This window comes from Toxotes jaculatrix, chromosome 3 (genome assembly GCF_017976425.1).
Source record: "Toxotes jaculatrix isolate fToxJac2 chromosome 3, fToxJac2.pri, whole genome shotgun sequence".
NCBI lineage: Eukaryota > Metazoa > Chordata > Actinopteri > Toxotidae > Toxotes > Toxotes jaculatrix.
The window spans coordinates 16,580,593-16,785,927 of record NC_054396.1 but is presented as its reverse complement, the minus strand read 5'-3'; the positions used below and the strand labels follow the sequence as shown (position 1 = coordinate 16,785,927).

General features: G+C 39.0%; 10 protein-coding genes across 13 annotated transcripts; 3 read left to right on the top strand and 7 right to left on the bottom strand.

Annotated features, from left to right (window-relative positions):
* Positions 1-32,218: 32,218 nt before the first annotated feature.
* LOC121179737 (voltage-dependent calcium channel subunit alpha-2/delta-2-like) lies at positions 32,219-64,674 on the bottom strand. Its single transcript, XM_041034734.1, has 38 exons — positions 64,304-64,674; positions 55,036-55,117; positions 50,267-50,383; positions 49,576-49,635; positions 46,234-46,278; positions 45,944-46,079; positions 45,706-45,837; positions 45,528-45,585; positions 45,377-45,427; positions 43,313-43,412; positions 43,010-43,171; positions 42,808-42,918; positions 42,604-42,682; positions 39,943-39,992; positions 39,668-39,757; positions 39,483-39,548; positions 39,222-39,296; positions 39,033-39,107; positions 38,747-38,818; positions 38,461-38,532; positions 38,032-38,093; positions 37,801-37,877; positions 37,141-37,201; positions 36,946-37,043; positions 36,760-36,850; positions 36,565-36,627; positions 36,281-36,384; positions 35,715-35,813; positions 35,473-35,564; positions 35,334-35,381; positions 34,499-34,570; positions 34,161-34,313; positions 34,028-34,080; positions 33,742-33,797; positions 33,180-33,303; positions 32,966-33,075; positions 32,775-32,857; positions 32,219-32,325 (listed from the first exon to the last, which is right to left on the bottom strand). The coding sequence occupies exons 1-38, from the start codon at positions 64,417-64,419 to the stop codon at positions 32,230-32,232; spliced, it is 3,291 nt and encodes a 1,096-aa protein (XP_040890668.1). The 5' UTR covers positions 64,420-64,674; the 3' UTR covers positions 32,219-32,229.
* A 5,418-nt stretch (positions 64,675-70,092) lies between these two features.
* LOC121179902 (aminoacylase-1-like) lies at positions 70,093-78,378 on the bottom strand. 2 transcript variants are annotated; one of them, XM_041035040.1, is made up of 16 exons: positions 78,051-78,334; positions 77,952-77,979; positions 77,730-77,876; positions 76,583-76,647; positions 76,354-76,458; positions 76,166-76,260; positions 75,899-75,975; positions 74,694-74,783; positions 73,580-73,636; positions 73,384-73,457; positions 73,224-73,273; positions 71,924-72,068; positions 71,710-71,778; positions 71,544-71,623; positions 70,862-70,922; positions 70,093-70,729 (listed from the first exon to the last, which is right to left on the bottom strand). In XM_041035040.1, the coding sequence occupies exons 3-16, from the start codon at positions 77,854-77,856 to the stop codon at positions 70,565-70,567; spliced, it is 1,260 nt and encodes a 419-aa protein (XP_040890974.1). In that variant the 5' UTR covers positions 77,857-77,876; positions 77,952-77,979; positions 78,051-78,334; the 3' UTR covers positions 70,093-70,564. The 2 variants fall into 2 exon arrangements, with proteins under 2 accessions (XP_040890974.1, XP_040890975.1); XM_041035041.1 differs by lacking the exons at positions 77,952-77,979; positions 78,051-78,334 and adding an exon at positions 78,341-78,378.
* A 677-nt stretch (positions 78,379-79,055) lies between these two features.
* On the bottom strand, positions 79,056-83,136 carry abhd14a (abhydrolase domain containing 14A). The gene is made up of 6 exons (XM_041033030.1): positions 82,997-83,136; positions 82,773-82,915; positions 81,687-81,967; positions 81,338-81,453; positions 80,533-80,768; positions 79,056-79,936 (listed from the first exon to the last, which is right to left on the bottom strand). The coding sequence occupies exons 3-6, from the start codon at positions 81,947-81,949 to the stop codon at positions 79,754-79,756; spliced, it is 798 nt and encodes a 265-aa protein (XP_040888964.1). The 5' UTR covers positions 81,950-81,967; positions 82,773-82,915; positions 82,997-83,136; the 3' UTR covers positions 79,056-79,753.
* Positions 83,137-84,802: 1,666 nt separating this feature from the next.
* hyal2b (hyaluronidase 2b) lies at positions 84,803-88,758 on the bottom strand. The gene is made up of 4 exons (XM_041034840.1): positions 88,614-88,758; positions 87,059-88,038; positions 86,661-86,750; positions 84,803-86,562 (listed from the first exon to the last, which is right to left on the bottom strand). Exons 2-4 carry the CDS (start codon positions 88,007-88,009, stop codon positions 86,173-86,175), a joined length of 1,431 nt encoding a protein of 476 aa, XP_040890774.1. The 5' UTR covers positions 88,010-88,038; positions 88,614-88,758; the 3' UTR covers positions 84,803-86,172.
* A 3,219-nt stretch (positions 88,759-91,977) lies between these two features.
* Positions 91,978-94,845, bottom strand: tusc2b (tumor suppressor 2, mitochondrial calcium regulator b). Its single transcript, XM_041032997.1, has 4 exons — positions 94,697-94,845; positions 93,683-93,928; positions 92,910-93,030; positions 91,978-92,811 (listed from the first exon to the last, which is right to left on the bottom strand). The coding sequence occupies exons 2-4, from the start codon at positions 93,829-93,831 to the stop codon at positions 92,746-92,748; spliced, it is 336 nt and encodes a 111-aa protein (XP_040888931.1). The 5' UTR covers positions 93,832-93,928; positions 94,697-94,845; the 3' UTR covers positions 91,978-92,745.
* A 1,771-nt stretch (positions 94,846-96,616) lies between these two features.
* On the bottom strand, positions 96,617-100,902 carry rassf1 (Ras association domain family member 1). Of its 2 annotated transcripts, XM_041034475.1 has the most exons (6): positions 100,605-100,902; positions 99,163-99,287; positions 97,522-97,626; positions 97,079-97,367; positions 96,882-96,997; positions 96,617-96,766 (listed from the first exon to the last, which is right to left on the bottom strand). In XM_041034475.1, the coding sequence occupies exons 1-6, from the start codon at positions 100,894-100,896 to the stop codon at positions 96,617-96,619; spliced, it is 1,077 nt and encodes a 358-aa protein (XP_040890409.1). In that variant the 5' UTR covers positions 100,897-100,902. The 2 variants fall into 2 exon arrangements, with proteins under 2 accessions (XP_040890409.1, XP_040890408.1); XM_041034474.1 differs by lacking the exons at positions 99,163-99,287; positions 100,605-100,902 and adding an exon at positions 97,845-97,958.
* Positions 100,903-104,760: 3,858 nt separating this feature from the next.
* LOC121179232 (cytochrome b561 domain-containing protein 2) lies at positions 104,761-106,460 on the top strand. Its single transcript, XM_041033946.1, has 3 exons — positions 104,761-105,178; positions 105,272-105,309; positions 105,787-106,460. The coding sequence occupies exons 1-3, from the start codon at positions 105,043-105,045 to the stop codon at positions 106,288-106,290; spliced, it is 678 nt and encodes a 225-aa protein (XP_040889880.1). The 5' UTR covers positions 104,761-105,042; the 3' UTR covers positions 106,291-106,460.
* Positions 106,461-106,909: 449 nt separating this feature from the next.
* rad54l2 (RAD54 like 2) lies at positions 106,910-120,750 on the bottom strand. The gene is made up of 22 exons (XM_041033945.1): positions 120,625-120,750; positions 118,725-118,922; positions 118,162-118,471; positions 117,916-118,052; positions 117,644-117,784; positions 117,293-117,525; positions 117,018-117,200; positions 116,768-116,901; positions 116,492-116,688; positions 116,057-116,399; positions 115,772-115,949; positions 115,385-115,615; positions 114,736-114,854; positions 114,152-114,270; positions 113,604-113,703; positions 113,304-113,509; positions 112,838-113,013; positions 112,017-112,213; positions 111,358-111,542; positions 111,100-111,189; positions 110,922-111,014; positions 106,910-110,748 (listed from the first exon to the last, which is right to left on the bottom strand). The coding sequence occupies exons 2-22, from the start codon at positions 118,870-118,872 to the stop codon at positions 109,730-109,732; spliced, it is 4,539 nt and encodes a 1,512-aa protein (XP_040889879.1). The 5' UTR covers positions 118,873-118,922; positions 120,625-120,750; the 3' UTR covers positions 106,910-109,729.
* A 1,411-nt stretch (positions 120,751-122,161) lies between these two features.
* On the top strand, positions 122,162-129,149 carry bap1 (BRCA1 associated protein-1 (ubiquitin carboxy-terminal hydrolase)). Of its 2 annotated transcripts, XM_041035045.1 has the most exons (18): positions 122,162-122,332; positions 122,644-122,673; positions 122,799-122,853; positions 122,982-123,114; positions 123,569-123,688; positions 124,136-124,197; positions 124,353-124,495; positions 124,701-124,779; positions 124,880-125,003; positions 125,225-125,366; positions 125,468-125,646; positions 126,099-126,232; positions 126,370-126,833; positions 127,087-127,325; positions 127,530-127,622; positions 127,713-127,785; positions 128,160-128,314; positions 128,722-129,149. In XM_041035045.1, exons 1-17 carry the CDS (start codon positions 122,296-122,298, stop codon positions 128,291-128,293), a joined length of 2,241 nt encoding a protein of 746 aa, XP_040890979.1. In that variant the 5' UTR covers positions 122,162-122,295; the 3' UTR covers positions 128,294-128,314; positions 128,722-129,149. The 2 variants fall into 2 exon arrangements, with proteins under 2 accessions (XP_040890979.1, XP_040890978.1); XM_041035044.1 differs by having other exon boundaries at positions 128,160-129,149.
* Positions 129,150-130,974: 1,825 nt separating this feature from the next.
* bsnb (bassoon (presynaptic cytomatrix protein) b) lies at positions 130,975-188,457 on the top strand. The gene is made up of 11 exons (XM_041034370.1): positions 130,975-131,153; positions 139,747-140,137; positions 152,704-153,486; positions 173,545-174,357; positions 175,810-178,078; positions 178,127-182,163; positions 184,098-186,192; positions 186,584-187,416; positions 187,892-188,009; positions 188,101-188,247; positions 188,417-188,457. Exons 1-11 carry the CDS (start codon positions 130,975-130,977, stop codon positions 188,455-188,457), a joined length of 11,706 nt encoding a protein of 3,901 aa, XP_040890304.1.
* The last annotated feature ends 16,878 nt before the right edge of the window (positions 188,458-205,335 follow it).

Here is a 205,335-nt window from a genome sequence, read left to right as displayed (position 1 = left end):
GACATTTTGAGGTCAAAAAAAATTTTTGACTTTTTTTGTCCGATTTTGACGCCTTACTATACTATGACGTTTTTTATGACATTTTGAGGTCAAAAATTTTTTTGACTTTTTATGTCCGATTTTGACGCCTTACTATACTGTGACGTTTTTTATGACATTTTGAGGTCAAAAAATTTTTTGACTTTTTTTGTCCGATTTTGACGCCTTACTATACTATGACGTTTTTTATGACATTTTGAGGTCAAAAATTTTTTGACTTTTTTTGTCCGATTTTGACGCCTTACTATACTATGACGTTTTTTATGACATTTTGAGGTCAAAAATTTTTTTGACTTTTTTTGTACGATTTTGACGCCTTACTATACTATGACGTTTTTTATGACATTTTGAGGTCAAAAAAAATGTTGACTTTTTTTGTCCGATTTTGACGCTTTACTATACTATGATACTATGACGTTTTTTATGACATTTTGAGGTCAAAATTTTTTTTGACTTTTTTTGTCCGATTTTGACGCCTTACTATACTATGACGTTTTTTATGACATTTTGAGGTAAAAAAAAATGTTGACTTTTTTTGTCCGATTTTGACGCCTTACGGACGTATGACGTTTTTTATGACATTTTGAGGTCAAAAATTTTTTTTACTTTTTTTGTCCGATTTTGACGCCTTACTATACTATGACGTTTTTTATGACATTTTGAGGTCAAAAAAAATGTTGACTTTTTTTTCCCGATTTTGACGCCTTACTATACTATGACGTTTTTTATGACATTTTGAGGTCAAAAAAATTTTTGACTTTTTTTGGCCGAAAAAAACGCCTTACTATACTATGACGTTTTTTATGACATTTTGAGGTCAACATTTTTTTTGACTTTTTTTGTCCGATTTTGACACCTTACTATACTATGACGTTTTTTATGACATTTTGAGGTCAAAAATTTTTTTGACCTTTTTTGTCCGATTTTGACGCCTTACTATACTATGACGTTTTTTATGACATTTTGAGGTCAAAAAATTTTTTGACTTTTTTTGTCCGATTTTGACGCCTTACTATACTATCATGTTTTTTATCCGATTTTGACGCCTTACTATACTATGACGTTTTTTATGACATTTTGAGGTCAAAAATTTTTTTGACTTTTTTTGTCCGATTTTGACGCCTTACTATACTATGACTTTTTTTATGACATTTTGAGGTCAAAAAAAATGTTGACTTTTTTTGTCCGATTTTGACGCCTTGCGGACGTATGACGTTTTTTATGACATTTTGAGGTCAAAAAATTTTTTGACTTTTTTTGTCCGATTTTGACGCCTTACTATACTATGACGTTTTTTATGACATTTTGAGGTAAAAAAAAATGTTGACTTTTTTTGTCCGATTTTGACGCCTTACGGACGTATGACGTTTTTTATGACATTTTGAGGTCAAAAAAAATGTTGACTTTTTTTGTCCGATTTTGACGCCTTACGGACGTATGACGTTTTTTATGACATTTTGAGGTCCAAAATTTTTTTGACTTTTTTTGTCCGATTTTGACACCTTAGTATACCATGACGTTTTTTATGACATTTTGAGGTCAATAAAATTTTTGACTTTTTTTGTCCGATTTTGACGCCTTACTATACTATGACGTTTATTATGACATTTTGAGGTCAAAATTTTTTTTGACTTTTTTTGTCCGATTTTGACGCCTTACTATACTATGACGTTTTTTATGACATTTTGAGGTCAAAAAAAATGTTGACTTTTTTTGTCCGATTTTGACGCCTTACTATACTATGACGTTTTTTATGACATTTTGAGGTCAAAAAAAATGTTGACTTTTTTTGTCCGATTTTGACGCCTTACGGACGTATGACGTTTTTTATGACATTTTGAGGTCAAAAAAAATTTTTGACTTTTTTTGTCCGATTTTGACGCCTTACTATACTATGACGTTTTTTATGACATTTTGAGGTCAAAAATTTTTTTGACTTTTTATGTCCGATTTTGACGCCTTACTATACTGTGACGTTTTTTATGACATTTTGAGGTCAAAAAATTTTTTGACTTTTTTTGTCCGATTTTGACGCCTTACTATACTATGACGTTTTTTATGACATTTTGAGGTCAAAAATTTTTTGACTTTTTTTGTCCGATTTTGACGCCTTACTATACTATGACGTTTTTTATGACATTTTGAGGTCAAAAATTTTTTTGACTTTTTTTGTACGATTTTGACGCCTTACTATACTATGACGTTTTTTATGACATTTTGAGGTCAAAAAAAATGTTGACTTTTTTTGTCCGATTTTGACGCTTTACTATACTATGATACTATGACGTTTTTTATGACATTTTGAGGTCAAAATTTTTTTTGACTTTTTTTGTCCGATTTTGACGCCTTACTATACTATGACGTTTTTTATGACATTTTGAGGTAAAAAAAAATGTTGACTTTTTTTGTCCGATTTTGACGCCTTACGGACGTATGACGTTTTTTATGACATTTTGAGGTCAAAAAAAATGTTGACTTTTTTTGTCCGATTTTGACGCCTTACTATACTATGACGTTTTTTATGACATTTTGAGGTCAAAAAAAATGTTGACTTTTTTTGTCCGATTTTGACGGCTTACTATACTATGACGTTTTTTATGACATTTTGAGGTCAAAAAAAATGTTGACTTTTTTTGTCCGATTTTGACGCCTTACGGACGTATGACGTTTTTTATGACATTTTGAGGTCAAAAAAAATTTTTGACTTTTTTTGTCCGATTTTGACGCCTTACTATACTATGACGTTTTTTATGACATTTTGAGGTCAAAAAATTTTTTGAATTTTTATGTCCGATTTTGACGCCTCACTATACTATGACGTTTTTTATGACATTTTGAGGTCAAAAATTTTTTTGACTTTTTTTGTCCGATTTTGACGCCTTACTATACTATGACGTTTTTTATGACATTTTGAGGTCAAAAAAATGTTTGACTTTTTATGTCCGATTTTGACGCCTTACTATACTATGACGTTTTTTATGACATTTTGAGGTCAAAAAATTTTTTGACTTTTTATGTCCGATTTTGACGCCTTACTATACTATGACGTTTTTTATGACATTTTGAGGTCAAAAATTTTTTTGACTTTTTTTGTCCGATTTTGACGCCTTACTATACTATGACGTTTTTTATGACATTTTGAGGTCAAAAAAATGTTTGACTTTTTTTGTCCGATTTTGACACCTATGACGTTTTTTATGACATTTTGATGTAAAAAAAAATGTTGACTTTTTTTGTCCGATTTTAACGCCTTACGGACGAATGACGTTTTTTATGACATTTTGAGGTAAAAAAAAAATTTGACTTTTTTTGTCCGATTTTGACGCCTTACTATACTATGATGTTTTTTATCCGATTTTGACGCCTTACTATACTATGACGTTTTTTATGACATTTTGAGGTAAAAAAAAATGTTGACTTTTTTTGTCCGATTTTGACGCCTTACTATATTATGACGTTTTTTATGACATTTTGAGGTCAAAAAATTTTTTGACTTTTTTTGTCCGATTTTGACGCCTTACTATACTATGACGTTTTTTATGACATTTTGAGGTCAAAAATTTTTTTGACTTTTTTTGTACGATTTTGACGCCTTACTATACTATGACGTTTTTTATGACATTTTGAGGTCAAAAAAAATGTTGACTTTTTTTGTCCGATTTTGACGCCTTACTATACTATGACGTTTTTTATGACATTTTGAGGTCAAAAATTTTTTTGACTTTTTTTGTCCGATTTTGACGCCTTACTATACTATGACGTTTTTTATGACATTTTGAGGTCAAAAATTTTTTGACTTTTTTTGTCCGATTTTGACGCCTTACTATACTATCATGTTTTTTATCCGATTTTGACGCCTTACTATACTATGACGTTTTTTATGACATTTTGAGGTCAAAAAAAATGTTGACTTTTTTTGTCCGATTTTGACGCCTTACTATACTATGACGTTTTTTATGACATTTTGAGGTCAAAAATTTTTTTGACTTTTTTTGTCCGATTTTGACGCCTTACTATACTATGACGTTTTTTATGACATTTTGAGGTCAAAAAAATGTTGACTTTTTTTGTCCGATTTTGACGCCTTACTATACTATGACGTTTTTTATGACATTTTGAGGTCAAAAAATTTTTTGACTTTTTTTGTCCGATTTTGACGCCTTACTATACTATGACGTTTTTTATGACATTTTGATGTAAAAAAAAAATGTTGACTTTTTTTGTCCGATTTTGACGCCTTACGGACGTATGACGTTTTTTATGACATTTTGAGGTCAAAAAAAATGTTGACTTTTTTTGTCCGATTTTGACGCCTTACGGACGTATGACGTTTTTTATGACATTTTGAGGTCAAAAATTTTTTTGACTTTTTTTGTCCGATTTTGACGCCTTACTATACTATGACGTTTTTTATGACATTTTGAGGTCAAAATTTTTTTTGACTTTTTATGTCCGATTTTGACGCCTTACTATACTAAGACGTTTTTTATGACATTTTGAGGTCAAAAAAAATGTTGACTTTTTTTGTCCGATTTTGACGCCTTACGGACGTATGACGTTTTTTATGACATTTTGAGGTCAAAAAAAATGTTGACTTTTTTTGTCCGATTTTGACGCCTTACGGACGTATGACGTTTTTTATGACATTTTGAGGTCAAAAATTTTTTTTACATTTTTTGTCCGATTTTGACGCCTTACTATACTATGACGTTTTTTATGACATTTTGAGGTCAAAAAATTTTTTGACTTTTTTTGGCCGAAAAAAACGCCTTACTATACTATGACGTTTTTTATGACATTTTGAGGTCAACATTTTTTTTGACTTTTTTTGGCCGATTTTGACACCTTACTATACTATGACGTTTTTTATGACAATTTGAGGTAAAAAAATTTTTTGACTTTTTTTTTCCGATTTTGACGCCTTACTATACTATGACGTTTTTTATGACATTTTGAGGTCAAAAAAAATTTTGACTTTTTTTGTCCGATTTTGACGCCTTACTATACTATGACGTTTTTTATGACATTTTGAGGTAAAAAAAAATGTTGACTTTTTTTGTCCGATTTTGACGCCTTACGGACGTATGACGTTTTTTATGACATTTTGAGGTCAAAAATTTTTTTGACTTTTTTTGTCGGATTTTGACGCCTTACTATACTATGACGTTTTTTATGACATTTTGAGGTCAAAAAAAATGTTGACTTTTTATGTCCGATTTTGACGCCTTACGGACGTATGACATTTTTTATGACATTTTGAGGTCAAAAATTTTTTTGACTTTTTTTGTCCGATTTTGACGCCTTACTATACTATGACGTTTTTTATGACATTTTGAGGTAAAAAAAAATGTTGACTTTTTTTGTCAGATTTTGACGCCTTACTATACTAGGACGTTTTTTATGACATTTTGAAGTCAAAAAAATTTTTGACTTTTTTTGTCCGATTTTGACGCCTTACTATACTATGACGTTTTTTATGACATTTTGAGGTAAAAAAAAATGTTGACTTTTTTTGTCCGATTTTGACGCCTTACTATACTATGACGTTTTTTATGACATTTTGAGGTCAAAAAAAATGTTGACTTTTTTTGTCCGATTTTGACGCCTTACTATACTATGACATTTTTTTATGACATTTTGATGTCAAAAAAAATTTTTGACTTTTTTTGTCCGATTTTGACGCCTTACGGACGTATGACGTTTTTTATGACATTTTGAGGTAAAAAAAAATGTTGACTTTTTTTGTCCGATTTTGACGCCTTACTATACTATGACGTTTTTTATGACATTTTGATGTAAAAAAAAATGTTGACTTTTTTTGTCCGATTTTGACGCCTTACGGATGTATGACGTTTTTTATGACATTTTGAGGTCAAAAAAAATGTTGACTTTTTTTGTCCGATTTTGACGCCTTACGGACGTATGACGTTTTTTATGACATTTTGAGGTCAAAAATTTTTTTGACTTTTTTTGTCCGATTTTGACGCCTTACTATACTATGACGTTTTTTATGACATTTTGAGGTCAAAAAATTTTTTGACTTTTTATGTCCGATTTTGACGCCTTACTATACTAAGACGTTTTTTATGACATTTTGAGGTCAAAAATTTTTTTGACTTTTTTTGTCCGATTTTGACGCCTTACTATACTATGACGTTTTTTATGACATTTTGAGGTCAAAAAAATGTTTGACTTTTTTTGTCCGATTTTGACGCCTATGACGTTTTTTATGACATTTTGATGTCAAAAAAAATGTTGACTTTTTTTGTCCGATTTTAACGCCTTACGGACGAATGACGTTTTTTATGACATTTTGAGGTAAAAAAAAATTTTGACTTTTTTTGTCCGATTTTGACGCCTTACTATACTATGACGTTTTTTATGACATTTTGAGGTCAAAAAAATTTTTGACTTTTTTTGTCCGATTTTGACGCCTTACTATACTATGACGTTTTTTATGACATTTTGAGGTCAAAAAAAATTTTGACTTTTTTTGGCCGAAAAAAACGCCTTACTATACTATGACGTTTTTTATGACATTTTGAGGTCAAAAAAAATGTTGACTTTTTTTGTCCGATTTTGACGCCTTACTATACTATGACGTTTTTTATGACATTTTGAGGTAAAAAAAAATGTTGACTTTTTTTGTCCGATTTTGACGCCTTACGGACGTATGACGTTTTTTATGACATTTTGAGGTCAAAAATTTTTTTTACTTTTTTTGTCCGATTTTGACGCCTTACTATACTATGACGTTTTTTATGACATTTTGAGGTCAAAAAAAATGTTGACTTTTTTTTCCCGATTTTGACGCCTTACTATACTATGACGTTTTTTATGACATTTTGAGGTCAAAAAAATTTTTGACTTTTTTTGGCCGAAAAAAACGCCTTACTATACTATGACGTTTTTTATGACATTTTGAGGTCAACATTTTTTTTGACTTTTTTTGGCCGATTTTGACACCTTACTATACTATGACGTTTTTTATGACATTTTGAGGTCAAAAATTTTTTTGACCTTTTTTGTCCGATTTTGACGCCTTACTATACTATGACGTTTTTTATGACATTTTGAGGTCAAAAATTTTTTTGACTTTTTTTGTCCGATTTTGACGCCTTACTATACTATCATGTTTTTTATCCGATTTTGACGCCTTACTATACTATGACGTTTTTTATGACATTTTGAGGTCAAAAATTTTTTTGACTTTTTTTGTCCGATTTTGACGCCTTACTATACTATGACTTTTTTTATGACATTTTGAGGTCAAAAAAAATGTTGACTTTTTTTGTCCTATTTTGACGCCTTGCGGACGTATGACGTTTTTTATGACATTTTGAGGTCAAAAAATTTTTTGACTTTTTTTGTCCGATTTTGACGCCTTACTATACTATGACGTTTTTTATGACATTTTGAGGTAAAAAAAAATGTTGACTTTTTTTGTCCGATTTTGACGCCTTACGGACGTATGACGTTTTTTATGACATTTTGAGGTCAAAAAAAATGTTGACTTTTTTTGTCCGATTTTGACGCCTTACGGACGTATGACGTTTTTTATGACATTTTGAGGTCCAAAATTTTTTTGACTTTTTTTGTCCGATTTTGACACCTTAGTATACCATGACGTTTTTTATGACATTTTGAGGTCAATAAAATTTTTGACTTTTTTTGTCCGATTTTGACGCCTTACTATACTATGACGTTTATTATGACATTTTGAGGTCAAAATTTTTTTTGACTTTTTTTGTCCGATTTTGACGCCTTACTATACTATGACGTTTTTTATGACATTTTGAGGTCAAAAAAAATGTTGACTTTTTTTGTCCGATTTTGACGCCTTACTATACTATGACGTTTTTTATGACATTTTGAGGTCAAAAAAAATGTTGACTTTTTTTGTCCGATTTTGACGCCTTACGGACGTATGACGTTTTTTATGACATTTTGAGGTCAAAAAAAATTTTTGACTTTTTTTGTCCGATTTTGACGCCTTACTATACTATGACGTTTTTTATGACATTTTGAGGTCAAAAATTTTTTTGACTTTTTATGTCCGATTTTGACGCCTTACTATACTGTGACGTTTTTTATGACATTTTGAGGTCAAAAAATTTTTTGACTTTTTTTGTCCGATTTTGACGCCTTACTATACTATGACGTTTTTTATGACATTTTGAGGTCAAAAATTTTTTGACTTTTTTTGTCCGATTTTGACGCCTTACTATACTATGACGTTTTTTATGACATTTTGAGGTCAAAAATTTTTTTGACTTTTTTTGTACGATTTTGACGCCTTACTATACTATGACGTTTTTTATGACATTTTGAGGTCAAAAAAAATGTTGACTTTTTTTGTCCGATTTTGACGCTTTACTATACTATGATACTATGACGTTTTTTATGACATTTTGAGGTCAAAATTTTTTTTGACTTTTTTTGTCCGATTTTGACGCCTTACTATACTATGACGTTTTTTATGACATTTTGAGGTAAAAAAAAATGTTGACTTTTTTTGTCCGATTTTGACGCCTTACGGACGTATGACGTTTTTTATGACATTTTGAGGTCAAAAAAAATGTTGACTTTTTTTGTCCGATTTTGACGCCTTACTATACTATGACGTTTTTTATGACATTTTGAGGTCAAAAAAAATGTTGACTTTTTTTGTCCGATTTTGACGGCTTACTATACTATGACGTTTTTTATGACATTTTGAGGTCAAAAAAAATGTTGACTTTTTTTGTCCGATTTTGACGCCTTACGGACGTATGACGTTTTTTATGACATTTTGAGGTCAAAAAAAATTTTTGACTTTTTTTGTCCGATTTTGACGCCTTACTATACTATGACGTTTTTTATGACATTTTGAGGTCAAAAAATTTTTTGAATTTTTATGTCCGATTTTGACGCCTCACTATACTATGACGTTTTTTATGACATTTTGAGGTCAAAAATTTTTTTGACTTTTTTTGTCCGATTTTGACGCCTTACTATACTATGACGTTTTTTATGACATTTTGAGGTCAAAAAAATGTTTGACTTTTTATGTCCAATTTTGACGCCTTACTATACTATGACGTTTTTTATGACATTTTGAGGTCAAAAAATTTTTTGACTTTTTATGTCCGATTTTGACGCCTTACTATACTAAGACGTTTTTTATGACATTTTGAGGTCAAAAATTTTTTTGACTTTTTTTGTCCGATTTTGACGCCTTACTATACTATGACGTTTTTTATGACATTTTGAGGTCAAAAAAATGTTTGACTTTTTTTGTCCGATTTTGACACCTATGACGTTTTTTATGACATTTTGATGTCAAAAAAAATGTTGACTTTTTTTGTCCGATTTTAACGCCTTACGGACGAATGACGTTTTTTATGACATTTTGAGGTAAAAAAAAAATTTGACTTTTTTTGTCCGATTTTGACGCCTTACTATACTATGATGTTTTTTATCCGATTTTGACGCCTTACTATACTATGACGTTTTTTATGACATTTTGAGGTCAAAAATTTTTTTGACTTTTTTTGTCCGATTTTGACGCCTTACTATACTATGACGTTTTTTATGATATTTTGAGGTCAAAAAAATTTTTGACTTTTTTTGTCCGATTTTGACGCCTTACTATACTATGACGTTTTTTATGACATTTTGAGGTAAAAAAAAATGTTGACTTTTTTTGTCCGATTTTGACACCTTACTATACTATGACGTTTTTTATGACATTTTGAGGTCAAAAAAATTTTTGACTTTTTTTGTCCGATTTTGACGCCTTACTATACTATGACGTTTTTTATGACATTTTGAGGTCAAAATTTTTTTTGACTTTTTTTGTCCGATTTTGACGCCTTACTATACTATGACGTTTTTTATGACATTTTGAGGTCAAAAAATTTTTTGACTTTTTTTGTCCGATTTTGACGCCTTACTATACTATGACGTTTTTTATGACATTTTGAGGTCAAAAAAAATGTTGACTTTTTTTGTCCGATTTTGACGCTTTACTATACTATGATACTATGACGTTTTTTATGACATTTTGAGGTCAAAATTTTTTTTGACTTTTTTTGTCCGATTTTGACGCCTTACTATACTATGACGTTTTTTATGACATTTTGAGGTAAAAAAAAATGTTGACTTTTTTTGTCCGATTTTGACGCCTTACGGACGTATGACGTTTTTTATGACATTTTGAGGTCAAAAAAAATGTTGACTTTTTTTGTCCGATTTTGACGCCTTACTATACTATGACGTTTTTTATGACATTTTGAGGTCAAAAAAAATGTTGACTTTTTTTGTCCGATTTTGACGGCTTACTATACTATGACGTTTTTTATGACATTTTGAGGTCAAAAAAAATGTTGACTTTTTTTGTCCGATTTTGACGCCTTACGGACGTATGACGTTTTTTATGACATTTTGAGGTCAAAAAAAATTTTTGACTTTTTTTGTCCGATTTTGACGCCTTACTATACTATGACGTTTTTTATGACATTTTGAGGTCAAAAAATTTTTTGAATTTTTATGTCCGATTTTGACGCCTCACTATACTATGACGTTTTTTATGACATTTTGAGGTCAAAAATTTTTTTGACTTTTTTTGTCCGATTTTGACGCCTTACTATACTATGACGTTTTTTATGACATTTTGAGGTCAAAAAAATGTTTGACTTTTTATGTCCAATTTTGACGCCTTACTATACTATGACGTTTTTTATGACATTTTGAGGTCAAAAAATTTTTTGACTTTTTATGTCCGATTTTGACGCCTTACTATACTAAGACGTTTTTTATGACATTTTGAGGTCAAAAATTTTTTTGACTTTTTTTGTCCGATTTTGACGCCTTACTATACTATGACGTTTTTTATGACATTTTGAGGTCAAAAAAATGTTTGACTTTTTTTGTCCGATTTTGACACCTATGACGTTTTTTATGACATTTTGATGTCAAAAAAAATGTTGACTTTTTTTGTCCGATTTTAACGCCTTACGGACGAATGACGTTTTTTATGACATTTTGAGGTAAAAAAAAAATTTGACTTTTTTTGTCCGATTTTGACGCCTTACTATACTATGATGTTTTTTATCCGATTTTGACGCCTTACTATACTATGACGTTTTTTATGACATTTTGAGGTCAAAAATTTTTTTGACTTTTTTTGTCCGATTTTGACGCCTTACTATACTATGACGTTTTTTATGATATTTTGAGGTCAAAAAAATTTTTGACTTTTTTTGTCCGATTTTGACGCCTTACTATACTATGACGTTTTTTATGACATTTTGAGGTAAAAAAAAATGTTGACTTTTTTTGTCCGATTTTGACACCTTACTATACTATGACGTTTTTTATGACATTTTGAGGTCAAAAAAATTTTTGACTTTTTTTGTCCGATTTTGACGCCTTACTATACTATGACGTTTTTTATGACATTTTGAGGTCAAAAATTTTTTTGACTTTTTTTGTCCGATTTTGACGCCTTACTATACTATGACGTTTTTTATGACATTTTGAGGTCAAAAAATTTTTTGACTTTTTTTGTCCGATTTTGACGCCTTACTATACTATGACGTTTTTCATGATATTTTGAGGTCAAAAAATTTTTTGACTTTTTTTGTCCGATTTTGACGCCTTACTATACTATGACGTTTTTTATGACATTTTGAGGTCAAAAAAAATGTTGACTTTTTTTGTCCGATTTTGACGCCTTACTATACTATGACGTTTTTTATGACATTTTGAGGTCAAAAATTTTTTTGACTTTTTTTGTCCGATTTTGACGCCTTACTATACTATGACGTTTTTTATGACATTTTGAGGTCAAAAAAATGTTGACTTTTTTTGTCCGATTTTGACGCCTTACTATACTATGACGTTTTTTATGACATTTTGAGGTCAAAAATTTTTTTGACTTTTTTTGTCCGATTTTGACGCCTTACTATACTATGATGTTTTTTATGACATTTTGAGGTCAAAATTTTTTTGACTTTTTTTGTCCGATTTTGACGCCTTACTATACTATGACGTTTTTTATGACATTTTGAGGTCAAAAAAATTTTTGACTTTTTTTGTCTGATTTTGACGCCTTACTATACTATGACGTTTTTTATGACATTTTGAGGTCAAAAATTTTTTTGACTTTTTTTGTCCGATTTTGACGCCTTACTATACTATGATGTTTTTTATCCGATTTTGACGCCTTACTATGCTATGACGTTTTTTATGACATTTTGAGGTCAAAAATTTTTTTGACTTTTTTTGTCCGATTTTGACGCCTTACGGACGTATGATGTTTTTTATGACATTTTGAGGTCAAATTTTTTTTTGACTTTTTTTGTCCGATTTTGACGCCTTACTATACTATGACGTTTTTTATGACATTTTGAGGTCAAAAATTTTTTTGACTTTTTTTGTCCGATTTTGACGCCTTACTATACTATGACGTTTTTCATGACATTTTGAGGTCAAAAAATGTTTTGACTTTTTTTGTCCGATTTTGACGCCTTACTATACTATGACGTTTTTTATGACATTTTGAGGTCAAAAAAAATGTTGACTTTTTTTGTCCGATTTTGACGCCTTACTATACTATGACGTTTTTTATGACATTTTGAGGTCAAAAAATTTTTTGACTTTTTTTGTCCGATTTTGACGCCTTACTATACTATGACGTTTTTTATGACATTTTGAGGTCAAAAATTTTTTTGACTTTTTTTGTCCGATTTTGACGCCTTACTATACTATGATGTTTTTTATCCGATTTTGACGCCTTACTATACTATGACGTTTTTTATGACATTTTGAGGTCAAAAATTTTTTTGACTTTTTTTGTCCGATTTTGACGCCTTACGGACGTATGATGTTTTTTATGACATTTTGAGGTCAAATTTTTCTTTGACTTTTTTTGTCCGATTTTGACGCCTTACTATACTATGACGTTTTTTATGACATTTTGAGGTCAAAAAAATTTTTGACTTTTTTTGTCCGATTTTGACGCCTTACTATACTATGACGTTTTTTATGACATTTTGAGGTCAAAAATTTTTTTGACTTTTTTTGTACGATTTTGACGCCTTACTATACTATGACGTTTTTTATGACATTTTGAGGTCAAAAAAAATGTTGACTTTTTTTGTCCGATTTTGACGCCTTACTATACTATGACGTTTTTTATGACATTTTGAGGTCAAAAATTTTTTTGACTTTTTTTGTCCGATTTTGACGCCTTACTATACTATGACGTTTTTTATGACATTTTGAGGTCAAAAATTTTTTGACTTTTTTTGTCCGATTTTGACGCCTTACTATACTATCATGTTTTTTATCCGATTTTGACGCCTTACTATACTATGACGTTTTTTATGACATTTTGAGGTCAAAAATTTTTTTGACTTTTTTTGTCCGATTTTGACGCCTTACTATACTATGACGTTTTTTATGACATTTTGAGGTCAAAAAAATGTTGACTTTTTTTGTCCGATTTTGACGCCTTACTATACTATGACGTTTTTTATGACATTTTGAGGTCAAAAATTTTTTTGACTTTTTTTGTCCGATTTTGACGCCTTACTATACTATGACGTTTTTTATGATATTTTGAGGTCAAAAATTTTTTTGACTTTTTTTGTCCGATTTTGACGCCTTACTATACTATGACGTTTTTTATGACATTTTGAGGTCAAAAAAATTTTTGACTTTTTTTGTCCGATTTTGACGCCTTACTATACTATGACGTTTTTCATGACATTTTGAGGTCAAAAAATGTTTTGACTTTTTTTGTCCGATTTTGACGCCTTACTATACTATGACGTTTTTTATGACATTTTGAGGTCAAAAATTTTTTTGACTTTTTTTGTCCGATTTTGACGCCTTACTATACTATGACGTTTTTTATGACATTTTGAGGTCAAAAATTTTTTTGACTTTTTTTGTCCGATTTTGACGCCTTACTATACTATGACGTTTTTTATGACATTTTGAGGTCAAAAATTTTTTTGACTTTTTTTGTCCGATTTTGACGCCTTACGGACGTATGATGTTTTTTATGACATTTTGAGGTCAAATTTTTCTTTGACTTTTTTTGTCCGATTTTGACGCCTTACTATACTATGACGTTTTTTATGACATTTTGAGGTCGTCAAAATTTTTTTTGACTTTTTTTGTCCGATTTTAACGCCTATGACGTTTTTTATGACATTTTGATGTCAAAAAAAATGTTGACTTTTTTTGTCCGATTTTGACGCCTTACGGACGTATGACGTTTTTTATGACATTTTGAGGTCAAAAATTTTTTTGACTTTTTTTGTCCGATTTTGACGCCTTACTATACTATGACGTTTTTTATGATATTTTGAGGTCAAAAAAATTTTTGACTTTTTTTGTCCGATTTTGATGCCTTACTATACTATGACGTTTTTTATGACATTTTGAGGTAAAAAAAAATGTTGACTTTTTTTGTCCGATTTTGACGCCTTACTATACTATGACGTTATTTATGACATTTTGAGGTCAAAAAAATTTTTGACTTTTTTTGTCCGATTTTGACGCCTTACTATACTATGACGTTTTTTATGACATTTTGAGGTCAAAAATTTTTTTGACTTTTTTTGTCCGATTTTGACGCCTTACTATACTATGACGTTTTTTATGACATTTTGAGGTCAAAAAAATTTTTGACTTTTTTTGTCCGATTTTGACGCCTTACTATACTATGACGTTTTTTATGACATTTTGATGTCCAAAAAATTTTTGACTTTTTTTGTCCGATTTTGACGCCTTACTATACTATGACGTTTTTTATGACATTTTGAGGTCAAAAATTTTTTTGACTTTTTTTGTCCGATTTTGACGCCTTACTATACTATGACGTTTTTTATGATATTTTGAGGTCAAAAAAAATGTTGACTTTTTTTGTCCGATTTTGACGCCTTACTATACTATGACGTTTTTTATGACATTTTGAGGTCAAAAATTTTTTTGACTTTTTTTGTCCGATTTTGACGCCTTACTATACTATGACGTTTTTTATGACATTTTGAGGTCAAAAAATTTTTTGACTTTTTTTGTCCGATTTTGACGCCTTACTATACTATGACGTTTTTCATGATATTTTGAGGTCAAAAAATTTTTTGACTTTTTTTGTCCGATTTTGACGCCTTACTATACTATGACGTTTTTTATGACATTTTGAGGTCAAAAAAAATGTTGACTTTTTTTGTCCGATTTTGACGCCTTACTATACTATGACGTTTTTTATGACATTTTGAGGTCAAAAATTTTTTTGACTTTTTTTGTCCGATTTTGACGCCTTACTATACTATGATGTTTTTTATGACATTTTGAGGTCAAAAATTTTTTTGACTTTTTTTGTCCGATTTTGACGCCTTACTATACTATGACGTTTTTTATGACATTTTGAGGTCAAAAAAATTTTTGACTTTTTTTGTCCGATTTTGACGCCTTACTATACTATGACGTTTTTTATGACATTTTGAGGTCAAAAAAAATGTTGACTTTTTTTGTCCGATTTTGACGCCTTACTATACTATGACGTTTTTTATGACATTTTGAGGTCAAAAAATTTTTTGACTTTTTTTGTCCGATTTTGACGCCTTACTATACTATGACGTTTTTTATGACATTTTGAGGTCAAAAATTTTTTTGACTTTTTTTGTCCGATTTTGACGCCTTACTATACTATGATGTTTTTTATCCGATTTTGACGCCTTACTATGCTATGACGTTTTTTATGACATTTTGAGGTCAAAAATTTTTTTGACTTTTTTTGTCCGATTTTGACGCCTTACGGACGTATGATGTTTTTTATGACATTTTGAGGTCAAATTTTTTTTTGACTTTTTTTGTCCGATTTTGACGCCTTACTATACTATGACGTTTTTTATGACATTTTGAGGTCAAAAATTTTTTTGACTTTTTTTGTCCGATTTTGACGCCTTACTATACTATGACGTTTTTTATGACATTTTGAGGTCAAAAAAATGTTGACTTTTTTTGTCCGATTTTGACGCCTTACTATACTATGACGTTTTTTATGACATTTTGAGGTCAAAAATTTTTTTGACTTTTTTTGTCCGATTTTGACGCCTTACTATACTATGATGTTTTTTATGACATTTTGAGGTCAAAAATTTTTTTGACTTTTTTTGTCCGATTTTGACGCCTTACTATACTATGACGTTTTTTATGACATTTTGAGGTCAAAAAAATTTTTGACTTTTTTTGTCCGATTTTGACGCCTTACTATACTATGACGTTTTTCATGACATTTTGAGGTCAAAAAATGTTTTGACTTTTTTTGTCCGATTTTGACGCCTTACTATACTATGACGTTTTTTATGACATTTTGAGGTCAAAAAAAATGTTGACTTTTTTTGTCCGATTTTGACGCCTTACTATACTATGACGTTTTTTATGACATTTTGAGGTCAAAAAATTTTTTGACTTTTTTTGTCCGATTTTGACGCCTTACTATACTATGACGTTTTTTATGACATTTTGAGGTCAAAAATTTTTTTGACTTTTTTTGTCCGATTTTGACGCCTTACTATACTATGATGTTTTTTATCCGATTTTGACGCCTTACTATACTATGACGTTTTTTATGACATTTTGAGGTCAAAAATTTTTTTGACTTTTTTTGTCCGATTTTGACGCCTTACGGACGTATGATGTTTTTTATGACATTTTGAGGTCAAATTTTTCTTTGACTTTTTTTGTCCGATTTTGACGCCTTACTATACTATGACGTTTTTTATGACATTTTGAGGTCAAAAAAATTTTTGACTTTTTTTGTCCGATTTTGACGCCTTACTATACTATGACGTTTTTTATGACATTTTGAGGTCAAAAATTTTTTTGACTTTTTTTGTCCGATTTTGACGCCTTACTATACTATGACGTTTTTTATGACATTTTGAGGTCAAAAAAATTTTTGACTTTTTTTGTCCGATTTTGACGCCTTACTATACTATGACGTTTTTTATGACATTTTGAGGTCAAAAAAATTTTTGACTTTTTTTGTCCGATTTTGACGCCTTACTATACTATGACGTTTTTTATGACATTTTGAGGTCAAAAAATTTTTTGAATTTTTATGTCCGATTTTGACGCCTCACTATACTATGACGTTTTTTATGACATTTTGAGGTCAAAAATTTTTTTGACTTTTTTTGTCCGATTTTGACGCCTTACTATACTATGACGTTTTTTATGACATTTTGAGGTCAAAAAAATGTTTGACTTTTTATGTCCAATTTTGACGCCTTACTATACTATGACGTTTTTTATGACATTTTGAGGTCAAAAAATTTTTTGACTTTTTATGTCCGATTTTGACGCCTTACTATACTAAGACGTTTTTTATGACATTTTGAGGTCAAAAATTTTTTTGACTTTTTTTGTCCGATTTTGACGCCTTACTATACTATGACGTTTTTTATGACATTTTGAGGTCAAAAAAATGTTTGACTTTTTTTGTCCGATTTTGACACCTATGACGTTTTTTATGACATTTTGATGTCAAAAAAAATGTTGACTTTTTTTGTCCGATTTTAACGCCTTACGGACGAATGACGTTTTTTATGACATTTTGAGGTAAAAAAAAAATTTGACTTTTTTTGTCCGATTTTGACGCCTTACTATACTATGATGTTTTTTATCCGATTTTGACGCCTTACTATACTATGACGTTTTTTATGACATTTTGAGGTCAAAAATTTTTTTGACTTTTTTTGTCCGATTTTGACGCCTTACTATACTATGACGTTTTTTATGATATTTTGAGGTCAAAAAAATTTTTGACTTTTTTTGTCCGATTTTGACGCCTTACTATACTATGACGTTTTTTATGACATTTTGAGGTAAAAAAAAATGTTGACTTTTTTTGTCCGATTTTGACACCTTACTATACTATGACGTTTTTTATGACATTTTGAGGTCAAAAAAATTTTTGACTTTTTTTGTCCGATTTTGACGCCTTACTATACTATGACGTTTTTTATGACATTTTGAGGTCAAAAATTTTTTTGACTTTTTTTGTCCGATTTTGACGCCTTACTATACTATGACGTTTTTTATGACATTTTGAGGTCAAAAAATTTTTTGACTTTTTTTGTCCGATTTTGACGCCTTACTATACTATGACGTTTTTCATGATATTTTGAGGTCAAAAAATTTTTTGACTTTTTTTGTCCGATTTTGACGCCTTACTATACTATGACGTTTTTTATGACATTTTGAGGTCAAAAAAAATGTTGACTTTTTTTGTCCGATTTTGACGCCTTACTATACTATGACGTTTTTTATGACATTTTGAGGTCAAAAATTTTTTTGACTTTTTTTGTCCGATTTTGACGCCTTACTATACTATGACGTTTTTTATGACATTTTGAGGTCAAAAAAATGTTGACTTTTTTTGTCCGATTTTGACGCCTTACTATACTATGACGTTTTTTATGACATTTTGAGGTCAAAAATTTTTTTGACTTTTTTTGTCCGATTTTGACGCCTTACTATACTATGACGTTTTTTATGACATTTTGAGGTCAAAAAATTTTTTGACTTTTTTTGTCCGATTTTGACGCCTTACTATACTATGACGTTTTTCATGATATTTTGAGGTCAAAAAATTTTTTGACTTTTTTTGTCCGATTTTGACGCCTTACTATACTATGACGTTTTTTATGACATTTTGAGGTCAAAAAAAATGTTGACTTTTTTTGTCCGATTTTGACGCCTTACTATACTATGACGTTTTTTATGACATTTTGAGGTCAAAAATTTTTTTGACTTTTTTTGTCCGATTTTGACGCCTTACTATACTATGATGTTTTTTATGACATTTTGAGGTCAAAAATTTTTTTGACTTTTTTTGTCCGATTTTGACGCCTTACTATACTATGACGTTTTTTATGACATTTTGAGGTCAAAAAAATTTTTGACTTTTTTTGTCCGATTTTGACGCCTTACTATACTATGACGTTTTTTATGACATTTTGAGGTCAAAAAAAATGTTGACTTTTTTTGTCCGATTTTGACGCCTTACTATACTATGACGTTTTTTATGACATTTTGAGGTCAAAAAATTTTTTGACTTTTTTTGTCCGATTTTGACGCCTTACTATACTATGACGTTTTTTATGACATTTTGAGGTCAAAAATTTTTTTGACTTTTTTTGTCCGATTTTGACGCCTTACTATACTATGATGTTTTTTATCCGATTTTGACGCCTTACTATGCTATGACGTTTTTTATGACATTTTGAGGTCAAAAATTTTTTTGACTTTTTTTGTCCGATTTTGACGCCTTACGGACGTATGATGTTTTTTATGACATTTTGAGGTCAAATTTTTTTTTGACTTTTTTTGTCCGATTTTGACGCCTTACTATACTATGACGTTTTTTATGACATTTTGAGGTCAAAAATTTTTTTGACTTTTTTTGTCCGATTTTGACGCCTTACTATACTATGACGTTTTTTATGACATTTTGAGGTCAAAAAAATGTTGACTTTTTTTGTCCGATTTTGACGCCTTACTATACTATGACGTTTTTTATGACATTTTGAGGTCAAAAATTTTTTTGACTTTTTTTGTCCGATTTTGACGCCTTACTATACTATGATGTTTTTTATGACATTTTGAGGTCAAAAATTTTTTTGACTTTTTTTGTCCGATTTTGACGCCTTACTATACTATGACGTTTTTTATGACATTTTGAGGTCAAAAAAATTTTTGACTTTTTTTGTCCGATTTTGACGCCTTACTATACTATGACGTTTTTCATGACATTTTGAGGTCAAAAAATGTTTTGACTTTTTTTGTCCGATTTTGACGCCTTACTATACTATGACGTTTTTTATGACATTTTGAGGTCAAAAAAAATGTTGACTTTTTTTGTCCGATTTTGACGCCTTACTATACTATGACGTTTTTTATGACATTTTGAGGTCAAAAAATTTTTTGACTTTTTTTGTCCGATTTTGACGCCTTACTATACTATGACGTTTTTTATGACATTTTGAGGTCAAAAATTTTTTTGACTTTTTTTGTCCGATTTTGACGCCTTACTATACTATGATGTTTTTTATCCGATTTTGACGCCTTACTATACTATGACGTTTTTTATGACATTTTGAGGTCAAAAATTTTTTTGACTTTTTTTGTCCGATTTTGACGCCTTACGGACGTATGATGTTTTTTATGACATTTTGAGGTCAAATTTTTCTTTGACTTTTTTTGTCCGATTTTGACGCCTTACTATACTATGACGTTTTTTATGACATTTTGAGGTCAAAAAAATTTTTGACTTTTTTTGTCCGATTTTGACGCCTTACTATACTATGACGTTTTTTATGACATTTTGAGGTCAAAAATTTTTTTGACTTTTTTTGTCCGATTTTGACGCCTTACTATACTATGACGTTTTTTATGACATTTTGAGGTCAAAAAAATTTTTGACTTTTTTTGTCCGATTTTGACGCCTTACTATACTATGACGTTTTTTATGACATTTTGAGGTCAAAAAATTTTTTGACTTTTTTTGTCCGATTTTGACGCCTTACTATACTATGACGTTTTTTATGACATTTTGAGGTCAAAAAATTTTTTGACTTTTTTTGTCCGATTTTGACGCCTTACTATACTATGACGTTTTTTATGACATTTTGAGGTCAAAAATTTTTTTGACTTTTTTTGTCCGATTTTGACGCCTTACTATACTATGACGTTTTTTATGACATTTTGAGGTCAAAAAAATGTTGACTTTTTTTGTCCGATTTTGACGCCTTACTATACTATGACGTTTTTTATGACATTTTGAGGTCAAAAATTTTTTTGACTTTTTTTGTCCGATTTTGACGCCTTACTATACTATGACGTGTTTTATGACATTTTGAGGTCTTACTAAATTAAGACTTTTTTTGGCATATTTTGACGCCTTACTATACTATGACCATTTTTATGACAATTTGAGGCTAAAAAAAATTTTGACTTTTTTTGGCCGATTTTGAAGCCTTACTATACTATGACGTGTTTTATGACATTTTGAGGTCTTACTAAATTAAGACTTTTTTTGGCATATTTTGACGCCTTACTATACTATGACGTGTTTTATGACATTTTGAGGTCTTACTAAAATATGACTTTTTTATTGGCATATTTTGACGCCTTACGGCCGTATGACTGTTTTCATGACATTTTGAGGTCTTACTAAAATATGACTTTTTTTGGCATATTTTGACGCCTTAGCCCCATGACGTGTTTTATGACATTTTGAGGTCTCACTAAAATATGACTTTTTTTGTCATATTTTGACGCCTTACCCCCCATGATGTGTTTTATGACATTTTGAGGTCTTACTAAAATAAGCAGCCCGCCCCTGATCAATAAATCCCAAAAACACAAAAATGTAACAGCATGTAAATTACATGTTTTTTTAGGCTGTAATGTTGGTTATTTTAACATGGGGGGGTAAATGGATAATTGCTCACTTCTGGAGCCAGCCCCCAGCGACAGCCAAGAAATGCGAACGCGGAAGTGATCCTCACTGCTGAAACCTACAACTCTCGCCTTGGTTATGTTCCACTCTGTGCCACCTGCGGCTGCAAGGACACGCTGCTGCGGTACACTGATACTGCATTTTATAGGGTAAAAAAAGCATTCCGACCACCGGCCGGGAATAGACCAGCCTTTCGGGAAACCTCCCGAACCTCCCGATGGCCAGCCAGCCCCTGGCTGACCGTGAGCCTGAGCCCTCCAGCTCAGAATCAGACAGCCATCTTTGGCCGTATTTAAGCAGGTATGCTTGTGAGCAGTGACATAGGCAGAGGTATAAATCAGTATATCTAAAGTATATCCTTCTCAAAATCTGGGGGTGCAGTACGTTAAGAGTGCGGCTTTGGACTTCGGACCGGCCTGAGATCGGAGGGTCGTGGGTTCGATCCCTCGACCAAACACAAAAAAACGGGTACAGTGGTGGTGAAGGAGACGCGCCACCCCTGCCTCTGCGACCATGGACACCGATTCACCCCCAGCTCCCCGGGCACCTCACTAGGCAGCCCCCTGCCCCAGTGTCTCTAGTGCATGTGCATGCTTGTGTGTGTGTTTCGTTCACTTGGTGTGGGTAAAATGCAGAGAGTAATTCGCTCCTTGCACAATATGGCGACCGTTGATGTTAGAACTTGAGTGTGTGGGCCAGTACTTCCGGTCAAAACTTCCGGTGATCTGACAGCGAGAGACAACAGTGATCGAGTTACATTAACAGAGAGATTATTTTATTTTATTTACATAGCACCAGCTATGTAGCTAACATTTAGGTCAGTTGTCCTGTATCTGTTTTAGAATCATCCGTTGTTGTTTTTTTCAACGTTTTCAACACTTTTCAGTTAAGGTGCATACGAACAAAACAAGAAAAACACGGCACCCTGAAAAAAGCGCTAAATTTTCTCGACCAGAAGAAATGACTGAATCTGGTGCAGAGAAAGCATAACCTATCGCTGTCGGACACTACGTTTAGACCAGGGGTCAGCAACCTGCAGCTCCAGAGCCGCATGTGGCTCTTTCATCCCTCTGCTGTGGTTCCCTGTGACTTTGAAAAATATATGAGTATTTAATTTAAATACTATTGTTGGTTTTTTAAGTGTAATTCAAAATTTGAAGATTATGGCGATCTTGTAACATCAAAATAAAACGTTTTTCATTTTCGTCACATCCGCCAACACCCGGTGGCAAGATTTATTGGATAAACGATGGATAAATCCAAGAAAGGTTTGACAGACCACAGGTTACAGTCTTGATGTGCAGACGCTGGGCGCTGAGGTTCAGGAGCAAAAATCACATTAACCAGATAAAATAAATATTTTAATTATAGGCTATTATTTTGCAAATATATATTTCACATTGTTAAGTGAAATAGCAGCAGAACAGAAGCAGACGGTATTTTTGGTTCGCTGCAGCTGGATAATTTAAGTTTGGATTTTTATTTCATAAATATGAGGAGGACTCAAATAGACACAGAGTATTTTATTTAAAAGTTAGCATCAACCAAGCGTCTTTTTTTCGGAGTTCGAAATGTTTTTGTTACATGCAGAAATAAAATTTTGTGTTCTCTGTATGAGAAGGGACAACACTGAATCGGAGTAAAAGATCCTGGTGTTTTTGGTTGGGTTGAAGTCATCCCTCCGGATCTTCTGCATCCACGCGTTAACGGGGAATGCATGAAAGCTGACTTCTTTGTTGCAATGTTACGAAACGGTACATAGCGGCACACAACAATGAAGTGCGGCCATTGGTGAGCAGTTGCGCTACTTGTCTCTAGTTTTCTGAACCAATACTTTACAACACAAACCAAAAGAAATACTCAAATAACTATTCAGTAGGCCCGCCTCTGACAATCTTTTATTACTCCTAACTTGTTTAGACAGCTGTCTAAACGTTGTGTTATGCTTTCTCTGCACCAGATTGAATCGTTTCTTCTGGTCAAGAAAAGTTAGCGCTTTTTTCAGGGTGCCGTGTTTTTTTGTTCTGTTCATATGCGCCTCAACTAAAAAGCGTCAAACGCTGAAAAAAAACAACAGATAATTCCAAAACAGATACAGGACAACTGACCTAAATGTTCGCTACATAGCTAGTGCTATGTAAATAAAATAAAATAATCTTGCTGTTAATGTAACTCGATCGCTGTTGTCTCTCGCTCTCACTGTCTTCCGCTGTCAGATTACCGGAAGTTTTGACCGGAAGTACTGGCCCACACGAGTCAGCAGTCGCCATATTGTGCAAGGAGCAAATTTCCCCAGGAGGGATCAATAAAGTAATTTTAAAAAAAAAATGGCACAGCCCCGTTGGTAAACTGACCTGTCGGTAAATTCGCCCATCAGTAAACTGACCTGTCGGTAAACTGACCTGTCGGTAAATTCACCCGTCAGTAAACTGACCTGTCGGTAAATTTGCCCATCAGTAAAACTGACCTGTCGGTAAACTGACCTGTCGGTAAATTCACCCATCAGTAAAACTGATATGTCGGTAAACTGACCTGTTGGTAAATTCGCCCATCAGTAAACTGACCTGTCGGTAAATTCACCGGTCAGTAAACTGACCTGTCGGTAAACTGACCTGTCGGTAAATTCGCCCATCAGTAAAACTGACCTGTTGGTAAATTCACCTGTCGTAAATTCACCCATCAGTAAAACTGACCTGTCGGTAAACTGACCCGTCAGGTGTTCAGTTCATCTGATGTTCCAGCAGAGGGCACTCCTGAGCTTCGCCATCGGTTTAACCTGTGGATGTAAACTGACCTGACAACAGTGGTGGAATGTAACAAAGTATTTGTATTTCACGTATTTGTACTTCACGCTCAGCCCAATCAGGTGTCTCTATTACCTCCAATGATGGCAGAACATGCGTTTGGTAGCTGCACCCGGCGAGAAGAAACGGCATGCAACATCAACATGAACCCAGAGCCAACGTCGGCTGAGCATGAGCCTGAGCCCTCCAGCTCAGAATCAGACAGCCATCTTTGGCAGTTTTGTGGGATATAAGTACTTTTACTTAAGTACTAAGCTTCAGTACTTCATCCACCACTGCCTGACAATAAACTGACCCGTCAGTAAACCGACCTGTCGGTAAATTCGCCCGTCAGTAAACTGACCTGTCGGCAAACTCACCTGTCGGTAAATTCACCCGTCAGTAAAACTGACCTGTTGGTAAACTGACCCATCAGGTGTTCAGTTCAGGAGGGATGTAATTTTTTTAAAAATGGCACAGCCCCGACACTGAGACAACCCATTGCGTGAGTACTTTTACTTTAAAAAATACTTTAAATTTAAAAGTAAGTAAATAACTATCTGCTCAAAGTCCGTCCCTAGTAATTATATAAGAGTCAGAAAAGTTTTGAATTCACAAAAAGAAACACATGAACATTTATTCCTACTGTATGGAATGACCTCAGTGTCCTGATTTACACACTAGTCCTGCTGGTCATTAGCCCAATAACATCACAACATCTCAGATTCTGACCATAAATAATTCATAAAATGTTTAGAGCTAAATTAGTTTAGTGTAAGTATGTATCATAGCTTTCAAACACAACCTGCTCAACATTATTTCAGAATTTTGCATGTAAGCATTCAGAAAAATATTTAGAAACACAATTAGCACATATATTAATGCATACATACAGCATGTCGTCGTATTTTGTAAGACAAAATAAAGATGCTGCCACTAGTTTTCCATCTATCTGGTAATTTTAACTGCTCATCCTTGGTGAAACAGTATTAGAAGCAGTTTTACCCAAAGGCAGGTCATATTCTGCAGCACCAAACCTCGTCTTTGCTGAAAGCTTCATCTCTTCACTGACTCTTACATTTAACTTGTGAGAGACGAGCCTCTGAGCTCTCCTGGTTATACCTCACATGATGCATTAAAATGAAAATAAGATTTAAACTGCTTTGCCAAACACTGATGCTCTGATATCATAGCTAAATCAGACATTGTATTTGTCTTTAAGCCACATCGCAGGGCACTATGCCTGCTGGATAGGTATCACTTATTCAAACAAGGTTACAGAGAGCAGCTGGCCTGTACCACTGTTGATCTATTGAATCAGAGAAGCCAAAACATCCCACAGGCCCAGTCCAGAGCTTTTAGTGTCTGTGGAAGCAGCCAACCACCTATCATGTTTCCTCTAAAGACCCAAGTCCACAAAACAGCTCTGTGGGCTGGCTGACTGACATTGGGAGCAAATGCATATGATGAGTGTGTTTGGCTCTTGGATTTTTTGGGGGGATTTAATCCTTAACAGCTGACACACAAGTCTCTCCACCCTCTGGAATATACTGGAGTGATGAGAGCTTCACTTCAATTCATTGTAGACCCACAGTGTTTTGCCAGGACATAACTGACTTTCTAAAGATCTGACCTACTGTACCTATACTTACCTTTAGACACTGTGATGAACCTGAGGCAAAACAGGAAAAAAACTTTCCTATCAGAGAAGTTTTTCTAAGATCATAAAACCCTCCTACTTTTTCCATGTAGCAACAGAAAGGAACTAAGAGCAGCAGCGCGTTTTTGTTTAGTAGTAAATGATTTGTGATGAGTCAATTTACAGAAAATTTATCAGAAACAATTTTGATGATCAATTAATTGTTAAATTTATTCAAAAATGTAATCAAACATTTTTTGATTCCAGCTTCTCAGACCTGACATATCCTGCTTTTCTGTCTTACATAATAGTAAGCTGAATATTTTCTACATGGGACAAAACAAGACATCAATTTCAGCTCTTGGATCTTATGACATAATGAATAATAAAAAGATTAATAAATAATCACTAGTTCTAACCATGCTTTACTTGTAGAGGAATAATTTAATGTTTCTGACATTTGTGAGTTTCATACTGTAGTTTCTGCCTCGTTGATGCCTGAAGAGAAATGAAATCATTAAATGTGGAGATTCTTCTTTTCCTTCGGTAAGCAAATCTCATTTTCTTTTTTGAGTACACTGCAGGAGTTCATAACCAGCTATTTTATCAGCTTTGGAGTCCTGCAGCCGATACTAGTCATTGTGTACTTTTCCCTTTAAATGATAAAATCATATCAGTAATTCAGCAGAGACTAAGTTAGTATTTTTGGTTCTCTTAGCAGTAATTGCTGTCACAACCTTGAGTTTCTTCCCTCTTTACTTTTCATGTATAAATCCCATGAAGAAAAGACCAGATGTTTTTGTCTTTTACTTTCTGTCTTCTTCACGCTCTCATCTCTTTCATTTAGATTTAGCAGCATCTTTTATGAGATGAGCAGTGAAAGATTACTCTGAAGTAATAGACAAGGAAAATATTTGTCTAATTAATGTAAAAGTAAAGGTTGAAATAGGCAAAACCTTTTTATATAACATGGAGGTGTTTTTAGCTTTAAATTAGAATAACTGTGCTTTAGTAAACTGGAATAGTGTAAAAAATGTTACGGTGATATGAGCATGTGACCACTTTGTCTCTTTAATCATTAACATGACTGGTGTAGAAAATCATAAATCAATAACGATTCAGCGCTGAAGTGAAAAATATCAATAGCATTTAATCACCAAAGATATAAACATTTAAATATCCATTTTGTAATGTGACTGACAAAATCTTTACAAAGTTAACCATCGTCTGCTGACTGCTTCACATTGTCTGTACAAAAATGAGGTGGAGTTGAAGACTGGCACAAAGAGAGGAAACTGTCCCGAGTAAACGACAACGTCAGCAAAATGAAAAGCAAAGTTACAGCAAAAAACATTAACATTCTTATCTTTTGATACTCAGTAAGTAAAAGGACATAGACGAACAGTAAATATATATATATTTTTGTCCGTTTTCCAATTTGTAAACTGCTTATTGTGCCCACGCAAGCTTTAATCACATTCAGTTCCTTTCTGTTCAATACAAATATTATTCACAATACCCAAATAAATCAACAAATAAATAACACATTTATAAATTAAATAAGCAACACTTAAATCTATCTCATAAACAAAGTTCATTAATAAAGGGCCATCCCCACACATGCCACTGCCTTGTTTGGTTGTTGTACAGCCTTTAAATTCATAAATTATTATCAGCGTTTTTATGTCACTTGGAGACATTTTTCATAAATAAATGACAAAAGTTGAATCAGGCAGTATGTTGCTCATAACTCTAGACTTCTCTGTGCTTTTACTTGCGGTAAAACACCTAAATTGCAAACACTTACAGTTATTGTAGGCTTCACTGAAGTCAAACTTTCAGCTTCATTCATTTACACACACAGCAAAGAGCTCTGAGGCCTCCACATCACCCGAAATATCCACAGAGGGTGGCCATCACTTCTCCCCAGAGCGCTGGAGAGCTGGGTGTGGACAGGAATGTAAAATATCCATCAGGCTATGTACACAAAATCTGTAAATTGTTCAAAATATCATGCAAATAAATACCAGTAATTTAAAACAAAACTACAACACTGACCTCAACAGTAGTAATATATTGTAAGCTCTAAAGAGTTCCACAAAATGTCTTTCTGTCTATGTACAACAGTGTTGTTTGAACAATGCAATATGACCTAACACAAATGCTGCAGGTCTCAGGGTAAAAGCCTTTTTTTGTTGTATGCAGTGTTGTTTGCTGAGGTCTCCAAACAGTGTTGAGCTTAAATCTGCTTCTCCAGGTCCCCCACCATGCTCGGGTACAGCAGAGATGCACAACAGTAGATATACTGTACATAAACATTCACTCGTTTCAGTCAGTCCTAATGGAAAAGTACATGTTTCCAACAGGCTTCAAATATAGAATATACAGTGTGCAGATGGGACAAAAGTAGAAATCTATGAAAATGGACAGTGTCTGTGCTTTGATTCAAGGCTGAACCACAGTGTAGAGATAAACGACACGTAGCAGAAGGGCAGCAGGGTTTGTACTCATCACATTGACAAACATCCGTCCATGAGAAGGCAGGAGGGGAGGCCAGCTGCTCAACACACTTCTGTTGTGCTCTTTAAAAATGTTTCGTAAGTTCATGAAGAGCATTTCTTTTTTTTTTCTTTAATATTCGCTGACCCAAAAGTCCATTTAGAGTTGAACCGTTGCAACCCTTGAAATTCAAGTGTGTCTCTCACATGGCCTGCAGGATGAATGTCCACATCTAAGATCCAAATGTTCCTGCCATCCAAGACGAGTGCAACAAGGCACTGCAGGGTGGAACACCAGGCCGATGGGGGGGCAAAAAAAAAAAAAAAAATCTGTCAAAAAAGCTTTTTAAAAATATCCCCCACTAACTCTGGAACCAGAGTCAGGGGCTGATAAGTCACTGTGGGAAAATGTTATCAAGATTTTATCATGCATAACTCTTATATACTGTGAGGTTACAAAGTCTCTACTGCCAGTCTTCTTTGTTGCTGTAAAGTTTCCCTCCATTCAAAAATATATTTTGCTTATTGTTACTTCACCCCGATGTTTGACCTTCTCTGTGCAGAATGATGTATGTGCAGAGTTCAACACTAGAAGGCTGTTTTCACATTTCACAAACATCTTTTGAAGAGGGAAAATTTCTCTTCTTAAATCAGCCTTCAATAGACTTAAAGCCTCCAGTGAATACACACTGAGACATCTTACGTCCAAATTAAACAATTTGGTTAAAAACATCCTGCTCACACTTTGAACCTGAAATATAACTACATGATGAATAGATGATTCTCTGGAAATTAATGGGCTACTATTGTGATAATCAATAAACTGTTGAAGTGTTTTTCAAGCAAAAATGCCAAACATTCACTTGGTCCAGTTTGACCTGTGATGATTTGATGCTTCTCTCAGGTTTATATCACTTTAAATTGAATATTTTTACACTTTGGACTTTGGTCAGACAAAACAAATCCTTTAAGGACACCAGCTTGGGCTCTGGAAAACCCTGAAGGGCATTTTTCATTATTTTGTTGACATTTCATTAACAAAACAACTAATTATTGATGTTCAAGGGAATAAAAAAAATGGGCAAAATAATTAGTAATGAAAATAATGCAGCTCTAATATGTGTTGTGTGCCTTATTTTTGTTTTATAGGGTCAATATTAAACCTGCCACACATACATACATCAAGTCATACAGAACAAAAAGAGTTTTGACCCTGAAATAAATAAAATAAATTGTATACTTGAACGAGGCGCAGCACTTCTCAACTCAAGTCCAAATGAACCCTTACATTCAGTACTGGGCAGACATCTCACTGTGACTAAACTGCTCACAGCTCCATAATTTGGTAAAAAGTTGGATGACATATCGCTGTCGTGACGAGGTATGCATGATAAAATGAAAATATTCTGCCACAGAGAATTATCACTTTCATTGAGACATCAGGGGAATCTCAACAGAGGGTCAAAAAGCGTCACATACTAATAATATACTGATAACACCGAAAGCTGTTCAGAAGCTACATTCCCCGTACAGAAGCATACATAAGTGCATAAATTCAGGTTTGACAACTAGTGATGATGCAAGATACAAAAACGGGGGACAAAAGAGCTTCCCATCAATCAAACAACAAATGCACTACATTTAAAAACATGTCGGCCACACACAGACGTGTGCACATTTTGTGCTGTAAGACTACATACGTAGATAACACTGCAGGTAAATTACTCTTCATTTGATCATAAACCGAATATCAGTGCTAGAATAAAGCATCCTGCATTAAACTGCACTAAACACTGCAGTGTTACATGTTCTTAAACATTATAGTCAATTGAGGATGCACTACACAAAATCAATTAACGTTTGATAGTTTTGGTCTTCTGTTGTTTGATTTCACATCTTTTAACTTCTTCTTACTTGACTTGGAAGCACTTCAAGATCACACTGAGCATCTGTGGAAGCATTTCAACAAAAGGAACCTTGACTTAAACAATCCTTGTATCACAATTAAACTATACAGATATTTCATCACTAATATGTGCTGGAGGTCTAACACTCGTATTTCTCATCAGTTGTCTCATATGTCAAAGTGCTCTGAGAAAGTAATTTTAAGGGGGAGAAAAAAATCTTCTAAATCATGTAAATTCTGTCATAAATCTTATGGATTTAAAGATTTCAGAAACAGACAGTACTTGGGATGGCAGCAGGAAGTCATTCAGGTGTCATGTATGATGTCATGTAAAATACTGAAACTGTCTTGGCAAAAGGTCAGAGGTGGATTGAAAGACACTGAAGTGAATGTGAAGTTAAGGCCCGGATCTACTATCATGTCAAAACAGCTTTAAGTGCAGTAGCTCCTTTATGTGCAAAGACATTTACCAAGACTGGACATGCAAAAAAAAAAAATATCTGGAGCAGATAATTTGTTTTAGGCCAGCAAAAGTTGCCACAAGCGGCATCTGAGCAAACTACAGATCATAGTTTGAACCATGAAGCTCAACTAGCAGCTGATTCTGTCTATGAATTGTCTATTTATTTACATGCTCATGCTGCAGCAGTTAGCTTAAATGCACGGTGTGCACAATGTAAATGCTTCAGATTGTCGTACCCAGCAGCAGTACTGTATGGAAACTATAAATCCATACAAACAGTTACCAGCTGAGGTTGGTCTAATGTAATAAGCCGTCCCAAATGTACAAATCACATTAAATTACAGTATATTCAGAGTTGTTCAACAATACTACACAATGAAAGATCCAAAAACTGATCTCTCATCAAAGTTGTTGTATCATTCAACTGATCTCAGATCTCCTCTGAATAAAAGCCAGTACCTGTACAGTGTTGTACAGTATTTGGGTACAGTGTTACAGCTGCTTATATTTCACTTGTGTGTTTCCATTCTATGTTACTTTAAGTAGTAGTGGAGTTTTTAACCTCTAGTAGAGCTATGGAGCGAGGTTTTTATGATTGGGCCCTTGTTTTGAACCATGCATGTAAACAGAAGCTTTGTTTAAAAGAAAACTGCACTGAGCACCTTTAATAAAAAAAACTTGACTATACTGTATTGCAAAAAATATTGCCCTTTTTACTTCACTACATTTATCTGACAGTTGTAGTTACTACTTCTCATTTTATGATTTTACACAGGAAACCCACGATGAGCTTTAAAAATGATACAGATGGTTTATAAAGTAGTGAAAATTAGCTCCAACTTGATAAGCTACAACAATAAATGTTACTACATTAGTAAAAAATAATCTGTTGATATAATGCATGATAAGGTAATACAACACTGACAGGGGCCAACTGAGTTTTTAGGCCTTTTGTCATATCACAACAAAATTCAAAATCAAAAACTGTGACTGACATCTGTTCCAGCTGGCTGGTTATTTATTGGCCTGTCAAAAGTACATTTCATATGCCTCCCTGACTTTTTGGGTGACTGTTTAAGTGGCAAAAAAATGTCAAACATGCTTGTCCTAGTATAAGCAGCATGCACACTCAACACATTCTTTGCCTACATTTTTCACTCAAGCCCTGAAACACCAACAAATGCATAAGCAGTAAGGCAAAAAACACTAAGAGCTGATCCAGGTTTTTTTTTCCTTTTTTTAACCTCCAGCACAATGCACTGTGTGCTGTTTGTAGATCAAAAAAGAAGAATTTTGCAGTTGCTGTTTGATCTGACCTTCAGTAGATCTGAGCCTTAACCCAAAGAGATGAAAGATGCTGGAGTGTTTGCACGTGTCAGAGATGAAAGAGAGGCAGAATGAGCTGAATGAAGAGAAGGACTCCTATGGAGGACTGCAGAGAATGACCTCGTCCACACTCTGACGTGTTTTCCTGCAAAGAGAGTTAACAATAAATCCTCTTGAGCAAACGTCACATCACTTGTACATTAAGAAAATCCTCAAGGCTGTTTGCACTTCATATACAGAATTTGTGCCTCAGTCCTAAACATGTTATGGAACATTCTGAGGACAGAAATAAAAAATTATTTTCAAGTATCTGCATTACATTTTGTAAAGATTACTATCACACCAAGAATAATTTAGCACAGAGAGAACACTAAGAATTAAGACAATGCAGCCACATGCCAGTAGTTAAATACAGTTTCGGTTACACACCAACTTTAAGAAATTCTGTTTATAGGTTAGTCTGTACTTCATTAACTTGCAGACTAGCTATCTTGGCTAATAGCTAATTAACTTCTATCAAATACATGCACACAATACATACACGCACACAACGATCAATGTATAATACCTTATACTAATAGTGTATCTACTTACTAAGGCACTGTAGTCAAAGCAGGAAGTCGGGCCTTTACGATATCGCGCATTACTCAGTACTTCACATGGATTCTCCTCCTGAACTGTTTGCTTTTAGTTAAGGGAGGTAACAGTAACAATAACCTGCCACACATGATGGATGAGCTTTCCACCTTCAGCACAAATAAAAGCACCACACACAGAAAGGATACACTCTGTCCTGACCTGGGTCAATCTCTCTATCTCACAGGAGCTGCAGGGCAGCGTCTCAGCGACCACAAAGAGCAGGTTGGTGTTTTCTATCCGCTTCGCGTGGAACAGCCTATAAGAGACAGTGATGGATATTCAGGTGACTCCATATGTACAGTACAGGTCTGAGAACACAAGCAACGCAAACATATTCTGCTGACGTGTCAGAAAACACACCGTGAGCAGTTTCCACAGTCCTGCAGCACGTTGTAGGAGTTGGTGGTGTTTGTAAAGTAGAACTGGCTTTGAATGGTCACACAGCTGCTTTCTTTTGTCTCAAAACCTTCAACTAGGACATCATCTAAAAGACAAACGCACACATAAACTCAGCATTTTATGTGGCCTTTGGGAAACATTCCTAAAGCTAATCATTTTAGTTTTAGAAGAAGTTGTTGTACTTTGATTTAAATAGCTTTTTGTGCATTTTTTATGTACATATTCATCCATAAGTTGTTGCTTCCTGGTGCCGAAGCACCCGCTTTGTTGTTAAGTCCTCTGCTAATGAGGACAGCTCATGACATGTTTCTGGTAACTGAAGTTTGAGGGAAAAAATGAGGCCAAGATGCAAATAAGCTGCTGGTTATACTGTGAGTCCCTCAGAGTAAATATGAAGTAAAAACAATTTTCACAATGATTTTTGCAAAATTTCCAATCCTTTATAAAAATCAAAAACAGAAAGTAATTATTCCATCAGTTCATGCAGATATTTCCACACACACAGACTGAGTTGATGCTTAACCTTGGTAAAGCCAGCTGTTGTAGGCCAGTCCATACAGTAGCTGCTGGACCACAGACCTAGAAAAGGGGTCACATTGCACCTAGTTAAAGAATGAAGTACATTCTGGAAACATCAATAAATAACAGTACACATATGCCACGGCTACGGTAACACTGAGCTGAAAATAGTTGAGTGTAGAGGAACAGCTGCCAAGCATGAGAAATAAATAAATAAATAAATAAACAAATTTAAAAAATGCCATCCTGGTTTCAGCCTGGACACAGCTCAAAAACAACAAAAGGCTCACCATGCCACTGTGGATGTCCACCAGGCCAAGCTGAGGATGTCAGCGATGGACGGCTGCAGAAACAGAGTGTGGTAAGAGATGAAAACAAATGTTAAACTGTCCCGTAATTTAAAATCTGCAGGTCGTCTCTTACCACAAAGATGCCTCTCGGTGCTGCACCAGTGTGGCTGCTGCTGACCGGTTCACATGCAGACTGGTAGTGAAAAGACTGACGGCGGGTGAAAATTGAGCTGTTGTAGAGTGCGTACATCAGGTAAGGGTCCACATTGCCAAAGAAAAGACCGATCTGTGAGGGAATGAAAGAAAGGGAAGACAGTTACATCTGGGGAAACAACATCCTTCGCCTCCTGGTTCTTGAGCTCAGTTGAATATTTTATTGATGCAGTGAGAGACATGATACACATGAACCTGTAATACTAATGGCTACCAGGAAAACAAAAATCTGCCTGGGGTAATCAAACTCGAACGTACCTTTTTCCAGTGATCTTTCTGATTGGACATAACCAGGAACCCACCATCGTCAATGAGATAGCAGAGGAGGTCCTATACACAACAGAATATTTACAGCTTACATCAAGAGAGCTGCACACATAGCAGCAGTTTTTAACTGTAGTATGTATGTATTATTTAGTATTTAGTATGTAAGTTGACAAGATCTTACTAGAGAGAAAAAGGCAGATTTGTTAAAAAAAAAAAAAGAAAGAAAACAGGCAGCAGGCAAGTGTGCAAAATTGAAAATCTTATCTTAACACATGCTGGAGGATATTTATTAACAGTAGAGTATCTTAATATTTTATAGGGTAAAAAAAGACTTTCTTGCCAGTAATTTATTCTTAAATTAACCACTCAAGACTCCTTTGTCAAAACTTTTTATAAATAGGGATTTTTTTTGGTTTGTTAAGGGTCAAAACAGAATAAGGCAAATCACTGTTCTAATATCAAGGTTCAAAGAATTTCTTGAAACAAACTGGTTTGCATAAGAAGCTGTCGAAATAATCTCATCCTATGATCTGATTTTTAAAATTTTTTTATTATTATTAAGTTGACCTCACAGCCTGAAGCATCCTCACCCTCTTAATCTTACATAAATACAGGCAGCACTTCTTAAATTATTTTTTTTATTTACACTGGACATATGAGCTTTGGAAAGTGTTCTTTTTATCTGTGAGTTGACTGACTGAACCAGACATGTAGCAGAAACAGCTAAGTGAGGACTGTAGTGGCTGGTCTGCTACAGTCTAGTATGACTCTGTTAATATGAGAGAAAAATTTAAAAAATAAATAAATAAATAAAAAAGGTTCTTACATCAGTGTTCACTTCACAGTCCATCTCACAACTTCTGGATGGTCCACACTGTTCAACGAAATATTCAGATTTGGGTGATTATTAGTAGTTATGTGATAATTAGTAGTGATTGTTAGTAAACGGTGACACTGTGCCGAACCTTGTGCGAGCCCTGTCGACCATCTGACACGTTGCTGGCCAGGATCTTAAACTTGTCGATCCATGCTTCCAAGTCCAGCTTCACTCCAACCACTGAGCAATGAAACGCACAGGAAGCGACCGGAGACAGAAACAAGGAGGCAAGAAGCAGCATTTTAATCAGAAGAAGCCAGAGCAGAGGTAGCTGAAATGTCTGAAATGTACTTTTGATAATGCTGAGAATCTCACACAGTATTTTTTTACCTGCAGGTTTGAGCAGTTTGCCTCCTAAATTAACCTCCACAGCTGAACTAACCAGAATTCCAACAGTGCCATTTTCTGCACCTATAGGGTCATCCAGGGCTGTTCATACAACAAAACATGCGATTAAAAAAAAAAAAATACTGATGGCAGCGTACAGTCAGATGTCACACGTGTATGAATGCTGAATTCATCATTTTGAGCTCATATTTTACGTTTAACCATCATTTCACAGTTTTGTGACACACTTGAACAGGGATGTTAATTGTTGACCTTGAGCAGAGTGTGTAGGACAAAATAATCTCAACTTAAGGTCCACCAACTGGCTTTATCACAGCTTTCAACCACATCTCAGCCTTCTTCAGCAAATGGAACCAACTCAGGCAACTTAAATGTCTATGTGTCGGCTCAAAGATGGAGAAAAACGTTTCACACTTCGGTCACACGTACTTCTATTTACAAATGAAGACAGTGAGATGTGGTTGAAAGCTTTGAAAAAAAAAAAGCTACTAAGTGGGCTTGATAAACTGAAGTCTGGTACTGTAAAATGAATTTGATAAGTTACTCACAGGATCTCGGCGGAGCTCTGAACATGTAACCTCTGTTGTCGAGGCTTCGTCTATAGTAATTTGAATTGAAGGGTTCAGGATCTTCCTCCCATAACTCAGCAGCTCTGTACAAACATAACACAAATAATTAAATGTTTTAAGGGAAACAAACAAACAGACAGACAGACAGACAGACAGACATACAGACAGACAGACAGACAGACAGACAGACAGACAAACACACACACACACGTAAGATTAGTACCATATTTTTCTGGTGGAGTAAGGAAATCAATCTTACTCACATGTTGGGGAAAACCCGTGTTATTCCTCCATCTGTGGACGCAAACACAGCCAGGAAGCCATACCTGTGAGAAACAACTGAGACTTAGCAAATTCTATGTTTTGCCTGATGTGTCTCTTTCTAAAAGGCAAGTTTTTTTCTGCCAAAGTAGATGGTGCGTAAGTACACTGAACAGAGCAACAACAAGCTGACTCACGAATTCAAGTCCTTGTTCTTCCATACACGAGAGGCCAGCTGCCCAATAATCCTAGAATCCAAAATCAGGTTATGAATGAGGCCTTGGTCACCTGAGACAAAAAAAACAAGTAGATAATCTCATTAGTGTCTCTGTAGTGTGGCAGATAAACTACTGCTATAAACTGTTAAAGCACATGTAACTCACACTCATCAGATTCTGGAGAAATATCGAGCATGAGCGAAAGGAAATTCTGCAAAAACTGGGTGTTGTTGTCAGAAAGGTGCAGACGCTTGCAGTATTCCCTGCAGAGAGAGAACACAAACAAGTAATAACTTTCATTTTACTAACAGATAAAGGAGGAATGAAATGAAGAGAGAGAGAAGAGGAAATCGCAGTCACCTTGGAGCCAGAAACACGTGTCCTGATGATTCAAAAGAGCTGGGCAGCAGCGACTGCATATCTGCAACGCAGAATGAGAGCAGGTGATGTTATTTTTTTCCACCTTATCTACTGTGTGTGAAATTTATATTAGATTTAAGTTGCAGTTTACATCCATGTAGTGAAAACTCTGAAGGAATTTAGGGTACTAAGTGTATTTTTCACAAAATTGCAAAATGGAATTTATCACTATGTTGACATGTATGATTCCAGTGAAAAATTTCTAGCATGGCAAATGTTTGATTTGTGAAATAGGGATCTATGAATAAAACTATATAGCTCTGCAATATGTCTACTGTATTAGCATGTATGTTTAATGAAAGAACATGCTGATTCTGTAAAGCTGATTCTGATAGAAAACAAGATGTAGCTATGACAGTTGACAATGTGTCAGTAGTAGATGTTGATGCAAAGAAGCTACAAATTCTAAAGCGTGGATGAGTCACATACGAGCTCAACCAGGAAGTGCAGAAGATCTATAGAATCACCACAGTTTCATGGTGAGCACCCAAGATTAGTGTGACCAATTCAGTATCTGATCAAATGTGAAATATGATCATGCTGCAAAAAACGTTAAACGTAAAAACAGAAACTTGAAAGCTCTGGCTCCCTGATACTCACACTGGAGTTGCAGCATCACATCACTCAGGTCTGCCTGGATGTAGTACTCATTGTAGGGGGGCAGTACCAAACCAAGACTGCAGGTGGCGGCATCCCAACAGGAAGACACATGGATGAAGAGACAGAAAGACAGAGGAGGGTCTTAGGAGTGAATCCATCCCCACGAGCAGCACTCACCAGGCCACAGCTGGTTGGTTATTACTTGTAATTCATAACATTGTGACCACTCACCTGTAATCTGTACCATTAATAGGAGTCCAGGTGTAACCCCTGTAGACCTCATCAATGTATTGCTGCAGTAAATGAGATATTTCAATACTATTCAGTCAAATCAAGCAAACAGGCCACAGTTTACCCACTGTAACTTTAATGTGTGTAATCTGCTTTTGTGGAGGTGTGACTGTGATACAAATTTTGGAACCTGGGTTTTAATAGTTCAGCTTTTCCAACTTCATATTGGGTATGTGTCTCATTTTTACAGGCAGTATGCTCCATTACACTGTAATAGTCTAAGTAAGTTGAAACTTTGTTTTGTCGAGTTGTGTGCAGTGGTGAGTTGAGCAGGACAAAGGTGACTTAGAAAGTAGCATGTGATTAATACATCAGGAGTAAACTTTGAGGTGAAATGTGTGAAGCTTTTCAGAAACAGAATTTACTTGCCTCGTCAATGGACTTGATGAGAGTCTTGATCTGCATTTCCCCTGGTCTTCCGTCAATCATTTGTCGGCGGACCTAGAGCATGAAAAAACAGAGTTATCAGTTGCAAACATGTTACAAAAACATGCTGCGTGGGCCTTCAGTTACCAGCAACGGAACACCCTACACTGGTGGGCAGAATGTCCCGAGGCAGATAATGCTGTTCACTGGCCCGGCAACAACTTTGAACAAGAACAGACAACGCCTGAAACCAGAAACTTTTCTGTTCCACTGGGCACTAAGTGCTCACCTCCTCTTTATTGCTGTCCTCCACCTCTGCATCTAGGAAGTCCAGCGTCACAGGTTCAGGGAGGTTCACGAGCTGAGAGGAGTCAAGTGAGAAAAACACATTTACGTTACATTAACATCAAACGTTAAACAGTAATAAGAGCGTGTTGATTATCAACAAAATGTAGTCCATCTGTGCTTGAAACCCAAAGTTTAAATGCATCTGTAATGTCTACCCCTCCCTGCTTCTCAAAACAGCTAAACACAGTTTAAATATAATCCTTTTTGCCAGGTTAAGTATAGATCACCTTTGGCTGGAGATTAGGATGTAGAAGAAGATATCCATTTGGGTCAATGGCGAATATGTATCCGTTGGCTCCAAGCTGTTGAAGACAGACAGACAGAGAAATGGTGATAATGTATCTGTCCGTTTTATCCAATAGACGTACAAATGCAGAAAAATGTGACTAATAGTGGTGCTGACGTGATGTACATACATTGTACCGTGGTGTCAGTCGCTTTATCTCATCAAGATGTACATCAACACCCATGACACCTAATATAAGCTGATTCTGTAAAGACAATGGCAGCAATGCATTTAAATAGTTAAAGAAATAGTTCAACAGTTAGCAAATACAGTGATACTCCTCCCAAATTTCTATGGTAAATGTAAAGCAAAGTTATTTGGTTATTTGGTATTTTGTGATATTAGTGACAGTGACCTTAACCTGCAAAATGTAAACATAAAAACATGTTACCTGTGAGTTTCCATCCATGGTGAGATTAAATACAGGCAATGTCCCAGTTACTACCATGCCAAGACCCTACAGGTTCCAAAGATAAACCAAAAAAAAAAAATAAATTATGAGCTTTTCGGTGTTTGTATCTGTACTGCATTTATTATGCTTGATAAAATCCAACCAATGGGGTTGTGTGGTCTCACCAAAGCATCCTGATACACATTGGTCCACTGAACCTGCTTGGCATCGCTGCCTGCCAGAACCATGGGGCGTCCCAGCACGTCGAGGTACTCCTGACAAAACAAAAGAGATACGTGACCAGCTTCAGCTTCAAAACAACCAACAACATCAGGCCGCGGGGAGAATGAGCGTGCCAATAAGTGGAAGTAGATGTTTCTACAGAGAGAGTGAACACCACAAGGAGAACTATAAACAGTGAATGGGGATCAGCTGTGTCAGAGGCACTAGACAAACCCACCTGGGTGTTAATCCTTATAGCACAGATGGAGCGGATCTCAAAATAGTAACCTGGCAAGCATCAGAGAAAAAAGACAAATAGAGAGAGAAAGAGGGAGAGCATGTGTGAGCGATGCTATTAGAAAAAAAAAAAACACAGGAGTGGTACTCATAAATATTCCAGATTTTACTAGATGTTACTAGACCGGTGACTCAGCCACTTAAATCCCCCAGATAGGAAGCTAAAAGAGGAATACCACTGAACTTTAAAACTCAGGTATCTGCATTTGTACAGCTCAGTCCAGACCATCAGGTGATCAGATCCGTTAATCACTAATCAGGATCTGCTTCATTAAAACAATGTTTGCCTGCAGTTTTTTTTTAAATATAAGATTTGGTCGAGTATTTTCACCTTATTTTTTTTAAACTTTGGTCTCAGCTCCCAAAATTACTGAAGAGCGCTCCAGAGGTCTTCTATTAGAACGACAAATTAAACAGACTTAATATATAAGCTTGCTATCCATATTTGGGTGGAAAGCTTTAAGTCGAGCCCTTCGTTCTCTCTTTTGAGAAATCAACAATTAAGCATCTTTACATGACCTGCACAGATAATGATTACCTAACTGTATCCCTCTTTAACTCATTTCAGATTTTTATGAATTATATTCCTAATAGCAAATACGATACTGTCAATATAACTATGGAGGGAAACTCCTTAGATGGTGTAAACTTTTGTACACTGTTTCAGTATATTGAAGCATACTGTATATAGTGATGGACACAATGAAAGATGGTTAGTTTTAATTATGACAAGGGGTGCATGAACCTGGGATGAATGATGTGATGCAGTCGTCACACATCATCTTTGGAGGCCCGCTTTTGACTGATTTAGGGCTTGATGGTGGGCATTCTGGGTAGTAATGCTTGTGTGAGTTCTTAATTTACCACACTGCAGCTCTGTAATCAGCACTGAAGAATCACATTTAGACTACGCTTACATTAACTTTACACTTGGTGTCTGACGTTGTACTACAAAATTTGTAATTCATACGTCTTTGTAAAGAATAATTCTCAGTTGGTTTTATACACTGCTATCAAATGTTTATTAATATATACAGTGCAATTACCAGAAGTGGTCTTCTAAGATGCTTAACTGATCCGGGCTTTAATATTTCTCTAATATTCAACAACAGATAAAAAAACAAATTAACTGCATTTGCTATCTTAGGTCATGAAGCTGAGTTATCGAACATATTGATCTGGGTCAGTGGGAGGATACTGATGTTACTATTTTTAGATTTAATTAACATTCTACAGATGAAATCAGATGGTCTGTTTGTCCAGTTCATAAAGGGGCAGTGCACCTTCAGATAAAAAAAAAAGTTTCCCCTCAGTTTATAACTAGCTCATCATCTCAGAATAATAACATGACCGGGACACAAAACAAAAACAGCTCTGTATGAACAAAAGGCCACTCTTTTGGAAAAGTATTCTCATTGTCAGTAAGTCACTGTCCCTGCACCAGCAAAAACAATCCTCACAAACACAAGTCCTTCCGGAAAGATCGCTTACTTGTCAGCTAATCTGATCTATACATAAACTGAGCTTTGTATGAGCAAATCAAGCCTTGTGAGCACCATCACCGGACTGCTCACATATCTGAAAGCCAGACCCATTAGTAGCATCAGCATTATGAACTGTACAAATGTACATTAGTCTTGGTGATTTATTTATTTGTTCTTTGTTCACTTTTTTTTTTTTTTTTTTTTTAAATTTTGTCTAGACTGCGATGAATGAATTTAAAGTATACAACTCTTTAAAAGTATGGACTGACTGAGTGGACCTATTGTAGGAATGAATTTAAAGATTATCTGTTAAGCTAAAAATACATGTGCTCAATTTACTGTTGATGCTTTTATGCATAAAAGCACAGCCATTATATACCAGTGCTTCTAAGTCCAACTTCTAACAACGATCCAGATTGGACTCAAAAGCACAAAACTGAGGACTCTTTCATTAGCTTTGTCATTTTTTGGTATTGTAAGTGAACCACAGATTATAGTGTTACCTTCTGAAAACCTTCTATAGCATCTTATTGTTGATAAAGGGGCAATTCCATCTGTATTGTGTAATTTTATTGCCACAGTGATTCCCAACCCGAGGCACTTGTACCCCAGGCGATACTTCTGCAGCTGCCAGGGACGACACAGAAAGCTCAACTAATGAACTAAACTCAACTAAAAAGCAGACATCGTGATTTGAATGAAAAAAAAAATATATCCACATATAATAGTGAGGAAAATAAACAGCCAAACAGGATTATGACTCACCAGGTTGACATGGTTAAATAAAAGTAAGGAAACTGTTAGCTTATGGTAAAGGATAAATGGCAGAACAAATACAAACACAAAATTTCCCAAAGCATCATTTAAACTGTATGAAAAAAATTGTGTATCATTATCCAGTTTTATATAACTAATAATGTCAAATAACACACAGTTTATAATCCATTGATATGAACACATCTGGAACATGACAGGTGGTGTTGATGTCGGGGTACCTGAGCACATCTGACAGGGCTGTAGGGGTACATAAAAAAGGCTGGGAACCACTGCTCTACAGTGCAGTATGAGACATGCGGAATAAAGTAAAAAGATTTAATTACATAAAAAATTAATCTCACCTTTATTGGTACATGCAATCCATTGTAAGGGTGTGACATCATAGTTGTGTTGACCCACAGAAAAGGTGAATACCCGAACCTTAGGAGCGACAAAGAGAGTAAATTAAAGACAAGTTTTTGAAGGGGGATCGAGACACAACAGTTCGTCCTGTTCAAATGCTGGAGGTAATAGGGAGGGAGGTGAAATAATCAGAAGACACCAACCGTTTTGTTGGGCCAGTTGTATTGCATGAAGACATCCTGAGCTCTGTCCTCTCCCCCATCAGTAAACAGCATGATTATTTTATTGCAGTTAGCCCTGGGGACATTTGTCTTCTGAGGGGAAAAAAGGAGTTTGGAGAATACAGTAAAACTGAGTTTGTGCAGATGCTAGTATTGACATATTATAAATCATTATGTCGCTTACATTTAACAGCTGGTTGAAGGCGAAATGAAATCCAGACTTGTAGTCAGTGGTGCCTTTAGCCTGCATCTGCTGCACTGCATCCTTGAAGATCTTTTTGTTTCGCACATTAGCCTGGACTAGATGCTTAAAGCAAGGAACCACAGCCTCGGCCTTCTCGTTGAACTAAAGCACACCAGGAAACACAGACGGGGTTCAAATATATAAAGACTTAAAAATGAGGGAAGCAAGTACAACAAAGCAGAGATAGAAAAATATAAAAAGACTCAGTGATCAGTGATAATGATAAATGAGGCAGATACTAACCCTGGCCACGTTGACATAGTCATCATCAGACAAAGTGTCCAGCATTTCCATCACTGATGCTTTGATCAGTTTTAGGGTGAGTCCACTGACACTGCCACTCCTGAGGAAACACACAATATCACCACATGCTCAAATATATACATATGGATATAGGCAAGCACAAGCAAACAGATAATTTTACATATATGTACTATAGGTCTGCAAAATTATTAAAATTATTAATTACCAAGACCTACTTTTGTGCTGACTGAAACACATTTTGTGCAAATTAGTGCAAAAACCCACCACAATGGAGAATATGTGAGGAAATATTAAGTGCAGAATTTTTTTTTTTTTTTTTGGGTAAATGCTGACACTGATTTTAAAACAGGGTTATTTATATACTGTACCTGTTTTAAAAGCACAGTAGAATTAACTGCTTCAGTTACAATACACTCTCTCTTCCTGACTGAAGTCTTCAGTAGCGCTGAAAACTTTAACCATGCGACCTCCAGATGTTCAGTCACTGACCCTGTTCCCCTTGCAACAGTGATTAGTCAGCATTGTTAAATCTTGTTCAGCGGCTCTTTGAATTTCCATTCCCTCCACCTGTATCTTGCAGTCCACAGAGGGCTGCATTAATGTACAAGCCTGCATTAACCCAAACACAATTTTCAGCAGTGTTGTTAAAATTCCAAGCACAAAAACCTGCGTATAACCCCAGTGAAAATGTGGGCAAATGCTATTTAATAAATATATCTTGATGTCCTGATACATCCTGAATGAATTAATACAGAGCTTTCTTCTCTATGGGTGAAAAATAATACAGAGAAACTATAATAAAAACAAAAAGCAACACACTGGGTTATGTTGATGAACGTTCATTTGTAAGTGCTCTCCTACTTTCCTCATGTAAAAATAATAGAATTTAACCTTGCAAAGAGCGAATGACCCTTTATCACCACAATGAATAGCAACTATGAGGATAGTACAGGGACAACACCAGACTGTGACTCAACCATGACCACAAGTTTGAATTTGCTCAGCAAAGAACACTCTGGATGTAGTACAGGAACAGCTAAGAAAACTTGGTCTGATCATTTTAAAGTTTAAAGCAATAATTTGACATTTTAGGAAATATACTGTTTTCTGGCAGAGAGTTGGATAGGAAGATTGATACCACTCTCATACCCATCTGTGATGAAGATACATCCAGCTGCCTGTTAGTTTAGCTTAACATAAAGACAAGAAACAGGGGGAGACAGATAACCTGGCTCTGTCCACTTGTGACAAAATCCACCTACCAGCTCCTCTAAACTCTCACTAATTGTCATGTTATCTCCTTTGTTAAATTTGTAAAAAAACTGAAGTGCAGGTTGCTGTTATGCAACTGCCAGACAGTTGTTTCTTTGTGCTAATTTGCGGGCTTATACTTAACTGACACATAAGAAAAGTATCCATCTTCTCATCTAGATCTCCACCAGAGAACAAATGAGCACATTTTCCACATTTCATGCCTCATCAATCTGTGCTGTTGTGCTGTTTCTCTGGTTTAAACTATAAAACATCCTCATGTAAAACTCATTTAGATTTTGTTCTAGAGTATGAATCATCTCTAACTTAACCTTTAGGCTGCCTGCACATGATAAGCAGTATGAGGTGCACTCTCAGCTCATTTTGATGCAGCGTCAGTGCCAGGTGCAGTTTTCCCACTACATTACTTCTTTAGTCTAGCCTCTTTCTCCAATGTTTCAGCCCAGTAGGACCAGGAGCCCAAAGACACTGCTCACTTGTGTGAAATAACACTGTAAATGGTTGATTCACTTGTTAGTGAGAAAGGAGCACAGGGAAGACTGAGAAAAAAAAATCACAGATAGATTTCACCAGCAGTTAATTATTTAAAACTGAGAGGAAAAGAGAAGGTTTTTTGTATTCTTAAGTTCACAGGGACGCAAGCAGCAGCGGAAGCTTCACACATACACTGTACTTTTGCCAGTATATTCATTTTTACATTCAGGTGTTAGCAAATTATTAAACCCAAGAGAAAACCCAACAAAACCTTCTGAAACATTATTAATTACTTACACATCGACTAGAATGACCATATCTTTAGGGGATGAGGCGCCCTGGATGTACCTGTGGCAGAGGAAAATAGGGGATAGAAAACTTTAACCCTCTAAATTTACTACACACATGAAAGGCCGACACAAATCGATACAAAAACAGCATACTGTACCAGGGCCTCCTCCTGACATCGTACAGGTCAATTTTATCAGGGGCTTTCCAAGGTGTAGCTGTAAAAGTGCAAAGAAAATGTTTCTTTTGTGCTGTTTAGGTAAATTTGAATTAAGCTTTTTTTTATCCAATTAAAACAACACACAAAATTCACTCTTCAAATACCACATAAAACCTACCTGGATAGTAGCGGGTGACTCCTGTCGCGCTCCCGAACGCTTGCCACAGCAGTGACGGATCCTCCCGACTGTTCTCCATGAAGACTTTCTCCAGTGCCTGTGTCCAGTTTAACTCATTCAGGATGACTGGAGCTGATGGGAAAAAGAGTAAGACATAATAAAATATGTCAAATTAAATCAGAAGCATTTGATATCATTACAAGCTGAAGCGGAAAAAACACAAAGGAAATCCACTTGCCTCCTTTATAAATATCTGTGGGAATCTGAACAGCTGTGTAGGAATAGTTGACATTGTTTTTGAAGTTAGGATCATAAACAAACTCCAGCTTGATATGGGAGGGATTTTCCACCTCTCCTTCTCCATCCATGGAGTACTATGACAACAAGAGAAACCACTTCACATTTATTTCATTGCCTTAAATTGCCTTTTAAAAATAAATTTAAATCCGACACTTTTACTTCCTTCCGTTGAAAAGCCTCCGTAAGAATAAAGAAGCGGAGGAATCAGTTTATTTGTCCCTTACTCACATAATCCAGCTCAGCCTTGGAGTCATAATAAGCCATGTCCAGCTCCTACAGGAAAACAGACACAGATACGACAACCATGAAACAACATGAGGACAGATAATCACGTGTATATAGGTCACATCACCTTCTAGACACACACAGAGGAAACGAAATCAGGGTCTAGTCAAAGGATTGTTGTGATTAATTGTATCTGTGCAATTAAATGATTTCTGTAACTGTATCAAAACTGATTTTTTTTTTTACTTCTTTCATTTAGCTGGATTAACAGAATGTAGAAGCTCATGCATAAACCTCATAAACCTTAAATGGGAGTACTGATTTAGGTTTTGTCTATCAGTTAATTAATTTATCATCCAACCTTTAAAATGTTAACAAAAGTCAAACGCACATCAAAAGCGACCATGTCCCAAAGTTTTATCTTAAAAACAAACAACACATGTCATAATATCTGTGACAACAGAACATGGACGCTCACAGACGATGGCAGTTTGCCATCAAGAATGCCAACAGAAGCTTAAAAAAATCTGTTTCACCTTATTAATATTCAAATTTATGCACCCAGACACACCAGCATCTAATCTTATAATCTACTCCATATGGGGAACAGGTGGTTTAAGTACGTAAGTTTCTACAAGGTATCATTCTTGAGTTAAGTGGCTCATTAATTAAATTTTTTAATTATTTTTGCATACTACATATCTGTCATCAGTTTGAATTTGTTATCTTAAAGTGTTAAGGAGAAATCTTTGTTATCTCCTTAATATGGTAATTTATGAAAGGTGTACCTGTGGTGTAGGTATGAAATTTCTACTCTGAAGAATCACAGAGTCACAGACACCATCATAATGTCCCACAGACCATATAGCACAGCGGCAGGACTTAATAACACAGTGATACAAAACAGAGAAAAGCAGCAAATCTTCCCATTTGTGAATCTGTAACCACCAAATGTTTGCTATTGTTTTCTGCTTAGTACTGTCACATTATGAATCAGTAGACAGGCTGTAGGGCCCGGTTAGAGCGTTGCCATCTGTTAGTCTTAGTTTCTGCCGAGACGCAACATACTTCAGAATAAGCGTGACATCTATTCAAAGGCAGAAATGTTTCTAATTTTGTCCTGTTCTGATTACCAAATCTCATCTCCAAAGAGCGCCTAAGGCTAAATTACAATCCAACTAAACATGACAACTTTCCCTCTATCTGCTGTTTGTCTTTTTGCTGTTCCTTATAAAGATCAACTGTCCTCAGCAGAGTACAGCTCTGAAACATCCAGACTTTATCAGCCACTGCTTTTTATCAGTCGGTCCAGAGAAGTGATTTTCTCATCTCCTATGTTAGCTTCTCCTGAGAGCTCTGCGTCTTTACATCTGAGTTCATGAGCAGAGACGCAGAGACGTCTTCTGCCAAACATTTCACCTGTTTAACATGATAAGATGCATTGGTTTATTCAGCGAGATGTGTTTGGATTGAAAGCTCATTGTTGGAAACAGCAGTTGATAATACACTGTCACTACAATGTCCATTTAGTAGCCGTTCTGGAGCTTTTGATTATGTTACACAATCTTTGTCAGCAGATTGATTTTGCACAGTTTTCAAAGAATTGTAGACATTTTCATTTCCATTTTGCTCATAGTTTTCCTCCATTTTTTCAATCTCAACTTTTAAGCCAACATAGACAAGAAATCCTTGAAGTACAGAAGCATGACAACTGGACAACTCTGTCTGCTGTGATACGATCAAAAGCCCTAGAACAGCCACTGAATGGACTTTGTGGAGAGATTTTTCTACATAAGCTTTTACACTAATATTTTGTCTCTGGTCATTTCTCAAATCAGTCATAGTACTGTACACTTACTCTTGAATCAAATACGAGAGAACATGAAAGACCAACAAATTAGAGTAGCGACCACATCATTTTAATCCTTTCATGCATGAATTATGAACACCTCAGTTATGATTTTTTTTCCAGTGTTTTTATCCCTCTTTAGGCATGAAAAAAAAATACAACTTAAATTTTGTTTATGAACCTTTTTGTCATGGAGTTACAAACATATCCATTCTGCGTGAAAACTATCATATAAAAACATTTTTAATGCTACTAATCTGATGTTTTCTCACAACATTGTCTGCGCGGTGTACAAATGTTCTGTCTCCCCTCTGATTTGATATTGTCCTCTCACATAATAATGTCCTGCTCATCTCCACTTCCCATCCATCTTGTATGGCAATTGGCAAAGCATCCAGCACACAAACACAGACACTGCATGCAGACATACTTATTTTTTGTGTGCATGAAGCATCATGACATCTGTTGGCATTTTTTGCTTTGGTGCACAAGCATCCACTGTGTTGGCTGATATGAAACTATAACAATAAAGCCCATGCATATACAAGAGAACAGCTTTTGAATAGCTGTCCATTGTAGTCACCACTATGCATGAAAGAGTTAAGATGGACATACACACAGACAAAAATAAAGACACTTTTTGGATGTAGGATGCACTTAAAACTCAGTTTTCAATGAACGGGATAAAACATACAAAACCACCGGTGGAGTCCTTTAAAATGGCAGGGGGGTGGAGGTGGATTCAGGGCCTCAGAGAAGGATGTGAGAGGCCATGTGAGAGGATGAGGTTAACCCTGTCTCATTTTGCTGGGCAAATGAAGCAGACCGAGTGGAAAAGTGGAATGCCAATGTGTGTAGGACTCAACAGGACTGAACGGCTGAGTGCACTCGGTCATCTGTTTCACCCAGCTGAGCGCTGAGGGATCTGCTCAGCTGACTGGTGTAAATGTTCTTTCATTCTCCGGTCACCCCATTTAGAGTCACAGCGCTCAGAGACATGTCCATCTGCTTTGCACTTACAACAGTGGTTAAATTTGACTGTATAAAAATATCTACTACCGGAGGAAATAGGTTCATCTTTGCTCTTTTGTTTGACAGAGTATTTAATCTAATATAATCTAAACCTTAATTAATTAATTGTAAAATACAATTTTTTAACAGAAATAATGACAAAATCCTTAAAAAAATTACTGTCCGAAATAGTAATGAAATAATGTCGTTGCAAACCCAGTGTACTTCTGTATATATAGTAGATGTATCAAAGACTATATGTAAAACAGTACCTCCATGATGGTAAACTTAAAACAGCAATGCATTTTTCCCCACTGGCTGCCACATTACTCTGTGTTAAAATAGTGCCTATAGTGCCACAGACAGTTCTGGTCAACAAACCAACACTGCACAGACAGAAAAATGCTGCATCAAAAACCTTACATTTTCAAGGTTTTAGAATAAATGAAAACATTTTTTTTGTAAATGTAATTTTCAGGTTTTACCTTGATTCCATCCTGCCATAGATGCTCTCGCTGGAGCCGCTCTGCTTCACTGGCTAACCTCTAAATGTTGAAAACAGAGGAACATTAGAGGAGAACGTTAAATCACATGTCTTGTCTCAGAGTGAAACATGGTGGGTTCCTCTGAGACGGACCTGGATTTACTGGTATTTGCAAATCACTTAGTCCTGCATTCTGTGCCACACCTTTTTTGTCATTGTGAAGTTTTTTGGTTCTATTTTGCAGATGCTGTAGCTAGTCAGCAAAGGCCCAGGCATTAAAACAACAGGAAAAAAAGATCTACTTGATATACTGCATATTATCTGCAGCTGAGATGTTGCTGCGTGGAATTAAGCAACAATGAAAGGTAGCTTAAATTACAGTAAGCAAGTAATGTTCTCATCCTTAGGCTATGTCTTTACTAAACTTTAAATGCAAGTGTTGCAAAAAAGTTTCGCCTTGTCAGCAAAATCATCCTGAGCTTTCCCAGTGAAGAAACAAATCAAATTCTCATTTTCACTGGATGGATCTTCCACAGAACTAACACTTGGTGTCTCTTACAAGAATTTTGAGATGTACTGTAAAATGAAACATAAAAACAAAATGCACAAATGTCATTCTATATCATTATTATATGTAACTGTATTATCTAAAGTGTTTCTTATTTGTCAGAAAAAAAACAAGATATACTTACATCAAGGGCTTTGCGCTTCTTAGCCAAGAGTTTCTCTATGTCTGAAGCCACCTTCTCTACAATCTTCCGAGGCTGATTCTTCACTAGACTAAATCGTCTTCTTTCTTCATTGTATATCTGTAAATTTTTAATGGACAGTCAAGAACATAAGAGCAATAACAGCTGCGCAGTCATTCTATAAAGTCAGTTTCTGCTGACCTAGTGTCTTTCTACAGACACTTTGTAAACTTTGACTTTTATTGTCTGAGCTGACTGGGCACAAATCTGCATTACCATTAAAGCAGATGATTGTTATGGGCAGTATCTGTACGGTGTTATGCTTGGAAAACTAAAGAAACAAACATTTAAGAAAACGGAGGCAAAAATGGAAAATTTGGAATCTCAACATCTTAGAGCATTCCTGAAAGCAGACATAGCTTTATAATTCAAAGCTCATGAATATGCAAAAGAAAATCCTTTTTATATTTAAATCCCGACACAGGGGAGCAGTCAGTTGTTGTGTTCAATCCAAATCTAAATATGGCTCCTTTCATGTAATCTATTCACACACAGTGCCTGTTGTCTTTGGAATAGCTCTCACTGAGGAATCACGGAGTTTTATTCCTAAATGACACTGACACCATGTGGCAGCTATTCTTTTAGCCATAAAGTAAAAGTATTGTAACTCGTGCTAAGGTTATTTACTTCAACTCTTTAGAATGCAAGAACAAGATGGTTATTGAAAGATCAAAACATGAAATTTCTCTAAAAAGAGCATTTTGAAATCAAAGACAACACATTACTTGGGTGGCTGCTACATGTTATTTTAAGTCAGTGGAAAAATACACTCATGTAATATTTAAAGATGTTTTCTATGGTCTGTAATAACAACATACCCTGCTGATATGAGACATTTAGCTTAATTTGCTCTGCCAGTAATGTTGCCCTGTGAAAAGCAGCAGCTTGTGATATTTTATAATATAAAAGGCTGATTGCACCTCAGATTGAGGTTTATTTCATGTTCCAATAAAAAATAAAAACTATACTATTATAAAACCTATTTGAATAGACACAGCTAACTAAATGATGTACTCCGTGGTTTGGTAAAATAACTTTGTCCTTTTCATTTTATGAAAATTTGGGTCTGAAGCTTACAGCAAAACTGAAAGAGCCACATTCTCCCACATGACGTTCTTAATGCTCTTCTCCAGAGGGCCTGGAGTTAAATTAGACCACACATGGAAACACAATCAAAGTTAACTTCAGATGACCTGAAATACGGACTTTCAACAGCCTCACAGTATTCCTTATGACTTCTTACACCAGAGAGCTTGTGCAGTGAGCAGTGATCTTCAATATATATATATAAAAAATAAAATACTGGAAAATTTCATTCAAGGATTCTGCACAGTGATGCAGTAAGATGCAAAAACAGACACTGGCGTTGTATTGTAGTACTGTATGTTAAATGGCTGTTGTATTCTCACTCCTGGTGGTCTGATATTTAAGATTAACAATGTACATTTTTACATCTAACTGATAAACCTTTACAGTCAAAACCTTGACTGAATTTTGTGCAGGTGCAAATCCACCTGAGTTTCACACCTACAGTATATGAACTATCTGCTAATGGCTCCAAATAAACTAGATCAGGTAGTGCAGGGTATTCGTAACAGCTTTAGCGCCAAAATCTAAAAACAAACAAAAAAAAACCCTTGTGCAATGCACACGGACCTGCCTGTAATGTCTAACTACACAAACATTGTCTTCAGCTGTATATTATTACACACAGATACCACAGTGACTGGGAGTTCAGGAGGTTCATCGTCATCACATTTACAGTTCAAGGGGACCTGCAGTGTCTCACTCTAACCTCTGTATCTTGTGGATTTTAGGCCATCTGACTCTCAACCCCATGAAGAAAGATGTCAGAGAGAAGATGAAGACGAGACGGGAGGGGAAACAGTGACCTGGATGAATTCATCTGGCAAACCTGCATATAAAGATGTGACAGCCCTCAACCTATAAATGGACCTCATGAATTGAACTTAAAGACAGCCTTCAAGTTTTGTACTGATCAAATGCTTTACTGGCCCATGCCTCACAGATGGGAACATGCAGTAATGAACAGGGTGTTTCTGTGAACTGCGTGCTGTCTGTGAAGAAATAGGTCCTGTGTAGAATATATTCAGGATCAAGATGTTCCCACGAGGATGGAAACAACGTCAGTAACAGCTTAGATAATAATGGTGTCTGCAGCCTTTTACAAAATAAAATACTCTTCATGAAAATGACGTAGGACCAAGACATGGAGCCAGGAAATGTCCTTTTTATTACACCATTTCCACTAGATGAACAATTCTATGGCCCATATTAATCCTTATTTTTATTAGCGGTGTGACTGTTGTTCTGCCTGTCCACCACTTTGGTCCAGACTGAGATATCTCAACAACTCTTTGGTGGATTGCAATGAATTTTAGTCCACACTTTTAGGTCCTCCTCAGGATGACTTGTAATATCTTTCAAGATCACTTAACTTTTCTTCCAGTACGATCATCAGGTCAAAATTTTAATTTGTCAGAGTCTTTGGTTTATGACCAAAAAAACCTGCAAAACTAAGAATGCTAACAGGCTAAATAAAGATGGTGAACATGGTAAATGTCATACTGGGGGGGGGGGGGGGGGCTGTATCACAGAGACCATTGAAATTATCAAGGCTTTTTACTGGTTGAGGAATTGGTAATGACATTTCATTTAAATTGCAGCCGTTTACTCGACAAAAGGAGATTGCATGGAGCGTTCCAAGCAGAGCAGAACAATTTCCTTACAGAACCAGAGCGTTTCAGGAGCATGGAAGGATTAATGAGGATTGAATGAACAAGTGAGTCTCACATCAAGGCATTACTGCAGGCTGCAGGCTGACCATCTGCTCTGCTGTGACACAAACAGAGAGGACACGTGCCGCCGCTCTCTGCTGAGGGAACGCCCCCACACATCTTCCCAGAGCAGGGCTCTCTTGCCCCCTGCAGATGATCTTTGGTCCTGTTTTTTGGCATTTGCCTTTTCTGGGACAACCCCTTCCTCCCAGCCACCTGTTACAGCGAGGATGTGAAATAACCATGATAACTTATTGGACATGACCGGTAAATGGTAATATTCTGGTGAATTTGAGTATGAAGTGCATTCCTAACACTAACAATGGACTTGTTTATGTGCACACAAGAAACCAGATAACTGTGACAGAAAGCAGGAAATTGGACATGTACATGCTGCGCATTAGAAAAATCTAAGACCCAAGTTTTCAGTATATTTAGGAGAAACTTACTGTTTTGTGGTTTAGCTTTTTTCAGTTTCTTCTACAAAGATCAGCAAAGTTTAGTTTGGATTCGGACTTTGGATTTCGGTACTTTAAACCTGCAACTAATGGCTATCTTTAATACCAAATAATAATTTTGCCTATAGAATGCCAGAAAACTCTGATTTAACTGTGTTAACCAGATTTATCTATTCTACTTAAAGGATCAGTTTGCTGATAAATGAAAAAAGCGCATTTTCTCACTTTTATGTGTCTAGCTTTTGAGACGTCCTTCTCAGAATTCTCTACTACAATGAAGGTGAATGAAATTTCTTCTGTGATGTTCACAGCATTGAAAAATTGTTTAAATGATAAGTCTGGTGATATTCTGCATTTTTCATTTTGTCAAAAAATCTCTTACAAACAATCAAAACTAACAACGAATTGATCCGAACACGTATTGTCTGTGTAGCTTAAGCCTGATGTAGCTAATTCCTCTGTGCCATGGAGCTCCACTGTTGTCCATAATCTGTTTTTAAAGATGCACGTCCTCCGTTGGACCCAGTGAACTTGAAGCTCAGCGCCACAGACAGGCTGGGGAAGCACTGAGACACAGACTGACACACTATTAGTTTTGGTCTTTTCATAAGATTTGTCAATGGTATGAAAACTATAGAACCTCATCAGCCTTATCCTTTAAACATTTTAACAAACCAGGTTTCTCATTTAGAGGATATTACATTTTAGAAATCAGGTTATGGCAGAGCACCAGGAATCAGATTACATACAGTAAATATTTAATACAAAGCGTAAAGTACAAATGCATCAGATGTGAATATGTAATCACTTCTAACTGAGAGCTTAACGACAGATACCTGTCATGTTCAGTGACAAATGACCTGCTCCACACTGAACACATAACACAGGCATTACATGATCAGCTTATGAAAGGTCTGAATTAATATTCATGAATGTAGGAGTTATTAAACTCATGACTTCATGAAACATAATTCTAGATATTCTAAATCTAACCACTGTAGGCGTGTGTTCAGGCATCTCTTTAGCTTCGTAGGGATCGTACAATGTGTGCAAGATTGATAATTATTGCAAACAATACACAAAGTGAGAGTAAAATTTGGCAACAAAGTCTAAAAAGCAGAGGAGACATTCTGAAAACTGCCAAATATAAAAGCTTTTAGAGAGAGCTTTATGTCTGTCCTGGGAAAACAAAAACATTGTGTTATTGTTCATTGCTCTGCAAGGTGTGCCAGAAAATCAGGAAAGAAGAAACAAAGCGGCCTCTAGGAGACAGAATGTAATTGTTTTCTTGTTTTATGCACCTATTTACCTTTAGCTCTTAAACTTAATGGATTCACAGTGATTTTGCACACTGACCTCTCTGCTCAGTGCATTTCTTATTGAGTTTATGCAGCGATATGATGAGTAAGACCTGCAGACTATGAAAAAAAAAGAAAGAAATGAGCTACACACTCACCCCTTTCAACTGCTGAGCTCCAGTGATCTGCTGAAAGACTCTGTCAATCTCCTGCTCGATACACCTGGCCCAGTGCATTATCCTGTGGATAAACATCACAGGCTGACTGTCACACAACATAAACACATGAAAAAGGTGTGTGTGTGTGTGTGTGTATTTTCACAGAAAAATTGACTGATTTTGTCACAAAAATAGCTTTTACCATTGCATGTATCACAACACAGTTTATGAAATAAAAATAAAATAAATAATTTTCTATTTTCAAGATGTATAAAATGAATCTTAAAACCAACACAACTGAAGAGGCACCAGTGATCCAGACATTTCCTGTGGAGCGGAGTGAACAGGAAAACGTCACTGATAACTTGGATTTTTATCAACAACATCTTCACAAAATAAAAAAAAAAAAATCCATTTGTCTTATTACCTTCAATCACACCAGTTCAGCACTGTCTGAATGACAAAGGGAACAGAAAAGAAGCTTATACGACAGCTGCATCCATCTCTAAAGGTGAGAGTAAGCCCTGAGATTTCAGTAAAGCTACCTAATCAGCTTTGTTGACTCATCATTACAATTCTGTGGAAAGATATTTCCAAAGCAAAGAAAAATATACCGTTATTGTGTACGTAAATAGCTTTTAAAATTTACTGTGACAGCCGGGATCAAGTGATGCAAGTGGAATTTCTCACAGTGCCTCCAAAACAGGGCGACTAATGAGCTAGAATAAACAAAACATCCTCTGTGATGTGAGTGGTAAGAGTAACGATGAGAGGCACTGCAACTTAAAACTGACAAGGTTTAATATCAAGACAGTTCAATATTTGTGAAAAGCTGCAGCTGTCTCTCTCATCGTCACAAACCTGAGAAATACGACTTGGAGCTAAGATAATCTTGTGTTGTGAAGCTGCTCTTTAGAGAGTGAACTGCAGTAGGTTGTTTTCTGTTTTTGTTTTGAGTCCATCGCATCCTACACCATCTTAGCAGTTCTGAAACAGAAGATGCAGCTTTGACCCTTAATACAATCCACCCACAACTTGCTTTGAAGATTTCATTCATTATAATTTTGCAGTACATGACAGCGCCATATTCAGCCAAACCTGAGTTTATACAGTGCTGCTTTGTGTTCAGTTACATCAGTGGACTCCAAATTTATACCTACAACTAAGTTTTGTCTGAAAAAATATATTCAAATTTCTTAATAATGTTTTAGAAAACTCTTTTTGTAACACCATTCAGAGAAATTGTGAAAATGACGAGATACATAATGTATCATAAAAAAGGCTTAAGATATTTCTGGTCTTATTTTTTTACCTCAGTGCCCAGAAAAACACATATCACACATTTTCTGCAGTACTGAGCTGTGGTCTTAAATGTGCACATGCGTTGTAGATGTGAATTGGTTGCTTGCTTCTTAGTGACACAGATTCAAGGTCAAGTTATTTTTTGTTGCTGTGAGAAAAATATTCACGTAATATTTATATATATATAAAAGTCAGTCCCAGATAATACCAATAAAACCAATTTTTAAAGTCGCTGGTCTCCATTTGAGAACACAATAGAAAAATAACGTATTCTTCTCTCAGCTATTGTGGGCTGCATAATTGATGATCATCCTCTACACAGGAATGGAAGTCTGTCAGTTTTACCCCCATCCCTCCCCACTTTTCACCCTATTGATTTTGCTTATGTTGCGCAAAATTCTTTGTAATGTGGCAACATCCACTACTGGACACACAAATATAAACAACATGAGCTGGATTTGTTAGAGAGAGCCCCCGATGCACCCGATGATGGAGGGCTGCCAGCACCAACGCAGAAACTTTTATTCGGCCAACAAAGGGTTTGGGTACCTGCCTATTTAATGGAGATGATTCCAAAAGCACCAGCGCTCCCACAAATCTCTCTGTTAAATGTCAGCTCCAACACACAAATCACACCCACCAGCGAACACACACTTGAAACACCAGGACCACCACCAGCACTGTTTCAGCACATGTCGTTGCAGCAGCTAATTCCCTCCCAGCCCACATGAACATCATCCTGGATGCTGAAGTTGCTTTAACTTGTTGTTAAAGGATGCATAGACCATTAAAGGGTTTCTAATCTCTGGACTCTTTTAATGCCACTGGATGTAGAATCTCCTTCAGAAACACCATCTCCTTCTCTTCCCTTCATAATCAATTTCATTATTTTTAGAATATAAAGTAAGAGAGAGAAACATCAAGCAGAAAGGTGGCATGAAAGGAAACTCAAGATGGATCTTCAAAGGCCAGCGGCTTTCTTACAAGTGTCAGGAAAACAGAAATTTGCAGTTTAAGTTTTTTTTCTCTCGTTTCAGTAAAACTGCAAATATAAAACTTTTCAGTAAGTAAAATCTCAGAGAGTAACATCTATGGCTATTAAGATCTTTTTCAGAATGCTGCAACTGATTTATAAGCTGTTGGGATTTACTTGATTTTGCTGGTGAACCTAAGGTGAGGACTCCTTCTATAAATAAACATAAATAAACAAAGGCTGAGGTCAGATGGCAGTGGAACAAAGCAAACAACAGACAGGACGCTTGTATGAAGGGTCAAAGAACATGGTCAGCTCAAAGAAGCAGCACCAACATCTTATTAATGTTTCTCTACAATGAATTATTTAAAGATAAAATTCAGATTCACTGTGACCACTTTCCATGTCAACAAACTGTTGGCAGAATAGCTGCAAATGCATCGGCACTGGCAGTGACATCAAAATAAAATCCAATATTAACACAAATACAAATTGACTGAGCTAATTTTATTGGAGTCATAGCCGGTATGTATGTATCTGACTTTACTTGGTAACTAACTGATGCAAATATATAACAACAAAAGAAGCTTATTTTGGCTGTTTATCTACAAGGGTAGCTACTGTGGCTAACCACCTGGGAGTGATGCATGAACACTGTCAGAATAAATTCTGTTCCATGCACTGCTAAGGGCAGTCAGAAGCAAAAGATTTCGCAGTTGAAACTTTATAGTACGCAGCTTAAACCAATTCATTTTTGGATCCTGAGACACTTTTGGATGAATTCAGTGACTTTGTCGCTGTGTTTTCTTCCCAACTGGAACGACGGAGCATTTTTAATTCAGTACTGCTCTGATTTAGTGCTTCTGACTGGATTCTTCCCCGCTTCTCTAACCTCTGGGCCATGGCATAAAAGAAGAACAAAGGCTCATGGGTACTAAAGTAGTTAGACTCATCTTTCATACCAAAGTGGACAAAACCTAGTTTGTCAGATTCAAAGATGAAACAAAACTGCGCCACAACATTAACCTACAGGGTTGTGTCATTACCCAGGACAGTCTGGTGTTTCTGTGTTCTCTAACACAGAGGATCTCATTTAAAGAAAAATATGAATTGGGAATACAGAAGGGGGAAAAACACTTTTGGAACCAGGGGCCCCACCCATTTCACAACTCTACTGAACCACGCATTTTCCATGATTTTCATTGATTGCAACATCTCTGTGGAACATTTTCTGATAAATACAGGATACCATTCCCTGATGATTTCACATCAATAAACCAGAAACGGTATCGTGCTGCCTTCACTTAACCGATCATTTGACAAAGAATCTGTCATTCTAATCGAGCTTATATGAACAGTACAGTATGTACTCTTCCAAAATGTGCTCTCAGTGACACATACTGTAGCATAATCACATCCCAAACTGCAATTTGAAAGCAGCACACACAATCCAACACAACCTATCAGAACATGAGCAGCATACTGCAGTAGAAGAACTAGTGTCTTTCATATTCAGTGCATTAACGGGAAGTTGCAGCCACAGGGAACAGAACTGCTTAAGATGCAAAATGTGCTCTAAAGATTACAGTAAATGCCATAGTATTTAAGTTTCAGACTCCCTGTATGCCCAGACTTTGCCACCCTATCCTCAAAGCACCCTGAGGATCACCAAATGGTCGTAGCCTCGATAAAGATTCACAACTCCTCCCGTTCACCTGCCTCCCTTCAGTGTTTCAACCTTCATTCATCGGCTGATCATCGGCTCCAGGTGAGTCTGGCAAAATGGATTGAAGAAGACTTTGGTGAGGCAAAACATTCATTATTTTTTTTATAGCTTTTTACGTGAATTTCTTCAAACCAAGAAATTAATCTTAATTTCTAGAAAATCACCCTAGCCCCTTTAAGTGCCCAGAGAATCAATCCATTAACAGCCAGACAGCTCCCAGCAGAGTTACGAGTCAACATCACAGATTAAAGTCTCGTCAGGCTTGTTTCTAGTGTCGGACAAGCCACAAATCTCGACTCAGCTGTCCAGATCCACAGAAAGACAGAACCTTTTTGGATGTTGCCAAGTTTTCCTTTTCCCTTTTGCTGCTGGTAGCTGAAACGGATGACGTGAAATACTTTCAGACCTAATGATGAATAGAAAGCCTTCGGTGCGGTGCTTTTTCAATTAGAAACTTACTTCTGGGTTTCTGGAAAGTGCCAAGTGAAGGGAACATTCTGAAAAATTAAGATGGAAGCTATTAGGTTTTTTTTTTTTTTAACTGCAGCAACGTCAAGACTAATCACTCTTAAGGCTCATTTCAGATGTGTTTGAACGCCTGACAAAATGTCTTCGACAAGCACAGCTCTATTTAAAAGTGAAATTATTTTCAGTTTGAGGCAGTCAGTGCAGAGGCAGGGAAAAAAGTGAGGAGTGCTGTGAAAAACAGCAACAGCAGGCAGCACCTTTTCCCCTCTCCATGTTGACAAATGCAAATGTATTATTTTTTTTGATAAACTATTTCAAAAACATACTCCACTTAACATTAATTGCCTGCTCAGCTGTCATAGGTCAGTGCGTTAGTGTGATTACTGTGGCCCTGAAACCAAGGCCACCTTGGCTGAGCTAATGAATGTCTTCATTAAATGATAAATGAGCGTATCTTGCTACAGAGTCGCTTTTCCAAATATAAAACATTGCATGGAACAATGATGAGTCAGCATCTTGTGATTTTCTCACAGTTCTTTTGTTTTGTTTGTTTGTTTGTTTTTTGGCAGAAATAAAATATCTCACATAAAAATATCCCTGATTAAAAGAAACAGAGAAAAACAGAACAGAGCCTGACTTTCACATGCATTCTTGGGATTATTCTCAGAACTTAAATCAGTCAGAGTTAATACAATCTGTCTATCTCTTATCAAGTCAAGTTTACAGATGTGCATTCAGGGATAACATTAGCAGTCCTTACATATAAGTAAATCTATAAAGTATAAGAGAAGAGACCATACATTCTTCAAGTTCCTAAATCCAGACATTTTAGTAAAATGAGTCTTTGTGGCTCTTTTTTAAAGGCCCCCATGTACTGTGCGAAAACAGCAATCTTGCAGGTTCATTACACGTCACACTGTGCAATATGGGTCTAATAAATTCTCGATCGCAATCTGTGTCAGACTGTGTGATATCAATTTTGAAGCATGTCAGATGAGACAAATGCCTCATTAACTTACACCATCCATCTGCACCTCATATGGTTTGAAACTGCTGCACAAAAAAAAAAAAAAAAAAATCTTTTTCGGCAAACTATATATATGCCTACTATGAAGATTTCCCTTTCTTTTTTTGACGGCCACCTGCATTTTTTTTTTATTGAAAATGCAGCAAAAACAGTGCTTACTTTGTTATAGAGACCAGTTTATTCTGTGTCATTTCTGATTTGTTGATTTACACATGTGGTTTACACACGTAGTTCACAAACTGCTTCCAGGTAACAAAATCTGATGAGAGTAGATGTGTCTCAGGGTGTGATCTGGGACTACTGTTTTGGACTGACGACCAAAGATTTCACCACATTTCTCTAAGTTATAGTCTGGGACAGTGTAGTGTATCAGGGACTTAAGGGGATAATTTATGGAACTTTCTCTACATTTAGGGCGACTTAATCTATCAAAATCCAGTGTTATCTTGAATCCTTGAAATATGTCAAATAGGCTTTTTAACAACAATCATTACATTAGTTTGTTGCATAATTTGACATTAACTTACTAATTCAAGGACAATATTTAAAGGACTAAAGCCAACAGGCTTGTTTCATCATAAATTCAAAACGCCTGTAAAAATGTAAAATACTCTTGAGCGTGTGAATCAGTTTTCATATATGACTGTAGCCTGCAGAACTGCAGAGCAGCTTTAACAGTGTGAGTCAGTGCAGCTGAGGCACAGTCCTAAGTTTTTTTACTGTGTGCTCCATTTGCTCTCCTCTCCAGCCCTGTGGGATATCAGAAAACTCTGTATCGCAGTGCTGCGATGAGACGGCTGAATAGCGCAGCGTGCTTGTGCTTCTTCTGTTACCTGCTATACTCACACACCCCTGGGAGAGCGAGAGAAGCTCTACGTGATGTGACCCATATTCACTTACAGCAGAGAGAGCGAGGGGTTGAGAGGGTGGAGCAGCAGAACGATATGTCGAGTATAAGAGGCAGATCGAGACGACATTTACCGCTTTATGTGTATGTTTATGTGCTTTATCTCTCTATCATATCAGTCTACAGTACCTAATAGATGTCCCTCTCAGGAGGAATCAGTATGACTTCGGTGATCCTCATAATTTCTATTAGTTCAATACTTTTTGTACGAGTACTGGATGTACTTTTATATTTAGAGATACTTGGCAGATGATAGCACGCAAACACACTAAACTGAAGTGGCAACCATGGTAAACATTTTATCTACTTAATATCAATATGTTAGAACTGTCATTGTGAGCATGTTAGCATGCTGACGTTAGTATTTAAACCAAAGAGATGTCTGCGTGGCTGTAGACTCTAAGTCTTAATTATAATAAAAAATTACTGGCAACAGTCCACAACACAAACATGTTTTGGGCTCTGCCTTCCTCTGTATGTCTGTGTTAAAAAGGGTCCTGGAAATTTCCTGTTTCGTTTTCCTTTTCGAGTAACTGTTTGGCAGATGAACAGAAGACTATCCGACAACAGAAAAAAAAATGTTCAGCTATAAAGCAAAAATGCCCAAATGCCCCAAAAAGTTCTCATTGGGCTCTGGGGCTATGTGATGGCTTTTTTCCCTCCCACTGGTTCTCAAACTTCATCTTCCATGTCTCCCTTTGGAAGCCAAAAAGTAACAGATTCAAAAAGATTTAAATGAACGTTATGTATAACGAACGTTTTCATGCGTATCACGCGAGCTACTTAAAGGGTCGCCCACTACACTGGCAATGAACTTGAAAGCATGAAAGGCTTTGTCACTTTTTCAGATTTGACTGATGCATTTTGCTCAGTGGGGAGCATCACCAGTTTTCCATTCTTCCTCTGTTCAACCTCCACATGTTGCACTTACAAACTGGGATACTGACAGCCTTGCTAGCATCAGAACAATCTTGTTTATTGTTCCCATGTGAGTCCAATTAATCCATCTTTAGGTCCAGTCCACATTTATATACTCATGGTCATGCGCTTCCCACTCTTTGAGAGCCACTGAATTCATTGATTAATCTGAAGAATTAGGTTGAAATATTAGTCGAAGCTCTGAAAACATGATAAAAAATATTGCCAGTGAATATAAACATGAATAATTGTACTTTGTATCTACCCATCCATCTATCTATCCATTTATCTATCTATCTATCTATCTATCTATCTATCTGCAGAAACAGAAAGCAGGAGACAGAGTCAAGACAGAAGGGGCGGGAGTGAAAGGGGCGAAGGGGAATAAATCCTCACTGCTGCAGTATTAATTCTTAATTGGAATGAGATGCTGTTCTTCAGCGTAGCGATTCTGCTTCATTTAGCTTACATGAAGAGACCCAGGGCAGAGGGCTATGTAGCTGTTTTAGAGCACTCAGCAGAAAAATCAGTGGAAAGGAGGAGGCTGAGGAGGAGGAGAAAGCAGCAGCTATACCCTATTTGAAATAACCCAATTCATCATAAAACAACACACATGCACATGCACACACCTCCCAGATTTATAGACCTCGTTCCTAATTGGTAAACACATCTCGGATCTCCAGTTGTGATTGGCCAGAAATCCCTCACTGTGAGCCCCGAAGATGAGTGGACCATCTGGCCTGTTCCTCCCTCCAGAGCAGCCTGATTGCAGAGCCTGGAGGTGGGCCCAGATAACTGTAGTCTCAAGTTAAGTGCCAGCTGTACTTAACAGTAACGGGTTAAAGGTTAAGAATGAAGAACTAAGCACATGATCGATTAAAAGAAGAAAAAAAAGACAAAGAAAAGGGGAAATGTTAATTCTAATGCCTGAAATCCCAGTAAAAACCACACCTTTATCCTTCTGTGCAGTGTAGTAGACCTTCTACTAGTACTACTGAGCATGCAGCACTGCCAGGAGATATTCCAGTACCGTTGGTTAACTCAAGAGGTTGTGGGAAAGGTGGGTGTTTCTTAAAATGAAAGAAATGTTTTGCTCTTTACTTGAAAGCCTGCATGGAAAAATCTAGTACTGGCGCACAACAACAGCAGCGGGAAACAGTGAAAAGAAAAAAAAAAAAAGCCTTGTTCAGTTTTATAACAACTGCACAGACTTAATGGTGCTTGATAAATACAATGAGTCTCTGGCTACTTGGACTAATTAAAGGCATGGACAGCCTCACCTATAACTTCACTGGCATTCATTTACTCAAAGTCTCACTTTACATCACAGCTCACCATCCTTGACATTTATGTGTGTATATATGTTTTTTTTCCCAAATAAATGACTCAATTTAACATTACTATAATACTAACATTACATTTAACATTAATATTAAATTATATAAGCACAGGCACATGATGTGTGGCAATATGCCAGTAGCTCTATTGCTTTTACTGTTCTGGAAATAAAAACAAAAAACAAAAAAAAACAAAAAAAAAAACGAAGGAGAGAACTTATCATATAGTAATGGAGAGGATTACATCTTTGTCCAAATCTTTCTAATTTTTTTAATCTAATATAAGGGCTAACTTGATAAATAAACCTTAATGAGGACCTTCTGCTAGACTGAAACAATACAATATGGTTACTCATATATCCCTGTAAATGATCTGAACAGCTTTCTCATGCATCCCCAGTCACAGTGTGGACTACACCTTACAGAGCACTGAGCTTTAAATACCCAGCGTTTACATTGATGTAATCGCCAACACTGTCAAATTATATAACAGCAGAAAATAAAGCCGGGTGACTGAAGTATGCCTTGACACTAGAGCTGAGTGGACAAGCCCAAAGTTGTCTCCCATCAGAGCCCCGCTATGTTTTCAATCAGGATGACTATTACTTACGTGTATTGCTGGGGGAATGTGAGACCCGCTGCTCCAGGCCACGATGCGCTGAAAATCAAGATAATCTGGATAGATACCAAGCAGACGATGCTGCGAGACCTTTTGCCTATCGCCATTTTCCATTAAAAAAAAAAAAATTCTCTTCACGGGGTTTCGGTGCGTGAATGAAGCGCTCCGGACGGTCTCCGGTGTATACAGCGAGCTACGGTGTGAACCTCCGGCTCAGTTTCCCGACGAGTTCATGTCGGTTTCTGTTGTCAAGTGGACGCGGAGGAGGCAGGCATTGGCCGTGGAGGCATCGCGGACGGTGGGAGATGCACTAATGCAGCTGCCAAGACACTGCAGAGTCTCTCCTCCTGCTCCCACATACAACACCGACACCACCACCACCAATATCTCACAGGCCGGCGCGTCCACAACAGCTCTCTCTCTCTTTCTCTCTCACCCGCAGCCAGCCAGGCGCGTTCACGTTCACCAGGCAACAGAGGAGCAGTAGAAGAACCTAGTTTGGCTTTATTTATCTCTGCAGAGCCACGGGGGATTTGTCATCAGGATAAATTTAGTTGGGGTTTTTTTTTAATTCATGACTGACCGCTAGTTTTGTCCGTATGGGGGTACTGCAGGCCAGAAGGATGCATCAGTTAAAGCGCTAAAAGGTCCTTGAATGCAACTAAATTAAGAAACTGTTTAAGTACTGATTCACTCCCCCACTCCCCCCACCCAAAGGCTGCATCTCCAACTGGGTACCAGCCTCCAGGGGCCACAGATGTTCACTACAAGTCACCTGGTTTTGGACTCTTGATTAAAATAGTTACTGGTTACTTATGATTTGACTTTAAAAAAAAAATCATATGATAAGCTTATGCAATACTTACGCGATAGCACAGGGCCAGAGGTCAACTAAAAAGAGATTTCCTTAAAAAAAAAAAAGAAAAGAAAATTTGGTGCTCCTCATCAGAATCTATTCATTCTAAATATCTGCCAGCATGTTTTCTTTGTATTACAGCTGCATATACTGAGGCTATAGTAAGAATTCATCAGAACAACAAACAGTAAATCAGCAAATCTGTTTTAATCAGTTTCACAGCAGGACAGCTCTGTGCTAAGAAAATATAACATGCATCTAGGGCTTTCTTTGATGATTTGCTATAATGCTTTGTGTAGTGTTCTGCAGTATGTTGTATAACATCTGTGCAGAGGAGTGAGTAGTAATTTGCACCACTGCGCTAACTGGCATACAATTCTGTTCTCCACATTAATTCTAATGTGCTCACATTGGAAAAGTGACAAAATAAAGTGTACACAAAGCAGACAGCATGCATACAAAATACATTCCATTTTTGAGTTTGCTGTTGATGGAAACCATTCTCCCACAATGCAGTGCACAAGGGAAGGAAGCTACTCCCACCTGGAAAAAACATTTGTATGAAAGGCAGTTTGACTCCTCTTTGTTAATTTAATTGCAGTCTGATTGAGATCTGGTGTCACAGTAATTGTATGTTTTTCTGCTAGTGTGAAATAAAGTAGTAGTAGTAGTAGTCAGTTTGTTGTAAACTGCTGAAACGGTGTGCTATGACAGTTAGTATGTAGTACAAACTGCACAGAATCGGTAGATTTGGGATTTCATGGCAAATATTTTGACTGATCATAGTCATAGTCATTAAAGATGCCTCTTCACCACTGAATTGTCTCAGTAAGTCATGATAGAGGACCAGAGAACCTGCACCATATGTGAGCCACAAACAAACTGAACACAGAGATCCTTAATGTTATTGTCTGTGCTTTTCCCACCATGACGTGTCAAAACATCTGCTGTGAAAAAGGCCTATTGAAGCTGCTTTGTGTATCATCTGCTGTTGGTATTGAACTGAATGGAAACTTGGAGACAACAGGTACATCCACAATGCAGTTGGTGGGGTGTTAACAGGGCCCCAACAGCAAACAGCAATCCCACCATGTACTCCCCAAACATGGGCACATAAAGCACTAAAGAGAGTTCCAGATGTGAAAAATGACACCATATGCTATTTAAGGTAAAAAGTATAAGTGAATATTTTAATACTTATACATTGCTTTTCATTCCAGTGTGGTTTTGGGAGTGTGTGAATACTTTTTAACTTTACTGAACCTACTACCCTGTGTCTGATCTAAATATAAGCCCCTGAATTAAAAAAAAAAAAAAAAAGATATAAATGATTTGATATAAAAATATCAAATTAATAAATAAAAGTGTATTCCTTCCTTTACTTTCTATCACTTAGGAATTAATTTTTGTTTAACTTGTTTACCTGGTATTGTTTTTTCCCTTTAATCAATAGGCCTTTCTCACAGCAGACACTTTGACTTGTTAAACACAGGTGTAATTAATAGCATCAGTAATAGCTACTGAGGAAACTACAGCGTAGGTGGTGGCGTTGGCTCACTGAACACCTGATGTGGTGTGCACATTTAAACAGATTCCAGAAAGAATTAATAAAGTAACTTAGGCTGACAATGCTTTGGCTTACTTCATTTATGCATCCACCATCTTGGTATTTCCATTGTCTTCAGAGTATTAAACAGAGGAATCCTCTGTAATGTAATACCAAGAACAAACATTCAAAAAAGTTATGGAACAATCAAAACCATGAAGTGTTAACCAACTAAAATAACAGATAAGCTCAGAGAGCCTGTTCTTTCTTTGTTGTGGTCACAGTGGTTTGGAGGGAAAAAAAGGCTTTGTAGGCCGAAAGGGTGGGGTTATATAAGTTCCTGGGTGTGGTTAGCAAGTGGGAGGCAGGTGTGGTGATTTCAGGTAAGGCTGGGAAATTCAGCTTATGGTTAAATAGCTGAATTGCATTAAGGTTTGACCATTCCTCTGCACTGGTGTTGTGCAGGTTGACTTCTCACACGTCACAATGTGCAAATGCAAGATCTCACAATGATATAAGACACACAGTATTAGCCCTGCATTTTTTGAAAAGCTCTATATAGCAAAAAGGAATTAGAAATGTTGGGAAATAAATGATAAATTATCAAATGTGTAGTACAACAGAAAATATATAAAAAACAAGGAGTCAATAAATGAAAAGCAAGTGAGAAGCAACTGTGCTGAAGTGACAGTTACATTTATTTTATCAGCTAATTTAAAGTAAAGGAAAACCTGAAAATCTATTTTGATTCTTTCACAACCCTTTTAAGCATAGAATGCACTTAATTCATCCTTCATTTTTAAATAACAAACAGCATCGAAATCATGTAGCCTGATCATCAAATCATGGCCCGGTCCAACAACAGAAATTCTTTCCTGACAGGAATCCTAAAGGTAAAATATGTACAAACAGTGATCAATAGTGTTTCAGATGGAAAAAAAATTAAGAAACCTCCATGACTAAAGATCTCTTTAATATACATGTATTAATATAAATATATATCGACTACAGTATTATGATCACTGAACTGTGATCTCGGACAGACTAGAATTAATTCCCACTTCAAGGGAGATCATGTGACCATTACAAGAGGGTTTGGCTGTAATTACCACCAGAGGACAGTTGTACAGTATTGTTAGTACTGCTGGAGAGCACAGAGGAGAGTCATGACATTCAGCTGGCAGATTTACAGTATGTATGCTCTCTCATACACTGCAGCATCTGTGAATATTAACAGCTCTCCCCAGAAGCAGGAAAACCAGAGAACTGAGACAGAGACACTGAAGATGTACAACACACTTTGATACGGACTGTGATTTGTGGATTTATGGATTGTGTCATTTTTTTTATCTATATGTCTATATAGCTCGTCTATATGTAGTGATCTGTTTCATGTCATAGCTCACAAGCACGAGAGGCTTAAGTCAGTCCCTTAATTGCAATAACATGTTTTTGAGAGCTGTTTGCATATTATAATAATAATCCTGGTAAGACCACAGCAGGGTGTGTGGGGAGACTGCAGGAGTCAGGTTAAATGGCCCCACGTGGGCAAACCCCCCCGCTGAGGTGTCCTTGACTGAGACTTGAATCCCCACCTCACCCCGCCCAAGAGTCGGAGTCATCACTGAATCTGATCCTGACCTCTGACCGACGAAAAGAGTGAGAGGGAGCAACTGTCAAGGGATTTTTTTTATTTCCTGAAGAATAGTATCCATATAATTGACTGACTTTGGCATCAATGCTGAAAGGCCTGGCTGCAATGTAACAGTGGAAATGGTGTGTCAAATTTATGGAAAGCTCTCCTGAAACAGTGGAACAGGGAACTTCTCTTTGATAAACAGTTAAACTGCACCTATGTGTTTCCGCAGTGAGGCATTCAGATGCTCGACAGCTGACCCGACAGGATGACTGCACCTATTCCTGCCCCCTCTGGGAGGAAGGATGTGGGTTCAGCTTTTAGTCTTCTCCCTGATGGCCCCATGTGCTAATACTGCTGTCATGTCCTGGGGAGAGAGAAGACTAATTACTGACTGCTCAGTCTTCCTGCCAGTCCCCCTTGGAGAGCCATACACTGTTAATTGGACGACAAATCCAAAGGGAGCTGAACTGTAGATGAGACATTACAAATCAAAATAAATAAATTTTTTATTCCTCATTTCCCTTATTGCATCTCCATTTCACAACAGCCTTGTTTACAAACATTGTGCATTTTATTTTTTTTATAATTTAAGGGGCAGTTCTCTTGAATAAATCTAAATAACATCATAGGAACATAATTTTAGCCAGGCTGTGACAGTGACTGTCGGCCAATTTCACACTTTTTCTTGCTCTAATAGGTTTTAAAATGATATATAATGCTAAAACGTTATATATAGATGTAACAGCAAGACAGCCACGTTAGCAGCTCTGTGGGACTACTTTTAGGCACAGCAGTGCTTTGAGATATATAAATGTTCATGTCAACATGTTGATGTTTAGCAGGTATACTGTTTTCCACGATTGCCATCCTATTTTAGTTTCTTGGCATGCAAACATTTGCTCATTAGCACTATCAGAATACAGCTGATGGGCAGCTGACAGGCTGACAGGAATGCCATTAGTTTTGAAGGTGTTTGGCAAAGAATTTTGGCTTGATAATAGCACTATAAGAAAGGTCAGGGGATTATCAATTGTCACACGTCAAGATAAATGTCTGTCCCAAATATGATGGAAAGCCATTCAGTAGTTGTTTGACACTAACATTTCACTTAAAACCACAAGTATCAGGCTCATGGTGGTCATGATCATCAAAGTCAATATGATTCATCCTCCTGGGAACATGAACATAAACAAAATTTGATGGCAACCCATCATATCACTGTTGGGATATCTCAGGCTGGATCAAAGTCATGGACCAAACAACTGACATTGCCATCCCTAGACCCATATGTGGCTAATTTTATATTGTAATTACTGTCTTTGCTTCCTTTAGGGCACATTAATAATAAGGTGTAACACCAGCTTTAATTCCATCGAACTCGTTAACAGCTGAGATGAAGTGCATTCAGCACATAATGATGTGGTGCGTAGGCTGGACTCCATGTGCCAAATGGTAACCAAATGGGGTTCACTGTGTGATAAACCAGAGACTGCACTGATGGATTAAGTGTTTGAACTGATGTTTGATTTTTTTTTTTATTGATGTAGTTATGGTTACTGTTATTGCCTGTCCTTGATGCAGATGGTAGGCTGAAGGTTAAATGCCTTTGCCGTAGGCAGTTAAGAAATGCTCCTCTGCAGCTCTAATCCTGCTTCTCTTTCATGGGTCTTTTTAATGGCATGTCAGTGTGAAATCATACACATCACTAAGTCATGTAACAGAGAATAAGACCATGAAAGTAATGAACAAATATATTTATTAAATTCTAGTTTATTAAATAAAATTCCATCTCTGGAATCATAATTTTAAAATCAAGCTAAATTTAAAAAGTGGCAATTAACTGATGCTTAATACAAGAGTTTATCAATCAAAGTCATCTTCACATTTTAGTCAGTTGATGCTTTCTAATGTAAAACATGGTTTACACAACACATGATATTTCTTTAAGACTGCATACACACAGGTACAGTCAGTCAACAATGACATGTTAAAAAACTGTTGCAATACTGAGTAATGCAAAGCTTACTGCACCTATATCCTGAGAATAATTAAAAAAAAAAGAAAGAAAATAAATCAATAACACCAAAGGCTAAGTGCTCAGTTTGGCTTAATGATATTATTATTCTTTGGTAATCTCTGCAAATTTTTCAAGTTAAATATTCAGATCTTCAGTGAAATGTGTTTTAGAGAGGATTACAAATGAGGGCGTGTCTAAGCCTCATCAGAAAAGGCAGGAACGCTGGCGAGGGCTGGGATGAGCCTCTCATACACGATGATGCCTTTCAGGAAGACTTGCTCATTCAGATACTCGTTGTGATCGTGCAGCAGGATCGGCGTTCGGTTCATTGGGGAAAAGCCGATAGCAGGGATTCCCACCTGGATTCATCAAACATAAATATCAAACAACGTCAAATGTCATGATAAACAGATGAATGAAAAGGCAAATCAATGAAAACTCATAGAAGGTGCTTTCTTGTTGTTCCTGCTGTGAACTCGTCCAGTACTCACCGCTCGGATAAAACGGCTATCTGTAGCAGCTGGAAATATCTCTTTTTCCAAAGTCATATTCCTACAATGGAGACACCCACATGAGAATGGGTTTACACAATACAAGGACAGACTCAGTATAGGTTTATAGTAACTTTATGGTTTTGTCATCTGCAGCTTTCTGAATAAGCATTTCCAAAAAATATCCTTAAACAGCTACAACCTGTTTCAGATATGACCAGAGAGTCCAACATATAAAAAACATACTAGATGAAAAAGCAAAAATCTGCTTTTCCTCACATGTTGAGATCAGTAATTCTAGCCGGAGTAGACACAACAGTTCTTTCTGAACAAGAGGAGCGGACTGTGGGAGCTGTTTGAACATTTGCAGCAGCTAAAGTGTGAAGATTCGCAGAGTGAATATATTAAAAGGATTGTGTAAGCAAAAACAGAGGGTACAGAAATCTTACAAACTCTGTTATGATCCACTAATGCAGTGGACAATTTGTGCTATTGAGAAATCTGGTCACTCTGTTGCTCATCTGCTGTAAATAGACGTAGATTTTCTGTGTCAATAGAAAAAAAAAATTGTAAATCCTTTACACAGCATCTGTATAGTTTTGTATTTGCCTCTGCATCTGCACTGAAAAAGAAAAGGTGAAAACACGAACAGCTTCTGTATTAGTGTGCACTGTGCACTCACATTGCCTTGCAGACTGCACTGAAGGTGCTCCACCAAGGATCACTCTCCTCTGTCGATGTGACATTTTGGTTCATATGTTTCTGTAAAGAACAGCGGCTAATTTAGTCTAACAGGGACAAACCAACAGCAGTTATACAACAGAGTGCTGAGCTTAAAGTGCACCAACCTGAGCAAATTCATAAGTGACATCTTCTCCTGCTTCCTTGCACCACTGTTTGATCTGTCTTTCAAACTCCTGGCAGGTTAATAATTATTTTTCGAGTTAGTGTGGAGTGAACACTGAGCTGGAGGCCACTGAACAGTGACACATCTGACTGTAGCAGCAACAAAAAGTCAATCTGCAGACACACATTCACATACAGAACTCCACACTGACACACCTGTAGATTTACAGTAGGTGGTATTCTTAGGTCAAAGCTGACGTCCATTTCAGCCGGGATGACGTTGTAGGCCACGCCGCCTTTGACCATGGTCATATTCACTGTAGTGACATCACCCAGCGTGAAACACTCACTGGTATTCAGCCTGAAATTCACACACAGTGATGTGAAATGAAATTACAATGCAGTTACATCACAACTCTAAAGCACAGCTGTATTTTTGCAAGATTAACAATGAAAACTAAGTTGACAATCCAACCACAGGAATTTACACCAGTCCTTTTTACCCAAGAACCAATTAGCAATTCACTGTTATTGCTCATTTTAATTTATGTCTCTGTGAACAAACACAACACATAATGGCTGATGAGCCACCTGACATTTCTTTCAACCAGGGGGCCAAATTTCTTACAACTTCTTTATATATCATAATAATTTCCTTGAAAGTTTCCTGCAGATAATTGTGTAACTTAGCATGAATTATAGGGAATATAAAGGCAATATTCTAAATCTGTTATTTCAGTTACAATTTAGTTAGTTATGTTGAGACTCTAATTTCTGTGGATGTTTATAGCAAAACTTTTGTACTATAAACTATAAAGAAATTAAGGACCTGTAAAATAAAGTGTTACTATGTATAATTGCTAGATAAACAACACATCCCTGTGCTGTCAGTGACTAACTAGTTTAAATCTCAGATCTTAAAAGATTTTCCATGACAACAGGCTTAGTTTTTCAGGTATTGGTGAAACGTTGCTTAACACACAGCCTGGATAATAAAATCATTATTTTATGAGTGTAACTTCATTTTTAGTGTCACTGTCCCAATAAATGTGCTTGAGCACAGGTGGCAGACTATTGGCACAACAGGGTAGTCCATAAATCAGGGCTGCTTACGTTCTTCAGCTTTGAACATGAATGTGGCATTTAGAATTGGTTCATGAAAGCATGTTAGTAACATTGCTCTTGGAGGAACCAGCCATAAACAGACTCACAAGCCTCTGAAAGCATCTCTGCTCATCTCTACTCTGTTGGAAAAGTCTAAATTCAAAATTTACAGTCCCTGTGAGCTGCTAACATATTATTTCTAACCACTGTATGAAAAGAAGCAATGAAGGGGAACTTTCATACTGGGAGTTCATGTAGAGAACCAAATGTTAAAGCTTGTGTATTTGGAAAGAAATTAATGGAAAAAGCAAATCATCGAGTGTTCTGCTTTTATCTAAGTGTAGTGTCACAGATAAAAAATGCCATACACAATACTGTATGACAATGTTGTATTGCATATATTTATACTCACCTGTGTTTCTCCTTCTCTCTGAAGTCCAGGAATGAGTTTATGACTTGGCGCTACAAAGGAAAAGAAAGTGTGGTCATTGACACAGGACTCCTTACACTTTGTAACAGGTTTTTCTGACTGGAGCAGTTTTATTAACTGGTAACATGACACTGATATTTACCAGCTTCTCAGCAGCTGTGTTCTCCACAAACCTAGACCCGTGGCCTGGACTACCTGGGCAGTGGACTGTGATCCCTGAAAAGGATGACTGACTTTATCATTACTCACAGTTTAAAGCAAAACTAAGATGAAACCTGAAAATCCTGGAATCTGATCACGTGTGAGGACGCCTTGCATTGTATGTGTTTTATACTCACACCAGGGGTTCCTTTCTCCATAAAACACAGTGAACGCCTCGCCAGGGTTAGCCAGACCTACAGGCAACATGCAGACCAGCAAAACACACTTTAAGATAACTATAAAAAGGACAAACTCTGGGGCAAAATAACCAGATCAATGTTCTAAACCTACACAGCCAAAGACCGAAAGTCAGCACACATTTGCCCTTGGCTTAAAAATCAATATGGGTAATTTGGCACAATGAGTAATATGATAACATTTGAATATCTGATCATCAGACTTTGACCCTACTGACCACATGCTCTCTCTGACTCTGTGCACATCAGACAAAGTAGACCTTAGCCTATGGATGGTCAATAAGTCTATCAAATTACTGACATTAAATCTCAATTCTTACAGACCTAAATTTATTCATATTGCAAATTTCAATAAATTGTCTCACTGACATCTGACCAAAACTCTTAACCATCCACTCAGCCCACAGTGAAGTTCAGAAACTTTAACTGGTAACTAGGACAAACACAACAAAGCAAATGTAAACACTGCTGTTTTAAAAAAGGTTATTATGGGGCGCTGTTAGGGTTAAGATGCTGTCTGTAATAACAGCTTAAAGTGTCCAAATAAAATACTTAAAAAAAAAAGGACGGTATATTTATCATCATCAAAGCAAATGTGACAAATTATAATTATACAGATCTAAAGTCATATAATTAGTCTGTATTAATAACAAAGAGGGAAGTGATTATGCCTGACAAACTCTCCTGATATGCAAATAAAAAGGAGGCTGTATGATGTTGCATCATGACTTGTCATGTGTCCTTCTCTGAATCCTTCATTTCACCTTGAAGTGCACAAAAAGTAAAAAAAAAATGGATCACTTCAATCACTTTTCTGAAATGTTTATTTGTAGCTAGTTAGCTTAGTTTCATCAGGGACTTAACTTGTAACAAGAGCTGTTGCTGTGGGTACCTGTTCCTAGCACAATGATATAGAGTAGAAATTATTTCTGTGAGCATGGTTTACATTCAATAACTGACCCCAGTTTCAAATGATAAGTGACCAACTGAACCTCAGTATTCAGGTTTTTATTCAGTAACTTCTCAAAGATGTTGCAAGTAGTTATTCAGTTACCTTCATCAAGGGCAAAGCCAATGTTTAATTTTTGGAACTCTGGATGCTTCACAAATGTTTCCATTCCCTTGTGACCTCCAACTTCTTCATCTAAAAAGAAAAAGAAAAAGAAAAATGCATATTTTATTCGTAAAAGTAATATTTTTATTTGCCTAATTTTTCCCATCTGGCAAACAAGTTTAACACTGCAGAGCTGTGCAATAATGTAAAGTCACCAAACTCCATGCACCAATGGTTATGCTTCAAAACTCCGCACTGGTACAGTGCTGGTTTGTGTTAGGGTGTTGTTTCTATTCCCTTTCAGTTCGACAGGCAAATAGCACATGCCTCTTAAGCAAACTTGAATCAAAGGCTTTGAGAGCCAAATAAACAATAGACTGTGTGTACCAACAGCATCATAAACAATGCAGATTAATAAAGACATATTTAACATGGCTTGTAGCAGCTGAATCTAAATGGAAAAGGCTCTGTATCACCATCGGCATTTTCATCACCGCCTGCTGGTGTTTGATTACTAGCTGACAGAGATCCAGTGTCATAGCTGCTGCCTCACGTGTTGTTTTCTCCACGCTTGGTGTTTTCCCACCAACACCACAACATAACATGGGGCACATCAGCAGCGTACCCACTGATAAAGGTCTAAATGGCCCAACCCCAATGAATATTTGCTTTATCTGTTTCCATTGAAGCCTGAATGACAGATGAATGAATACAAGTCCATGTTTCCTGCTTCAGTGTGATCTCTGCTGGCTCTGGAAGATTTGAAGGTCAATACTTAAAATTTGTCCAACTTTGACTGAGCACTGAGAAACACTAATGCACCGTCTTAGGAAATGGCAAACTTATTATTCTAGCATTTTTATCACCAGACAGAGCTGTAGTGTTGCCCTCATGCACTGCTGATAGTTTGTAATCCCTCTAATCAATATTTATCTATTACCTGTAAAACAACATGTTTTTTCCTGAGTTGTGTGCAGAGCAAATTCATTGAACGGAAGGATAATATGACTCTATCTTAACAGGTGCAAAAAAGTGAACAGGAGAGAGAAGAAGATGTCACTCAAGCACAGTGTCTAAATGCCCACACAGTCCTGAGGTCTGATGAGGCAAAGTAAGTGAAAATACCTGTGTGGGCGCACCAGAGGTGTTGCAGAGGCTATTAGAACAAATTAGAAATGAAGGAGGGAAGCAATTAAATATCTTACCAGGGACAAACATTAAATGGACAGTGCGCATCAGTTTCTGTCCCTCTGCCTTCAGCCTTCTGACTGCCTGGATGTACCTACAGAGAACGAAAGGAGACAGCAGAGTTGTGACAGAAATAAGAAATGGAATCTGATCTGACTCAGGTTGGATGAGTGGGTGCTAAAACAGGTGTTACGCATTGAACATTATTAAAAGTGAAGATCACAACAACACTAGAGCACAAATCCTGTTTAATAAAACAAGTTATCAAGGCAGTTTATACCCACTGTATAGTTACACATTTCATGTCCTGTGATCCACGGGCATAAATGTTGCCCTCTGCATCTTTGAAAGCACTGAAAGCATCGTATTTCCAATGTTCCTGGAGAAGAGATTGATATCAAATCTATTTTTTTCTTGTCTATTACAGGTAATAACAGGATTTGAACGCCGTTAACAGAGAGAGACGCCATACCTGAAAAACAGGTACAACATCTGTGTGGGAATTCAGTAAGATGGATTTCAAGCCCGGGTTCGTCCCTTCCCATGTCATGATCGACACAACTCTGCCTGGGCAAACCTAAAGGGAGAGTGAACGACAGATGGGAACATTTCAATATTTTTCTGGTTCTTTTCAGAGGAGGTATTTTAAATTTCTGTTTGCTACAGGAATTAAATTACCATCACAGACCAGCGACACACACCTCAATCTTTTTTATGGGCAGCTCGAGCTCCTCCGCCATTCTGTCCAGGAACCGAAGAGCAGCATCTATAAATGAATTAACAGATAGCAGAGCAGCCTGTTTAAATACTAATAACTGAGTAAAATTAGTATCAGACATCAGATCGTCATAATTCCTGCTGTTGTTAGTCATGGTGGTACTGCTGGACCAAAGCAGGACAGAAGACCAAGGAATCTGTCCGTTTTTCACTCTCTTATTCAAGTCAGTGTGTTTAGTTGAACAGGTGAACAGAGCAGCCTAAAATTTACGCATTTACTCTCCCACTTGCTCCCACACCATGAGTCTACAACAAGGTCCCTTTGAAATTGGTTGCTGGTACAACAGCAAATAGAAAGGGCATCCTGAACAGAAAATTTAACACAGAGGTCTTCAACAGGGGCTCCGTGACCCCTAGGGGGTCTGTGGAGGTACTGTAGGTTGTGAAATTTTTGGTTGATTAGACAATTTTTTATATTTTAATAATTTTTTTTTCCCATTTTTTCCCCACAAATTGAAACGTCTTTAAAAACATGTTAACATGAATCGAACATATTAGCGAATGGATAGATGGAGGCAGAAAATGTTATCTTTCAGTCAGAAATGCACACATTCATCAACACACAGGAGCTCTCTCAAGCTGGGCACTGGTTCACTCACTGCACGAAACTAGACCTGTCCCTCCAAACCTCCTACACACTAAGAGGAGGACATTTCTTTTGGTCAGGAACCAAAGTTTCTGACCACAAATGAGGGTCACAGGTGACAGCCTTGCTCAGCTGTTTAACTTTCTTTCCTAAGATCACAGACTTCACACGTAGCTGGAGACACTTAATGTCTAACTGATGCAGATAAGAACTGGACTTTGGTAAATGTTAACGTTGTTGTTAATGTTGAGATGATACAACTGATACAAGCAAATTAGTGTTATACTGGCATTTTTTTTACCACTTAGCTACAGTTCGTTTTTACTATAAGCGTTTTACTATAATACTGCGTACTGTGCAATCCAGACTCATCATGGTGAATATTTCGAAGTACAAAAAAATAAATAAATCAATAAAAAATCCAACTGACATTTCTAAAGGGCGCTGCTACGTGAATCCAGTTTATTGTCAGAAGCGTATCTCACCATAGTCAGGCTCTGGGTGGACAGATTTGAGACGCAGGTAGTCTCTAAACAGAGTCACAGAGGGGTCTTCTCCCGCAGGACAGCTCTGTCCGCCTCCAACGCCTGGTCCATCTTTGTCAGGCAGCATGTTGTGATTTATTTGCTCCTCTGAAGACACAGGGACAATGCCATTAAAACACACAGCCACTCAAAACCAACATGCTAGGATAATGTGACACATACCTTATCACTGCGTCTTTTAAGTATTGAGATGTATTATCTAACATTGCAGTCCGTGACAGCTTTGTTGTCTCAAAGACCTTTAGGTGACATTAACCTCAGCTGTCGGTACCAGCTTAAAGAACCTCTGCTGGAGGAATAATTTTATGCTAAAATAGCCTGCTAGCGTTGGAGTTAACGTGCAATTCTCTCTTTAGCTGATGTTCAAGCTAAACCGCTGGTTAACTAGCTAACTAGCTAACAAGTTAGTATACAAACTTGAGTTAGCTAGTTAACCTGCATATATGCAGGTACTAATGGGACAGCAAACAGCCCTGATTTATTTAACTACTGTTGATTTTCTTTTTCTTTGCATTTTTTCTTTAGCTGGAGTCATGCCTCACAGTACTCACCCCCGTGCTGTACACTTGCTGGTAAGATAACGACGTCAGCTGACCTCTGCCGATTGAGCCTGTTCCTGCCCTTCAAAATAAAACTACTGTCGCTGGAACCACATTAATTTTTTTTTACTGCATAAAAACTGTTTCAAGGAGCGTTGAGGCATGAATGCAAAAACGTAGTGTTTCTACAAAAACATGCACGAGCTTGGATCACTGTATGTGTTTAGCCTGACTGAGCAGGCAACAAAAACATGTTTAAAAATTATTATTAATATTTCATCATATATGTCTTGGTGCTAAAAATAATTCAACTCTAAAGCTGTAAAATGTTAATCGTTTCTTTAAAAGTCAAGTGCAACTGCAGATTGCTTGTTAATGTTAATGTATTATTTAATAAATATTTAAACTTTAACATGTGAGCAGCATTTTAACATAGCTCTCAGGTGGAGCTAATTTTAGCTGTTACAAGTTTAGGGCAGTTTGATCTACAACAGTGCATGATATTTTATGAGCTGATATTTTATGAACTCTCACGATGAATAACTGTCAAAAAAAGGTAAGAGCCAGCAGTATAATAACAGAAAATTACAAACACATTGCAACATGGCATTTTATCAACTGAAACATACAAAACACACAATTTTTGTTTTTATTTTAAGCTGTGCACATCTTATTTTAGCATATCTTTTTTTGCATGATTGTCCAAACTTATTGCAGTTTTATTACATACAACTTTATACAAATAATGTGAGCTTTTTTTTTCATTTTATATATGGTCCATATTCTTTCATATCTTTATTACACTGTGTATCAGTTCTGTTCTGCTTTTGTTCAGAATAGCATGTGTTTGCCCGGAAGCTGGTGTGGTTACCAGATCTTAATATACAAATCTTTTTGTCAAATGTAAAGCGAGCATAAGCTATTTAAACACAGGCACCTGCTACATTTGCATATTTACAGTAACCTATATGTCACCTACAAAAATGGTAACTGTGAAGAAAACACATTCCATGTTTTTACATGCAAAGAGAGACATGAAACACATGAAACGAAACTCACCACTATACATGTCTGATGCTATTTTCAAAACAAGCTGTGCTGAAATGTTCTCGTGTCTGGGTGACACGATGGAAAATTGAAAAAAACAAAAAAACAAAAAACTTTTACAATGGAAACAACTCAAATATTGTATCATTAACGGCCACTACACGATTTTACATGCCATTTTCCATGTAATGAAAGCTATTCCCATGCCAATGATCTTCAGGAGATGATCATATGAGAATAATCCTGATCCTAGTACTTTTTAACCAAAACTGTCACCACAATAAACCACTGATTAGAGGACTAGTCCTCCTCTTTCTATTTTCTCTTTGTCTTTCTTTTGTTTCCATCTTTCTACCCCATCTTCCTCTGCTACGCATCTCATTTCAATTTGCTGAGGAAGTCGATCAATCCCTGGTGAAATTCTCTGGGTTTGTCCATGTAGCAGGCGTGGCGAGCACCTTCTAACTTGAGCACATAGTGATGTGGAAGTTGTATGAGGTTCTTGTGGGACTGGGCACCCAGGTTTGTGTCCAGGGCTCCAAACACAATCAGAGTGGGAGTCTGGAGTGAGAAGTCAAAGAGGGAGACTGTCAAGCATAAAAAAGTTTCCATGCATGTGCTGACCGGTGTTACAGCTTTGTAAATCAGAAACTATTGCAATGATCAATTTCTAATTTTTTCAGCAGTATTTAAAAGCCATAAATGCATTCATTACGCCTCAGTGTGAGGGTGTTTTACTGACCACAAAATGGACAAGTGCTCCAGGGTCCTAAATGCTTCAGGGCCCCAAAAGCCAAAGCATCGATTTGTGTCAAATGTTTTGTGATAATTTGATTTACAACAAACAAGAAAAAACATTTCAATTTGATTTGATTTGACGTCTTCCATACACAAGACACAGAGATTAGAAAGACCAGTGGTTCAAAAAGCCCCCACAGTTCATTTATGTCCTAGGGCCCCCTAGTGGGTTAATCTGGTCATGCCTCAGTGGTATGGATTCCCCATTAAAGGTACAATTCATCCAAAAATGAAAAGTTAACCCTGTGGTCATGAGAAACATCAACAAAATTTGTTTTAAGTTTAGCTAATTGGATCATTTCCTTATATACGTTATTTCTGTTTTAATATTTTAATCACCACTGTCACACTTCCCTCACCTGAATACTCTGGTACTGCTGTGGAATGTAACTTCTGGTACCAACTGGTGCTATGGGAATGAATCCGTGAAGCTGAGCATTGTTCTTCATGAAGAAGGGCATGGAGTAATGTCCACTCATGGAGGGGCTCAAAAGCACAGCTGCCCTGACACCCAAAGACTCCATGAACCTTGAAAGGAGGTCCACTCGGTTCTGGTCAGTCTTCAGAGCCTCTGAGTCCGGGGATTTTCCATACCCTCCAAGAAGAGGAAGAATTTGTCATAGAAAATAAATTTGGAAATAAATATATTTACAACATGTGTGCTCAGATTCTAAGACATTCACACCACTGTGTGTACGCAGAGGGATTTTATATTATATACCGACTGTGCTGATTATGACAACCCACCTCCCATCCCTTAAAAAAAACCCACTGCACTCAGATTTTGCAGGTATAAACATTTTTTGTTTTCTACTACAAGAGTGCAGCTCACAAAGCAGGCTACCACCACACCTGTCTGAAAATTAAAACAAAAACATTATTCTTAGTATAAATACATGCCAGCTGTGTTAATTTTCAATTTCAAATTCTTGTTTCAAATATATTTGAATACAGAAATTGTGCCACTTGCTTTGCACAATATTTGAGTTTATTGTTTGAATTTGGATTCAGTTTAATCCTCTTCTATTAACTGAATGTTATCGAGTTTACATGATAAATTTGTGCATCAAACAGCACATATTAAGAAACAGTCCAGTTTTATACTGATATAATTGCAGTCACTAAGATTAGTGTTGATTATGTGCAATAAGACTTCAGTTCTACCTGGCAAGTCCATTGCTAAGGCCTGATACCCGTTAGTTGCCAGCAGAGCCATTGTGCCGAGTTCCTCCCAGGTTTTGGATGTGAATGCCTGGCCGTGCAAGAGGACCACTTGCAGCCTGCACAAACAAATAATTTTGTTTTCCCATTACTTCTTAACAGTACATGTCTCAAGATTTGATATCAAGTACAGACCAGCCAAATATGGTACATTAGAGCTTTAGGTTAGCTGCACTGCCTGTGTTTATATGTGTTGTGATCATCCTGTCTGGTGTGGAATTAATAGTTAAAAGGACAAAGAACATTAATGTCCTAAAAAGTTCTAAGCAGGTCTCTGCTTTAGTCAGCTCACCTCGGCAATATCTGTCGTCCAGCCCCATCAACTGGTAAAGCCTCTCGGAAGAACAGTGGTGGGTCCCCGGGTAGCTGTCCAGTGCGAACGGACACGTTAATGGTTGCAAGTGGAGGAGGAGGGGTGGCCATCAGCCCCATTCTTTGAGCTTCAAGAGATGGCTCCATGCTGCCCTGGCGAATGGATGGCAGCAGCAGGTACAGCAGTAACGTGGCCAACAACACCAGGCCCGGAACAACAAGACGATTACGCAAGAAATTCATTTTAATAAGATGACCGACCTAGGAAAGGTGGTAGACAGTGCATCGTCTCAGATTCCATCATAGAGATTCTATTAATACAATATTTGTTTGACAATGAGTGTATGTAAACACTGAAGTCCTCATCTGAAATAACCACTGTGGTTCAACTCATGAAACAGTCTTTACAATATTTGGATTTGTAAAGAAACATTTAAGTTTTTAAAACCTGTCTCTTATTTTCATAGTGTCAACTATCACTCTTATCAGCATTCTCACCTATTACACCTTTGAGATATAAGGAACAGGCTTTGTTTAAACCGATGCTGCCATATCTCTAGATGTCAGCTATAGACTTCACAGATAAAATTTTATCTTAACACATAAGAATGATGGCTGGAAGTACAAAGATAAGACCTGGCTTATACAGCTGGGCAGTCAGGTGGTTAGTTAGGTGGACGACATCTTTGCAGCTTAGACAGAAATACTTGCAGGTGAAGGCTTCACTAGACAGTTTAACCCTTGGTAAACAAGGTAGGAAACGGCCACACACCATCTAAATCCCAGCAGCTGCAATGATTCCTGGCTACAATGACTGAAGCAGTTCACCTTAAGGTGAGATGGTTGATAATGTTAACCGTGTTTTAAGTGAGTAAGTAAAACCCTGTAGGATGAAACCTGTCATGCTGCAGCGAAAACAGCAAACAGATGAATGTGATTTAGTCAAAACATACAAGAAAGCTAACATTAGCTCGATATGTAGCTCTTGTACTGGCTGCATCTGTATACAACGGGAAGCTGTGGGAGACAAGCTGCATGAAGGACGCGGCACCAGGAGAAAACATACCGACACACAGGAGATAACTCAACACGTTCACTGACAGAAGGACGAGGCTCTTTGCTTCGTTGTCATGTCGTCTGCATTTCTGGTTGCCAGTGATGGGAAATGTTGCTGGAAGGGTCGATGCTGGTGGTAGCTAGCTGTCCGAACTGAGAGAGGGAAATAACGCTAACTATACATATTGTTTATTTTAAAAAAATAATAATAATAATAATAATAACTACCCGTACATTCAGTGTTGCTTGAAAGACAGGATTGCGGATCAACTGAAAGTAAAGACTGGATATAAACTGTCACACGAGAAAGTCAAGAAAATGCTAAGAAAAGCTGTTGAATATGTGTCTGCTCCGTGTTAAATCGACCACAGTCTACACAGCGTCTGTTCCCCGCCGGAGCACATTACGTGGTGTACATAACCGCAACTTAAGTACCATGCGTCATTTCCTTTAAATCTCTATATACACCTACACACACACACACACACACACACACACACACACACACACACACACACACACACACACACACACACACATTTATTATAAAATCTGAGTCAATGGTATATTTTCAGATTAAGCATTACGCATCATTATGCAGGAAAAAAACAAGACAGGGAAAAATAAATTAAAAATTCTTTTTTAATATTAAAATTCTTTGATGCAAAAGGTGAATATGAAATGTTTTTAAATACAAAACTCATTTTCTCCAGTTCAATTTCAAACAATAACACCAGTACACTTTGGCAAAGTAAGGCTTTTAAATTAAGGTAATTTCCTTAACAGACATGCACAATTACATTGTGTTTTCCATCAATAGACTATTTTGCTCTGATACTTTAGTCTGAAAGGCCCAAACCTTTCAAAATAATAAAATCAACTAGAAGAATTTCAACGTTATTGAAGGATATTCTATTAAGGGCCAGACCAGCTTTTGCACATTTTACTTCAGTTACAAGATATTATTTCTGACTTCTGTGTATTTAAGTTTATTTATGCATTATAATTTGTAGTAGGTATAAGAGAAGACTGTTAGTGCAAATTCAAAGTTTGAAACACTACCCCAGTGAAAATGGTTGTCATTATGTCAAACATACTTGTTGCAAAAAGGCTAACACATGCAAAAACAAATGCATGGCTTCTCAAAGCACCTTTGCCTTTACCTTTATACTTAGATTTATAGCGTCCTGTTGAAATGTAAGCAGAGACACTTGGCATTAACTTGTCGGTCTAGTACTGTAGGGAAATTTATCAGCATTGTACATGGGCATTACCTTTCTTCCACTTTTATACCACAGAAATTAGTATTTATGTGTTAAATATGATTAATCTGTTAAGCATTATTTGCTCTAACACATCCTGTTTAAAGATGACAAAACATTAGATCATTTTCACAATGCAACTGAGTTAAAGGCCAAGGAAGGTTAACAATCATAGAAGCACACATTTCTGTCTGAATAAAATTCACAGTGAACACATCTCTCACACAAAACATTCAATGGAAAAAAACCCACCATAATTAACTGTAATGTGGTGACTGTATACTGACTGGCCTCTGTATCCAGCTAAGTAAAACAATTTCACCTCATGTACATGTGGATTAAAGTCAGATGCATCTCAACAGAAAATTATTTAAAGTGCAGAATTAGTTAAAAGTTTGGTATACATAAAATGTTCTTTTACAATACTGGTTCTGATTCTACATTTTCCAGTTTGTGAAAAACAAAATAACCTATACCTTCCCTCCTCCTCGCTCATTTTAGGTACCTATATACTTTTTGAGCACTGCCAAACAGAATAAATAAAGAAACTATTGTATAAATATGAAACTGCTCAGCTAACTTTGGTTTAACAAACTACCTACAGTAGTTGCTATCAACACAGTGTCAATGGCAGGAACCCTGACACAAGCTACAATGCAAGCAAGTCTAGCCCTAACTACACACTAAAAAATATAAATATTAACACTGGTTATTGTATATAGAGGTCAGCCAATACTGGATTTCTGAGGCTGATATAGATATTTGCGTGTTTTAAAAATCTGATAACAGTTCATCGGCCAATGTTCTTTTTTTTTTTGACATAAACACAAACATTTCTAAAAGAATCCCTTACTTTGGTTACTCAAGAATTGTGACTATGTCATTTTATACTGGAATATATACACATTTTTAACATGTTCTATTACTAATCAGCCAAATCAAACATTAATATCAATGTTAAATTAGCCCTGTTCAGTGGGGCAATAATTATGTATTTGTACATTTAATCTGCTAGTATCTGAAAATCATCCTGTCTGTTTTCAAGGAAAATTAACAAATATAAGCCAAACATTACATTACTTGGATGCTGAAATTAAATTTCATTGCTACTTATTTTCACAGTGACAGCCATGTAAATAGGAAGATACCATTTGTATCAAACAGTGACATTTGTTTCTTCTAATCTGCCCAGCCTTTCCTTTTTATACACATTTTACTCATTAATAAGAAAACGGGTAGGCATTGTGGAATTAATATCAGCATAAAGCACTGTGCCGAGAAGAGAGGCTGAGATGAACACTGTTGACACAAACCTCAACAATCACAACCTGTAAACAAAAGCAACTGAAAAAAAGAGCATTTTGTCAAAAAGCCAGTTAAGGCACATTTCTAAACTGAAACAGGCAGGTCCAGCCATGTTGTTTCTATAAGCCAAGGATAACCAAAGAGGTTTATGACCCCATTTGTCATAATTTGTCACCATCTAGCATTATACACTATCTATGTGTTGGTCATAAGGCTATATGTCATAACACTTAACAGCTTGAATCATCGACAGATACAAACTCTTAGGCAGCAGTATGACGATGCAGAATACCAAAAAGTACACTTCTGTTGTAACGTACCAACAAATTATCAATGGTGTATGTCAATGGACATCAAATGCACCTTTCTTCCACACCTTTGCTTAAGTATCACAGTTGTGCCTATTTAAAAAAAAAAAAAGAAAAGAAAAAAGCAGTCTTTTTTTCCATAAGGCATTTCTCTGTGGGGACAATCCAGTCCAGGAGGTCAGGGCCAGCACGGAGCTTCAACATACAGTTCTGATTTTTATATATCATTTGATCTAAGTAAATAATCAGTTGCATTATTGATAGACTGACATTGGTTCCAAGAGGCGGTCCTGAGGTTGGAGATATCCCAGTGCAGCTTGTCAGAGAAAAATATTCCTTTTTAGATGGGTCTGTGTGCTGGAGTAAAAATATCCTATCATAAAGGGAGATGTCTGGTGACAGGACGGACTGTCTGCTGCTGTCAATGAACCACTTTCACAAGTGTACAGTCACCTACCACATTTGCGTTGAAAAGTTTGAACTGTCCTTTTCAGGGCTGTCAGAAGCAGTGAATAGTTTATGCCTCTCAGTTTCCTCAGTGTAGCAGAGTGAGGAGTCCTAGTGGGAGTAAAAGGCAAAGAGGCCAGGTCCCTAAGACAGAGGAAGCTCTATTCTGCCCTTTTTCTTTCTGAGCACAAGCCTCACCCCTGTACCCACGGTAGCACTGGCACTGGAAGTGTGTGCGGAAAAAAGCCAGCTCGGCTTGGCTGGGCACTCCTGTAACCTTAAGCTGGCCACCCTGACTGGTGATGCTGTGTGTTACGGGGCTGAGATGCAGGTACACATCACTGTCTGGTACTTTGCGAAGACAGCGGCCATGGGATTTACACACCATCTGACTGCACAGCTCTGCTGCCGTAGAAACATTGAGTAGATACCGGCCCAGCGGTCCCTGAAGATACTCATTTAGGGTGGAGCAACTGGCCTAGAAAATTAAAAAAAAAAAAAAAAAGATGTTAACCTCAAATCCACTGAAAACTAGGCTATTCAGCATCAAACAAGCAGAGTAGGTGTAGCACTTACACTGCTGCTTGCATAGGAGGTGTCCCCCCAGAAGATTACACCTGCAACTCCAAGTGCAACACTCTCACCAATGGTGGAGACCAGATCTGTCTGCAAAACATTTACACACACAGTTCAGTAGTGTACTATACAATGAGCAGAAAAGAAAACTGAAGCAGTGAAAGGATAAATTAACTTAATCAACTAATAAATTTGTGGACATTTTTTAAAAACTGTTTCACTAAAAAAAGTGAAAATAATAGGGGTGCTATTTTTGACCTTTTAAAATATTAAATGATTAAGCAAAAAAAAAAAAAGACTGATAAATCAGTCAGTGGTTAAATACAGTATCTAAACTCCTAGATAACAAATGATGAATGTATAAACCTCCTGACGATTTGTTGCTTTGGCCAACTCACCTCAGTTAGAAGGGTCATCTGATTCATGTAAGTAGGTCGGGTATAAACAAAAACAGGACGTGCTAATCCGTCCCCAACAGATGCCAGGCGCATCGCCTCTTTCACCCTGTTTCGGACAAAGAGACGCCCATGATTTGTAGAGCGTAGTACAGAACCCATGTATATAGATGGGAAGAATGCTGTACATTCCATCCACAGCCAGTTTAGCTGGTCATTGCGGGCCATCTCCACAGCAGGGCAGCGGCCTGTGTAGTTCTTCAGGCCACTCCTGTAGTCATGGTTGTAACAATCCGGAAACAGGTAGAAGCCCCACAGCTGATTGGGCCTCAGACTCTTGGCAAGTTTTAGAGTCTCCAGCATAAATTTGCGAGCTGATAGCTCAAATTCCTGCTGGGCAACTCTTGCCACTTGCTCTGGGGTCCACGTGGGATTCTTTTTGGCCACCATTTCACGGGATTTATTTCGATAGATGTCTTTAATGTCCCAATTTCGGATCCACAGTGGCCGCCACTCCTCCCAGTCAATAACAGCCAAACCCTTCGCCTCTGGCTCACGTATATATTTCTGCACACCTCCAGGCATCTTTTCATAGTGCTGAGCGAGGCTGGCAAGCTGTGGAAGACCTCCATTTACTGCAGTGCCACCACGCTCATAGTAAGGATACAACCCCAGGCGCTCCTTATAGAAAATCGTGAGATTCTGCCGGACAAAGCCCTCATTGGGGGATGCCACAATGTCAAACTGGTCCAGAGATAAAGTTACCAAACGTCGCGGAGCACACTCCTGTGTTGGGGCATTCCAGGCAAGAAGAACTGGCTTCTGGGAATACAATGGCCATTTTGTCTGCTTTACATCAGCTGAACACAAGACTGTCCATAACGTAAACAGAGTCAGAAGCACCCGAGGCAGCTGGCCAGCTGTGGTGAAGGGAGAGTGAAATACAGCCTCCATGATCACTGCTCACCTTTTCTCTTCTTTCTCTAGGAAAGAAAAACAAAGCAATTTTTGTTAAAATTGAGTCAAAAATAAAAACCAAAAAAAGTTCCACATATCTCCACAGATGATCCAAGGAGCTGAGCACTTTTCTAATGATGTCAGAAATAAATCTGGGGAAAAGTGAAAATCTTTAGATCGACTTTGAAGTAGTATTTCACTGACATTCCGGGGTAGACTGCGTTTTAGTGAAACTAGGGAAATAAATAAACAAGAGTACCCATGCACATTACTTAATTAGATAACTGTTTATTACCCGTATGACCACATACGGTTTAGTAGTCAGCTTCCGGCTTGGTTGACGTTGCATTCATAATTTTTCTTTAGAAATAAATTCTAGGAAGAAAATGTTGATTGGAGTTGGATTACAAAGCAGATGAAAAAGAACGAAAACAATTACTAGTAGACAATTAGCTTCTTTTATCTTAGACTGCTTTATACTTCTTCCGTTCACGGACTAAATTAACATAACTTCGACAAATTAGCTCAAAGTTTCAATGAAACTGACTAACGTGCTAAGTTAGCTAACGGGTTGTTTTTTTTTCTCCCCGTTCAGTCTGACCTGTTCCGGTGAAGCCGAGGACACGGGTTTATTCCACTCATGAAACCTTCTGATAAATTAGTTTTCCACGGCCCTGCCATGTGAAAAATAACAGTAATAGTCCGCTCAAATCATGTTAACGATTGACAACTGCACCAGCCAGGGTTAAGGGAGTTATGGCTGCAGCGATAGCGACCAGGGTTGCCAGGTCTGAGTGACAAAACCAGCCCAGTGGCCAATCAGAACCCAGCCCAGTACCTGAACTCAAAATATGCCTCTGTCAAACCATATTTACACTGCTTTTAAAGTCCAACAGGATTTCTATTGCAAATGGAATGTAATATCTACAAAGTAACACGATAAATGTCTAGTGCACAGTTTAACAGTGCAACAGTTATTTCATCTAGGTTCTAAAATTACCTTGTGTTATTAGATCCAGTATATTATCATAAATAAAATATTGCTCTGTGGTGTACACTAATGGTTCTCAACCTTTTTGTGGTATCAGGAGAGAATTACAGCGCGTCGTGCGTGTGTGTGTGCGTGTGTGTGTGTGTGTGCGGATGAGGTCTGTGTATGTAATATGAATTTTTACTTATAGGTATGATTTATGTAATCGGTATGAAAAGATGGTCTACCCAACCAGAGGTTAAGAAAAAAATGCAACCCGCAGCAACGTTTCAAAAATTAGCCCAATTCCACCGGAAAACCGCGGACCTGGCAACTCTGATGGTGCTCATTGAAAAGGTTGAGCAACACCAGCTCAGTCCATTGAGTAAATGACTTGTGGGGGTGGGCTATGAATTTCTTAAAGACACAATTTGTCTCATTTTGCTTTTTGTACTAATACAGCTTGAGGCTTTACTATCACATTAACGTTATTTAACACCTTACGAATATCATAACCCAATTTCTTAGAAGTCTGAGGGTAAATTCCAATCTCGCTAAGCTACGCCCCTACAAATAAAGAGCAAAGTAAACCGCTCTCCAGTCTATGTAGATGTAGTTATCAGACGAAACCATTCACAGTGGTGTACCCACCAGGTCTCCACATGCTCCAAATACGGCTCATATTTAAGAAAGTTTAAATTGCTGCAGGTATTAAGTTCTCTAAATGTTTAAATCTAACCTGAATGAATGAATGGAGCACTGTGTGCGTGTGTGTGTGCGTGCGTGCGTGTGTGCGAAGAAAATACAGAAATACAAAATCTTGCATCTTTATCAGGATAAGCACGATTTTCATACTTAAAAAGAGGTTGAGCTTGAAAATGAGTTGAATGTTTGCAGATGTTTAGTGGTGATGATGTTTTTTTATGTTAAATGAGCATCATTCTTAATAACATGATTTAGTTTTTAAATCTACCTTTTCAATTTGTGTCCAAATAATGTCTCTTACCAGCGACCTCTTCTTCTCACTCCAGATGAAAGTAGATCAAACAAGCTATTCAAGAATTTTACAGGTCAGGCTTGTTACTCTGCTTCATCATAGTCTCAGTTCCCCTTTACAGAGGAGACCAAAGCAGTTGTTCGTTCTGTGTTAAAATCCACCACTGACTTGTATTTAAACATCCAGCAGACTCCACCTCTGTTTGACCTCTGTTTGACAAACATGAAACACCTCACCATACTTTTCCTCTTCAACAGAGAGTTTTGCATAGCAGCTCTTTTGCTGGCTTCTCTGACAGTCAGAAATATTTAAAACATATACTTTTCACATTGAGAAAACAACATTTAAAACAAAATTTTACAAGTATTAGGCACTGAAGCTGTTTCACTAGTATTCACTTCAAAATTACAAACTACAAAACTACAAACTAATGTGTTTTTAAAAACAGTGACATTTTGTTTAACACTGGCAGCAATGGACACACATCAACTGTAGGCTGGTTCTAAACACAGGTTTGGCAGCTGAAAGCAGCTGAAAAGTGATGACCAATTAATGGTGGGTAGCAGGTAAACATGGCACACAATTTCCCTCATTGCTCCCTTTAACTTCTAAAGCACACTCAAATCTCCTGACTCATGGATTTCTCTTCTGAAGACAGCTCCTCCAGAGCATGTTGTTAAATCAGTTAAATTCATCTGAATTTCTCTGCTGTAGTTTAGATATGTTTAGACATGGCAGGTGTGTAAGAGTGTAAAATAATTCACGTTCCTGCCAATAAAAAGTTAAAATATTGTAATGGTCTCTGTGAATAACACCTTACTTTGGAATTTCATGTTTTAAAATGTGCCCAGACATTTGTCAGCAGACCATGACCAAGGGTGATTTGCTGAGTCAAATCTTTTCTTTTAACCCCAACACTGCAGTTTTACACATGGCCTTGCATATTATTACAGCTTTGTGAAAGTAAACATCAAAAAGTTATTGTTCTTCCATGTCTCCCCCAGACTCAGCTGAAAAAGGGTACTTGCCCAGAGGACTTGTGTAAAGTAAAATCATTTCATGGAAGCAATAAAGTAAAGTGGATTTTGGCACAGACCTCTTTATCCTCTAAGGAGAACAATATCGTAGTCAGCTTTGTAGAAAACCCTTTCCCATGGAGATGGCACTGATGGCGTTTACTTTTCTCTTGACTTCATCCATACCTCATTAGTAGACACATACTAAAAACACGCACACAGGCTTAACCTCCAAGCAACTGTTTGTCGTTGCGGTTTCCTCTGCAGGTGGCCAATTTCATTGCAGGTGGAGGTCAGGAGCATTATTTCCACTACATGGACGAATAGGTCCTGTCAGTTCATTTTAGCGTTTACAACCTTTGACAAAAAACTGATTTATTTCATTACAAAAAACTATTTGAGCTTACAGCTTCTCAAATAATTGTTATATAAAGGCTGAGTCTAAGAGATTTCCTCCAGAATTTTTTTTTTTCAGAAATGTTAGTTCATACTCTAAAACATTTGAAAAAATCTTTCAAATACTGAAATTCAAGAACTTTAAATATCTAACATGATTTAAATAAGATCACTATTTTTTTGGATCAAAACCAAACAGCAAAATGGGGTATCTACAAGAGCTGAAGGCAGAATTTTATAAATACAGAGGTCATAATTTCCCCCAAAGATACCAGTTAGTTTCTTTCAATTTAAGTATTTCTACAGGGATGAGCCAATCATTTTTTTCAGCTGTGTTATATGAACCCTTTCCTGGTTGCTAAAACTCCTTAATTCCCTTAAAACATGCCCATAACATGTCCTCAGGTAGCTGGATATTTCCACTGGAATTATTGTAAGCAATAATAATTCTAAAATCTATCCTTTCTTCTTTCATTTTCTTCCCCCACGGAGTTTGATGGCTTGTGAAGTAAATGCACTTTATCATGATGTTCAGTGATAATTAATGTATGAATGAATGTGAAAAAAAAAGACCACAACACAGTTCAGCATTTCAACTTGTAATTAAAAAACAGTTATAATAAATTAAAAGAGAACCATAGTATGCTAAACCAGCAAAGAAAACAACAGGATCTCTTCTTAAACTCACTGCTGCTGTGTACACGTGAGGCTCTGAGGTCACTGAAACCAGTCCATCCAACATTATGACATTAATCCACTTTAGATTTTGTGGGCCACTGATTGTCAACACTGTTGGCGATAAGCAGATCCTGTTCCATGCATAATAAAGCAAGTCATGATGGTGTCCAAAAAAAAACAAACAAAAAAACTAAAGTGTGCACTTTCCTGCTCTCTCTACATATATATGTGTGTGTATATATATACAGTATATATATATATATATGACTGTGACAGGAGAAAGAACTGGTTACATTCTCCTTGAACTCCTGGAGCTCAGTGAATCATACCAGAAAACAATCTGCAGCAACAAATTCAGGATCGTCACGTCTCATCCCGTGTCTGCACACACATTCACACATACATGCACACAAACCATGATCTGTAAACTGCGCGGGTTTTGCCAACCTGGCACCCTTCTAGATTCCCACTGGTGACCTATTCTGTGTCTGCACACAAGCCAAAAACAGATCACATGCAGAGGTTCAGCACATGTTGCATCGGCCTGTCCACATAAGAGCATCAAATATATCAAGAGATCATTTTATTTTAAAAGGTGGTTCAGGCTTCCAGCTGTAGGGAAACCACAGGACGGAAGTTGACACAGTGGCTAGTCTGAGAAACTCCTCAGACATCATCAGGCTTCACAGAGGACAACTGGGAAATCTACATGGATGCACGGGTGGTCCAGCTTTATAATTCCCTGGAAGGACACAGATAAGATCAAAATTATCTGAACTAATAATACAGAGAACTGGTGCTGGTGAGAAACTTCCTAGTTTAGATTTATGATTTCCTTACCTGAGGTGTTAGGTTTTTGTGGATTCTCTTCAGTTTGGCTTTTTTACGTCCATTTTTTGTCACAATTGTCTCTTCATAGAACTCGTGGGCCAAGTCGCCATCTTCATCAAAGAACATAGAGCTGCAGCAGAGAGAAAAACTTAATTACCCATACCTTGTATCCAGACCTTCAGTAAATTCAAAAATTATAGGCTATTACTGAGTCATGGATTGGCAATATTACAAGACTGAGTCATTTTCTATAATATCAAATCTTATTTGTGCATGTACTTCATTTGGTGTTACACTTTTTTTTTTTTTAACAAAAAAAAAGTTGTTCAATGTGACAGCCACTAAAATATAAATAATAACAAAAAATAAAATAAATGGCTCTAAAATAAATTTAAAAAAACAACAACAACCAGCTGCTTAGTTTGCTTATGCCTTGGCTCTATTGGCAGCTACTGCACGTCCTGTCCAATATAAATGAGGAGAATGAAGATAGAGTGGGCATGTTATCATCGAAATTTACTGAATGAACAAATATCACCTGATGTGAGAAATTCTGGTTTCTGCTATAATGTGCCTGTGGATGGGTCAGAACTGTTGAGCAAACAGCATGAGTGTGTGGTTCCATGTTGAATGTGAAAAAATGCTTTTACTTAAGAGGAATATCAGTATCAGTATTCATGTTATAAAGCAATATAATTATAATAACATCATAGTACATCAGTCTGCTATAATGCTTGAAAAAATGTATGATGGAGGTCACATGATGCTGAGGCTGTATTTACCTTCGTCTCGTAAACACAAAAGGTGTTGCACCGGGGAAACTTCGAACTCTCGCCAGTGACTGTTCGTTTCCATCTTTGGTTGGATCGTCCACACTACCTGAGCCAGAAAAAGGCCAAAATCCTTTGGATTTGGAGCCGCTACCACCCATCTTCAGCTGCAGCACATTATTTTCTTGGGTCACGGGACTGCCAGTGGTGCTACAGTGTTACTGTACCAGATGAAATGTGACCTTCAGAATATAATACCTATGAAAAGAGACACATCAAAGGGAGGAGTAGCATCATGTTTCACAATATATTATGACAAAGGCAAAATGATTGACAAGTAACTTTTCATTTTTTTTGTTAACAACAAAAGTGGCACCACAAGAAAACACATGGGTCATGCTACAGCCCCTACAGCCAATGCAAAAATCTACTGTAGATGTAATGTTTATTTAATTTTTTTGTTAAATCATATTTTGCTTGTTCCTAACATAACAGATGACAAACAGAGGGCAAATTCCAGACTGATGTCGGGTCCAGTTAAGCTATAATTCATGTCCTATGTCCATATGTCAGCATGTAGCAGGCCAGTGACAGTGCAACCAGACAATACAACTTTACATAAACACAGCCCTGTCAGCGTCGCATACCTGACCATCCTACTGTATCATGCTGTTAATCAGGATAAATTCATATCTGAAATGGAGAAATCTCTGGAAAACAGTCAGCTCCACTTGTGAGTCTAGAGGACTCGGTAGCATTATGGAGAGGAGACAGCTAACTTTGCTAGCTAACCTTGACTGGTTTAGACCATTAAGAAATTGTCCCTACATGTGTATTAGTCGTTGCTGTGTCAATTTGTGTCTTGGCTGCTAACGTTACCCTTAGATAAAGACAATTAGCACGCTCTTACTAGCATTAGCCAGGTCAACATGTTTCTGTCTGGTTTTAAAAAATAACGTATACTATCGCTGCTAAAGGCTAACGTCAGCTGGTTTATCGTTTCTTTCACCTTTGTTGAAAACATACCTAAAAGTGGTCTTTCCACAGGTGAGAAATTTGTCTCTGCTGAATTTGTCTTGATAGGTTGCTAGATCTGCATAAGCTCAGACCTCATAACACACACACGGCTACGCTAGCTGTTTATGCTAACCATAGATGCTAACTAACGTAAGGCGTTATTCCTCTGCGTTTCTCTCTGTCGGCTGATAAAGAAACGTGTGGTACGCTGGCGCCACCACGTGGACAGGAGTGAGAAACTGGACAACTGCAACTAGAACTTGGGGGTAAACTTCCTGTCAGCCTCAGTGGCAGTTCTACATTGAATTACTCCCTGGGCGAGGGGGACAGCTGCTTGCCCATGGTACCTTTGGGTCTTGTGCTGTCCAACCTATTGAATCAAGAGACATGGCTTTCCTCTCTGACCGACTAATTAAACAATGAATATGCCTCCTGTGTGACTTTGATTTTTATTATCATGTTTGTACTTACACGGATGATGCTGTCACTTGTCTTGGTTCTGTCTGCGTTCTCGACCTCCTCCCGCATCATATTGATGGTGACGCCCTTTCGGTGGCCAGTTATGGCGACGATGTAGCCTCCCAGCAGTCCAAAGAACAAGTTTAAATTTTGTCTGTTTGATGGGTGCTTCTCAAGGTAACCTGTAAAAACAGAGGAAGAACACTGTATGCATAAACTTGTGATGTTCTTTGGCTAAGGACCATAGAGGGATGGCACACACACCATAAGAGACCGAACAAGGGCCACACGCTGACCACAAGGTGACTGACATATTTGGAACAGCACAAGCGGACTGGGCAGTCCACATTTGCGCGAAAGCTGGAGAAGTAAAAACAGTCAAAAATTAGAAAAATGTGTCACCAGTGGTGAAAAAAATACTCAATCCCAACACTGGACTCAAAGTATAGATAATCCTTGTTGAATATTACTCAACTACACATGAAAGTCGCTCTGTCAAAAATTTTACTTGAGTTAAAGTACTGTGGAGTACTTGCTTTTAAACATATTTAAGTATTCAAAAGTACATTTTCTAATATTGATACATTGCTGTAATGTTTTCACAATGAATTTACAGAACCTTCTAACTCTGAAACCACTCTCCTGAGTCAGGGTGCTTACTTTTATACATTCTGGGAGATGGGGGCGGCTCCCACACTCTCCTGAGTCAGTGGTGCCACACCCCATGTGATGCCGCCCGTGCCAAAAACCGCCACTGGGAAAGCCTTCCCAGGAGAGAGGTGGCTCTTATCACAGCATATAAACGACCATGTAAGGTCCCTGAGTCGATACACTTTTGGCTATAAAAACTGTTTGCCACACAAGATGTGATCAAACCTTGCACTTAATTTAAAATGTAAAACCACCACAACAACCACATCAGATGACCCATGACTTATCATCATCACTTTATTAGATGATTAGAATATAAACACACTTTCACATTTGAACTTGTCTGGATCAGTTTCACTGGTTCAATAAAGTGCCAAAATTTAAAAACAGTCTCAATGATAAAGAAAACTAAATGTCACATAAAATGACCAGAAGAAAAAACAGATAAATTACAAGAAAAAAATCACATGTGTCTTTAATACCTCTATAAATAATCTAATCAAGCAGCATCGTTTTCAAGAAAGAACTGCAATGAATTAAGTCCATAGTAGTCTTTAATTTTTTTTCCTTTTTTTTTGCCAATCCAGTTACAACAGTGGCTAAACTTGCACAGAAAGTGGCAGCACCTTCAGGCAGTTCACATTAAATACAGTATCCCTGCTTCTTAAACAACCTTTATTCAAAACATTGTCATTGTTTGAGCTCTTTCCTTCCCCTTTACGTTGTTGTACATTTTCTAATTGATCCATGACACTTTTTTAAAGTGGCAGAAGGTTCTTCTTCATGTTTAAATTTAAGGATCTGTTGCATCACTCAGAGTCATCCAGGAGTAGTAATCCTCGCCATGGCCTGCTTCATCTTTTCTCTAGCAAGAGTGTAGCGCTTCACAATCTGCCGGACATGCTCTTCTTCCTCACGCTGCAAGATTCGCAGGAAGTTGCACAACTCAGGAAAGCTAAAAGCATCCCACTGTGGATGAGGACAATTTCACATTAAAAGCAGTTGTATATACAGTATATACACTGTCAGAATATATTGAAGGCTGATCAAATGACCTCATTTTCAGGGCCAAATAGAAACTTACATTGACATCTCCTGTCTCATTTTCTTTCAAAACCAGACTCAGAGCTTTTTCACTGGGACCAGCACACAAGCGTAAGTAGAGTGGACATTCATCATCAGACAGTTTACGCATGTACACTAAAGGGGAAAAAAATCAGAATTTAATACTTGATGGTACTATTTTGCTTTACTGTAAACACACAATATTAAGAATGATACCTTGACTTTGTCTCTCAGCGCGTTCAAACAGGGCAAACTTGGCTGGGTTGTCCACCACAGTGAACTTGTTGAGCAATGCCTCGATGACTTCTCGTACCCGTGTTTGGGAGCTTATATGCAAGTGTTTTGCTGTATCTTTTGGGAGGTAGAAAGATGTCCGCCGTTTCATCCGCCTGCCCTGCTGCTCTTCCTCTCGTGTGGAGTATAGGCTCTGAGGAGGAGGGAGGGAGATCGGTCGAGCTAACTGGAAGTGGACCTTGATGAAACCAGTGTAGAACCCGTCTTTATTCTGCAAGATAGATAGATTCATAGCATTAGATGGGGAGTGAAATTGTTTCATGCAATATTAACATAGTTTGTAAACTATCTTATAATAGTATGATTAAAAAATACAATTTGGATGCCTGAAGGCACAGAGAAAAAAAGATTTCTTAATCACTCACAACCATCATGTAGAGATTGCTGTTGATCTGAGCATTATACTCCTTAACCTTCTGTTGAATCTCACCAACACTTAACTCCTGTTTACCCGAATCGATCTGTTCATCCTGTAAAGCAAAGAGCAGGCACAGTCCAGTAAATAGGCCACATGATGTCAGCAGAAAGCTTGTCTTCACAAATGGGTTTTAAGGACGAAAAGAAAGTGACACAGCAGAAGTAAAAGTAAAATAAAGTCAAGCTCTTAATCTATCATTTCAAAATAAAGGCACACATGATTCAGTATCATCAAACACTGGACTGATGAGCTATTCCATAGCCTTACCGCTGACCCTCTGACCTTGCGAAAGAAAGATGTATATGCAGTAAAATACACTTCCAGCTCAGAGCCACTCTCCTCCTGACTGCGAAATGAGTCACTTGCTGTGCTTCCCCAGGTCATCTCCAAGGTTCAGTTGAGCAGGAGTTTTGACGTTAAAGGATTTCTGTCATACCCACTTATCTTAGAATGATCTCCAGATTTGTATGTCTGAAATTTCTCAGCTTTCCATCTGTCTGTCTGGGGAAAACTGCTTCTACTAACAGCTCTTTGACCTCAGAATTCCCATCTGCCCCTCCCTGACAATAAAACTCCACAAAGATATCTAAAGGGCCGGCCCCCTCCCAGTGAGATCTGCTTAAATTATCCTGGGATAAAAATGTTTTCCTGATGTTATTGTTGATGTATGTGAAAAGAGTGTAAAAATGTTTGTCACTCATAATGATATACAGATAGTTAATATGTACATTATGGACAGGACAAGTTTGTTCTTGTTCCTATCACTTATAATTGTCCATATCATTGTCCAAAACTTACTATTCTGCCGTAGCCTTCCTGAGAGCTTCCAGAAATGCAAGCATGTAGACCTTCAAAAGCTGTGATATATGTACTTTAACTTACAAAAAGAGGGTCCCTTTCTGGATTTAGTGTTCTTTTCCTGGGTACAGCTGTGCTGTAAAATGTATGTTGTTTTTTTCAAAATAAAGTCAGTAAAAAACTGACTGGCTTTCTACTTTCTGAACTGAGATTTATCCTGAGATTTATTCTTATTTACAATCTGTAAGAGGCTGCAGCAAAGAGGTTAGTTTATCAAATCTGAAGCAGTGAGGTTGGGCTGTGCATCATGGTAATACAAAAACATGTTAATATATTAATATGACATAAAAATTATAGCTCAAGTCAGAGCATATGAATAACATTTGGTTTGATACACTGTAAAGCAAACTTTTAATCATTTGATAAGTTGGTAGTTCATGGGCCTCAGTAGCTTCAGTTTTTTCTGGTTCTATAATAAGGACAGCTGTTTTATTGTGAAGTTGTTAAGTTGTCCCCTCCCCTCAGCTCTCTCCTAAATTACTTGCTGTATAAATGCCTTGACAATGAAGAGGTAATAAAACCAGTATCTTTGAGGACATATGGCACAGTGCACAGCAGTGGACAATCTGGTAGTCTCCATCTGCTTTGACCTGCCCAGCTACACAGTATGAACATGCATTTTTGTTTGTAAATCTGTAAAATATGATTTTCTTTTGGATGATAAAACAACCCCAGCTTCCTGTACAAATGTAGTACTGATAAAATTTGTGATTGTATCTTTGTTCCTCACCACATTTGTGTCTGTCTCGAAGGAGTCGACAGAGAAATCTTCCTGGTCTGTTAACAAACTTCCATCTGTGCTGCAGTCCAGCTGGATGAACAGTCGGCAGCGGTAGTGACAAGTGTAACTGCAGTCTGAGTGAGAGACAGAGACCGTTAGAGGGAGCAAATTTTGTATTCTCAGTTATGCTTTGGCCAGTGGTCAGGGCTGCTGTAGAGCCCTCTGCTCTGGATTTTGTTCAGTAATCTGTCTTTGTGCTGAAAAGTATCACCCAAATCACACTAACCTAGATGCATTATCTGTATTATACAAGCAAAATACCAATATTTTTCTACATTCAAAGTAAGAACTGCTCATGATGAATATTTGATGGTATGTTGATTGTTTCTAATTGCTTCAATCATACATTTTTTTTATTATTGAACTGGGCTCTCAGTATGCTACAGAAATGCTACAGAAAGTCTGATGCTACAGAGAAATAGAAGCATTCCCATGTGCTTTTTGTACCAGAATACAATTAAAACGTGAAGTTTGCCAGACCTTCCTACAGATTGGGACAAACTGTGATAAACTTTCTCATGACTGGAAAAAATAACATGAGCATCCTGCACTCTGGCGATATGGGGAATTGGAAAGTGAAGACTGTATCAGAGCTCTGTGAGCTTTGGATCAACATGGGGTTACAATGCTGATTTAGCCTTTAATGTAAATGTATGTTTTAGCCATTCCTTCTAAGGTTAATGGTTTCATCAGAATTTCAGCCATTTCTTGAAAGGTCAATGATTTTATTTTCATATTAGTTTCCTCCACAAAGCAATGGTTCACAGTGTCTATTATTAATCCCCTTGGCAGGAACAGCCTAACACACTGTATATCATCCTGTCTCATGCAATGCAGATTTAGTGGCTGATTGCCTGTTTTTGCTTTTTAGGTCAATGCCTACAGTCAAAAACATGTTTATCATGTACACACCAAATTTAAAGCATAAGGCTGGTGTCATTCATATTTTTCTTATTAAAAAAAAAAAGACAAAAAAGCCAAAACCAACAATGTGTTAGTCTGTCTCACAATATTTTCCAGCTTTCCCATAGTGTCTGCGGCTTGCAACACAAAGCAACACGAAGCTCATTTATCTACTTCTAAAGACTTAAATCTTTAAATATAAAATAAAAATATCTAAAATATACTTTATTCAAAACATTGTAAATGTTATTCTGAAGTGGACTTGGTGTGCTAGTGAGTGTAGTTTTTGGATGTCAATGGAGGTCTATTTGACAGAGTAATAAGCTATTTCAGGCTTTGGGTACAAAGACAATACTTTTTAGTAGTTTATTGTTGGTTTTGGTGTTTTCAGTGGGATTTGTTGACAGTAAGAAAAATAGAGTAATATATTAAATATATGACCAAACTTAGCTGTTAAACAAATTGAAATAGATTCAGAAGGTACTCACTGGCACAGCGTAAACTCTGCTTATAAAGACCCCAGATGAATTCTCCACACAGGTCACACCAGGTAAGATGAGTGTGACTGTAGGGCTGGAAGTCGTGACCCACTCCAGCCTCTCTTGTCTGACACCCGGGTACCTCGATGCTGACGCTGTCTCCAACCAGACGAACAACATGGAAGGAGCAGGGCTGACCTGGGTTTACAGGCGGAGGGGCTGTGCGGGCTACAGGAGCAGCCAGCTCGATGGAATCATTTACACTGAGGTCTTTCAGCTCGATCAGCTCACATTTAGACATCCTGTCCTTGATACAGACACTGACATGTCAAGGTAGCACTTGGTGTCCATGAGCTAGTATGGGTGTAGGTCTGGCTCTGATAAAATGTACAGTACAGCACCAGGTCAGTTTAATTCAGTCCACTTTCAGCTTTGTGTGCTCTGCAGAGCAATGAGCGGCCACCAGATCTTTAAGAGCTGCAAGACATTTTGAAACAGAGGTTTGGTTACATTACACTCACGATACATGCCTGGGTTAGTTTAACATACAAGAATCTGATGTATTTAAACCAGTCTAATCAGTATCATGCAATACAAATTCATAAAATCAATGTCTGTGCTGTATTTATGCTATGGGCTTTACAAATGGAAAAACAAAAGATTAACTTCTGTTATCTGATGCCAGCATTCATATGATTATGTTAAAATGTGGGACAAGACGATGAATATAATCCTGTGCAATCCTGGGACAACTAATACTGTTTTTCTGCTCCTGACAGTGAAACAAATCAGAATATTTTAAATAAAACTGTCGCCAAAAAGTGGGCCAATATCATTTCATTCATTAGGTTCAGAAAGAACATAACTTACTTAAATCAGTCATTTCAGAAACAAGTGGCAACATAACATTAACATAAGTTAGAAGACTACAGCCTGAATTTAAAGTGTTTAAATGTATATAATGTTGTGTATACACAGTATGTATAACAGCTACAGGTCTTTGAATGTATGACAGGCAGTGGTGGAATGTAACTCTGTACATTTATTGATTTATTCATGTGCTGCACAAGCTTAAGGTACTTTATTTTAGTATTTCCCTTTTGTGCTACTTTCTACTTCTTTTCCACTACATTTCAAAGAGCAATATTGTGCATTTCCTCCCCTATATATTATGCAGCTATGGTCATTTTGCAGATTAAGATTATACATAGAAAACATATGATAATCTTATGAAATATGAACCATTGTTGTAGATTAAACTAGGCAGCAGTGTACACAATGGGTAACCCAGTCCTTCTCAAATAGTGGGGTGTGCCCCCCTGATGGGGCCCACTATTTGAGAAGGGGCAAAATGTTTTCTTCTTTGAAATGTCTTTGAACTGTGGTAACCCATAACCCATGAGATGCTGCATGCATGTTGATTAATTTAAAAAGCAATTTATAAAATTCTGTCAGCCTTGGCAATGACAGGTGTCATTCCTTCCACTGCATAATGAGTATTCCTACTTTTTAGATACTGCCAATATTTCCACAAGATTTTATGAACTGGTTTTTCGTTTATAATTTACATTGAGGTATTGTCTCTTGTGGTATTGGAAAAAGGATTCGGATTATTTACTTAATTCACTTAAGTTAATAAATGCTACCTTGATATAGTGACACAAAGCACGGGGAGGGTCATTGACCAACTGCATCCGTTTCTCTGGGGAGTCATTAGGACGACTAAGTGTAAAATGTTCACAGGTGCATCTGAAACTTAGTTTCATTAGTTTCCCCGTTGAGCTGCATTGTGACTTGAATATGAACAACCCGGGGCTCTTTCTGCCAAGTGGGTCACCACACGGCGCAGTTATTCCCACAGGGCAACAAGAGCACATTGTAACCAGGATCATCCATGCATATTATACTGTTTTGTTTTGTATTTATTTTTTTTCCATTTTAATACAAAACTAGGCATGTGTGGTTTCCGGGCTGTACGACAAAAGTTTAAATTATTCTTAAATTTGTTATTTGTTGTAAGAAACAGCTCCGGTGTTGTAACGGGACAGCCTGGTTATAATCTTGTAGTCTGAAACGGGGCGACGAACTCATTTGACAGTGACACCCGAACAAATCTTCGGATTTGCTGACAAAACAAACGGTTTTAAAAAAAAGGAAAAAAAAGAAGAACTTACCTCTTTCAATTCATCAGCGCCACTTATCGTAGAGGAGATTTGGAGAGTGATCGCAGTTGTTTGTTGAATTAAAACCGGACCATCCCTCTCCATACGCACGCACTTCTGTTTGCGCATGCACATTGAGAGTGTGGGATTACCGTCTAATCCTGGATGTGTATTAAACCATCCTGAGAGAGGCACCATGGGGCGAATCCCTGTTCTCACACATTAGAAACTTACAGTATGTGCACAGTCCTGGAGAGGTAAATAAAAAGGAAGTTATCATATAGTCTACTATACTAATCACACTGTCCGGGTACCACTTTCAACCGAGGCACCCTCTAAAACATGGTACTTGTGGTCAATAAATCATGTCCTAATTCTTTTTACCATTAATAAATACATCTTCTGGGTTGCCACGGGTTATGAAACATCCCCTTGAATAATTAAAAAAGTAGATACAATTTAACAACACTAAAAACTAAAAACATTCAAGTTGAAAGATTGCTGAAAGCTGATTGGTGAAAGAGAGAATGTGAATCTTAGTTTTAACTTGTCCATTTATGACAAAAAAACAAAATGTTATCATTTGATACACAAACTAAAAAACACTTTGTGTTTAACATTTCATAATTCTGCCAGAAAGGGAGTGAAATAAATATAATGTACTTTAATTTTCCATTTAAAGTTGGAAAACAATCCTGCTGATCAATCTGAAACAGAAGGTTGTCAGTTTCTCAAATGAGAGAAAGAGAAGTAGAACATGGACAGTACAGTGCAATAGGACTCTGGAATCCTTTTAAACTTGTCTAGTTTAGATGTTAAAGATGTCTTATTTAAATGCTATAATTCTAAAGTGCCATCATCCGGATGCGATCAGTCTTACCTGATTACAGGTCACAATATAACCCACTTCCCAAGTCTAACTCCTCTGGGGGAAAAAAGATAGACAAAGAACCATACAATCTAAATAAACAGTGGCAGTGGATGTAAGAGAGGGAGAGATAGACAGACAGAAAGAGAGAGATGGGCGGAAGGGTGGTCTGAATGAATGAATGAGCATTTTGTTGTTTTCTTGTGCTGTGTGCCCAGTGTGCAGTCACAAGCTTATTAGAGAGTAATTGGAGCACAATAACCAATAGACAGCTGACAGTGAGTGTCCACTGAGTTGAATTGCTGGATGAGGAATGGGTGGTATTAGTCTGAGACATCACATACATATAAACCTATTTAAGCCACAACATGCACCCAGTTCGCCTGCACTGGCATGTGATTATTGCTGCTATTGTTGGCATTATTATTCATTTTATTATTATTGTTGTTGTTGTTGTTCATAAAACCTGCCACAAATAAATTTAAATAAGCGGTTTCTTTGACAGAGCCTAACTTTATTGAAACTAGTTGTGCCTAAAGCTCCGGTTATGAGTGAACCATAAAAACCACGTTTTCTCCCTAAATGTGTTTGGGAATCTTTCCAGAAACCATCCACGTCAGCCTGACTAGAGGGGTCAAGATGGAAAGAAACAAAAAAACAACAGAGAACACTTCCGGGTATTCCATTTTCAGAATAAAAGCATAAAACGTTGCATGTAGATGATCATTTTAGATTTATCCTCAGATTTTGTTTGCATCAACAGTTATTGAACAGACTGTTACAGCACTCTCTCTAAACTTACATTTATATAGGAATGTGTCGTGTGTAAATTCTGACACAGGTAGACACAAAAAGTAATGCAGAATTGGCTTAGTTGTGCGTGTTCACACACAAATTTGCCATGACTGCAATCAAGCTGATGGGCACAATGGGGTCATACCTGTGGCCATCCCATATAGAACATCCATTTACATGTAAAAAGACCTTTCAGTTCAATAAATAGGAATGAGAAACACCGAGAGAAACACATGGTTGTACTCTGGAGTGGTGGAGGATTGGTGAAACAACGCTTTATACTGAAAAATCTAACCGGAAGCTCTTTTTAAAATTTTTTTTATTACAGTCAATGATTTGGACCGGTGGAAACACGTAGTAGTGTAGGGCATGTTGGACTGATAACTTCGGGAAATGAGTGATTCCTGATTCGTAATAATAGTTATGCCACAGTTATCAAGGCTACTTTTACAGTCCAGTCTTCTGTCTTTAAAGGACCAGCAGGAGGAGGAGGGCAGACTTTTCATCCACCCTCAGTTCCGCCTTTGTTTGGCTCAAAGTGCGGGGTTCGCTTTAGGTGAATACCCGGCGTGTGTGGGTTGCAGGTGACCCGCTTGGGTCCACACAACAAGTTTGCTTAAACATGGTTCATTACAACAAAGAGTCTGAGTCTGAGCCTCGGGTCTACGGTTGTACCAGGACAGCTTCCGCAGTGTTGACCCACTTCATCTGCGTTATCTTCACTGTGTTCATTGCACTTCTGTCTCGACCGGGTACAAGTGAGTGCTCCTGCTATTCACATGTTTTCATGTCACCGTCCGTCTGAGACATTTCAACCCTTTGTTGATTTGATTTCCTTTATTGTATTTTAGGTTGGTTTTCCTGGCATCCTTTCTTCATGACACTGGCTGTAAGTCGGAACTTTCAAAAGAAATACTTGCAGCTGTAAACTCGTGAAATAAGCAGTTTCTGTGTAAAACAGATGATTGGTCTAGGGCTGCAACAAAGGACTATATCTGTTATCGGTTAATCATTAAAAGGACTGTGAAACAGTTACTTTCATAATTTCTCGGAACCCAAAGCAATGTCTCTTGTATGATTGATTTATTTTCATACATATGACAAAGGCAGGCAAAAAATCTTACATTTTAGGAACTGGAACAAGATATTTGTAATTTTCTCTTGAAACTGACTGAAAGGATTGATATTTAAAATAGTTTCCAATTCATTTTCTTTTGTTTGGTTCAGTTTTGGTTGTGGGCCCCTTTTGACAGTTACTATTGACATTTTATTGATGAAATAATTAATCAAATAATCAAGAGAACAATGGATAGATGATTAGATATAATCATTAGCTGACCTATTTTATTTTCTTCTTTTCCTCCAGTTCTCCTTCTTCATGACAGAAGCCATACTCCTCTTCTCCCCCCACGGCTCACCCATCAAAAAGTTCCCACACAAGACCAAAGGTCGTGTTCACTGGGTCCTGCAGTGTCTGTGTGTGTCATGTGCAGTCCTGGGTCTGGCAGCCATCTCTTACAACAAATACCTGAATGGTAAACCCCACTTCACCTCGTGGCACGGTCTGCTGGGTCTGATCACAGTGTGTGTGGTTGGGTTGCAGTCTTTGGCAGCTGTGCCTCTCATCTACCATTCTCTGGCCAAAGGCTGGTCCCTGGCTAAACTCAAACGTTACCACGCAGCGTCTGGACTCGTCACCTACCTGCTTGGCAGCATCAGCCTGCTCCTCGGCCTCTGCTCTGCCTGGTTCACTGCTTCTGTCAAAGAATCCACCTGGTACCTGTCAGCACTCTGCCCCGCCCTCAGTGCCCTCATCATAATGAACCAAGTCACCAGTGCTTACATGGCCAAGAAACGGTTGCAGTCCTGACAGAGGACTCTGCATCAACAATGCAACAAAACTGTCACTGAGTTCTTATGCAAGGTTTGCCTGAGAGATTTAGTTTTATCAGTCACATACAATCATTTTGATTTGCATAAATAAAAAAAAAAAAAGGAGCTGATTTCTGCAGCTACATGCCTCTTTGACGGTCTTGTCATTCCAAGTGGCATCAGTAACAAATGTGGATAATGAAATCTTTTTATTTGTCTGGAATAAACAGTCCTCAATAGCAGCAACAGAAGCTACTATTGAGGACACTGAGGTGTCTTCTGTATTGTTGCTAGGATTTGGGTGGGCTTAAACGACTTGAGAAGTTTTCTTGTCACACTTACTAGCCATGCTAGCTTTAGCTCACAACCAAATACCTGCAAAATTATGTGACTTATTTTAGACAAAAAAAAAGAAGTGGATTCATGAGCTCAGATTCATGAGCTCAGCTTTTCTAAAATAGATACAGCCCTGAATACATGTTGAACTCATGTTGAGTGTTTGTGCCTCAGGTCGCTTATTATCCTGCCATTGATTACTGATGTAGCTGTTTGAATAAACCAGATAATGTCATACTAAGGGCATGTCCTGATTAAAAGCATTTGTAAATGATTCACACTGCAATAGAAGAGTGTTTTATTGTTAAAATAACATTGATAACACAGTCATATTCTGCTTCGATCTAGGCTGCATGTACGAAATTCTGAATGGATCAGCCGTCAATGGGTCAAAGTGAACAAAAGGTTAAAAAACGTAATTACAAAAAACCCAATATATTTTCCATCATAAATAAATAAATTTCAGACACATCGAAATAATGGAAACTACTACTGCCAGGTGAGTGAACACCAATATGAAGTTATAAAAATAATTTTATAAAAAATGAAATATTCCCATGAAACATAAAAATGCACATAATTGACAAAATGGCATACAGGGATTTTTCTTAATATACTTATGATTCCTAAGATTCAAATGTAAATTGTTTCCAATGGACTGAGAAGACTGAGAATAAAGACATGGGGTCAGTATAATGTACCATGTACAGTTCAGCAGATATGATCCTTTTTCAAAGTGTCAGCTCCACTTTCAAATCTGAAACAAACCAAATCACAAGTTCCCAAGAAATGCTGAGGAAAAGGGGAGATGTCCTTGATGACAGAAATGTAGCATCCAGAATGGCAGAGAAGGAGCCAGTAGCAAATAAAACAAAAAGAGAACAGTACTCAGGCTGTGGGGGCAAAAGGTCCCCATAAGAAAACAGCTCTACAAAAAAATGTGACTTCATAGGGAATGATCTGTTGTCTCAGGATATCCAGTGTTTTCTAAAGGCTAACAACCACTGCATCTAGCCTATTTTACCAACGCAGGAAAGGGACTTTCCAAAATCTAAATACCTTGAGGTGTCATCACAACACAGAAACACAAGGCTACAGAGAACAGCAAAGACCTAAACTCCCTAAAGCACCGCAGATCTACACTGACTGACACTGCTGAAGCTACTCACACTGCACTGCATTTAGGTGAAAAGCTACCATGTAATGGCACTGTCAGTTTGGTAAGGCCACCACACCACCTGACACGGATCTGCCAAAGTCAGTGGTGGTTGTAATGAAATGTGCATGTGTGTGTATATATTATACATATACACATATACACAAACATGCATAGGATTGGATGGTTGGTGGCTACATTGACTTAAGGTTTTATACACTTGGGCTGCATGAATCCAATGGTTTCTACAGTTTGGCTAATAAATGTTCTCCAGAGTTCCTGAAAACCTATAAGAAGATTATGATAGTCAAAACTACATGTAGCATGTACAGTAGGCTGACTCAGTGATGGTATATGAACAGATGCTGGGGACACTTAAGTAAGACCTTCAACTTAAAAGTGGTGACGAGCTCTTAGAAATGAGATAACACTGTATCTTGATTTGCGCTCCTTAACACTTGGTGCTTTCAGTCACGATGCTGAATCTGCCCTAAGCTTGTGTTTTGAGTTTGACACCGACTGTCTAAATGCTCAGTAGTTCCAACAGACTTGTAAAAAGGATGTACTAAGATAAATGCTAAGACTCAAGACCCCTTTGTGTTATTTAAGGCTAAAAATGAAAGAACACAGTCCGAATCCATTTCCCTGCCCCTGTGTTATCAAAGGCTAACATGAAAGTACATTCATTTTAGTTTTAAGGAAAAAAATGATAAAGTTGAACATAAATTTGTTTCCCCAGCATTTATGCAAGGGCATGTTTATCGTCACGGTAGTCACTGTAATAATAAACCATCTCCCTATGACCAAAATCTACACACTGCACAGTATTGACTTGCGATATAAACAATGATGAGTACTATTTACAAAGTATCAACATGTTCAGTTATAGTATCACACATAATATCCTTTCAACAGGGGATGCTACAATGTCTATCAAATTGCTAAAGACTAAAAATGCTCTGAAAGCCTAAAATGTCTGTTGTTAAAGGTAAGCCTTGAAGGATTTTCTCTAGATATATTGTTGATTTTGACGGATATTAACACCACGTCCTGCAATACCCGCGACTTACTGATTGTGGTACGTAGCATTTCAGTTTTGTTTACTAGAAACGGAAACTGAAATGAGTAAATTAACGTTCGGCAGGTGAGTACGGCTGCAACCTTTAACAGCAAATTTGAATGCACTCGATCGTTTCACGGCAATATATCACGAGAAAATCCAACAGTAAGCGGTTTTAATCACATTATTCCATCTGAATTCAGAGGAAATAAAAATAACCACATGGTGAGGCCTTGCTTCCAAATGTAGCAGGAGAGGCTGTGCTTATAAAGCCCCTGAAAGTTTCAGCTGGTCCCTGTACAACAAATATCTGTTCCCACTGCTCTGATGCTCCAGATGAACAAATCTGGGATATTCAGCATTAGGATTTGTTACTCTGACTTTGCAAAGTCATTAAGGTACACGCTGATTCTCTCAATTGCAGGTGAGAGTCCGTGTGTGTATGTGTGTGTGTGTGTGTGTGAGAGAAGTTTAATGAGACCATTAGGAATGGGAATTCTATTTCACCCATAATTAGGAAGGAATGACGTAAACTGCTTTAATGGCTCATCTAACAACAAGGCTATAACTTCATCACAGCCTTTGCAAATTTCACCGTATGTGTTCATGATTAACATAAATTTTTAGCTCCTGAAAAGTTTTTTTTGTGTCACTTCATCATTGAAGAGTTTAACTTTTTTCTCTTAACCTCACTTGCAATCTGATGTGCTCGCACATTCAGAACAATGTATCTGGCCATCATTCATCACATGGGTCAGGGTAGATACTGTAACAGAACAGAGTTCATTTAGTCATGTAAAAGTGTAATTATTCCCATCCCTAATGTACTTTATGTTAACCATGTTTAATGAAACTGTGCGCGGCTCTCCATGACTTCGCGAGTCTCTACTGTCCCGTCACCTCTATAACATCGTCATCAGAACTACTGCCGCCATTCTCCGTACTCTGATGTCTGTCCGGCTGAGTCAGAGCTGCTCCCAACAGGCTGGAGGTGGGATTGTTGTAATGAGACAGGAAGCTGGATGTAGTAGAACTGGAGTTAGGCGCAGGGAATCCCCCTGATCCAGAGAGGAGAGAGCTGGAGAACATCCTCGGCTCAGAGAGCAGCGACTGACTGTAATTGAGAGGGAAGTCTGATGACAGTAGGCCAGCCATGTTGGGGTTCATCAAGTACGGAGGCAGAGAACCTGGTGCCAGGGAGGAAGAAGTTGCTGCAGAGGACGTAGATGACATAGGAATTGTGGTGGAAGCAGAGGAGAAAACAGTGGACAGAGAGGATGACGAGGGGGTCGGAAGGTGTCCGTTCCCTGTGGCAGACTGTCTCAGTAGGCCTGAGCCTGCAGAGGGGAACATGGTCTGTAGGTCAGCCAGCGTTTGCCCTGGCGTCTGAAGGAATGATGATCCACCACTGCCACCCATTAGAAGTGGGTGACTCATTTGCCCTAGGTTTCCAAGAAGGGAGGAAGAGTTCAAACCCACAGGAGGAAAACTGAGCCCACTGGAGCCCATGGACAGTCCAGGGAAACGTGATGCAGCAGAGGTGCGTTTGACTCCCATTTGTGTGTTTCCCTGGCTTTCAGTACTCTTGCGTTTGGTGCCATGCATCTCTAATGCTGAGTTCAGGAGGTCATCACCAAGATGCCTGCTGAGATCACCAGTCTGACTGTTTTGAGAACTGCCCCCGTCCCCTGTTGGTGCAGCCGACACATCCTGGGGTGAAGATAATTCATTCCCAATGCCAGTGGCTGCATTACCTGTGGATGAAGTGTAGCGACTAAGTTCTCGGAGAATCTCAGAGCTTAAAGGAGAGGAGGGACGTTGTTCCCCGTTGGGGGAGCGCTGCTGTTGATCCACAGGGGATGAACATCCATTACTGACTGGATGGATCAGGGAACCTTGGGTGTCTGTAGAGGTGAGGGAAAAATTATACTTATAACAAATGTCAGGAGACATGTACATAATCTCTGCCTCTGAATAATTTATTTTTATACCCTACCTTCAAAGTAGTATGAGTTGTTTGGATGGTTGTAATGCAAAACTGCAGGAGGAAACATGAATAATAAATAGGAATTTGTACCTCTTGAAGCAGCAGAGCCCCCAATGGCTGGTCTACTGATCTTTCCAGATCGAATAGCAAAAATTCTTCCATCATTGGTCCTGATGTAGGTACCTGTGTAAGAGAAAGCATGAAGTGCTGGAAGTGTTTACTGAAACGTTTTGTGCACAGAGAGTAGTTATTGTGTTGATGCAACTACCTTTAGATCCTCTGATAACATGAATGCTCTCTCCTGCATTAATTCGAGCTTGAACATCTGTTGTGCTGTTGGCTCCTGGGATTACAATATCTGTAGATCCAGACAAAAACAGCTTATGTTAATGTCTGGTCATCGCATTTCACAGGACATAATTCATTTTTCTTCTGTTAAAAGTTTGGTTAAATTAATTTAAAATGTGATGTGAGGTGTGGTTTAGTATTGCCAGTGAATTAAGAACTGAAAAATACTATACGCTACCAGTTGTGGTGACAATCCTCTGCACGTAGACTCCAGCTTTCTGCAGGAAGTTGACAGGCAGGCTGCCAGGAGAACTGGAGCCAGCCATGCCCATGCCAACCTGGCGAGGCATCATGGGGATTGGGGTTGACTGGATGGGCCTCACACTTGCCACAGGCTTCTCATCGGGCCTTGCCATGGGCCGCCTGGAAATATGAGGCATGAACTGGTGAGATGATCGCACACATACTCTAGCCGCAGTGTCTAGTGTGCTGGAAATCCATTAGAAAAAAGAAAAGAACCAAATATGTACAGCAATAACCTCAAACAAACCAACAATGTAGATGTTGATTATATTTTCTGTTTTTGCCAGTAAGCAAGACAAAGTGTCATTTCCAGATTTTTAAGAGGATTTGTGATTTTTGACAATGAAAGGCCAAGCCTGGAGGGATTTAGATGAGAGTTTCATGCATATGCACACGTGGTGACTATAGATATGGTGGAGGAAAGTGTACATTTTAATGTATTCCAGCACAGAATACCAGGAAAACTCTGCTGGTTAGATTGTAGATAATTATAGCTGAGGATATGAGCTACTAAGGAACAGAGCAATGCAGTTAGCCATTACCCAAACAATTAAATGAAAGGAATGCAAGATAAAACAGCAGTCTGAAACCCACCAGCCCCGCTGGTTAAACGCTGGTATGTTTGTGAGAGACTGATCAGTGGTTGGATAATATGGGGCATACGATGGCCGAGAGTAGGGCACAGAGGCTCGTTTCTCATCCTCATAGCTCTTCTTGGCGGCTCTTTTCTCTGCTTTGGTCAGTTTCGACTCCTTCCGGTCCACCAGCAGAGACTCATGTTGGAAAGGTTGCTATTGCCACACATGAAAAAAGGGAAAATGAATTACAGATCAACTACAGGGTTTTTCATGCAAGAGGCAGTTTGATCCCCGACATACCAGAGGAAACTCACCGCCTATTCATTTCCTTTTCCTCTATTTCACAACAGACATACTTAAACCTTTTTAGATGAGATTCTCGTTCTACAAGGTCAGCTGGGGAAATGTTACCGTTACTAGATTTTCTGTGTGGTTTTCATCACATCCTAATTGGTCCTATCTGTATTTTTTCCAGATAATGTGCTCTCACACAAATATTCAGTGCAACAAGTAAAAAGAGCCTTATTTTACAGTAGCACATTGAAATCCTTGATTTAAAAAAATTAGCCTTCCTGGTATTTTCTTTTGGTTTTTTTGTAGGGCTGAGGCATTCAGAAGTTTGTGTTTTTGCACTCTGGATACAAAGGTTACTACTGGCCTATGTGGACGTCAAGTAAACATATACTAACACATGAGCGTATCAAAACAGTCAGAGAAGAAATTACCAGAGGGCCAACATTTGTGTCTGTTTTAAGTATGTTATCAAGTGCCTACATTTAAATATCAAACAAACCCTCTTGCAGAGTCTAGGTCCACGAGTAACACCTTTAACTGTACCTTGGTGACGAGGTGTGGGTAAAGCTGACAGGCTTCGTATAGCACTGCCTCAAAGTCATCCTGGGATCCCAGAGAGATTTTGTCGACTTCATTCTCCTCCTCTACAAAGTGCAGCAGCGACTCCACTTCCTTACGAGTGAAATTCAGCACTGGGTTCAGGTCATCAACCACACGGTCTTTAAACACACACAGAGAAGATTTTATGATGGAATAAATTCAGGTAGATATTAGTAATTAGCAAAATAAGATCTGGTTAGGTATGCGTTTACATGGCCTGGATAAGGGTTACATGACAATATCAATAGTGATTCAAGCCTCACAGGTGTTCTTGGGGTTGTAAGTTTTAATACTCGTTATTATCAGAGATATAGTACAATAAAGAAGAAACTAGTGAGTAAAACTTTCAAAAGTGTCCATTTGATCACTAAATATCAACGGCTCTTGTTCGCATGTATAAATCTCTTACCAGACATGCCCTGTTTGGAGACCTGTCTGTCATAGATTTTCTTCTCCAAGGTGAAATCACAAACAAGGCGGTAAATGTAGCATGGTTTCCTTTGACCATACCGGTACACCCTACACACCGCCTGGGCATCATGACAGGGGTTCCAGGACGCATCAAACACAACAACGCGGTTGGCCCCAATTAGATTTACGCCTAAGCAGCCCGCTCTGAAAGGAACACAGAAAATGAATGACAAACTTCCTGCCACTGGGTGGAGGAGGGGTGAAAAACGATAAAAGAGTAGAGAGCAGAGCCACAGACCTGGTGGAAAGCAGGAAGACCCATGTTGTGTTGTTCTCTGGGTCATTAAACTGATTTATAAGTCGCTCTCTTTCTGAAGCAGATGTACTCCCATCCAGTCCTGCAGACAGACATATATCTCTTCACACCAAAGCATCTGAACACACTGGTGATTATTTTCCAGTGAATACCAAATGAGATAAAGCTGGGAGGTTTTTAATAATGAACATTTCTATTGAATTCTCCCAGGAGTTGCATTTTTATTTATATTTAAAAGTCTACTCTATATTTAACTAAGCCTGGGAGGATATACAGTTCTTTGAGTACACTGTATATAAATAGAACAATTTCTAACATCTTTGTTGAACTGCTCCTAAACATGCCTGTTTCCAGAGCACGGTGTAAATGTGCTGAGACAAAAGATCAAGTGGGAGAACCTGAGAAACTGCAGCCAGGGATTTAAAAAAAAAAATCAATAAAGACAATCACAGGTTTGAGGTTTCAGTGTTGAAAACCACAACTTCTGCAGAGTTGCTGTTTTGGGAGAAGAGCACAGATTGATGACTCACTGTAGTAATTAAGGTTGCGAACCCAGTTTTGGCTCTGGGTGTCAGAGGAGGAGATGCCTGTTGGTATGGGCCTCTTTGATAAGAAGTCCTCAATGACGGTCAGTGTGGACAAGCTTTGACTAGTGAGTACACAGCATAAACAGATAACACGGGGTAAGAAAAGTAAGTAAGCTTGCTTCAGTATGAAATATGTAACAGTTATTGTGAAATACAATAGACTAGTGACTGGTATGCTCAAAGTCAAGAACTAAAATTGATCGGTCCAATGTTTTATAACAGTCACAGTCCTGCTGTATGTACAGTGCATATATGGCTACAAACAACCATTAGTTTTGCTGCACTAAAAGCCATAATTCTGGTTAATTCTGACATTCCTGCTCACAAAAGTAAACTGGAAAAGAAGCAGAAAACCTAATAAGATGTGTGAGGATTAAATTATTAATTTTTCAAACTGTAGGTAAAAAGCTCAGAAAACTCCAAAAGTCTGATTAATCAGCCACATGGCAAAGGCAGTCTACCTCTTCTCTAAGCTGCTTAACGGCGGATTTGTGTTTAATGTGACGCATGTTGGACAGAGGACTTACCTAAACACCAAAATCTTGTCTCCTTTTCTCACGCTCTCATCAATCAAATGAAAGAGCAGGACCATCTTAGCAGAGTTTTGAAGAACTCCTGTTTGGTAGTCTGACGTTATGTCCTTCGCCTGAAACAAATAAATGGAAAAACAGCAGTTAAATAAATAAATAATAAACAACAACAAATAATATATAACACATAAACAGCGCTGTGATTCAAAGAGACTTCGTGCCCAAAGAAAAGAAATAACAAACCCCTACATGAACGTGACATCCAAGACAACATGTTGGCAGAGTGAACATATCAGCAATGAACTTCAACTGAATGGTAACAAAGAAATATATTTCAATAGTTGGAGCTATACTTTTCAGGTTCTTGAAGTAGGGAACTAAGTGGACTCTGGACTGGAACTAAAATGGCATACCTTTATTAATAGGCATAATTATTAAATAAGGTGTGGTTTTGTGACCATATTTTTGTTCCTGAGCAATAATAACAATAACAATAACAATAATAATAGACACAGACCAAAGGACTTGTGTTAATTTCAAAGAAGTAAAGCAGCTGATGAGTTTCTGGAAAGTTAGTGCTAAAAATCAGATCCATTAGAAGAGATTTTTTTTTGTCTGCTGGGGTTGGACTGTTGTCATGACCTACCCATTCATATGTAATGACTTGATTGGCTCTATCCTGCGAAGGATTGAGTGATGGCAGGGTGTTGTTAACTTTGCTGTTACTCGAGTCGGCTACTTTGGCTTTGAGACCGGCACCGGGTGCAGGGCAGCGAGGGTTACTAGCTGAAGTGATGTCATCGAGGTCAAGGTCCTGCTCGTTGGCCTGATTCTCCTTCTGCAGGGCTTCATAAAGGACGTCTGGGTGATTCCAGATCTGGAGGGATGCAGAAACAAGAACGTTTACTGACTCAAAAATGACAACAAGGATTTTGATGTACGCAGCAAAACATGAACCTGATTTCTCAAGAATCAGGTTACACTGGCTATTTTGAATGTGTGGCTCCAGTGCTAGGTAGGAGAGCAGTCTCACCTTGCAGCATACACAGAAGGCTTTGAGAGGGTTAAGACCAAGCCAGCCACTGTTTCCTGCTTCTCTGAAGCGTTTCATAAACTCGGTGTACAGCGCCCTCTGAATGGGAGAGAGCCGCACTAAGATGACATGCTCCTCCTTGGAGGGAAGCTGATCCCGCAGCACATCATGACCCCGTCTGTAAACCAGAAAAGCACCATCAAGAACATGGAAAGGTATGTACCATCCAGGTTAGTATGCTTCTTTTTTTTTAAATAATATTTTAAGTTCTGACAGACAGCTCACCTCTGAACAAAACCCTCCAGCAGGCTGTGCAGCACATGGCTGCGGTAGCGCATGAGCCGGACATCTTGAGGTGTGCTGTCCACGCACTGCCCATTCAGAATGGGCCGCTCAAACATGTTGCTGAACTCCTGACGTGTGCCTAAAAAGTCAGGCCTAACAAAGTCCACCATGCACCAGTACTCAATGAGGTTGTTCTGCAATGGGTAACCTGTCAGCACTACTCTGCGCCGGGAGCGGATGTTCTTAAGGGCCTGCGATGTGCCGGCATGGTAGTTCTTAATGCGATGACCCTCGTCACAGATAACCACATCTGGGCCAGGCCGTGCAATGGCGTTTTCGATGCCTGGGGGGAAAAAAAAAAGTAACAAGGGAAGGCTAAGTGAATGAGCCTGTAAATGTAAATCATACAAATTACAGCTGATGACTTAAGCTGACCTTTCATAAGCTCCTGCTGTCTATCTTCTTCATCCAGGTCAATGATGATTGGTCCCGCAGGCTTCTTTGATTTCCTCTTCTTGCCCATAACGAAGTTCTTCTTCATGGACAGCAGGCGGTACATCTCATAACCCATGAGCAACACGCCGCCATCCCTGGACCAGTCCTCCACGACCTTGGCCCTGGCCAGTGTCGTTCTGCATGTTACACAGTCAGCATGATTAACAATCAATACCCAACCTTGCAAACATACACACAACACTGCATGTTACATACTTGTGCTCATCGTTGAGAATGTGAACTTTGAATGTGCGGCCAGTGACGAGTGCAGGGTCAGTGTCGGGGGAGAGGGCTTCTTGAGGTGGGAGCCAGAGGTTAAACTCTGTCAGCCAGTTCTGAAGTGTGTTCACCTTGTACGAAGAAAACAAAGATTTGGGAGGTTAATTTAAACCAAATAAAATCAGGGAACGTGAACATGCAACGACTTCATTGCTTTTTTAACACAATACACACTCAGACTACTCACAGGGACAATGGCCAGCACAGTGTGGGCTTCAGTATTCCTCAGCAGGATGTCAATGAACGAAATGACCTGTAGTGTCTTGCCCAACCCCATGCTGTGAGCAAGTATACAGCCAAAACCACTGCTTGTCTTATACCGCTCCAGAGACTCAATGAGGTTATCATAGAGAAACCGGATTCCCCCAATCTGCGAGACGAAGGTAAGAATGAAGGAACCTGACTGTGGGTGTCTGTTACTGTGTTTTGAGAGTTCAAGAGAGCATGAGATGATGGGCATACCTGGTGAGGTTTGACAGTCCTGGCCAACTGAGGGGCAAGATAAATGTCTTTTTCCTCCGCAGGGTGATTGATATTAACCAGCACTCGACCCTGGGCATCAGGCACGTTCAGGGTGTCGTTGACGTGCGCCCCGCTGCTCTCCTCTGTGCCGGTGGTGCCATCAGCGTCCTCATCAGCCGACTCGCTGCTTATCTGCAGGGTGTCTTCGTCCCCAGAACTGAGCTCAATTATATCTGGGTCATCATTAGTGAAGTAAACACTGTGTGAGAGCTTGCTCGATTCTCATATCGTTGAATCAAGTGGAAATAAGATCATTATAATTGCAAAGAACTATCATATATCTTAACTTACCATCTCTAATGGCAAGTGCAGGCAATTTGGGCTCCACTTTTTCATCTTCATCACCACTGCTGTCCAGACAGATCACATCCTGCTTGCTGAGGAGGGTGGGGACCAAGTGAGATACTTCTCCTAAAATTGAAGCAGTGTTCACTGTTGGAAAGATGAAAGGCAGTTGGGGAAACTTAGGATAGAAGGCAAAGCACTACAAAAGATGTCAAACTGAAATATGACAGAACGCAGAAACATTCAAAGGTTGAGTTCACCGATGAAGCGACAGTTACCTAGTTGAGAGTCTGGAACAACTGGGGCTGGTGTAGGAAAGTCCTTCCTCTGCTGCTCCAGACGTTTCCGCCTCTCCATCTCTTCTTGTTGAGCAGCCTTGGTCCCAGCCTCCAGCTGATCCTCTTTCAGCAGCTTTCTGTAAATATAGAAGAAAAGGTTACCATATAGCATTTTATTTGATCTATATATATGAGAATATTATTTAATCTACCTGATGTAAAATATCAAACAGAACACAGATGTACCTAATATTTTTCCTCATGTGTGCAGGCTTAGATGGCTTGGAAGGTTTGGAGCCTTTTGAGGACTTAGAGGACTTGGTTAATTTGGAGGCTTTTTGTTTCTTGGTTTTACTGGAAGGTGGCTTGCTCTGGCTTGAGTTCTCCGGGCCGGCTGGAGGCTGAGAGGGAGAGGTGGGTCTGGAGGGAGGCCTGGAGGATGGGCAGGATGCAGGCCGTGACGGAGACTCAGGGGAAAGCTCTCCGGAGGTAGGTGAGGTGGAGTCCCTGCCATCCTGAGCAGTTTCTGTCCTGCTCTGGGCACTGGCAGGTCGATCTTGAGAGAGAAGAGACAGCATTTCAGTTGGGGTCTTCAAAGACTACTAGGCACCAATTTATGATATATTTGTATTATTCCATGTTTAATTTCATAGCAATAATGAACTATGATCAACTACAGTAATCAGTTTACTAGACAAATTCTCCCTTCTGTTTACAGTTATACTCACAAGGTTTACCCATGTCTGTGAAGTCACTGGAATGCATTAGACTAATAAGAAACACGAGAAATAATTTCATTTATCACTCACCAACACTGTCATCTTCATCATCTCCATCATTTTCATCCTCATCTTCCTCCATGTCCTCGATGTCCTCCTCTTCTTCATTGTCCAAATACTCCTCTTCACTGTTAAGGCTGGGCTCCAGGTCACTTTCTGAAATCGCCTCTTCAGACATGGCGTCTTATGGGGCTCTCAAAGTATTACCTAAGCACCTTCATCAGGATCCTTTAAACAATGAAGCACATCACATCTTTAATTTACAATGGTATACATAGTTATCTGACAATTAAACTTTCTAAGCAGTTAATGTTAGGCATTTTCTACTTGATACAAGAGCTGTACTATTAATTGACTATGAAAACTGCCATAGATTAATTTTCTGTTCATCTTCTAATTGATTAACACTAATCCTTTAGGCATTACACTACTGTATTCTTCTTATTTGGAGAACACATAGGAGAAGTGCAAGTTTATTTACAAAGGGATACAGCAAGAAAAAAGATTAAACAGATATATACAAACAACACACAACACTGTAAATTCTACCAGTATATTTTGCACATACTCTAGAGATTTGAAACTGACTACTGATCTGTGACATGAAAAATCTCTGGGGCTGCTACATGTGAAGAATGTCAGAGGAGATGTTCAAGAACTGGAGTGATATGACTGAATTTTTTGGCCCTTGATAAAATGAGGGCAGCATTTTTGATGAACTGAAACCATAAGCAAGACCATGAAAAAATATATGCACAACTGAAGTCTGGTTCTCGAACTGGTTAGAGTTCCCTCTTTGCTTTAAAAAGAGCTAAACCACGTTCCTAACCCCAACTGGTCATCCCTGCAATGGTTAAGTATAAGCTAACTTTATTCTAAATTAAGCTTTAACCCCAGCCAGGAAGGGCAGCACAAATGGAAAAACTATCTGTAGAAAAACAAGGTTGGATAAGAGTTTCAGAACCTAACTGAGACAGAAAACATCCCATTTTGAAATATTTATGAGATGATGCAACACTACCTTGGTATTGCTGTTTATGTGTGAACACAAATTAGGGTCAGCATTAATAGTAACTTGTAGATGTTTGACTTGATCAGTCTCACAGATTATACAGACTGGAAAATACTGGTAACACTCACAAACGTTACAACCAAATGGACCCATCCAGCCATACATTTAAACAATATGGTGAGGTGGAGGCTGCCCTGATAACAAAGCAAGAGTTTTGGAATACATACTGTACTTTAAGTTAGTGCTAGTTCAATGGATCCTTCTGTTGTCTAGGCTATTGTTATTGGTCTAATGCAGTCTTTATGTAATACGTTTACATCAGTATATATCACATACTGTATGCCAAAGATCTGTCTCCACAGATGAAGGATGTAAGCATTGATCAGAGCTGAGTCGAATGTTTAAAAATCGAAAGTTTACGTTACACATGACATGACCCATGGGAAGGATTTGCCCCAATGGCCGAGGATGGAGGCAGCTAGCAAGTAGCACAAAGCTACCTCCGCAGTCAATAGGTTATGCTGTTGTTATTGAGTAACAGGGACAACAAGCATCTGTCGTTAGTTGTTGGCTCATTGGGCTTCTTAACCGAATGCATACGAATACTATTGTTTCTCAGGCTGAGTCAGCACACCCAATATGCTAGCTACTTACACAACAATAAACGCAATTTCAAACGCCAAAACCACGTAACCTCCCCTGTCCATCAGCGGCGGCAAAAGAGGATGGCTGGTTGTAACCGGAGCTGGAAGAAAAAGCAGCTTCCCTTGACGAACCGACTGTTTTGTCGGTTGTCGTAGCGAGATAACAATCTAATATTGTGTAGGTGTAACGCTCACATTGCTAATGCTAGCCTAAATTACGGCTAGCCAAGACGCGTTAGTTAAACTCAAACACGGGTCTGCGGTTGGAGCTCACCTTGTATGATGTGCGCTGTACTCTTCAATGAACCTGGCTGTTAACGCGCACAACGATCAGTCAATTAATATCTACAGTAAGTTCATGCAAATGAACTGATAACGTTGCTAATTTTCAATATTTTTTTCCAGCGTGACCATAAATACCTTCCCCGGAGAGGTAACTCCAACTAAGGTTCCGGGGGTGAAAAAGACCGTGAACTAAGAAAACTTCAAGAAAGCATATTATAAAATAAAATAAACCTGTTGTTCTCAGTCTTTTAAGATATTGTGTTCCGGTATTCTTGAGCAACAAGGCTGCTTATAGACAAAATATCATTTTAAATTGTTCAAATGGTTAAACATTGCTAATCTAGTTCATGATTTACCAGCAAGTCATGTGTATAAATAAAATTATCAGGCACCAGACAGTTTACAGGTGTTTGAGCATATTAAAGACCCAGCACAGGTATAACACTAGGCATAGTTAAAACTAGTAAAGTAAAGTAGTTGAAATTCAAATGTTGTGCTTTTGGACCTAAATAGATTTAATGTGTGGGGGTAAAAATTTTGGACAGCTTAGCAGATGATATGACATCCTCAGAAACCATCCGTTTGTTTAAAAAAAAAAAGGTGTAAAAACTTTATTTAAGGACAGAGAAAGAGGAGATACAGTATTCAGACCCCTACACATTTCACATTTTGTTGTTGCAGCCTTATGCTAAAACAGTTTAAATTCATTCCTCCTCCCCAAACCATTTCCCCCCAAAATTTGTTAAAAAGGAAAAACTCTATGACAGCATCAAGACTTCTTGTTTATGAGCAACTAGCTTTGCACACCATTTGAGGATTTTCAGCCAGTCTTCTCTGGAGATCCTCTCAAACTTTGTCAGGTTGGATCAGGTCTCTGCTGAGATGTTCAATTGGGTTCAAGTCAGCGCTCTGGCTGGGCCACTCAAGGACATTTACAGACTTATACATAAGCCAATCCTGCATTGTCTTGGCTGTGTGCTTGGGATCATTGTCCTTTTGGAAGTTGTATCATTAAGGAAATCATTAAGGAATTTAGTACACTAGCTATATCCAAAATAGGCAACAATAAGCTACTATCTCCTGCTTCCTAACAATATTCCCTTTAATTTGTATTCCTACGGATTTACTAAAAACAGGAGTGATTATAATATTGCACATTACACGTCTGGTATACTTTACCAATATGAATTGGTATTAAATTAGTCTGAACAGTTTGTTTGGCTGGCATTAAATATGCACTAAATTTCACAACATACAGCACCTACAGAAAAAAACTGTGGAGCAGTTTTGGAGAAAAGGACAAATCTTATGGCCACACACACGTCCATCTCTTTACCTGGTTATATCACACTCGCCGTTTTTTCGAAGTGCTGGGTCTTGTTTGTTGTTACAACTAATGAGCAAAAATGTGCACTGATTAATCGCTTGATTCATTCATTCTGGTTTTGCTGTTTTAACTACAGGAAGTTGTAGGTGGGATAGCCGTCGTTTCTTGATGACGCAATCTGTAAGCGACCAATTCTGTCTATTGTGTTTATGTTGAGCTCTTCACAGTTGTTTCGTGAATGGGCGTAGCGTTACCGTCAAAGTTTCTTACCTCTCTTTGCGACATGGACTGGAAAACCTCTTGAATATTAGTCAGCTGTGCACACATGCAAAAATGAACAAAGGCTGGCTGGAGCTCGAGAGTGATCCAGGTGAGAAATATCGACAGACAACACAGCTAACTAACGTTAGCTTTCACATAAAGCCAGGAGGGCAGTCCAGCTTCACAAGCAGCTCGACTTATTAAGTTAGAAAGCAACTTTAGTGCAATATAGGATTAAAACATGGTGAAACAGTATGTTAATGTATTTGGTGTGGTGTAAGTTTATGAAGCCAGTAACGAAAGGGTGATATATGAGGAGGAGTACGTTAGCTGCAAAGATAACACACTGCTCTTTCATTTGTTTTCTGGTGTGTTTTGTGTTAATTGTTGGATCCTGAATAAAATGCTTTATAATTTCAGGACTGTTCACTCTACTGGTGGAAGATTTTGGTGAGTAACTCATATAAAGTCGTTAAACCTCTTGTGGTGCTGCAGTGTAAATAGCCAACACATTGAAGTCCTGGAGCGAATACGGCCCATTAAAATGTTTCTCTGTGCGTGTATGTGTTCTGTAGGTGTCAAAGGTGTGCAGGTAGAGGAAATCTATGACCTTCAAAGCAAGTGTCAAAGGTATGTGCTCTTGAGCATCTAAACCAAGAATGCCGGTTAACGTTGAAGCTCATGTCTGTATAGAAACAACTTTCTGTTTGGACTTGTAACAACAGCATGTGAATGTTTGGCATCATTTTGTTTTTCAGTCCTGTCTATGGCTTCATCTTCCTGTTCAAGTGGATCGAGGAACGGCGATCCAGGAGGAAAGTTAACACTTTGGTGGATGAGACCTCTGTCATTGACGAGGAAATTGTAAATGATATGTTCTTTGCTCATCAGGTAAGTGATAACGTGATCATAGATGTTAGCAATCATTGTAGTTATTGCTGATATTTTTTCTTTGAGGTTATTTAATACAGAACAACTGATCTGTTTTTGGAGTTATAAAACATATAGCAAAATTTTCATGAGCTGTCAGGTGATACTTTTTATTTTAATGGAAGCAGGATGCTCACTTTCATTCATTTTAGAAATATAAGTCTGGATCAAATAACCGTTAAACAGCACATTAGATGGGTGTTTTAGTTTCCAAGTCACTGTTTATTCAAGTCACAAAAACGATGACAAATGGAATTCATAATTGATCAGGCCTCAGAGTCATTTGTGAAAACAGCTAGTTTCTTTTGACTATCGTCCAGTATTTCAGTACCCTTACTTATATGTTCATATCTTGCAATGATGCAAAAAGAAACATAGTTAATAAAATACTGATTCTGACTCTTTTTGTATTTAGCTGATACCAAATTCATGTGCCACCCATGCCTTGTTGAGCGTGCTTCTGAACTGCAGTGGCGTTGAGCTCGGCACCACTCTTAGTCGCATGAAGGCTTTCACAAAAGGCTTTAGTCCAGAGGTAAGATATTTCTCATACTCTTTCATTAATGTCTGTCATATTTAGTGTAATTTAAGTGTGCACTTCTCATTCACAGCTTCACAGCACAACATCAGCTCTGAGATTTTTTTTCTCTTTGATGGTAACATTTAGAAATCATAGTAAGTTGAGAAAAATGGCAATTGAAAGGTGGAAATGGGTTATCAAATCAGAATCTAATTTTCTCAAACATGAAATAGAGAAGTACCAATAACAGCAAATTATGAAAAAACAGAGCTTGCTAAGTTTTGTCAGTTAGTTATAAGACCTTAAACATAATTAAATTAGGATATTTCTCAATTTGTATCAACCGTCATCTTCTTGGTCTCAATTGCTCACTTGAAAGGCTATTTTTCTCTTTCTCCAAAACTTCCTCTCTCCAACCTTCTTCACTCTCATGTTTAATTTTCAATTTTTATGTATTTTCAGAGTAAAGGTTATGCAATAGGAAATGCCCCAGAGCTTGCCAGAGCACATAACAGCCATGCCAGGTAGGCTACAGTCAGTGGTTCGTTTTTAAATGTTCAGGTGTCTCTGATTCTGTGGGGAAAAAAAGTCCTCTGTGATTGGTTTGCCATACTGTGGGAGATGTCAGGCTTTGTGCATGCATCAGTTTCTCAAGCTCTCTTTCCGTGTTTCTATGGAGACCGGAGCCCAGGCACCTGCCAGAGAAACAAAATGGGATCAGTGCAGTGAGGACCATGGAAGCTTTCCATTTTGTTAGTTATGTGCCCATCAAAGACCGCCTCTTTGAGCTCGATGGGCTCAAGGCTTACCCCATTGACCATGGTAAGACTCATACTGAGATAGAAGTACCCTGTTGTCTGTTGGTTTTGTCTGTGTCTGTGATACTGGAATAGTTTTTAAAACCATTACTCTGAAGACTTTTATCCACAGTAAAGGCTTGTTCTGATCTCGTTGCTCTGAGTTCTTTGAATGTATTTAGCGTTGTACAAAATGGCAACTTTCAGTATAGTAATACATTATATTTTAGGGCCTTGGGGAGAGGAGGAGGAATGGACTGATAAAGCTCGGCGAGTTATCATGGAGAGGATTGGACTGGCTACTGCTGGGTGAGTCCTGAACCATTTAGCTCAAGTAATTGTGGTTCACCTTCTGCACACACCCTCAAGACTCCATCTCTCATGCTGCTACTGCTGTGCTCTTTTACAGTGAGCCGTACCATGACATCCGCTTCAACCTGATGGCGGTGGTGCCCGACCGCAGAATGAAGTACGAGTCCAAACTGGAAATTCTAAAGAGAAATCGACAGACTGTTCTGGAGGGTCTACAGAAGGTCAGGAACTGCCAGAAGTTTCCTCACAAGAAAATCACACTGTCACAGTTCAGTTAGTTGTGCATGTGTCCGTGCTTCTGTGAGGAAGAGCAATGAGGTATTAAGATGACAATACAAAGCAGGATCTCCTCACTCGTGTTTACTGATAAGGGTAAATAGAGTGTGGAATATCTTTTGAATGTTTTTTAGGGGACAATTAGAATATTTTGTCATGTCTTTAGATGATCCGGCTCACCCAGCCAGAGCTTGTCCATGACAAGAAGCAGCAGGACTCCTCCTCTCCTGATGATAGCACCATGGCGATAAAGAAAGAGACAGATGTGGAGCCAGTTACATCCCAGGGAGCTGATCAGGCCTCTTCAGGTACTTTAGTTGGACTTAATCCTTGAATTTTAACCTGTAAACTGTGTAGGGGCTTATAAATATTAAACGGATAAATAAAAATGCACTGACTCTTGTTTTAGGTTCAGTCAATGTGTCAGGAGGTCAGTCCAAGGATGACCCTTCCCCCTCAGGTAACACTAAGGGCATGGGCAAACCACCAGTCCCCGCTGGAGGAGGTCCTCAGCAAGTCACCAACCCCATCGTTCAACGCCTGCCTGCCTTCCTGGACAACCACAACTACGCTAAGTCTCCAATGCAGGTAAGCGTTTTTCTTAAAAAATCGAGGTATGATCAGGACTTACAGTAGGGTCTAGAAATGTTTATTTGACAGGGCCTTTTATAACTTTTAGACAAAGAATGCTGTGCAACATGCTAAATTTTGGATGACCCTAACTTGGTTTCCATGGAAATACATTTGATCTGTGTTAGACTGGGAGTGATATAGAAACATCAGTACCTACTCTTCTAGCAACAAGGATAGATGTAACGTTTCTCTCCAGCTGTCTCAGATATGAGACACCTTGTGTGTGCTCACTCTCTCCTTCTCTCTCAGATTTTGTCATTGAAAAACTTTCTTTCTGATGAGATGAAGGTTTTATTTAATTTTTTTCTTAGTTCCTGTTTTTTAGGCAGCCAAAATTGGTCTTTTTGGTTATTGGTGACTCTTGAAATCATTTAGTGGAGTTTTATTTAAGATTCTGTAATTGACAGGAGGAGGAGGATCTTGCTGCTGGAGTTGGTCGCTCTCGTATGCCGGGGCCTCCCCAGCCTCCATACTCTGATGATGAAGATGACTATGATGATGATGAAGAGGAAGTAACTGGTTCTGCAGGCACTTCAAACAGGTTGGTGATGTCGTGTGTATAGGTCTAATTCATCATATGTTATCTGTTCTATACCCGACAAACAGGAGATAAAGATTATCCAGTAGTTGCTTTTATAAATAGTTTTTAATGTGTAATTTATATTTGCTTTTGTTTAGGTTTAGGCGGAAAGCAAGTCTGCGTTCACGTTCAGGACGTGTTGGGACTGGAATGGAAAGCCAGATTGCCCTGAGTGTCTTGGCTGAGAAACTGAAGAAAGAGGCCCAAAGGAAAGATGCCCTAAATACACCTCTTTCCGTACGCACAGAAGGCCGCACCGGGGGCATTTGTATCACATCTGCTTCACAGCCTTCCCCCACACCCAGCAACGAAAGCACCGACACGGCCTCTGAGATTGGCAGCGCCTTCAACTCCCCGCTGCGATCACCCGCACGCTCCCAGGCTGCCACGCGTCCATCCAGTCCAGTTGCATCCCATCTGTCCCGTGTGCTGTTTGGAGAGGATGAAATGTTGAGGCTAGACTCCAGACACAACCGTGCTGTAAGAGAACTGGGTCCCTCTGTCAGCGTAGCCTTGTTACACCTGCAAGAGGATGGCGTCATCTATGCTCTCCCTCCATCTGGTGAGTACACATGATCACTACTGTCGTCCATCTTATTTACAAAGATAGTTTAAGGGCCTCTGCTGAAGTAAGCCTTTTAGTGTATCACTTTATATTTAGAGTACAGTCGGAGCATAATCATTTTAAACACTAGAGGTAAACAGTCTGAACTGACCACGGCGATTATAACATACACTACTTTTAATAATGGATTGTCTGTGTCTTGCTAATTTTGATAGATTGATGTGTTATTTATTTATTGCCCATACTGTAGATTTGGCTGCTGATGGCACAAAGCGGCCTTGTACTCCTGAGAAGACAAAAGAGAAAGAGCAAGCAGGACTCGTAGCAGGAGAGAAGGAAGGAAGGAACGAGGGAGACGAGGGGCCATCTGTAGAGGTGAAAGAAGAGGAGAGCAAAGATGGAGCAGAGGTGAAACCCAGCAAGGAAAAGCTCAGCGCTATAGAAAGCGCAGCAGACAGCAAGCCCCCTGGGGATAAGTACTCACCGAAAGTAAGTCCAGAAAATCCCGTGTTATAATGTACTGGAGTATGTACCTTCGTGTGCTTATCAGCCTGCCACAGTTTCTCTTTGTATCACTGTACCCTCACATTTTCTGCTCGTGCTGCCAATAAGAGAGCTGTTTTTCAAGCTGCATACTAAAACTATATAATAAACAAACACACAGAGCAGTTCATCTTATTCTGTCTCTTGCAGGAGCTGCTGGCACTTCTTAAGTGTGTAGAGGCTGACATTGCCAATTATGAGGTGTATCTAAAGGAAGAAGTGGAAAAGAGAAAGAAATACAAAGTGGGTTTTCTTTACCTCTTACCGGTTCATTGTCTTTGGTGTGATGTTGATTGTTTTTTTAATCAGAATCTTTTGTTTTCATTTGTTCAGATTGATGATCAGAGGAGGACCCATAATTATGATGAGTTCATCTGCACCTTTATATCAATGCTGGCCCAAGAAGGTAAATCTGATCACCGCGCTCACTGTCTTCACAATTTTTCTAATTAAATTATTTTGCCTTCTCTTTCCCATTTTATCAAAACCACATTTGACCCATTTTTGAAGTTTGAAGCATTTAAAGTCCTGGATTTTCTGTGGTGGACAATTAGTGTCCAAATGTTTCTTCATTCACGTCACACCATATTTATTCTCCTGCAGTTAAAACATTACCACACACATTTACGTTACATAACATTCCTAAAGAGAAGAAGGAGAAGACGAAAAGAAAGACGTTTAAGAAAAAGCTACTGTTATATGCTAAAAATGTGTTGTTTTCTTGTTTTTTTTCATAATTTCCTCTCTCCGTCATTTGCTTTGGCTGGGTATCTTCTGCAGGAATGTTGGCGAGCCTTGTGGAGCAAAACATTTCCGTGCGTCGTCGGCAGGGAGTGAGCATTGGTCGCCTGCACAAACAGAGGAAGCCTGATCGCAGGAAACGCTCCCGACCTTACAAAGCCAAACGCCAGTAATCATAAACAATCATAACTTCTGTAAGTAACAGAGAAAATTAAGTTGCTGCACTCCTGAACCTCTCTCATAAAGACAGTTTAGTGTTACATTTTAGTCAGAGCCTCATCTACTTCATGAAATTGGCCATGTATTTGGTCAGTTTTTATCCCTTATGTACATATACACCTCCATTTTAGACTCAATGTAGATTTTCTTCTTGTGCCAATGCAATCTACAGTTTGTAAATATGAAAAAAGGCATGTCCCCAATGATGCACCTGAATGCTTTTTATTGAAAAATCGTCTCTACAGTCTTGTGGTCAGTACAGTTTGAGTCATTTGTTGGAACATGGATTTCTCTAAAACGCCTCTGTATGTCACTAAATATACACTTGGGTAACCGTAAGTGAAAATTTCTTCAGCTGTGTCCCTCTTTCGTGTTTTCACAGTGCCAATGAAGTGTTGAACGTTTTGACAAAAAAGGCCATGTGTTTTATTCATCCACAGCATTTCAGCTTCAGTATATTCAGCGTAGGTAATTCACTGTATAACATAAAAAGCATCTTTTAATCACATTCTTCATGGACAATTTTAATCTCAAGAAGAGGTCATGATGCATCAGGGTTTTTTCTTTTCATAGCAATGTCTTTTCAACTGAGAATCTCTAGCTGTATATGTATTTCTCTTGAGGTCCTGCAAATGAAAAACAAGCTCTTGTGTTATTTTTATACCTGAAATGGATCTCAGAGTGAGTGAATATTAAATCGGATGTGTGCAGTTGTGTGTTTTGTACATATGTATCTGTTAATTGGCTCACCTGTACAATGGGTTCACTTGTTCTTTGTGCTTGCCAATTCATACTATAATAAAGTCAGTGAAAATATCTTGCTATAATCCAAATTTCTTCTCTGCATTTTAGATCCAGGCTAACATTATTTTGCAATTAAAGTAAATGGATGGGTGTAGGATTCCAGTGCTGCAGTGTGTTTTACAAATGTTAGCTGCGAAAATTAAGTCACAGATTTTTGTAGGTTTATTAGATTATGTCTGTCTAGAGACTTATTAGATAACAGTTAAGTGTTTTACTGTAGTGACAGTCAGTGTACACTAGGGAGAGCAATCATTCAGAGAGGAATGGGCCCATCTCAGATTCTTCTCAAGTCTATGCTGTAAGGAGATGCCATACATAATAAAATGAACTTTAAGTTTAAGACAGCAGGATTGTGTTGTCGCACCATGGTTTTGGTGTACATGTGTATGCAGAGTAACATGGTGTATTTTGAGGTTTTTGGACTGGTGTCCTACATTTGCTAGAGCAATCTCATTTTTCAGCTGTCACTGTGTTTTTGTTAAATGCCAATTATGGCAAATTACTGTACAGCTATAGTTTGTTATTTTTATGAATGAAATAATCCACATTAATTTGAGAGTGGTTTTTACATTGTGCCAAGTTAGCAAACAGCCTTTTGTAACATGTAACATCATCTACCACTAGAATGCACTAAGCTTATGATAGGAAATACCATCAATCTGAACATCTGAAACTTAACAAGTTTTTGATCATGTCTTGCCAGGTATTTGGGCAGTTGCTGTGTTTTATTGTTCACCAGACATTATGAGTCTTTACCCTAGGATATGTTTAAGTACTGATATGACGATCTTATAATAAAGACACTTTCTCTCTGGCAGAGCTGCAAAGTACACACAGTGGCCTATGTGGGAGTGGGAGCTAAAAAAAATACCCCTCAGCCACACATCTTCGGTGGAACAGATGTTTGAGTTAAATAAATCCAAGCTGTACTGTTATGTCACCACTGTTTGCCTGTAATTTGGTTGCCTGGTTTCATCATATAGCCCAGCAGCAAATTTGTAAAATATCCCATAGACATTAAGCTTCCAATGTTCCAAATCAATTATCAGAATATTTGCTGATTAGTTCTGTGTCAGTTAACTAATAGACTGATCATTTCAGATCTAGAGAATATTGTGACAAATGTATAGCTTTCTGTGGGCCTCATGTAGGTTTTCTCACTTGTTTTAATTCTCCTTTAATTGAATTCTTTGCACCCTGCGTTTATTATATTTGCTGAATAGAATAGCCTGCATTAATTTGATATTCTTTTCATATTATTGAAATAAGTAAAAATTATGAATATGATCAGGATTTTGGTCAGTTTGAACGAAAACCAGCAAATCCTCTTTTGAGGTTTTGTCTCTTTTGAAAGATGAAACCTGCAGGTTATTTTTTCTGTCAGTCAATTAATCAATCAATTGACTCATCGATTTAGCTCTAAATGTAAGCCATTTCAAACATGTAACCTATAATGTTTGGTGACTCTGGCAAGGACCCATCATTTAGCTTACAAACCAAATGGTCTGTAAAGGCTTGAGTTCATCTGGGGAGGTCCCAGTAGTCCTCAGTCATGTGCCATAGAGGGCTCAGAGAGCTCACAGACAGCTCTGCGTGGAGACTTGAGATAACCGAACACCATGAACGCGCACGTACGAGCCACTCATGTTCCCACCCATTGCGTCAGCGCGCTCCCTCACCCTCTCCGTCAGCGCGCGTGCTCCGTGCGGGATGCTGAATTGTAGGTGATGATGGCGGAAGGGGAGCAGCGCTGAGTTTCATCTGAGTTTTTACCACAGCTGTAGAACCATCTACAACATCGTTTCTCTCCGTCGACACCAGTCCCGAGGCGATGGGGAACGAGGCTAGTATGGAAGGGGAGGGACAGGCGGGACAGCCCGGCCCCGCCGTCCCTGCAGCAGGGGCTCCGGCTTCCATTTCAGCACCATCGGACTCTGGACAGCTCATCAAGCCCAGCAATGGAGCGCCAGCCGGAGGAAGTGGGGCTGTACCCGGGCCGGGGATTAACAGGTAGCCGCGATAGCTAGGACGCTTCTCCGCCAAACTGTGGAGAGAAATCAGGGAGGTTACAAGGCAGCATGGCGTGTACCGTACATCTGTACGATGTGGAGCGTAGATATAGGATCAAGCGACTGCGTGGAGATAGACTTGAATGGGTGCTTAATTATTTATTTCAATATCCTTGTCAACACAATTCACCACCCCTTCTGAGACCCATTTTTGCTTTTTGGCAGCACCACCCTATTAGTCAACGTGAGTTTGGGTCGAAGTCAAATTTAATACGCAACGCTTTCTATGTAGAATCAATAATACGTAAATATAGCTTTCAGACGGTTCAATAGCAATTTCTACGCCCGTTTTCACAGTGTCTGTCCTGAGGCACCAGGAGCTGAGTATCATGAATGAAAGAGCGACATTTTTTCCCCTCGTAGTGAGGCAGTACCAAGTGAATATGAATACTTAGGAATGGATCTCAGAGGTACTAATGTCCCCATAGCTTCAGGTGATAAATGAATTAGAAATGCACATGATGCAAAGTGCACGGGATCTCACGTTGAAGAGCCCAGTCGGTTCCATTACAGGTTGATTTCCTGAACATGCTTCGACATGAATACCAGTAAATACAGACTCATTCTGAGAAATCACCTTCCTCCCCGTAAGCAGACGTCTGTGTCCTGATGACAGTCTTGTGTAGGGTGACAATGCTACCATCAGATATAGCAGGCGTCATTGTGACCACAGGACCATAACGCATATGCCATAGCTGTCTCACTTATCAGATCTCAATTCAAATCAAAATGCAGCTGGTGGAAATTGTTTTTCACCACCATCAATTGCACAGAAAAGGGTAATTCCTTCTGGAGGAGTGGTGTTGCATCTCTCTGTAAGAGATCCAGACTGAGCCCAGACACATTAACAATGTTGTGGTAGACTTATGAAACCAAAATGTCCATTGCTTTGGCAGTAACATGTGAAAACTCAATTTCGGGCTTGTACCAAGGAAATGTAGGTTGATAAAATGTTTGCCTTTTACAAAAAACCCAGCCCGGATCACTGGTGTGTAATCACATGTAGTAGCCTGTAGGTCTACATTTTCTGTGTGGGTGTGTGGAAGGGATTACCCTTCCAACAAGATCTGATATTGCCTTAATTACACTGTTCAACAGTTGTAGATCTGAATAGGCACACGCAGAGGCACAGCTGCGTTCTAGATTTGCCACACCTGTTTACAGTCTCTCCGTACATGCATTTTAACCACCATCCAAATAGATTTATGGATTCATCCAGGCCAAAATTCAAGAAGTGTTGCGTCTTTGGAAAATCAGTCTTTCGCTACAGACATATTGCTTGATTTATTTAATTACACAAAGTAATGGTAAGGTATAATGGTGAGCTATATGTTCTGCAAAGAGTCTGCCATCTACCTTTAGTAATGTTTGGTCCTGTCCATGTTTCTTTTTGTGAAACGCACTCACTGTTCATCCTGTATTCTCGCTGTGGGGCAGGTTTAAAGGGTCATAGCTCCCATGTAACCTCATTATTCTTTTATATCTTGATTTCTCTCTGCTATCCACCCTAAGGTGCCTCATAAAGTGATGGTGAGAGCTGAGAGACTGAGTGTGCTAGGAGACACAGAGACGGATGGTGAGGGATGGGCAGAGAATGAGAGAGTATATCATATGGCTGATTAAAATATTTTTCTTAAGATCACTGCACATTCAGTCTGGACATTTCCTTAAAATATTCTTCCACAAAGAACTCATGAGAGTGTGAGAAACAATGAAACGATGGCTGGGCTGAGACGGTACCAGTAGATAGAAGACTTTCATCTTAATTAAAATGAGCTGCAGCATTTTATGAGTTTGCCTATTAATATGAATGGGGGCATAATATGCTATATATAACCTCATTTAGAAGAGGATTCCATATAGGTGCTTTTTTTGCTGTATTTCAGACCATGTTATATTTTATTCATTGTAGTCAAAGAGCTAAATCTTAGCCCATATAGGAGTCCATGAAGCTAAGGCAGTCACCCCACCCTTCTGCTTCACAAAGCACCACAATAGTTGTTTTCTTCTAAAATCATAACAGCTTTGACTAAGTGCACAGTCATCCTGACCTGATGACCATAACCGGCAAGCATTCAGCATTGTAAGAAATACTGCCTTGTGTTAGAAACAAGCTCCAGATATTTCCTACGCTTGTGCTCAATCTGCAGCTGCTATATTGTTGTCCTATTGTTTTCTGTTTAGCAAATGAGTTTGTTATGACCTGTACTTGCTCCATCATGTAATAACCTATGTTACCTATCTGTTCAACATATGACATTGACATTAGTTTTTTTTTTCAACAGACTAAATCATCAAGTAATGTAAATCAATATAAATCAATGCTCCAATACAAACCCAAACAAAACTACAGTCCATTAAAACCCATGAAAATAATGGATACAGACATGTTTTTAGACACAGTGTACAAACAGTATGTCTTCATAATTAATTTACCTTCAGCAAAGAAAGCACAGTACTCTATGTAGGCTACACATACCAAATGGTTATCACAACTCAAACAAATAATGCAAAAGCTGTTCTCATTATTTATGACACTGGTACAGCTGTAGGACAAGGAATATTAATGCCTATTTCTGAGACGCTGGCAGTGTAGCATTGTTGTCCAGATGTCCAAACATAGACACTACACTTCAGGCACCAAAGCTTGCAAAAGCTTATTTAGTGCACTTTTGTTCTAAGCTTGTTACATGCATATATGTCAGTGGCAAACAGCTGGAATTTTTGTGTCACACTGACTTGAAATGCTCAAAATCATGCAAGAAATGCTTGTATTGAGTGTTTGTTCACTATGTAGGTGGTGACTAAAGTGGTACAGCATACTTCCTCAGTGCTTTTCTCAATTTCAGAAAGTAGATAGTCCATCTCAAATATATTGGGACTAAGCTGTGCCAAAGCTGGACTCTTCCCAATTTCTACGTGCCATTCTGTGTATTCTGGCCAAAGAGTCACATTGGTTGGTGTAGCTGGGAGCAGACTCGTGTTTGTGCCTCTCATGTATTACCATTACATTCGAGTCATCGGGATGAGCTAATGATTTTCCAAGAAAAATATACCCGGTAATCTTTGAAAAACCCCAAGAGTCATATAACAACACTCACCTCTGCTCTGAATGTTTTTTTTTTTACAGAATCTTCAAAATCACCTGGAAGATAAAAAAAATTGTCTGTTGCATCATAAAAAGATTTAACGCGTTTCTCAAGCTGCAACACTGTTTCCTAATTTACGTAGCCAGAAATGGCAAATGTCTTTGCTCTTTCTGTAAAATACAAACACAATATTAACACGTTCTTTTGTTTGAAAATATAATTATATATATTGGAAAGAAACATCAATATGTACCAACATAACTGACAATAAATTTTGGTTCATGTTGTACAAATTGAACAAAGGTATGTCATTTCCAGCTACTGTCTTTGTTTTGATTTGAAAAGAGAGGTGCAACTTGGGAAAACAGGTTAAAAAAATCTTTTTTGTCTGCATTGGATGGAATATTTTTTAATCCAGATGGTTTGAAGAGTCCTTGGGGATTCAGATCAGTGGCCAGAGCTGTTAAACAACCTTGTGGGTTATATATATTTTTCTTTTACAAAAACAAAATAAACGTAGCTCTCTGACTTTAACACATTGGTAATAGGGTATATAAATATAAACTGGGGTTTTGGTGTACCCTGCCACTCTTTTGAATGGCGCTAGAACAAACATCATGACCATCCACCTCTATCAAAGACACTGGAATAATTCATTTTGTGCATTTTGTAAAAATCTGGATATGGGCTTTTGTCAGAGCCTCTGTCTCACATTTTGCTAATTATAAATTAACTACATTAGTTTTGTGTATGATTTGTTTTCATTTTGTGTGAATGTAGCACACAGTAGCTGTTTGCTGCTTAGCTTCTGAAAGCCAGCACGGATGCATTTGTCATCATTTTTGACAGAAATTACTTGAATGTGTGTCAAATCCCCCTTGTTCCACTTCAGCCCTGGTAATGGGAGCTTACAAAAAGCATTTGAACAGAGCAGACCTCTTGTTTAACAACCAAGATGTCCGGTCGCCACAGTATAAAAAAAAAAAAAAATCTGCCCTGTTGAATAATTATGAAGTTAAAAGTATTTCTTTCTGAAAAAAAGCAAAACAACAACAACAAAAAACAACAAACAAAAAACAGTACTAGTCCAATGTGGATGTGCAGACATTGTAGGTATTTTATGGATTTGCACCACCTGATGCCTTTAACATATGTTTGGCCATTAAAAGCAGATGCAGTGCATTTGAAAATATGCAAGCATGATGCAACTGCTACCTTTCTGCTTTGACCTTTAAATAATACTAAATGGACAACACCAGATATATTTCACTCAGAAGCCTCAGTTACCCAGTTTCATTTCCAATGGACAGTGGTATAAATCAATGAGAAACATATAGTATCTCCATTACAGGGATACTGATACAGACATACTGTATCCGGCTAAAATCAAGTACACGTCTATCAGATGATTTCCCCTGTACCAAGGGACATATTTAACATATTTAGTGACTGTTTACTTTTTGTTAATAATTTACCTACAATGCTCTTTATTGTTCAGTAAACATCTTAAATGTACTGGGTTTGCATTTTGTACCAGCCAGTACTTTGATTAATCCTCTCAGAAATGGTATTGTCAGTTTAAGTGTTGCCTGGATGCAACACTACAGGAAGATACCAGGGAAATGGGTACACTTGGCCGCTGATATTTTATTGAATTGAATTTAATTTTGTAGCATTGATTTAATTTTTGAAAGAATGCTGTCTTTATTCAAAAATGAATTTCAACATTAGAGTTTGATCAAAAAGTGCTGAGCCTTGCACACATTAGTGGCTCATATAATGGTTTGATATACGATATTTTGCAAAGGGCCGAAGGAATTTGTTTTGTCTGTGTTGTTAAATGGCCAAATATTTGGTATATCCATCTCTGTTGTGGAGGATCTTAAAACAGATCTTAATGTTGATTGGCTTGTCGGGTCACAGATTGTCCTGGCTATCATTTCCACTAAAGTCAGTTCAAAGCATTGTGATGACTATATGTTTGTTAACATACAACTAGAGTATATGCATTACCTTTTAAAGAAGTCCAAAGGGAACAAAATCTGCCTCCCAGCATCTTTAAAAATCATCACTTAACCTTTCTATCTTGTTTGTTTAAATGTGCAAAACTGAACTGTAGAAAAAACAAGGGTGTGTGCTGACAATCTCTTGGCCTGGGAGCATTTTGTTCTGGCAGCTGCTGCCTGAAGCTGTATATTTCCTAAATAAATACGACATTGGTATCAATCGTCTCATCACACTCTCAGCAAGAAATCAAATAAGCATATTACTCAAAATGCTGAACTACTCCTTTAACAATAACGTCCTGCAGTTGCTGTGTGAATTTGCGCGTGCTACATGTTGACTTTTTCAACAGTAACACAGGGCTATTTTGTATTATCGGGGCTGTGTAGAGAATCTAACTCTCTTTCTGCTTCTTTATGGCAGGATGTTTCACATGGAGCTCCAATTACAAAATATTGGCAGCTTACAGACCCTTCACTATCCACTTTGTGATAAAGCAAGCGACTTGTAGTGCAAAACCGCAAGTTGTTCTCAGTGGACTCCCATTTGCTGAAGGATGAGAATATCTAAAGAAATCTTCTGAAAAGGTGTCTTCCAGTTTAAAGTCTTCTTTTGAGTCTCATTAAGTCATGCTCGAGGCGTTGCATAAATCACAAGAGACTCCACTTGGTGCCTTTGCTTTTCAAGTGATAATTATTATGTGAAGCAACTTTCTTGCGAGGACACTGGGTAGATTTAGGCCTTAGTTGTCTACTCAGTGTGTCAGTGGTCTGTAGCTTTAGCATTACCCTCAAAAGTCCAGTCCAGCCTCAAACAGAGTGACGGTGGTGGCCATCACACTGTCAGGGCTGTGCTGGATTTCAAATGTAACGGTCCGGTGATGGTTTGAACAGAGTGGGTTTTTTCCTGTTGGGCGCACTATGGTGAACACAGGACTCCTGTGGAGACTAGAACAAGGTTAGAGTTGTGCAACAGCTCAAGTCATTGACACTGACTCACAATTGCTAACATGCTGTTTGTGTTTTAATTCCCTTATTATATCCCCTTATTTTCACACATCTCTCACTGTGGATGCAGGGCTGCCGCAGAGACTGTCTTTGAAGATGACGGGCATGACAAACCAAAGTCTAAGTTGTTATGACAGTGGAAATCCTCCATTCCCATTTAACTATTGGCACTAATGCCTGAGGGCCAGAATGAGCAAGAAAACCAAAAGTTTACAGCACTGTTGTCTGATACACTACCTTTGTTCCCCTCTAAACACATTACTGAGGCCATAACAGAACAGCTTCAAAGACTGAAAACAAGCCACAAGGAGCACTTCACAGAAAGTGATAGAGGCAATATAAAATATTCAACATCTGCCTCTCTGTTGGCCAATGTTTTGAGTAGTCTGATATCGCATCAAGAACAACAATAAAATCTTTTAATGGTATGTGGACCTAGAGCATCTGAGAGCTGAAGGGTTCCGAAATATACCACTCAAGAAATAGTACTGCTGCTTGCTGAAATTAAGTTACTGATCTAAAAGCCTACTAAAGAAAACGTTAAATGGAGCTCATTTAAAATATAATATTTCTAAAAGTTCTGTGAGTTTGGCCAAGAGACCCGGAATAAAACAATGAGTTGCAGCAGTCTAGAGCAATTCCAAATTTCTTTTTATTCAGCAAAATTAGGGTCCTGTTCAAAGCTTTACGGCAAAAAAATGCACATTGGGACATTGGGCCAACCAGAACAGGGAAACTAAGCAAAAAGGGAAAAAAAACAAAAAGCAAAACAAAAATAACTTACTTCTCAAAAAAAAAAAAAAAAAACAAACAAAAAAAACAAACAAAAAAAACCAAAACAAAACAATCCAAATAATACACATAATACACAACAAAAGTTTTACACTCTAAACTGCCCTTCTGGCTATGCCCCTGTAGTTTGGGCCCAAGGCAGGAGTTACAAGCTGGAGCAGTGTTCTGGAGCTCTTTCCTCTCTCAAGTCCTTGGTCACCACAGCCTCCTCACTTTTATACTGTTGGACTACACCTTCCCAAGCAATCAAAATCAATTATGTCTTCCAGCACACTTACAATAATAACAATATCAAATAACACATTGTCACATAGAAGTTCAGTTAAACTTACTTTAAAAACACATTTCTTTTTAAAACAAGATACTTATACTGGTTATTTCAGCACAAAAGACAAAACACCCCTCCCAGTCTACCACACTTGGTTTCTCCCCCTGTAAACCCCCTATTTAACCAAATGGAACGCTCCAGCTTAGGTTTGGCTGTTCCTGGTCTGACAGGGGAAGAAATGCAACAAAGGAGACAGGTGAACACAATTTAAATTCAATAAATCAAATACCCAGTCACAATGTGTCTTCTCCCCTTCACCCCCTCCTCCCCAGCAGTTTCCACCAGGTATTAACATTTTGATAAAATCTACCTGAGTAAGAGTGTGTAATGCATGCTTTACCTTAGGGCATGGGGTCTCCCCGTGACAGGTACATTTTTGTATTTTCTGTTGTGCTCAAATGTTGCAAACTAGGTTGCTTTAATAACAAAGCTCCTAAATTCACTGATGTCCCTGTGCCATATTCATCATTTCCCTTAGTAACTTACTCCCTACTCACCATTCTTCTCTCAACAATCCCCTTAGTCTTTCCCTCAGTCCCCTAAAAGGTTGCTGTGGTAACTTTTTCCATTTACCTGCTGAGGTAAATACAGGTTGACAAAAGACAAAATATTGTGTGAATGTGTGTTTAAAAGCTAATCAGTCTCAGTTAAGTTAACAAATGAGTTAATTCCATCTTTGAACATAGTGAGCTTTTTAAGCTCATAGATGAGGTTGCGTCAGTGTCTAAAGAATGGGAAGTTTGTGATGACATCAATGAAATGTGTGTCTGTTACTAAGGAATTGCTCTGTCGTTCCACTACATGTGTTTGTAAAGTTGAGCTTGTATAAGAGTAAGAAGGGGAGAATAGGGTTCAAGGATTCAAGGATTTTCTTTGTTATATACACAAGCAATATGTGCAGTGAAATGCAGTGTGGGATGTTGTGCTAAAAGATTACTGTGGGGAAAGCATTGCAGATAAAAATTCAAATATAAAATGAAATCTTGAACTTGGAAAGAGTAATTTGATTTGAAATGAAATAATCTTAATTTATGGTCCATTTGCTTGTTTTGGAACATTCAGCCACAGCTTACTGCCATTTCCATGACAAGTAAACAAACTCCATCTGCTGAAGATGTGGTTGAAAAGCTAGCAAGTGGACCTTGAGATTAGATTATTTTGTTAAAATATTTTTATATTATTATTTTTTTTAAACATACATATAGCTGTATTAGCTGTTTTAAATGGTACTTCTTAAAAATCAGTCAAACTTCTAACCCAGGACCCAGGTCTAATGTCCACCTTCTTCTGTGTTCTCTTTACCATCTCTGTTAGACCACCGCCGTCAGACCCAGGACCTAAAGCGGGAGTCCAGAGTGGTCATGGGACAGGGGACAGGTTAGCCTCCCACGACACCCCTCAACATGCCGGACCTCAAGGAGAGCAGGGCCAGGGTCATGTGGCCAGGAAGAGTCTGCAGGTGGATGTGGGTAGCAGCAGGACTGGGAGGTCCCCTTCTGTGTCCCCGGACCGAGGCAGTGTCCCCACCTCCCCTTACTCTGTGCCTCAGATTGCACCCATGCCCAGCAGCAAACTGTGCCCCGTCTGCAAAACCACCGACCTGATGGGCACTGGGGATGACAAGCCGAACTTCAACACCTGCACACAGTGCCGCTCCATGGTGTGCAACCAGTGTGGCTTCAACCCCAACCCACACCTCACAGAGGTAGGCAGTGCTGCCAGGATAATAACAGTGTTGTACATTTTTCATTATCATCTTTTTTCCTTCTAGTTCTATTATAGTTTACTCAATAATTAACCGGTTAAATGGGCCTAGCAAATATTGGTATGCATCTGAAGTCGCCACTGTCACTCCACCCTGAGTTACAAACACAGTGAGCATCTGCCAGAGTGAATTCACATGGAAAACAAAAACATCTAAAATGCTGCTAAAATGGTGGAAAAAAAACTGCTGTTCAATTGACTGCACAAAGAGATTCAGAATGAATGAATTCAGGCATATGTTTTTACATACTGCCCAAAGGAGAAAGGAAAGAGAAGCAATGCAATGGCTGAGGAATCAAACACATGGTTTTTTGAATGAAACATGAAATAAAATCTAAATATTTTTCACGTCTGTCTGCAGACAACCAGGATATCCTTCAAAGTCCTCTTGTGATTTTGATCAGGCTGACAAATAGGACGAGGGCTTTCAGCTTTTATGCTTTCAGCTTCTGTTTGGTGTAACCTTATTCCCCTAGTGTGGAGCTATATATATGAACATGCATGAGTCATATATGTATATGGAGCGTCTGGTAGATCATACAGATCGCTGTTGATTCTGTCAGCCTTTGGATTTTCAAGAAATCAGTTTGCTTTCCTCCCAGCTGTATAACAGCTCTACCCATTCCTTGCATCCATAGCAGGTGTTGGTGAGAGAGGTGGCATCATGAAACATTAGCGTCAGTGCATACCTCACATCTGCAGTGAGAACACATTTTTAAATTTTGAACAAAGTGGGTGATTCAGGTGGTGCATTATGGTTTAATTTGTCCTGTGGTAAATATTTCTCATTGACATTTGTTAGTAATTTTGGTTTGAATGTTGTTTTCAAGTTTGGCTGTGATCAGCCCAAGAGCTGGACTGCACCAACTGAATGGGAGTCAGGATACAAATTACAGCTGATTGAGAGCTGTGAACTTCTAGTTCTAGCCATTGTTCACCTTGACTGATGAAGTATTTAATGATCTGGTGTACTCATGATCTTTCATTCCCAAAGACCTGGTCACCACTTCATTCTTTGCTGAAGTGCCCAGTCATATATTGGTCACTTCCCATTAGCTGAATGAATCACAGGCCCTTATCTTGAGCAAGTGCTACGTTCTTTTATTGCTGATTTCACACCACAAATGTACATAGCACTTGAACAAAGCTATATCCATCCTTTCTGACAGAATCTAGTGAGCATCCAAATCATGCCCAGAGTCTCTCCCAAACAAAGCTTTTTATAACACCACTGAACGCGGCACAACACATTTCCCCATCATTCACAATCATTCACATGCATCTAAACACTCATCACTGTTAACAGGTAGCTGAGAAAGCTTATTGCCTTCATCCTAAAATAAATCACTTGCCTAATTTGAATTAAGCTATGCTTCACTGTTACTGTGAGTCAAGTGTGGCTGTGTCATCCGTCACAAAGTTTCACATCAACTCCACTGAGTCATGTTGGAAATTGCAGCCAAGATGCAATGTCAGTTAAGCTGGCCTACAGGCTATCAGAGTAACCGCAGGCAGAATAAAAACAAGGATACAGGGAGTAAATGTTTTTTAGTTTTCGAACAGTAGATGCATGCATGCAAATGCACTGACTGATGGGTGTGTGTAAGCTCGAGTATGTGCATGCATGAGCACACATTTGTGTGAACAAGAAGGGAGATTGCAAAAGCTGGAAAGAGGAAGCTGCGGGAAATGGAAGGACTACAAAGAACTGCGTGGACCAAAGTGGAAACAGACAGTACAGAATAGATCATGGCAGGGAGTGACGGAGAGCATGGCAGTAAAGAGAACAGCGAAGGTGGATGCTATGGGTACTTCTCAGCTCAGCCTTGGTGAGCTTGTCAGATGCTGACAGGGAGAGAGACATGGAGGGAAAACGCTCAGCCTCTGGAGACCTGAAGATTTACCCCCCTAACCTACTTAGCATGGATTGGGCTTTTGCCTCACTGCAGCATATCTAACACAGCCTTATCACCCATCACTGAATCTGATGATGGTCATGTTGTTGCCGATCAAGGTGATGATAATGCTGAAGACGGTGATGACTGGAATTACGATCACAGCGATGGCGAGGAAAGACCAGGGGAAAAAGAAAGCCATGGCAAGGAAGCTGAAGTGAAAAGCTCCTCCTGAGCAGGAACAGACATTTTTATATTTGTAGATAAACATCTATGTAAGTAAAAATAAAATCCAATAATTCACAGAGACACAAATCCTAGACATATTTTGACCTTTTTATAATAAAGTGGAGACAGACTTTTTGGATTTTGTAGGGTTATAATATTTGTTTTCATTTATACATCTGGTGTTTTGACATAAAAATCACCTGTGGCATTTTCTCATAAAAAAGTCTCTCATTTATTGTAGCTCCAGGATTAGTCTCTTGATGATAACACAAGCTCAGTCTGGGTTCGCGTCCTGCTTTGTAAGAGATGTGTCTCTGTGTACAAATAGTTTACAGACACTGATTGATCTGTCCCAGATTACAGGGATAATATGAGCAAAATCTGTCATTGAAGAGGATTTCCCCTCAAATTACAGAAAGATGGCAGTGCTGATTAAAGTGTTGATAGCTGGGGGCGATTCCACATTTGGATATTATGCTTATTCACCACAAAGTCTCAAATGGCATCTCCAGCCCAGAATCAAAAGTATAAATTAGATCATTTTTTTTCTCCCCTCTCTGGACGTTTAGCAAGAAGCTGCCTTATCAGTCAAACTTGTCATGAAGGCAGTTCCTGTTTATGTTTGCTTGTTTGAGGAATGATAATAATTGTTGAGATACAAGTCAGAGCTGTGTTAAGCAACCTGGTGATGGGAATGCAATTTAGAGAGATGTAAACAACGGGCAACAAATGCGTGCTATATGCCACAGTCTGTTACAGGGCTGTCAGTCAAGCTGAGAAGACAAACTTTATTTAGAGATGTAGGCTGAAAATTGAGACCTGCAAGCGATTATACACGTGAGCTTGTATGTATGTGTGCATGTGTGATCATGTTGTGACGCAGGTAACACCTAGATTTTAAAAAAAAAATTGCTTGCCTTTTGAAAAAATCAAGCTATGATGGAGGCATTCTATTAAAAACATTGTGATGAAAGAGGGAAGGAGAAAGTCAGATAAATAAGAGAGTCAAAGACACAGAGAATAAAACAACAGAGAACGAGAGGTCAGAGAGACAGTGAAAGTACCACAGACACTCCACCCCAACAGTGTTCTCCCACCATCATACAGGGGAACATCTGCTTTATAATTGGTCCAATTTCTATTTATAGATCCTACCCTCCTTCTGTCTGCAACGATGGCCTGGTCCTGAGAAGAGCCACAGCTGAGAGAAAGAGGGAGTGGGAGAGAGCTGTGTGAGATAGAAGAGCTGTGTGGTAGCGAAGGGGAAGGGGGGGGGGGCAGAACAGGAGAGAAAAGCATCATCATAAATTAACCATAATAGTCAGGAGTGTTCGTACTAACGCTATGCAACACTGCATTGATTCAGTGCCGCAATACAAAAATACAAATTATAGAAACAAATCAAAAAACAAATCTGGGGCAAAACCTTCTCTATATGCAGTATGGTGTACTTCTCCATGATGAAGGCATCAGCACTGCCAAAACACTCTGGAGACGGATTTAAAACATTCTTTGAGGGAGCCAGGAAATGATAACTTTTTAATGCATTTGTATGACGACTTCCTTGAAACTGCTTTTTTTTTTTTTTTTTTAACCAACAATTCCACAAGCTGAGGAACAGTTTTAACAAATGCTCCCACACAAAACACTGTGAAGAAGCACTTTATATATCTTCTCCTCCCCGTCCAAAATATATCAAGTAGGTGGCCACAGTTGACATTTGCACTAGATGGATTTAGCAACCAAACCAAAAACAGTAATATTTATTTTGCCTCTTAAATACAATATTTTACATTATGAAATCCCCAACCAAGATCAGACAAATTAGCATTTAATTAGAATGGATACTTTTATCTAAAAATATGTTAATATTTTGTAATTTAAAGCTGAACTAATAGTTTTACATTAGAAAAGGACTACAGGACTACATGTGAAAGTAGCTACTCCAAAGCAGCAGGGATTAACACTTATCTCTACATTTCCTCTTAGCTTTATAGAGCATTTCAGCATCTTTCATGTAATTGTTTTGTTTTATGGCATGCAATTTTAATGTTTTGGTTGTCTTCCCTCTTTCAGCCTCGTTTGCAGACGCAGCAGGCAGCTGTTTTCAGCAAAAAGATAACACACAGTAACAGTGTCTGTCCAGCCTCAAACAGCAGACAGACAATGATAGTGACTAGCTGGTGAACATGGTATTTAGCAGTCAGAGAGACAAATATTTCCCAGAGGGACAAGGAGAATGAATGTTGGACTTGCATTTGTCACGTGGCCAGTAACACAACTCCAAATAAATACTTATGTTGTTCCATATCAACTGGATTTGCTAATAGGCAACAGTTTGCTAACATGTTCACAACAAATAACGCTATAAGGTGATAACATGTTAACGTTGTGTTTGCAGCTTGTTCCACTGCCCCAAAGTGTTAAAAAAAAAAATCAGTTATTACTGCTTTCAGGTTGTCTTTGGGGTAAATTTAGAACTTTGAGTGTAGTCCAGAAATAGTTTTCCACCAAAGGGTTTTTTTTTTTTTTTTTGTAAAGGAGGGTTTTTAGCTGTGACTAGTACCTGTTATGAGTCACACCAGTGGCCATTTAGTGGAACAGTGTTTCAGCCGCCTGCTGAACATTTAGAGCTGTAGGATACATAGTTATAGTACGATACCTCCACATTTAAGATTCTAATCTAATCCCAAGGACCGAAATTGATTTTCTCAAGCTGCTACATTTACACCAACCTGGGAGAACAAGCTGTTCATGGCGTTATAAGTAAACATTCTTCCACTTTTTCAAGTGGAAGAATGTTTCAAAGTGTACTTGAAGACAACTTTGTAGGTTGTGAGCTTCTCAGGTATAGTATTGATCTTAGTATTGATTATTGCGTATAGTATTGATCTTAGTTTAAACTTTAACTTGTTATCACCTCTAAACTCTTCAAAAGTTTACTGCTTGCCTCAAACCGAGAGCTCCTTGACTTTTTCCAGTTTTCATGCTGTTTGTGTAAGTGACCACAGTTAGATTCCAATATTATCCATGTTCTTATTTTTCTTGTCTGAAGGACAAATAATAGCTAGATGAAAAATAAATAAAATGTAAACTAAAATCATATTAGTGAAGAATAAGTCCATTAGACCTCGAGGGAGCCAGAGCCTACTTTCTAATCCTCTAAAATTAATTCAAATATTTAGCATCAGACATCTTTAATCCCCCTCTAAATTTGCATTATGTGGCACAAGAGATTCAATGACATTCGGATCTAGCAAAGTGGAAGACAATGAGGTTGTTGTATGGATCTCTCACTAATACTAGCTTAAGCTTCATATGTGTTGAAGTTAAAGGTGGTGTTATGTCCATCCAACATGGGTGATCTGTGTAAAAATTTAAAGTAGAGAATCAGGATGTGATTTCTTGAGACTTCTCAGAAAAAGTTCAAATGTTTCTTATTTGGAAATACCATTCAAGTTCAGATCCTTGAAAATATTCAGTTTGTTTGGGGTTAGATAAATGAGTATGAGTGAAGGTGAGGTGTCCGTCTCTCTGTCTGCCTAGTGTGTGCCGAAAGATGGTGAAAAAAGCAAATGAATTAAAAAATATAGTTTGCACGGAAATGTAATCATTTTGTTTATGAGACCAAGTGCAAGTCATCAAAGGTTTTGCAGAGAGAAATGAGCTGTTTAATTATTTGTAAGGACAAAGTGAGCCATAGTTTCACTCTTGGCTTCTCATCAACAACGGCATTTGGTGAGTTAGCAACCGAGGCTGTATCACTTCAGTAAAAATGAAAGCTGTATTCCCTATGGCACATACAATGCAGTATGTACAGTGTATATTCAAATAATTATTATATCAATATGACATACTGTAGCTACAACATACATATCATTAGGGTTTAGATTTAAATGTTTGATCATCTAAACTCAAGCATACCTGAAAAGTCTGACTTGTTAGATAATGATAATAATGATTTGGAATTGAAATATATAGATTATCTGAATCTAGATCAAAGATGCCAGTGTTTGGGTGACAGTATTGCACACAGTGCATGAGGCTGCATTCACACACTGGGACTTTAAGTGGACAAACAGTATGAACTGGGTCAGGAATCCAACTGAGACACTACATGCTGAATTTTGCATATACCAAAATATTTTGCAATGAGAACTGCCAGAAACTAAATCTGGGACGCTGGTTTCATCATTGCTCCATAACTCACTGCATTTAAAGACCCAGCTCATCATAGTCATTAGGATGCTGCTCTCCAGCAAGGAATTATAGGAATCATCATATTTTGTCAGTCTGGGTTAAAATGTAGGTCCACATGAGCATCTTTAGTCCATTTCTTTAACCTCTGTCTGTCTGTAATACGGTAAGACAGGATAGACACATTAAACACTCACTCTCTGCAACATGGCGACAATATAGTGATCTGACAGTTATTTTGTGTGCAACTCATACATTAACCAAACTGTACATGGCACACATTATTTGTGTATCAGCACTGTAGCATCACTATTACACTTTGGATGCCTGTGAGATATACTGAAGTGATTTGTTTGTGTTGTTTTTTTGTTTTTTTTTCGGGCAGTGCTTCAGGTTGGGAATGATATATTGCAAGTTTCAAACTCTTTATCATTCTTTACCCCTTCAAAGCCAGACACAGTACACCTATTTCTTGACACTCTCTTCTTAGGCTTTGTGCTATTTAAAAAAAATCTACCAGCATTTAGGACCGTACTATCCACCGGTTTCTTTAGTTTGAGACGCTTTTGTCAAGTCATTGAATATTTTCCATGTGGAACTAATTTTTTGTTATTGTTACTGTGTCAGAGAGGCATTTTTATAGTAATGTTTGTAATTTGCCCTGGTGCATATTATTATTGTTGTTGTTATGTTGCTGTCGATTATCCAGTAATAGCTACCTTTACAGTAATACACTCTAGCACAACAACAGCACAAAATGCAGCCTCAGACATTGCAGCTGAGTAGAGTCGACATCTCTGTGACTCAGTCTCAAAAAAAAAAAAAAAAGAATATTAAAAGCTTCACAAAGGTAGCAGCGTATCTTTTGCAGGGATATGGCATTGCGGTACATTATACTCTTCTGGTGTTCATTAAATTGCATCCATTCCCTGTACCGTATATCAAAATTTAATCATATGCGCTACCACTCTGCACTACTTTCTGGCATCCTTCGTAACACCATGGCTCCCTGCTGTGCCTGACACTGCACTAGCACACCTGGTGAGAGACATTCAATAAGCAGCATGAATAGAATTTTAACAGAAACCACTAATAATTTTTTACTAGTCTTACTTTGTTTTGATAAACCTCATTCCCTGCTTGGCAGCATTCAGGAGTAAAACAGATGTGTAATACTGAGATTGTACTTGTGTAGTTGTTTGTAGAGCTGACAGTGTTTGAGATGAGGAGAGGCATAGACAGATAAATTGACATAGAGAGTGAGGAGGCATTGGGTGGAATTTCAATGTCTCTTGGCCCAATTTGCAAGGGATTGATAAACCGTTGCATTCCAAGCGTGCTGATCCTCAAACTGCAGTGCTCAGCTGCTGTAGATACTGCATGGTGATACCGCATTGTGATCTCTGAGACAGAGCTTCTTTCTCTGCATTCTTGTTTGGCTGAAGTTTGATTCTGTCTCCGAGCGTGTTCCTTACCCAGCTTTCCTGGGGAATGATGGACTGCATGATGTCTCACACCTGTCAACAAATGCAAACTGGAGAAGAAAAAGTGGGACACAATACACACACACACACACACACACACACACACACACACACACACACACACACACACACACACACACACACACACACACACACACACACACACCTGTGTGATGTATGCAGTGTTACATTATCTAACATGAGTGTGTGTGAAGCAAAAATTCCCTTCTACCTCCCTCCTCCACTCATTAAACCTGTGACTTACAGGACAGTTCTCTGGTCACAGGGATGCTGCTCAGGGCAGTGCTGCAAAATAACACGTAATAAGTGTAATAATTTGTGATTCAAACGGGAACATTGTTTTTGCCCCACTGTCACAAATAAAAGCACAGGACTAGAATCTGTGCTCAATTTAATTTACTTTCAGATCTTTTCAGAGGTGGAAAGTAACTGTTTACTGTTAAGGCAGTGCATTTACTCACATTCTCACATTTTTTGAGGTACTTGCAATTCACACGAGCAGTTCAATTCCATACTACTTTATACTTCTGCTTCACTGTTTGCTTCACTTCTGTCCTATTTAAGGGAAAGTATTATATATCCACCCTACTCTGCTAATCTGACTGCTTTACTGGTTACAAGTTACTAGTTACTTTCCAGATTCAAATTAATAATATAAAATATAATCAACTAACTTAGGCAGTACATGTGGTAGTTAGAATTAACCCCACCTTTGTCAGCTGTAAAATTAAAGTAATGCATCCATAATTAAAATCCAATAATATAATATTGTCTCAATGATTCTGAAATGGGCCATTCTACATGAGTATATATATATAGTTTTTTTTTCCACTGACCAAAAAAATCATTTGATTCATTGAGATAATTGAAATTCATTTAAATAATCAGCAAAATAGCTTTTAATAATATGAATAATTAGAAGTAATCTTATCCATTTCTTATCCAAATCAGCAAATTAAAATTTAATTTAAAATGTAAATATGTGTGAGTGTTGCAAAGGATGCTTTGCTCTCATTATTTGATCCACATCCAAGTCTCTGTGGGTCCTTGTTTCTAAAAGGTTCTATTTCTGGCACCAAGTTGTGCTTCATGAGTTCACAGCTCCCAAGTGTCCTGTTGGCAAATGCAAGGTTCTCGCAGAACTGTGGGATCCAGTCCCAGCTCATGGCCTTTGACGTGCATCATACCATTGTACACAGATATACACACATCTAGCTAGCTAAAGCAGTAATTAGATCCATGTATGGAGGAAAGGCGAGATGAGAGCCATCATAAATGTATAAATGAGATGGAGGAACAGAGTTAGAGAGAGTGATGTGATGTGAGAAATGCAGATAAGAAGGAGAAATAAAGACAAGTGAAGGAGAACAAGATGGAGGGTTGCAACAGAGAACTGATAGAGAAGGAGGGCAGGAGACAGTGTGCAGTGTTTTTTTGCTGATACAGATCAGATTTCATAAAGATCCACACGATTGCCTCATAACAAGGGGGACGCAGAGAGGAATGAGATGGAGAGACGAGGCAGAGGCAAACAGAGACACAATGAAATTGATAAATAGCTGCTTGCCCTCCCTGCAGCTGCTTTCTTTGTTTTTCTGATTAGTTTTTTTTTCTCCAAATGGCTTAATATGATTATCCTAACTGTAATTTTTAAAGAAAAAAAATCTAGGGCAGTGTTCACAAGAAGTGTTCCCACTTTTGAGTCTCTGATTGGACGAAGAGTCCTGTGTTAAATGGTGTTGTGTTGCGTTGGTGTTGGTGTTGGCTCGTTTCACTGTCCACGTTACTCTGACTGTCCCCAGGGTTCACCTCTGCTCCCGGCTTCTCAGTTTCCCCTGATTGACAGTGAAAACCATGAACTCATCACTCCTTATACTGAGGATTGGCAGGGGGCCAGTCACTAGGCTAAGATGCTGCTGAGCCAGTGACTTACACTGTCTACACTGACTTACTGAATGACTGACCGACTGAATGACTTAGAGACAGACTGAGATACCCTGTAAGAAAGGTGAGCTGACACTAAACATTTTAAAGAAGTGAACAATGCAATTTGCAATGAAAATATTATGATACATTCAAGTATTTACCAAGAAATTATAAACCTTGGCAAAAATAAATAACTTAACACCAGGCTAAAAAAACAGTGTTTCACCATCCAGGCTCGTTGTACATTTCAACCTCCACACCTCAGACCACCCCCAGACCCACTGATGAGTGTGGGAGTTAACAACTTGCCAACCAAGTAACATAACACAGGAAGTCAGCTGGCTTGGCCACAAGAAGTGTGTAATGCACATTATCATCCTGATTGGTTGACCCGAGGAAGCAGTCATCAGTGAGCACAACACCAAACCCTTTGGAAGTATTGAACAGATGAGAGATGTAGGAAGTGATTCTGAGGTCTGGAACCAGGTTACTGTACATCTGACTACAACAGTGTGGTCTGATATGCGCTTTGTTGCACCTGTAGCCACACCTAAGGGTGATGTCAGGACATACTGAAAAATACACCTTTACATCACTTCATCACTAGACCTCTGAATCACTGGCCACATCTCAGTTTTCTGAGCAGTTCAAATAGCGAATAATCATTAATAAATGATGAAGTGCAACAAAATGACCATGGAGTCTGATTATCAAGCTACAGAAAAATTAGATGTTAACATCTGGGGTTAAGTTACAGTTTAAGCAGGGTTGCTTGTTTAATTAAAAGTCACAGCGCGGCAGAGAGTCAGTGCTTTGCAATATGCAGAGCCATACTACACTTTTGGTCCAGTGACTCATTCGAGTGTTGCTAAACTGTGAAGGGACAGCCAGCCTGCTACCTTGTCTAAAAGGTTTTGGTAACACTGTATTTAACAGATAATATAGAGAGCAATGCTCCAGGCAGTCAATAACATTATGCAATTAAAATCTGTTAAAGAAGCACAACAATTACAAGTTATTACATGTGCACAGTTCAGCATACAATGAGCATCTCATTTACAAGAACCTTTTAAGTATTCCTTTCCATGTGAAATTCATCATCAATATTTATATAGTAGTAAATAGTCATTGTATAGTTTTGATCATATATAGCAAAACTGTGTTGGCTGATGTTGAAATAGCATTATAATATTGAATTGCGTGTCATAGGCAACAGTTTGGGAAGTTTGAATAAACTTCAAAATATAGGCCTCACTAGAATAATCAAGAGACATATTGGAATTGTATTATGCCCATAAACAACATGATTCTACATGGTAACTCACAGAGCATATGTGATTATGTGTGGTGTGACCTGTTTGTGAGCTTGTTTGTGAATCAGTCTCCCATGGCCACAGGCTTGTAGAGCCATTTGAATCCAGTGCAGAATGAAGAGATCTTTCAGTATTTTCTGTCCTGGCTGTGGCAGCTCTCAAAGTGCTAAAAAGCTCTCTTGAACCAGAATCTTTATGAATCCACCTTTACAGACTGAAAGGGAATTTTGACCTAAAGACATAAAGGAAAAAAAAGCCAGTGGCCAGGCCTCCCACCTCGCTTTGTCACCCAGACCTCCAACCCAGCCACAACCCTCACACAACCTTTTTCTGATGGCATTTATAATGCATTAAGGCATTATGTAATCACCACAAGTCCATGACAGCTACAATAGAGCGGCAGCTGTCAAAGCACCGGGATGCCAATTACCACGTATGGCCATGTGCCATCACTAGGTACTCTTCTGACTTTCACCTTCTTATGTGCCTATATGCGTCAGAAAATGAACACGAAAGAGGATAGGAGCACCAAAGACATAAAGGAAATGACAACAGCAGGAGAAACAAGGGGAGAATTGTGGAAGGATTTTAATGAGGAAGGGAACATGTTGTGTAATGAGAGGGAAAGTAAGAGAAAGCGGAAAGGGAAGAGACACACACACAGAAGACACAAGGGAAGATTACAAAACCATGGGCAGCCATGATTTATTGAAGAAGTCCAGAGTTCACCCCATCTGTCACTTTTATTTCCTACACATTTGTTTGTGGGTAAATTATGTTTACCGATAAATACCCCTGCGGAGGCATGGGGATGCTTAAATCCTTCCTCAATGAGATATTTTACATCATTCACAATTATTCTTTCATTCAATCATTTCCAAACCCAATTTTTCCTATTCAGATTGGGCTGGAGGCTATCCCAGCATGCATTGGATGAGGGGAAGGGAAGGCAGCCAGTCCGTCACATAAACAGACCAACACACTTATTTCCACATTCACACCCATAGGCGAATTTAGAGTTTTCAGTTCAGCTTAGTTGGATCTCTTTGGACAGTGGGAAGAAAGTGCAGCATCTAGCAGAAACCCAGGAGAATGAGGGGAAACATCCACACCTAAGTTACAGTATCTTTTTTGATTATTTAAATACTTACTTTTGTTACAGGAATAGTTTGTCATTTTGAAAAACAAGGGTTATATTAGAAGACTGAAACCACTCTTGCGTCTGTTGCTTAGGAGAAGTAGAATGAAAACAGGAAGGAAACAGCTAGCTTGGCTCTGTCCAAAGGTAACAAAGTCCCCTAAAACATATCACGAAAGTGAAGCAAATAAGCTTATCTCACAATATGTTGAGCTATTCCTTTAAATCCCATTTTCTAATTCTCTTTGTAGCTTATGGTCATTGTTTGATTTTTTTTTTTTTTTTTTAATCTTTTTCCTTCACAGGTGCAAGAGTGGCTATGTCTGAACTGTCAGATGCAGAGGGCATTGGGGATGGACATGACCACACCAAGCTCCAAGAGTCAGCAACAGATACACTCTCCTTCTCATGTGGCCAAGCCAGAACTCAATCCTGATGCTTCGAGTCAAGCTGCACCCCAGACACAGACCCCTTCTCAGACACAGCCTCCAGCACAGGCTCAACCAGCGCCTGGTCCTACCAAACAGACTGGTCCAGCTGGCCCAGGTCAGCAACAATCTAAGCTCCCGCCAGGGGCAGTCCCTCTCCCCGGCATGGCCAAGGCCCCATCCCAGCCTGATCTATCCCGCAGTTCTCCCGCCCACCAGCCCCAGCACCCACGCCAGGACCAGACTCGCAGTGCAGGGAGCTCCCCTTCTCGACAGCCCCCACCTCCAGAGCAGACTTTTGGGAAGTTGTTTGGCTTTGGTGCTTCTCTCCTAAACCAAGCCAGCACTCTCATATCCGAGACTACTCAACCCCAACAACAGCCCCCAAAACCAGCCCCCAAACCAGGAGGACCCCCTGGCCCTGGGGCAGGTAAACCCTCAGGACCTCAGCCTGCACAACAAGGGCCTCGAGCCCCTGCTCAGCAGCAACAACAGCACGCTCCCCCAGAATCCTCTAAGCCTAAAGCTTGTTGTCCACTCTGTAAGACAAGCCTCAACATAGGCAACACAGCAGAACAACCCAACTACAACACTTGCACACAGTGCCACTCCCAAGTGTGCAACATGTGTGGATTCAATCCCACTCCACACCTAGTTGAGGTAAGACTCTGGTTTGATCTGTCTGGCTTTCAACTATGAAGCAGTGTCACCTGAATTCGCTAAATGAAATGATTTATTGATGTGTTTCTGTGAAAAATGCTGTGTCACAGTGCATTTCAGGCCGTTTTGTTGTTATCCATTTGTGGCTGCCTGGTCTTGGAGCGAATAGCTGCATTTTACAGAGAATTCCTGTGTGCGTGAATCAAGTATTTGGCTTCAGATGTGGCCAGTGATTGCCTCAGTTTGCTCTGATTATGAGATTCTTCACAATCCTCTTATTGTGTATGTGTACTGGTTCTGTTGTTTTTTAGTATTTTTTAAGAAAGGACCATGATTATTCTCTCAGTTTTTTTTTAAACACAGAAAGATTAATTCACTTTTTCAAAAATATTTAATGCAAAGAACTGTTCAAAAGAACATTTCAGCAAATTAATGGTTGACATTTGGATTTCGAGGCAGTAGGTCCTGTATGCAGCTTGTACACGCACAGCTGTATGTAAGCCTGTGGGCTTCTTCTCTTCCTCCTTCTTTTTCTCTCTTTCTGTGTTTCTCATCCAGGACCTGCTCTGCTCTGCTCTGTCAGGGCCTTTCATGTAGTTAGCAGAGTGAAGTCCAGGCTGTGACTCACCTCATCAGTGTGCACTCTACCCTAAAGCTGCCCAGGAATACATGACCAGTCTGCAGGAAATGAAGCCTAATCAAGTTCAATTTAACGGATAATCTTAGTATTGATTAGTCACATCCAGGGGTCAGCTGAGGGCATATTCCTCCCTTAAGTGCTCCCTTGTTCTCTGCCATGGTGGGAAACCAGTTGGTAAGAACAGGGACTTGCAGTGGCTTCCAGAGCCAGGCAATAACAGAGTTTAATTATGCAAATCAAGTCCAATTGAATGATAGCAGTAATAACAGGCTTTCTGCAGAGCGCTGGCTTTTTATGGGCGAGCCATGTCTTCCCAGGCATCTGGTTGTCACAGGCACTAGCACAGGCCATTCATAGATCGCTATGGAAACAGAGAGATAATTTGTTTGTCAGGCGTCCCTTTCATGCTTGGCTGCTGAGATGCTGAGAGTCTACAAAAACTTTGAGTCTGCTGTTGCTCGGTTTTTGTGAGAGACTCCGTTATTAGGTGTGTTGCGTTTCTGCTCTACTGATTACAGTCTGCAACTCAATCCAGCATAAGGTGCATTCTTTCCCAACCCGTGAACATTTTTCTCCTGTCATTCCATGTGAGCTGGCAGGTGGGTCACTTCAGAGTGGGTGAGAACCATTTGGACACGGTGTGAAGCGTGTTGTACTTTGAATCTAGGTTTCTCAGCTTGATTTCCACAGCCTGTTTGGCACATTCATCCTCCTTATCCTCGCTTAATCTCTCCAAACTTTTCTGTTTCTCTGCATCTGCTTTTTTCTCTGTCTTTTCCTGTCTGTTGCAGGCAGAACTGTGATCATCTCTTCCCACTCACCAGGGTGTTGTGGCAGAGACTGTAGGTGCATAATTTCTTCAAATATGCCGCTGGTCTCTCCATGTGCTTTACAGAGCATCTTGATCTGGATGATAGACGGGAAAGCCCTTTGAGTTTAATCTGCGCTCAAAGGCTGAACAACTGGGTTCAGACAACTGTTTTTAAATTAAACGAAACATATTGAGAAGATAAGGTTGGGAATATTGTGTACTGTTGTTATTGTCAGCAATCTTTATGAAAATGACAAAACCAGCAATGCGTTAATCTACATCTCAGTGCTTTCTGAATCTCCTATCCTGTCTGTGGTTCTCAGCCCATTGGTTCTTATTGAAGATGTAAATTAAAAAATGGTTCATGGATATAGGCTAAATCATTTCCTGCTTTTTAAGCAGATGTTACTCAAACAGAAGTAAATAGTGTATTTACTGTGGATAGCTTCATCTGCAAAGGTGGTAAAGGTGGTAAAAATAAATCACAGTGCAAATGTTCATCGTAGTGAAAAAAGATGTCACCCAGTGGAGTGGTTTGGGCCACTTATGTGTTTTTAATAGTATCTGGACAACAATGGAGGTCTATGGCACAGGAAAATGCTATATCAGGCTTTGGCTACACACACTATACTTGTTAGCAGGATAGTAAAACTGGTTTTGGTGTTTTCATGGAATTGTTGATGATAAATAGTTAATTATTCTTTAAGGCTCAATTCTTCTTATTTTTAGAGAGGCTTTCATTTAAAAAAAAAAACAGGATCTTATCAAAGGTAGCCAATAAGTTTAAACTGATTTTCACCTGGATTGCTCCACCTCACATCCACATGCTGCTGTTTTTTTTTTTCAGGAAACAGCTTACAGTAAACTTCCTGGGTGACCTCATGTGATGTTCACAGAGCAGAAAGTGCTTCCACTAATAGAAAGTGACAACGCGAATGTGGAGAAAATGAGAATGAGCTACTGATTATCTGCCAAAGTAATTGCAGCAATTAAAAAAAAACAATAAATGATTTAACTGCAGTTTCTCTAAAAAGTATGTGGCCCACCTTGGACTTTTACAGGTTTTGTTTATTTACCACATTGAATCACAATAGATGTAATTAGGTTTTTTGACTTTGACCAACAGATGAAAATGCTTCACTCTCAAAGTGAAAACAAAATTAATGACAAATAGAAAATACCAAATAACTGATTATGTTTTCTATGCCACATTTAAGCATCACTTGTAACAGACATCATGGAATTTGCTACAATGGCAAGCAAGGACTTTTAAAAATGATCTGTAGCTTGTGGAAATCAGAAAAATGTTGGAATTATTCATGAAAATACATTTTCTGTCATCTTCTATGAGTGACAGTGCATAATTCATTCAGAGCAAATTAGGCTGAGCTGTATCATAAAAAAACATAGAAACATAGTCTTCCCCTTTTTAATCTGTGATGAGACGATGAGTGCCAGCGTCTGAGCGAGAACGACTGGAAGAACGGAGGAGGAGGAGGGAAAGGAAAGAGGTGATAGATTGAGAGGGAGGAGGAGGAAGAGAGTGAGAATCAGAGATAATGAGTGAGAGGAGGCCAACTGTTTGTTACGTTGCAGAATATTTCACATCAATTAGTGCTGAAAGTCATGTGTGGCTCTGAGTAAATAAGATGTCCTTGTTTTGAGACTGTTTCCTCCCCCATTACGCTTCTCAAGGAGATTAAAACCAACCTTGTGTCATCGTCGACTCCCCAGAGTTTGGTTGTAAATAGAACATAAAATGTTTTCACTGGAGTGTCTGCTGCTCAATCTGATTTACAGTACACTGCATGTCAGTCCTCATTCCTGAATCACTCCATCTTTGTGCCGCTCAGGCTACTCCAGCCTACTGAGCAGATACAGCCATACCTTACCTTCCTCTTGACTGTAAATAAAGGTAGGTGTGTTTGACACAATGCATTATGTTTCAGTCCCGAGCAGGCCCACTATAACATTATTTTTCCAGCACTGGTGCCTCACATTTTGTTCCCACGGTTGGGCAGGCATTTTTACTTGACTGTGTGTGTCTATTATTATGATATAGAAGTGTGTCCAGTGTTTATAACAAGACCGAGGCCCTGTGTGGATCATTAGTAAAAGGACTGAATTTCTCACAGAACTGTAGAAAAAGTGTAGAGAAACAGAAAACATAGCTCATTAATAATTCAGTGAGGGAGAACATTATAAATAGTTCATGCAGTGTGAAGCAGCGTGAGAGCTGCGTTTGATTCCTCATGTCACATAAGGTCAGTGTGTGTTGATTTCTCTGTGTGTGTGTGAGAGAGAGAGAGGAGAAATGCATACATGCAGGTGCATGTGAGTTTTACTGCAGATGTCTGTTTGTATGAGGCTGTTATTTTCGCTGAGTATTGGGAGCAGGTTGTATATAACATGTTGGGATCACATACAATTTAAATACTCTGCTTAAACTTACTTAAAAAAAATTGTAGTGACTCTTTCAGGAAATATATTTGGTCTCTCATATCAGACATTTTCTTAAGACTGCCTAATGCAAACTTGAACCCCTCTTGCAGCTCATACCAGATTAATTCCCTCATTTACACTTGTCTGTTCAGGCTAAACATGCCTTTTCAGCTGCTCAATGAGACTCTCTATCATCTCCCAGAATATTAAGGTGGATCAGACAAACTTCACTTTAATATTAGCATGTCCTGGTGATGTGTCAGCAAAGTAGAGTTCAACTGTGGTATACCCTGGCTCTGGTCCCCTGGTCACTGAGGTTTGGTCTGCCAGAAACAAAATAGGGCTGATATAAGGCCAGTGTTTAAATAACTTTTTGACATTAACATATTTGCCTGCACATAACTCATTATTTTACATTCTTCAGGCTACTTATCTACTGATTATGTCACCTTTACTGGCATTTAGTCATTGTGCTTTGTACAAAAAGCCACACATGCCCACAGCACACACATATATACACACACATACACACACACAAAAGCACTCTCACGGTCTCATTCTGTAATATGCTCAGCTATGACAAAGCAATTACAGTCAGAGACTGTGCAAAGAGAGACCTTTTAACAGTCTGTAACACCATCTGCAGTTACTTTATATTGGCTCAGTTTTATGTGCCTGGAACACACAATGTGGTAAACTATGCGGTTAGCACTTGATGAAATTTTGATAATGAGAAATTCCAGATAAGGCATTGTGTAGCACAAAATTTACCCTTTACAAACTATGTTTAATTTTAAAACATTTCTTCGTACAAATGGGGCATGACTCAGTAACAGAACTGCTTACCAGCAGCTACTGAAAGCTGTGCACAGACTAAATCCATATTTTGAATTATAGAAATTCTTGATGGAAGTTCTACTAATTTGCTTTCAGGAGGGTTAGGGTCACATTATTGGAGACCGCAGTGCCCTTGAAGACGCACTTGGCATACAGTGAACATATGTAGAACATGTAGTATTTGTGAATGTGTCACAGCTCTGCAGGAACACAGTTGCCACTCTCACACAGAGCCACAGTATAGATGAACATGTCATTCTCATTCTCAAACATGCTGGAAGTGTTTTCTGAAGGTTGGCACCAGCCTGTGTCTCCCTCAGGAGTCCCATCCATAGCCAGATGGCTGCCGGCATCATGCATCCAAGCCTGCCGTGCTCAGCCTGGCTGCTCCCAAAGTGATGATGGTACACCATCACAGGCTCAAACACCCACCCAGCCTCAATCAGCTGCTTGCCGCCTTTTAATACTTACATATTCCTGTGTGCTGCGTGTGCTTATTCAAGTCAGCGCACATATAGGACTGCTCTGAGTCACAAGAACTCAGATTTACACGCCCACATGCTGTACATGCCAGGACGCATGTACTCACACCCACTAAAACACAATGCTGGGGACTAACATTCAGTGGGACTTGAATAACATCGTAACAAAGTATGCAATCACTGTCAGTCCACCATCAAAAACGACTGTGTTGGGTTGTTTTGTGAATACAGGCACAAAGGTTTTATTTGTAGACTATCAGCAGTGACACCATTATATTGTAACAGAGTTACATACAAATAACCGATGACAGCAGATATCACTACCCGTGACTTCTTGTGTTTTCAGTTCTTTTAGCAATCCATATATTGGATTATGCTACTGACTGCAATTTTAAAACGGTAACATCTGATACTTTTTTAAAGTAAGAAATTTTCCAGTCCTGCAAACACCCACTTACACACTTACATACACCGTGGACGCCTACACACATTATTGTACTTCACCCTCCTGTTCTCTTATTTCAAATGTATTAAATGGGTGAACTGTGTGATCCCAGCTCGCCTTGCTGTAAAACTGCCATTTTGCCAAAAGCAGGAATAGATTCTTATGAAATATTTCATTGTTGGCTTGTACCTTACTTTATTTAATCTTTTTTTCAAATGTTTTAGGTGTCTTCTATTATACAGATTTAGGTGACATGCCAGATAAGCAAAGTTTTTCCATCAACTTGTCATTCTTTAATGTGACACTGTGACTGTTTTGTCCTCGTCTCTCTTCTTTCAGTTGTAGTTAGGATGGATCTATGTGCACCCTCCTCCTCTTTGCACGTTTCACTGCTCTTCTCCCTCCGTTTGCATTCCTCTTCCTCCTGTCTACATGCCTTAGTAGGAGACTGCTTGCTTTTTGACACATTGATTGAATTGGCAATTACTTCTGGTTGAATCGTTTGCAGTTGACATTGCAACACGGGTACTCAGCCCTCTTGATTCAGTCTTGTTGATTTAGCAGCAACAGCAAGGCGAGCATTTTAAAAACCCTGCACATAATAAGGCACAATATTTATAAGATGTGCTACAGACGCAAACAAAAAGAGACAGAGATGGAGAGAAGGGTGTGTTTCCGTGTGTGTGTGTGTGTGTGTTCTGTGTGTGGGGTGAGTCTTGTGGAAGGAGCTAATAGTTGAGCGTTTCTAATCCGTGTTGAGGGAGTGTAGTGATCCCCTTGAGTACGGTGCTTAACCCCAGCACACCATTGTAAAGATCCACCCACACAAATGAGTGCCATCTGAGGATAGTAAGCCTTGTTGGATAATTAAACTGAGACAATGCCATTTTGACTTTGTCTGATAAATATATTAGCTTTGAAGAGACTGTAATGGTGAAACACATTTTTTTCCACCTAAATCTTCTATTTCTAATGAGACAGCACATGTTCAGTCTAAATTACACGAGGCATGTTTACCCCAAATCCTTGCATCACAGTATACTCACTGATGAAATTCAGTGTGTGACTGTGCTGCAGCATGACAGGAAGATGATGTGATGTACAGCAATGACTGCTTCCTGTTGAGATTATGTGGCACCCAGCACAGATGGCTCGCTGGTTTGGAGGCTTAAATGCCACTCACTCTCATCTCTGGGACCTTTGTGTTTGGCAGCAGGCTCTGGGCTCAGGCTGAGCTAGAGTAGCATACACTTTGTCTAAATTCCTGTATATCACAGATCTTCTGAGAGCACTGTTTTGCCTGATTCTAAACCTGCAAGAGACAGGAAAGAGAAAAGGGCGAGAAGAAAATCTACAGTGACTATCACCTTTTGACACAGTGATTGCTTGTATGTGCCTTATTCTGCAAAGCTTCTGTGCACCAAGAGTACATTTTTCATGAGATGTGTTTGAGGTCAACCTCGACCTGTTCCAAGTCCTGCCTGCACCAGCAGCAATATCAGCTCTTTTGATGAATGACTGTCTGAGGAGCACAGTGACCGTATTGAACTCGAATTACCCCTCCAGTCCTTTTCTACGGTTCTGTCTTCAAATGCCCTTCCTCTCCTACCTTATGAACGAATGTGCTTTGAAGCCTACAAGCAACCTTAGCATTGGCTTAATCACCTCTTCAGAACTCATCATCTTCAAGGCCTGGTGGCTATGCTAACAAGCTTTAGCGATGCTCCAGGGGCCACTGGCAATGCCGTGTCTATCCTCGCTGTCAGAGCCACAGAGGTGGGCCAGAGCAGTCCTCCCACCCCTGCTACTGGGCTTTCCTGTCTCAACACATCACTTCACCCACCTCATCGGTGCTCCCGCTCTCTCTTCCCCGCAGCACCTCAGGCATGCAACGACTCCCTAATGCTGGCATTAGGGAAGAAGGAGGGGGTTAGTTAAGAGTGTGCTATGCTTAGAGGCTGCAAGTACTACAAGGCTGGCGACACAAATGTGAGATTATGGAACGGAGACCTGTGGTTGTATGTCAGGGGAACAAGAAAAAAACACACACACAGCCAGACAGAGGGAGAGCTATAATGAAAGGGAGCAGGAGATTGAGAGACAAAATGAAAGAGATAAAGCTCACTGATCGCTCAGATATTACATTTAACCCCTTGCTAATCTTCTCAGTGCTGCAGCTGTCAGGCAGTAGTGGAGATGACCAGATCAGTTAGTGAGGGTCTGGGCTGCCCCCCTGAACAGCGGCCTGACAACAATATCAACAATAGAAAAAGCAGCACAAGGACCATTACACTCAGCCAGAGAGATGGTCCTCCCACTGCCTCCATTAGTGAAGACACTGGGCCTCCACTGCCAGTGCAGCTTGCTACTGGGGGCGTGAGACAACAGTTATAGGAAGGGCAATAGTTCCTAATGGGTTCACATGTTTACTGTTCTTGTAAACATCTTACTTCCCAACTGAACACATACAGCTTCTTTGTCTCCAATATATTTGTGGTTTATTTTTTTTAGGCCAGGTTAGTTTGCTGTGTGGTTTTGTACCAGTTAAAGAAATGCAACAGAAGATGCAGCAGTCTGTCTGATCAATGTACTAGCTGCAGTTTTTATTTTGCTTATGTCTCCAGAAAACCACTCACAACTCACCACATGGCGTGCCACCCTTTTCAGCCTCCCATTAACAGCTCTAATGGATAAAATGACCACAGTACAAAGAAGTGAAATGAAATTTATTTCATATAGACATGTCAGCCTCTTAAATGGCTTAAATAGCCCCCAAAGGAGTTCTTGTTGCCCTGTATGATCAGTTAAAAGCCTTTTTTTTTTTTTTTTTGCATAGACAAGGTTCTAACTTGAGACAACAAGCGATTTCTGTACTTGTGGGGGTTTTTTGTGTCTATGCTCTTCTCACTGGTTTAAGGTGGGTGGACACGACATTTCTATGCAACAATCAGGATTTAGCAACATTTGAATCAATCGTGATTACAGTTGTGGGGTTGTTTTCTTCTGTTGTCAGGCCACTGTCAATCAAATCTGATCATACCACACCTACACAGTCCCCAGTGAAGCAAATTATCTTGAGCTCTTAGATAACACTTGAACATGTTTGACTTTGATTGTTGTGCATGTAGAAATTAATATTTCATATCTGATGAATATTTAAGTAAATTTTCTTTTAATGGAAGTTACTGTATCTCTTTATATATTCATTTCATAAAGACTGGCCTTTGCTATGTCTCAGCTTAAAGTATATGACGCTCACTCACAGGATGTTAATACCCCATACTGACATACAGGCTTGCTAACCAAGTTTAAAAAAAAAAAAAAGTATGTATGTTTGCAGCAATCTAACTATATGAAAGACTAGTGTAGCATTGATTGACATATATTTTTTCTGGCCTTGTTCCAGTAAACTTGTCATCTAATGCTGGTGATAAGTTACAGCTTGAGTAATTCTTCTGAAAGACTAATGTGAGATACATGAATTGTATTTGCTTGGCTGTTATCTGTAGATTTGCTTGGCAGGAGTATTAGAAACTCATCTAAAATAAAACAGGGCTGAGGAGACAGCCTGATTAACTTGTCCTGGGGACAGACATATGCGACGAGACACATGACTTGTTTGGGCTCGGCTGCCAACCACAGTGTAAAATAGATTTGTTTGGCTGCAGCTTGATTAACATTTTGGAAAACAGATTCATGTTTAGGGGTTTGACTTTTGTTTTCGCCACCGCCTTTATTCTCTCTTTGCCTTGGAGGACTTTTGCAAAATTCACATCTGACTTTTTAATCTTCCTGTGTGTTCATGTGAGTGAGCAAATTACCCATGGCATCATCCATTGTCTGCACAGTGCTGCAGACAGACTATACTGTTATTGGCTGTTGCATACATCGGACTTAATCTCTCTCAGCCACACTGGAATTCTGCGTCTTATTATCTTGCTGACATTAAGTCTGTGTGCTGATTAAAGCCACAAACATGGAGAAAACACTGAATCGGTCAGGAAATGTGACTGCACAATCAAGGTGGTAGGTACTGTAGGAAGGTGAAAATAAGACACATCAAAGATGTCTTATTATACTGACAGCGTTAGACACTTTGACCACAGAGAGAGGTGCATTGACTAAACTAAGCTGAGCTGTGTGCTGCTGCTGCTCCGGGTGCTTTTTAAGCAAGATTGCAGAGGGATAAACACAGCAATTCATCTTGAATATTCTCAGGGCAAATTAGCAGAGCTGGGCTAAAAGGCTTCAAAAGAAAAAATTAAGGAAACAGTCAAATACCACCATTTGCCTTCAGAACAGCTTCAGTCTTCCTTTGAATGTTGTCCTACAAGTCCTGAAGTATGTGATGTTGGATATTGGATTGTTCTTGTCCTCTAGGAAAGATTTCACATCTTTGAAGGATGAAGGAGGTGACGCCACTGAATCTCCCTTAAAAATTCAGTTATATTTAGCTGTGGTGGAGGCGATGGATTAGAATTATGATATGCTTTGTTTAGTTGTTTAGAACCTTGGCCAGGACACTCTTGACTATCAGTGAGGTCTTTTTAAATAAAGATTAAATCCATCCATTTTCTATACAGCTTGATCAGTCAGGGTGGTGGGGGAGCTGGAGCCTATCCCAGCTGACTACAGGTGCGAAGCGGGGTACACCCTGTACTGGTTGCCAGTCACTCGCAGGGCCAACACGCAAAGACAGACAACCTCACACTTATGGACAATGTAGAGTAGCCAATTAACCTAATGTGGATGTTTTTTGGGATTGTGGGAGGAAGCCAGAGTACCCAGAGAAAACCCACGCAGGCACAGGGGGAACATTGGGTTCAAACCTAAAGGTTAAACAATTTAAAATAGTATGTTTAGCTACATGTAATGCTTTATTCTTACATGTTTTTCATATGGATATGGTTCCTGATATCTTTATAGGCTGAAATCTGTTAAACAGTAATAAACATTGTGCTTTAAAGGTAACCTATGGCTTCCTCTAAATGTAACCCTGCTGAGACGTAGAAAGGATAAAAATGTCATGCAGCAGTCTGTGTCTGTGTCTGACTCACTACAAAAAGGAAAGAATTTAAAAACATACTTTCAGTAAATATCTTGTGGGATCACTTGGACGTCTTGGAGGTTCAGACAGTGAGGCGGGATAGTCTCACCAATCTGGTCAGCCCCTGTTTGTGCTGGGCAAAAAGAGGGCACTTGTTGCCCCCACTGAAACAAACAGAAATAGACAGAATAAGTAAATAAAGAGCAGAGAACACGACCTGACCCTGTGTTACTCTGTTTCTGGAGAGACAGAAGATACACACACACACTTGATAGCAGATGACACACTGTTGTCCTGCAGCAACATACTGCTGGAGAGATTGTGAGACCTTCCCACAAAAACGAAAAAAAAAAAATTCACGTGTAAACTGCCACTGTTTTAGAACATTCTTCTAAAGTAAACACCTTGGTGATATGCTTGCTATGTGCCAGGTTTTGTATTTGAAGCTAGTAGTAGTAGTTCTTAATAGATTTTTGTTATATTCCAATCTGAAAAGCTATTCACTAGGACAAGATCATTCTTTCAATGCGACCTTGTCCAGACTGATTTGATGCTAGTCTTATAAAAATCTCAGACTATTTGACTACTTAGAAAATTGGCTAGTCTACCTTCAGGTGGGCCTAACAAACATGCCACTGTTGCTGAAAACCAATGACCCTGAGGCAGAAAAAGGAGTAGTATTCATTCAGAACCCGTAGTGTAACCATACTGTATGTTTGGCCCTGCAAAACTCCTTGTGATGATCATCTAATTACATTTTGCATATTCACCATCAATGCATTGTGTGAGACTGTATGTGAGAGCCTGTGAGTGTAGTTGAGGCCTGCTTGCTCAGTGGATGATCCTTCATTTCCTGTCTAATCCACAGGCCTGACCACGTGTCCCCATTGAAGGAGTCCCAGGGGATTGACCTATATACCTGCTGACTCTTACTGACCTGTCACAGCCGTGGCGTGGCATGGCTCAGCCTGGCACACTGCTGAGACATGTGCTCGCTCACGCTTCTCACTGTGCACTTAGTAGTCTTAAAACACTGTTCATTCAGACTGTGTAATGGAAACGGATACCATGGTTTAAAGGGCCCTAATAGGACTTTAATAGAATAACCTGCCCTCCTGATTTTTGATTCTTATTCTGAATATTATTGCACTGAAAACAGGACTGAATAGCTAGTATGGTTATTTGTAGTGAATTTTATGTTAATTTGATTTAAACTTGACTGCCACTGTTGCATTTTTGTTTGGATTTGTTTATGCACATACTTAATATGCAGTGTGTTTAGATGTTCCTGTGCTTCTTTACTGGTATTGAAAGTGTGTGTGTGTGTGTGTGACTACGTGCCTGGGCACCAAACTGTGCGTGACATATTTCCCCACTCACCTTAAGCTCACCCCATTCACACCTGCTTGGCAGCGCGCCCCTGTGCACGTGGTAGTTAATAATTCACACTGACCCTCTGCTCCCATGACCTTCACTTGTTACAAATTAATTATGACCACCTCTGTCGTATGCCTCATTAATCTCTGTAAGACGCAGAACTTGAAGGATTATTATGATGATTTCTGCCTTTGTTGTTCCATAGTTATCCTCTTTATTCCAACTCTTTGTTGTTACTTTGAAGGTAGACGTCGCTGTCACTTTTGTTGTGCCTTGTCAAAAACAATTTGATATTCAGGTAATGACCAAGGCCTTTGTCATGGGAAGGATGTGAAAGCTATTGCTGAATAATTTTGAGGTAACTAAGGCAAGAAGGAGAATAGACAAATTTTGACATTTCTAAGGAAAATGTTGGGGGAGAGGATTACACATGATGCGTGACTGTGTTGCAACTAATGTTTAAAACTGCCACGTATTGCTGTCATGGTTCTAGCTGCTCTTTCTCCCAACAGAAAGTTTGTATCTGTCTCTTCTAAAATGGCATCAATTTTCTTTTACAGTCATCATTTTTATTGAGGCATGAAAAATAGCACTCTCATGTCATGTCATGCTTCATCCTCCACTGATACTTTAGCTACAGAATGCTATAAGCCTCCTACCATTAAAATTTGGAACGTGTGTGTGCTTTCTGAAAGACCATACTTGTGGGATGGGAAATGATCTTCCTTCCTTTCCTGGTAATGAGCACCTAAAATATCATATCTCAGTGAGGTATGTGACTGCGTTTAATGACAGCTGACATTTCTTGCTCACAGCTTGTGGTCTGGTTCCTGGCAGAGCAAACCGTGCGGGGGGAAAGACACTTGCTGTGAATTGACTGACAGTGAGAGGAGAATACTGAGGTTGTCTAGGTTAGACACAGTATGTCTGCTTGCACATGTGTTCGTACACTATGCCGATCACCATATACATGGTATGTGTGTCAGAAGTAAAGTGGGACAGAGGGTGGGTGACTGCCACCACCATTTGTGCAGGGAATAAGAGTTAAAATGGTTAAAATCATAAAGGTTGGTGTTAGATATGCTTCCTACTCCAGGTGCAATATTTAGCAGGATGATTGAATCTGACTTTGTGAGTGCACGGTTTGTTTTTCTGTTGTGCGCGCTCGTGTTGTTATGTGGGTGTGTATGCTCCCACGGGACTCCATATCTCCCCATGAAATTCTGCACTCTCTGGCTCCCTCCATGGGTAGGAAGTGTGAAAGCTTTCCACCGTCCCCTTCCCTCATCAGTAGTCTGTCTCTGTACGACTTTTGGACATTATTTCATGGTTGCAACTAAGAAAGAGAACTTGTGTGATTTATGATGAGGACCCCGAGTTGAGCTGTTGAACAATGTGACCTGTCGAGGAAAAAAAAAAGAGGGGGGGGGGACATGCTGTACAGTGTGTCCAGAGTCCACTGAGGATATTCTTAGTAGTGATCTCTCCCTGAAGAAAATGTTTTCCAACAGCCACCTCTCTCACAGAGATAAGGTCCCACTATCAAAAGAGAGATTGTGCATAGCTGTGTTACAGCTAGAAGGTGTAACCTTGAGAGTTTAAAATGTATGCAAAATAAACCTACCACTGCTTTAGTATTGTTCAAAAGAATGAAACAAAGACAAGGTACATGGACTAAGAACAAACATTTAATTAACTGAAACGTGTACAATGTACTGTTTTAAATTTCCATGTTGTTGTTTTTCACACTGACTGTACCAAGAGGCATTTCTAACATGTTGGAACAAGTGAGTGACAGTACTCTACAGTGTGTGACGTCACTCTGAGGAAAGACATTAAATGTCTACGGGTAAATTAGTTGTTGCTTTATATTATTTGAAACTGAATACTTTTAGGTTTTTTTAAATGTTGGACAATTAAACACATGACCTCGGACTCTGCGAAACTCCGATGGACATCTTTGACTGTTTGATACGCAATTATTTGAGAAAATAATCGGCACATTAACCAGTAATGAAAATAATCATTAATTGTAGCCCTAATGTTTTTATAATTGTGATATTTCTTTTGTAAGCCTTGTACTTGTGGAAGGGTGTAAATGGTTCATTAGTATGGAAACTACGGAAATCAAAGAATCATGGCAGTTTGAAATCCTCTTTTGAGACACACTCTGGAAGACATTCTGCAAGGGTTTGCAATTTTATTTTTTATTTTTCTGTGAAAGGTTGCCTGAAGTAAGTCAGCTACTTTTTGTGTTTCATAGTTGTCGTTTTTTACAACTTCAAGAACACCTTTTATAGCCAGGAGTTCATCAGCTGCTTATGAGTACTTGGTCTTCTTGCTCCATTACATTTTAGCAATTCTTTTCCTTTATTGGATCATTCCAAATTGAGAGACAGTAAACATGGTGAGATTTTAATTCAGGGCGGTACACTCTCTAATCGAATGAGCCACCAAGAAGCCTCATATGAGCACTTTTAATTTGTCCTTCACATACCTGCTTTCAGTTTTGGCTGTCATCAGGGGTTTGCAGTTCGGATAATTAATATACTGTGCTTTCCTTCATGATTCTGTTTGCGTGTTTGGTGAATTTATACCCAACCGCACTTGCATAGACACTCGTACAAACACACTCGTAAAAACACACTTGTACACACACACTCATACACACACACACACACACACACACACACACACACACACACACACACACACACACACACACACACACACACACACACACACACACACACACACACACACACACACACATTGTGTGAGTGATCAGGGCTGTAATGTCTCAGCAAGCTCCTCTGAGAGTGGGATCAATCTATGAGAATGGGATCAATCTCTCTGACCTTTCCTTGTGGTAACCTGCAGTGTTCAATCTCTCATTATTTTGACAGTGAAAGGGCAGCTTTTCTGGCTGTGAGCTGACTGGATGGAGCATCACTACACTGTTGATGTATCATGGCACACCCGGGTTTACTCACTAACGACACACTTTACTCTTGGTACTGTGTCAACTGAAATGTAAAAATTCCCAAAACAGAATTCACATTTGCTCTTACACCAAACGCTTTTGCTTCAGCTGCACTCCTTTATGATTCAAACCTTGTGGTCACCATCATAGAGCTCAAGATCATTCTCTGGGTACATGGTGTAATATTTACTGCAGATATGTACAACTATGAAAAAATACAGTTGTTGGAGGAGCTCCACAAAGGACCATCTCATAAGCTTAAGATATATAGTATATTTATAGATTTCGATTTTTCCAGGGAATTATTCAATTGCCACAAGAGCTGAGCATACGGATGCAGTAGAAAGCACATGCAAACAGACAAATCACAATTCAAGACAAAATCTATGGAGGTATTATTTGCAAATGTGTGTGAAAAGCTATGAAACTGCATCTCAGTCTGGATGTGTGTACTCAGATTTGTGAATGTCTAGAAGAATTTACATATCTCAGCACACATTTGCTGATTCTTTGCAGTAATATCCCCGGTAAACATCTTCACTAATGACAACACATATGCAGAATATGTTTTCTTTATTTGCTTGTGTTTTGTTTATTTGTATATGTTTGTTAAGCTGCACTGCATTGAGCTCTCAGGACCACAGTAGAATTACTCTGTTTTTCAGGCATAATAGATAGATAGTTGAAATGAGGACAAAAACAGTAATTCAGTAATACAGAAATTAAGTAGAGTTTAGCTTGGCTTAAAGCTTTTCTCTGTGGCTCCCTTGTGCCAAGTCGCAAAAGGGTCAAGTGAATTGTGAATTTGACATATTGAGATTTTGATTAGAGATGCAATTAACCCCCTGATGCTAAAGCTGCACTGATGATGGGAAAGACTTTTAGATGGATCAGATTCACTTCCAGTGTTCATTTGTTAGGTCAAAATGTTTGACAAGCAAGATGTTGAAAACCACTTGGTTTTATTATTTACATGTTGCAGTGAATGAGAGCAAATACTAAAGGTTTCCAATGTAATTGATAGATTACAGTCAGTGTGTAGTCTCGTCAGCTGCAGCTGAGTTACAGTTTGGAGCCAAGGTTAAATACACTCTCCACCAAGCAGACAAGTTAACCTCCTGCCATTTAATGAGGTTGCCAATTCACTAACAAGATGATCTCACTAACAAACAGAGCCTGCTGCTGCCAAATAACTGTGCCACACTCACACATACAGTTGACCCACACACACAACACAGCCCCCAAAACACAGAAAGTGAGAGTTCCAGGTCAGTTTACACAATAAGCTGTTTTGTTTTTTCATAAATAATTATTTTTTGCTGAAGAAAACATTTCATTACCTGTCTCTTTTGTAGTTTCAGCTGCAGTTACATTTCTAAGTATTGAGCTGTTGACGTGTTGTTCTTCAGAGGGCAGTTAAAAAGTTGCAACTGTCAATTGGTTGCTCTGTTTTCAGGGTGCATTAAAGGCCTGTCTCTGAAGCACAGAGGCTCAGTCCTTTAAACAGGCTTGATTTTCTCCACACGGTGTGGGTAGAGGTGGGAAGCACAGCCCACATTGCTCACTGCTGTACACGCTAAAGCACTCTACATGAATAATTTGCTACTCCCAGCCCCGGTTTGGCCTTGCTCCTCTCTCCCTTTCACCCACGCAGTGGTGTTATGCTGATTCAGGAGCAAAGAGGGGAGTTTGGCAGTGCCAACATGACAGAAAGAAAGCTGCTCCACAGATGAAAAATGTTCATTAGTATCTAATTTAGATATTTAATTAGATTATACTTTTATGAAATTGCCCAAAAAACAGCAGAAGCAGATTGGATGTGGCTTTGAGCAAGCTAGAAGACAAGACATCAGAGGCTGGGATTTTTTTTTAGATGAGTTGATTTTGTGATCGTATGCATGCACGTGTGCACGTAACAGATGCACATAGCATGTCGTCCCTGTCTGTATTGTTGTATAGCTTCAGTGGTTTTCTGTCTCTCCCATTGTGCATTAGCTGTCCACAGACACACAGGCGCTTGTCTCTGACATTTCAACACAACTTTTTTTTTTAATATGTGAAAGAACCGACACAGATGGCTAGTTCTGAGAGAGCTGCACCTGTTTATATATAGCTTCTCAGTAGAGCACTTGAGAGAGATGAAAACAAAGCAAGTCTGTCTGTTTGGCATGCCAATGGCTCCATCCACGCTTTGTGGTCTCAGTTGAGACAACAGATTCCTGTAGGATTTGGGCACATTAAGAAAGGTTTTATCTTGAACAGAAAAACAGCTTCAGTAAAAATAGCATTTTTACACATCGATTTTAATTGTAGCTACCGTATCTGTCTTTACTGTGCTATGTTATACTTGGTTTTGGCAGCTTATTGTATTTAGGAATGTCACTTTGTCAAGCTAAGTAGATCAAGTTATAGCACAGTTCTCACAGCCACTCTGGATTTTACCATCCATGAAAGGTTTTTAAATGGGTAAAGTGTTGGCCAGGCTCTTATTTTATCTCCTTTTATGCTGAAAAATGTTGTAGCTGCCCACACTATTCCTAAGGTTGCTGCAGCATTATCCGTGGCGAACTGCATATTTTCACAGTATTCATGATTCAGATGGCATCATTTGTAAAGGAGGGAGTTGCATAATTTATTGCTCATGTTGCATAATGGCTCTAATTGAGTTATTATGAGGTTGCATGTATGCGGTGTTCCAGCAGTCAGTGGCACTGCTCTTTGTTGTAGGATATTCTATTGATCATAGGTTACATGAGGTGTAATTTTATTTTATCAAGACTGTATCAGTTGTAGCTTTTAAAGACAATATATCCATAAAACAACAGAAAGCGGTCACTCTTCAGTGACATATCTGCAAAACTTGAGTCTCGCCACTGTCGTCAGCACTATTTCAATAAGCAGCAGGCAGCTGTTGGTAAAGCTGGCTCTAATAAGCCCACTGTGTGATCACTGTTCCTGTCCAGCAGGCAGACATAGTTAGCTGGCTGGTGAAGAAATTCAAACAACTCATAAGCTAAACACTCACCAAACCACTGCTGAAAGTCCAGTAAATATTGGACTATTGTCGTGTAGCTAGAAACACAACTCCAGTGGGATGATGATCTTGCTCTCTGTCTGCTGGATGTGAAATTTGGTTATTGTTTGATAACATGACAACCATAAGAACTTCAAAAGCTCATGATATGTCATATTAATTTAATCATTATGCAGCAGCATCGCATAAAGTAAATATTATATCTTTTGTGGCCATCATATTCACCACCACCACCTTCTTCTTCCTCCTTTTCCATCCTCCTCCTCATCCTTTTTCTGGTAAATTTTAGCTGTAGCTTTGTCGCCCACTGCCCACTTCAGGATGTGACTAATCATTTATTTGTCTATTCTTTTCCCTTCACAAATCAGTTTGACGGGACAAATAGTAGAAATAACCTGTGATGGTCAGTAAGCTAAACAGTGTTTTCTACAAGAATCCAGAGGGCACACACGAAGCCCTGAGAAGGAACAAATAATCAATCTCTCACTCACACGGGGCCTGATCAATTTCTCTACACATTTCTCTACACAGAAGCAAAAAGGAAGACAGACCGTGTCCTACTCTCAGACCTTGTCTAGAGACTTATCTGTCAAACAGTGGTCTCTGGGGTCTCTAGATTAAGATCCCTATCACGCTGTTAGGATGTTCCTTGCTAACTAAATGACTGTCACTCTCTGTCTGTCTCTCTTTGTCTTACTTGCGCTGTCATCTTTTCTCAGTTATTTATGTCAGGATACCCTCTGTGTGAGAAATTTGAGAGATGTGACAGATTCTCAGTAACTTCACCTGTTACTGATTGTCAGGCTATGTAAGGGCGCTTGAAAAAAAATTATTTGCGACCTTCCCTGGCATTTTGACTGTTTGGACTGCAGTAAAGATGTCCTCTGATACAGTCACTGAACACCTGCATTGTTTTTATTTATTAGCCATTCCTGAGCATGTTGCTGAATTCCATCTTCTGTATTTATACTTTTGAACTGTGACGCCAATAAAAGAAATGATTTATTGGGCTGATGGTAATCAGCAATAGATGTGTTTATGAGGTTATTTGTTTTGTTGTATGAGTCTGTGAAACAAGAACGCTCCCTCTTTGGGCCTGAGGCACAGATGATTATCATAGAAACGGAGGGCTGTGTTACAAACATGGTGCCGCCACCTCTCTTTTCAGCTTTTATTAACCTGTAATATAACCATTTCTTTTCATTGAGCTGCCTCATCGATCTGCTGCATTGACCTGAAATTGAATCTGCTTATTTTAATATGCTGTCTTTGATGGGTTTTGCTCTAGATTTTTAGCAGTGTCAGAATCTATAACTACCCGCAAACATACGGCTTAGTGAGGATGATTGTGAAGGACGAATCCTGCTTTTGCAGAAAGGTTTGCTGTGGCCTCCACCAAAGGTCTAATGACAGTTGCACCCCTCCATTCTAATAACAGATGTGTTAATTTGTATTCACACAGCCCTCTTCCTCTGTGTACCCTGTTTGAGAGTGCTTAATGTTGTCAAATGATTAAGTCTTCTGGAAGAGATGAAAGGCCTTGTTTGGACAGGCTTTCAAATATTCAGTTGTTCAGACTATACTGAGTCCTTGACACTCCATGACCGTTTATAAAGAAACTTTCTGATTTAATTTATTTAACCAACTGACACATCTATATTTCTAAACCCGTCAATCATCATTAATAATCAAATAATGTGTTGACACAGTTTCACTATCAAAGTAAACACCAATGTTGAGCATATTTTGTGTACTTAATCAGACTGCTGCCCATTTACACAGTGTCCCTTTTTGTTTGCTTGTTGTTGTTGGCACCAGGTGGAAAAGAAATAACTCTAAGAGCATTTCATTTTGCTGATGTACATGAATAATAGAGTTTGTTAGAAGAAGCAATGTGCTTTCGTCTGATGATTACATTTCAGCACTGCTGACTGCTGTTCTCTTTGTGCTTGTTTTTCAGAAGAAAGAATGGCTGTGCTTGAACTGCCAGACGCAGAGGGCTCTATCAGGAAGCTTGGGAGATATTCCAGCTCCTGTTGCACAGCCCATGGGATCCCCCCGGCCACCTGCAACAGCCAATCAACAACCGCCTCAGCAGAAAGGGCCCAGTCAACTTTCAGGGCCAAGGCCCACAGGCCCTCAACAACAGCAGAAACCACCGGGTCCCCAAGTAAGTGGCCCCCTCTCTCCTGTGAAACAGGCAGGGCCTGCCCCTCAAACCAAGGGGCTTAGCCAAGCTTCCCCTCAAACCAAGGGTTCTGCCCAACCCGTTTCTCAACCCAAAGGTTCAACTCAGCCACCTTCCCAAACTAAGGGTCCAACACAATCCACAGCGCAGAGTAAGGGTCCTCAAATGAAAGGTCCAAATCAATCACATGCTCAGAGTAAGGGCACTGTTCAGTCTGCTAACCAAGTAAAGGGCCCAAGCCAGGCCAAAGGGCCGACTCAGACAAAGGGATCTGCTCAGCCCTCTGCTCAGGCTAAGGGCCCTTCTCATCCTTCTGGTGCCAAGGCTTCATCTACCCCTGGTAAAGCCGCACCCAACCATGCCAAGGCCTCACCTACCCCTTCAAAAACAGCACCTACTCAGTCTAAACCCACAGGTAACAACCAGGCCCGCAAACAGCAGCAGAGCCAGGAGAAGACTAAAGCCGCATCTAAATCTCTAAAAGAGGACGTCAAGGCCTCACCGAAGAAGGCATTGTCAGAGACTGTCACTTCACCAAAAGACATGAAGATAGCTGAAGATGCACAGAAGCCAAGACACCATGAAGTGAGCTACCTGCAACTTCTTCGCCTTCACTTGTTACTCTTGGTTCACCTTTTTAATTTTTTTTTGCTCCATCTGAATAATTGTAACCATTTCTCATCATCATTGACCACACCATCTCCATTGATGTCATTATCATCATAAAATCATAATCATTTTAATCATATTGGAACATGTATTTTTCTTCTTGTGATTATAATTTTGGTTAATAACATGTTTGTTTTCTGGTTTTATTAGTGATCTTGTTCTTTTTCTTCTATTTCTTTTTCGTAATCATCAGATCATTTGTTCCACTGTCATAATTTTTATTTATATATATTTATTATATATATAATATATATAATAATATAATATATATATTATATATTATTATTATATGTTATTTATTGTTCATCCATAGCAGTCCCAAAGTTAGTTAGTTGTAGTTATCATCAGCCTGTGCTGTTGTCACTAATATAATAATAGTTATTACAAGTGTTCCATTACCAACATAAATACTCCTTAGAATGATTTCCCATCAGTCTAATTGTCTTTATCATTATAATATCCTTGTCAGAAGCATCTTCATCTTTGCCATCCTCATCCTCAACATCATCATCATGATCGTCATCACTGTCTCTGCCCATTCACCCATTTCTCCATCTTGTTTTGTACATTTTTATTTTATTTGTATCAAACTCAAGCTTTTTGTTTAATGTGACACTTTGTGATGATATTCTAAGCATTCTAAGCATGTTCGTTATTCTTCAACGGTTCGAAGAATGCAATGGAGAATGCGTCCAAGATGGCAATCAAGCATGTAACCAGATGACATTTGTCTGTAGATGTTTGTATCCTCAGCTGTCTGTTATATTCACTCTGTGTCAGTGTATTTACCCATCTGTGTGTACATAACATTTAAGGGCAAACTCAACCCAAATCAACAGAATAAAGCTTTAACAAAGTACAAAATAAAACTATGTTCACGAACATGCCAAAATAAAACTAAAAATAAACTATTTATACAGTTCTCATTTTTATATATTTAAAGAATTAAAAATGTTGAGATTAAGTTAGCCATTTTTCAGGATAACGAATGAATGTTGTTCAGTGGTACCTGTAAGTCAAATTTGCTTGATTTCTGAAACCAAAATGCAAACAAGTAAAAATTTGGGTTGATTTTAGCCTAAAGTGTTACTATAATTTTTTGATTAAGCATTTGTTCTTTACAAAGTACTTATTCTCTAATATCTTAGTATCAGTGACTATTTCATCTGTATTAGGTCCAGTACATTAATTTTACTCCCTATTATCTAAAAATGCTCATAAAATGTCATTGCTGATGAGTTTGATGAAATAGTGGGATACAAAGTGTGCACTGAGGCTTGTAATAGACCTCACCATGAGTTAATTTAAGAAAAAATTAGGCCATTTTTTGCTTCTGACCTCTCTCTTCCTCTTTCTCTCTTTCTTTAGGATTACAACAAATCAAGTACACAGAGTTTAAGTGACACTGGATACTCTTCAGATGGGATCTCTAGCTCTCAAGGGGAAATTACAGGCCAGATACGGGAAGAAGGAATCAAGCTCAGTGAAAGAGGTGCTTCCATCCCCTCAGAAATCACCAAGCTGGAGAGCTCCATGAAGCCTCTGCTAGAGTCAAAGACTGCCTCAGACCAGAAGCACAGGCCACATTCACTGTCAGTTGGACAGGAGCGGGACTACAATCCTGACGACGATGCGGCAAGGGATGAATCAGAGGATGACCTCAGTTGTAAGCTTCGCCATGATTATGTGGAGGACAGCAGTGAAAGTGGTCTCTCGCCATTGCCAGTAAGACAGAAGAAGTCACATAAAGATTTAACAGATGAGGACTTCATGAGGAGGCAAATTATGGAGATGAGTGCTGATGAAGAAGAGCTGGAGGAATATGGAAACCAGAAGACTAAAAGGGGACATAAAACCAGCGGGGATGTGAGCAAAGAGAGGAGACGACTCTCTCACCAATCTAATAGTTTTGAGGATGACACTAAGGCATCAGATGGTGCATATAAGGCAAATGAGGAGGAAGATGTTGTGATGGCTGGAGGCCTTCGACGCTTTAAGACCATTGAGCTGAATAACACCAACAGCTATAACCGAGACATGGAGCTCAGTACTGAGCATGACCTTCGGGAACCAGAGCTAGAGATGGAGAGTCTGACTGGTTCTCCAGAGGAGCGGTCCAAGGGGGAATATTCATCCACTCTGCCTGCCACCACGCCCAGCTACACCTCTGGAACATCCCCCACATCGGTATCGTCCATGGAGGATGACAGTGACAGCAGCCCTAGTCGTAGGGCAAGATTAGAGGAGGCAAAGCAACAGAGGAAGGCTCGACATCGTTCCCATGGGCCACTGCTGCCCACTATAGAGGACTCATCTGAGGAGGATGAGCTCAGAGAGGAGGAAGAACTGCTCAGAGAACAAGAGCAGATGAGAGATCTAGAGCAACAAAGGATCCGAAGTACTGCTCGAAAAACAAAAAGAGATAAAGAGGAGCTACGGGCACAGAGACGCAGGGAAAGATCCAAAACTCCCCCCAGTAATCTCTCTCCTATTGAGGATGCATCGCCAACAGAGGAACTGAGACAGGCCGCAGAGATGGAGGAGCTTCACAGGTCATCATGTTCTGAATACTCACCTTCTATGGACTCAGAGGCCGAGGGCTTTGAGATGATTGGTGGAAAGCTTTACAAATCAGGAAATGAATATAACCTTCCAACCTTCACATCACTCTACTCCCCTACAGAAAAGACATCAGCAATGTCACCAGCTGATAAAACACTAAAAAGTGCAGAAGAGGTCTATGAGGAGATGATGAAGAAAGCACAGCTTATGCAGAGGCAAGGACAAACAGTTAATCAGCAAAAAGGTGTCTCTCAGCCTGACAGTAAACATCTTGAAACAGGAACTGTCCTAACCCCCGGCTCAAGCCCAACACAGGTTACTGCACCTATGTCCTTCTCCACAACAGGGAGTGATCCAAGAATCCCGGGAATTCATGCAGCACAGCATCTATCAAAAGAAACACAAAATAGGATGATGACACAGAGTGCCAAAATTGAAGGTGTTGTTGGAGTTGCCACAACCAAACCACAAGTTAGTCAGACTGCCACAAGTCGACAGGCAGGCAGCACAGTGCCTGCTGGCAGCAGAGCTGGCTCTCAAAGGCCGACACAGGCATCAACTGACCCTGGAGCATCCTCCCTAACCTCCAAAGTCTTTTCCCTTTTCAAAGGTCCCAGCCCCCCAGTCTCCCCCACAACTTCCCCAGCACAAAGTCCAACACATATGCCATCTGTGCGACCCCCTGGTGGTAGTGGCAGGCAGCTTCCATCCTTGCCTGGTGGTCCTACATCGGCTACAGCATCCCATGGAGCTCAGGCACCTCAAAGGGCAATTTCACCACGTCTTGCACGGCAGCAGTCCTCTCAAGATTCACCAGTGATGGTGATAACACTAGGCTCTGAGACAACTAGCCCTGCTAAGCCACTGACTGTAAATTCTTCCACTTCCCCCTTGTCATCACCAACACAGGTCAGTTGTAAAACATTGTATAGCCCCCAGCCCCCTTCTACAAGTTCCCCAACATCACCACAAATGCATCCATCACAGCAGTCTCCTAAACATTCCTCACAGATGGTTCAAAATGTTGACAAAGTAAATGTTGGTATTAGCACAGTGACCACAACTTCACATAGTCGTGGATCCATGGAAAATATATCTCTGTGTAAAATATCAAATATTCCAGGGACTTCTAAGGTTGTGGGTCAGGGCCAAACCCATCCAAGCACTAATGTGGTGGATCTGAGAGCCCCAATGAGGCCTGCCCCGATTATAATGACAGACCAGGGTATGGACCTAACATCCCTTGCCTCTGACACAAGAAGATACTCTTTAGGAGCAGAGCAGCCATCTGGTCGACACACAGCAGTGCAACCTCTTATCATGAACCTGAATGCACAAGAACAACCCCATGTATCTGTATCTACACCGACCACAGTTAGTGTCACAGTTGCAGGTTCAATGTTTATGTCCCAACCCAAGCAGCCAGTAGTGTATGGAGATCCTTTGCAAAACCGTGTGGATCTGGGGCAAGGGGTTGGATCAGCTGTTTGTTTAACCCAGAGTAAGCCACCAATTACTGACCCATCTATTCCCAAAATTGATGCCTGCCTGGAGAACCTGGGTATACAACAGCAGCAACTGCAGTTACAGCAGCAGAAGCTCCTGCAGCAGCAACAGCTCCTTGAGCAGCAGCTCCAGCAGCACCAACAGCAATCCTCTTTTGCTCGATACAATTTAGCTAATCAAGTCCAGCCACTGCTGATGAAAAAAGACCTTGTAGTGAGCCAGACAAGCAATGCCCAGCCTGTAGTAACTGCTAGTGCCATACCTAGAGTATCCCCGCTGGCTCCACCATCAGTGTCTCCTGCTTCTAATGCTCCCCATGAAATCTATGGTGGAGTTGCCTTAGAGCTAAAAAACAAGCCAACAGTAATGAACTTGTCCACAGGTAAACCCCATGTTATGATGGTACAACTTGATGAGAGTAACACATCACAGGGGGGCACAGTGACTCAACTGGTAAAGCGAGAGGAACCTCCTCCCCCTCCTCAGGTCTTGGATCTCACAGGACAGATCAAACCAGAAAACCAGGTGGCTTGTTGTGATGTTGTTTACAAATTGCCCTTTGCTGGTTCCTGTTCAGGGTCATTCACTCAGAAGCCTACAACAGTATCCTCAGATAAAAACCCCACCACTGAAGCCTCTCAAGCAGCCCATCCTCCCCATCCACCACACTACAATGTCAGCCAACAACAACAACAAAACCAGCCTCAAGCTACACAAGGAGTGACAGAGGAACATAAACAATATCAACCTCCCATAGTCCCCTCTGGAAGAATACAGTCCTCAATGTCTGATACTAATCTGCCTTCCATGACTGATGCTGGTCAGTATCCCAGCAATGTCCAGGGGGGTCTGGCAGTAGATCTTAGCGGTATGAATCAGGCTTATGATGGTGGATATCTTGGCATGGGAGCACAGTATGGATCTTACACAGACTTGCGTCACCAAGGAGATTTTGCGGGCCCTTCATTACCCCTTCGCCGATATGGCTCCATGTCAAATATCAATTCTGATTATGCCTACAGTTCACGTGACCTAACAGGATCACATGACTCCAATCTGGCTCAGTACAGTGCAACCACTGCCAGGGAAATCAGTCGCATGTGTGCAGCTCTGAACTCAGTGGACCAGTTTGGCAGCCGATATGGAAATAACCCTGAACTGGTACCATATGGGGCTGGAAGAGGTGGACCTTTAGGAAGGTTCAATCTCCAGCAAAGTTTAGCGTCAATACGAGCAAACCTACTGTATGGCCCAGATGGAAGACCAACGGCAAATGGCCAAACCTTAACAAACTTAATAAATGCCAGACAAGCAAGTATACGCGCCCTGTACCCTGCTGCTATGAGAGGAGGTGATGGCATGATATATTCCACAATAAACACTCCCATAGCCTCTACATTGCCAATTACCACCCAGCCTGCCCCTGTCCTGCGTCCCATGCCCAGAGGAATTTACAGACCGTACCCTACAGGTGTAACAGCTGTACCACTGGCTAGTCTTACCAGGTTGCCTCAAGCGACTCCTAGAATGCCACTGTCCACACAGGGACCATATTCCTACCCTCCTCCAAATCAGTATCCTACTTCAGCTACACCATCAGGAAGTGTGCCTGTTGTAAGCAGTTCACACCAGGAAACTCCAATGTACCTTGGAAAGCCTTTAACAACAGTTGCTCCACAAACAGCTGCAACCATTCCACCAACCCAACCTGCAGCACACTTAGAAGCACAAAATGTACCAGCACCTGGTATGCAAACTACAGCAGATCAGCAGACAGACCGCACTCATTTTACCTCACAGAGTGTTACCTCCCTTCCTCAAGCTCAAGGCCAACCTCCAGCTGCCCAGCCAGTGCAGGCTCAAATGCAACCACAGCAGTTACCTGCTCAAACTGAACCTTTATCTTTGACTCAAACCCAACCTCAAGTTCAACCCATTAATCAGCCTCAACCATTAGTTCTGCAGCAGGGCCAGCCACAAGCAACACACCATGGTACTGTCCTGGCACAGAGTTCCAAACTTTCCCCTCCCATGGATGCACAGAAAGGTAAGGAAGATGAAAGACTGAGTCAGCAACAAGAGCATATGTTGCAGCTGGAACGAGAGAGGGTTGAACTGGAGAAATTACGCCAGATGCGCCTACAAGAGGAGCTTGAAAGAGATCGAATGGAGCTTCAGCGACACAGAGAAAAAGAACAATTACTTGTTCAGCGTGAGATTCAAGAACTGCAGACAATCAAACAGCAAGTCCTACAGCAACAGCAAGCAGAGCGGGAGACACAGCTCATTATGCAAAGAGAACAACTGGCCCAGCAAAGAATGCAACTTGAACAAATTCAGTCTTTGCAGCAGCAGCTACAGCAGCAGCTGGAGGAGCAGAAAAGGCAAAAGACAGCAGCAGCGGAGGCAGCAGCTGCTGCAGCAGCAGCAGAGGCAGCCGCTGCATCAGCGGCCGCGGCAGCAGCAGCAACATCTGCCCAGGGTGCTATCCAAGGGGTAGTAGTTGGAGGAGGGCCCCCTCAAGGGTTCATTATCTGTGACCAGAGTGGTAGAGTTATTCAACAAGATGGACAGAGTGTTCAATTTTGGCAGGATGGACAAGTGGTCCAAGCTGTGGTGGCTGCTCGACCTATTCATAGTTCTGCCTCTGAAATGTCTTTGAGGAGCAGTGACAAACAGGCTGATTCCAAGGCTATGAAAAAGCAAAATTCCATGCCTCGGCTGAGGGATGGCTCAGAGGAGGACTCTGTGAAGAGGATTACAGATAGCTGTGTGCAAACAGATGATGAAGATGGAGAGGACAGATTCATGAACAGGCGCAGGAGAACAAGGCGTATTGCAGACTGTAGTGTGCAGACTGATGAGGAGGACCAGGGTGAATGGGACCAGCAGCCAGTAAGGCGCAGGCGATCACGTGTATCGAAACACTCTGAATCCAGTGGTGAGACTAAATCAGAAGGGTCATCTAAAGTGGCTTCTGCAAGTATAGCTATTCAGACCACAAATGATTCGTCATGCCAGACAGAGCCTGACCAGCTCGGCAGGGTTTCACCTGCTATCCACATAACCATGGCAGAGACCTCAAAGGTTGACCTATTACATTATATAGCTGCCCCTGAAAGGACTCACAAAGGAGAGAGTCTCGCCTGCCAGACAGAACCAGAGTCTCATTCTCAGGGTGTGGTCGCCCCTCAACTGAGTGTCCCTACAACTATCAGTCCATACTCCACAAGTCTGCATATAGTAGGTGCGAACACAGTGGATCCAACCTCTCCTAGACTCCAAGGAGTTGCTAAGTTTGAGAGGAGGAAACCAGACCCCCTTGAAATTGGCTATCAGCAGCAACAAAATGAGTCTCCATCTCGCCAGCCCCCCAAATCTCCCCAGGTGCTATACTCCCCTGTATCTCCATTGTCTCCTCATCGCATGCTGGAGACAACATTTGCCTCCCAGGAGAAACTTAACAAAGCCCACGTCACACCCCAGCAGAAGGCCTTCACTGCTGAATCACCCCAACGCCACCAGACCCTACCAAGACCCATAAAAAGTGTGCAGCGCTCCATGTCAGATCCCAAGCCTCTCAGCCCCACATCAGAGGACCCTGCCAAGAACAGGTTCTCCCCATATCATCAGCAAGCTGTGTCCAACAGTCAGGTATGAAACCATTACTTTTTCATTAAGCAGAATTTACCACTTGTACTATGAAAGTATGAATGTTTACAAAAAATAAATAGAAAAAAAAATCAAAATATATATTTTAGGGGAATGTATTCACAAGATCTGTTTTTTAGAAATTCACCAACCCTATAAAATCTACAGTAGTTAGAGACTATAAAAATGATCAAATCGGGATAATGCCATAGGCCCCCCATGAAGAGGTGAGCCTTTTGCTACAATATATGTACAAATACAACATACATGTTTTTGCTGCTGACATACAATATCTACTCATGTCAAGTTTACCATGCAAATATATTTGCATGGAATAATATTGTTGGATCATAATTAAATGCATAATTTATGAGTGGTAGTAGAGATCACAATGACATTATACATGATGTCATATAATTCTCATCTTTTGCACTCAGACTAAAGGCCTTTTTAATTAATATTTATTTTTGTCCAAAATAATGAATTGCTTTTTCTACACTAAAGAAGTTTAATGTCTCAAAAAATTGTAAAACAAAACAAATATATGTATGTGCAGGATGCTTTGTGCGGACATAGAGCATCACACAGGATCTGGCATCGACAAAGTGACAGAATGTTCTCATGAGAGCAGCTGGTCATGCCAGAAAAGATTTTCCCATCATCCTTTTCTGCTGTATCTCCTCCTTTATCTTCCCCCTTTCTATTATTTTAGTCAGTTTTCCTCTCTCTCTTTCTCTCTCTTTCTCCCTCTCCCTCTCCTTCCCTCTTTCTCTCTCTTTCTCTCTCGCTTTCTGTCATGTCTTCTATATCTGGCAAACCCTAAAGAGTTGCCAGGGGGACACACAATGTGGAGTAATCCTGGTTGCTGTCTTCCTGACTGTTAGCAGCTGGTCAAAGTAAATTAACAGAGCTCTGCACTTCGACCAAAATTAGACTGAGAAGCAAACGTAGAAATCAGATTTCAGGCATTTTACAGATTTGTACCTGTAAACTTTAGTATTAGTGTTTCATACATTGTTCTCGTGTGGATATTTAACAAAATCACCATGGATCTACCCAACACAACTATTTTGTAAGTAGCAGACTATCAAAGGAGTCTTTTTAAGTAGTGATTTTATATGTAATGCTTGTTCCTATACCTGCATGCCATATATAAATATTTTGAGCAATGTGAAAAAGACAGATAATGTTGATTTGATATTTGATCAGAGGAGTAGAGGGAAAATTATCATATTTCTCAAAATGTAGTTGAATGAAATCAAGGCTCAAAACACGATTCGTTATACTATATATGATGTTTCCTGTTGGGAAAAAAAACATTTTAGCATTTCCTGCTCACTGTATGTTTACATTTACTAAAGACATTTTTTTCAGCATTTTATTTTAATTAAAACGTATTGTGACATGTCCTACATTTAGCAAATGCTGCTTGGTCAAACATACTAACAGAGGCAGAGACATATTTGACTAGTATTTTTATTTCATTGCAGTCACAACGTTATGAATATTACTTTCTTTAGCATAACAAGTAACATGCTTGAATTGTACCCCATGTAGAAGTTATCATGTTATAGAGGTGTTTTGTGTTGACTGCACTAACTGCCACTTCTAAACATTTTACATTGTTAATCAGGCATAAATGAAAAATGTCACTTAGTGTCTTTGGCTTCAATGCAACAACATTTTAATCAATATAAGGAATTCAAACTGTATTAATTGAACCACTAATTGAGCTAATGCTCCAGTAGTACATAGGTCAATTAACATAAAAAATTCTGACAACATATCAAGCTGCGTAGCTTTTCACTTAGGTCTTGGGATGATGAAATTTGCAGACCATCAGTGAGTACCCAGTGTACAGTAATGAGTCTAATTTACATAAACGCATTCTGTTTATAGCTCAGTGTTTGCTGATGTGTCTCTGCCTCTCCTAGCAGATGGCCTCCCTGCAGCAGCAGCAGAACTCTCTGACGAGGAAAGTAAAGAGGACTCTCCCCAGCCCCCCTCCAGAGGAAACTCCGCTCCCCATTGTGACTCCAGCACAAATGTACAGCTCTCCTGGCATGCCCCAGAGGGTCCTACCCAGACCCGCTCAGGGAGTCACCAAGGCCGGTCTGCTGAGTGAACTGAAAGCTGTGGAACAAGAGTCGTCGAAGCTCCGTAAACAACAGGCCGAACTGGAGGAAGAAGAGAAAGAGATTGATGCCAAGCTGCGTTACTTGGAGCTAGGCATCACCCAACGTAAGGAGACCATGGTGAAGGAGAGGGAGAGGAGAGAGCTTGCTTACCTGAGATGTATGGGTGATGCTCGTGACTACATGTCAGACAGTGAGCTCAATAACCTCCGGTTGGCAGCTGCAACAGGAACCTTTGATGCTAATGGTCTGCTGACAAGGCCCAGCACTGCACCACTGAGTCAGTTTACTAATGACCTCAATGCAGCATCTCAGTATCCCTCAACCTCATCTTATATGTCTTATTCATACCCTCAAAGCCAACCATCAACACAGCAGCCAGGCTCTGCTTACCAACAGATAGGCTTCCAACCTCCTCAGTACCCCTCATCCTCTGCACCCCAGCCAGGAACTTTCCAGCCCCATCCCCCGCCAGGCCCTGGCTATCAAAACCAGGGAACCTATTCCTCCCGCATGTATGCCCAGTCCTCCTACCAGACAGACCTTGGCTTGCAACAGCATGGTCACCAGGGCTTCCATCAGCCTGGTCAGCCCATGCCAGGCCAGAGCCTTCCCTACCCCAGCCATAGCTCCTACCAACCTGGCCTTTCCTACCAGCCCCAGGCAGAGATCCTTACAGTCCATCAAAGACCAAGGCAAACTTCTTTGGCTGACCTTGAGCAAAAACTCCCCACCAACTATGAGGTCATTAGCAACCCAACCGTGTCAGTGGCGACATCAGCTCCAGATACCAACTTTGGCTCAGTCTACAGCAATGCATATGGACAATACCGTCCCCCTGAGCCTGGCCTGACTCACTCTGTGGACAGCCCCACCTCTGCTTATGGTTCAGATGGTCTCTACACCTCTAACCTGGAGCAGAATATTCCTAGGAACTACGTCATGATTGATGACATCAGTGAGTTGACAAAAGACAACACTGGCCAACCCACTGATGCTTTAGGTCATCCTGTGGGAGGGCGGTATCGCACTGAGAATGGCCCTGCCCGTGGGAGTGCTTATGGTAGGCCTGAAGATGAGCCTGTGGATGCTTATGGCAGACCTACAGGCTCAACAGGTTACCAAAGCACAGTAGACAGTCGCACCAGCACCACAGTGAGTGGAGGCTCTTCCTATTACTATGATGATTATAAACACACATCAAGGAGCAGCTCCAGTAGTCACAAACTCACATCCAAGAATCTCGCCCCTGCAGTAGTCTCCTCCAAACGTAGTAAGCACAGGAAGCAGGGAATGGAACAGAAGATTTCTAAATTCTCCCCTATTGAGGAAGCACGGGATGTAGAGTCTGACCTTGCTTCTTATACAATGACAACATCAACAGGAGGCAGCTGTACAATTGTGTCCCGATCCAAGAAGCTTCAGGATGATGTCTCCTATGGGATGAAAAAGAACGCATATGACCAGCAGAAATATTATGGTACCAGTCGCGAGGGTCTCGAGGAGGAGGACCGCATGTACAGCTCTGGAAGGTCCAGGTCTACTGGATATGGTATGGACAAGATTTCCTCCAGAGATGCCACAGGCCACAGGAGTAAATCCTATGAAAGAGATGCGATGGAGCGGTCTCAGAGAAGTAGCCGCAGTGGAAGACCTCCCATGCGAAGCCAGAATTCAGAAGAGGAGAGTCCACTCAGTCCTGTTGGGAAGCCTGTAGGTATGGGAAGAACCTCTGGCATATCAGAAGCCCATGATGTCAGGAATCAGTACGGCTCCAGCCATTCATTGCCAGATGTGCAGGACCACCACAAGAAGGACCTGCCCAGGAGTCATGTGTATAAACCAGATGACCCTTACCTTGTAGATGACATGCACTGTGCTGTGTCTGACAGTGAAGGTAACTGGTGCTGAATCATTTGTACTGCATGAAATTAGTTTCTCCCACCTTCAAAGTGTGCTGGGAAGAGACTGCATGTAAGGAGTGGAATTTTGTGAGGAGCAACATTATTTTGTTTGTCTTGTCTTTTTTTCTGTGGACTGTTTCATGTCATAAATGAAGCCAAATATGCCTGTTTTATATTTATGTTTTGTATACATAGTTTTTCAGTTTGAGGTGATGTCTTTTTTTATTTTTTAATTTTCTGTTGTTGTCGGATTCCTCAAGAATGTGCATGGCTCTGGTATGTGGAGCATGTTTTCCCACTTATTTTGCATGGCTTCCATCTGCATGCTACCCCTCTCAACACCTTAAACGGTTGACTGATGATGTTTGTTTTGGTTTTGAAAAGCCTATCACCTGGGCCAAGAGGAAACTGACTGGTTTGAGAAACCAAGGGAGGCCCGTTCTGATCGTTCTAGACATCATGGAGGTGGAAGTCACTCATCGACAGGTAGACGTAGTAAACACACTTACCATGATTATGACGAACCTCCAGAGGAATACTGTCCGCAGGATGAATACAGCCAACAACGCCACTCCTCCTCCACATCGTCACGGGACCACCGTCACCATGGCAGCAGCTCTGGCAGACACAGCTCTTCTCGTCACTCCTCAGAGGATCCCAGGTCCTCCCGATCTTCCAGGACACACCCCAAAGACCCATCTGGTCGATCTGATGCCAGAGGCTCCTCGTCTACACAAAGAAGGAGCGGTCCAGACTCCCGTTCTGCACAGGGAAGCCCCCGGAACTCAGGAGACTTTTCTCGTGAAACAGCCGCTGGTCATCACCATGGCACTGGGGGAAGGAGCCAGAGACCCCAAGGAGACCGCACATCCTCAAAGAGGCAGGATCCCTCTGCAGCTGGGTCTAAACCACAGCAACAGCAGCAACAGCCCCCTCAGGGCCATGCTGGGCAGCAGCGGCCAGGTGGTCAAGGTCAGTCTATGAGACACCCAGGCTCTGAGCCTCTTGATGGCACCCAGCAGGCTCAGCAGCAGAGTGCACAACAACAGCAGCAGCAACAACCACTGCAACACAGCCAGCCCCCTCAGAGTAGCCAGCCCACAACAACCACAGCAGGAGCTGGACCAACACAACAGCAGCCCAAATCCGGCCAAACCCCACTACAAGGACGCCAGCCAGGAGTAGGGTCTGCAGCTGGGCAGCCTGCTACCACAACGGTTAGTAGGCGTACTAGTAGCCTAGTTTTACTTTAGCTATAGTGAATATACCGACATTGTTAAAGGATGTGATACTTGAAAATTCTCTGGAGTGTGGTATTTTCTATTCTAATTATGATGACAGATAATAACTAGCTATTAAATGCCATTTTTGCTGTGTCCTATTGAACCTTCAGGAACCATTTTAAATGTCATAATAAGAAACAACAGCTGTTTGTTTTATGGTTTTGGTTTTTTAGAGTGAGAAAACTATCTCAAGAAAGACACTAAAAAAATACATGGTGGGTTATATAGATTATACTGTACAGTAAAGTGAGGGAATTAAGAATCACACTAAGAGAAAAACAGCATTGAATATGTTGTTTTATTATTAAAGAAATGTAATCCTGCTGGGATTATAAGTCTAAAATAATACATAGTAGTTAAACTAAACTTTGGCTTAACTCCATCTTTGTCTCTACTAAATTTTCTGCAGGGAAAAATGGATGCTACACCTGCAGCAGCAGCAGCAGCCACAGGAATGAAACCTACAGCAGGAGTCCCAACAACACCTCAGCCTACCAAAATAGCTACACCTCCTCTTACAGGCATCGGTAAGTCACATTTACACCACTACCATAAACCACACAGTGACCACAGGCAAATGATGACAAATGTGATGGTTATGTTGTTTGTTATTTGCAGGCTCCAAGGCCGCCCCTGTTGGGATCGGTAGCAAACCTGGAGGTATAGGCAGCGCTGCAGCAGGACAGGCACCTGCTGAGGGGGAAAACGTTCTCACCAAAATCCTGCAAGGAGGGGCAGCAGAGCAGGCGGGGAAACTGGGAGATGGTAAGCAAATGTTATATCTACTAGTTTGTGTTTTAAAAGTAGAATCCATTAATGAAATAAAATTTGAAAATACATATACTGGAATTCCTTGAATGGGCATTTAACTTTGGGTTTGGGTTTGGCTGTTTTCTCATTTCTCCTTTTACCTCCTTCTCTTTGTCACTCCCAGCTTTGTCTGGCCTTGGGAAGAAGTTCACTTCATTTTGGTGAACTGATCAGAGGAGGGTAAGTGAACTCAAGATCTTTTTCTTGAAAGTTACTGGTATTAGCAACTCAAACTGTTTTCAGTTTTTCATACTTACTCTCATACAAGAATGGATTGATTTTAAGATGGGAGGCAACAGATGGCAGTCTGCTTATCAACAGAAGTTAGGAATTGCTTTCACATTGTGAACTATTTATGTTTAAGAAATGATCATGTATGTGTTTATTGCTTCACTTGTTTATTTTGAATTCACTGTGCTTTTTTTCAGAGTTGAAATGAGATGGATTGGTAGCTTTGTACTTGAAAAACCTATGAAACTGCATTAAATACATTTCACATTTCAGAGGAAATAGAGGAAGAGAAATCTTGAGTGCATCGGTACGTATCTCTTCTTTATCCCCAGAGAAATGGATATTTATTTTGGACAGGTTTAATAATTTTTGGCGGGAGCATCATCTTTGTGATAAATAATGTGTCACCTGCTCCGCTTGGCAAGTAAAAACCATGTCATTGTAGAAAACGTTAAATATTTAACGTGTTTATTCACTTTTATGACACTTCCATCATGTAAAACAGATGTCGTAACTTGTTAAACTGTTGATGGCTGGTGATACTTTCGGCTTTACCTCGTTAGTTTTACTTTTATTCAAAGCACTCCAAGACTCCAAGATGTGAAAACACAGAATACTGTCAACCTTTGATTAATGGATTAAGTGTTTTATCAGATGGATATTTACATAGATTAGCATAGTCCATGTCTGCATAATAAGACTCAAGTGAAGTGATGACTCATTAAATGCTGTGATTGTATATTCGGGCTGATCCGTTGTACCTTTCCCTTACCCCAAATTACTGAACAGAGCTGGAATCAAAGGATGCCTTGTCAGCACTGAATTCCCCAGACGTGGGCACACGATTGAAGTGAATTAAATAAGGGTGATTGCTTCGTCAGCACGGTGTTACAAGACATGAGCAGAGGCCTCAGGAGGCCTGAAAGTAAGTGGGTGCCTTGACAAAACTACAGTCCCAGAATGATGATTGTGGAGACGTCTGACACCTCAATGGTAAGTAACTAAAATTGCGTCACATTTATCTGTGAATGTACGTGTGCTCACTCATGTGTGCTCAATTATTGGCTGACTAATTCTTGTTTCGTGGTTGGTTGTTTGTGTTCTTGTTTGCGTCAGCATTTTATTTCATTGGTTCACTGCTGTGTCAGGCCAGGTAATTAAAGTCACAGTCCGCCTGAACTTTGTAATAGAGAGGTGAGAGGCCAAAGCCAAGAACAAGGGAGGTCAGCACTAGTACGCTTTACTTTCTGACTCCACACACTTGCAGATAATCTGTGCCAAGCACAGTGGGCTAAAATTAGCCTGAGAAGGCTAACTGAGGCTTGGCTTTAATGTCACACACGAGGGGTAATGTGGAGATAAACCCCACTCAATGCTTCTTTGAGCAGCAGTCCAGCCTGCTCAGCCCAGTGGATTACTGCCGATACCAGCAGGGCTGTGATTGGCTGGGGTATCATGGGAAGTAAGGGGGAGTAGGCTGGCAAAGCTGTAACATAAACATAGCACAAGGCTTTAGCCTGTGTCATTGTGCTGTGTAATGGTCATCACAAAACACACACAATTTTAATATAATTGTTTGATCTTTTTAAAAAAATGTTTTTCTGTTTGGTTTGTGTTTCCATTTGGTATGGTGAATTTAATATTGTACATTAACAATTAATTTAGTATTCACATCTTCTCTGTCTTTATTACAGGAGGACAACACCGGTCAATAATGAGGATGCAGTGAAGCGGGGCAGGAGAGTGGGGGGAAGGGGGACTCGAATCCTGCTTCCCCTCCCCTCCTAGAGAAAGCCTCCTGGGACGTGTGTGACAGTAAAAGGCCTGCTAACTGAGACACCTGCATATAATGGGAGAAAATCAGCATCTTTGGCCAAGCATGTCCCTTCTTTCGAACGACTCAATAAGGCAAGCCTCACAGCGCCCTCTACAGGGATTTTAATGGAACTCAACTCATGTCTGAGGAGTTCACTTCTGGCAAGAATATTTGATTCAGCGTTTTGTCTTCAGAGCCTTTACATGCAAAACACGGTCAAAGAGCGAGAAGACTGATTTTCATAGGTTTTCCTTGTACCAAAGACACCAATCTTAGCTCACAATGACACCACATACTTGGAGAAGACGAGGTGTATCACGGCAATGACAACCAACCTGATGACTCCACTACAATCCTTGAATGCTTGGTTTCTCCGCTCTCTACAGTACATTCCAGTATAGGGAATTTGACCCTTTCTTTGAATGTGTTTTTATTTCTCCTCTTTTCGTTTTGATGTCTACAGATGCATTGTGTACATGTGGACATGAGAATGCACGCACAAATATTTGAAAAAACAGAAAAAAAGCCCATTTTTCACCACCTAAGAGATGCCACTAGTCATTAGCTGTAGGTGTTTAGAGAAGGGAATTACTACCAGTGTGCCCACAAGTGTGAGATTCACACAGATGAGAGGACCAAATGAAAGAGTGGCCACGGCTCTTTATTAGCCATCGCAAAGCCATCATCAAAGTCAGCCCCAGAGTCTTCTGGGACTTTATCCTTTTTATTGATTTGTCTCATCTTTTAGTTTCTTTTCATTTTTGCCTGATATTCACGGAATGGAAGAGCCTTATTCAGTACATGTTTTTACTTGTATACCTCATATGTTTTAAATCGTCCATATCATCATGCATTTATTTTTACACAACTGTATACTATTGTATGTACATAAAACAATTCAGAGATCTAATTATGTAAATTTTGTCTTTTGTGTATTTATGGAATCACTTTCCAGTGACTTTCTTTTTTCTTTTTCTTTTTTCTTTTGTTCTGTGTTTTCCTTTGGTAAAAGTTTATATTTTTCACTTTTCTTTGAATCTGTTTTCTTGCATCAAATAATTTGCTTGTTGATTTTTCAAAGCAATAGCATGCAGAAAATGGTATATAGCACAATGGTATAAATATTGTTTAAATCAGTGATAGGAAATATCAAACAATTCTGTCGATAAATAGCCGTAATACAATTTGTCAGAGGGTTTACAACCACAGTACCGTGTCCAGACGTGCATGTTATGTGCAGATGCATAAGAGCATGCAGACAGGTACAACCGCACTCACACAGACACTCTCTCTCTATCTCTTGCAAACACATATGCACACACATATGTACACGTTACACTCTTTGCATCCTAGTTACACTTCAGAGCCAATGTCACTTGAGCTCTCCACTGAACAGACCTGTTAACCTCCTGCTTATTAATGTGGTTACCTATTCACCATGATCTCACTAACAAGCTGGGCCCACTGCCTCTATTTGTGCAAAGACACAAACACACATACAAACATACAAATGCACACACGCACACTCACATACACAAACAAATACACACAAACACATGCATACAGATATAGGAGAGGATGAAAGCAATTATCAATTTAAATGTTCTATGCAATGACTCATTTTGAACCTGGAAGTGATTCAGCCTAAAACAGTTTATTATCATCATTGTATTCACAAGAAAACAACAAAATTATGAACTAAAACAGTAAAAAAAAAAAAAAAAAAAAAGGTCATGAAAATGTTTTTACTTAGCAACTTGTCTGTATGAATTTGAATATTGAATATTGAACTAGAACTGTTTTTATTTTCGTGGCATGTTTTCACCCCTCACACCCCCCACGGGGGACTTGTTGCCAAAGGGTAAACTGTGTAGACTGTTGGTTTTGAATGTCCACCATCATGTTGCTTTGAAGCATGGGTTTGCTTGGCTTTTTCTGGCTGTTTGTAAGCCCTCATATCAGTTTTTGTGTGTTTTGGCTGACCTGGGCTCCTCAGTGTTTGGCTTGCAGTGACTGTCTGTGCTGCTATAAACCTGTGATACAGATGGTCAGCACTTCTCATTAATACGTGTCAATGTACATATTGGGTGTCAGTATAATCTGTGGGGTGAATGGAATGCTACTATCAGATATTTCACTGTTGATTAAACCACTCAGCAGCCAAGCCATTGGAAAGGTGCATGATTAGATCTTATATTCTTGGAAGTTGTACCTGAATTTAAAAGAAAAAAAAAAAAAGGTAAGGCATGATTTCACCAAGGTTTCAAACCTTGTCTTTCACAGGCCAACGTAGAGAATATTGATGAGTAAAATGTTCAGCCATTCACAAATCAGGGCATGTCATTTTGAAAGCACAAGCCTGACTGGTAGCACTTGCTGCTCAAAGAAAAAGACAGAAATAAGGAGGTCGCGCAACGGTGCCTCCAACTGAATGGTGTGAGATCTGTATCGGAACAAGAGGTGGAGACGCTATCTGGTCGATATGAGGTGCATGAGACAAAACAGCCTTCAGTGCAGCCATCCAGATTGACAGAGAGGCAGACAGACACACATCCTTACTGTAAATACAAATTCATTCTTCTGTACAGCTTTTAAGTTTTGAGTACGGCTGTCATGTGCATCCCCATGCCGTATTTGCTGCCAACTTTTGTGTATAAAAAGAATATTTATTACCACAATAATGAGGATGATGATGAAACTAATGATGATGATTATTATTATTATTGCATAAGCATAGTGTATGTGGCTGACTTGTATTGACTGTTTACAACAGTGGAACAAAACTCGTATTCAAGAAACATCCAGTCTGTGTAGAGTTTCTATACATATTGTGTATTGTAAAACAAGACGACAGAACCTCCACGGCAATTGCAGAGTAGAATGCCTTTGTCAGACTATCAGGAGGTCTATGATTTGATGGATATGATCTGCAAGGTGATGAGGGTTACGGGAAGAAGCTGAAAAAAAAGAAACAAAAAAATCTGGAAAATGTCATTCACTGTTGTAAGTGCAATGGGCAAAACGTCAGTCGTGTATCCATTGTGAAACCTTGTGTTTTATTCAGTGTATTCCTGTAAACAGATAGAGTAAATTTTGGTGCATCATGTCAAGTAATGTGATTAATGAAAATATTGACCCTGCAATTTCCAAACAGAGAAAAGAATAAAAAGAAAAGGAATATATTGTGGTTATTGTCTTAAGTCTGTGTGGATGTGTGTGTCACCTACTTCCTTGCAGTACTGATAGAAACACTTTGTAAGTTGTGTAGTAGCTTTGCTGCAGACAGAGGGGAGATCAAGAATAAGACCTCGAAGGCAACGAGACTGTTCAGATAAGACCAGGCTTTACGCGTTGAAGCAGTGATGACTTATCCCAGTGTGGGTGGTAGGGAGGCAGGAGCAGCGAGAGGAGTGTTTGCCAGTGCAGATGGAGGTGTGAGTGTGTGCATGCATGTGTGTGTGTCAAGGAAAGAGAGAAAACTTGAAAAAGGAACATTTTCTAGTCATGCTCACTTTGTCCTCTGTTCTCCCAGCAGTTTGAAAATTCTTACCCTGATAAACACGTGTCATTTATCTTCTGCCACATTATTACGAATTCAGCTGAAACTTGAAGAGCTGAAGAGTACTGTCTAAAGGTTTTTAGTCACTAGAGCCATTCTGTAAAATATTGGGAAGTGGTAAAGAGCAACTGGACCTGCTGGTAAATCTTGAAAATGTTTCAGCTGGTCAGGAGGCCCAGGTATCAGTGATCCACAGAGGTTTAAAGGCCTCAGTATGCTACAAACAAAGTGCTTGCTGGAGCTCCTAACTGCATTTGAAACTCGCTTTTCAGTGACTGATATCTACAACCAAGTGAAAAACCACAAATGCTTTTAATAGAGTGCTCCACTGATCTAGCACTGCAGTCCCATAAAACTGTCTGACTCATGATGGACGGTAAGAAAAAGCGATCAAAGTCGATGCAGCAGAACCAGAGATATCTTTTTTATTCCACGCATTCTTCTTCCTTGTCAAATCAAGGTGTTTAGCCTCAAGCAGAGATGAAGCTCACCTCTTTCTAACTCCACACACCATGATTTTTTAAACTTCCAAACTTGCAGTCTTCAGACCCAACCAATGGTGATTCAAGTGACATCACTTACTTAACACAGCTCTCTGGAGCCACAAAAGCTTTAAACAACTTTTTTTTTTCACATTTTCAGTTGTACAAACCAAAACCTGCAAACAGACTTTGATGTGTAAAATTAAGTTCCCCTTTGAATGTGTCACTATATCCATTTGTGATTTATTACCCCTCTTTATGACAGCAGGGGTTTTTTTTTTTTTCACACCACGTTTGAGTTTTGCCCTTCAGGAACAGGTGTGAAGACTTTTGCCATTAGATGTGGTCAGATAACATGTTGCATTGAATGTCGTAGTTGAAGCATACTGAGACCTTTACTTTGTGGGCTGTTTAAAAGTTTAAATGAAGGTTCATACCCTTGTATTCATCATTTATGAACCTGTGTATTCCTCATGTCAGTGTTGTGTACGTACCATGTTTCTTAACTTAGGGCCAAAATCTCTTACCCATTGACTTATTACTATTCATGCTGGCATTGCAGTGCAGCTCTGGTGTTAATTTACCAACAGCCTGAGCACACAGGTTGTCATGTTTCTTCTTCTTGCATGTGGCACCACCGCACAGTGGAGGACTACTCTAGTGTAACAAAGCTGAACAGGCCATCAGGTTACTTTGATCACAACCCATTCTGCAACCGTAAAGCTTCACTGATCACATCTGCAGATACTGACTGCCCTCATCTGGTTAAGAACAGAACTGAGAGAGGAGCAGACTGAATAACTTAAGTTAAAAATCTACCTATACACCAGAAAACATTATTTTTAATAATTAAGCATTTACTTGCAAAAAGTGGGTTTTCATTTAAATATGTAGCATCACATATAATGTTGTTACTGTGACTGTTCAGTTGCACTATTTAAAGGAAGTCATACAGATGTGTGTGCGTGTGTGTGTTTTCTCTGACTGAATGAACACTCTGCTGAATGAACACAATGGTTCTCAGTTGAAGAAAGTAGCCTCCCCTCTCCAGTTCATCAAAGGTGAACACTGCATAAAAATCTATACTAAGTCTTTGGAAGTCAGGCTTATATTGGCTGACCTACAGTCAAATTCATTATGGAACAATTGAGTTCAAATTCATAATGGAAGTGTGGAGCTGGGGGTGGTGTTAAAGAAAGAAAATAGCTCTTAATAATTCAACCACATGGAAGCCTGTAAATGCAAAACAGGATGAGGCTTTAAACTGAACCTAAGTGCTACGTCCTTGATGCTAATCCAGAATCTGAAGTGGTCAATTATAGTTGCGTGGACTACACAGTCGAGGACGACACTAAGATGTGAAAGGATTAAATTGAACTTTCAACCAACTCTGCGGCTAAAAGAAGGTCACCGGTTTCTTTAATGATGTCAGTCTCTGTACTTTTCACTGAACAGCAAACCAAACTAGATATGAGCAGAAACTTAATGAGGTGGGGGAAAAAAAGATCTAGATTATTTAGTTTTTTAAAAATGAGGTTCAATTGTGAAAAACAAAACTGTCCATTTTGAACGAGCAATTGACCCTGCTGTGACATATCCAAACTGGCAAGACATCAACCAGCAATTTTCAAAAGAAGCAAGCAGTAAGATTCATTCAAGATATACTGTTTTTTCTTTTCTTTTTTTTTTTTTTGTAAAGATAATTGAGACATGGTTTCACAAAGGTTAAAACACCACTAAAAACTCTATTAACTAATATGACCTGCCATTTAAAGTGTTGTAAAGTCTTAAGTGCCCCATCTTTAACAAAGATCTATTACTGGGCCCAACAGCCGTACAGCACTGGTGCCCAACCTTTTTTCCTCCAGGTCAATCTAATGGAACATATTCAACAATCTAATGACATACTTTGTTGGAGGTCACTTACTCTTAGAGGCTTCTCTTCCCATCTCCTACTGCAGGGCATGTGAATGCTTGCATATGGCAGGTTGACTTATGGTTTGTTATTATTGTCTTCAGTTATAGGTCACTTGACCTGGATGTCTTCTTATTGGGGGCATAAAGGTAAGTCATTAAACTATAATTGGGATTCTTGCATTCATCAATTTCCCAGAAGCCATGACGGGAGCCTCAGCCTCTAAGGAGTATTTTCCTCAGCGATGACCCCAGAGAAACAGTTTGTGACTTATCCTCAAGTGATGGGAAGTGTGACATATAGTGGTAGAGGAACTGAGGAAGCAGGGGGTGACCAGAAGCAAGGACCACTCATCCTAAAAATTAATAATTTGTCATTGTTACAGCCAGAGTGCACTCACTCATGACCAGAATTGAGCTGACTCATTGTATCACAAGCACATGATGTGATTCATTTTTTTTCTCGATGCAACTGCGACATTTCAAACAGACGGTCACGTTGCTTGTTGCTGCTTCTTCCAAAGACATTACAAAATCTAGAAACCTCTCGGTTTCTGGTAGAAAGGTAATCTAAAAGCAAAAGTGATTAAGGAGCCCCTTAACAAGGCTTTGATGTCTTTAATCACACCACAAGAGGCCAGCAGAGAGCAGACTCACAACCCTATCAGCCCTAAATATGTCGAGATCCATCAGGCTGCTGAGCAAAATGACAAATGAATGGGGCTGAGGGAAAACTGGCTGCTCAGGTTTTCCTCCCTCACCTGTCACTCACAGTCTTAATCTGCTTGCTTGTGAGTCCTACAGACTGCATAATCAATACACAACCCTTTAATAATGAAACAATCCTTTTTCCAGGCCTGTATGCTTTCTAAAGGGTTTGTTTGAGGACTACTGCTGGCTCACCTCAAGATAAAAAAAGAAAAGATCAATAACCTGAAATTACTCTCATGTCTCAGAAAAAGAGAAAATACCAGATTCTCAGAGCTTCAGAGAAGATTATGTGCTTTTGTGCTTTTTTTTGATTCACTGGTAAAGTGGAAGATTTCAAGCAGGTTTTAACTTAAATTATTACCTATCATCCCTTTGTGCTCAGTTAAGAACTGGTCAAGCAGATGTACTCTAAATGTATTTCTGAAAAGCAGTGTTTATGTTTTTTGCAATCTTGGTGTTGTTGAGGATGAATTTCTTCTTTTGTTTCACTGACCCATGTACAGCAACCTTAGGTCTCTAGTATCTGAAAAAAAAAAAAAAAAAAATCAGTGTCGTACTAAAATATGTAGTTATGAGGTCAATTACTGTCCGCAGCATCCAAAAGGAGAAACAATTGGCTGGCTGGAAAAGGAGAGAATTGCACTGCTTTCAGAGATTACGAAGAGAAACAATGACCATATAGTGGCTGCGAAAATGGAGAAGACTTTCTCATATAGAAGGCAGGGAGTTTTTCAAGGACAGCCTTTGGTTGCAGACTTCAAAAGCAGACGGCCAGCTCTGTTCTCTGTGAAAGAGGTGCATGTCCTATATGTGCTAAGGTTTTTTTGTATGCACCCAGAGTATGTACAGACACAAGAACAGGAAGACAGTGATAAATCAAATATAATAGTGCAAACCAAAAACAAGGATATAGGTAATGTGATATTTAGACCTTTCTCCTTACTGATAATGCAAATGTAGTGGTCAAACAGCTAGTTTTTCACTGTTCATCCTTACTGTGTTGTATATTGTTGTGAAGGTGAGTCACAAGTGTATTGTTAATTTTGTTCAAAATTGTAAGGATTTCATACGCAAGCTTTGTTAAGTCAAATAAAAGGAGAGGTGAGTTACTGTGTGCTGTATTCATTTACAGCCTCTAGCTGGTCGATTCAGACTTTTTTTGGCTTTACTGTTGCTGTAGCTAACAGGAGCTAACTGGTTAAATCTGACAGCAGTTGCTGAGCTTGCTTGTGTAAGACATGCAAGGAGTGGCGTGATTGGCTGAAAGGCAACTAGGAGGCGACAAACCCCACTGTCATGAAAAGTGACATTGTGAAATAAAATAAGACACGAAATAAAAGTGTTGCAGGGAAAATTGCCCACGGTGAAAAAAAAAAGACTTTTAGAAAAGGTAGTTTTGAAATAAAAATTTATATAAGTAAAAAAAAACACTCCATTGAAACAATGATTAAATAACATTTCATAACAATGAATTCAGTTTAAATAATTTCTCAAATAATAAAGTGTCTATCAACACTTGTGAAGTCATTTTGGCTGTTGTTGTCTAGTGTCCATTGCAAGGACATATGTGTTTATGTGTGTTAACAAGCAAAAGAGCTCCTCTCAAACTTGTGTCTAATACTGATGCAGATAGAAAACAATAATTTTAAACTGAATATCTGCTAACTTTTGAGTCTGATTTTCTTTCTAAAGTAGATCAGTGGACAATTGTTTCTTTCTTTGGGAGAATGTGTCTCCCACTAACCTTAAATATAATTTGTATTCACTCAGACATTGAAGCTGACAAATCAGAAAATAGAAATTTCTGGGAACACTTCAACACTGACAATATGGGTGTTTGGGCACACAGGAGCATATTACTGGTCAAATTGTGAAAGGAGAAAGAAGCCATGCCTTTGCTTTGCCTTTAATGTCCTGAAAGGGACAAGCAAATCTACCGTAACCAGCCACCGCTCACAGTCTGTCTGTTCCTGGCATCTCATAATGGAAATACAGAGGAAAAAGGTATTTAATCAAATGGAACACAAAGAGCTTCTAGCTGTACCCATTTCCCCACTTTCCTGTTCATATAACCTTTCCATGTGTGCATGAGACTGAAAGAAAGAGGGAGACAGAGAGGGTCTGTGTGTTTGCGTGTGTCTGTGTTCAGGACATAGAAATGCTGATGTCTCTCCTTTGGGCCCTGTCAAGCACACTTAACGTCAGTGTTTACAATGCAAAATGGGAGAAAGTCCCTGTAATTCCAGGAGGCCTGAAGGCAGGCGTATGCAGGAGGAAGACAGGAGCCAGGGGGACACTGTTCTGTTTTGGAAAAGCCTGCAGGGCTGTCTGTTCGAACACTTGTGAAGGACACGCTCACCTCACGGTGAAGTCACCGTGTGTGACGTTGTGTGTTCAGATTGATTTATGCTCAAGTTCCTGTCAGACCTGCTCACTGAATCTGTGCAGGTTATCCTCAGATGAATTTTAATGCTGGCAGAATGAATACTGGGGAAGAACTGGTTCGTTGTTTTATATAAGACTCAACCATACATATCGCAGCTTTGTTGATTGTGTCACTGATCCAACTATTTGTTTTAAAACCACAGTCTATCTGTCATGTTCTGTATTCTTACAAGTTCAAGCTTAAAGGAATAGTTTGACATATGGGGAAAATGCTTGTACGCTTTTGTTGCTGACTTAAATGAGAAGATTAATACCACTCTCAAATCTGTGTGGTAAATACTGTGTGAAGCTACTGCCTGAAGCCTTATCGTCACGGTGAGGCTACCAGGCAACCAGCCGAGACTCCAGGAAGTTACTGTGCCCAGCCAAGAAATAGTCCAGCACATAAGCCCCCACAAATTCACAATGTGTTGTTTTCACACTTTGGTTTTTGTACAGATTAAACAGAGAAGATACTGTCTAAGTCTAAGATGTTAATTAGTCAGATTTACCAAGTACGTTACCACTGTTTCTTTAATTTGGACTTTTGGTCATATGTTATCTGATAGGCTAATTACCCTCAACTCATGTAAACCAGCCCTGAAATATAAATAGATTCATCTCATCATGACAGACAACAGTATAGTGTAAAATATGCAAGTCAACAGTGCCCCCTGAGAGCCCAGAGTCTCTTTGTGTGCTACATGCTTTTTATCTTCATCTGTTCCTGCACACTTGAGCTTCTTTCATGCAAGTAGTGTTGAGGTAATTCTGATTCTTCTGCTCAGCCAATAAGAATTAACTGGATCAGATGTGCAAGACTAGTGATTGAGCTAGAAATCAGGAGACAGACGGCAGGTGAGGACAAGAAGACACTTTGTAGCCCAGAGTAGCGCCTGTCAGGCGTGCAAGTCCCCTCTCCTTTGCTAGTATTAGCACAGCTTCCTCTCTTGGTAAACCCCCGGCATTCGCCATCTTTAACCGGTGGTTAGAGGTTAGGCTTTACTTGATTTTTTTTTCCATTTTGTGTACTTTACTTCCACTCTGCTTCAAATCAGAGGCAAATATTGTACTTTTTACTACACTGCGTATATTTGTATACGGCCGGGGGCGTGGCCCTGAATGTAGGGGCAAAATATAGCCCCAAACTAGAAATTCAGAACCACTACTGCTAACTCTACCCGTACAGATTTGGCTACTAAACGGAGTCACGCATATAATTTTAAATTCGACCTACCTATCTACATCTACATATAGCATCTACATATAAATCTATACTTACAGTAACATGGAAACGCTGGTGATTAAGTGATTCAGGAATATTTAGAGCCTATAAATTAGAAATCTAAGCGCTGGAATTAAAAAAAAAAAAAAAAAACATTTTCAGTTGATGTGAGTGGACACGGTCAATGATTCCAAATCAGCGCCAAGATGATGTGAAATTCAGTGGAGGCTGCTCACCGCATCTCATCCGCCCATCCCCTCCTGCCAGCTGCCACTTGCAGTAGTGGTGATGCTGCTCTCTGGTGAGTAGAGGAGGAGAGAGAGCGTGTCCGCTGCCCAATGACAGAGCAGGATGCTGAGAGAGGCTGCTGGGGTGAATGGAGGCGACAAGATGCCGTCTAGAGCGGCGAAGGAGAGGCATTAACATCGATAAAGGTATATCTATTTCATTTATTTTACCGTCACTCTGTCCGCCTTTCATTGTAGAAACAATGACTCTTAAAATCCGCCAAGTGTCCTTTCGATTTTTTGAGCGTTTAATGAGAAAACCACCGGCTATGTGCGTTTAAAAAAACCCTTTTCATTCCGTGGTCGCTGATTGCATAGACACAGCCAGTCAGTGATCACTTGATACCTGAGAATTTGCATTTTAAAGCAGGTTTGAGACGATAGAGCAGCGCCGTATTTCAAAATAAAGGTTTCAGTCGGTTTCCCCACGGCGGGTTAGACTAATATTTCATTGGTGTATTCAGGTGCTCGACGCGCACCACGCTGGTGCCATCGAAAAATGTAGGCCCAATGAGCTGTCAATTGCTCGGTCGTGCCTTCCTCTGCTGCATCAAATGTAATTCAGCCTACACATCAGTTAGTAGACATTATGAGAGATATTTTAATTGGAAAGAGATGCCTATGTGCAATTAAGATAAACATCTGTCGAGGACGTTTCACGTGTTTTCCGAGCCTCTTCAGAAGCCGTTTCCTCTAATGGGCAGTTTGTGTTAAACGTTGGAATTTGGTGGCCGGGTTAACGGGCCATTTGGAGTCGCACATTTACATTTTCTCATCCAATCAACCAACCAGTGAAGTCAATGGCAGGCACGGGGGGCGTTGAGGCTCTGTAGTAGAATACGTGATGAGGAGGCTGCATGTGTTGCACTTGCCCAAGTGGCTCTGCGCCGCACTGAACCGGTTCCTACTTCTTTTCACACGAAATTTCTCCATTATCAACCTATTGAAAAAAGGCTATTTATAGAAGAATGTCCTTCTCTGTCAGCTCCAGACATGCGCTCTGAGCTCAAAAGCACATTCTCACAACCAAAGATCCCTGTTTTTAACTAGTAGTTTCATCCACTATAGTTTTATTAGAGGAAGAACAAACTGTCTAGCATGCTGGCTTTCAGAATGTCATGACTGCCTTGTAGAAATCAGTCTCCCTGACCCCTCTGATCCACTCAGCATCGCCTGTGGTGAAATCTTTCTTTCAGAACATCTGTATCCTCCCTGCTGTTTCTGCACCACTGCTCTCTGAGCTGCCAGTGATAATTTCCTCAGTGGTCTGTATTGGCATTTTCTGACAAGTTTTTGGGCCCTGGTCACTGTAATTGCTTATTAATAACTGAGCATGAGGAAGGGTCAGAAATTAATGACAGCAACAGCATGGCCAAATTTTGTAAAAAGCTGCAGAAACAAATCAGTGTGAAAAATCTTTAACTATACACCACACTGTTTCTGCAATAATATGATAGCCTACTCTCTTATTGCACTTTGGTCACTTCGCTCTGCCCGGCATCCATCCAGCAATGTGCTATGGTGCTACGTGGATCTGGCTCATTCAGTGGTTAAATCGCAGATTTAGATGCTGACCATACTAGTGCTGAAATGATTAGTCAAATAATTGATTAGTTAAGCAACACAAAATTCACAGCAACAATTTTGCAGATTGCCTTATTGTTTAAGTAACTTATCAAACAAAAACTTGATATCAGCTCCAAAAAAAGAGAGAATTTGCTGCGTCTTCTGTGTTTTATATCACTGAAAATTGAATATCTTTGGCTTTTGCACTGCTTGAACCAAAAAAATCTACCTTCAGTATGTCACCTTGGGCTTGTTTTACTATTTTCTGGCATTTCATAATGGATAATGGCCTCATTAACCTATCTGATCAAACCACCTTGGATTTAGTGCTCTAAGACTTCCGGCAATAAATCTGTAAAATCTAATCAGACCCATGTGATTAGAGACTGTAGCCACTGGACGGACAGAAAAACAGAAGCCCCATACCATACAATACAAATGCCCTGCAGCATGTAGTAGTTAAGTAAAGACAGTGAATTTTTTGATGTTGTCAGAACTGCAGGCTCAGTGTGGGTTTTTTTTTAAATTATTATTGTTATTTTTGAGGTCACAGTCTATTGTGTTATGTATTCCTTTAAAGCAGTGTTTGTTCCCAGTAATGCGGTATTCCTCTGTTTGGCCCAAGTCACGATTTTCAAAAGAAATTATTCCCAGCTTGTGTTCCTTTGTTAAATACAGTAGCTGACAGTTAAGATTGGCAGGAAACATGGGGGAGCGAGGGGGAGGACATGCGTCAACAAACATCCCCAGGTGGAATCAAAGCAGGGGTGTTGTGGTCACATGGCTCACATCCCAGATCACTGGCCCGCCAGCGTGGCACATTTGGCATAATTTTTGAAACTCATCCTCACGTCAGATTACATACTGTAGTTTTCTGTAATTTGCAATTACAAGGGCAGCTACGTAAGTGAGTCATAGTTGACGTTAATAGAATGTGTCAGCTTCTAAAATTTGGGGGGGGTTGACAAAATGAGTTCTCATGACAACCTAAAATAATGTGAAGAAGAGGTACAAAGGAGCCAGAGAGTCACTGTCAGGATCACTGGTGAGTAAGCGGTGACGAGGAGAAAGTCTAAAAAATGATGATCACATACTGTGTGTAAACACAGAAAAACTGAATTAAAGAGGAAACACTCATTTACAAGTAGATCCTAACAAACACTGACTGAAAGAAAAGCGTCACAGGACATGTTGCTTTTGCAGTACGGAGTCAAAAATGACCATTGAGTTGAATCACCAGCACTAACAGTTGTTTTATTTGTGCTGCTCATTACTGTTGCTCTTAAAGCATTTACCAGCCAGACTTCACAGACCTACTGTAGCAAGCTGACCACTGAAGATAAGCACAGCAGTGTTTGTTGTTGCATATGTCTGCATATTTAAATTGCAAATTTAATTTGCCAGTGTCTCTCAGGGGGACTAAAAAAAAAAGTTATTTTACCGTGTTTATAGGCTAAAGCATGAATTCAAAATCTTAAGACATGCTCTGTCCGAGCCTTTAAACAGATTCTGTTTGATTTGTTGTGCCATTTTGTATTGTATTTGTACATTCCCATCCCATTTCTAGACACCTGTTACTTAATATAACTAACAGAGATAGCAGTGTCCCGTGAGACCTCCTCTGTCAGGCTGCAGTGATTTGCCCCTGGCCAAGTGTTTCCTCACAGATGATGCCTCAGTGAGTGCAGCTGAGGGTTTCTGTCACCCAAAATCTAACTGAATTTCATAAACCATGGAGACCTGTTGACACGTGGCTCTCTGTGCCATGAATTTTCATTTCATCTGCCCCTCAAATTAGAGTAAAAGAATTTACATGAAGTTAAAAACTTGGGATTATAAGTAAGAAAGCACCCATAAAGCCTACAGGCTGTCATATCACCTCAGCATCCCATGGCATCTACTTTTGGCCACAGTTTTTCCCTCACCTTTTGGAAACTTATGCTACTGTTATGTCAGACGACGGAGGTGCTTTATCAGTGTTAGCCCAGGCATAGTCACCATGGCAACTGGGTCTAAGCAAGAGTCACCAGAGGAGAGAAAGTACCATAGTTCACTTCGATGGGAGGGTCTAATTTTTTTTTTCTCACAGAGGGTCCAATATTATTAATGTCCAGACAGTCTGTGTCTCCGACATCTGCATTCAGTGTCTTTGTCTTCAGTGTTTGTTGTTAAACAGCTTTCCCTATTTTACACAAAAATATCTTCCATACTGTAATAATGACTCGGTCATTACCTGCCATCTCAAGCTTTAATAAATCATAGACTGTGATATATCTTGTGATATACTGAAGCTGGGATAGCATGAAATGGCAGAGCCATTATTACACCATTAAAAATTAAGCCTTCCGTATCCTTCTCTCTTTGTTAGCCAGAAAGATCTGCTCTATTTTACAAATTTTAATCAAAATTGTGTCTAGAAAATGGCTGATTAGGTTTTAGTCCCACATTGTGGAATGTATATTATGATCTTTGATTGCATTTACCTCATCACTTTTTTTTTTTTTTTTTAGAAATGTACTATATATATGTATCCGATATGTGTCCGAAAAATAACATCAGTACTGTGAGACCAGCATAAAGGTATGCTCAACCCAAAACATCTGTGGTTATTAAAATATTGCAAGCCTGTTGTCTGTTTTCATTTGTACATTTTATATGTTAATGAGACAGCATAATGCAGCAGAGGATTACTTTGTGTCAAACGCCATGGGCCTAATTATGTTAGCTGTCTGTCATAACTGATTTTTATTGCTTTGAGTTAAAAAATATTGTGTTGATTGTATTGCTTGGTTTGACACAGTGCCCTCTGTTGATGTTCTCTTGTGTTT

What these genes read in the sequence shown, in the direction of transcription:
- abhd14a (XM_041033030.1), bottom strand. Translation starts at nt 81,949, where the DNA reads ATGAATTTCTTGCGTAATCGTCTTGTTGTTCCGGGCCTGGTGTTGTTG. An exon ending in CTTAGCAATGGACTTGCCAG is followed by an intron (nt 80,769 to 81,337) that starts GTAGAACTGAAG and finishes CTCTTCTTGGAG; the next exon opens with GGTATGGAAAATCCCCGGAC. An exon ending in AGCAGTACCAGAGTATTCAG is followed by an intron (nt 79,937 to 80,532) that starts GTGAGGGAAGTG and finishes TTCTCACTCCAG; the next exon opens with ACTCCCACTCTGATTGTGTT.
- hyal2b (XM_041034840.1), bottom strand. Translation starts at nt 88,009, where the DNA reads ATGGAGGCTGTATTTCACTCTCCCTTCACCACAGCTGGCCAGCTGCCT. An exon ending in AGATGACCCTTCTAACTGAG is followed by an intron (nt 86,751 to 87,058) that starts GTGAGTTGGCCA and finishes AATGTTTTGCAG; the next exon opens with ACAGATCTGGTCTCCACCAT. An exon ending in CCTCCTATGCAAGCAGCAGT is followed by an intron (nt 86,563 to 86,660) that starts GTAAGTGCTACA and finishes TTAATTTTCTAG; the next exon opens with GCCAGTTGCTCCACCCTAAA.
- bsnb (XM_041034370.1), top strand. Translation starts at nt 130,975, where the DNA reads ATGGGGAACGAGGCTAGTATGGAAGGGGAGGGACAGGCGGGACAGCCC. An exon ending in CCCGGGCCGGGGATTAACAG is followed by an intron (nt 131,154 to 139,746) that starts GTAGCCGCGATA and finishes CATCTCTGTTAG; the next exon opens with ACCACCGCCGTCAGACCCAG. An exon ending in TGCTGTGTCTGACAGTGAAG is followed by an intron (nt 186,193 to 186,583) that starts GTAACTGGTGCT and finishes GGTTTTGAAAAG; the next exon opens with CCTATCACCTGGGCCAAGAG.
- tusc2b (XM_041032997.1), bottom strand. Translation starts at nt 93,831, where the DNA reads ATGGGTGGTAGCGGCTCCAAATCCAAAGGATTTTGGCCTTTTTCTGGC. An exon ending in TTTGTGTTTACGAGACGAAG is followed by an intron (nt 93,031 to 93,682) that starts GTAAATACAGCC and finishes TCTCTGCTGCAG; the next exon opens with CTCTATGTTCTTTGATGAAG. An exon ending in ACAAAAACCTAACACCTCAG is followed by an intron (nt 92,812 to 92,909) that starts GTAAGGAAATCA and finishes GTGTCCTTCCAG; the next exon opens with GGAATTATAAAGCTGGACCA.
- bap1 (XM_041035045.1), top strand. Translation starts at nt 122,296, where the DNA reads ATGAACAAAGGCTGGCTGGAGCTCGAGAGTGATCCAG. An exon ending in CAAAAGGCTTTAGTCCAGAG is followed by an intron (nt 123,689 to 124,135) that starts GTAAGATATTTC and finishes ATGTATTTTCAG; the next exon opens with AGTAAAGGTTATGCAATAGG. An exon ending in CTATGCTCTCCCTCCATCTG is followed by an intron (nt 126,834 to 127,086) that starts GTGAGTACACAT and finishes CCCATACTGTAG; the next exon opens with ATTTGGCTGCTGATGGCACA.
- LOC121179737 (XM_041034734.1), bottom strand. Translation starts at nt 64,419, where the DNA reads ATGGCGATAGGCAAAAGGTCTCGCAGCATCGTCTGCTTGGTATCTATC. An exon ending in ATGGTCATTCTAGTCGATGT is followed by an intron (nt 43,413 to 45,376) that starts GTAAGTAATTAA and finishes GTGTTTCCTCAG; the next exon opens with GAGTGGCAGTGTCAGTGGAC. An exon ending in CAACAGCTGGCTTTACCAAG is followed by an intron (nt 33,304 to 33,741) that starts GTTAAGCATCAA and finishes TTTGTCTTTTAG; the next exon opens with ATGATGTCCTAGTTGAAGGT.
- rad54l2 (XM_041033945.1), bottom strand. Translation starts at nt 118,872, where the DNA reads ATGTCTGAAGAGGCGATTTCAGAAAGTGACCTGGAGCCCAGCCTTAAC. An exon ending in TCGCAACCTTAATTACTACA is followed by an intron (nt 113,704 to 114,151) that starts GTGAGTCATCAA and finishes GTCTGTCTGCAG; the next exon opens with GACTGGATGGGAGTACATCT. An exon ending in GTCTTCCTGCTTTCCACCAG is followed by an intron (nt 113,510 to 113,603) that starts GTCTGTGGCTCT and finishes TGTTCCTTTCAG; the next exon opens with AGCGGGCTGCTTAGGCGTAA.
- LOC121179232 (XM_041033946.1), top strand. Translation starts at nt 105,043, where the DNA reads ATGGTTCATTACAACAAAGAGTCTGAGTCTGAGCCTCGGGTCTACGGT. An exon ending in TCTGTCTCGACCGGGTACAA is followed by an intron (nt 105,179 to 105,271) that starts GTGAGTGCTCCT and finishes ATTGTATTTTAG; the next exon opens with GTTGGTTTTCCTGGCATCCT. An exon ending in CTTTCTTCATGACACTGGCT is followed by an intron (nt 105,310 to 105,786) that starts GTAAGTCGGAAC and finishes CTTTTCCTCCAG; the next exon opens with TTCTCCTTCTTCATGACAGA.
- rassf1 (XM_041034475.1), bottom strand. Translation starts at nt 100,896, where the DNA reads ATGTCTAAATGTGAGCTGATCGAGCTGAAAGACCTCAGTGTAAATGAT. An exon ending in GCAGAGTTTACGCTGTGCCA is followed by an intron (nt 99,288 to 100,604) that starts GTGAGTACCTTC and finishes TCTCTCACTCAG; the next exon opens with ACTGCAGTTACACTTGTCAC. An exon ending in CGCTGAGAGACAAAGTCAAG is followed by an intron (nt 96,998 to 97,078) that starts GTATCATTCTTA and finishes TTTCCCCTTTAG; the next exon opens with TGTACATGCGTAAACTGTCT.
- LOC121179902 (XM_041035041.1), bottom strand. Translation starts at nt 77,856, where the DNA reads ATGCTGCCTGACAAAGATGGACCAGGCGTTGGAGGCGGACAGAGCTGT. An exon ending in ATGAAATGTGTAACTATACA is followed by an intron (nt 75,976 to 76,165) that starts GTGGGTATAAAC and finishes CGTTCTCTGTAG; the next exon opens with GTACATCCAGGCAGTCAGAA. An exon ending in ACACAGCTGCTGAGAAGCTG is followed by an intron (nt 73,274 to 73,383) that starts GTAAATATCAGT and finishes TTTCCTTTGTAG; the next exon opens with CGCCAAGTCATAAACTCATT.